Source organism: Pungitius pungitius, chromosome 16 (assembly GCF_949316345.1).
Source record: "Pungitius pungitius chromosome 16, fPunPun2.1, whole genome shotgun sequence".
Lineage (NCBI taxonomy): Eukaryota > Metazoa > Chordata > Actinopteri > Perciformes > Gasterosteidae > Pungitius > Pungitius pungitius.
This window is the reverse complement of record NC_084915.1, coordinates 5448371-5734160: the sequence shown is the minus strand read 5'-3', so window position 1 is coordinate 5734160 and position 285790 is coordinate 5448371. Positions and strand designations below refer to the sequence as shown.

The 285790-nt window shown below is 43.6% G+C and overlaps 17 protein-coding genes across 36 annotated transcripts in view; 6 read left to right on the top strand and 11 right to left on the bottom strand.

Moving 5' to 3' along the window:
• The window catches only part of LOC119215536 (flotillin-2a), a 14737-nt gene extending 5532 nt beyond the window's left edge, over nucleotides 1-9205 (bottom strand). Inside the window, exons 1-4 of one of the 3 annotated variants that reach the window (XM_037467771.2) lie at nucleotides 8976-9205; nucleotides 5937-6018; nucleotides 4037-4127; nucleotides 444-567 (exon numbers count right to left, since the gene is read on the bottom strand). In XM_037467771.2, the coding sequence (XP_037323668.1) occupies nucleotides 444-567; nucleotides 4037-4127; nucleotides 5937-6018; nucleotides 8976-9024 (346 nt within the window). In that variant the 5' untranslated portion in view covers nucleotides 9025-9205. Of the gene's footprint in view, nucleotides 1-443; nucleotides 568-1611; nucleotides 3275-3453; nucleotides 3545-4036; nucleotides 4128-5936; nucleotides 6019-8975 lie in introns of those variants that run through there. The other 2 variants (XM_037467770.2, XM_037467772.2) reach the window with 2 other exon arrangements.
• A 3097-nt stretch (nucleotides 9206-12302) lies between these two features.
• si:ch211-283g2.1 (sodium- and chloride-dependent GABA transporter ine) lies at nucleotides 12303-16891 on the top strand. The gene is made up of 13 exons (XM_037467732.2): nucleotides 12303-12453; nucleotides 12734-12868; nucleotides 12971-13175; nucleotides 13987-14119; nucleotides 14195-14329; nucleotides 14426-14529; nucleotides 14619-14743; nucleotides 14995-15107; nucleotides 15193-15333; nucleotides 15412-15511; nucleotides 15643-15743; nucleotides 15853-16020; nucleotides 16138-16891. The coding sequence occupies exons 1-13, from the start codon at nucleotides 12327-12329 to the stop codon at nucleotides 16285-16287; spliced, it is 1737 nt and encodes a 578-aa protein (XP_037323629.1). The 5' UTR covers nucleotides 12303-12326; the 3' UTR covers nucleotides 16288-16891.
• Nucleotides 16892-17034: 143 nt separating this feature from the next.
• On the bottom strand, nucleotides 17035-28413 carry dhrs11a (dehydrogenase/reductase 11a). The gene is made up of 7 exons (XM_037467735.2): nucleotides 28008-28413; nucleotides 19839-20048; nucleotides 19049-19143; nucleotides 18540-18669; nucleotides 18297-18389; nucleotides 18128-18193; nucleotides 17035-18018 (listed from the first exon to the last, which is right to left on the bottom strand). Exons 1-7 carry the CDS (start codon nucleotides 28137-28139, stop codon nucleotides 17977-17979), a joined length of 768 nt encoding a protein of 255 aa, XP_037323632.2. The 5' UTR covers nucleotides 28140-28413; the 3' UTR covers nucleotides 17035-17976.
• A 333-nt stretch (nucleotides 28414-28746) lies between these two features.
• On the bottom strand, nucleotides 28747-34759 carry ggnbp2 (gametogenetin binding protein 2). Of its 2 annotated transcripts, none has more exons than XM_037468129.2 (14): nucleotides 34619-34759; nucleotides 33680-33805; nucleotides 33309-33389; nucleotides 32960-33213; nucleotides 32694-32792; nucleotides 31874-32005; nucleotides 31546-31755; nucleotides 31228-31402; nucleotides 30944-31132; nucleotides 30696-30849; nucleotides 30123-30248; nucleotides 29876-30024; nucleotides 29579-29791; nucleotides 28747-29467 (listed from the first exon to the last, which is right to left on the bottom strand). In XM_037468129.2, exons 2-14 carry the CDS (start codon nucleotides 33782-33784, stop codon nucleotides 29264-29266), a joined length of 2091 nt encoding a protein of 696 aa, XP_037324026.2. In that variant the 5' UTR covers nucleotides 33785-33805; nucleotides 34619-34759; the 3' UTR covers nucleotides 28747-29263. The 2 variants fall into 2 exon arrangements, with proteins under 2 accessions (XP_037324026.2, XP_037324027.2); XM_037468130.2 differs by having other exon boundaries at nucleotides 31874-31987.
• Nucleotides 34760-35077: 318 nt separating this feature from the next.
• Nucleotides 35078-37780, bottom strand: pigw (phosphatidylinositol glycan anchor biosynthesis, class W). Of its 2 annotated transcripts, none has more exons than XM_037468522.2 (2): nucleotides 37687-37755; nucleotides 35078-36988 (listed from the first exon to the last, which is right to left on the bottom strand). In XM_037468522.2, exon 2 carries the CDS (start codon nucleotides 36983-36985, stop codon nucleotides 35492-35494), a length of 1494 nt encoding a protein of 497 aa, XP_037324419.1. In that variant the 5' UTR covers nucleotides 36986-36988; nucleotides 37687-37755; the 3' UTR covers nucleotides 35078-35491. The 2 variants fall into 2 exon arrangements, with proteins under 2 accessions (XP_037324419.1, XP_037324418.1); XM_037468521.2 differs by having other exon boundaries at nucleotides 35079-36988; nucleotides 37625-37780.
• Nucleotides 37781-38196: 416 nt separating this feature from the next.
• Nucleotides 38197-48963, top strand: LOC119215730 (unconventional myosin-XIX). The gene is made up of 24 exons (XM_037468146.2): nucleotides 38197-38435; nucleotides 39442-39589; nucleotides 40453-40601; nucleotides 40818-40931; nucleotides 41807-41939; nucleotides 42029-42098; nucleotides 42196-42298; nucleotides 42386-42482; nucleotides 42567-42643; nucleotides 43098-43188; nucleotides 43361-43526; nucleotides 43743-43816; nucleotides 43933-44054; nucleotides 44166-44279; nucleotides 44528-44704; nucleotides 44780-44917; nucleotides 45024-45131; nucleotides 45235-45305; nucleotides 45483-45550; nucleotides 46429-46586; nucleotides 46795-46924; nucleotides 47152-47237; nucleotides 47561-47884; nucleotides 47999-48963. Exons 1-24 carry the CDS (start codon nucleotides 38382-38384, stop codon nucleotides 48110-48112), a joined length of 2886 nt encoding a protein of 961 aa, XP_037324043.2. The 5' UTR covers nucleotides 38197-38381; the 3' UTR covers nucleotides 48113-48963.
• Nucleotides 48964-49278: 315 nt separating this feature from the next.
• Nucleotides 49279-51378, bottom strand: znhit3 (zinc finger, HIT-type containing 3). Its single transcript, XM_037468150.2, has 5 exons — nucleotides 51155-51378; nucleotides 50386-50417; nucleotides 50217-50282; nucleotides 49588-49665; nucleotides 49279-49500 (listed from the first exon to the last, which is right to left on the bottom strand). The coding sequence occupies exons 1-5, from the start codon at nucleotides 51220-51222 to the stop codon at nucleotides 49298-49300; spliced, it is 447 nt and encodes a 148-aa protein (XP_037324047.2). The 5' UTR covers nucleotides 51223-51378; the 3' UTR covers nucleotides 49279-49297.
• A 1882-nt stretch (nucleotides 51379-53260) lies between these two features.
• vkorc1l1 (vitamin K epoxide reductase complex, subunit 1-like 1) lies at nucleotides 53261-62245 on the top strand. The gene is made up of 3 exons (XM_037468148.2): nucleotides 53261-53547; nucleotides 56173-56282; nucleotides 58173-62245. Exons 1-3 carry the CDS (start codon nucleotides 53324-53326, stop codon nucleotides 58397-58399), a joined length of 561 nt encoding a protein of 186 aa, XP_037324045.1. The 5' UTR covers nucleotides 53261-53323; the 3' UTR covers nucleotides 58400-62245.
• A 714-nt stretch (nucleotides 62246-62959) lies between these two features.
• On the bottom strand, nucleotides 62960-71172 carry gusb (glucuronidase, beta). Its single transcript, XM_037468147.2, has 12 exons — nucleotides 70889-71172; nucleotides 69969-70154; nucleotides 69649-69830; nucleotides 68918-69060; nucleotides 68598-68785; nucleotides 67201-67353; nucleotides 66854-67032; nucleotides 66221-66367; nucleotides 65667-65751; nucleotides 64213-64389; nucleotides 63916-64051; nucleotides 62960-63501 (listed from the first exon to the last, which is right to left on the bottom strand). The coding sequence occupies exons 1-12, from the start codon at nucleotides 71096-71098 to the stop codon at nucleotides 63350-63352; spliced, it is 1938 nt and encodes a 645-aa protein (XP_037324044.2). The 5' UTR covers nucleotides 71099-71172; the 3' UTR covers nucleotides 62960-63349.
• A 21412-nt stretch (nucleotides 71173-92584) lies between these two features.
• Nucleotides 92585-99446, bottom strand: ca4a (carbonic anhydrase IV a). Its single transcript, XM_037466863.2, has 8 exons — nucleotides 99307-99446; nucleotides 97078-97122; nucleotides 96808-96972; nucleotides 96574-96719; nucleotides 95325-95417; nucleotides 95168-95234; nucleotides 94923-95086; nucleotides 92585-94319 (listed from the first exon to the last, which is right to left on the bottom strand). The coding sequence occupies exons 1-8, from the start codon at nucleotides 99431-99433 to the stop codon at nucleotides 94140-94142; spliced, it is 987 nt and encodes a 328-aa protein (XP_037322760.1). The 5' UTR covers nucleotides 99434-99446; the 3' UTR covers nucleotides 92585-94139.
• Nucleotides 99447-105832: 6386 nt separating this feature from the next.
• Nucleotides 105833-136974, bottom strand: mtmr4 (myotubularin related protein 4). Of its 4 annotated transcripts, none has more exons than XM_062558032.1 (20): nucleotides 136901-136974; nucleotides 134730-134830; nucleotides 122850-122939; nucleotides 117962-118078; nucleotides 116884-116913; nucleotides 116258-116340; nucleotides 115721-115887; nucleotides 115516-115612; nucleotides 114269-114382; nucleotides 113986-114185; nucleotides 113549-113677; nucleotides 112913-113024; nucleotides 112290-112485; nucleotides 111889-112074; nucleotides 111589-111759; nucleotides 111179-111333; nucleotides 108734-110189; nucleotides 108532-108642; nucleotides 108328-108416; nucleotides 105833-107704 (listed from the first exon to the last, which is right to left on the bottom strand). In XM_062558032.1, the coding sequence occupies exons 2-20, from the start codon at nucleotides 134730-134732 to the stop codon at nucleotides 107527-107529; spliced, it is 3684 nt and encodes a 1227-aa protein (XP_062414016.1). In that variant the 5' UTR covers nucleotides 134733-134830; nucleotides 136901-136974; the 3' UTR covers nucleotides 105833-107526. The 4 variants fall into 4 exon arrangements, with proteins under 4 accessions (XP_062414016.1, XP_062414015.1, XP_062414014.1 ...); XM_062558031.1 differs by lacking the exon at nucleotides 136901-136974 and adding an exon at nucleotides 135716-135845; XM_062558030.1 differs by lacking the exons at nucleotides 134730-134830; nucleotides 136901-136974 and adding an exon at nucleotides 129307-129470.
• A 2308-nt stretch (nucleotides 136975-139282) lies between these two features.
• hpda (4-hydroxyphenylpyruvate dioxygenase a) lies at nucleotides 139283-142935 on the top strand. Its single transcript, XM_062558193.1, is given in 15 exon segments — nucleotides 139283-139306; nucleotides 139442-139475; nucleotides 139478-139547; nucleotides 139602-139731; nucleotides 140218-140307; nucleotides 140403-140414; nucleotides 140417-140503; nucleotides 140602-140684; nucleotides 140879-140951; nucleotides 141509-141545; nucleotides 141548-141573; nucleotides 141777-141848; nucleotides 141959-142086; nucleotides 142820-142862; nucleotides 142864-142935. Coding segments are annotated over 15 exon segments (981 nt in total).
• Nucleotides 142936-143179: 244 nt separating this feature from the next.
• On the bottom strand, nucleotides 143180-208848 carry LOC119215063 (E3 ubiquitin-protein ligase RNF43). The gene is made up of 9 exons (XM_037466861.2): nucleotides 207280-208848; nucleotides 165363-165476; nucleotides 149184-149258; nucleotides 148952-149086; nucleotides 148664-148765; nucleotides 148412-148582; nucleotides 148210-148312; nucleotides 146588-148072; nucleotides 143180-146216 (listed from the first exon to the last, which is right to left on the bottom strand). Exons 1-9 carry the CDS (start codon nucleotides 207499-207501, stop codon nucleotides 146191-146193), a joined length of 2433 nt encoding a protein of 810 aa, XP_037322758.2. The 5' UTR covers nucleotides 207502-208848; the 3' UTR covers nucleotides 143180-146190.
• Nucleotides 208849-209881: 1033 nt separating this feature from the next.
• Nucleotides 209882-212935, bottom strand: hsf5 (heat shock transcription factor family member 5). The gene is made up of 6 exons (XM_062558164.1): nucleotides 212721-212935; nucleotides 211442-211956; nucleotides 210879-211179; nucleotides 210537-210628; nucleotides 210088-210408; nucleotides 209882-209992 (listed from the first exon to the last, which is right to left on the bottom strand). The coding sequence occupies exons 1-6, from the start codon at nucleotides 212734-212736 to the stop codon at nucleotides 209966-209968; spliced, it is 1272 nt and encodes a 423-aa protein (XP_062414148.1). The 5' UTR covers nucleotides 212737-212935; the 3' UTR covers nucleotides 209882-209965.
• A 705-nt stretch (nucleotides 212936-213640) lies between these two features.
• supt4h1 (SPT4 homolog, DSIF elongation factor subunit) lies at nucleotides 213641-216293 on the top strand. Its single transcript, XM_037466864.2, has 5 exons — nucleotides 213641-213824; nucleotides 214411-214517; nucleotides 214600-214655; nucleotides 214809-214862; nucleotides 214966-216293. The coding sequence occupies exons 1-5, from the start codon at nucleotides 213756-213758 to the stop codon at nucleotides 215031-215033; spliced, it is 354 nt and encodes a 117-aa protein (XP_037322761.1). The 5' UTR covers nucleotides 213641-213755; the 3' UTR covers nucleotides 215034-216293.
• Nucleotides 216294-223618: 7325 nt separating this feature from the next.
• LOC119215060 (peripheral-type benzodiazepine receptor-associated protein 1) lies at nucleotides 223619-271859 on the bottom strand. Of its 13 annotated transcripts, none has more exons than XM_037466847.2 (32): nucleotides 271655-271857; nucleotides 270021-271008; nucleotides 257380-257487; nucleotides 256912-257040; nucleotides 256004-256180; nucleotides 255185-255382; nucleotides 249405-249572; nucleotides 246348-246431; nucleotides 246120-246209; nucleotides 245818-245940; nucleotides 245605-245709; nucleotides 245331-245381; nucleotides 244614-244646; nucleotides 242832-243012; nucleotides 242231-242320; nucleotides 241603-241808; nucleotides 240730-240836; nucleotides 240529-240638; nucleotides 239568-240443; nucleotides 238363-238514; nucleotides 237843-238262; nucleotides 236931-237299; nucleotides 236467-236622; nucleotides 234799-234856; nucleotides 233133-233269; nucleotides 232751-232919; nucleotides 231900-231968; nucleotides 230858-230905; nucleotides 229076-229194; nucleotides 228903-228974; nucleotides 227797-227916; nucleotides 223619-227282 (listed from the first exon to the last, which is right to left on the bottom strand). In XM_037466847.2, the coding sequence occupies exons 2-32, from the start codon at nucleotides 270891-270893 to the stop codon at nucleotides 226956-226958; spliced, it is 5925 nt and encodes a 1974-aa protein (XP_037322744.2). In that variant the 5' UTR covers nucleotides 270894-271008; nucleotides 271655-271857; the 3' UTR covers nucleotides 223619-226955. The 13 variants fall into 13 exon arrangements, with proteins under 13 accessions (XP_037322744.2, XP_037322743.2, XP_037322745.2 ...); XM_037466846.2 differs by having other exon boundaries at nucleotides 270021-270920; XM_037466848.2 differs by having other exon boundaries at nucleotides 270021-270920; nucleotides 271825-271843.
• A 5662-nt stretch (nucleotides 271860-277521) lies between these two features.
• Nucleotides 277522-285445, top strand: LOC119215780 (scavenger receptor cysteine-rich domain-containing group B protein). Its single transcript, XM_037468215.2, has 10 exons — nucleotides 277522-277651; nucleotides 278772-278804; nucleotides 279602-279650; nucleotides 280063-280444; nucleotides 282115-282466; nucleotides 283277-283345; nucleotides 283654-283722; nucleotides 283821-284135; nucleotides 284600-284716; nucleotides 284797-285445. Exons 1-10 carry the CDS (start codon nucleotides 277534-277536, stop codon nucleotides 285111-285113), a joined length of 1821 nt encoding a protein of 606 aa, XP_037324112.2. The 5' UTR covers nucleotides 277522-277533; the 3' UTR covers nucleotides 285114-285445.
• The last annotated feature ends 345 nt before the right edge of the window (nucleotides 285446-285790 follow it).

The window sequence follows — 285790 nt, the reverse complement described above, 5'->3', positions numbered from 1 at the left end:
TAATGATCTGGGACAGTTACACAGTTACAAAGTTACACATTTTATGTTTGCAAAAGCAATTTATTTAAACAAACACAAGCAGCAACAGCCATTTTATTCAATGTACTTTGATCAGGTTGGCCTTTTTCTTTTCTAGTCATGGGGTCATTGTGTTGGCGTGCCGGCTGATATCTGCACACACATAATGTGAGCAAGTCAACATTTTACTAGAAAATTCGACGGGGAAGAGAACAAACCGGCCTCTTGGCTTTCGGAAACTGTTCCTCCACAACACACCTTCTGGTAAAACTGCTTCACACTGTGACACATGGTGAGGCAAACTGGACAAAACTGCCTAAACGCAATCATTGTTTTTCTCTTAGAATATGAGCAACCGCTTATAAACTACACAGACTGTCTACAACCAAACAAGAAATAACAAAAGGCCGTTGGAGACTACCCACCAAGGATGGCGCGCAGGTGACCCTCAAGCGTCTGCAGAATGACGCTCTTGATCTCAATGACCGACTTCCCCAGGAACTGTTCACACGCGTAACCCAGCAGCTCATTTTCTGTCATCACCTTCACCTGGTGCCAACGTGGACAAAGTGTCAGCACACATTCTCATATTCAAAGAGAAATACACAAACTGGAAACTTGTAGGTGTGGTACACATAAATATACAAAAAACAACAGAACGACATCGCCCGAAGAAATGTGCTAAAAGCAACTTCATTGTAACATTTTTAGACAACATATTAGCATGTAAAGGGCATGATTGCTTTTGTCCTTATCTCATATGTATCATGATAACATAGCGGCTAAAGGCATGTGCTTATGATGACAAGCAAATCCTGTATTTATAATTAAATAGCTTTAATAGCTTTCACAAGATAATCCCAACATCCAAGCAAGATTCATGGTAATGCAGTCAGAATCTAAATTTAGCAATATACTGTATGCTTCTGTTACGACATCAGAAAACCACAAACACGATAGTTCATAGGATTAATGCCAAAAGAATATAATCAGTGGGATCATTTACAATAAAGAATAAGCAAAAGGAAAATCAATGGCAATGATCTCAGCTTAACGATATAATCACAAGGACATTCATTGACAGTAAAAGACGTCGCTTATACACTCAAAAAAAACAAATGGTTTGAGACACAAGGTTTTGGGGGATATTATACTCCGCTGGAGCTGTAAGAAAACAGAGTGAACTGGGTCCTTAGGCGAGAGGTCTGCATTTTGCTTTGCAACATGCACTCATACAAGGAATGGAGGCAATACAAAGTCAGGGGAAGATGGACGTCATTCCAAACGCATTTCTGAAAACAGAGGAGGCTGCAAGTCAGCCACACACACACACACACACACACACGCACGCACAGACAGCAGGGGGAGCAGTGCTGAAACCGACACAGCAACAGAGTCCTCTCTTGCAATTGAACCCTAACCTCACACACTGCACCCCTGCCCCCCCTCCCCTCCCCTCGTGTCACCACACTTCCCCCTGCCTCCAGCTCTGTCAAGATACACAAGTGCAGGAAATGAAATGGAACGAGAGCGCCATCTGAACCTCTCCTGAAAAATACTCCCTCAACTCAAGTTGTTGTGTAAAAGCCAGACCTTTTTTAGGTGACAGATGTGCACTGTCTTTCAATGTTTGAGTTTACTGCCAACTAACCAGGAAGGCTGAGTAAACAAATATACTCCCACTGAAAGTCACGTGGTGCAACATTAACGCTAACTTAAAGCAATATCCCAGATTAACGCTCTGCTTGGCTTTCCGTTACATCCAATCCTGCTGGGTGACTTCATCTTACTCTAAACCTATGGGTCTCTTTTATTCCCCAAGGCCAGTCCTGTTGCCATGGAACACTCGCTCCACAATAGCTTTTAGCTTAGGTCGGACTAATCAAACAGTCTCTTAGAAGGGAACTGTGAGAGAGGGGCCGCTCAGCTCCCAAACAGTGGGCTCATTATCAGCATGCATGTAGTAAAACACAGAGAAGAGGAACACTGGCACAACTGTGGTTAAGAGGCAGAACTGATAATGAGGCATTCTATTTCAATAAAAGAAAGGCTGGCATGCAGACACAACAACAGGGAAACAAACATGAGCAGAATTGCATTTGCAAATTCAAATGCAGAAAACATAATGGAACAAGTTCTACAAGAGAAAATTCACAGAGAAAAATAAAAAGATTTATAATTGATTAGAGGACTAACAGCCCCCACCATAGATACTAACGGTATACGTTTTGAAGTTCTGTGACCAGAGAGAAACTCAAACACTGCAATACCGGATAGATTATTATTGTACAGGATTATGTGTTTAGGATGTTTAATTATTCTGCTCACTGTGCAGCGTGTACTTGCTCTCATTCTTTTCATGGATGGAAAGGTTTGCCTGGTCTCATGTCATTACTTAGTCTGGTGACTATTCACATAAAGTGTTTATCTTATTCTATTAAAGCTGACAGATTGACAATCGTGGAGCACATTTACTGTGGCGCTCCAGGAGCTTTTTCCTCAACTTTTCTAATGTTCCTTCATATGTTTGCTTGTCATCATCTGGTTTTTTTTTTGTTTGAATCTTGAGGAACTTTGTAATACGAAGTTGTGTAAACAACATTATTAATATCTAATATTAGGTATCTAGTGTCCAGCGTTCCTCATTCCTAACTGAGTTAGCCGGATCCTTTTCAGGAAAAAAACACTTGGATCAGGCTTTTTGGTTAAACATAGCAAGTTTGGCTAAATCACCATAGCAACACATTCAAAAACCTGAACCTGCTAAATCAGTAAGTCAAAGGTGGATTTTCTCTTTAACATTCCGACCGAAGTTGCCGACCTAAAAAAAGTTAATTTTGGCACTGAACATGATCAAAACAACCAAATAGCAGAGACTATGAAAACAAAAATAAAAATGTTTGATTGACACTTAAATGCACATCCATCATGACGCAGGCTCCTTTTCCTGTCACACCAGGACCAGGTTCAGACTGAAAATAACACGGTCAACTAAATGCCAAGGGCTAAATATTTACGGCGAGCTGCTACAGGGACCAGTGGGACGATAGCATACAAATTAGGAAGTAGGTTTGAAGGTTCATCAGGCCAAATAAATTGAGCCAATTGTGTCGTCCCATTTTATTATAATTTAATAAGGAGCCTTGGTTTTCGTTGACTCAGTGCTACTGTCAGTCTCGAGGCAGGCTAACCCTTACATTGATTCACATTATGAAGGTACATCATGCAGACAACAATTTCACCCAACGTGTGTGTGTGTGTGTGTGTGTACATCTGACTCTGGCGGGCATCTTAACTTGAGCACTCTGTATGAAACACACCCTGTGCTGTGATTATGGGGTGATGCCAGGGAGGGGGGGGGGGGGGGGGTAGGGAAGGGTGTGTGGGGGTTAGTGGTGTCTGAACTGGCATTCCCAGAAAAGTGTAGCGATTTACCTGAGCCACCCCAGTGACAGTAATAGCTACACCCTCCGCTGTCTCTACATCCTCACACTTCGGCTGCAGGGTCATAATCTCAAGCGTTATCCTGTTGAAGAATGTGGAAAAATATAAAATAAAAATTGACATGTTCGGAGGGAAAGCAAAGTGAAGGGAAGGACCAGAACACAAGGAAGCAAACAGGACAAAGTGAAACCATTCACCCAAGGACTCCAGATCACTAACAACGGAGCAAAATGAGATGCTACCCACAATTCAAACTTTGTGGGATTTTGCCATGATTAAGGCACCTTTATTCAAATAGTTCAATTTGAAATGAACATTGGGTTCCTCACATTTTTTTTTATAGCCTTCATTTATTGACCCCGTTGCCAGAGTTGAGTTCAGCTTTAGTTTCAAAGCCCAGGTTAGTGACAGCTGCCTGTCTCGCCTCCACTGCAGAAGAAAAGAAGCCATAGCGACGAGAAGAACAAATGTTAGCTTGTTAATTGAACCTTTTTCCCGGCTCTGCCTTTGGTCTCCAGCACCAGCCGCTGCTGTTTTTTGGGGAGGTTTTTTTTCATCTTTTGAAGTGCATTACCTGAGCCACCCCTGTTACATCCAGGGGAACACCCTCCGACGTTTCGATATTCTCGCAGCGACAGAGGATGGTCATAACCTCCAGAGACATTCTACGCAGGCAGGCAGGCGGGCAGGCGGGCAGGCGGGAATAGCAGAGGCAAAACAGTAAGTTGGACAACAGCTGTTAGGAATGTCAGTAACCAAGGTCAAGAGAAAGAGGGGAAGAGGGAAGGGGTGAAGGACACAACCAGACCTCCTGCTTTTCTGGTTGTAAGCTGTTTCTAGTAAGATGCTGACACATCAGGATGGTCACAGCTGTCTGTTAAAACATATTTCAATAATCTGGGACAAAGAGCAAGACCTTAAGAGCAAGATAAAAAGGTCAAGTCAGCGCTGAAAGGAATTTTTAAGGGGAGCTCCTTTTTAGGATTAAATTTGTAGGAAGATTTATGTAACCAAAACCATCTTTAACCTCAGCACTAGTCTAGCTGGATTGTTTATAGGAGATTATGCTTCAGAGCTCATGAAAAAAACAGCTGGCACCCCTATTTTACAACAAACACGGACTCAGATTCTATGTTGTAGACACGGGTGGCCAATTGGTGCTACAAGAGACTTTCTGGTCAGAAGCTCCACTGCTGCTTTATAGGGGAACTGGATCGATGAGTCACAAGCCCGGACATTAACATGATTACTGCATCACGAGCAGGAAGCTGGATGACTCCCTTCGCAGTACTCATGCACAAAAGGCTTTTAGCCACTACTCCCTCCGGGTTTCTACCCACAACGAAGTGAACTGAAATGTTGAGCAAACTGCACAGGTCCAAACGGAGAGGATTCCGGGTACAGCTGGTTTCTAAACGGGGGGTTTATGAATCCAATATGAATATGGTTCATTGTTGAGGTATAGCGTTACGTTTGCTAGCGGCAAAGAGACAAAGAGCAGCATCGATTCGAAAATGGGTCCCTGAAGGGAGACACAGTGGGGCGTGGACAAGGGGAGAAAAACACCACACAAAGCAAAGCAGGTTAGCGAAGTAGAAACAGAGAGACATGCAAACACCTGGAGCTCCAGAGAAAAATTGTGTTTTCACAATTAGTACATGTACACGATCACATTGATATCCTTTGCCCCCGAGGCAGTGTGGGAGTTTAACCAACTACACGGACAACCGTTTGAAAAATATAGTTTTGTAAACGTTGAGCTTTTTGCTGACCTCGTCAATATGTATTATCTCTTTATCTTGGCAATGTTTTCTCAGAAGCTGATTTGTTGGAGCTGTTCATACATTTAGTAAACATTGGGTTATAATATTGATTCCTTAATTTCCCATAAATAACTTTTTTAATTCAATTTAAAATAGGCAAGTCTCATGAAAAAACATACTTTTTCTGCAGAGATAAACTGAAAATATCTACCGTATAACTACTTAGAACAATCACGATGACACAATTCAAACATTTCTTTAATCTTCAAAAAGAAGTTGAATCTTTATGATAACATTAATTTGCTGTTGATAAACACATTTTGGTAGTATTTATAGCATAGAGTATATGTAATAATAATAATAATAAAACTAAATGCAGTTCCCATTTTCCTTGTTGTGTAGCTTATTTGTGTGTGTATTTTTAATGCACACAGTCACAAAGTTAAATGACAAATGATCAATAGTGATGTGAGAATTCCTAAAACGCAGGAATGAGTTTGTAAATTTGCATTTTCTTTGCAAACCCATTTACATTACAGAGCTTAATCTGCCTTGTTAGACCCTGTCTCTAACATGTCACACCTGTTGTGTGGACCTGCACATACTGTGTTTTTATAGCTACCTGACTGACTCTGAGCAACGTGCCATCTCAAATTGTATAATCACCTTTCACATTTGTGTGATTTGGAGCTGGAGCAAAGAAGGTCTTACCTCTGGATGTCAGAGATGAACCACCAAGCCCAAGCCCATCCTCCCACCACGTACGTCTTCTGATCCGAGCCACAGCAGCCACCTTTACAACGAAGCACAGAAAATGGTTGAAGATGGTGATCAGACCGACTTCATTACCCCAGAAGTTTCATTCACATTGTTTGGACTGTTAAATGGCTTTAACTGATATTTTGCACTCATATTGCATAATGACGTAAACGCTGATGATAGTTCAATGCGGGGTTCATAATGTTTTTTTCAGCTGCTAGCTAGAGGCAAAACAAATGTGTTATTGTAGGTTTAACATCACCAGTCAACAGTAAAAAAATAACTTGAACTGACTACTTTTGCCAACAACTCATAAGTGTGTGCGTGCAGTCAATGAAACACATCCACGCGAGACGTATGCATGTATACATGCCAATTAAATACATGCATTTCATTGGCAGGAATATATTTATATTAATACGTATGATAGGTAGGCCCATTTGTAATTTGATGAGCAGATTTGGTTTTAAACCTAAAGCGGCAGTGAGGTATTGAGAAATTCTATCAGAACAGGAAGTCTAAGGTAGTCTTAGGAAGACAATCATGTGCTGTTCAGATAGTCATAAACAAGCACTGCTTCCAACCACAGCGCCCACAAGGTTTCCTCCTGTTACACCAGAAGCATTCACTACTCGTTCCAGCGTTCAACGTTACTCTCCCCTTGAGAAGCGCAGGCAGGCATTCAAACCATCTATCCAACTCACGCATCACTAACGGTAGTAAACGGTTTATAGCAACCGTGGCGGCGAATGTGAGGCCTCTCCAGATGTACGTTTTTTGTCCAAGCCACTGGCCTCAGTTGGTTCATTTAATCCAGAGTGTTTCGTGTGACATTCCCAGCTGCCACACGCTAACTGACTGACAGAGGGACTGGACTATCTTTACAGACACATACTCCCCCAACAACCAAACATTACAGCAGGACATACTGACCCACATCTCACCCACAAATGTGTCAATGTTTCCATCAACAAGGTTATAGTTAAAAGACTGACTTCAGGTTTGTAATTAGGAAATGTCATGTCTCTAAAGACCAATCACAATCTGCCACAGTGGACTAATGATGCACACCGTTGTGCTGTGATTGAGAAATATCCCACGAGAAACCGTGGCAAATTTGGCAAACACTCAAGCTCACAATGTGCAAATGTGTTGTGTTGTCATGTTACTCTTGGTGAGACCTCCCTCTAACCATTCTGTGTAAGAGAAAATGTAACACGATTTCCTCAAATACACCCATACTGACCTTTTGAATAAATTGTACCTAACTCAATCATAGGTTAAATTTTGCTTTTCACTATTGAGTTCTCAGAACCAGAGGATAACCAGCAGACTATCTACCATCAATATAGATCTTTAGAATTTGCTTTAATACAACATAATCTAGTTTTGTTTTGATAAAAGGGAATGTTGGTGGGCCAGGCTTTTACTATTAAAACCCACCTGACTTCTGCCAAATGCCATTGCCAACTAAAGTAGTATCAGGCTGAGGACCTATTGGAGCAACGCACCATAATAACCCCCGCCTGCCAGCAGCATATCTGAGATTCCTGACTGCATTCAGCACAGCAGAAGGGGGAGAGGCTTTACGTGAATGAATGACAATTCAAAATAAGCTAAAACTAAATTAATGGCATTAACTTTTCCTTGATCCTAGGTTTTATTTTTAAAAAAAATGTTAAGTACCCTACGTCTGAAAGAGGAAATTGTGCTTTGCACCCAATTTTGAAAAAAAAAATACAATCAATGGATCTTACATTTCCAAATGAAATCCGACTTTGAATCAGGAAGTGCAACTCATGCCACTCACCTCTGCTTCCAATTCCTCTAAATGTGAGCACTAACACGCTCAGAGAAGTTTATTTCACTATAGAAAAAAAATCCACAAACGGTGTATTTTTTTTTCTGCATCACGGGGGAGTTAAACAGGAAAAACTCCTCCGACAGATTTAGCTACTCGAAATATTTTATGCAGTACAATGACTAACAGCATTTATAGATTCAGATTATCAAAAGTATAACGGTTTCCATTTTCTTAAAGTCCAATGTCCATCAGGGATCCATTACCAGTCAATAGATAAAGCATATTAACTTGACAGCATATACATGACAAACTCCTTGGACTGCTGTGATTAGTTGTTGTGAATGGATCCGCGGGTGAATTTTGGATAAATGATCATCAAAACGCATGGCTGAGATGAGCAAATAATGTGCCGTTTCAGGTCTGAGACCCACCAGTCTCCACAGTAACTGAATTAACGTTAATACGTCTCTGCAGCAGAGAGACAGGATGCCCTATCAGCACTATTAAAGACAAATTACTTCAACAAACAAAACCACTAGCCAAGCTTCCCCACATCTATCCTTATAATAACTGCATTATTACAGCAAAATCCCCAGGTGAAAGCAGAGCCGTGTGCTTACGTTGCGCTTAAAAACAAAAACAGATGCGAAACCAGAGCCCATTTAATCCCCTAACCAATCAAATGAAGAGAGGCCTTCTGAACGCGCATTACGGAAAATGGCTCATACCTGGAAGAAGAAGGCGAACCAGTGAAAACAGGTGGGATGTATTATGGAAACGTAACAAACAAACACAAATTAAAACAATAACGTAGAAACGCGTAAGTGAGGGTACGACATTGCGGACATAAAGGCGCCAAAAGGCAGCAGATTTTTAACAGATTGCTTAACGTTCCATTGCCTGAAACACGAGATTCGTCGTTAGGCGCGAGACATTTTTTCGGCGATTGTGTGGAATGATCAACTAACGCTAAAGTACGTCAAATGGCTAAATGTTTGCATGTTGCACTGAAACAAACACACGTGAACCCTTAAATAATACATATGAGATACTCGTCGAATTAAAGCAGGATAGGGTTTGATTTATCTGTCCATGGTTTTCTTCACAAGCGTCAAGAAGTCCATCGAGGCAGGAAGGAGCCCCGGGAACTAACAGCTAGCGGCCACACATCGTCCAAAAAGCGTTACCTGAAACCACCAGGGCCTCGTTCGGTCCAACGGTGTGGCAGTTTCCCATGTTTCCGATAGAAAAAGCTCGTATCCAAACCCACTCGACGCTTTCAAAACTAATTTCACGTGTAAACTATGTTTTTTCTTGTTTTTTTTAACCAACAACTGTCAATTATCAATGGGTTTGTTTAGACGGGCGAGTATTCTGCTACAACTGCGTCACGTCAAAATAATAAGACATAGTCCTTCCGCTTATGATTTTCAAAATAAAAGCAACGCGGTGGCGATTCTGTTTTAAGTAACCGATTTGATATTTTACGTTTTGTTTTGAAGACTAAACCACTGCTCTTTTGTTGTTGTTTAACGGCCAATTGACGTAGCTGATCAGATACCCCTCCCATCTATTCGGCCCCTCCTTCACCGTGGAGGGATACGATTCTATAATAATAAAAAAGGCGTGGTTGTTTAAATTCCCTCTTACGAAAGTAACTGAGAAACCAAAACAAAAATAATGAGTACATTTCCTCTGACTTACGGGGGTCCTCAATAGCCTACTCAGCCACTAATTACTATTAGTATTTATTTTCTATAATAAATACTTTTGCTATAAATCCCCGATTTTTGTCTTGGCTAAAGCTTTTTTTTTATCACCTAATGCAAAAAGAAGATGTTTTACTTTGAAATTATAATTTTTTTTAGGTTATATGCACCTGTTATCCTTTCTCCCGTTACATAATCTTCCATTAAATCAAGCTGTTCAGTTTCACCGTTTTTATTTTCACAAGCAGTGAAAGGAAAATCCATTTGAAAGGCAGTGGGTTGAGTTAAAGCTTGCATATTCAAATCAATAAAAAGAAAAGGCACGGCACACTCCTGCAGAGCTAGTACTTAGTTGGAGTTGCAGATTGGAGGCCATTGGGAAATACTTTCGTCCCTCGATAAACCAAACGATTCTTTCTCAGTGACATCCCTCTTGGGCTTCTATTATTACACATATTTATGTCATGGACATCAGGACTATTGCACAATGTTATTTTATAGTTCTCTAAGCTTTACAGAGCTTATGATGGCCTCTATTGGTCCATGCAGTGATATCATCTACTCCGAATCCGGGCCTTTTTAATGCTGCCATGTTTTTGTGGACAGATTGATGTGTGAGTTCTTCTGTAAAAATATACAAACGGATTTTACATTCTGCAGGACAGAAGGTAACTCTGGCTGAACCAGTGACTGCAACCTCTACTGGCCCTCTTCAACCAGCATGTGAAGATCCCACACCACAGCCTCTCGCGAGGTTGTCATATGACTCAAAAAGCGGCATTCTCAAACATTCCCGGGGAGAAATAGCATAAAACCCTTAACAGGGCGACCTGCGTGGTGTCTTCTGTGTTGAAGGTCCTCAAGAACAACTTGACATTGCACAGAGGGCAACATTGCTGAGTCATAGTATCCATACATCTCAATTCAACATCCTCTCTTCAAAAACAAAGTTGAACCTTGCACTGGAGTTCGAGCAATAAGGTCATTTGTGAAGTAGTGCACTGATTATCAATCAACCGCCACCCTCCCAGCCTCCAAGCAAAAACAGTCTATCCCACAGGTGAGCCCACAATTATAAACCACCTTCGTGCCACGATGACCAGCATCTTTGAGTTCTCTACCTTTCCCCATGTTCTCCAAATGTTAAAATAAGAGGTTTCTTTTGGTGTTATGAATGTAAATTCCCTGTCAGGGCAACTCTGTGTGGCTCAAACCTGATAGGAACTCTCCTGACTTTTATATTTTTTATGCCACATGTTTGACTGGGGCAGACTGTTGGTTGGCCGACATCCTGCAGTTCTCTCGGGACATCAGGAGGTCCAGTTCATTACCATTGCTGGTGAGCACATAAAGATCAGAGAATGAATATCAGCAGGTCATGAACTTGTCACAACAGGAGGTGGATTACCAAATTCCCAGATGTTGCGTCCCTGCAACACATTTCTCTTGTTCAACAGAGTTGGCTTCGGCAGTGGCACAAATTCTGAGGACATGTTTCTCGACCTGTAAGGTCCAGCGATACCTTTCTCTGCTCCTCTGTTCCTCTTTGAACAGCCCCCAATGTGATGGACCAAAGGGGTGTGCCTCCATCGGACCCTCTCTGTAGAATATAAAACAGAATATTTCACTTGACTTCTTTTGACAGACAACATCCTATTAGGGATACTGTGACAGGAATCATAAATAATGTTGTACTCTCATGATAGTAATAGAATATTATTCATATTATTTTTGTTTGGTTACTTTAAGTGCCTTAAGCACTTAAAGCAAGAGAGCTGCAATTCCCATAGCAGCTGCCTGCACTCTGTACGACCATTGAACCTTCTTTGCAAAGAATAAAGCATTAAAAGACGAGTTCTGTTCTTTGATACGGATGTGTTTTCATGTCAGCATTTTATGGACTCAGACAACGTCGGCAATATACATTTTCACCACCAAATGTTTTCTTTAAAATGTCAGTATGAAGAAAATCTTTGTTAAAATGTTATGGGAGGAAATTTATAAATGTCCAACTTGGACATGAGCCTAAGTGCAAACAGATTATTCAGACTGTAGAGTTTCTCGAAAGCTGCCCTGTGGTGTTGATTGTTGTGTTTTCTTTATGGTCACATACTTCCATGTATCTGCTTATCATAACGCACGGGGTTTGTTTGACCACACCCGAAAATCTGTGCTACAACACGTGTCACATATTGCACAAGTGTAATATAGTCATAAAAGGCGTAAATGATTTATCTTTCTAATTCATGTAAAGGTATTGAGGTTACATAGGTAGAGCCTCTGGAATCCATGGCATCCTATGACTATTACAAGTTATCATTTTAAAATAAACGATTTAGTCGTTACGTTTTCGCTCCGAGGTTCTGAATCCGAGCTTCTGATTTAAATATGTAAAACATATTTAAAATCCAAATGTGTTGTTAATGCAACATTTATCATTTCAAATTTTACTTAACAATGAATGTAAACCAGACCATCAACATTATTGTCTGTATAAAATATTAGTATAAATACAATTTTTAAGTTTGGTTTTCCTGGAGAAATTGTACATGCTTGATTCTTGTTCTACCTTCTTGTGTATATATGTGTGTGTATGTATATATATATATTTTTTATTCCTTGTGCAGGTGTGATTTCAAACCATAAATCTGATTTGTTTATGCAAATACCCCCCTATTTGTGAGCCTGGGAGCTGCCACAGTGTATCTGCTAAGCTAATCATTATGGATAATAAAGGGTAAGGTTATATCACCCGAGTCATTTAAATCCCAACCAAAATTTTCTTGGAGTTTGATCCCAGACGAGCGGCAGCAGCGGCGGAGAGCAGACATGGAGCAACAGCTCACCAGGCCAACGTGGAGCAGGCAGATAGAGTTCACTCTGGCTGGCATCGGCTGTGCCGTGGGCCTGGGAAATGTTTGGAGGTTCCCTTATCTCTGCTACAGGAGCGGAGGAGGTGAGACACGCAGCTTAGCTCCTCAAACGGAAGTGTTATTTAACGGTTGTGTTTTCGAGCCCTACTTCTGACACTTTGAATTGGCGTGATGCAGTTTCATTTTTACTTACTTACCTTTGTATGCTGATGTTGTTTAATAATATACCTCGACTGATCCAGTATGTTAAGCAGGATGACTTTCATGAAACTTAAATATTGGAGAATGGCACAAAACAGGGGCCGTGGAAATCCTTTGTCAGCTAAACAGTGGGAGAGTCAACACTCAATTTCTTCCTTCGAGGTGCCTTTCTGGTGCCCTACCTGCTCATGCTGGTGGTGTTGGGTGTCCCTCTGCTCTACATGGAGCTGACAGTGGGTCAGTACACGAGGAGAGGGCCCGTCCACGCTCTGGCTAATGTCTGCCCGCTCTTGAAAGGTACTCCGTGGCATAAAATAAAAAGATTTTCCCGCTCACTGAAAGAGAAACAAATGAAAAAGTGTACTGTTATTTTTGACAATATCCTTTGTTTGTCCTCAGGAGTGGGCATAGCATCGGTGGCCATCTCCTTCATCATGTGTATCTACTACAATGTGGTCATCACCTGGGCCCTCTATTATCTCTTTAGCTCCTTCCAGGCACCGTTACCCTGGCAGAACTGCAACAACACCTGGAACACCCCCAACTGCACCAACATCGCCACCAACAGCAGCTTCTCCTCCACAGCCAGCCAGGAGTTCTTCAAGTAGGCCTTCACTGTGTGGGAGAAACCAGCGCTGGTTAACTCCGAATTATGAAACCACACTAGATAATAATTAGTTTGCCGCAGGATTACAAAACCCCATTAGCTTGAGAAAACTGCTTACACAGCTCAAAGTCTGATTATGTCAAAGGAGAACATAGTACTTTAAAACGTGAGAACGAATTAGTCATGTGAGGTGAAGCTTAGTGATAAAAGGCAAATAGGTGCTATCTTAAGGGAAGTCACGTTTAAACTTAAACTTAGTATAACATGTTTATTCTCCTGCTGCAGTGGTTTACTCATTAACTTTTTTGGTGGATACATGTAGGAATGGAATGTAAGTTTGTGACCAAGCAACAGGTTTTAACTCCCATTCAGTGTGGGAAGAATGGAGTTGGGAAAAATGCCTTCTAACCTACACATGGGGGCATAATCTGTCATATTATGCATGGTAGCTGTTTTATCAATGCAAAGTACAATTTCAACTGACTGACCACTGAAAACGTCCACCTTTAAAATGCAAATCTTTATGGAAATGTTTTCCTTGTGTCATCTGGAATCAGAATTTCCCACTTCCCAGGTGGCAATAGATTAACATCTAATCATATAACTATTTGCATCTTCGTGCAGTAGGATTTAGCTGGTTTACCAAATATAAACTGGCCTATAGTGGAATATAAACAGGGAAAGAACATAGTATAGTAAGTAGTAGTATAGTTATATAGTAATATAACTTTAAGTTCAGTTAGCGTTAGTGAAGCATTATGTTATGATTTTGTGATTGTCCACTTTTCCTTTTGTTGTTTCTTTGAAGGTATAAGATGTTGGAGCAGACAACTGGAGTAGGAGAAGCGGGATTGATCCGCTGGGAGCTCTTCCTCATTCTCATTCTGGCTTGGGTCCTCATTTACTTCTGCATCTTCAAGGGGGTGAAATCGACCGGCAAGGTAAGTGAAAAAGAGAGACCACTCAGGACAGACGAGGAGAATGCCGACCCCTGAGTACTGCGCACTGCTTTGCAGGTTGTGTATTTCACGGCTCTATTCCCGTACGCTATCCTGATCGCCCTGCTGATCAACAACGCCCAGCTTCCCGGCGCTTTAGATGGAATATCCTTCTTTATCCTTCCAGTATGGGACAAGCTGCTGTCAGTGGAGGTAAGAGGAATGAATCAGAGGAGAATAGGAGGAGGAGAATAGGTATTAACTGACAGGGACGGTGCTTTTACTGTGGACATCCCCTCCGGGTTTCAGGTGTGGGTGAATGCTGCAGCTCAGATCTTCAACTCCATCGGGATTGGTTTTGGCTCCCTCATGGCCATGTCCAGCTACAACTCCTTCAACAACAACGTGCTGAAGTAATCAGACAAAGCACTCAGTTTTCCCCATCAGCAGTGACAACAATGATCACTGGGCAGTAAGAAAAAATCCTCTGCTTTACCCACAGGGACACTCTGACTATATCCATCATCAACTCCGTCACCAGTATCTTGGCAGGTTTTGTCATCTTCTCAGCTTTTGGATACATGTCCCATCTGCAGGGCATCCCTGTCAGCGATCTGGCTGTGGATGGTAAGAAATTTTAAAAAGTTGATATAAAAAAATCCTCAGCATGGCTGGGAAAATTTGTTTTAGGAATGTTTTTTTTATTTATGCGTTTTATCAAAGCAACTCAAATCTCATTGGGAGTTTGCAGTTACAAATTAGCATTTTTGCAAAGCAATGCTTCATGATCCATGAATTGCTCTGTCCGTTACAATTTTCATAATTTCCTATTTCATGAACCTTGCCACACTGTCATCTTGTGTATCTGTTGCATTCAGGGCCTGGACTTGTTTTTATTGTTTACCCACAAGCCTTTGCCAACATGCCAGTGAGTCAGCTGTGGGCTGTGTTGTTCTTCTTCATGCTGCTTTGCCTCGGACTGGACAGTGAGGTCGGTAATGGGGGATAACAGAGGCCCTTCAGTGATAAAAGTGCGATCCTGTGCGACTGCTTTTGTCTTCTTTTTGTTTTGTCAGTTTGCAATGGTTGAAGTGATGGTGACCAGTCTCATGGACCAGTACCATCAAAGTTTAATGGCATTTTTCAAGCGAAAGGAGCTGTTTATTCTTGCTATCTGCAGTGCAGCGGCTCTTCTGGGGATTCCCTGTGTCATGCAGGTACAGTTTACGGGCTGAGCTTTGTTTAAAGTGAATCACCCACAGTCCTAAAGAGTGTGTCTCTTTTCTTTTCTTTAGGTGGGCATCTATGTGTTCCAGCTCATGGACCATTACACTGCCATAGTGTCCATCATGTTTCTGGCTTTCTTTGAGGTCATAGCCATCTGTTGGAGTTATGGTAGGCAAATGTTGTGTTTCTGTTTTTCAGATGCCAGGTAATGTATCATTTTCAATACCAAATGTTGTAAAAGGTCTAACAACATGCAAACAAACAGTGAACAGTTAACTGAAGCAGCTCTCCGTGCGCAGGAGTGAATCGACTTTCAGACAACTTACAGGAGATGACTGGGAAAAGACCAAACATCTTCTTCAGACTATGTTGGCTTATAGTGGCTCCTGTTCTGATCACTGTGAGTCCACATGACTTCCACATGACTTAGATTGGAGATGTTGTTTTCTCTTGACCCTAAACTGGGATCCATCCAAATGTGTCACGTCACATGTTTCTTCTTGGAACAGGTCATCCTGGTTTTCTCCGTCATTCAGTTCAAACCAGCCCGCTATGGGGACTACGTCTTCCCTCCCTGGGCTCAGGGGGTTGGCTGGGTCATCGCCATGGGCTCCATCATTTGGATCCCTTTGGGTGCTATTCACACATTATGGGTGCTACCCGGCTCATTAATGCAGGTGCAACATTTTTTTTTTTTAACTCTCAAGTCAAAACATTAGAATAACACACTTGTGTGTGTGTATTGTTACTCCAAGCTATGTGATAACAAACATATTGGTGCATTTCTCCGACAGAAACTGAAGCTGTCCGTCAAACCATACGCCCTCAATAAAAAGTCAAAAATGTCATATTATGAGAGGGGAGGAGCAATACCTCCAGGCATCGCTGTCATCAGCTCTGACATCCATCTACCTGAAAAACCTCCCATTCAGACACACCTGTGATGGGCCTGTGCTTCGGCACGAGCTGCAAATTCATCGCAAATCATTGTTTGCCTTTGGTTTTAACGATCATTCTACAAAAACGATCTGTGTGACATTCAAAATGTATCGCTGCATATCTGCCATGCAGATATATTGAAAGAGTCTAGTGCGTGAGCCTAGTAATTCAATTTGTTGTTGTAAATTAGGGATTTTGTTGAACTTTCTAAACGTTCTGCCAATTTTTTAAATGTTAAAAGATGTTGTGAAGAGACAGCGTCTAGAATCATTTATTGTTGTGTAAATCTTTACTATCCGAACAACACTTCCTTGGTTGCAACAGAACTCCAAAAGACAAATGTGTGTTACTCAGGGCTTCCGCCACACATTCCCGGCCCTCTTGACTTTGCTGAGGGTGCCATCTCTTGGCCGTGTCTGCTAATGCAAGTATGACTGTTGATAAATCTGAACTCAGGTACTGGGCTTAGATGTTGTGCACCTATTTAAGTCAATAAAATGATAAAGCAATGCTACCACTTCTCTTACAAACACGAACCACCGTGGACCAATTCATTGTGGATGACAGTCTTTAGGTCAAATGCAATAACTGCTGATAAAAATCCCATCCCTCTGTGATTAACAGAGGACTACACGGGTCACTGCATCATGTCATGTAAGGCGTTATAAAGGCCTGTCAAAGTCCACAGCTTGTGGCCTTTGCGATGACAGGTGTCCTTTGAAATTACTAGTAAACATAGCACAGACTATAACTCACTTATGGGCAATTGGTTTTTATTTATTTATTAATTTAAGGAGACATTACCACTGTGAAATACACATTTCTAAAAGGTATACATGTACACAGAGTTAGTTTCTTATTCCCGTAAATAAGTTGTTATCGTTTCCTTCTTGTAATTCCCCATGAATGAATCCAAAGTGCAGAACAAGTGAAATTACACAGGCAAAAGAGACGGATAGCAGGAACAGACGTGCTGAACAGACAATGGCACCTGTGCTTATCCTCCTTCCTTATGTGTGCTTGAAAGCCAAGGAGTGACTGAACGTGTTTGTGAAAACACACGGTGAGTAAAGGTGGCAGCATGGACACACTCATGCTTGTTACAGTAGGTAAGACATAGTAGTGTCTACGGTTAGTGTCTATGAGACCACTTCTATTTATGATCAAAAGTTAAAACATTTATAAAAAAAAAGAAGAAAAAAAAACCTCATTCTTATAAACAGCAATTACTCTTTCCATTTAATTTCAAAAGGATATGCCATGTGACCTACAAAAACAGACATAAACATGTGCAATCGATGGCATACTCTTCCCTCTGAGGTGACGGCCGTGCGGATGACCACGCAGCACGGCAGCAACTCTCTGCTCTTATTGGTTCCTGTTGCCGGTTGGAGTCAGCTCAGTTTAGGGCCTGTGCTCAACAATTCACAAATACTGGGTTGCCGCATTCAGTAGTATTATTCGCAGTGGTTTACAAAGTCCATGCCCTTAACTTCCTCACCACAGCCTCCTTAAGGCTCGAGCCCTCTTTGACCAGGTCTCCGCAGAGCCAACACAGCTGTAGTTGATTCTATATTAAACACCCTCCACCCGCCCCCACCATCACCCACCCCCATCCTCGCCCAGCAGAGGTCGCTATGGAGTCACCACGGCTGCCGTCTGGTCTGCTCCTCCTACAGCTTCCTGTTTGACTGCTATGAGACCTGCTCTACTGGCCTCATCTGCACATCTCCAATCTGGTGACACAAACACAAGAGATCGATAGAGACACCAGTCGCCACACAACGCGGATCCCTTTGATGGTGTGAAAGTGAGAGAGACAGAGAGACATAGAGAGAGATATACCTGGACGTGAGCAGGGGCACTGAGGACAAATGTGACAGCGCTGGCTACGTCTTCGGCTTTCAAACACTGAAAGGTGGAGAAAGCAGGTATTATTGGTGCAACAACACATCAGGTATTTTCCCTTTGCAAAATCCATCTTGCGACTTTGAGTCAAAACATGTGCTCTTACTTTCATACTCTCATACACTGCAGCTGCCTTCTCTGGATCGCTGTTGTGGTGACGGAAAGCAAACTCGGTCTCAACGATTCCAGGAGATATACACTGCAGGGAAGGCAAACGCATCGGAAAAAGTGGACACACAGACAGCTTGGGAGAGCTTAAGGACATAGTGTACGTGGAGTGGATCATGTGATCCAATGTGCGAGTGACAGCACAGGTCAAAGCATGGACTCTAATGACAACGACACTTACCGTGGCTCTGACGTGGGTGTTTGCTTCTCGGAGCTCCTGCCGTATCCCCTCAGTCAACGCAGTCACCGCATATTTGGTGGCACAGTAGAAATGCTCATCGGCACTCGGGACCACTCGGTGCCCACCCATACTGGAAGAGGTGGAAGCGGAGAGAGATGCATTACAGTATTAGCTGGTAACAGTATTATTAAGAACTACTTGTAGGATTCTAGAGCAAGATTTCTTCCAAGTTATATGTATTTGTACAGGTTAAATGTCATATGCATTGTATTATTGGGCATTACAGGCCATGGGAATTTCTCAAAAAAATATAGTTCAATTAACTAAAACTTAAATTAATATATCCGGGATTAACAGGATAATAATATATCTTCCCATTTCCCCATGTGCAGGCTCACAATGGGCTTTACTTAATGCCTGCTTGATTCAAACCACCTTAAGTAAACTTGCTGAGCTACTTATAGATCAATATATGCATTTATTCTTTGGGTTCAAAGGGTATAGCTTACCTGTTAATATTGATGATGTGGCCGTCGTCCACATTCCTCTCCTTCATTGATTTGTACGCCTCTCGGGTGCAGATAGACAAGGCTAGGACATTCACCTGCAGGGTGAAGCCAAGGCCCACACTTAACTTTTGACTTGCTTTTCTATCAATTACACAAAATCACACAGAGCTAACCTCAAGTTGATATCAAAGTGGAATGTGATTTTTGCAATATTTAACAATATGTGATGAAAGTGCATCAGCTGACTGATGTTCTCAAGGTCACCAGCTGATCCTGCTGTTCCTGTCCAGCTTGTGGCCTCTAAGCGGCTCCTGTGATGTCATTGGTGGATGGCATGTTAAAGCCAACGTGGTGGCAAGATAGGGGGGAAGTGACCAAACAAGGTCAGCGTGGAGATTAAACACAGGCTAAAAATACCCTGCTGTACACATTCATGTGGGCTGCCATGACAACAGATGGACGAGCGTTATGAATGCAGGACTTGGGAGGAAGGGACTTTGGAGCAGGGGAGGGGGGTCTTCAGTAGCGCTATCAATCACAATGTAAGGTTTAAACAAGATAAATAGTGCTGGCTTTCATTAGTGGGCCTCTGCTGTGCTTCTCCTCAGAGCCAATGAAGCAGCCTCTGTGAGGGGAGGGGTATGTGTGCGAGTGCACCAATAAAAACCAACGCAACACACACGGAGGGCGACAATTCTAACCAACCGTACACCGAATAAAAACACACACTGTTTCGGTTGAATGTATATTATGATATGGCCTATTTGTGTGCCTGTGGTGATCCACCCACGTCGATCATGTTCCTCCAGCCCTCCGTCTTTCCGCTGAGCAAGGGCTCATTGTGGGCCAGTCCGGCGTTGTTGATGCACACGTCCACGCCCTTGTGCAGAGTCTTGATCGCTGAAAACATGGACAGGATCTCCTCCTCGTTGGACAGGTCACACTTGTAAGGAATCAGCGTGCCGCTGTAGCCTGCACTCTGGCATTCCGCGGAGAGCTTCTGAAAGGCAAAAATCAAACCCCGGGGTCAACAAACACTTGCCGGAGGATATTAAAAGACAGAAATGTGGGCACTACGAGTTGCCCGTGAATAGGTAATCGGGACGGATACACTGTGAAGCAAGGGCTGGAAATGATTAACCCTCGGCAGCGTAATTAAGACTGATAAACACCCTACCCGCTCAGACATGGGGGAAACAGTGAGAGCTTGCAGCTGTAAAATCACCACTTCAGTTGAGGGCAAGAGGTCCCTGACAGAGCCTCTGAAGCCAAACATCTGACGACTTATTCTTTCACCTGATAACAAGGTGCATATTAATTAAGACGTCATCAAGCAAAATCTAAATCTGGACGCTGGACGAGAAGAAGCAAGCATTTGCACAGATGGGACGCCTCTTCCTTTGGGTCACAGCTGGGCTGAGCCTGCTGCAGAATCCCCTCCAACCAGGTCAGATACCAACTGACACAGATGCCGCCCCCCCCCCCCCCCATAAAGTCAGTGATGAGATTCAGGGCAACCATCAAACAAATATTGAGAGTGAGACTGTGACTATGTTTATACACATGCCCACATACAGTACTTAAGCTAACACAATACAAAAAAAGGGCCGGATTTTTGCTTAAGCCTATCCCCACAAAGACATGTCAGCAATGTGGGCCCACGAGATGTTTCTTTAACACTTTCAATATCCCTCACTGGCATTCACGGTGAGTACTGAATCTTGCTCTACAGAGCGAAGCACATGGCACCGCAGGTACATAATCAGAGCTCACAACGTTGAGCCCAATTTTGTGTGGTGCAACTATTCCGGGAGATGAGGCGGCATGATCTGATTCCTCCTAAGTACCTGAAATATGACAACAGCATAGACAGTCAGAATATAGATGAAGAAAGCCGCAAAGAGAAAGGCAATCACTCCTCACATTGAGTAGTGTGGATCAATGTTCAGAATCAGAATCGGCTTTATTAAAAGACAAAAAGCACAAGAGAGCGCAGTACTGAGGCGGCCATCCGCAGCGCCGCCTTGCAGTAAGTTGTATCTCTGACGTCTGGACATGAGAACTGCAGCCAATCCTAAAATAAACTAAGTTAACTTGTGTGAAGCCTGCTTTTAGTATTCATCGTGAAATCTGATTGGATCCTTGAGGCTTTTTTTCTTCTGCTTTTTGCTTTTTGGACAGATACAATTGGACACAGAACCGATCGCCTTTGTCTCCTTAGCTTTTTGACTCAGGGCTTTGAATCTTCACCAATCAGCTAAAAATTGCTGACTCAACGGCGAAAAAGATCCGTTCAAAACAGCGACTGAACAGCAAGGGGCTGGTTTTCTGGGGCAGATTAAAGTAGTGTATTCATATGAACTAATGTTTATGGTTAACGTCATAACGTGGTACTCAACGAGTCATTGTGCACATGTGGGTTTGATTTGTGTTGCCTGTGGGTGAAATGTTTGCTGCTGAAGGGCCAGACATTATTACGCTGAAAGAGATTGGGCTGCTGGATTATATTTTATGGTCAGAATAACTTTTCAGTTATACGTTTACTCTAGAATTGCGCCGTGAGATTTGTGTTGTTACACATTTCCTTTGTAAACCATATTGTTTTGTCAACTAATGACCCGTAACCACATACGTAGAACGTTAGGTCCAACCATACCGACGCCCGTCGCATCAATTGAGGAATCCTTCACGTCTGCTGTTGTTTAGATTAACGGCCCCCTTCTTCACCCTAGATTGCAGCAACTGTTTGCGTTGCCGTAGCAACTCCAACTTACCCTCACTCCGTGGTGGAATTAATAGTCGTACTGCTGCCACCCTTGCTCGTGCTCGGCCCTACTGTGATGGTCTGTACTAGACCTATGGCCACGCTGCTGATGGCAATGATTTGGTTTCACACTTGCTATTAACCCAATACCCAATACCCCCTGCCGTTCCCAACTAATGCATCCTATCTCACACTTGGAGTCTGCAGATTTCCCTCGCTCGTCCTCTAAGCTGTTTAACTGGGATAATCCAAAGTAAAGGCATTACTTGAATAAAGCTGTCAAAATGCCAAAATACTGAAAACACTTGTCTCATCTGTAAAGACTAAAAACGAGCCCCCTCGGCACGTCTAGGCGAATCATTCCCTTTTGCCGGCCACCTTAGAGGTGAGGCTGTGATCGTTGCTTTGTTCAGACATTAAAGTGAACAATTGGATCCGCCTTAAGACCGATGATCCCCACTTCACACTATATACACTGAATGAAAAATGTTAACATACAAACCTATTTCGCTATCACCTGCATTATCAGTTACTCTCACATGCAGTTATAATACATATAGTTCAGCAACTCAATCCAAATCCCTGCTCGCTCTTACCCACGCGGTCTTGATAGGGCAAATGACAACATTTATATAACGCAGTATATAACGGGTGTACATACATCCATCGCAGGCCTTTCTGACACATGATTAACAGGCCAACATGCTCACACTCGCAGCCCTGCAGGGGGTGGGGGTTATATAAGATCTACAATGCATGGGACATCAATGTCTCACCACATGTTTGGCAATCATTCACCCGCTCCCAGTGGAACTGATGTCAATGGAGCGCCACAAAAAACAAAAACCTACAGGGTCAGAGGGAAGGGGTAAGAAATAAAGCTGCCAATTCTGCTCCAGCACACAAAACACCCCCTCCCCTCTTAATCCGGCCTGTCTCAACTGTTAAACACCTGTGACACACAGAACTATTTTTCCTGTCAAAATGCATTCTCATCCTCATTACCGAGACTGCTGTCCAGTGATCACAAAAAGTGTGCAGGCGGAGGGAGGAGCAGGGGGCGGGTTGCCAGACAGAAACGGAAACAGAAGGAGAGTGAGAAAACAAAAAGCTGGAGGCCCGCTGCATAAAAGCTGATCAAAAGACATTCCCATTTCTCTGAGAGCCGGAGGAGAACAGCAGCACAGGAGAAGAAACCCACCAAATTCGCAAATTTAGAGCCACATTCTTTGCAAAATACAGAGACGTTTCACTAGGAATCAAAAGTAATGAGTGAAAAGGATAATCATCTTTGTTTATGAAAACAAACAAGAAGGTCTCTGAGAAACACATCCATGAAAAAATAAGTAATTGAACAAAAACATCTTATCTTTTTGAGCAAAAGGACGGAAAGGAAGCGGCCCTATCGGGCTTTAGGAAAGCATTGCAGCAGAGAGGAAAGTTTTTAGTGGGATTATCTCTTCTGCCACAAAAAGGTACAAAGGGCGCTTTTACAGCATTTCTTAAGGACGGTCAAGACAAAGAGATAAGAAAAATAATTGCACTCTTTGTTCTACTCATTGACAGACGTTTGGGGAGTTCCAACAAAGGAATACATTTTAACCCCGAACGTTGATGACCTTTGAACCTCAAACATGGTAACTACATGGCAATTTCAAAATAACACACACCACAAAGTGCAAGTCTGACATTTGTCAGCGAAAACGAGATGACCTGCAGAAAGAGAGCGGCCTTTAGTCACATATTCACGTGCTCTTGTTTGTAGTTGAAACACGCCGCCTGGGGACGCTTCCTCCCGTTCAACCAGCATCCATCACGTGTCTCGCGTGAGGCGGAGCGATCCGCGCGCCGCAGCTGGATGTGAGACGCACCATCATGCTGCGCAAAAGCTTTGGCTGAATAACTGCAGCCCGGGGCAGGCAGACCGAGGACAGTCCCGTGGGGACGGTGTCGATCGGACGCGTCCAAAGAGCCTTCCCAGGCGGTCGCCGGCCCGAGGCCCGGGGCCCTTTCAGCTCGCGAGTTTAGAATAAGCACAAAATGTTTTCCAAAATCAAAACAAACAGCGCACCAACCAATCCAATTTGGATCCAATTCCACCCCCCCCACCCCAGAGAGCAGCCTTCCAGATAGGCTTCAACAGGACCGGACAGGGACCCCCCCACCTATCATAGCGGGAGGCCCGCGGGGTGGTGTTGGAATGTCAATGCCGGTAAACCTGACAGGTGATGAGCACAGAGAGCTGAGCTGCCGAGACCCATCGCACTGAAAATTAAATTCTTAAAAGACTTTGGCAATTTAGAAGCCGTATTTAAAAGCACTCAACGCATGAGCAGTGAGAAGCAACAGAACCGATGGACGGGTTTTCATGGCGTGCCATTAACGCAAGTCTGAGGAAACATCGTTGCAAGCGAGTTACGGACCAAGATCGCAGGTATTTTAACACCGGAGTGTTCCCTACACAAACTGCTTGTAAGCACGTCAACCCACAGGAAAGGTGAGGGAGAGATGAGGTGAGAATGTGACAAGGTCAGCAGTGTTTGCACATTAGACGAAGGAGACCTTTTTCTTATCAGCAATATCGTCCCCTTGTATCATAAATCGGTGTGTAGATACCGGCTGATGTCCTCTGACCTGACGGAGGATTTATATGTGAGGAAACGCTGTTATTTAATATGCCGGTGATAGCGCCGCTTCTCTCTTGGGGGCAGAATCCACGGAAATGTTAAGGATTATTTGTGAGTTATGAGTCTTTGTCAGCTAGAGGGGGAGAAAAAACGAGCCGTCAGTGGAAAAGCTTTCTGCTTGGATAAGACAAAAGCCTAAGAGCGTGAAGGAGAAGCCGCGGGGCAACTCGGCGAGCTCGGGATAAAAAAACAACGTGACAACAGAATAGCTGTGCAGGTGAAGGTAGCGATGCTGGGGTTCCTCTCACGAGGAAGAAAAAAGGCCTATAATGACTGGACAATTATTTATAATTTGCACATCCAAATAATATAAAAACAGAAAACTATATAAAGAAGCACACACACAGACTAAAATAGAGATTGAAACATAAAAGTGAGTAAATCTGTCTGATTGACCCACTTGAAATCCTTTCTGTGGTGTATGTATTCTGAATTTACTGGTCGTCTTTAATTGTGTCACCTCAGCTTTCTAAGCATGACTGAGCTCCTTTTAGCGCCCGCAGGATGGGCACCAAAGTGAAGCTGGTCAGCCAAGGTCTTAAATTAACCTTCTGGCTCACATTACCCAATGGTTTCGGATTTATATTCAGATTTTCTCACTCGCATCAAAGTTGCTTTGGCTATAGTGACCAAAAAAGAAAAGAAAAGTGTGGAGGCTACTGCTTTGTGCGGAGTTGCATTAACAGGCAGCCAACTGGGAACTTTGACAAAACTTTCAAAACAGGCAAAGACCAGAAACTGAACATAACTAATGTTCTCAAAAGAAAAAGAAAATCACGTAATCAGGGAAGGCACTGAAAATACAAGTTTACATTTAATTTAGGCAAGTAAACAAATATTAAATTGCATTCATCTGTATTCATCACAGCGTTATGGAATTCCCCTGGAGATATGGAAAAGACTAAAGAAAAAAAGAGTGGTCATAAATCTAATATTTGTATTTGAAATGAGGGATTATTTCCAAACTCCCATAGATGTGTATTTTGTACTGCACCACCTTGTGCTGGGTCAGCAGATAGAACAAACCCCACATGAGGGCTGTGTGGGCCCAACTGCAACAAACCAGTGGCTTCAGTGGATCTCCTCTTCGTCTGGATCAGATTTTCAAAAAAAAAAAAAAAAACACGCATAGCGTTATACTCCAGAGAGGATCCTTCCACTGTCAGATGGGGATCTCTAGAACTAAAACCTGCCATGCATAAATATGGCTCTTGAAGGCCCCACTTTGGTGCTGCGCTGTCCTATGCCCAGAGGCTACTTTGTAAAACCGTCTACATCTCCAAACGATACAATAATCGCGTGCGCTGTGACGAGAGCGCGCCTCCAGCAAAGCCATTGGGTTTCAAAAGAGTTAATGAGAAAGCGAGTTGCTGCTACTTGGAGGCGTCTGCGTCCCCCCCGTCTCCATTCCATCCCAGAGCCCATGGTGACCACACGTCTCCCTTCTGCTCGTTGCTCCCTTGCTGCCAACCCTACGGTCCCACGGACAGCCAAACAATGGCACAGCCGGGGCCCTCCACTCCACTTTGTCCGCTTTTTATTTATACCGAAATCTACGACATTTAAATATATCCAGCCTTGTGCCGTTTTATCTGTTCTGCTGTTACGAGTGGGAATGTCGCTGTTGGACAATACTGACATCAAAAGCAAAGAATGGACATAGACAATGACTTAGTGATGGACACTCGCACTCTCCGCTAGCAGCATGCCAAGGTTTACAGCGAGAACACAGTTTACATTGCAAAGAGTACAATATTGGCTTTGTCCCTCAGCTCACACAGACTACTCCTTAAGATCTTGTACAAGTGAGAAATTGGTCTCCAAAACCTGATATCAATAGTTTGGCCAAATATTTTAGTACTACAACCGTTTCTTTCACCTCTCATGAAAGGAACAATCAAGATTGTTGCTGTGCTGGGGGCATCTCTTTAATACCAATTTGTTTGAAAAAAAAAGTAATATAAAAAAAGGTTTAAAGAGTTCCTGCATCTGTCGCTCTAATTCTCAGCTTATGCCAAATAATGTTGTTGTAAACACTAAACAGTGCAATAAACGGGTATAATTGCCAAAGTAGTACTGTTACATGAAGCTTGATGTTAGAAAAAAATAACAATACATTATACAACTACCATCAAATTTAACTTAGGTGAAGCATTATTCATAAAAGTGGATGTACTTGGGTCACATGCTACGGTACAGAAGCCCAAATTTGACAGTGTTGTTAACAACCACAGGCCTGCTAATGCTCTGCATTAAAGAATAACACATTTGCTGCCTATAAGGTGTCAGAATTTAGGCTTCCCACTGCTGGAAACTGGGACAAGTGGAGGCTTAATAATTGGCTGACAAGATAAGCAAGGGGCACAGCCTTGTGGCTTACGGGTTAGGCAAGGGTTAGTTGGGTGAGGCCACGGACTGCAATATACCTGGATTCTAGTCTCCCCCCTCCCCCTTTGAATCTATAATTTATGTTAATTACAGCCATTAATTCACTCGTTTCACATGCGGCCCACATATTCAAACTCAGCTCAAACATAATCACGACTGTCACTTATATTTGTATTTTATTACAAAGTTGGTTATAAATTGCGCTCTATTGTTATACAGCATTGACCTCAAACATATCAAAATGTGACGTTGAATGGTTAATGTTTGTTCCAAACCCCCTTCAGAAAGGAAAATCCCCAGAGAAAGTCCAGGAGTATCGTAATTTATGTCTTGTGTACCAAATGTGTTATTTGGTGTCCAATAAGACAGGAGAAGTCCTGCCATTTGTCAAAGACCCATGGGCATCAACTGATCGCTCTTTGGAAACTATATGGAGGAAATTTGACTCTACCTGCACCTGAGGGAGGGGAAGGGCGACCCACTAGTTAGTCAACTAACTAGGAATCTCCCTCTCTGAAGGGTTCATTTGGAAAAGACATACTGCATCCCTGCCGACCCTGACCTCTAACCTCACTGCAGAAGGTCAATCAAAAGAGAGCGACTTTTCCAAGAAAGGATTAATAATAGAGATTATTACAGATTATGGGTTTGTGAGAGACGCAGAGTGATGCTGGTTCAGGGGACTCGCATTCGGTGGGTGGTACCGTTTGACAATCCGCGGTACAATAAAACCCCTCAAACTCAATTGGGAAATCTGAGAAGATAGTCGGGATTTATTTGACGTCACTGTTTAGAGCTCTTATGATGGCAGTTGATACGGAAAAACGATGTATTACTAATATTATGGATTCAACAACGGTCAAATATAACATCCATGTTACAGTCAAACTATTAGGATTAGTGCGGTACTTTTGGTTTCGTAACATTGGTGACACATCGACTTAAGGTTACCTAACATTACGTTGACAAAGAGACTGAAGTTGTAAAGCTAACGTTTGCTAACAGTTCGCGTCTGTGAGCTAACGTTAGTTTGTCATTGCTCCAACAAGAGCTAGCTTATCTTTTGAGGTCGGACCGACTATTTCGCAGGGTGCTAAATGACGTGAAACCAAACGCCCACCTCGATTTTGTCGACATTCCTGGCACAGCCGACCACTCGCATGCCTTGCTGGACCAGCGCCCGGGCTACGGCCGCTCCGATGCCCACCGAGGCTCCGGTCACCAGGGCCACTCTGCCCTTCCACCGCTCCATCTCCACCGGTACGCTGCTCCTCGGCTGCGGCGCTGCTCCTCGGTGCGCTCGGTTCAAGCGGTCACGGATACGAGCAGCGCGTGTCAGATGCGTTCGGGTTGAGGGATGCAGTAGCTACAGCCTCCCGTCGCAGTGTGCACAGCGTCCAGGGCAGCAGCGGACAGTGTGCCTGAGCCCGGAGACACGCAGCGCTCCTCTGGAGCCCTGGCGTGAGTAAATGTTTGATTCGTACCACCTCCCACTTTATTTTTTTGAGTCACAGTGCCGAGCTGTGTTGAGAGCTCTCCATGTGATCTCGTCTACCGCCGCCTACTGGGGGGAAAGCTACAACACCACTAGTGTTTTGCACGAAGTAATCACAAGGTTTGGTCCGGCGATGTTACAACAACAACAACAAAAAATACTATAACGTTACTACTACTATAAATTGAGCATTTTTATGATTATATTTTAGAAATTAATCCTTACTTGGACTATGCGTTCCGACACCACCGATACTTTAAGAAATGTCTTCAAAGCCAAAATAATAACTATGGATTAAACCGGAAACACATACAAGGTCTACATGAGCATGTGCGGTCAATAAAAACACTATTAGACAATGATAATGCATATTAATAAATATTTTATTTAGTAAATTTTGCACATTGCGCTTCACACCCAAATCCTTATTACAAATGGATGTTTATTCTCTGTAAAATCTTTTACATTTAGAATGTACACATTTAATGGTACAACCATTACCACTGCACTGAAGTGTCACCAAAGAGAAAAACTAAATAAAATGTATCTCTAATGTGCTAGCTTGCAAAGCTTTATCAATTATGAATTCCACCGTGCCATTATCGAACAACCCGTTATCCTACAGAAGACCAACAACAAATAGCTAGGCCTGATCAAAGAAAAAAAATGGATGTGAGAAAGTGGCCCAGAAATGAGACGGAGAAGTGTGTTGGTGCAAAGGTGAAAAAGAGAGAGACAGTGACGATCAAGAGAGAGAGTAAGAATCACATTAACTTTAAGGGAGAAATGTTGGAATTAGATATCCAATAATTTTTTTTCTATAGATGTTGCAGCAGTGGTCACGATTGTTTTTTCCCCAGGGAAAGATGCGCTTAGTGCAGTTATTTAACACGAGTGGTGGTATAGCACCTCCCACAGTCTGGCTTACTCCGCTCAGTGGCACGGCAGTAGTTGGTGAACTTCTCTTTCAGGAGTTGTCTGTACTGGTGGCGGTTGTTGTAGAAAGACCGATTTCTTTCCAAAAAGGCCCTGATTTCATCCTGTGTCAGACAGTTCCCTTCATCTGAGCGCCGCTCTGAATCTTCCTGTATTAGCAAAGCAGTCAGAGTGCAGGAGGTTACATAGAGCCAGAATCCAACCGCTTCATACATTAAATGTAGTAAAATATGAAGAATACAAGAATATAGACCACTAACCAGAAGTTGCATCAGACTCGTGTTGCCCTCTGGAGGCCTCGCATCAAGGCTCAGGTTTGTTTGAGTGGCAGTCCAAGGTAATTGCAGTGCGATGCTGGCAAATGTATTCCCACATAAGGAGGAAAGGATTGCTTTTGTTCGGCAAGTGTGCGATGATGAAGGACCGTGGTGCGCCGTGTTCCCGTCGAACATACAACCATCACATTTTTGTCCCTGCGGAGGTATGCATCATTTTGTTGATAGACAGTGTTAAATATTCTGCTTAGAGGGTATACATTCTATAGTTTGTCATCTCACCTGATTGTTGCATAAACCCTTGCCCTTCCTTTTCTTCTTTTTACTCTTGCATTGAGTGTTCTCCACAGAATTTGGCCAGCAGTCCACACAACTGCGTATCCCATCCTCCTCCTTGTCTTCAGCACAGTGCTGGGCATTTGAGTCATCTTCTGCAGACGGTAGACAAAGACGTGATTTAAGTAAAGCAAGTTGTCTTTAAAAGACTCTGAAATTATTTCTCATTTTCTGAAAGCTGCGCAAAACAGACCTGCATCATCGTGGTTGCACATTCCCTCAGAGCAGGCAATATAAGAACCCTCTCCGGATCCTGTCTCGCTGCCCTCCATACTTGAGGAGTATCCGCAGTCACTACCATTGCTGTGGGCAGGCAAATCTGTAGATACACATGGACAAAAAATGTAGGAACACCGGGTTAAGGGAGGGGGGGGGAATATATATACAAACCGTACAAACTGATATTTTAAATAGTCAGAGACAATGTAGACTTCCCTGTGATTTCAGGGAACTAAAATGATGAATAAAAGTAGGAGGACATCGGTGAGTAAAGCAGTGCTACACAGATCCCAAAAGCACTTTTTAAGCAGTAATTAAAGCACTATTTGTGGATCCAACAAACGTAATAATGTTTGCAATTGACAGTCAGCAGAAACTGGCAGAGTAACATCAACTTTACAACCTTGTCTGGTTGGCTAGTTTTCACCACTCATTGTCTCACAAGAATCTAATGACAAAGTCGTTGTTTAATTAAAGACAGAAAGAAAACAGGATAATATGATTCCAAGCTGCACCACACAGTCAAGATGCAGGTGTGAATTTCTACCCCGTTTGATGTTGTCTGGGCAGCTACAGGGAGTGCCTCCATCAGCGGCAGTGGTCTCATCACATCTGGCCTCCTCCTTCTCCTTCTCCTCCTCCTCCTCCTCCTCAGCACTGCTACAGACTTGGCAAGTTGCTTTGACAGACTCAAGAGAACCCTTTGACAAACCAAATGGGACAGACTTTAATAAATACAAACAAATGAGCAAATAAAACCAGCCATGTGCGGAGAGCGTTATGTCGCACATGTACCTCAACCAGAATATACTCCTTGTCATCTCCTTGCGGTTCAGAGCTGTCAAAGGCGCACTTGTTTTTGCGACGATTCTTTCGCTTTTGCCTCTTTTTCTCCTGCTTCAGCTCTTTGACCCTCTCCTCCTCAGACAGCTCCTCAACAAACTGCTCCAGCCGACTAAATCCCTGCATCTTCTCCACAGCCATCTAGGAGTCAAGTACATAATGCGCAGCCATGATAAGTTTATCATCTGATGAATCGGTCAAGAATGAAACCGTACCATGCAAAGGCTTAGAATTACCTCAAAACTCTTGCGTAGTGCATCAATTCCCAAGTGAAACAATATCTGCCACGTTTGCTCCTCTGCTCGCAGTTTCTGCCAGATCCTGTGCAGTCGCTCATACAGATGAATACCGAGACAGGTCAAGACTTCTTCTTGTGCAATGTCAATGGTCTTGGCATGCCGCTCCCTGCGTCTTTAAAAAGTAAAAAAAGTAATACATCAACCTAATGTATAAGTACATTAATGGGAACTTGGCATGAGAAAAAACGCCTTAAATAAAACTGACTTGCTCAATGGTAAAAGCGAGCAGTTTTCACTGCATTAACCTCTACTTACTCATAGCCTCCAGCAAACTCCGGCTCTGCCCGGCCCAGGAGGTGAGCGATGAAGTCGGTCTCACAGCACACGTGGATGTGGCGTTCATGGGGGCAACAGCATAATCCCTCATACAAGGCAGCGCAATACCCCTTTTCTTTACTGCAGTCCAACTCTCCTACAAGGATGTTGTATGCCCTCAGGACTTTATTCTTGCAGTCAGAGCAAAACCTGTGGACAAGGACGTACTAAACAGTTAATGGGCCCGTTCTTTCCATACCTCAAGGAGCATTTGGGAAAAATAGACCTTCAGCAAAACCAAAATAAAAGTACGATTGTCACACCTCACCTGTGTTTACGCAAGTATGTCTCCAGTGTCTCTAAGAGACAAGCACTATCGATGAGGACCACCTCATCCCTGCACTCCTGAGACATCAGCTCCCACACATCCATCCAGCTTCCTCTGTAAGCAAGCATACAACTATCATCATTTTGGATTTATGTCTTAAGCCTGCAACTACCATAAATTCCGGACTATAGAGCGCACCTGAATATAAGCCGCACCACCTACATTTAGAACAAAAAAAAGATGTGTACATATATAAGCTGCACCGGTCTATAAGACGCAGGTGTCCACGCGGCAGAAAAAACGACTGCGCAGAGTCGTCCGTGCCGGGGTGCTTCACATTGCCGTCTCCAACGTCTCACCATTGCTTCATTAATGGCATTAAGTGCAGCCGCTCCGTTTCCTTCTGCGACAGCCAGATTGGTTGGTTACCCGTAACTTGCACCAGTCCGTCTCGCGCGTAGCCCGCAAAAAAAAAAAGTAGCGGTTTATAGTCCGGAACTTACGGTAATGTTTGTGTGACCGTCCAAGGACATGAAATACGTGGAGTTTGTACACAGTGAAGACTGGCCTAAGAGATGTTCTGCAGGCTGGAGATGCACAAACATGTTGTTTTCTATTGCAATACTTTTAACGTGTCATCATTCTTTTTGTGCACCTGCCACTATGTTAGGCTAGATTTAAACACACTGGCCCTGTCCGCAGGGAAGAGTTACAATTAAACTTCTCAACTAAAGCCACGGCCATGTCTGCCAATACAATACACAAAGAAAAAGAAGATAAAGAAAAAGCTGATACACCTAAAAATGGTAATATTACTCACCCCAAGGGTTTAGGTTTGTGGGTGTCTAAGGAGTGTAACTGGCAGCGTGTGTTCTTTTTACTTTTTGGAATGGCATCGATCATGTTGTTCAACTTTGACCTGTTAAAAAAAAAGGTTTTCATAACATTAATGTTAATAACTGAACTGCATTTAACAGTTAATATTTGCTAGGTATGACAATGATAATTAAAAACTGTTAGCTTGAACTGCTCTGGTATTACCCATTGTATTTGCCAATGAAAGTAACACACTTTTTAGAATCTTACCCATGGACGTAGAAGAGTGTGTAGAGCTTCTTTACGTCTGCTAAACAGTCTTTGGTGACAGAGAGCATGCCCGTGGGTTTCACTGTAAGGGGCTCCAAGGCTGGGTTGCCCGATTCCACTAAATGCGAGAAGAGGCGCTCCACACTTCGTCTGCAGCCCACGCATGGCACCAGCTGAGACAATGCACCGTACACCTCTCGGCATGTCACCATCATGGCAATATTCAAGTCCTGTCGCTTCAACTTGGAGTGGTACTAAAGGCCAAGGAATCATGTATCTGTTACTTTTTTTTGACAAGTCACAAGAAAACAAACTACACGTCGATCAGCTCAAAATTAAAACCACAAACCTCGGAAAATTGTTTCCAATGAGACGTGTTTATTTCCTGGCTGCCAACATCCAGGATACTGTCAGAAAATTCCATCACCATCTGACAACAATAGTTGATATACCACAGTTAATATACGTTAAGGGAATTCTCAGAGATCAGCTTAAGCCTGTCATCTCATATACCTACACAGCCATACTTAATTGTCTAGTCGCTAAGAGTTCTCTGTTCAGCTGTCCAATAGATGAAGGATAACAGTTTTTTTCCCTTGGTTATAACTAACTAACCTTTGTTTTTGGACAATAAACCAGTTGAGGGCCAACACTTGTTTTACGATTGAGTAAGCAAATTTATTTTCCTCGTGGTAAAATATTTGGGGAAACCCTACTGACCGTGAGACTATCATCTATATACAGTGGAATCTGTCTGGCGAGAAATGGGTAGTCCTCTTCCCCTTCCCTGCAAACTGCCACGAGCCGTGCCATGACCTCTTCCATTTTGGCTGTGGTGAAGATTGCCTGCAGGTGACACACAGAAGACTCACTGATCACGTTTAACATCAGCACAGGTTACACCAAGCTAATGCTAATCGATAGCAGGTCATCGAGGGAAAAACTGCAACATTGACTTGTCACGTCAAGCTATTTTACAGACCAAAATGCATTAGCACATGGTATGAAATGCAGAACATTTACCGATTCAGCGTCATTAAACTGTTAAAGTAACACACAGGTTTGTATTGATCAAGATGTGACCAGCTGGCTTTATCTTAGCATGACAGCTTGGGGAACGAGCTTAGAGGGAGAACATGGGTACAACCTGTTAGTTTGTGAATTCTGTTTCTATAGGTTTAGGTTGAAACTATTTAATAAATGGAAATAGGATTAATCAGGCTCACGCCTATCGTTAACGTTACATGTTGGGCAATAAAAAGCCGTAAAAGACGGCTAACGTGAACATTAGCCTGCTAGCTTAGGAATTGAGGAAGCCGGTCTCTGTATACTATGCACAATGTTTTCAAGTGCTAACTATATACTGAGTCGAATACATTAACAAATAATATATGTACCGCAGTGTTGAAATAACGTTTGTCTTTCTACGCCCTGTCGATACCAGCAAACTTGGCTAACTTACTAGCTAGCATCGCTGTCATTCACCGCTAACGCTAGCAAGCTCAATACGGCTAATATAAAGTTGTACTGGTGACTAGCTATTTAGCTAATGGCACTTTCATTAGCTTATCTGAATAGCATTTAAAATATAGACCAGCATCTAACGCGTTGACATAGTAAAGGTGCATCTGCGTAAAAGCAAGCATTGTGGTCACTCACCCGCTTCTTAAAAGTTCCTCTTAAAATAATAAACAAGTGCGACAGTGAGCTGCTACGGTAACAGAATCTTCATTACTGATTTGACCTATGCCCCCCTAAGCGTAGTAGCTGATGTTGTAATGCGCGTGACCGTCAAGGGGTTCGCGCATTACAATGTCTGTATGTATACAGTGCACACACACATATATATGTATAAACACACACATACATGATAGTGTTATATTAGATTTTAAGTTAGCCTTTAAATTAAAAATATGTTTATAGATATATCCATCTATATATATATATCTTATACTATATCTAAGTGTTATTACACAGATAATATCTATAGAGATCCATCTATGTATATCAGCATGATTTTAAATGGAGTTTTCTTTTTTTACAACAATGTCAGATCCTGATAAATAAAATCCTAGAATATGTGATAGCAGTACACAGCCATTTAAGCAGAAAGCGTTGTTATACAGCAACAAAAACCTTTTTTATTGCACAAAAAGAACACACACACACAGACACTTTAGTAATGTGTTTGTATTCCACTATATATTTGTATGTATATTGTTTGAAGTTGTTCCTGATTGTTGTTGTTCATGCTGTTGGTTGGCTAAAGGCTACCACACAAAATGTTGAGGTATCACTACAATCAGAATAAAAACCTCTTTATCTTTAAAAATTAAAATAATGTACAGTCTGTGTTTGGCTTAACACTTTATTTTACTCCAACTTCTCACTTATTTGGATACACTTTTATTTAATAAAGACATACAAGATAGATTTTCATAAATAAACAGAATATTTACAATAGTATCTGCAGCTATATGGAAAGTCTGTCTGTAACCACAAGCCAATGAACGTAATTTTATGAATGCAGTTTTACCAGAATTTTAATGTAACTCCACAATGATGTAAGACACCTATTACTAAACAATTCACAAACATGTAGGACAGCAACACAACCAGAGAAAATGAACTGCTGCAACCAAGTGTATCCACTATTGAGTTTGTCAACCCTGTCATGACATTTGCAAGCAGGAAAAATAGCAACTGATTCCTGCTGACAGCTTGAACAAGACAGTGTCTTTCTATGTCACTTGTCTTTTTGTCAGAGGCGGAGTCTGTTTTTTTCTTATGCGGATTCCATGATGAGGGTACAAGGTGACAACCTGATCTTCTTTTGGAAAACAGCAAAACCATATCAGCAGCACCAAGACAGGTCATAAAAAACAGAGACTGAGCAATACTCCAGAGGCAGAATGGTAAATTAGCTAAGCGGCGAGACACTGGCTCCACGAGAGTCTGACATATGAACAAAGCAGTGTACAGCACAAAACTTCCCAAAAAGAGGTTAAAAAGTGCTTTGAGCCACTGTCTAACTTGGGATCTTGGTTGCATCACATACAGTCCAACCTGCACTCCTGCAATGTAGATGGCTACATAGCCTGCTGTAGAGAATACACCCTCCTTGTTAGCATGCAGAAAGCTAATTTCTCTGTCTTCATTGTGAATAATGAAAGTCTTCAGCCCTGATGTCTCCAGAACCAACTGATAAAATCCACTGATCAGAAGGGCAATGACCCATGCACGACTGGCTGGAAAAACAGCCAAAAGCACAGAAGCCACAACTCTGACAATGGCTAGTGTAAAAAAGAAATTCCAGTGAATGCCATATTCTGTCACATGCTCGTGGTAGCCAGAGATTTTTAGGCTCACTAGCCTTCCCATACCAAGAACAACCAGGGGCCAGACAGACAGGAGCTGCTTTACGATGTGATTCACCTTGGATCCACAGATGTTCTTCCCCCGGGCCTCTGGACATACAAGAGCATTTGCAAAGACATATGCACCGACACCAAAGTCCATAACGCCAGTGCCATAGGTTTCAGTTTTAGCATATCGCCTTGGGAAGATACTAAAGTCCACGGCCAGAATGCTGATGGCAGTTTTCACGTTTACAAACACTCGGAAGATGGTGACGAAGGGAAGCTGGTTGAATTGAACGTGACTCTGAAGGAAGGTGCTGACGGTGTTTTGTGGGGGGCGAACAGAGCGATGACTGTTGGTACGATAGATATAACACAACACACAACCTGCAATAAAAGCCAGGCCCAGGATGACCTGGTGAAGAGCGTCACTCAGGATCGTGCATGACAGGACAAGGGGAAGGATAAGCACACAGAAGTCTAGGAGAAGGTGAGAAATCAGTGGAAGTGGCAGCGGAAGAGTTCCCCTGGCCTGGTGATACAAGGTCAAAATCAGTCCTCTGCTGATGAGGCACAGTGGAGTGAGAAATGACCCCAGGCCCACCTCCTGCAGAGTGGTCCCATTGAGGTTACTGATGAAAGCTTCCTTCAGGTCCCTCTGAGACATGGCCTGTGAATATTTTTTGGTAGATGAGAGAAACATCACAGTAATTAGGGGAACGTATATATCAACATTTTCAATAGACACTAGGAAGTTAAACAGCATTTTGGACTCTATCGCAGCAGGTAGCTCTTTAAACTTATTTCATTTGTCTGATTCAATGCTTCACCATTTTCTACCAACATAAATATGATTCATAGCAGTGTACTTTCCCTCTCGATCTCATGAAAACATGTGTAATACTACTACATTTTCCCACATGGATCGAGTCTTCAGTGGCAAAACACATCGTTCACACATCATTGTTCTGGAAAAGGAACCTGTCACATACCACTTTTCGATCTAGGCATTAGAACTAAATTGGAATGTAGTTATAGCTCTGACGTTATTTGTTTTCTTTCTGAGTTAGAGGTAACAAGTAAGTTATGTCCCTAATTCCATCAATCAATGTTAAGTTATTCAACTCTTGATCGGCTGACTTTTAGCCAAAACTCAAAAGGTAAAGCTAGCAACGAAAGGTGGAAGCTGAAGCTTCATTAGTGTCTTCTACAAAAAAACATTGTAAAGCATGTTCATTTATCTGATCTATTCTGCGGCATTTGATACGCAAGCAAGGCATTTCAGTGTCTAGTTAAGAGTACTTACTACGGATGTTTCTTCTAGGCGCCGTAAATGAAGTTTCACAAGATACCGGTTTCACAGCATACCTATTTAGAGTTGCTTGACGTTCCCTTGCGTGATGCTAACCTGCGGTACGCAGCATGCAGTACGCCCCGCAACTCAAACGCTTCCGCATTCAGTCGCATGAGGCATTCAAAATACCTCGGTTTTCTGTCAATTTCTAAAGTAGACTAGACTTGAGTTTAAAGGATACAACAAATCAGGAAATTAGTCTCATCGCGAAAATACTACTGTCTTAGACAATCGTTCCCGCTGGGTCCAGGCAGGTGGTGAATACACGGTCCCACTTTTGGAACAACAAAGGGAAAACATTTGCACCAAAATGCAAAATATAAATTCCTAATTTTAAGTCCATTCTAGTGGTGTTGAAATGTATGTTCTAAAGATGTACTATTCAAATGCAAGATTCATTTAAAAATAATGTAACCGACAAATCGCTTACAATGTAGTTAGTTTTATTCTCAGCCAACGATGGAAAGAAGTTGGACAGCTGGTCCCTGAAGCGGCCGGAAGAGGGCGGGAACAAGTGTAAGGCTGGAAGCTTGGGAGCCAGTTGGAAAAGCAGAAGACGCAGGAAGTTGATCTTATGGAATTTCTGACAGTAATGGAAAATATTCCGGTTCAGGGCTGTAGTTTAAAATAACCCCAACTTGTGTTAAAGTGAACATTCTTAAAGCTCGAGGCTTGAGGATTTTGGAAATCAAAGGTAACGGTAAAATCGATGAGTTCTGCCGACAGCCGACGTATCGACAGCTCAGGACTTCTCCACCGAGAGGTGAGGACCCGAAAAGACCCGGGACACCATGTTACACCTTGATAAACCTTTGAATGATCGCGGACACAGAGATACACTTATGCTTCACTCATTTAATCCAAGATAAACCTTATCTTTAGATTATCTTTTTTGAAGTTCGTGATAAATTAGCATGATAACCTGACCTGGAGTCACGAGAAAAGTTAAGGTTCTCAATTTTGATTGGTTCGTGTTCAAGCACGTTTTCCAAAGTTTTACATTGACTTCTTTTCTGCTCAAATATTTTGATAATGCCTAGTCCAGGCCACCTGGTATTCTGCAAGGATAAAACCAGCCATTCTCTACATTTTCAGATTTTTGAACGGAGTTTGGTACAAGAACAAAACGTGGGTGCTCATCAAAACACATTGAAAATGTTGTGTAGTCCGATATTCGTTGTGTTATTTTTGCATTAGGTATTAAAACAATTGCATTCAGATGATTTCCATTGGATGTAGGCTACCTGTTATTGGATTAAACCTGTCTGCACAAATGTAGTTAGTACCTGTTGACAGTGGCAGGATGCAGGTCGAGCCCACGTGACCGTGGCAAGATAAAGCGGACTTCTATCAGGATTTTTGACTCACACGTGACACAAAGTGGCGCTGAGAAAATACATGCAGGAATAAAGAGCATGAACTAGCAATAAAACTGCTGTATGATGTTTGACCTTCAAGAGCATAGAAGTGGCAGAACGCGTAGAAAAGTTTGACGTATTTTGTAATTTTGATGTACAAAACAAGATATGTCTGCAGTACTGTTTAAGGAAATCTATCATGATGTCTTTTAAATAAAACATTCCAATAAGAGTTGATGACATCAGAGGTACAGGTTGTTTAATGTTGTACTCTAGCATAAAAACTCCTCTCCCTGGCTTTTGTGTAATCAGCTTGGACGTTATCTTCAGTTTTTTATGACCATGCGTATTCACGTTACATGACTTGCTCACATTTGCATCATTAATATCATTTTTGCCTAATTCACATAGGTGAAAGGATTTGTCCAGAAAGTCCATTCCCCTCCCTCGTGCCTAAATGATCCAGTGGAGGGAGAAATCCAGGCCTTCCTCATTGATGAAGACCAACTCCACACTTATGACGACCTCACCAAAGTCAATCCGGTGACCCCATTAACAGGTAACAAATGGAGCTCTATTGTCACTGGGGCCTCTAGAGTCTCTAAGATTACTAGATAACACAATTTATCACGGGGCTCTGTGCATCTAGTGCTTGCTGTTTCAGCAAAGTGTTATTTAAGTCATTGTGGGCTGGTTTTGATCAACATATGACCCCTTCCATTCATTTCACGAATCTTGATGTCTCTAGTGAGTGCTGAGCATTTTACATGTTGAATCAACTTTATTTATTAAAACGCCGGTAGTGTGACACTGTGTTTTCTGGCTCATGTCACGTTGCCTTGCAGCATTTATTGTGTATTGTTTAAACAAGATCAAATGTCATGGGCCGTCAAGAAAAATAAGGTTGCATGAATTACTGCAGTATACAAATGAGAGGGATCAAGTTTCACTCAGGAGGGGGAACCAAGGGCACTAGATTCAAACATTCCCATAACAACAATTCTTGTATTCCTTATGTTTTTATAGACGGGGAAAATATGAAGCATCATATCCTAAAGTGTTCATGTACACAAATATTTCAGCAGTCAATTTACTCTCCATTGCTTGTCTTAAAAATAATGCAGTGCCATTGGGAATATGCAAAAAGTACAAATTAAAATCATATGTCAGGGTAGAGAAACAGCTAATAAGCTCAACAATACTGCTTATTAACAACAGATGTCAGGGTGTGACAGCATGTAATTTCTATATATTTTTTTATAGGTACCTAATTTAGTTATAGATGAAGATTTACGCTGTTAGAGCTGCTGTCTTCTCTGGCGTTTTCTCATTCCTTCCTCAGCCGGTTTTCATCCTCTAAAAATGGGCTTTTATGTTGTTTCCTGTTAATCTCTAATCCTATTTAACATTTTGCTCTGTTAGTGCTGAAATGCCTGCAGGCCAGGTACAGCGCAAAGGTGTTCTACACCCATGCTGGCTGCACCTTGGTAGCTCTGAACCCATTTGAGCCAATCCCCGACCTCTACTCGCTGGATGTGATGAAGGAGTATCACGGCGCTCCTCAGCCTCAGGTAACAAAGCAATAACTGTGGCTTGTTATATTGTGTTTCAAAGTGCAAAAAAAGCATCAACCTTCCTGTTTTGGGTCCAACATGAATCCTCTAGTTGCCTCGTCTGCTTCCTTTAGGAAACATCTTCAAAGTCAAACTCATTCAACCTTGAGAATCTCTTTTAAGTCACTGACGACTCTGCCAGAAGTTCATAACGACCATTCTTTTTGCCAATAGGAGTTCAAACCACACATCTTTATTGTGGCCGAGGAAGCCTACAGGAATGTTCAGGGCCAGCTGGAGCCGGTGAACCAATCCTTGGTGGTCAGCGGGGAGAGCGGTGCAGGGAAGGTAAAACCAACACATGGTGTGCCACGCTTCAGGAGTATGAGTAATATAGACTAAGATAACTATGCATTTTAAAGTCTCTTGAGAGCCTCATGTTCTGAATATTATTAATGTGTTTTCTTCCTATTTATTGTACTTAGCGCAGTACAAGATTACAAAAGCAGATGTCAAACCAGTTCATTTGCTGCTCTGAATGCACACGGGAAGTAATGGTTCCTTTTGCTATTTCAGCAGCACAGTATAATAAACATAAATTAAGCTAGTTCCAGTTTATGAATTGTTTGCTCACACCCCTGTTTTATTTTTAAATACTTGATTTAAATAATCAAGACACTATAACAAATCAGCTGTTGGCCATTTGTCTATTTTTTTAACCATGTGAGTCAGGCAAGGCGAGGCAAGATTATTTGTACAGCGCTTTTCATACACAAGGCAGACTCAAAGTGCTTCACGTCATAACATGTCATACAATAAAGTGAAATAAAATGCAAGAATTAAAAGACAATTAAGAAACAGCAAATACAATTCTAAATATAAAAATAATTAAAAGTTACAGTGCAGAGTGAGAAATTAAAATCTTATTTAAATTGTTTAATTAAAGGTTAAAAGGGCAATGTAGGTCAAATTTAGCAGAAGTTAGTTGGTAATAGGTAGATAAATGTATACGGAAGATAGTTGGTATAAACAGTTAATCTCTGAAGAAAACCCTCAGAGATTAACTGCAAAAATATAATGTTTAATTGACTAAATAAATTGACCAACATCATTTATTTGTGATTAATCACGTGCATCGTATTTCCTCTGACCTCTCAAGAACGGCAGGTCAGCCAACGCTCTCAAGTTGTGCCCTGTGAACTTGTGAACTTGTTTCTTTGCAGACATGGACGTCTCGTTGCCTGATGAAATATTACGCCACTGTGGCGGCTTCCTCCTCAGTGGTGAAGAGTCAGAACACAGTGGAGAGGATAGAAAGGAGGGTGCTGGATTCCAACCCCCTCATGGAAGCTTTCGGTGAGATAACTGCTGATCGCCGGTGTCTCGGTAATGTAAATACAATCACTGTGCTTTTCCAGAGTCAACACTTTACCCTCCGTGTGTAGGCAATGCCTGCACGCTACGGAACAACAACAGCAGTCGCTTTGGAAAGTACATCCAGCTCCAGCTGGACAGGTAGGCACTCGCAACTAATCCTGCTGCACCCTCTTCTTCATCAAGTGAGATCACTACATGTTTTTGGTCGGTTTGATGTGTTGTTTTTTACATGAAGGTGTCAGCTGTTAGTGGGAGCGTCTGTGCAAACCTATTTGCTGGAGAAGACTAGGGTGACCTGCCAGCTGGCTAATGAGAGGAACTTCCACATCTTTTACCAGGTGAGTTAACGGGGCTGCACATTGTCGTGTTTGGGATCAGGATTAACATTCAGATGTGCAGCTGCTGAGAGCATGTGTTTTTTTCAGATGATGAAAGGTGCCACAGATGAGCAGAGAATGGAGTGGAAGATGCCATGTAGCCAGAGTTTTTTGTGGCTGCCAAATGCAGAAAAGACAGTTGAGGGTTGGTCTTTATTTCTTGTGTATTGAGACATGTACATTTATGTGATTCTCTCAAGTACCTACTCTCCACATGTTGTCTTTATAGAGGATTGCTTCGATGAGACTGTCGAGGCAATGGTTCATTTGGGCATTAATGCAGAAAGGCAGAGACAAATATTCAGGGTATGGTACTCCTCATCACTAACACGACTTAACCTCCTCTGTTCAGCAGTTACAAACACTATGACACTACAGTTAATAGTTATGAATTCTTCAATAAAGGCATATTTTATATTATTATAACTGTTCTGCTTTATCTTCATTTATTATGTTTATGCACCGGCACCCAGCTGTTTGTGCAGACAGGACCAATTGCAAATACATTTTGAAATTATGGGTAAAAAAAGGAGAATATTTTCTTTTACACACCCACTTTTTACATGCATCCACATAAATGCAGACTAATAAGATTATATTAAGTTCTTAAATTTGTGTAAATGTATGCTTGTTCTTGTCAGTTTAATTGATGGGTACCACAATGTCTTTGTAGTATCACCCTACTTGAAATGTAGTAAATTATTTAATGAATGTTCATTTTTTGCTTTCTATTTTTTGCTTTCTATTTTTTGCATTACAGATATTAGCAGGGATTCTGCAGCTGGGGAATATGAATTTCTCCTCTTCCAATGATGAATCACAACCGTGTGATCTAGATGAACAGTCCAAAGGTATTTGATACATTTTATCTTAGATATTTCATTTTCTCACTTCCGGTCATTGAGCTGCAAAGAATAATGCTCAAGAGATTCCATTCTAAACACACAACACCGTGCTCTCTGACAACTATGTATTTCATACAGTTTTTTACAGTTATTAACAACCTTCCACTCTGTGTTTTAGACTTTTGGCAGAGCGCTGCTGAGCTGCTGTGCGTCACGGCCGAGGAGCTTCGGACATGTTTGAGGGTGAGGACGTTGAAGGCGGGGAAACAAAGTGTGCTGAAGCCCTGTTCCCGGGCAGAGTGCAGCATGAGAAGAGACTGCCTGGCCAAGGTCATCTATGCCCAGTAAGAAGCAGGATTTGATCACGTCCAGCGGCAATGTGATAATATTATGTACAGAGGGCCGGTCATGCTGGCGCTTGTTTTTGTCCTGTGACCAGGACTTTGTCCCCAAAACATTCCTTTCCACCAAACAATCAAATGTGAAACCATCATGCTTTTTGGTTTACAATAAACAGAGAGGAAGATCAAGAGTTGTGTTAATATTTTTATTTTTTACAGACTATTTGACTGGCTGGTTACATTCATCAACAACAGCATATGTGCAGACAAGTCCATGTGGTGCAACTTCATAGGTAAAGACATTATGTTCTTTTACTTAGTTGAATATCAATGCAAATCATTTGTTTTGCATTTATTCTCTGATTCGTCTCACAAGCTCACACGGTCCTCTCCTCTCTGTGATCTCCAGGGGTTCTAGATGTGTACGGGTTTGAATGTTTCCAGATCAATAACCTGGAGCAACTGTGCATCAACTACGCTAATGAGAAACTGCAGCAGCATTTTGTGGCTCATTATCTCAAAGCTCAGCAGGTACGACGTCCATCAGTTCTCCATGCAGAGATCTCCGGAGAGCTGTAGTTTCTCTGCCTGATGTGTTGATGCGCAATGCGTAATATTTGTGTTTATGTCTGCTTCTCCCAGGAGGAATATGTATCAGAGGGGTTGGAGTGGTCCTTTGTCAAATACCAAGACAACCAGAGGTGTCTTGATCTTCTAGAGGGAAGTCCCGTCAGTGTCTTTTCTCTTCTTAATGAGGTATGCTGGTAATACATTTTAAATTGAACACATTATTTTTTGATAAAACATTTTTGTTAACCTGCACAAAAACCAAACAAAATTACAGATTAATAACCAGAAGAAAAAGAAAATTACATTCAGAAAACATACCGTTTTTAAAGAGAAACCATTTCCATTATTTCATTTAATGATAAAGTTGGTCTAAACCTTTGACTCGTTTCTGCAGTAAGAGAATGTTGACAACATTTGACATACCTTTCCTGTAGGAGAGTCGTCTCAATCGAGTCTCAGACACAAGGACCTTTATGGTTCGTCTGGAGAAGGAGCTCAGTGTCAATGCCAACATCAGCTGGGACAAGTTCAGCAAGGTGCCACACTTCACTGTGGCCCATTATGCCGGCAATGTCCACTACCAGATAGAGCGAATGGTGGAGAAAAACAAGGTGCGTGCCATAGAGAAAGCATTCAGAGAGTTCCCCACGTCTCCATGCACTCATCCAGCGGATTGTGTGCGTTAGGACCCAGTACCGCCAGAGCTCACCCACCTGCTTCAGAAGTCTGACAACCCCCTGCTCCGCCAGATCTTCTCTGATAAGGAAACCGAGAACACAACCACCAAGGGGCTCAGTAGAGTCACGGTGGTCTCCAAGTTTAAGGTGGGAGCCCACCAGAGCGTTATTTACTGGGATTGCATTAGCTAGGTGGGGCTTGTAGATCCCCTCTCTGGGCGAGTTTAGTAATGCTACTGACTTCTGATTGCAGAACTCTCTAGAGAGCCTGATGAAGATCCTCCACACCACAACTCCTCACTACACTCGCTGCATCAAACCCAACACAGACTGTAAGCCGCTGACCTTCAAAAAGGAGGAGGTAGAGATATATGTTTAATTATTTGCACAATTACAACAAAAGCGATTCCTTCAATTTTTTTTAAACTGAAATCTTTGAATGGTTATGTCCTGTGTACTCTCAGGTTATCTTACAGTTGGAGGCCTGTGGGATTGTAGAGACTATTCACATAAGTGCTGCTGGCTTTCCAATAAGGTGAAGAAAAAAAATGTCATTCAATGAGATTGAGCATAGTGTAGATAGAGGGAAAGGCCTCAGGACTCCTGTCTGTTTCTCTAAACTGGAGGCGTGCTGATTTCTATCTGCTAGATTCAAATTTAGCTAGATTAAAAAAACTTGGATTTTGGTTGACTCCTCATTTCTGTTGCACAGAATTCCTTTCAAAAGCTTCATGCAACGCTACGGACTGATTGCAAAATATTCCAAGTCAGGCAGTGTTGGTAAGTACAGTTTGTTGAATGTTCATTTTAAGGTCAATTTTTGCATGTTCACTGTTGACAATGAGTGATTTTCTTTCCTCTGTGGGTCTGCTGATCTATTCACCTTTTCCTTCACTAGCCTCCCTAGTAAGCGTGACCCTCAGCGCTCTACTCTACTGCGGACTTTTTCCTTTGGTGTATAAAAACAAGACTTTCTAACACAATGGGCAACATTTTATGAACTTTTCAGGTAAATGCATGAACCTCTGTCTATCAGAGCTCGCTTTGCGTGTTTCACGTATCTTTACTCATTCCTTACCGGTGCGTGCTTGGACTTTTGGAATTTATCTTAACACACTAGTTTGCTGCTTTTCATCCACGCTAGCAGCACTGCTGTGGATGGCCTTGTTCGTCAGCCAGTGTGTCTGCCTGTATGTTTCAGACTAGAATAAGTCAGCTGTTGGATGGATGGCTATTACAATCTTTGATGAACAATACGGAGGATGAATTCTAATAATCCTGGTGATTCCCTGACTTTTGCTGTGGTGCTGCCATGAGATCAAATACTTTGGTTGGTGGTGCCGTGCTTAGAATGTGAACGTGGTTAACATTATACCTGCTGAACATCAGCGCGTGAAGCACTTTTGTGGCTGTACACTCTCAAGGGATCTGCCCACTAATACTACTGAATCAGGTTTGAAAGATTGATTGATTGATTCCAGACGAAGTAAAGACATCGGACTCTGTAAAAGCCGTCTGCTCTCTCAATCATAACCACTTTCCAGCTCACTGACTGAATCTGTTGCGGTTAAAGTGAATCTCCAGACAGTCGAGTGCTGCTCTGCCCTTCCTTGAATTATGTCTCTTGTAATTCACTCTAATTCCAATGCCCCTCTTAGATGGGGAGGCTGACCGCAGCAACACGCTGCGGCAGGAGGTGGAGGAGCTCCTCGGTGTGGTTCTACAGCTCAAGGCGTTCGACCCCTCGCACAACCGGGACAAACCCAATATATGGGTCCACTGTGGCAGGACTAAAGTTTTTCTCACTCAGTTGATGGTCAGTCACTTAACTATATACACACACCCTCACATCATATAAAGTGTAACTTGGAACACAAATACCTCAAAGGTAATAAGCTAAAATACAACCAACACTTTTTGATCTAGTCGTGTCTTTCCTGTTGGGTGTTTCAATTACTCAACAGGCACATGAAGCATATAAGGGCTCCGGTCTTCTCTTGACCTGCCTGGCTATTTTCCCACAGCTAGATCCGCTGGAGGATCAGAGGAAGAAGATCCTGTCCCAGTGTGCCTTCTCCATTCAGTGCTGCTGGCTGAGGTACCAGCGCCGCAGGCGCCACGCCCGCCAGCGGTCTGCTACTCTGATCCAAGCAGGTAAACTCTTAATGCCTTAAGACCTCACCTGTCTGGCCAATAGGAGCCAGCGGGCAGAATCAGCACAAAGTGTTCGCAGGCCGGCGGTTTATACCTTAAACAGCTCATCGGATTAACTGATGATGACCAAATGGATGTACATACACATTTGTCTCCACAATGCAAAGCCTACACTTGCAGAATGAATGGTGTGGTCAGATGTTGAATGTGTCTCATGCGTCCCACAGCGGTGCGGTCGTGGCTGCTCAGGAGGCAGCTCCAGAGATGCAACAGAGCCGCTGCAGTCATCCAGACCGCCTGGAGGAAGAGGAGGGTGAGCTGTGTAAAGAATACATATCGCACATCGTGTTTCCCTGCTTATTTTCCATGGCTGAGATTAACGAAAGCCTTTAGTCCGCGTACGTTGGGTCAGAAAATCACAACCAGAGACATTACCTGTCTCTGCTTGAGGCTGCATTAGCGGCTACCTGCATAACAGATCTGCATCTTTGACCAGTTTTTACTGTCTATTGTGAGAGCTACGCTAAATCTCTCCGGGTACAACAAATAGATGTGCACTGTTAAAACACAATAATATATAATATAAATATGTGTACCTATGGATCATGTGAACAGTAGTTTTGTTTTTTGTTGCAGGCCCTTTTGAAATCCTTGGCCGAGGCAGAACTGGACGACGCAATGGACCTAGCGGAGGAGGACCTGCCAGCTTTGAACGCTGTTATCAGGGAGCGGGGCTCAGTGCAGCTCTGCTCCCTCCAGGAGCCTGTCTCAGTGCGAGGTTGGCCCATGGGGCTGGCTCTGGCCTCAGCGCCGTCCGTCACCATGTCTCTGACAGCCACAGGCTTCCAGAAGATGGTGTCTGTGATGGCCTCCCTCAAGCTGCCCTCCAGGAGAAGGGAGTACAAGGTGAAGCCCAATCAGTACTCGCAGGAGCTAGCCTCCATACGGGCTCAACCAAAGGTGAGGGCACATACTTGTGTGAGATGTACCATCAGGTTTTTACTATCTCAAGGATTTTTATTGATGATACTTAGGGTTGGTCCTTTGGGGTTCAACTTTTTCTTGTCTTCTCAGGGATCTGTAAAGCTGCACTATCAGCGATCTCCACTTCTCTATGCTGACACGCAACCAGACATAAAGAGAGATGTGACGGGATTCAATGCGATTCTGCTGGAAAAAACTTTGTAAGCAATCCCAAGGTGCTGCACGCCAAAGGTGGATGTGGTGGGGAAGCATCTGCACCTTCATTATTTGACAGAGCGGGGATAAAATGTAATTTTGTTAAATGTGGTTAAAAGTCATAATTGGCAGTTTTCTCTAACAATGCCTTTTGCCATTTTGATGCAACGACTGAGAACCTGAATTTGTTTTTACCCACCAGGTTAGGTAAGATTATGCACTGTGCCGTGAACCTGACTTCAACGTAAATCATCTGTAGTCACCTTCGGGTTCCATGAACAAAAAAGATCAAATTAAATCATTGAACAGGTTTTTAGTTATGATGTCACTGCAGGACAGAGCCTATTGATCAAAGTATTGGGCCTTTGACAAGTGCCTTTCTTATAATCTACACTCAAGTCAAGAATGGGCTGTCGATATAAGTATTTATTTTAAAGTGATTATTTATAGGTGATTTTAGGGATTTATAATGGTTCCTAAATTGTGTGCACAGGAATTAAGCAAGTATTGCACATTCCAACCACGGACCTGCTTACATACAGCAACAAGCGGACACATCGGTGGTGTGAAATAGGGAAAGCAAAAAAAATAAAATAAAGTGAAATGTTTTAATAGACATCTGTAAAATATTTGCTTAATCCGCTTTGTGTGGATTTTCATATATTGCAGTCTAAAGCATTAATGAAATTACTGCACAACCTACCAGTCTTATAACATCAGTCTTCTAAACCACTTTGGCTTTAAGTAACGCAAGTAATTATTTGATTGTATGCAATAATTACTGACAGCTGGTAATTCTGTTATATCTTCATCTGTTAACCTTTTTCCAGACAGACTCAAATGTGGGATTCAGTTATCACAGCTGATCATTTGAATTATGTACGCTATTTTGTAAGTGGTAACAAGGGATTGTCGTACAACTTGAAATCTTGATATTTAATGACCATTTCTTAAAAAAAATAAGTGTGTTAATAAAAGTGTAATGGATGCACCATCCTTACTTCATTTCCATGTGATCATCTGTTGCATGTGTTTAGTGGTGACTCAGGAAATTGTTTGAATATGATCCATTTATTTGAATACTGTAGCAAAGGGCAGGATCATACATTCACAAAGATTACAGAAACTAAACATTATGCTAACGAATCAGACTTTATACAAAAATATGATCTAAAGGGATTTGAAAAAAAACTTTTAGAAAACGTCTCCTTCATTGCAAGTTAAGGATTTGGCTTCATTTTCAACAATTTTCAAACATCGATCGGAAAATTCCACAAACAGAGGCTCCTGCATGGCAGCCTTCATAGCATCCGCTTTGCTATCTGCACAGTCTATGGAGCGAAGTAACTCTCTCAGGTGGGGGTTGCAAAGAACATCTCGTAGCTCTTTTGACTGACCTGTAGGCAAATTCAAAAACATGAATTAGACACTTTTTATGTGCTTATTAGTGATTACAGTGTTAGATAAAACTGTTGGATTAATACCTAACAGCTTAAGCCTCTGCAGGGGGACTTTGTCAACAATATCCTCTTCGTGCAGAAGATCCTCAACAGACCACGTTTCTGAAAAGACATGAAACAAAGTCCTTTATGCATCAGGGGGAAACATTAGACTGTGCTCACTTAGTCTTACAAACACTGCTTGACATTAGCACCCGCCAAATACAGGTAGAATTTGAGTGTGGCGGGTAAAGCAGTCACTCTTACTAGCCACTTTGGCAGGCGGAATTCTATACATCTCACTCTATATATTTTATTGTAGTGTAACAGTGATTAACATGTTATGGGTGCATCATTTACAAACCTAGATTGCTCTGCTACTTTTAATGTCAACCCCTGCCTACAACCATCTTTGTTGTCTTAATCTACTAAACGGATGTGAAGTGTATATATTTAGAAAAAATATATATATATATATTTACGACTATGTTTATACGCATGTCCACAATAGAAGTAATACAATGAAATCAATATTCTTATTCCACAGGATTATTCCCAAAAGTAGACTTTGTGTTAGTATGTGCTCATTATCAATTTAGTTGCTATAATGAAGATCACGCTATCTCCATCTCTACACTATACAAAGAAGAAAAATCACAGAAATAACACCATACCAGTATTAAAATAATCCGTAGCTTCAGGGTCAATAGGTGCAGGCTGCTCAACAGGCAGGCACGTGTCTATGGACAAACACAGAATCGCATTGGTTGATCAGTGGTTATCACAACTAGATAAAAATAAATAACGTTAAATCGCTAAAATATTGAGATCAAGCGAATTTACCTTTATGAGTCTTATAACAGCCAAGTGAACAACTGAAAAAGAGAAAAGAAAGAAAAAATCTAATAAAAACAAATGTATCGGGCTATATGATAATCTATAATAATAATACTGAATCAAGGTAATACACAGTGACATCCGTACACTGAACAGATGCCGTATGTCAACGAGTTTCAATATTAATATTACAAACGGGAGATCAGATCTATTTAAGCAGGCGTCTAGCTTCAACTCAGCATGAATAATGGCTTTGTGGATCAATTAATTTTTCAATCAAAACTATTTCTTCCAGAGTCGGAGCATGAGGCTTCGAGCTATCAGTGACGTAGGTGGCCGTCCCATGTTTCACGCGTCATTACAGTGTCATGGTTTGTAAATGAATGGCATCTTTTTGGGGGATTCTGAATTGTTACCTATAGCCGTTACCATGTTTTTAAGAGGCATGTGTCGTGCATGATTAACGTTAGGTTAAAAACTTACGATACGGTGCTGCACTGCGACCGTAATGTCTACGGAATCGTAATTTAGCTTAAAGGCTAGCTCAAAGTTTTTATCGCTAACGTTATTTGTTTATGTTATCTCTTCATTAAACGTTTGGTATATTACACTTAATAATGCAATACGAGCAGAGAAAAATATATTGGCTACTATATTCTCTAATCTCAGATAACTTTTGTTTTACTTGAGCCAAACTCGGTCGCCAATTGAATGCTAACTAACCTAGCTAACGTCGGCTAGCTACAGGAAGTTATTTAAAGTTAACGTTACTTACTATCTTATTTTGCATGCTGGACATTTGTATTTTGGTGTGTGTTCACTGCACACGCTGCATATCTGCATCCTGGCGACTAGAATAAATAACGTTAAGTGAGAAATAAATCGGTGGCTATGCTAGGAGGGGAGCTCCTCCCGCACGTGAGTAGACTAGGAAATAAATAGTATCGCTTCCGGTTTGGAAATCCTTCCTTCAAAGCAAAATTATTTGACTTCAACCACAGTTTAGTCAGTACACCAACTCAACCCAAACATTGGTATGGATTCGCGAACCTTTGGTCCAGCTGAGAAATACTTTATCACACATTTATTTAGGTTCATTATTAATGACTGCATTGTACTTACCACGATCCACAAATGCATACATTTTGAATTACCTTTACTCATCACCCAGTGGAATACTAAATAGCTAAAGCTAAACTAAAATAGCGTAGTTAAAGCAAATTGTTTCTATTCTTATTCCGTTATAAGCAATAAATACAACAATCTGGGCTGAGCTTTTATTGAATCAAAATACAATATATGATATATTCAGCACCCACATGACGACATCTAACTCTTAATATTCATCACACCACTGACCTAGCTGCATACAAATTCTACTTGCAAAGCTTTAACTTGAGAGTAGCAAGGGAATGAAGGGCTGTCCTGCGACCGACTGCTGGGCATCTTCCTGGAGTCACAGCGCTCCATTCACCGGGTCAGGGGCAGCAGGGAACCTCGGCCATAGTCAACATCAGGAATCTGTGTCCAGATCTGTGTGAGAATTCAATGGTGATCACAAATAATATCCTGTATCCATTTTATTATCGATTTAACAGATTGATATTATGCTATTCATAATTTCGTCTAAAATGTCAGAAAAGACCATTTAATTCCTCAAACCCATATGTTAGCACATTCCCGTATTAAGCCAAAGTATAAATAAATGACCTATTTGCTTACAGGTGGTTTTATTTTTTTATTTACTGTTATGTAAGATATCAAGTGAAGCAATTGTTCCATCTGCACACGGAGCATGCACTTCATTATGATATGAACAGAAATAAAAACATTCAAAATAGGGATCCGCTTGATCGAGTATTTATGACTAGTCTACCAAACAGTGGCCTAATCGGACAAAGACAACTTGGGTGTTGACTGTTCCTCGAAAAGCAGGCGTCCGTCTACTGGCCTTTGTATACATACGACGTTACGTTTTTTAGTAAAACTTTAAGACATTACCTGAAAACTCCGAAAGCGATCAAGACAGGACCTTGGGTCTCCTGCGTTTCACTTCGCTGTTGTGATATTTTTCTGTTATTTTCCTTTCGTGTCCAGCGGGGCAATGGCGGTTTGTGTTCAGCTCGATCTCTCGCTTGGATCTACCTTTCCCACAAGCATGGCACGAGTATTCACGCAGATTATAATAGTCATATTGATCGTAATATGTTTCCTCGAAACAAATGAACCTTTCCATATCTGTCGCCATTTGGAGACGGAATGCGGCGGCGTTTAGCGGACGGTTCTCGGAGCGTGTAAACAGATGAGGTCACCCTATGTTTATATACTTATAGTCACGTGATCCCGGCTGTGCCACTTTTAGACTGCTGGCTGTAAAAAAAATATGTTCTGCTTGTTATTTGGAAATATTGCATTTTAGTGCTTGTTCTAAATGTCTTTCCACTTAATTTTAGTGTGGTTGTCCTTATTTATCATGTTAGATTGAATCCTTCTGCTTCGTATTTCAAACACATGCTATGCAATGTATGACAAACTAAATATTCCTATCGAATAAATGTTGGGTATTAAAATGTGTTTCAAATGGGTACGTAAATACCTTTCGGGACTGCATTTTGTACATCCAAGGAATTTATAGTGATAATTTACACTGCACATAGTGTTCATGTTTCTGTTTGGTACGTGTGAAAGTTAATGCAGTAACTATGCAGAACAGGTTCCACTCAAAGCCTCACCCTGGTATGAGATAACAATGCACGCACAATGTTCGCATAAACATTTGCACGATCCAATCTGTGTGGATATCAGCAGATCCAAACGTGTCCGCATAGAAAGCCGGAGTTTCTGTATGTGTTTTGTTCCTCGGCGCAGCGTCCCGCCCCTGACGGTGTGGCACGTCCTGACGCTTTTCCACGTCGCAGTCCTGTCTCAGGCGAACTGGCTGCGTATGTATGCGTGTCTCCAGCTAGGCCACAGAGCGATGGCGGCGCCCGTCCTGAGAGTGTCCACCCCTCGGTGGGAAAGAATAGCTAGGTTCCTCGTTTGCCTGTTGGGCATAGTGTTATCTCTATATGCCTTTCACGTCGAGAGGGAAAAGGCTCGGGATCCGAGTTTTAAGGCCATGTGCGACGTCAGCAGCTCCATCAGCTGTTCCAAAGTGTTCAGCTCAAGGTAATTTGAATTCAGCAAAGAGCGCTCAATGGAGCTGCCCGCTATTGTGCCCATCAGGGAAGGGCTGCGCGGTTCAAACTGTCACATTGCGCTCAGCTAGCGTCCACCGGCCGCCCGCTGAGGCTAAAGCTAACCGCAGACCCTCGCTGCCGGCGTGCCGAGAGCCGGCTGCTCGTTAAATAGCCCGAATGGAATAAGTTAACTTTGCGCTTGTCATTTAATAAGCTATCTAGCTCAATGAAGCTAACCCGGCTAACCGTTAGCTACCCAACCCGTTTGATAGGGTTGTAACGTTACGTTACTTCTTGGCCAGAGACGGCTGGCTGTCAACAGCGAGCCGTCCGCGTTGCTATTCATTCATTCAATCAATTCATCAGTCGATACGGTGCCGATGTTGACCGGTCGTACCGTTTGCCAAAGGGAGACACACGTATAACACCAACTTTAGCACAGAACTTGTCCAGAGTGTGTCTCTACCGACGTCATTGTGGCATGTGTGTGTTTGCTGAATGAGTCCATTCATTCCGCCCACCAAACTAGGCTGGTCGTTGGTTGGCTGGCTTGATGTAAGTTCGATTATTTGGGGTAACTTTTTAACCTTGCGGCTGGCGCTATCGTTAGCTGTCCCACAGCTGTCGTTAGCCGCGATGCTAATGTCAATCTGGACAGCGCATTAAAGGCAAACGTTGCACCTCAGCAAGGGGGGCAGTGCACAGAGGTCAGGGGACTGGATCGTCACAGGGCTGCTTTATAGTGTGTAGTCGGTGTTTCTAACAGTACCACACAGCTGCATGGTCACTGAAACACAATTGGGCTGCTAGAGTTTTGGATTGGCTAACTTCATGTGTCCGTCAGGGGGATACCTGAGCTCGTTTAATCACTAAGCTTTGATTGGGCAAGAACTCCATCATTTAAACCCCCCACCCCCCTCACACCCCCAAAAATCTCTTAAGATAACAGTTCTATGAAACGTAAGATCTCGTACTAGCTCCACCGTGGGAAACTTTTGATGACTTCTAGTCAATCCCATCGAATGAGTCATTGCAGGCCTCGTGGACGAATGCTAATAGAACGTGTGAAATGTAACGTGTGTAGCACCTGTAGGGTGAGCGAGTGAATCAATCCACAGTCTGACGGTAAGAGACAGCCGTGCCTTGGTCTGGCAATCGATTCGGACAAATTTGTTCACAATTATTGCATAAATGACTGACTATGGGAGAGACTTGTCTTCCAATGAAGAAGTGTAGGAGTTTCTTCTACTAGTCTAAACAAGCTGGGTTTCCCTCAGCCATCAAGGCCTAACGTGTGAACTCCATCTTTGGTAATGTATTTGAAATGTAGTATGTCATCATTGAATGAGATTTCTAAACATATTTCACACTAAAAGATGCATGCTATCAAAAAAGAAACCTTCAAATGATCAAATATTTGCACAGAGACTTTAAAACATTACCCCCAACTTTTAATAGCCTTCTTCCCTTATGGCTGTATAGCTGTATTTCTATTAAAGTTAAAGTTATTTAACCAGCCTCTTATCTCAATGCTTTCACTGTATAGCCTCAGATGAGACATACATTTATTTTATGTCATAGTGAATTAATCACCCAAAACATTATACTGAATAACTTTGACTTAATCTGACGCAATATTTTAAGAGACAAGTGTATATTTAGGCATTTTCCAACAACCTTGCTTGAACTGTGGAACCTTCTCATTGATTCATGTGCTGGTAGAATTCACGTAATCTGGATCACTACTTGGCACATGTATGAGTTGTTATATTATCCAATAACTTAAATGCACTCCCAAAGCAGAAAAAACTTTCAGACAATGTGAGAACGTACATAGATATATTTACTGAACATGTTGAGTAATTGGAATATTCCCACTAAGTCAAACTCGTACTGTTATGAATTGCTTAAACACAATAAGAAGTTCTCTTTTTGATGTCCTGGAGGTTGTGGCTTTCTTAAAGAAATCTATTGATACATGAAAAAAATAACAGCGGATCAAAAGCTCCCATTTGACTATCGCCGAATCGGAAAACCGAATGTGTTCCCTCGGTGTAAAGTTGGTGGTAATGAACAGAATCCTACTGCAAGCAGTTCTTCTGGCGTTCTTAAGCCGGGACGGTGGTCGTCATGTGGTGAAGAAACTTTAGCTTTGTTTTCCTCCTAAAAAGTCTAGCTTTGTTTAGTCAATGAATTTATCTTTTTGATCAACACAAACCCAATTGTCAGCGTTTGCTATATTGTTTGACTATTGGTCAGACAAAATCCATTAGAAAATGTAATCTCAGACTCTTGTGTGTTTTGACATTAGAAAACAATGCATCCAGAAAATAATCGGCAGACTTAACGGTCAGCTAAATCCATAGCTCTAGGTCACAGAAGACAAAAAGGGTTTCCTGGAGATGATCATTTCCCTATCCAAGGTCACAATCCTGCTAAAAAGCAAACATCCCCCAGGACGGAAGACCTGGGTGTGGCTGCTGTACCCCGTCTCCCTTTGTTTTGTTTGACTCATTTTCATAGGTTTTCAGCTGTGATCCGGGCTATTGGTTGTGTTACATTGTGTACTCCTGAAATCCACCGCCTTCTTTGCTGATGTCTTGGTGTGGTACAGGTGGGGTCGAGGATTCGGACTCCTGGGCTCCATTTTTGGAAACGACAATGCACTGAATCAACCCAACAGTGTCTATGGGATTGCCTTTTATGCCTTTCAGCTCCTACTAGGTAAGACGTCCTTTTATTCAGAGTCAACAAGTGACACGTCTCCCTAGCTCTCACATTAGCTGTTATTGCTGATTCAACAATTTGCCTTCTTATGTCATTGCTGCATTTGCCAAAGTTGAGGTATGACCCCGACTCACTTACATCATATTTAGTGGCCATATGTAAATATAATAATCTCTGTACAGGTGGCTCGTATTTGTTGAAGCTCACCTGATCTCCAATCAATACTTTCTGTTCTTTGGACTTCATTCTAACTCATTTCTATTGAGGCTGCAGCGCTGACATGCTAGTGTAGTAGGATAAGGAACATGATCAATAGACCTTGATAGTTACTCTACAAACAGTACCCCCCACTCTTTGGTGTTTGTCCCAGTTGAATGTGGCAATTAAACCATAAATATTCCCCCCTGTGGTTGACTTGTTTTAGCTCAGTCATGCTGCTTCGCCGGCTGAGTGGCCTGTTGGCTCGTCTGGCCACCTGGCGCCGGCACAGTACAAGAGGCCCTTTTAGCCACAGCAGTTACCACTCATTTGACTGACACAATAGTTGTCCAGTTAAGCTAAGTCGCCGCAGCGGGTCAACATTTCCCTATTCGAGGCAAGACCACGTTTTAGTGGTTTCATAAGTGTTATGGCCTTGGGTTGTTAAATATTAGTTTGCAGGGATGACTTGACTTTGACGAATTTGCCTATGAAAAGTTTAACATATGATCAATGCTATTTGAATACTGTCAAAACATGATTGTACTGTACCCTTGAATGTTGAAACCAAGCACAAAGCGTAGGCTGTTGAGCTCATTGTGGAATTTCTTTAGAATATAAATGGATAAACAAACGGAATAACCACCAAATAATATTGGTTTGTCCGTTATTTCATATATTGAGGTATTCAAAACAAAATACATCATCAAAATCATGTATAAATTTAAGGAATTGTGACATTGGCTGCATAGGCCATCAATATCCTTAAAATCTTTTGACTATTGATTAACTTATTCCACCTCATGGTTTCTATGGTCCAAACCCAGAACAGAACATATTGTATTACCATTTTTTCAACAGTATCTGGTTGTGATTGGTGGATGTAGCGCCCAGATCTATTACTTAAGTACAAGCAATGCAACAACAATGTAGAAAAACTGTTACACAAGTTCTGAAAGTAAATGGCAAATTTCAGAATATCACTCAGTATATTGGCTTATATGGATCACTGATTCATTCATGTATGTGTCTCTTTAATGTTGCAGCTGATAAAGGTGAGACTGATTTTAACTGCTTTATACAATGCTGGCTAGTTTAATCTAATAATACTGATACCATTTATTCATTAATCCATTTAGTTTTAATGATCTGAATAGTCAAAGCAACTAATAAAGTGTAAATGTGATGAATAAACAAAGTTTTTTTTGCTTCTGTTCCAAATTCTATTTAGCCTTAATACTTGACTAAATGTACTTACATTTTACCACTGGACCGTACGGCATTGTATTTGTCAGTACACTTTTTCTGTGGTTTCCCAATGAGCTTCTGCAGCCCTCAGCTGTGCGGTTTAGTCATGCTTTTAGAGTGTGACTCCCGCAGACATACCATAATCTGTATGAAGAGAAATCAGGATCCTACAATTGCAAACTTTGGGTCTGGAACAGCCAAATTGCTGTGTCCCCTAATTCAAATATCAAAAACACAAACACAGAGGAAACCTAGAAAGCCTTAAAACTATTACTGCACCTCGTGTGAAACCGATTAACGGGCAGGGGTTAAACGGTGTGTAATTACGAGGAGCTAAAACCACGCACTAGTCGGGTCATTTGTGTGTTCTAGGGTTGCCTCCTTTTCCTTGTTTCCTCTGCGATCATTTGCCTAAGCTTTAGTTTGTGTTTCTCGCCATAGGAATGACTGTCAGTGCAATGGCCGCCCTTATTCTCATGACGACATCCATCTTGTCGGTGGTGGGCTCGCTCTACCTGGGCTACATCCTCTACTTTGTCCTAAAGGACTTCTGCATCATCTGCATCACCACGTACGCGCTGAACTTCATTCTCTTTGTTCTCAACTACAAGCGACTGGTTTACTTGAACGAGGCCTGGAAGCAGCAGCTTCAGGTCAAGGAGGACTGAGCTGTCTGGAGCGGCAAGAAAAAGTACGACAACAGAAGACAAAAAAAAGAAATGTGACCTCTGAACATTTGACTTGCCACCAGGAGACCTTGCTTCCAAACCATGTTTATTCTGCTGTGTGTTTAAAAAGAAAAAAAAAAAAAGGAAACTTAACTTAAATGTTGGGCCGGACATCTCAATGTTGCAAGCACGGGAGGAGTTGTAAGCGTTTTTTTTTTTTTTTTTTTTCAATCCTTTTTTCCTTATTTAACATTGAACTCACTAAAGGAAGGGGCTGACTGTGCGCGTGTGTGTGTGTGCGTGTGCGACGGGAAACGCATCAACCAACCCAAGCAAGCAGAGGCAGAAATCCACACCACCGAACAATGGAGGACGGCTCTCTTTTGAACAAGGCTCTCTTTTGAAGAAGCCAGGACATTAAAGGGGTTCACTTGAAACGATTAGAGACGTCCTATCGCTGCACGGCGGATCTGCACTAAAACTCAATGTGTCCCAAAATTAAACGACAACACATTAGGTCATCCTACAGTTTTCTGATTTGGTTCAAGTACGAGGGGGGCGGGTGGGTTCAAAAGGTTTAAGATTTATACTGAATAGTTTGTTTTCATGTTTACACTTTGTAGTATGTTTCTTTTATGAAGAGGACCACTAAAAATCAACACAGGACAATGTGAGAAAATTGTGTATAGATCAGTCTGATTGTTTGTCTTTGCTACTCTGTACATAGCTGCTGAGCAATATCCCAGGCTAGATTGTGATTTGGTGTTGACACAAACGGCAAAAATGAAGAGAAATACCCCACCAACAAAAATCCCAACAAAATCGTCCGTAAATCAAGAACAAAACAAATCCATCACTAGCGGTCACTAGTAAGGGGGAGGAGTCTGAAGATGGGATCCGTGTCGAGGTCATTTCTTTGTTGCAAGTGGCCCTCGTTTCCTCTGCGTCTTTCAAACAGAACTATGGATTTTTCTCCCCATCTTTGCATAAAGGCACCCTCACTCTTTTTCTTCTTGTTTTTTGTTGTGTGAAAAGCATTCCTGACCTCCACACAAGTGGGACCCATAAAGACTTATGTGCCTAAAGGAGTGTTAGGGTGAATTACATTAGTTTCTTAATTTTGTTTTTATTTGGGGTTAACACCAGGTATTGTCACAGGTCCGAGACTTTATTTTTATGATCACAGTTTTTGTAAGTTACCAGTGAAGTGTTTCTCCCTCCCCATTAGAGTCTCATGAGGTAGCGTCTGCTGCTACACTGTGATCGTCTGCATTAAGTGTAACGAGTGGCAGAGGCATCTTTTAAATGTGTTCAAGGCTCATCTGGCTTCTGCTCACTGTCCAGCCTGTGTACATTTGATGTCAATTGAACAGTACGGGGCATCCGGAGACATGAGCGGGCGGCAGAGGCGTCAAGGGGCGTGTGACTTCCTGCTGGACAAAAAGGGCAGTGCGCTTTCGGAGGTTTTCGGACCCAGGAGGACAGACATCCGGGTCGCTGTTGTTTTTTTTTCGAAGACAAACTGCTGCTGACAGCGATGCTTTTCATGGTCTCTAACATAGCGAGGTTTGCACGGTTTGCAAGTCCCAGTATTGGTGGGTAAAGCAACCACTGCTGGTAGTGGATTTGCTAGACATCCAAGTATTGGCCTGTTCAGTCCAGCGCCGTGTGACGGAGTCAGACCATTGTCTCTGTCCCCTCTAGAGTCCACTCATTTAAAGTTCATTACCCGTCGGATGCATGCTACACTTCATGGGACATCAGACAATCTTATACTCAAAGATCCCGAAAAACAGTCGTAGTAATAACTGTAACAATGTGATTTATCTGTGGTGTTAAACCGGCTTATTAATAGTTCCCGTTACTGCAAGTCTTCACGGCCCTTCGCTCCGACAGAGGGTTGTTTAAGGTTTCGATGATAGCAACTACCAGGAAAGTAACCTCAGTGACATGCTTCCTGCGGTGACATACCAAGTCGTCGATCGGCCATGAAAATGGAAATTCCTGCAACATTTAGGGAAATTGACCATTAATTCATGTTGTGACCTATATACTTTGAATCATAGGCTGTTACGTTGGTTTTTCCCACACACCAGGAAGACTGCCAATCCCATCCATTGCACCGTGTGATGGGGTACACTTTAAGAGATGCTTCCAGCACTTCTTCCTTCGCAGTGAATCTACTGTTCAATATGTCAATGTTTGTCCACTGGGTTTCAGTAGCACTGGTTTTACATGATTTGGCACTGAGTCTAGACCTCAGTCGTGCTCTGATGGCTATACCAACTTAAAGGAGTACTCCCAACATTTCAGCATACATTAATAACCTTATTTAAAATTGATTCAGCACAACCATCTTTCTTCCATGGAGTCTTCTGTCTCGTCAAAACGTGGGCTCTACAATACCCACAATCCAACTGGACGCACCGTTTGGCTTTGGGCTAGAGGTTTGAGTATGCTGTAGATTCCCGCAAACCCCTGTGATCAGACCTTTACGTGTACATTTTGTGGAGTACCCCTTTAAGCACATTTCACTTTCTTTGTGGGGGGGGGGGGGGGGGGGGCAATGACACCGCTGTGTAAAATGGTCGGCAGTTACGTTACATGATCATATGACACGGTTGGTGGTAAGCTGGCGGAACGAGTGCAGTCCTTTTTAAGCGTACTGTACACGCTTCCATAGAATGATTCAAATGTTTGCGTCATTCCTCAGCAAGTCGTCTTTAGGATCTTCCGCGTACTGTATTGCCTTGTCGGGCTGGCGTCAGATTCTGTTTCATCTCGACTCGGAAAGAGATCAACAACTGCACTTTGTCTTTGTTTGGGGGGGAAAAGCCTGCGCACTCACATGTGAGACAAGTCTCTTATGAGTTCACTAGCACAAGTCACAGTGAGTACTGGCTACTGCTATGGGTCCTGTGAGTGTTGGCCACCGTAGAACTGACAAGTGCTCAGGAGGCATCTTTTCCTTCATGATTCCAGTTGTGCAGTCGTGTTAAAATAAATGCGATGGGAATTTGGAGGGCAAGCCAGAAGTTTGACATTTTTGGTTGTGTCGTGTGCTGATTAAATGTCCAAACGATCAATACTGCATTCTCATGAATATTCATTTAGGCCCTGAGGTATAACTGCCATGTTAGTTGCATCATTGATGCCAACAAAAGTGCCTTCTGTTTGATCACTAGGCCTTGAGCCAAAGACGAGCAACAGTAAAAGCCTTGTGAAATGAAGAATGGTAACTGTAACAGGCACTAAATGCCTTACTTAAATTGGTAATCACCCCCCCCCCCCCCAAAAGAGTTGATATTCAGTATTGATGCATTAATCAATTTAGAAATTGCCAGACAAAAATGCCCTGTCGAATCTAAGGTCAACCCCATTTCCCTTCCTGAACGCCTCTATATAAATTATCATCTTTATTTTGTCTAGCTAAGACATGTTTGTTAGCTAAGAGTACACTTAGTTTTAACTACATGATTGTAATGTTCTTTTTGTCATCCTAATTATGCCCTTTAGCTGTATAGACTGTTAACATTCTGGGTTATTTTAATATAAAAAGATGAGGGGTTGGGGGATGGGGTCGAGAAATCCATGTGTCAGCATAAAATGTTTATTAAATTTCTTTGGAGGAAAACTTACTGGGTTTGCTTCTGTATAGCCAAATATGTTTTAAAATGCTGTCTTTTCTTACATGGAAACGTGTTACATGAATGGTAGGAGGGTGCAAAAAATCTGTTCAAATCCATCTTACCTTAAGGGAAAACCTGTGGTTGACATGAGAACATTTTTAATTGTGTCACTGTCATGTGGAAACGATCTACCATTAAAACATTCCCTCTGAAACTAGCACATTTGAAATCATTTGAAAAAAATCTACTGTTACAGATTAAGTAACACTGAGATTTGCTGATTAATGTAATCATGGTTACTGAAGGATTTCTTTGTCTCAGAATAATAAGAATAATAAGTTCTGAACATTAAAAGGTTTCCTCATTCCTCTTCTTTAAACTGGCCATTGAAAAGAAAACCTCCCTAGGCTGCGTTCAAAGGAAGAGTGGACAAAATCCAAAGCCCATTTGGGTGTGAAGCTATTCCAAAGTTCAAGAATCAAGTTAGTGTTTGCTGTCACGGCCCCTCTATTAAACTGCTGAATAAAGTAGATCAACACAGGAGCGCCGTCGATTTTGTCCACCAAGTTCTCCATTGGAGGGGAACAGGTACTAAATCTGTTTCAGGGGACATTGTTGTGAATGGTCTACTTTTTTCAATGTGTCCCAACACATTGCATTGCATGCTGGTAGACGGTAATCTAAAAGTGGTGTCTTAATATTGGTCCATCTGTAACATGGAGGTCAATCCTGTGACGAGGGTCCATGCAGTGACGGATAGTTCCGAAGCCGTAATGCACTCATGCTGTCGTCAACAATCACGGCGTCTCTTAACCCTTTAGCTAAATGTCGAGCTTTTGAAGGCGTTCAGTCACAGTGACTTGGAGATCAAACACCAACCTACTCAAGTAAAAATGTAAATGCTCAGTGGAAAATAAATACAGTTTGCGTATTGACTTCATGATTTGTCTTTAATGGCTCGATTCATATAAAAATTTCTCTTGATCTTGATCACATAAAAAATAAAACTTTTACGATTGCATTCAGCATCGCAAATCACATTGACCTTGAGCTTTTTATGACAGCAACTGAAAGCCCTGCCAGATAGGAATATGTGTTAAAATCTAAACTAAATTAGTGGGTATTATAAGGAAACCATATCAACATAATTCACATTATAATACGGTGTTGGGACTTTTGTTCATAACTAAGGAGGCATAGCCGAATGTCATGATGGTTTAATCTTTTAACCAACGAAACTGCTTCAAGAAACTGGCAGAATTTTACCAGCAGAGCAGTTTACATGGGATTGAGCCCATCCTTGACCGGCAACTAGAGGGTGTCAGAGTGAGCAAGGGTACTTGGTCCAAGGAGGTAGTTTCCCCGTTTCATTCGCCAGTCTCCAGTACCTCTCCTTCAGGATGAACGCCGCTGCTTTGGGCTGCCTTTGCCTGCTGAAAACACCCTTCTTGTTCCCCACCACGCGAAAGACCCCTGCAGACACGAGAAGGACCAACAAGCCTCGTCACGCACAGGGCCAAGAAACAGAGGAACCTTTTCAAGCGGCTGCTTAATAGATTCGTACACACAAACAAATAGCATCTGGATTTTTGGTGAACGCCGAATCACAAAGAGGATCAGATATAAATCCTGTGATCCAGCTCGGGACTAATTATTTGCAAATGCGCTGCGAAGCAAGTTGATGAATCAGATTTTCCCAGAAGGCCCGGAAACGGGAACCACAGTGATGACACAGTGTACAAAATGGTGCCTTCAAATAATACACTGTGTGATTTGTTTCATGTTTTGTAAATTAGCTGAATTAACTTAGGACACTAAAAGGGGCAGAGTGTGATTTGGGACAAAACTGTTTTTTTAACAGGGCACTGTGTTCTCCAACTGCAGTACCTTGTGTAGTCATGAAGTCTGCAAAGTTCCAGATGAGTTCACCAATGACGTACTGCTTCCTTTTCTGGTCGAACACGTTGTGGTAGCTCTGCAGGACTAACTTCTGGTACTCCTCGGTAAACATCACGGGTGGATCCTGCAGAGAGAAAAAGACAGCTTCAGTACCCCGGCACAAATAAGCTAAGACGGGTGTGGGCGGCCTTGAGGTTTGGCAAAGCCTGAACGTCATTGCAGCCATGGCATACAACAACGTCTGGGCCGGTACAGCCCGATAGTTGGGTGTGTGCGAGTCCTCACACTGTGAAGCCCCGGCACCGCATCCGCTCCATACTCGCTCTGGATGATGGGTTTCTGGTACTTTCCATACCAGTTCTCAAACTGAGTGTTGAGCTGGATGGGGATGACCTCCAGGTGGCCCGGATCATGGTACCAGGAGAAGTAACTGTTCACGCAGATGACGTCCACGTAGGGAGCCTAGAGACGACACAAAAGAACTAAACATGACTCGTAGAGACACAGTTGGATCAGTTGCTTGTGAGCATTCGCTGTGAACACGTGCTGTGATGATACCCATTTTCATAATGAAGCAGCATTTTTTCTAGTAGTAATAATAAACTAATGAGGCGTTTACAAAACAGTATTCTCATAACAATAAAGTGAATGCTTTTCACTGTGAAGTGGCAGCTTTCTCTCTTTGTGTTATTCGCCCTGAGCTAAATAAATACTCTGCAGGTAGTTCTCTGCTGGCAGGTCTCCCTGCTGCCGCCATTCGACCTCTGCAGCTCATCCAGAATGCAGCAGCTCGGCTGGTCTTTAACCTTCCTATACTCTCCCACACTACTCCACTCCTCCAGTCTACATCCAGGACCGGGTCAAACCCTGCATCCCAACCCGCACACTCCGCACCTGCCAAGCTGCTTGTTCCTCCCTCTCTGAGAGCAAAACACTCACAAGATCGCAACTCTTTGCTGTCCTGGCTCCTAAATGGTGGAACGAGCTCTCTGATGACATCAGGGCCGCAGAGAGCCTTTACATCTTCCACCATAAACTAAAGACACGCCTCTTTAGACTCTACCTTGACTAAAAACCTAACCAACAAATTGTAGCACTTTAATTGTACTTATTTTTGTTAATGGCTCTTATCTATAACAAGTTGTAAATCGGCCTTATAAAATTGCACTGTTTCTTGTTCTTCTGAGTTTGTATCCTTATGGTTAAAATGCATTTATTGTAAGTGGCTTTGGTTAAAAGAGTCAGCAAAATGTAATCTAATGTAGTCAGACACCTAAGCTACAGGGTACACTCTAAAAGATAAAAATATTCATCACATAAAAGGAATGTGAGGCATATCAACAACATAGTTTGAGATCAATAACACAAAGCACGGCGTGATGGCTCAACAGTTTGACGCCTTTATCTTTTCAACGGCCATTCATTTGAAAAGCAACTGAATTATGTTTTTAGGCCACTATGACATTGAATGATGCTGAGCATTTATATTGCCGATGCTAGAGAAGGATTATCAAATAATTTGTATACAAGATTTAGCTTCTAAATTTAACTCCTAACTGGCTTTCACATTTGTTTACATTACCTGCCCAAATCATTCAATTCATTTTATTTTGTATAGCCCAAAATCGCAAATAACACATTTGCCTCAGATTTATCTGATATTAACACCACTTCACAGCACCAACACAAATAATTACTAGTAATATGCTTTACAGGGTTTCACTGTTAATAAAACTCACCCCTTTATCCCTGGCAAAGTTACTGTCTGTGATAAAAGTGACGGGCCGGGTTGGATCCAATTCTTTGGTATGTTTTATCAAGGTCCTGTAAGAAAAACAAAAGCGCCCATAAGTTATTTTTTAGGATTACATCGTTATATAATGACCACCATCGGCTTTAGTTTCTTTTACAACTTCAGTGTGCCAGAGCACAGTCTGTGTGTGAACTCTACATTTCACCCCTACTGCTCAGGTACCTGGGGGGCTCGAGCAGTACTTCCTGAAGCCTCAAGCTATAACGGAGCTCCGGCTGTGTGTGTTCAGGGCAGTTTCATGTCTACTCTTGCTGCATTCCACGGATCAGAATAAAGGATAGGCCTGAAGTGAGTAGGCCTAATGACTGAATCACAAACCAGCATCTCACATACAAAAAGGTTAAATTGTCATACTTTATTAATGTTTGACTTCATCCTAACAAATCATTGCAAAATGAAAGACCTTGCATCCAAAAAGGGGAAGTTAAGTCAGCTTGTGCACGATGAGAGGATCAAAAAAACAAAACCGCCAGCACTTACTTGAAATAGAAATCAGCAGGTTGCATTTCTGCAGCCGGCTCATTGGCCACTGACCACATGACCACGGAGGCATGGTTCTTGTCCCGGCGTACCAGCTCGTCCATGACGACCAGGTGATGGTTCAAGGAGGCGTTACTAAAACTGCGACTACAGCAGCAAGGCACAAATAACACAGCATACACCTTGATGGCATTGTTTGAAAAGCCAGACATAACACAATTTACAGGTTGCAAATGATCAGACCAGCACACAAAAAAATCCACCTTAACATCTGTATGCAAAAACAGCAGGGAGAGGTCAAATTGTATTTGTGACCTTACATAATTACCTTTTAACCTCTTAACTCAACCCGCATTTTTTTTCTTTTATTCTGAAGCATTTTTACCAAATGCATCCATTTTGTAGACCTGTGTGCACTGTTCATTTCCATTGGAGTGTGTCAACATCACTTAAAACTGTTGCACAATCCTAACCAAGACAGTGTGCGATTTTACGGTATATTTTTGTGGATGTTCACATCAGTTAGAAGGTTTAACAGACAGCACATGGACTGTGTTCTTATATACTGGGATACTACTGTGAACCCTCAAACACACCTAAAAAGGTCACAGCGATGGAAGCAGGGACACTTACATGTCTTTGATGCCCACGCCCGGGCACTCATCTATCACCACGATCCCGTGGCGGTCACACATCTGCAAGATCTCCTCTGCATAAGGATAGTGGCTGGTGCGAAACGAGTTGGCCCCCAACCACTTCAATAAGTTAAAGTCCTTCACCATGAGGGGCCAGTCCAAGCCTTTACCTCGGATCTACAACACAGTAAACAGAGGAAGTCTCAATTGGATTATTGGACCGAAGCTTCCTTTTCTACACAAGTTCAGTATTTCAGAAGGGTATAAATGATCTGAGGCTGTTGGATTGATTGACAGTGGACGTGTCTTTTGCTGAAGCTCTTACTTCACACTAGCGGTACTCACATCAGAGTCCTCGTGTTTATTTACTCCGTGGAAGTAGAAGGGCTTTTTGTTGATGAGGAACTGGGTGCTGGTAACGTCGACCGTGCGGATGCCGACTGGTAGAGTATACACATCGTCGTAAGCAGATCCCCCATCGACAGCCAGTAAGAGAACCTAGATGTGGGGGACAGCAAAGGGTGGAGACATCTCTTTCAGCAGACGTTGCAAAGAGAAGAGGTTTTACTGAATACCCAACAACTGCATTGAGTGCATTCCAAATGGTGCAAAAAAAATATCAGGTGACAAAGTTAAAGGACTAAAGGAATTAAAACTATAAATGCAGATAAATTTAATGAGGTTTTTTTAGGGTCAAATTGGGATATGTCTTTTTTTCCTTTTATCTTTACATTTCCAAGCATGCGTGTCTTTGTTTTAAACAATGGTCACCCTTATAATGCCCGACTTCTATCAATAACCTATTATTCTTTCTCAAGCCAATTGCCTGATATCTAGTGGAAATGCGACCCACACCTTAAAGAAACATGTTGTATTACCCAGGGTTCGAAATGACTTAGGACTCTTGGGGGGTCCCCTAAAATGTAACTATAAAAAATACTGAAGACTACCTTGCTACACTATATACTGCAGGCAAAATTATATTGACATATTTTGAAGGTGGGATAATGGTCTTGGGATGTTTTTCATGGTTTAAAATCCTCAACTAAATCCGCACAGGAAAGCCTGTGACTCTCCATAGCTGTTGGCTTTAGGATGTTTTGACCCACGGGGTTCGAATCCCGATCGCTCCGATCTTTTTTAAAATATATTTTCTTGAATACATGTTTTAATACGTGGTTGTGATGTGGTGGTCACTTATAAAATTGTGAACGCTGCAATGGATTTGTGATGCGTTTTGTAGATTTTCAGCAATATGTTTGTGAATGTGCTGCTGTTAGCTGGCAGGTTGTTTGGCTTCATTTACATACAGCAAGAAACTCTTCTAATCCTTATGTTACACTGGGTATCTAAGTTAGTTAATGGAACACCAACTCCAAATATTTTACTCTAATAAGCAATTATTATGGAGATATAAACATATTCAAAGCACTTACAGCATTTTCATGAGGGATTTCACTTTTTGTGAGGCTTCGTTTAACAATAACCTACGTGTCTGCGCCTTAGACCACAACAACTATCTGTGATGCTATTGGCTGCCCTGATTGCTGCCCAATCGCGCTAGGAAATAAAATAATTATTGTTATGTATATAAAACGTCACTAAAGACCTTTTCACAATCATTTTTAATGTTAAAAATATTTGTCGGGGGCCCCCAAAATCTAAAAATAAATTCTTATAGGGGGTCCCTAATGACTTATAGGACCCCCCCAGACCCACCTCATTTCGAACCCTGGTCTTACCTCCAAAGAGTAAAGGTAACCTGGGTTCTCATGCATCAAGTATGGCCACCATAAATTGACATCCGCTATCTTGAGCACTCCGGACGGCTTGGCAGAGGAGGCAACGGAGTGGCCATCTTTGTCCATCAAGGTGATCTCGAAGGTGGCCGAGGGGGCATTTTGGACTGATACTTCGTATTTGACAAGGCCTGAGATGAATGGGAAAGAACATTGAACTGTGTCACATAACTGCTCTTTGGTAGTTTACAAACATGACATGTAGCTACTCTGAAAGGATTTAAAATGAAGTATTTTTATAATAATCACAAGCATTAATTTACCAGTGTTATCCAAGAAGTCAGTTACCACGGTGATGTCTTCCACATAAGCCTTAGGTGTAGTATACAGCAGTACAGGGCGATGTATGCCAGCATAATTGAAGAAATCAAAGTTGAAGTTTTGCACAAAATAGCCCTCAGGATACCTGTTGAGCAAATACATTCTCCTCATTATCCAAAGGGACGAGCAACATAACACACATTCTATCCCGCCCAAATAGAACATGAACTAGAAATGGTTGCATTCTCAGAAAAAAATAAAAACCTGGTCTTTACAGAAGCTTGGTAAGATTAGTACCAAGAGTAATGATATAGAAATGTTAAATTATAATACGGGCTGAAAAGCACACAATATTTACAGAAATTTCTAAAAACTTTAAAAAGATAGGAATACATACTTAAAAGATATAAGATTTAAGTATAAGTGCTGTGATCTGTGGAAAGTATAAATGACTTGTCTACTTTGAAGAACTTTGAACATTCAACCTATTCATTTTCATTAGAAAAGATTTGGACACATTCGAAGATCTTGATGCAATTTCTAAGATTATTTTACACAAGAGATGTGACTCTGCAGATCGATTGGTGAGACAACTCTTGACACATACTGGAAAATAGTCATGTTACAATAAACGGCTCCATGCATTTCACATCCGTGGCGTCATCAAGCGAAACAGTAGAGGAAGTTTGATTTCGTCAGCGTTTCACTTCATGATCAAAAAGACGGCGTTTACTTGGTTCGATCGGTCATGTGCTGGATACTTCCTGGAGGAAGAGTGTCCAGAGACAGAGTATTGTTGACAGCGATGGTGATCCTGCACAGCTGAGTAGGCTCCTTGCGTAGTAAAGCACCTATCTCAGCCTCAAAAGGAAGATGACCCCCTTTATGCTCCGTCACTTTTACCCCATTCACCCACTGCAAAGCAAAGTGGACACAGTATTACAAGAAGTTGGTGATGTGAAATGGATCATATTTTAAAAAGCTAGATATGAGGACGATTATTTTTCTTTTACTCTGACCAAAGTGGATAGGGAAGGTACGCGCTATACTCACCACTACTGAATAATAGTGAGCACTTCCCACTCTGATAACGACTCTTGTTCCCTTGTCGGCGATCCAGCGGGAAGGCACCACCACCTCCCTCTCATACCAAACCCAGCCAATGAAATCTCTCAGCGTGGGGTCCTGGGTGATGTCATTGTAGCTGGCAGGAACTGGCATGTCAATCACTGGCCCAGTCTACGGAACACGAAACATCAATGAAAAGCGCAACCGTTATAACTCGATCTTGTAGTTACAGCGACTAATAAATGTGAAATAATAACTGGGATTAACAGTTGGGTCCCAAACTCTGGATGAGGACCCCACACGATAAATCACAAGAATCACAAGTAAACAAAGTCAAAATATATTTTTGGTTAAAATTAGACACGTATCTTTGGACTTTTTTTTATCTGTGGTATTATAATGAAGGGATCCAGGAACTTGAGTGTGCCTGTAAAAAACGATGTTGTCTTTATTACAAAGTAGAAAAGGCCCATTCAACTTCATTTAATAAAAAAAATCAAGAAATATGTTCACGTCTTGACTTCGAGACATTTTAAGTGTCTCAGATCACCGTCAGCATTCATGGAGACTGCGGTCAGCAGACGCTTGAATTTTAGTGTACGTATATGCTGACATTTATGGTATTAAACATGTAACCGGAATAAAGGCTATTTAAACAACAAATTCCGGAACTTGGAAATATGGGGTTTTAACTTGACAGTAAAATACTTTCAACATCCTAGTAGTCAGAGAGGTCCTTAACACACAAATTAGTCTTTGTATTTTTTAACTTGCAAAAATAGGGCTTTTACTTTGGAAAAATCTCTAAAATTGTACAGCAGAAATACTTATTTAGCATCCTAAAACATATGCATTGGTCTTTTCCTGGAATAACTTGCGTGCTTCTCAGCCCCCGTCGTGCTCACCTCTGCGAGGCGACTTTTGTACCATGCCCGGTCGAAGCCCTGGTTCCTGTCCGGGGACCTGTCCGCCCTGAAGTTCCACACCCCGTTCAGCTCCTTCACCTCTCGGGAGGGGGACTCCCGGGGGAAGAGCATGCCGGTGTCCATCAGACATGCCGCTTCAAACGCAGCGAACAGGCACAAACAACGGAACAGTGTTTCGGGATTGAGCATCCTGAGCGCAGTGTTGCCAACAACATTTCCGGGGAAGTTGCTGGAGGCTTGTTGCTAAATGACGTTGTGATGTCATTCCGTGATGATGTCATTACGTAATAACTTAAACCTTGCGTGCCTACGTAGAATACAAAATAATAATACGTCAAATCGACTGTCCATCTCGGCAATGGCAACAATTATTGTTTGAGAAGCATTTTGGTAGGTACAAGGTAAATAAGGTATACATGTATACATCAAAGGATCCTCAAATAATGATGTGAGCACTCGGCATCTCTTTCCAGATGTCTCCAGGCTGCTGCCTGTGCACGAGCTGGGCGCCTGCTGTTGAAGTCACTCATAATGACATTTGCAGCCAGGCACATATTGTTTTGGGGTCATTTAGAAGGAAAATGCGTGAATTTGAGCATTTGAGTCACTTTACAAAAGTTCCTAAAAGGGCCAAATATATATTTTTAAATAGTTACATCTGTTGTTTAAAAAATCTAGCAACAAAGTTGCTAAATTGGCAACACTGTCTGGCGACTCTTCTTGTTACCCACTCGGAGAGCAGGTACGCGGAGACGATTCGATCACGTGGTTGGTTCCGAAGTCATGTGACCGTCATTCTCGCGTCGCCTTTAGGTACAGTCGGAATGACTGAATGAATGAATGTTTTGTCACATTTAATCAGGACTGGACTGGTAATCGGGCATACCGGGCAAATGCCCGGTTGGCCGACGCACTTGGGGGCCGGTCGATAGGCCGTTAAAAACATTTTATTTAAAAAAAAATGTTTTGCTTTCGACCGGCCCATAAAGCAGGGACAGCGGCCCATTGGTTCATTTTCCATACTGACACTGGGCTGGCCCAATTATCTCTTAGCGGGCTCCACCCCTCCCTCTCCGTGTGTCAGTCAGATGCATTCAGTGACTCAGAGCTAGAAAGAAATGTGTGGATTAAGATGGAGAAACAAAAACGTAAGGGGGGTGCGGAGAAATTGCGGGCCAAAAAAATATCTAGAGGATGATGCCTCAACATGTTCATAAATAACCGACATGTTTAGTGCTGTAGCTTCAGTTTCCAAAACTACTACAGTACCTGATGACATGTTGCAGAAACAGCAGGTGAACATAGCACATGGAGGAGGAGAGGTGACTAGCCACAGCGAGAGCGGTGCTTGCGGCTCGCAGTAGGGTTGCCAACTCTCCCAACCCCATATCAGGGACACTTTCGCGGGCTGACGGGGGGGTGCTAGCAGTCGGCGGCCGGGTTTGCACAACCTCACATCCTCCGCTCTGGCCACCCGGCCCCCGCGCGCACACTGGTCTGATGGGCCACAACTTCACAACAACCGGGAGTTTTTCGCATGTCATTGACTTAGCAGGCTGTGAATGGAAATCGGGACTGGAGCTGTCCCGGACGGGACAAATCAAAATTGCCCATAATTCTGGATGTCCCGGGTAATAAGGGACGGTTGGCAAACCTAGCTCGCAGGCTGCAGAGGAGAAGGTGCAGCAGGTGTCAGTGTGACAGTGAAGTCCAGGAGGGGCAGAGTGAGCAGGAGAGTGTCATTGAAACGGTAAGCAAGCAGGTAGCTCCATGAACAGGGAGGGAGTGTTAATCAGGGCGGTGCATGAGGATAGTGTGTGTGGACCTGGCTGGGCCACAACCAAGATGATGACGATTTAACAGTTACCTCAATTAATGAATATTATAACAACAAACATTATCATTGTCGGTTGTTGCTATTATAAAGTCTGAGTGTCAGGTTGTCATTTGTCAAATTGTCACTTAAAAGTGACTGCAATGGCCACTCAGCTAAAGTAAAATAACTCAGCATAAGCTATTTTGCACTGTTTTTGTAGCGAGCAGAGTTGAGAGTTCACTTATTCAATTGCAACTTGGGATATTCTAATGTAACCATTTAAAACTCATAACGTCCGACAACGGCCCTTCTTCTCTAGAAAAAAACTGAAATGACGCCATTTGATTATTTTAATTATTACTCACCAACGAGTTACACGTTAGAAGAGGTAGCTAACGCATGTTTTTTGGGGGGTTAAAAACCCGCTTTGCATTTTGAAAGCTGTATATTCGACTAACTAGATATTTTATAATGTTTCATTTGAATTTCCAATATCATCAATATGCAATATTACGGCAAGTGAATACTCTAAATTGTGTATATGTATATATATTATCAGGACTTTTTGTGTGAGTAATTTGTTTGTGTAGGTTTTTTATGGGAAGTATCTCAACAATTAGAGGTAAATGTTGTTTGGTGTCATATTAAAGAGGGGTTTGTGCTCTTTAAAGGGATAGTTCACACAAAAATTGTTTCATCATTAACTCACTCCGAAGTTGTTTCAAACCTGTATGAATTTCTTTATTCTGATAAACAAAAATATATATTTTGAAGAATGTCGGTAATCAGACAGTTGATGGACCCCATTGACTTCCATAGTATTTTTTTTCTACTATGGAAGTCAATGGGGTCCATCGACTGTCTGATTACCGACATTACCGTCCATGGCACTTACAGTAGTTCTCAACCTTGTATGGGTTTTTGGGAACGGAACAGTAGATATGCAGATCTACAGGGACCGCAAGGATAGTGTACTGGTTGGTGGTTGTGTCCGACCGATTGTGGGGGGCCGGTCTGAGCAAAAATGCCAGGGCCCTTTTTTTGTCCCGGTCCAGCCCTGCATTTAATTGTACTATAAACAGGGGAATCTGAAAAGTGAGCGCGGTGTGTCTTAAGTAAATTAAAAGCCTGGACCTGGCAACATTTCAATGTCGTTAAAAATCAGGCAGTTATTTGAATAATCAACAGAATTCTATGCACACCGCACTGGTTTGAAAGCGTCACACCCGGATGCAACATTGATACCTTTACACTGGATGGCGCCAGACACTTGCATAGTCGCACATTTAAGAGAAAAGAACCGCGACACGGAAGTAAAGTGTCCATTATCAACCACATTGTCTTTTCATACGTGGACATAATCCACAGTAGTTTTTATAATATTACTGGTTATTGGTCAAAAACAAATTTATGCACCAATGTTCACCTTTTCACTAATTAAAATGACAATGACCCTGCTAACTTTCATTCTTTGGGGATCTCTCCTTGATTTTCTCCTTTTGGGGAGTTTTTCCTGTGCCGATGTGAGTGTTTCGGGACAGAGGATGTTGCATGTGTACAGACTGTAAAGCCCTCTGAGGAAAATTTGTAATTTGCGATTTTAAGGCTATACAAAATAAAATGAATTTAATTGAATTGTGGGTCTCAACTGAGGAGGATTCTACGATTCTAGGAAGTCTACTGCAAAACTATTAAACTATCCACCATAGTGATAGTTATATTATATAGTAATACTGACCTTTTAATGTAGTAATATTTGGCTGTAAAACCACCAATCTGTCTGCGAGGACCATAGTTCCACTTGTGGATCTTTGTTGCTTGTTAATCCTTCTCTGTCTCCCTCCTCATTATCTTTCCTTTATCTCCTGTTAAATGGCAAATGTTGGCATAAAATGGCAAAGAGTAAACATGAAAAACACATTGGGGTTTTCTAAGAATAAAGGGCTTTTTGGGCGCATAAAAATACAAGTGTTTTAATCAGATTTCCTTGTGACTCAATTAAGTCATTAAATGTAAAAATGTAGATAAATGTAAGTAAAAGTAGATTTACCACTTAAAAGATCACACTAAAGGTATTCACGGTGGAGGTAATGTTTTGGGTAGGTTGTTATTCACAAGAAGGTTAATGTTAAGTTGTATTGTGTTTAATAGAACCATTTTGTGTGTTTTTGTGAACAACAAGAGGCGGAGTTATTATTGACCGAGTTAATTTCTTTTAGTGGGATAGAGCAACCAAGTAGACTGGTTAAAGTGGGGCAGATGGCCGGAGACTGGTTGTATAATGCTTTGGACAAGCAAACAGCACGACTTGGCGGTTCACTAGTCACATAAAATGCCTTTGAGATAGGTAAGTGACATAAAAGGCTCAGAAAATGAATCCATTGTGATTTTGACCATATGGGTTTGGGGGTGTGATGTTGTTCCACTGGTGTATATATTGACAATTAATGTAACTATTTTTTAGACTCAAGGTGTTCTTTAATTGATCAATTATATAATTATTTCTTTATGTCTTTTACTCTAACCCTCTGGTTCCCTTCAAAATTCTTTATTCTGGTTCCTTCTCGGGAAGAATGCTTTCTAAATAAATCAATATAATTTACTTTTGACTAAGTGAAATACCAGAGTTGGAAAACTTTATTCCCAAGAGATAATTAAACCCACCAACCTTTGATGTTGGATTTTTATTTAGTTACAGTTATGCTGTGTGGCTCAAAGAAGTACAATTTACTGTGGATCTAAAGCACAAACAAGACAGGTTTAGACATAAAGTGGTTCACACAGTGACACACTCATCCAAACAACCCGTAGCGCTGCCATCTGCCTGAAATGATTGTAAGGTTAATGGGGAGTTCAGTGTTAATATCCTGTTTGAAGTCATTTTCCCACAAGTTAATTGGCAAAGATTCAAAATGAAAATACATTTAATATTTGGATCCTTTGGCTCCCATGTCAGTGATGTACATGTCTATCCCTGGGGCATGAATTCAATGTTTTTATAAAGCATATTATTACTACCATATGGTTTGTTGCAAATCCACCGCTGTAAAAGCTTGAAGGTACGCTATTATCACACCTGCTGACTCTCAGTAATTATTCACAACCTGTTCACGTCACACCATGGCTTCCACAAGGTCCCACAGAACCAAGGTCTCTTATTCCTTATCCTCTCCTACTCACATTTTGACATTTGTCCACGTGGGGCAAGTCCGCGACAAAAGATTTTTGACACATCGTAATTTCTCTGCCCCACCAAACCGTAATGACTTTTATAGACCTTTAAGAAAAGGAAGGAAAAAGTATGTTATTCCCTTTTTTATCTTTTTCCATGTACCCTCTCCGCAGCCTCTCTGATACACAGCTGTGCTGTGCTTCAAAACGCTTTGCTGCCCAAACATCTCCTCTGTTCTTTCAGTCTGTTGAATTTGAGTTATGTTCTCTTGGATTCTCTATTTCACATGGCAGTTTATGACTGTGGGAATATAATTAAGAGCTTAATATTTATTTTAAAAAATTACATCCGGGTGTTTCCTTCTTAATGTGGTCATTTAGTGGCACAATGTATACAATTCGCTGCACACTCCAAAATTGCACAAAGGTGTCATCTTATTAAGTTATTTTCATAGTTGTTTTATTATGAATAAATATAATCAGTTACTCAGACAAAAATAAAAAGCATTCTTTAGTGAAACCAATTCTTAAAAGTGTGTCCCTCCATGCAATATTGATCAGAGAGAACTAGAAAGGGAGAACAAACTCCCCAAAGCAAGGGCATCTGCTGCACTTGTGTCACCACCATATCAGATGTGAGTAGTGGAAACTTTGACCTAATCAGATACCGTAGGTCAGTAAAATATTAGTTAAAACCACATGAACCCCCCCCCCCCCCCTGACAGAACAAGTTTAATTGCTGCGTTAAGGATGATGTGCAGATTGAAAGTGCAAAGTACATCGGTCTGCACGTGTCAGCATTTAGCCTTTTATCAATCAGTATCTTTTGTAGATGTGTTAATTATGTGATGTCCTCTGATAACTTACACAATTATTTAATACATAAGTTTGTTTTCTTCCTTACTGCTATTCACTTTTATGAATGAAATGAAGCACAATGTACAGCCATCTCAGGCCATATTTATTTGGTGACGCTGATAAATATAGAAGTCATCTGTGTGAAGTTGATGGTTTCAGATGGTTTTAGCCACTTGTGCTGTGGGTCTGTTTATATAAACCATGTCTAATAATAGTGTTCCACAGTTATTAACAGGCGGCTGCTGATTAACTGGTTCCAGTGTGGTGCGGATGTACTTATGGGTTTCCTATTGTGCTCCCTGCATCCTGTCTCTTTTTCATTGTCGAGAGTGTCCACTGCTTGGATAACCATTAACGGCTTGATGGCACATCCGAGAAGGACCCTGAATTGCTGTTACTGTGCTCCTGAAAGAGGCACGAGCCCCAGCAGGGGTTGATACAGAGGCACGAGGCCCCAGCAGGGGCTCATTACCCTCCCCAACTCCTTCCTCTCCCTTCTCCCCAAGAACGAGACGTTAAAAGGGTTTTTAAAAAACAGGAACCCCATGAAGCAGGTGGCAGGGACTCTGTCTCTCCCCCCACCTTGAAGCATTGTGCTGATCAGCTGTCTCTGGTGTTCACCGACATCTACCACACCTCCCTGGAGATATGCCACGTCCCAGCCTGCTTCAAGGCCTCCACCATCATCCCTGTTCCCAAGAAGCCCAGGATCACAGGACTTTGACCTCTGTAGTCATGAAGTCTTTTCAACGGCTAGTCCTGTCCCACCTGAAGACCCTCACTGACCCCCTCCTGGACCCCCTGCAGTTTGCCTACAGAGCCAACGGGTCTGAAGACGATGCTGTCAACATGGCCCTCCACTTCGTCCGACATCATTTGGACTCCACGCCAGGTTTGCGGACTTCAGCTCTGCATTACATCATCCCGTCTCTGCTGCAGCACAAGCTCTCTTAGCTGCATGCGCCAGACTCCACCTGCAAGTGGATCATAAACTTCCTGTGTGACAGGAAGCAGCATGTGAGGCTGGGGAAACATGTCTCAGTCTCTCGGTCTATCAGCACCGGTTCCCCACAAGGCTGCGTTCTTTCCCCTTTGCTCTTCACTCTGTACACCAACAGCTGCACCTCCACTTACCAGTCCGTCAAGCTCCTGAAGTTCGGCAATGACACCACCCTCATTGGACTCATTCCCTGCTGTGGATACAGGTGGGAATCTGACTATCTGGTGACCCGGTGCAGGTCCTGGTGCTTCCTGAGGCAGCTGAAGATATTCAACTTGCCAAAGACAATGATGGTGCATTTCTACACGGCCATCGAGTCCATCCTCTGCTCCTCCATCACCGCCTGGTACCATCCGCTCTGCAGAGAGGGTGATCGTAGCCGACCCCTCTCACTCTCGACAAAAACGGTGTCCTTTCCATCTAGCAGGAGGCTGAATTACATCAGGACCAAGACGTCACGCAACAAGAGCCATTTCTTCTTGTTGGCAGTCATCATCTGAGTCAGGGTTCCCTGCTCAAAACACTTTTGGACCCTTTCAATAGAATGTTTGCCTGTGCACTTTATCTTTTTGTCTTTTATTTTATTTTTATATCCTTTTATATATTCTATTTTTAATTTAATTGTACATTCATTTTCTTGTTCCATGTATCCACCACCCACCATGACAAATTTCTCATATGTCAGATACCTGGCTAATACATTTTTCTGATTCTGAACTCTTCCATAATCATCCAACATGCTGTCTGTGTACTTTCTCGCAAGAGTTCAGGGAAATAAAGTGTAAAAAGAGAAGGGGCGTTTCTTTTTGCGCTGTTCCTGATGCCATTCTCACCAAACTAGACAGAGCAAAAAGGAGGTGCTTTTTGTTGTTGTGCCCATTGAATAAACCTTGCTGTGTGCTTTCCTCTTGAGTCGACTTAGCTGTGCAGGCAGTAAAGTCCTCAGTTCAGCACACGTGTCGTGTCACAACAGCTGAAATGTTTTCAACTTACTTTTTCTAAGTCTATCTAATGCAAACAAAACACCTTATAATACCTAATAACGATTACAGCATGTAGTAAATACTGAGCATATATTCATGCCATTACTCTGTATAAAGAGACATTTGATGTCTTATACTACTACTAATAATAGATTACAAAACGGGTTGAACATTATAAATTGGTGTGTAAATGTGTTGCTTCAACGGGTTACGATGAGATAGGAAGTGAGCAAAAGCACAAAGGGTGATTTAGACTTTAATAACACCACACATCAAACCAGAGATGTGGAGGAAGGGAGGAAGCCCAAATAAGGGGTCGCTGCACTGAGGGCCCCAGGAGGCTCGATCAGATGGCGGTAGTGGCAGATTGGTTGTGTGGCCGCGTGCATGACGGAGTAGGAAGCCGTCTCTGAAGTCCTGCCTGCGTGCCCAGTTTCCACACTGCCAAAGCTCCGGCTGTGCTCGGGAGCCTGCTTAGCCGCCACCATCCTCTCCCCACTACGTTTTTATCAACGGCCACTCTCCTGCAGCAAGGCCGCGTTAGATTTTACTTCTGGTGTGGATTGATTGCACTGCTCGGACCAGCAGGCTGAGAGGATCGCCATCTGTCAGAGTCTGCGGCAGATCTGCTGTTAATATTAGTAGCCAGGATTTACACGCTTTAATTGCTCTCTTGTGAATGAAAGCCACCCTGTCAGCTTCTGAGTCCAGAATGTTGTACGAGGAGCAACGGTCGATCAATCTTAATTCCAAATCCTTTTTTTTGTCTCCTGATCAGGGTGAATATAAACGGCCCCGAGATAACAGACTCATCTAGAGACAGTGACGGCCGGCACTAGTTTCAACATACCATGCAAATTTCCGGCAATATCCTGCAAGTTCATCTTGTTTCCACAGCTACATGTGCAGGTGAGGGACAAAAACCAGCTAAAGATTAACTGTCTCATTGCAACCTGTTAATGGCCCTCATGTGGCCGGGGCTGTGGAGGGAAACGTCATGGGAGAGGTCAGCAACCTTTTCTGTGGATCTAGAGCGCTTTTAGTGACACAAGGCAGGCGTGCTGCCATTTGCTGCTATCTTTCTGCCGTATTTCAATCAATTATTAAGCTAATGACCAAATGAGGCGCTGTTTGTGTTACAAAATTAAGCGCTTTTCTGATTTCTGAGAACCTCATCACAATCTGTAAATCTGTTGTGTACATGATTCAGTTTCTTCACTCAACTTGTCACTGGAAACATGGTTTGTTTTGAGGCATTAATGGTGTTTTGGCAACAACACTAACCAAGTCTTTGATTTTCCATTTTCACACCTGGGGGGTAGAACATGCACACTGATCGGAGGCGGGTGATTTCCCCTGTCTTTGTACCAGCAATCTCAGAGTCACAATGGTGGAGGAGGAGAGAGAGCAAGGGTAAAGACAGGGATCAGGCATTTCCTGTCTCTTTTCTTTTCTGTCTTTTCTGACTGTTCTCATGTGGAAATGCAGGCGTTGAATAATTCATAGCCTGTGGGAGGTGAATAATGAATACGTGCAAGTGATTAAAGGATGCATACTGATGAGCGAGGAAGAGGAGGGCTTCCCCCGCAGAGCGATCTCTCACCTGCTTCATCAAATGCAGAGGAGCTAAAATAGCATGTGTTTGCGCCGAAGCTCGCTGCATACTGTTTAAAGCTGTTTAAAAGGGAGTGAAAAGGAGAATCTAATGTTTAAAGATGGTGAATAATACATCACTGCAGCATCACGCAGGGCTGTTTGTATGCTGCTGAGATAGGTGGGGCGATACATTTGGGGTTTATCTCCCTCTACCTATCAGACACACTTTCAGTATGTATTTGTGAGTAAATTATTTGTGAAAAATTGCAATGTCTCTCACCACGTTTGGTTGTTTTTTCAGAAAATGGGTGATTAGTTGTAGTTTTGAAAGTAACTCCTCACATTTGCACTTTTACTTATTAAAGCCACGTAGGCGCGACGTGCCGGGGGTTATAGCTTTCATTGAAGCTGTAGGAAACCACCAGGGAGCTGAGGCTGGTTGGTGATGTGCCCTGTTAAGCCTTTATTTTCTTGTATGTGCAGCAACATGCGTCAAGACAAAGGATGTGCACTTCCTTATAAGGCAGGAAATGGAGGGAATTCATGTGTGCTTGTTTGAGGCAGCACGGACGGTTTACTCTTTCTTAATGATGCCAAGCAGCTCAGTATCCATTCGGGATATCTGCAGGAAAAATTCCTACTATACACACACACTAAATGAAGAAATATGTAAAGGGAAAAACATTTTCAGAGTTGCAATAAATGTTACGTATCATGTGACGGTATCAGAATTTACCGATGGCTACATCCTAACCACAAGGGACCCTGGATAGCTAAAGATTCACCGGCAGTGAAGAGGAGGTCAAATGGTTCAACGGAATGCAAAAAAATGTAATGTATTTTTAGGAAGAGCCAATCAGCACGCCCAAGGCTTTCACTGGAATAATTCCCAAATGAATAGATTAAAAAGAGCGATGTTTTTAGAAAATGATGTCAATTTCTAAATGTAGCTCTTTTTTTCATTGCCACTTTGATTCATTCTGTTATTGAATACTTTAAAGTTATAGGGGAAAAAACGTTTCTAATAAATTAAATAAATATTTGTCTAATATCTACAAAAATGAGCTACTAAACGTCCCGTTAATCATCTGACTCTGCCGCAAACCCATTTGCTCATATACAAACATTAATATCTCCCATTGTGAAGCATCTCAAAAGAACATTTTGGGGAAACCTACCACATTAAAAGTGTTTTATCAGTGAGCCATCCATGAAGCATCTTTGATTACTCATTGGATCGCTTCGCACAGCTCTTGCAGATTAATGACTGTCACGCCAAGTCCTTCTACATGTGAGTTTTGCCTGCTGATTTGGATACCGTTGCTTGTGTGACTGCTTTTGAGTCCTGCCCATGGGGTGGCCAGCTTAAACAATTATGTTAATACCCATGTAGAATGACATAGTATCGGATGAGGATGGTTTCAGAGTGATTGAACGAGTGATGCCAAGGAAACCCCAGACAGGCGTAATCCGAGCCAGACGCCAACGTAGGCCAACGAGACGAGCTGAAAGGACTTTGGTCACAACGATCAAAGTTTTTCAGTTGAGTGAGTGCAAAAACATTACACGTTACAGATTAAGCAGATCAAAGATGACATTGAATCTGCGACCCAGCGTTCACATTACATTGCAGCAGTTGACTTAACACTTTGCTATAGCGCACTAGTCAACAGACACATTTCCCCACCAATGCCCAAATGACCCAACTTTGCTGTCACTGTATGTGCTGTATAGTGGGCGGAGAAGGACGCTCATTACCATATGAAATGCAGGTTTGTAAACTGGAGCATCACAGCATGCACTTTCTGCAGGTTGGCTGTGACAATGATAGCGCCACGTTTGCAAATGTGTGCACATGAGGGCCTCAGTATTTTCCTGAGTGGATCAGTGTCAAGGGGTCTTCAGCTGAACAAATACATCAATGTTGCCTCTCTCCTTGCCTTCGCTCATCAAACCTCCCCAGTTGCATTCCTTGACATTGCCTGAGGAAGAAATTGTAACTGACAAATTAGTGATTTTCCCAGAAAACTTGAATGAATAGTGGTATGATGCGATTGAAGAAATGATAACTGAAAGGCCTAAGAATAAGCACCAATAAAGACAAACCTCATATAGGTAGATATTTTCACTTATTTTGTGTATTTCTTTGCCCATGACATAATTTATTATTAGAAGAGTGGAAAGTTGTGACCAGTGTTTGGCTCCCTCACACAACCGAACACTCAGCTTCCTCTTCCTGCTTGTGGGGACTGAATAGTAGGCAGGCACTTCTGTAGAGAGTTCACAAGAGATAGAGGATGTCTGGGGGACCATTTCTCATGAAACCACAAACACACACACACACACACCCGTTCTTTTGCTTGAATGCGCATGCCATAGACTTGAGGCCTTAGTGTTGAGGATCTGAAATGACTGCAGGTGTTGACTGTGAACTCTTCTCTTAGGTATGTGCACACATATGTGCCGATGCTACGGATGACCTCCTGATAGTAATGTTTACATTAAAGCTCCTTCAAGGTGAGTTGCTACTCCATGTTTATTTTCCTGAACAATTGCATTCTCTGTTTGTCCATCATCTTCTCCCCTTACCCGGGGCCGGGTTGCAGGGGCAATAAATCGAGAGCGTTGTTGCACCTGTCACGGACTGCTTCCTATCACACTGACTCTGGCACTAGACCCCGAAAAAACTCCCAAACTGGAGAACACAACTTGCGGTTTTGCAGAACCCTGTGGCTGCCAAACCACGGCCTTGCATTTGAAGATACTTTGGGGCGCAGGTCAGAAGAATCGCTTCACGCACAAAGAGCAATGACACAATTCTGAGGTACCAAAACCAGCCACTCTCTGGGCCCCAGTTGCTCCTCAAGCACTCATTTTGGTATCACAAGGACCGGATGGATCATAACAACAACCCTGGTACCCTCTTATTACAGCAGTACCCCCCACAGTACCCCCCAGGGAACGTCGTACAAAATACATATGAATTATAAATGATTTGCTTGAGCATTTTTCTATTGTACGGTATAGATATATATCCACATTTCTGGGAATCAATCTGGAAGGGGTCTCATCCAACTCCAGGAAGTCACGGTGACCAGCCACCGGTCACAAAGAATTTGTTACAGTGCCACTCCCTGTTTGTCTTGACTGAGCGGCCCTGCTGTTTCCCGATGTTCTGAGAATGGTTGTGGGCCATGACGTGACACAGTCTTGCTTCCCATTGTCCCAGGGTGGACAAGGTGTCTCTACCTTTTCCTCTTGCCGTGTTAGTCACACACACTGTTTCCTGTGCTTTCCAAGCAGGCCGCCCTGATGGAATATCGAACACGTAGCCGTGGATTCTCTACTGTGTTAGTCATTTAAAAAACTGAGGGAAAGTAACAAGGAATAATAATAATAAGAATTCTTTGAAACACAATAGGGCTTCGCCCGACTTTCAGTCGGCTCAGGCCCTAATTATCGTTAAACTTAATACTAGCGACCCAACCACTAAAGGGATCTATGCATTCCCTCTCCAGTTTTCCAATTTAATTAACACAGCCTAACTGTAGCAACAATAAAATGGTGCTTTTTAAAGATAATTCTTCTTTGCTTAGTCAGTACCTCAACACTAATCTTTTCTATTAAGACAAATTGCATTTGCCATGGTCATAAAACACTGCAAAATGTACAGCTCATCAAGTTAAGATCACCAAAACTACTTGACTATCACATTTTAATGATGTGTTGCTGTCTAACTGTCATTTTTAACACAGTTCAATGGATTTTCAATGAAAAGTCTTCACTTGACAAAGGTTGAAGGTGGACATACATCACAGTCAAAGATGCAAAACCAACATATCAAGCTATATCCTTGACACAGATTAAGTACAAACATTTGCAGCTTGACCTTCTCTGCTGAACCTCAATCCCCAATGGCTTTATCTGACAAGAAAACGTGCTTCTCTTTACTGATCTTCACCTGAAGGTCATGGAAGGAAATGTAAGCAACACTTATCAACAGGTCACCTGCTCTTTGTGTAGGTCATGTCGACTTACATAAAGATGTATGCAGTGCAGTGGCAGCATTGGGGAAAAGACAGTAATGATGAGAAAGGGTCGGCCTCGTCCACCCAATATACAAACCAGGGTCAAACATCTGAAGCTGCCTGAAACATCAGTACGGTTTGAAGCTACGGGCTAGTCATGTCCTATCTCTAATCTGCTATGGCCCTGCTTTTGCTATGATGACAAAAAAAACGCAATGACCAAATAGGAAGAATAAGAAATAGGCAGATAATGCATTGTTTGCCTTATCTCCAGTCCTCTAACTCATCTTCTCACCCCTCCCCCCCACAACTGAAAACAAACATGATTGTTCTCCCTCTTGTTCCTCCCTCTGAGCTGGACGTGTCGTGATGTCATTGTACCTCACCCTGCGCCCCTATGGAGACTTATCACCTATGTCATCCTGTGTTATCTCGGCTAGTGTCCCGGTGCCCCCACACACCATTTGTCTGAGACCTGTGGCTTGAGGTTGAGAGTTCAGGGCTGCAGCCCATAGGTCTGAAACTAAATTAACCGAATGAGAAAAAGGCAATGTTTGAATATGGAAATCTCCCATTGGTCTCAAGCCCCGTGAATATGTTATTTAGTATGGTAAATTATAAAGATATTTCTTGCCTTGTGAAGCTTGCTCTTATGTCCTAGCACCAACATCACAAGGTGTATGGTTTGTAAACTACTGCTTGGTTAAAGGTTAATATGATTATTAATGCAGTGGAAACCTTTCGGTTTTACGAGTTGTAAAAATCTTTTCTCCTCTGGCATTTTTCCACTTTGTCCATCATTCATTTACAGCGGCTGCTTTAATGGCACATTAGAAAGGCCATAGCTCCTTTCTGAGGATTTACTGCTCCGTATAAATGCAGGATTGATGACTTATTAGAAAGTTATTAAGTCATTCAGGAAAGGTCTTTTCTCACTTAATATGCCCTACCCGCAGTAGTAAATGTTACTGTTTTATTAATACATGGTTCTTCCACTACAGGAATCCATCACTGTAAAAGGTCTTTAAAGACTAGCATGTCATTTATTTGTGCATTGTTGAGTACAGCCCTACATCAAGATTAAAAGTTATGCTGAACTAACGCCGTACTGGAGGCAAATCAGGAATGGCTTAAGTCATTTAGGATGCATTCTCTCGGGAGCCTGAATTTTCAATTTCAATCCAATTCAATGACTGTTGACACATCAGTCTGGACGAAAGTGATGGACCAACATACCGACACACAGATATATCCTTATTTTCGCTCCATTAATTATTAGACAAGTATCCATTTACCATTTGGGTCGGCATGAGCTACATTTCCTGAAAGCCTTAAAGGTATTCCTTATTATAGCTTTAGTTTATCTTTCATAAGCTAATGTTGGAGAGTCCTCCCCAGTCATCATTCCTCAGAGGTCCTGCCAACAACAATTTCTCAGTCAAGTGCCCAAATCTCAATTATTGTCATGTAGTGAATTCTGTTTTGATCGGTCTCATACGGATAGGAAGTGGAAGTTGCGTTTCAGGTAGGCAGCCCTCCTGCTGTGGGACAGCGCTTAAACACACATTCTACTTGGCACACAAGCAATTAAGCTAATCGAATTAAAAATCCGATGTGTAGTGAAAATGAATTTTAATGAGCTGCTCAACTTGCCCCAGCCCTGCCCGGTTGTTTATCATCACTCTACACACGCAAGTGATTTCTTCAGAGATGGTGTTGTAGAAAGCTGTTCGGCTCCACTTACTGACACAGAGCAAACTAAATGTTGATGTGAGTCAGACACAAATAATGTCCTCCACAGTGGCGCCCCTGTTTTTATAAATAATCAACATCAGGTTTTTTCAACTAGTGACAATTCCCATCCCATTCAGGACAATAATTCACTGCAGGATGTGTAATGATAAATATTAATAATTTAGGGCCCTGATGTTTTGAGAGCCGCTGATTCTGGACCAGATAAAACCCAAACATGCTTCAACAAATGCCAACGGGACTGTGGGAAAATATTAGACAACCGATTTGTCAAAAACTTTTGATATGGAGACCATTAAGTGGTTTTCTCTGTCTGCAATTTACAAAATGATCACTTTTAATGGCTGTAGTTGATTTATGTAATATGTGCATTAAGTGTATGTATAAAATCAGAAGCATTTGCAGATTCGTTTTTTAATAAAATGACGTGAAGTAAAGCGGGTGTAGGAGCATTTAACAGATGCAATATTTAATAATTAATTATACCAATTTTATAACTTTGATTATTTGATTAATTCTTGCTACAAAGGTTAATTCTTCAGTATTTGTTGTAGTTTGACTTTCTAATAAATGATTGACAGCTTCAGAACAGCTATATAATTAAACGCTTTCATTTATTTTCAAATAAATCATTTATACGTAGTCCTTTATCTGGCTAAAAGGTGAATGGCAGTTATTTATTAATTTTACATCCAAGTTTGCCTCTGTCTGCCCCATGTGCGTGCACCACCCGTGAAGGATAGAAACTGCAGAGGGACCCTGGTACGTCACAATGGAACACAAGCTCATGCAAATTCAAGCAGAGCATCTCTTTAACTTGAGACCCCCCTGCAAACTCACTGCCTTAATGCCGGGATTTTTCAAGTTTCCCCCCTCCCCTAGAGCAGATCGGTCCCTCTATGTGATATATACATGTGATATATATACTGGAGACTTCTTATTGAGTTTGTGTGATCTGAAAAAGAATTCCCAGATCAGCAGCAATAGGATGCTCACAATAATTCTCATCTTCGCAACATCACAGAATGAGGACACTCGCTTGCAGCTGCAGGCAAACAAACAGTTGCGGCTGGGGGTGTGTAAAGGGACGGAGAGCGAGGAGCTTCACCCAGTCGGGGGCCCACAGACTCCTTTGAAAATGTCTCTGTTTCTCATTCCAAAACAGCACAAAGTCAGCAGAAGCCAGAGAAAGAGAAACCCCTTGTACCTTTCGAAGCAGCAGGAACAATATGCTTAACGAACCTAAAGCAGACACCCGAGAGGCATGCAGTCTCCCAAACTGCATAATGGAGAAAAATCTGCCAAGATCCAGCTGGACAGACAGTGAACAGAGTGTGAGGGATTGATGTGTGCTGATAAAAAAAATGAAATATGCTAATCTCCTCCCATGCAATTCACCACAACATCTGTCGATATGTTTACCTGTGTGTTCGTGCACACAGTAGTCCACCCTCATGGGTTTCACGTGGGGATATGTATGCCGTGGATGTGCATGTGTGTCTATGTGTAATGATTGACTTGGCCACAGAAACACCCGTCAATGGTCCCCTCTAAACCCTGGCGATGCGCTGCCTTTGAAACCTGAGTGCTCGCCTAATTCAGCATAAAACTGAAGAAGCTGAACATGATCTGCGCCTCGGCCCTGCAGCACAGAGCTCAACCTCATTCAGCTGTGAAACCAACGCCTGATAAGGAAGTTGTCTTTTGTTTTAATGGCTGGCCGAGGCCCTAATGACGACCTGCTGAAAGCCACCAACCAACAGGATGAAAAAGATAGGGACATTTTGACATTTTCTCTTTCCTTCCTCTGTTGTGAAGGCGTTAGAGGTGAGGGTTCGCTCAGCTTTTCGAGGGTATGGCTTTTGGCAGCCACAGGGCCACTAATCCCACAATGTCTCCCCCGGGAAAGGAGGTGAGGTGGAAGATATTTCACCGGTATCTGGAATGGTTGGAGCGCTTTGCCACAGAGAGTGAACCATTGACCCTCAGCAGGCTTTTTATTACAGAGGCGGCGCTGCTTCAAAATATCTGAGTCACTGTGGAAGGGGCAGAGACAGAAAGCAAAGGATTCAAAGCACTCAAACCCTAAACATCCGAATATTCCCTTAAATTACATTTGTCTATTTGTATTTTTCAACAATAGCCATTCAGTTTATTTACATACAGTAAATTACTTCCCTATATACACGTTGTCATTGTTAGTGGCGGGGCACGCCACTCTGGTGCTGGACTCAACCTCCAAATCACGAGGGACTCACAGAAAACGATGCAGCACACGGCTGCTGCTCTTTCACATAAAGTGGAAATGTAAAGGGCCTGAGAGGCAGTATAGAGACTCAAGTGCAAAAAGAGCAGCAGAAACCAGGTCCTGATAGCAGGCAGGTTCTTATTTAGTGGACAGCAGAACGTCCCACACGGGCGATCAGTCAGGGCAGGCAAACAAATCCGACTGGGAGAAGGCTGTATTAACAAATCACAAAAAAACAGGCTAAGGTCCAGAATACAGAAAGTATTCTTGAAACAGAGAACTCATAAGGAATCGTTGATGTAGCCTGTTTGTTTATTGAGCAAATCAAGGAGATCAAGGATGTACATCTGTATAGATGATTCCTAGATCTGTCCAGTCCGAAAGGGCAGACAAAGTGACTAAAGTTACCTGGTAAAGAAAGCAGTCTTTCAGAAGTTATTGAAGAGCAAAGACTTCCAATAATTACTAATATATTTGCTGCATGCATGAATGGCCTCAATAAGCCATGTTAAAGTCTGTCCCATGTGAAATTGTAGATTATTATCAAATGTAATTCCACCCATGTAATGACTAATGAGTCCCTAATACGTTTTTTTAAAGAGTGTTGAACTTTAGTCTTGAAGTACTTACACTAAAGTTAAAGTACTTACAATATGTATGAATACTGAAAGTCACTGTTGAAAACAAAGAGCTAAGCATATATATTATATATAAGCATATTGAGCCCATTGAGCATTTTAGCTGTTTTTTTTTCTTCAGAGAATGGCTCTATTTACCTCGGAGTAGCCGTAGAGGTGTGTGAGGGAGGAGGGAAGGAGGCTAGGTGCCAGGTGTGGATGGTGCCTGGATGGGTGGGGGAGGGAGGGAGGGAGGCGCCGGGGGTTTTGTTCTGATGCACCGTTCAGCCTCTGTCTGCGTCTGGGGGAACAGGGCATGCTGCAAGCCAGAACAAAAATATTGGCAGCAGCAGTAAAAGGGTAAATTAATTGTATCTACAGCCCCATGATGGTAAAAGCTATTTCCATTTGGTACATAATAGAAAATGCATCATCACATCCTTGGGTGGATTTGGGAATTTGATTGAAAACTATTACTCAGTGTGGCCTTTGAACAGGATGCAATTCCTCTAAAACTGCCAGGATTTCTGTTTTCCTGACATCACCAATAACTGTGGTTATTCAGAAGAATCTTTAATGTGATATTCAGTACGTAATCAGACGTCTTATTCTGCTTTACCATAACATCTCGTTGAGAATGTTGGGTCAACATAACGCTCTTTAATTGTTTTTACAAGACCCCTCACCCACTGCACTGGCCAATACCACCAGAACAATGCGGCCAAATAACATTGTTGTCAGAAATAGAACGACTGAACCATGACGGCCACCGGCTCTTTGTGAGCGCTGGTACTTACGGTAGCTTTGTTTCTGTGAGAAGGGGACTGTCTTTCACCCCAGTCTGAGCATTCTTCCTGTTGATCTACGCCACCCCGGTCCAAGTCTGCACTCAGGTCAGCGTCGAGTGTCACTTTCACAACGACAGTGCAAAGATAACAGTTTCCTCGCGGTTGACATTTTGTTTCTTTCCATGCAATGTCCAAGAGGAATGATATTCAAGTTTATCTTGTTTCTTTTACAATGTTTTACCATTGGGGCAAAATTTGCCTGAGGTAAATTTGTATCATATCTTTGCTGTGGCTCTCAGACATGTCAGGAATTACAGTGTTTCATTTCTATTGTGTGATAGCGTCATATCAATATGCACACATGTACTGCTGTACTTACAGAGAACGGTCACGCTGTCACGTCCCTAGCATCACTCTGAGATATGAAATACGTCAGTAGTGAATGGAATAAGGGGCTTTTTCATGGACAGCAATTCAGAGTTTCTACCCACTAAAACCCACGTACATTCCAGGTTTCTAAATCATCAACTTTAAGAATACGTTTACATTTTACGCTTGGTATTTATTTCAATATATAAGTTAAACTTAATTGTGGGGCTGCAAGTCTTGCCCTTTCTCTCTCACATGCGCATTTACTAGATTACTTTTACTAGATTAGAGGTCAATAGGTTGGTCAACACATCGTCTCGCACTGGTTTCCCCTCAGCTTCTGTTCTCATACTTTGCAGCTCTTCCAGACAGCTAAAGTCTCGTTGGAAAGCATTTACACTTTGGATCGTTTACAGTTTCTTTGTTGCCTTCACAATAGTTGTGCATAGCAAAATAAGCGTTGATGAGAAGAGGGAAATACTCTGTCTTTGTTTATTGGTTTCTCAAGTGGGGAACGGCGGTATCTACTTCAGAGTTTCGCTTTTCCTGTCCATGCTACGTCTCGTGTTTTTCAGCTTACCAAGCTCTTCAGTAGACGTAAACGTTGAGGAGTTTTCAAATGGATACAGGGGAAGTAGCCTTTGTCTCTTCCTTAGCCGATTCTGATGAAGAGGGCAAAATGTTCCAGTTGTTCAGGTTGAGCCATAGCTAAAAATAGACACTTGGGAAGATGCACATTCATTTTGACTTAATACTTAGTTTGGAAGAGATTTGAGCTGATTGTGTTTCCAGTCACTGACCCCCTCACCATCCCTCACCTCCCACACCCGATTGCTAAAGAGGGAATTTTTTATATTGGAGGTACTTTTTTAGAGTGATGGGGTTTTCTTTCCTATTAGTACATCCACCTCTTTTACCTCATTATGAACTACTGTCTACAGTGGGCCAGACTAATTAGGATCACTTTACAGCCTAGTCTGACTCCGCTTTCATCAGCCCGACCCCAGCTCATGGGTAAAGACACCATCGCTCGCTTTGGAAATGTTGTGTGGGTTTTGACCATGGCGACCTCTTTCATGCCCTTCAACGGAACGGAAGAGTTTAGACCAAGTGATTTACTCATTGGCCTTCTCTGGGAGATCAAACGCTTTCAGTTTCTTCACATTAATTCTCGGCATCCATCACAGCACTGGATGGAAACTGATGTCAGCCGCTGTTTCAAAAGGACAGGATATTATTCCCGCTGATGGGAAATGTAGCTAATGGCTGTAAACAGTGTCGCAGCTGTTATAAGAAGGCTGCTAAAAAGATATTAGCAGCCTTCTAAAAGCACAAAGCAACTCCTGGCAGGCGAGTAGTCACTATCCATCGCCGGCTTACGTTCTATGACGACCGCTACAGCCGGCGGACACCTCTGGGAGCTACATCACTGCAGCACAATAAGTATATTAGCAGGTGTATCAATTGGATTTGAGTGGGGTTAATTCGGGCAACAAGATATTTCATCTGGTAGAAGACACGCACACTTGGCAGCATCAATCGACGCACTGCATGTGATGCAGGAAATAGGCCCCCACCTAGGGAGGCGGTAAAGGTGACAATGTTTGTTTTTCTCTCCACCACATGGACAAAGATCGACCCAGTGACCTTTAACTGCAGCTGGATATCTGATGGGCGGCTGTGTGTGTTTCAGAGCGAGTCACATGAGGATGCCTCTGGTTTCTCCAGGGGAGAATGGTGCCCTTTGTCCTAGAGAGCCCAGGGACACGGGGCATTTGCGGGGACATATATGAGTTGGTGAGGCTGTCGTGGATGCCTGACTAGCAGACCAAGGAACCCCTGCCAGATATTAAGGATCCACCCTTTGATCCCTGAACCCTCCCGATGCTGAACTGAAGCAGCAATAGAAGCCCGAGCAGTGGAATGAACGTGGGGCTTTCATTCAAGCTTTTGACTGTAGTCTCTGTCCGTCTGAATGCATGTCTACGTGAAGGCCGGCTGTCCGTCTAAGCCTGTCCGTCACAATAAACCTCTTGATTCCTTAATGGGGATGGGGTAAGGTCAAAAGAAAGGGGATCGGGGTCATAAAGTTACCCTGAAAGGGGAGGACGTTTCAAAAAGCACCTGCAGTCCCAGAGCCAGTGAGAAAAGTAAAGGTGTGTGTAGTCTTAACGAGATATGAACGTGTTTGTGTTACTACTCTCGTAGCTTTCATAGTCATGCTGTGTCTGACACAACGACCTCCTACTACATGTGCGTACACATGTATGTGTGTGTGTGAACGTTGGCCAAAAACCGCCTCCATAACATCAAGGACAAGTCAATTAAAACAGGATTAGGGGTTTGCAACCATGAGCGTCCTCAGACTCTCATGACAATCGGACAGAAAACTGAGAAGCTCGTCTGTGTCTCTGATCCGCTCAAATCATTTCAACTGTGCTTGTCTTCATTAAAAATGTATGTACGCAGTTTATTCATTTGTTCAGTCGGAAGACATTCACCATGACACTTTCAAGTATTACAGCATAAGACAACTTGATTGCTTGTGGACAACTTGATGCTTCATATATGGTTCTGCATTCAGTAATACATATTATAAACTTCTGCAATACATAAATAACAATAACTGCACGTCTCCTATCAATATATAAACATTCAGTACATAAATGACTATACAATGACAGAGCATAGAAATGTAACTCTGCTTTATGAAACCATGGAAAATATACAAATTCCTTGTGCGATCATCACAGCAAATCCTTCTGGCAAATTGCACAGATCTCTTGCTAGAATAGATAAGTGAGAAATAAATGAGTGAGAACTCAGTAGGGTGTAATTCACAGTCTATAACATTCAGTGCATCTGAAACCATGTAATACAAACCATCAACACATGTTCTCAAGACAAGCTCACTGAACTTCACGGGTCCAAAAGGAGAAATGGAGTGGCCCAGTTGTGTCTGTATGAATTTGGCTAGCATGTTTTATGTGTGTGCAGCTTCACTCCAGCGGCCATGTACACTTGCACTCTTTAGGAACATCTGGAACATCAGGATATACAGACTTGTGCGGGTATCTAAGATGCATAAATTATAACAACGTTGTTATTCTCGCTCTGAGGATGCTCCCTCATGCCTCTGAAACCCTGTCTCTCGATAGCTTTACCATCTCTTCTGCTTCATCTGTGTGCGAGGTGTCAGCAGCCTCTAGCTTTGGGTGGAAATGGTCCTAAACACTGGACTCCCGTGGGTAAAGGCAAGACCTCACACCTGTGGCCTGCCCCGCCTCCTCAAACCAACGGCTGTGCTGACGGAGTGGCATTCACCTGATGGCCGTGCTGTGTGCTTCTAGACCTTGTAAGAAGAGTCCAATTGCTGACTCCTTTGACGACAGGCTTCGAAATGGAGCGTGTTTATTTCACTCTGTTCTGCTATTAATAGCTCGGTGGCGCTCACATGCCCTGCTGAGTACAGCGCTTCACGTCACCCAGGTCATGGGGATCTTGTTTCTCAGAGCGCAAAAAAAAAAATGGCAACTCACGCTGACATGCAGTAGAGACTAAATTGACTTGACATTGGCCAAGGAGGATGAGGTCTAAAGTGTACGAGAGCGTGCTGGCTTTCATGGGATGACACTGTGAGGGAATACGAGGGCGTGACCACGGAATCTAATGTTGTGAATTCAGTTGCCGCTTTGAGGCCTTGATGACCTTGATTGCCTTCATCATGGCACATTCATAACGCTGAAATGAGACCTACGGCCTCACTATGCATGCACGGATGCTGACCAAACCCTCACAGCACAGTTCGCAAGGCGCTCCTTGAACGCCCTGGTCATATGTGCTGTGAGGGAGGAACACCGGGAGAGGCGCGCCTGCACTACGACGGGGTCGATCATCTTAGCGACCATGCGGTTGAAGATGTTACAGACCGGGGTTCAGCTGAGGAGGGACGCAAAACGTTTGGGTGTTCATGGATGTCGCAGTGCAGCACGGGACGCCTCGCTCTAGTTGACTTGGGGCAGTCCGAAGGCCGTGGCGATGGCGGCCACGAGGAGGGCGGAACTCAACAGGATCACTGCGCCTCCCGACCGAGACACCTGCCGGCCGTTCAGGGGCTGCACCGGCCGGAAGGTCCCCACCATCTGCTTCCCATTTGGGAACTTGAGCTCAGAGAAGGCCCGCAGCTGGAGGAACACGAGATAAACACAAATGTTACGGACCCGAATGTTAAAAGCGATCATGGAGGTGTGTAATCTGACGATGAGTTTTATTTGCTCGTACCATACATTATTGAAGAACTTTTACTTTGAACATTTTCATTTTCAGCTACTGTTTAGTTTTTCTCCTCAATCTGACAGTTTAATTACACGTTACTTTACTGATTAAGCATTTACAAAGTCTTATTGAAATACCATACATTGTTACGGCGGCCGCTTACAAAAGGACAGTGTCCAGATGGGGCCCCTTGTCAAAGTTCAAAATATTTATGAGTTCCACCAAATTCCAACAAAACCCCCCTTTAAATACCTGATGGAAGCACATAGAGGTAAAAAAGCTTGCTATGTCTAAATTAAATTTAAGATTAGAGAACAGTAAAAAAACAGAGACAAACAGACTTGTCTTCTTCAAAGACCTCATTCATTTTCTTTGAACTTTTCAAAACTTAGTAAGGGATCTAAATACATTCTGCAGCGTTCAAAGAAACTTCAAATGGCTCTAGATTTAACAGAAAAAGGAACAGAAAAATCCTCTCACATTCCATCACTTCTCCGTTCAATAATGCTTACCTGTTCCATGCTCAGAGGGATGGGATTCTCAAACAAAGTCCAAATCACAGCCTCGGTGCACCCTGGGGTGGTCAGAGAGCCCTTGTAGCGGTAATATGTGGTCAGATTCTTCTCAGGTGGGATCAGTTGGGCCAGGGAGATGGAATTTAAAGACGTATTTCCATCTGAAAAGAGAGACGCCACAGATGGAACATCAGCAGCCTTGCTGTGCAGCAGTGTCTTACGTTTACGTCTTGATTACGTACTTGCGGCTTTGATGTTCTGCAGAGCCTTGATGATGGGCTCGTACTTCCGGTTGGCGCTGGTGGACCTCTGAGGATGTAAATTCACACTGTTTCATACTGATCTGAGGTCTGTTCTGTGGTAGCAGTTTGATTTTGATGCTGTCAACAATATGATTACCTCGTAGAAGAACCCAAGGACAGCCACTCCCTCCGGGTCTGACAGCGCTGTTGTCAGATCAGTGTAATGCTGCTTCATGTGAACAATGTGCAGCTGTTGAGACAAAATTAGGGAGGTTTTGTAAATGGGACCCAAAACAAAAGTCACGATCAAATCTCTGGCTCTAACAATAGACCTGGATACCTCAGGTATCAGCTCAACTTCATCAGTTCTTTCTCAGACATATTTTTAATTGAATTCAACTTCTCCTGCTGACCAACCTGTGTTTGTGGAAAGTGCCACGTCATCAAACTGGGTGTTATATTTCTATTGCTCCAACAAACACTGGCAATGAGCAGACGACTAATACGTAGCAGCTTCAACACTTGGGCTATGAGGTGAGAAGGAAAATTGGATCCCTGGTCACTTTGTACGAGGGATGCCAAGAGTCAACAGTCATGGATTGCCACAGGTGCCAAAGGATCTGCTGCTGGGTGCCTTGTGCGTGGACACATGAAAGTTAGCAAATAGTGGCTTTCAGACTTTGCACGGGGCAGCTGCCCCACACAATCAATGATTGGGTACTCAAACAGCTGACTGGATCAACTCCATTGGACCCGGTTTAATCGATACATGTATCGATACAATATCGCCACACAGAATATCGCGATACTATTCTGTATCGATTATTTCCCCCAGCCCTAATTGTACACAGAGTCATGATGGATAGATGCTCCTTTTGGTTCTGGTGGCGGTTCTGGTTGGTTTTCACACTATACAACACTGCATATATACCTTCCACGCACTCCGTGCTGAGATTAAATTAAGTCAACATGACAAACCCATGGCAGAAAATAGTTTGTAACCAATGCTATATTTACTACCATTTTAGTAACGTTTGCTAAAACCTCAGTGTTCAGGGGACTATTGGGGAAAAACCAATGTATTTGTGGCCTTTATTTTTAAAGATTGATGTCTTGAGTGGGAATAAATGGGCTTCAGGCTAAGAGCCAGACACAGTATAGAGGTTACTCATATTGTATACAGTATATATATATATATATATATATATATATATATATATATATATATATATTTGATTTACTCACAGGCAGGTTCTTCCTATACATTTATAGGAAGAACCTGCCTTTTTATCCTTTTCAGAATTTTCTGTTGCGCTTCCAGCTTTTAAGAATTTGCAAACCTTTTAGAGCTTCAGTTCAGAACTTGACTGAAGACAGGATGTGTGTGTGTGTGTGTATCACAGTACCTCCATGGGATACTGCTCCCCATCGATGGTGTGTTCGGAGCCAGGCCCTCCATTGTTGCCCCAGTGCAGGTGGAACTGCACGGCCTTGTAGCCGCCTGGTAGGCCCCCATCCGAGATGATGCTCAGGTTGGGAACTCCAACCTGAACTGCAGTACACATCAGGCACAAAGATGTCACACAACTAGCTCCACAGCACTGACGGGCATTTGAAGGAAATTAAGAAGGTATGTTCACCCGAGTGGCCGTTGTTCTTGATTGTGCTTTTGAAGATCTGCTGGTAGTTGCTGAACTGGAAGGGAGTAAGTCGCTCGTCTTTTAGAGTCTTTCTGGTGACCACGTTGATGGGCGACTGGTATCTTCCTTCACAGTCGCTGTGGGCGTGGTTCCAATTGGCTGGCTCTGAAATAAGCAAAAGGCCGCAGTTAAACAAGTTGGCACCTAACTAGTGCTATATAAATCAAAAGATCAAATAACATTTCACTTTTAGTAGTTAATGAGGCTTACCATTGCACTGATGATCACAGGCAAACTGGGACTGATAACACCAATCTGAAATAAAAAGAATATACATGCATTTATTGTTAGAAAATTGAGCAACAATGATCCGACCTACTTTGCTGACCTTTCAAGCTGGATCATTTGTGTCTTTTTTTTTTTTTTTACAAATTATTACAAATTATTATTAATCATCATTCCTCCCTAATTGCAGACAGTGAATTGTTCTCTAACGTATTGGATTTGTTATTCCTGGCCATACAAAAAGCCCCAATACACCAGAATTGTCTTCCTATTCACTAAAAATTGCCGTTTGATCTTTATCTTTCCTGCAATCAGAATAAACACAGAGCCAATCTTTTACATCAGCGAGGTCCCACATGTTTGTCTGAGGGTTTATTAATATTTAACAATTGGTTTGGATGTTTCCATCCCGTACAGACAAATATCTGAATTTTCCAAATCAAATATTTATGAGAAACATGTATGCCATTGAAAAGATGCGGGGATGGTGTCCTGCTTGTTACTGGACCGGTGACTCCTCCCGGTGTTTGTGAAGGAACTTGGTGTTTCTTTGCTATGTTGGTAAGCCGTTTCCTCCTGACAATGGCAACTAGAAATGAATCTAGTTTGTATTTATTGTTTTGCCAGGTGTATCCACTGGTGCCATCATTTGCTATACTGGTTGCAGTAGATTTACTGACTACATTGTTGATTTAATATTAAACTATATTTTATGCATTCCCCAATATTTTATGACATGACAGCATGGGGGGTAGTCTTTTAGAGCGGTACCAAAGTACATTTGGGTCTACGTCAGTATTTACTTATTCCATTGCATTAATTCAACAAACTGACAGGAACTCAAAAACTAGTAAAATTAAGTTCCACCTTTACCAACTACAGCTAGATGAACAGAAATAGTACTCATGGTATAATATTAACAATCCTCTGCATATAGGCTACTTCTACTTTTGATACAGCTCACAACCGGCGGCAAATACAACTTACTTACTAATTAATGAGTTGTTAATAAAAGATAAGTTAGGCCGTTGTTTGTGTTTCCCTCTTACTTCGTATCAGAGTGTTTTTACAGTGTGGTACTGTTAGTTTTACTTATGTAAGCGATCGAAACACCACTTTCTGTTCTTAAAAATATCTCCATTGCTCATCGTGACCTGTTTTTATCTCAACCAATCAAATGTCTGTCCGCACAATTCTTGACCAATGGGTGCTTGGCTTTGATGTCTCGTGCTCGCAGAGAACAATCTACAACTTTAGTCATAAGAGAGAATTGAGTAAATAGTCGAGAAGAAAACAAAAGACGAAGGAAAACAAAAAGGCCGCAGTGGAAATGTCACGTGAATGCGCGCCGCAGGGAGATGTGTTGTCTGAGACACGGACTCGCGCCGTGGAAGCTGCGTTTCACGCGATTCATTTGGAGTCATTTGGAGTGACGTGATTTTTTGGTTGCGTTTTCTATGAATTAGAAAATATATCCTCTTTCATTCACCCTGTTGGGTTTGCCGTTCCATCACAACGTGGAAGTAATTTTCCGATGCTCCACTCCGCGTGCATGTGCGCTGCAAGTGTACCCCGATAGAGTCTCGGTGCGCAGCTTGACGCATCTCTCTGCGGCAGAGAGAGAGAGAGAGAGAGAGAGAGAGAGAGAGAGAGCGGCCAAGAGAGAGAGAGAGAGAGAGAGAGAGAGAGAGAGGTGCGGCACTGAGGGCGCTCAGCTCGTTTCGATCGTCCAGCTTTTGTCTTCTTGACTCAGTTGAATCTGAATCTGAATGAATGAGTTGTATCTGCTGAACAGGGGATGCAGGTTTGGGGCAGGTGTGGATGTGGAGAGCGTCACGCTTTGCGGGGAGACTTTGCTCTTCCTCTGAATGTATTTTTAGATTTAGATCAAATTCTAGGGATTCTATAATAAATACATTTTCTCTTTAAATATTAACTGACATGGTTGTAAAAACTGGAAAAAATAAATAAATAACAACAACTAATTTCTCTCTTTGAGAAGCTTCATTCACCTTATTGGTTAATATAAATAGGTATAATCAATTGTATTCATTCTTAGATGACACAAATCACAGATTTGGATCAGAAATATAAGAAATATATATTACATGACAGGGTTAAAACCTGGAGAAACATGAACCTAACTAATATCTTAATATTTAAGCAAACCTCTGGTTGTAGGACATGATGTCCATGAAAAGAAAGCACACCTACCTCCTGCTTTTGTGCAAGTTGTCCAAAATGACGCCAGGAGAACGAGCAGGATCAGCTGCTGCATTTTGGAGCTGACTCGACGGAGGGAAGGCAACACAATGACTTGTTTTCTGTCGTGTGATCGCATTCTTGCAGGGGGTCTAATACTTATCTATCAAAGAATCCGTGGCCCCTCCCCCTTTTGGGCATCCTCTCTAATAAAGCTCCCCACTGATAAGAGCTCCAATGAGGGGAGGGGGCATGAATTGGCTCCTGGTGTAAGGAAGGCAAATCTAATGAAATTATTAAAAGGTGTCGATACAACTACATCCTGGTGATTGGGTGCAGGTAAGCTAATTTAGGGGACTGATGGAGTTAATGATCAATGCGGGTGCAACTCATTGCTCCACAGGTAAGTGAAGGTGGCCCTTCCGAGGATTTACTGTAAGGAAATAAATTGTATTATTATTAGAGGACTGAAACTCTCCTCTTATTACTTCCCCTTGTCCTTAGTTAGAACCCTTGTATTTCACACTGTAAGCAAAATGTATGTATCAGCCTGAATCTTACTTTGATGTTAAAAATAGCAAGGTTTGGTAAGAAACATTATTATTAAGGTATAAGCAACTAAATGTAGGCAGGTAAGTGTTTCTTTGGGTAAATATAAATGTATTAATATATAGTTGGTGGTAATGGGGCTGATAATGAATCTGATATAATTCATCATAAAGTAAAGTAAAGTAACTGTTAAATGTATGGCAGTAAAAAGAAAGCTATTTCTCTCTCACTCTAACCCTAAGTGTGAAAAGTTATTCAATAGGCTACACGTTCAACACATACACAGACTAATACCGTCACCTAAAATCTGCAATGAGGTCTATTTCCCAATTCAAAACATACAGAAAACCTGTGGAGTCAGACATGTCATCGTCTCCTAGCAATGTTTCCTACAGAAAAACTGTCACTCTTACTGAGTAGAAATCTACTCAGTTATTGGTGATTATCCTCTTAAAAACATTAATCAGCTTGAAGGAAAAATACAACTTGGAAATGTACAATTCCTTTTAGATACTTACAGTTACGGCAGCACTTTTTAAAATAAATGAATAAACAGGTAACGAAAGAACCTATTGAGAAAATCGAATTAACGTTAAGGGTTTACAAAGGAGGCTCTAAACCAGTGTTTGGAAAAGTTTACCAGTGATTACAAAGAGTGTAGAAATAAATATTAAGGAGAGATGGGAGAAAGAATTAGAAGAAAAAATACCCAATCAGCAATGGGGAAACTATACGGGAAGAAAGTGCAAAGTGCTAAATCCTTCCTTAAGTGGTGGGGCTGTCCCAAGAAACAAATATTCTGGGAACGTATTTGGAGAGATATGCTTCTCCTCCTCATACCAGAAGTAATAAAATAAAATGATGCATACTAACAGTAGCAGCAAAACCATCCAATCACCCATAAACGGTTACAAGCTGACCCACCTTCTGTCCAAAACTGGACTGAAATTGTCAAAGATTGACATTCCCACGTTTTTGCAGTGAGGGAAGTGAGGGTTGATTCTTATAAGGGATGAATGATCCTTACAGCCTTTACCAGAGAAATACAACCCACAATTGTGAACTATGCAAAGATCTCTTGGTATGATTTACTGAATGTGGCGGTCTTCTTGAAGTCCAACAACAAAGTACAGCACTCTAGTACCAGTAATAGAAAAGCTCCACCTGGTGGACAAATAGAAGGAGAGCTTGGATGATACTGGAAGTTACTTACAATACAATTTACACCGTATGAAGCATCGTAATCTGTCTGCTTATCGAGGTGGAATTTACTTTAGCTGTCTGCTATACTTTTAGCGGAGGTATACGTTATATGTTTGTGCGGTCAGAAGTACCGTCTTCTTTCTTTGAGGAATCTGTCCCCAGATGTAACATTGGTCCAGATGGAGAGAGTTAGTTGGACTTTGTCTCACTGTCCCGGGACGGTGAAAAAAGGTGTCTTTTGGATTCCATAGTCAAGGACATAGTCCATAGTCAAGGACCAGAACAACCTGTCCTAACTTAAGGTTCAGCACACAAGTCATTGTGGAAATGCTGACAAAATAAAAAATATATTTTTTAGAATTTGTAATGAAGACCCATTATTAAGTCAGAAACAGTGCCACACATTTCATAGGGAAACAAAAATGTTTATATAACTAGATGTGTTGGTAAAGTATGTCCAAAAAGTCAGAGTCATAGTAAAGTATGTTGAAACACTATGTAAGAGGTCATAGTATCCTATGTTTGTCCTCCAGAAATTATAGTATAGTGTGTCAGAAATATATAACAATTTCACTGGTCAGTTCTTTGATAAAGTTGTAGTATATTAAAGGGAAAAAACCTGTGCTACTATATAAAAAAAGAGTCTATTTCATAAAAACAACATCCTGTTAACAATAATCAGCAGATGCAACAGACAACGATGACAATGATTCATATTACTGTCATCATAAACCAACATCTTTCTGCTCTCCCTCCCCACAGAAGCCTCCGTGGATGGTGGTTCTATCTGATGGTGGTTGTCCCTGCAGTGGTCCTGCCGTACACTTGTTCTGCTACTTGCAATTACTTGTATCATTTCCGTTAGAGAAATTGAATGTATTGTACATCTTTTACATTGTTGATTCTGTACACATGACATCCATTGCAGTCTGTCCATCCCGGGATAGGGATCCCTCCTCTGACGTTCTCCCTAGGGTTTCTTCCCTTTTTTCCCCATTGAAGGGTTTTTTCATATTTTGGGGAGTTTTTCCTGTGCCGATGTGAGGGTTTCGGGACAGAGGATGTTGCATGTGTACAGACTGTAAAGCCCTCTGAGGCAAATTAGTAATTTGCGATTTCAGACTCTACCTTGACTAAAACACTAACTGTAGCACTTAAATTGTAGTTATAATGGCACTTAGCTATAACATGTTTTGCATATGCTTATTTGAAGAAAATTGTACTTTCTTGTTACTTGTTCTTCTGAGTTTGTATCTCTACGGTTGAAATACACTTATTGTAAGTCGCTTTGGCTAAAAGCGTCAGCTAAATGACATGTAATGTAATAATGATTCAGCCCCACGTAAATATTACATAGTTGTTTCAGAACCACGGACAGCGCCACGTAGAGGTTTCCCAAAATACTACAGAACGAGGAAAAAGTCATACTATATAGGAATGAAAGGCATATACAATTTCTGATATATTATGTATAATATATCAAGTAGGGCCGGGACTCGATTAAAAATATTAATCTAATTAGAGGCTTTATAATTAATTAATCGAAATTAATCGCATTTTAATTGCATATTATATTTGACCTGAGAACAGTGAGAAGTAATTTTTTTCACATTTTTATTTTTGTTCAACCAATTCCAGCAGACAAGTGTGTTGTGATTCCAGCGTGAGAATCTATGAAAATTGAGGTTGGAAAACTGTAAACCTTGAAACAGTTTTGAGGTTTAGTAAACAATCCCAAGGTCTAATATGAGAAACGGACACAATGAGGCATGTGCTTGAATAGCACAAGGGAACAACTGAAGGGCTGCAGGCTACAACCTGCTGTCTGAGGTTGTGGGTTCATGCCCCTTCATGCAGACATCCCTTCTGCTTTGAAAGAGTTTTGAGGTTTGAGTAGCAGTCTCAAGGTTAAATACAAGAAACAAAAATGTTATTTGTGCATGGTGAGGTAGTGCAGCTAGTGTCCTTACCCTGTAGGTTGTGGGTTCAAGCCCAGTCTTGGGTTTGAGCCTTTGGCTTTACTTCAGGTTTGAGTAGCAATCTCAAGGTTAAATACAACAAACAAAGGGTTGGTTAGTGTGTGGTGAATTAGCACAGCGGAAGAGCTGCTGCCACAAGCCTGCACTGCATTTGAAGGTTGTGGGTTCAAGCCCACTCTTGGGTTTGAGCCTTTGGCTTTACTTCAGGTTTGAGTAGCAATCTCAAGGTTAAATACAACAAACAAAGGGTTGGTTAGTGTGTGGTGAATTAGCACAGCGGAAGAGCTGCTGCCACAAGCCTGCACTGCATTTGAAGGTTGTGGGTACAAGCCCAGTCTTGGGTTTGAGCCTTTGGCTTTACTTCAGGATTGAGTAGCAATCTCAAGGTTAAATACAACAAACAAAGGGCTGATTAGTGTGTGGTGAAGTAGCACGTCGGAAGAGCTGCTGACATAAGCCCCTGCACTGCACTTGAAGGTTGTGGGTTCAAGCCCAGATGTGGAAATAGCATTTAAGAGTTTTAAAGTTTAACTCACATGCTCAAGGTTAAATAGGAGAATCAAAGTTGGCAAAATGTGACCAGGACTGGTAGCGTAGGGGTGCAAGAAGGAGCTGAAAGCCTCTGTAAGCGCCGCCAGTGGGTTCAAATCCCGCTCCTGCCAAGTCTTGAGCGCACTACCGCGGAGGTAGTTGTGGGGGCATTGTCCCCACTGGTTGTTTCAGAGAAGTGAACCCTAGGGGTTATGCAGAAACACAAGGCGCGTTCACTTGGGTTATGATGGCATTGTCAAGAATGATGAAGAATCTTTTGAATGATGAATTGACTAAATTTGATGTTAATTGCTTTGCTTTTAGCACTTATTAGCCATGCTACGTAGCCTATAGGGTTCCACCTTTTTGACGGGAGAGAAGGCCGGATGAGTCAGTAAAGATCAGCAGATGTGTCTCATTCAGTGGTCACACTGACATGAAACTTATTACAGCCTCTGGGGTTTTTTTCAAGACAATCACATGTTTGTCTACTTCAGGGCATCCTGTGGACCACCTTAAACTGACAGTCTGGCACAGGGTGTAGATTTGTTTACCCTTTTTAGTGCATCCACCCTCCAATTCTCTGTTACATTCAAATTCAACTCACTTGTGCCTTTGCAGGAAGGATGAATAGCATGGTTGATCATCCAAGATGCACCAATCCATCTCTGGGGCAATATCTCATTATGATTTTTTATAAATGTAATTTACCCAAAACTAAAAAAGGATTTAGGAAGAGCCACCATGTCCCTTGAGGGTTGAACCCAGATAAGGTTTAAAGTGCAGACATTTGGGGCATTTGGCATTAGTGACAGGGACGTGTAGGTTGCTACATAAGATCATTCCAGTCATGTCATAGGAAAAAAATATTGTGAAAAAAGTCAAAATATGTAGGGTCAAAAAAGAAAAGATTTTTTTTAAATAATAGGTAAAAAATTATTATAAAAAAATATATGTAAGGTCAATATATATATAATATATATATTATTAGGGCCAGGCCTCGATTAAAAATATTAATCTAATTAATTAGAGGCTTTGTAAATAATTAATCAAAATTAATTGCATTTTAATTGCATAAATATTTGACCTGAGAACAGTGAGAAGTAATTTTTTTCACATGGATTTTTATTTTTGTTCAACCAATTCCAGCAGACAAGTGTAGAAATAGCATATTTAGAAATATAGTACTTTCAGAAATTCAGGTAGCCTATAGGTAAGTAGACCTCCTGTAAACTATGTTTTTTTAAGTAGACCAATACTTTCAAGTACATTCAGAACATTGGTTATTTTTTCAGACGTGGACTTAGTTACCCTGGTCCTTAAACCAGTCATCTGGTGCAGTGTGGGTTGGGTGTGGGTCCTTGTACTCGTAGTCGGGCTAACGTCCACGCTAGCTGCTAATTGTTTTGCGTTGAGGTGATACTTGAGGCTCGATGTGAATTCCTTGTTGCACAGCTTGCACACAACCATGCTCTTATCGACGCTTCCATCCATGTGTTTATTATAAGATTTCCCATTCACGGGGCCAACCGACACGGTCTCGTCAGCTTCTTCGTTCATGTTCACTGTGGTTTGTTGTCTGAAGTCATGAACGCTAGTTGGTGCTCCAGTATAATCGGTCCTCCCGAAACTCATCCAGTGAGAAACGTTCCGCGGTGCAAAAAATAAGTGTAAAAATGCGTAAAAAATGTTTAATGTGTTATTTTTTGTGTAATTAATTAATCTCAATTCTCATTGTAATTAATTAATCGTAAATTAACGCGCTAAAGTCCCGGCCCTAATATCAAGTAAAAAAAAAAGTCATAGATTAGTAAAAGAAATCATGTTATAGTGTCACAAAAAAGGGCATAGAAAGTAATTGTATAGTATTTTGAAGGAAGAAGAAAGTTATATAAACTGATCATTTTGAGTGTCGAACACTAAAACCATTCTAAAAACTGTCCAAATGGAATTTGAGGGACTTTAGTTAAACACAAATTGAGCATTTGACTTTTAATTTGAGGTTTGCATTCAGATTCCTTTCACCATTTCCCAATACACTCTCACACATTAGTCACTTTATTTTTTCCCCATTTTATTATTTCAAAGACACGGTTCCTCTTCTATTATTTACCAGGGTATTTACAGTGTGTCGCAGACCAGTTTTGTTTTTCAGCTGAATTTGCTGGCAATCACATTTTGGTCACATGACTGGAAATTAGGGGCACACCGGATGCCTAAAACCTTTGAAAGCCTTTCTCAGAGCACTGAATAAAAAATAAGAAGGAAGAAACAGATCCACGATATAATCTTTATTTTAACCCATGGGATTTGACTTTTACAGTGCATTTCTTAACAATTATTCAGTAAGTGATAAGTTTTAGCCACCACTAAGGATCAGATCAATCTGTATGTTACATTTCTGAGTTCCTCTTAAAGATTTGGACTTCATGAACACCGTGTGAAAAGATTCCAAATATTAGAAATCCAATAACCTCACAGGTTAACTAACTTAGTGACATCCCATCATTCATTGCAACGGGTATCCTCACTATCAAACTGAACCACCTGTTAATCTTTAGTCAATTCAATTAAGCTGCTAACTATCTGTACCTTAGGAACAGACATAGGTGGCCAATTAGAAACCGGCTGCCATCCAGGGAAGGGGGGGAAAAAAAAGAAGTCTTTAAAATTGGACAGAACTTAATATGGCACTATTGTCTCAGGGAAAAAAAAACAGGAGACAAACACATCCTTTTAAAAGCGGACTGTGACCAAACTCCCCTCAAAAGGAACAGGAAACTCAAAGCACTTTGTTCAGTCTTTCCCCGGGCAGCAACCACTGCCAACTCACGATCTGAGAAGGAGTCATCAGTCAGATGGACACGAAGCTTCATGTGGACGCTCATTCATTCGCACATCTCAAAACAACAGTCACATCATAGAATACACAATGTATATTCCCACATCACAAGTAGATATTACACAAATCTGCTCTGCCCAACGTTCGTTCACACACACACACACACACACACACACACACACACACACACACACACACACACACATACACACGCACGCACATGCACGCACACACACACGCACACGCACGCACACGCACGCACACACACACGCACACACACGCACACGCCACGCTGTGGCTATACCGGAGAAAAGCATTTATAAGAGACAGAACCACGTTGACTGTGCATATACATCATTTTGAAAACACGTTGCAGCAATGAACACATACGGCCACCAAATGCACATAAACTCGATCCAGTTATTCCTTACATATTACATTCAGGCCCTAAGAAAACGATGCAGTGACAAAGTAAACAGCAGATTTCTCCCTTTTGCCCAAGTTTGGTCTCAGAGTCCATCACACACACACACACACACACACAACAGCTAGTAGTGCACAAGATAAGAATACAAAATTAGACTTTTAAATACTGTAGCAGCAATTTTTTTCTTTTAGTTGAAAGCCTCCAGTAGTACGGGGTCAAGGCTTTGGAGTCCCCGACACGTGGAAGGGTGGGTTGGTAGATTGTCCTCTGAAGTAGGAGACGGTGTCTATAAGGAGGGTGCAGATGTTTGGTGATAAAGGTGCGTGACTCTAATCGAGGACGGGGCGGGGGGGAGTCGTGTCTCGGACTGGGCGCTGCTAGAGGACGGAGGTGTGTGGAGGCCACTCGACGCCTCAGTGCTTCAACCTGGAAAGGTCTTTCTCTACAGGGCCCCTCCCCTTCTCCCCCATGCTGACACCTCTGTCTCACACCTTTCCTCCTCTCCACCCCCCAGACAGTCTCACAGAGCATCTCCGCTCCCAGACAGAGCCTCCCAAAGTAATTCTCGCCGCTCACCCCCCACTGCGCAGCCAAAACCACAGTCGGTTGGGGTTAAAACGGGAGGGAGGAGGGGACTCAGCTAATCGGTCCAAAAGGAGCACGACAGGGCCGAGGCGGGGCCACGCTACACGACACTTCTCTCAGCTGGAGGCTGTGGCGATGGCCTTCTTGAGCTGCTGGCTCCGGATGTCACGGGTTCGAGCCTCCAGCAGCAGGTCATGGCAGCCGTTGCAGACCAACACGGCGTCATACAGCTGCTGGTCCGGGATGGGCAGCTTCAGATGACAACAGTCTTTACAGAACACATTGCCACAGTTCCTGAAGATGAAGACCCCCAAGTCAGTATACGTTGGCACATAAAAACAGTAATTCTGTGTTGTACATTTTTAGATAAGCTTTCAGGCCCGGGAATAGAACTGAATGGAGTCTGACCGTACCGGCTGTGCACATATAGCTACACGTTGTAATAGCTACTGATACAGTAGGCTGATTCATGAGAATAAACAAAAGATTAAAGGTTAAAATAGGCTTTTTTCAATAAAACACTCTTTTCACAACCATATTCAGCACAAAATTACCTTTGACAAAATTAACCGTGTGAATTCGCGAGTTGTTGCTAAAGGTCTGTTCTGTTAAGTCACTAAAATCAGTTAATCGTCGAGTCTAGGTTGATACGAATGCCTCAAATCATCCAATCAATCCTAAAACTGCTTTAAAAAGTGACGTACAGATGAACAACCCCAAAACATTAAGTATTCAAACGTCAAAGTGCAATTCAATTAAAAAAATGTTTGAGTTATTGAGTCATTTTGATCTAATACGTATTGCTACACTTAATGTCACAGTATGCACACACACACACACACACCTACCTTTTTTTTAAGTTAATGTGATATTTTGAGAATGTTTGTGCATGTAGGTAAACCAGAGTGAACCCCCACCTGCAGTGATGACGTCTCTTGGCTATCCAGAACTCACAGTCACAGTTGAAACAGTGGGAGGCCATGTGGTCAGGCACCCACCTTGTGACCTGCGCACACGCACACACACACACACACACACACACCTATCAGAACGGAGCCATACAGGTGAAGGAGTGAAGGGAGGTGTGAAAGGCTGAGATAGAAATGATAAAGGAGGCGGACCTCTGTGTCTTTGCGATCAACTCGATCCCAGCTGCCCTCAGACAGGCGGTCCTCACTGTGGGTCGACAAAGAATCCTCCTCGTTACTGTTGTCCGACTCTCTCAAACAGGTCTGAAAACAGAGAGAAGACGAGGTCAGTGCGCGAATGAGGGAAGAAACATCTCCAAACGCTGCTATCAGAAAAGACTAGACTGAAACTCACGATGTCATCCTCGTAGTCAATGTCGGGCTCCGAGGGAGGGGTGCTGTCCTGTTTACTCTCCAGCCTCATCTGCAGCTGGCGCACCTGCTGCCTCAGCACCTCCACCTCCTGCTTGTAGCCCGCCTCGATCTGCCGTAGTCTCTGCTGCACGGCGTCCATGGGCACGGGAAGCCCGTCATCATCGAGGTAGGCCGGGGCCTGGGGCGGGGGCGGGGAGCTGGAAGCAAAGAGCGAGGAGTAGGACGCAGGCAGGAGCTGATGCCCCGCCACGTAGGAGCTGTTGAGGGCGGCGGCGGCCGGAGCGCACAGGCCGCTGTAGCCCGCGCTCCTGGCGGCAGACTGCAGAGCCTGCAGCGGGCTGCTGGGGTAACAGAGGGCCTCCCTGCGGCAGACCTGGGAGCCGTTAGCCACGGTGACGCCCTGTGAGCGCAGGAGCTTGCTGGCTAGCCGCCGGCTGTGGTAGGTGTTGTGCTGCCAGGCGCGGCTGACGCCAAAGTGACTGGCAGTGCTGCAGGCGGACTGCACCAGTCCCTGGACGCTCTCCCAGTGGGAGCCCAGCAAGGACAGGTCGGTGAAGTGGCTGTGGGACATCAGGTGACGGGGGGCCGCCTGGCTGCTGTCAAAGGGAGCTACTGCAACGGTTAACTCAGGCTCTTTTCCTTTGACCCCATCTGGCCCGGTGTCCTCTTTCTCCTTGTGGGGTTGCATCTGTGGCTGGGACTCAGGCGGCTCTTCATTGTACAGATGACTCTCTGTGAGGTCCTGGCTTACTGTGGGAGGCGGGGTGGAGGGGGGGTCTCCCTCACCTGTGAGAGTCTCTGTGGAGTCCTCCATGGGCAGGAGGGCCATTTGCGGGTTCAGATCCAGCAGGTGTGCGGATGCTGGGGAACCGTCTGCTTGCCCCTCAGGGTGACCACTCAGCAGTAAGGTGGGGGCTGCGGGCTCGGTGCCCTTGCAGGGGAGCGGTAAGCAGGGCTCTGATCTATGGGTGGGTGAGGCGGTGCTTTCGCCAGTCCTACGTGTGCTCTCGGCCTCCAGCGGGTGGGGTGGAGGGTTGGTTATCTGAGGCCAAGCCTGTTGAAGGACAGGAGTTGGGGAGGGAGTGTGAACAAGTGCAACATCCTTACTGAGAAGGACCGGGGAGAGGGGCATAGAGGGCAGGGGCTGTGTGGTGAGACAGGGCTCCTCCATTGTGTCCTCACAGCTCTCGGCACCCAGGACACCTTGTGGGTTCTTGGCAGGACACTCTAGCACAGATTCCCCCTTATTTCTGTCCAGGCCGGTGTCAGGATTGACCTCATCAGACAGGTCGGCAGAGGTTTCTTCAACTGTTGGGGGGGCCGAGCGGCCCTCCTGGCAGTGCTTATTGAGATTTGGATCGCTGGAGGTGCGTGTCAGAGCCACCCCGTTCTCAAAAGCTGACAGCAAGTTGTCCATGGAGCGGGTCTTGGGAAGTCTGCATGAAAGAAATGAAAGGTTGGATTTTTCCTCAAGAGGTACAGCTATGGAGATTTTGCCATTCTCTGTAACATAAGGGGTATTTGAATGGATTTCTGTAGGGACTGCTAAGGCCAGTACAGATACGGTGTAACCCTTGGTGTCAGACACAAGGCCCGTGGGCCAAATTCACCGGATAAACTTTGCTAATGTGAGAATTACAGAAAGACATTGCATTTCTATAAAAGTAGCTGCTATTCCTAATCAGTCCACTGGGGGTCACCCTCTGTGAGCATGCGTTAGAGCAGGGGGGGGGGGGGATCAGGTCGATGGCCAAAGCAGTGCCGTTAAATGAGGGGTTCTTAACCTTTTTGACCTCGGGGCCTGGGCCCGTTTTAATATTAACACGGTCTTGGCTTAACTAATTGATATCATGGAATTGTGTTTAATGACCAAATAATAAAATAAAAATGTTTAACAAGCATTCATTATCTGTATGCAAACCTGCAGATAACGTTATAATAATTTGAAAGGCTCGTACCAGGCGTAACACAAAAATAACTTACTTTTACTACAGAAAAAAGGAGAAAATATCAATTGACCTGTTGTGTCGGCTTGGTAACAGCGTCTCTCGGTTAGAAACCAACGAACTCACAGGCGCTCAGTCTCAGCTTCATAAAGTGTATTCACGCTCTGGCAGTAGGACGGCGGTGATGACGAGGGGAGTATCTCAACTCTGATTGGCCTTCGCAAGACAGCGTCAGGCAAATTTTTCGCGCAAAGTGGGGCCACAAATTGAACGTTTTTCCAATCGGGTTAAGAATCACTGCGTTAGATCATCTGCCATTGGGGGGGAAAAAAAATCTGACAGCAGAGCTCGCTTAAAAATGACGGTTTGCCCCCCGTCGGCCGGCCCACTGCCTATGATTTTACTGGTCTGCTATGTGGCCCCTAAATGAGTTTGACACTCCTGGTGTAACTAATCAGATTTGCATCAAACCAACCCACCTGTCCAGGGAGCGGTAGGCGAGTTCCTCTCCGGTGACACTCTGGGGGAAGTAGAGCTCCATGGAATCGTCCACAGCGGTACAGGGGGACGAGGTGGGCAGGTACACAGCTGTCCACAGCTGTAATGCTCGTGTGTGGCACACTGGCTGCAGAACCTGGCACACAAACAGGTGGTGGGGACAACCCCCAATGGTCAACATACACTAATGATGGTGCCTGGTGGGGGCAGTCCTGTTCTACCACTGCTGTGCCGGGGGAGTTAGAACCATTTTTATGCTTTTTCAAAGCATAAAAATGAAATATATATATATATATATATATAACAGTTTCTGTATTTATTGATTGTCTCACATGAGTCACACTGTTATTATACAACTAATTAATCATGTAAGGACACTGTTGGCAGGTACCATATCATGACTGGGGATGTAGAGGAAGTTTTGGAAGTTCTTGTTTCCGTTGCGAAGCAGGGACCACACAGAGCAGGTGCGTTTGTAGATGTTCCTCATCTCCCTCTCGCGAGCATTGTTACACAGGAAGGTCCCGTAAAGACACGAGTATGTGTGCTGCACCAACTTGACCTGGACACACGTGGTGAAAACGTGAAGCATGAAGTCAGACCTTTCACAATGCTAATGATTTACATTCCTTATCGCTTGATAGTGATCTGCACAAAATGAAGAAGTACATATTAGAAAAGAAGCACCCACCAGGAAGGCCTCGTTGAACTCGAAGAGGCAGGGGAACTGTTTCAGCAGCTGGTGAATACAGTCCAGCCACTGCAGGAAGACGGGGCACTGCTCACTGACATCGTCAGCGTTCTCCTGGTGGCCACAGCGGTCCCCAAACTTATGACCATAATCTAACCACTCTGTCTCCACGAGCACCTGGAAGCCCTGTGGACGACACGGTAGTCAGTATTGAGGTGATTATATTACAATGCAACAACAACTGTACAGAGAAGACCGCTGCAATCAATTTGCAATAATAATGCAGTCAAACTCGCAATGGACACTAAAAAGAGACTGCTCCTTGTTTATTCCACAAAGTACCTACAATCTAAAATCCAACTGCATGGAATGTTTTGGGGGCAAAACGTGCAGATTCTAACCTCTAATGTCCTGTAGTAGGGGTCAAGCAGGATCTTTGAGAGGGCTACAATCTGGGGTGTACGGTCCCACCCGTCGGAACAATGCACCAGTACAGGACGGCCGTCCCGCTCCACTGCAGAACACACCAGAGTGGCCGCCTTCAGCATGACGGACAGGTGCTGCAGCCAACGGGTGCTCTCAAGTGCCGAAAGCCAGCTGGAAACACCATAAAGAACTGATTAGATAAGTATGAATCAATATATATATATATATCTTTGCCAACCCAGGGTTAAGTTAGGCTGCTGGGGAAAGAGGATACCTTTGACCTATATTTATGAAGGCATCCCTACACCATGACACACTCCCATCAGAATAACATCCAGTCTTAAAATAACCTGTACTGGGACATGCATCCTGACATAAAACCCACAGATGTTAAAACCAGGAACAAATGGAAATGCATATACAAACATATCCACTTTCAGTGTGTACAGATCGGCAGCTGGCTACCACAGTAGGAAGGAGACTGGATAGTGGCTGTGTTCCCATTTCTGCCTTACTGTGAGGTGAAGCCATTAAAGTGAGGGCGGCACAAATGAACGCAGAGCTGTTCAGAGAGAAAAGGTCAAATAGATCAACTTACTTCCCTGGATCCGGGATCTGACTGCAGACGGTCCTCAGAGCCTGGAAGCTGTTCCTGATAGCGTGAATGTTGGCCATTCCCATGAACATCACCTCGCAGTTGGGATAGTACTCTAAATATAAACAAACAACTCTGATGAAGACATAAACAAGGCGTCACTTGTGAGATACAGTAGTGAAACTGTGTTATTATCTTGCTCAAAAGTTCTACTCATGTTTTTTTAGCAGTGTGTCACTGGTGGCGGTAATCACTTGCTCTCTGAATGTCCTATGGAAAATATTCTCAGTAGGCATAGCAAAGCCACTGTTTACACAGAGCATCACTTTCCCGAAGAGATCAAAAGCAGCAAGGACCCACAGATCCCGGATGATATTTTAAGCGCTAGCAAAACAACGTACGTTTAATGCAAGGAGCCCCTTTTGACATAAATCTGAAGGGACTGTTTGGAGCGGGGACCCAAACTGAAAATAGTTCTGATTTAAATTACTACTAGGACGAACTTAATTAAGTTGTGCCTCCCTTTCACTTCACTTCACTTGAAGTAAATCTTTGAATTCAGGACTTAAAATGTGAAATATAATTTGCCTATTTTAAGTCTATTTGACATTATTGGAATGTTTGGTCGCACTAACTGACCTTCACATTCGCAGCCTCCGCCCTTGGCTCGGTTGGCCACTGCAGCGGTATACGAGCGAGCATCCAGAATCAGCAGCTTCTGTGGCACAGTTCTTTCATCGCAGCCGGAGCCACCTGTCAGAGAGGAGTCTGGAGACACAGGAGATCATTTTTACTTCATGTGCATTGAACTGCCGAGGAGGGGCGGAGATAAAAAGTAGACCGAGGAAGTCTGAGAAGTACCAGGGGCATCATTAGCAGAAATGAACCAATGGTAACCCACTAAAAATAAATATTTCCACCTGATGACGCACAGTGTTTCTGTAGGTTACAATCTAAAATGGAACATGGAAATATTGAAAGAATGTTCACATAATCAGATTTTAATGCAGTCTTGAAAGCTTGAGTGCTCTAATGGCGCATGCATGAATCTGCCAGCATGAATCAAACCGCTTTACCGAAATCACTATCGGAGGAGTCGTGAGCTTCCCCGCGCTGTCGGCAGGCTAGTGCTCCACAGGTACCCCTGCCTCCGGTGTCCATCTGACATGCCTTGGCGATGGAGGTCACCAAGTACTCATCATCAGTATTTCTCCAGCCCCACCAGCTGATTTCAGGCTGGCTGCAGCGGGAGATTACTGCCCCGTTCTTCTGGTGCCTGGGGGGGGGTCAAGGTTATAACATAAGTAAACAAGTAAAAAGTACATGAGATATGACATGGCTCTCGGTCAGTAAAGCCACCTATAGACTACCACAGGGATCCTCTTCCAGGATCTGAAAGAAGCCACGCTCTCCAGCTCCTTGTCTGTGATCCAGATTGGAACCAGGAGCTTCTGTGGGTAGCTGGAGCACAGCCTGTGGACAACAAGGACAAGATTACATGTCACAGCCCGGCTCGGTGAAAAGAATCATCAAAATTCTTTCAGTGAACAAAGCCCCCCAAACAAAGACAAAATAGTGACATTGAGGCGCAGACAAAAACATTCTGTTTTTCAGGGTCACTGCTCCATCAGGAACTCTGAGATCGGGCTGAGAACAAATCACAGAGTGTCACTGCCTGACTCCATCTGTTGTTGGTCTCCTCAAAGTACTTTCTTCATTGTCTATTCACCTGCTGACTGTCTATGGAGGGAGGAGACAGTGTGTGTTTTATGTGTGTGTGCGTGTGAGAGAAACATGGTGTGCTGAGTCATTGGCCTCAGCAGGCTGCGGTTTGTTTAATTAGCTGGTTGTCCTGTGTACCTTTCTTCCTCAGCAGGATGTGTTCTCGTGGGCCCTCAGAGCACACTGACATTTATATTGCGTTTATTTATCCAGACAGCAAAGGAGACAGAAGAGTTTGACACACACGTGTGTGTGTGTGTCTTGTTAAAGACTAGACTTGGTAAGAGAACCACAGGTCAGACAGAGGCAAGCCAGTATACACAATGAGTTGTTGAAGGCATTCAAAAGGAATAGTCCTACGCACATCTTTTGAGTATTGAATAATCCGCAAATGTAAAAATGTCTAATGCTAGTTTCAACTATTAACTTATACTAGTTATATGTGGATTTCATAAACACGTTCCAAATATATATACGTTGGAAAGAACACTGCAGATTCTAGGAAATAGAGTTTTTTCTCTATTTTATGAATTTAAGAACATTCTATTCGTAATAAACAGAGACAATGATGACTTTGGTGAATGTAAATCACAGCAGATCAAAAAGTGAGGATGAATATACGTATACTGATAAGATAACAATAACAAGGGTACTCTTGTAATTGAAGGGCTGTTACATATTGCTACACAGTGCTGAAATATGCCAGCCTAAACAGCCACAAGTTGTTCTTCATATATTAAGCTGGAGCACATTGTAATTACTGTGTCTAAATGCTGCCTGATCCAAGTCCGTCTCTATTGAAACTCACTAGTCCCTCTGTACACGGCCATCATGACTCTTTATAGTAACAGTATTGTAAAGCTATCTGTTATTCTATGACATACTTGAAATTGCAGTTTAAGTCTGACACTCTCCAGACGTTCTGTGTGTCGAAGCCCATCCTCTTGACCTCCATTTCCATTCTCTGACGCACGTGATCACCTGTGCATGCAGACAGGGTAGGAAGGGAAGTTTAAGATTAACTACATTTCAACAAAATAAGAGATCCCACTTTGGAAATGGACGTTCCGTATGGATTGCTGCGCTGACCTGGGCGGCAGAGATGAATGTGCTGGTCCTCGTCATCAACGTTGCCTCCCAGACACCACGCGTGGTAGGCCAGCGCGAACAGGTTCTCCAGGCGGGACGGGTGAGCTACGGCCCGGTTCAGGCGCTTGACCCACTCCTGGCATTGCTTGAACGTTGCAAAGTGGCATCTGTAGAAAACGGAACACAAAAGGTTAGGATGAAGAGGAGTTGAACAAAATATCTTACAACGTCATGCAGTAGGGACTGAAGAGAGAGAAGAAAAACATGAAAAGTCACCAGAGGTATTCTAGTCTTGAAACATAATTAACAATGCTGCCTAACTGAGGAACGTTCATTTTGAACGTGAACACGCTGGAGCTGCAGTTGAGTGTTATAGTAGAATGTGTTGGGCATATGACAGAATCTATTGTATTATGTATTATAAAGCATCCCAGACGACGCACTGGATTTACTCATGTTATCATCAATATACCGGCATCAATATACCTGCAGGGTCAAAAGGGCATATTCAGCGAGTGAGTGAGCGGCTCTTCTTACCGGACAACTTTGGAGTCTTTGCAGATGATGTGCAGCTGGAACATATCCCTGCTCTCCACGCTCTCTATGAGCTTGAGAGGCACCTGTAGGGGGAGACACAGAGCCTATGTGATGGGCGTTATGAGCCGCTGGCAGAGCAGAGGGAGCCCATCTGCTAAAAGGTTGGCACCCTCTAGTCTGGACGTTGTATGTTCTACAGGTCTAGTATACACAGCAAGGCTTTGTGAGCTCTCTGTGGAGGAGAAGACCGACTGGGAGGTGTTCTGACTTTGCCTCTGGACCTGTGCCAATACCAATCAACAGCTCTAGACTTGTGATGCACAGGATGTCTTATTCTGCTTTCTAAATTGTTATGTTATCCTGTGAGGTGTTATAAAAGGCGCTGCTTAGACCACCCACGCAATGTCACTGTGATGTCTTTTAGTAAAACAATAGTAGAGCATAAACTGTTCTCAAGGGCAGCTATCACGCTGCACCACAATAACGGTTTCTACTTTCACAGACAATAACTGACTTAGTCAAGTACAAATTACAATTTATCCACAGAACACTGTAATCGCTCCAAATGAATGACTTGATGAGTCTAGACGATGGCAGAGGGGGGTGTTTCATCACATGGTACTCACAGATATCTCACTTTCCACACCTGGGTAGGTCTAAAACACAGTGACACCACGGAGTACACACAGGGAGAGCAGGCGAGGGGGCGGAAAGACACAAGACAGGAGGAAATGGAAAAAAACCCTGATTAAATCAAAAACATTCAGAAGACAAACGGAAATGAAGTGGTTGAAAAATGGAAGATAAATGCGTGTGCTTCTTACAGCACATCTTTATAACAAACAGGGATCATCAGAAAGACAAACATGGACGGGACCAAAGGGCATGAAAATAGCTCAGAAGTCAAAAGGATGGTGAGGGATGAGGTGGGTGAGGTGGGTGGGGGCTTGTTGGCATTCAAACAGGGTTCATCTATGTTACTGGTGTCAAGGCAAGACTTTGGAGAGCAGTTAACTACTGTTGGCTAGGGAGGTTTGACCTCAGTGTGTGTATGTGTGTGTGTGTGTGTGTGAGAGTCTCTCCTCTGAACATCCTGGTCATCTGCCCTCACCACTTCTGTCTCCTCCAACTCTTCCTCCTCCTCCTCCCCCCCCTCTTAAGAAAACAAACAAATCTCAGTGATTCGTTCCAGAGGCTGAATTCTTCTGGAAAAGATGACTGGGTTTTGGGAAGGAGGAGAAATTTTGCTGCCAGTGAAGGCAAACAAATGGTCCGTTTGTATTTGAGAAAAGCCTGACGTCAGCAGTTGCGAGCTGGGCAACAGGGCCAGTGGTGGGGGCGAACCTTCGGAGCCTAGATGTTGCAAAAAACCTCTCTTGACTGTGGATCAGAGGCCCTGCCCCTCTGTGGTAAATCTCTGGTGCAAACAACTTCAACCTAACTATGCTGGGGATCTGACTGCAGACAAAATAGCTGATTTTTTTGCCTGTTTTGCACAATTATGTGTTCATAAATTTGATGTAGGGGAAAGAGGTCCAACTACACACTATCGCCTTTTCCTCCATCTCTCCTGCTATTGGCTTCTGCCCTCTGGAATGGCATACAAGCTGTAGAGATCACAGGGACACTGGTGCCATTCGGACAGAAGGGAGACTCTACGTTTGTGGTCTGACTGTGTGCTTAAGGTCTGAGGGCTGCGCTCACGTTGATGACAGAGTCCTTGAACTTGATGTGGAGCCGGTAGTTTGAAATCGCAATGACGGCTCCATCAGCATAGCCAAGGTATTCCACCCCTTCCCCCTGAAGAACAGCAAATGGCACCTGTAGAGACACAAAACAGGCAGATTATTCAGTTGAACATGTTGAATATCCACATTGCAATTTTTAAAAAGGGTGTGCTCTCCATAGCGATAGTAATAATAATTAAAAGATCTCAATATAGAGGTTTTGTTAACACGACTTCTGTGAGCCCGTGAAAATGCTAAAATGAGGTTTAGCAGGTATGGGGGAAGAATTATATAATTACACCATTAAACCAGTGTTAAGGTACCCCAACGGTTTAATAGTTTAAAATTAGCCCTGAACTGCCTGATCAGATTGTTTGTCCCGCTTGCTTCTTACATTCCTAACTGCTGTAAACATTTAATCACATCCAAGGACAGCCCATGCTCTGTCTGCATTGAGACCCAAACATTAAGATAATTGGTTCTCAACCAAGAGCCAAACAGAAAACATCCCTCCTGCACGTATGGGGCTGGACTCCAGCACTAAACGCCACAGGGGAGAAAGCCACAGGTACAGCCGCCAGCTGTTAAAAGATTTCTCAATTCATGTAAGAAAGAGGTATCCACAAAAGTGAAGTTTATGGGAGCTACTTCGCTCAGGGATTTAAACATTGCGATTTTAGCCAAGTATCAGACATTTTATGACTATCATAACATTATGCAGCCTATAGGAAACAACCCTTCCAATCTCTTGCATAAAACATTCGTTCTGGAAGATGTGAAACATCAAACTTTTACCACTCAGACAGCCTTCTCTCCCATCTGATGAATCAAGGATTGTGTTATGCCTATTCATTCCTCATTCATGTACCCTCGGCGTCACTTCTGGCTGCTTTTACTTATTACAGGTCATTGGGGAGCATGAATTGCGACCAAGGTCTCGTACTTGAGCCATTGTTGGTGGAGGAAAAGTGTTGCTTGAGACAATATTACCTCATCCTGCATTAGCAAGCACTTCTGAATCACGATATGGGGTCAGATCAGTCTCAATTGCGAATGCACACAGATACAAACGGACTCAAATACAAACAGAAGCCTCTGCAAATGCACACAGAACAACTTAAATACATTTGATTTACAAATGCAAATGCAGAGATAATTCCGTTGATTAAAAACTTCTTATTCAGTTGAATATTGTAGCTCCATAAGCTTAGTTAACTAACTTGGCTAATTAGTGTTGTCTACCTGCTAATTTGGTTCTTCTGCAAAGTAACATCTTGGAACTAAGTCACAATTAATGAAAATAACTGACTGTGTGAGGGTCTGTCACCTCAAGCAGAGGTAGCGACACTCATCTTATTCTCTCTACATGTTTATTGCATCTCTATTTGCAGCTACGAAAAACAAAAAGGAAGAGATGGCAGTTCTAATGCAAAACCTGCACCCAATGTGCATAAGATTTCAGGATTTCATGAAATGCATTGGAGGTGTCTCATGCATAACATTTCTCTTCCGTAGCATCAGAGGAGGTGCTCCCGAGACCTCATGAGGTTCTGGGCTGGGTGGGAGCTGCTGGAGAGACACCTCATAGCTTACCCAATTCACCTGCTGCTTCAAATTGAAGCTCCCCAGCTGCTTCTAGACCAGAAGATAATGAGGATGCCCATCAGTTCTGGTTCTGTTCGCATCCGCCTTATTGTAGATTCTGAACTGCTTTGATTCAGACATGCCAACCCTCCCGATTTTTCCGGGAGACTCTCGAATTTCAAAGCCCCTCCCGAAAATCTCCCGGACCGACCTTTCTCCCGAATTTCTCCCGATTTCCACCCGGACAACAATATTGCTACACCATCCGTCACTGGGCGCGCCGTTCAGACCGAATAATAAAGGTTACACCTTTTTTAACACAAGCTGTCTGAACCAACCGTAATCCAAAACGTTTTCACCCCTTGACACCTGAAGTCCAGCGCGGCAATTAGAACAGAAAAAGATGAGACTAACATGAGTAAAGGGGGAGGGGGAAAGGGAGGGAGCATCTTGCATCTGCCACTCGTCCCTTAGCAAAGAGGTGTCATGGCTACAGGTGCCAGCCGGGCGATGACACGCCCCCCTTTCCTGCAAATGGAATTTCACAGGTGCTGCTCATAGCTACGCTCCTTCAAGGGCTGTGCTACAGGCTGCGAAGCATTGCACCTTGAAATACAACCATAAGTAGAGTAGTGTTGTTGTTATTGTACAAATTAGAGTCTAACCTCCTGAGGAGAACCCTTAAGGAATTGAATTTGTGAAATAAATGAATTACATTTTTCTTTGCGTTTGTGATATAAATGACGATACCCCATCCCCATCCCCCCCCCACCCCCGGTCCTTTTGAATATCTCCCTAATTCTGAGGTCTCAAGGTTGGCAAGTATGCTTTGATTATGATAATTTCATTCAAGTATTTAATACCAATATAGTTAACCCATACAAATGACCAGTTCCTTGAACCAACGTCACACATGTTACAAACATTTTTGGGAAGTTCAGGAGTATTGGGAGCACATACTATATGCATACTACATATATATGTTTAGCAAGCTATTTCCAAGTGATTTACCAGCGAGGCTGTTTAGTGAAGTTAGTAACAATGATAGTTTGGTAGTCACTGACTATACAAAGTTAACATTAGTTTATGATCCTAGCTTTTCTGTCTGCATTACCTTGCAAAGCAGTTGGTTGACACTTTAAAATGCCACAAAATAAATCGATGATGCAACATATTTACATAACCTAGTAAATTGTTTACTGACGTGGAGGGGGGGGAGCTCCGCTCATGTGATTGGCTCGATATGGAAAGAAAAAAAAGCATTTGCGAATTCAGCTCAGGGGAGTCTAAAAAACCCCATGTACAAACATACATATCTACAAACAAATATAAATCGGGATTTGTTTATATGTGAATTTGCAATTATTGAGACTGATCTGAGCACCTATCACAAAGACCTGCCGGTGCATGCCAAAAGAGGACATGCAGCAGGGCAGATGGTGAATTATGATGAAAATCGGGTTTACTAAAAAAAAATGACACGGTTAAAAGCGAAGCCTGCCTTAGAGCACAATTTGCACACAAGCGGGAATCATCACTTATTTAAAAAGGAATACTGTCAAGGGGTGAAAAGTTTTGGATTACGGTTGGTTCAGACAGCTTGTGTTAAAAAACAAGCAAACCCCTGACATTAAATCTGTGCTGCTGCTCATTATTTACTAAAAATGTCTGTCTGAGCTAGAACAGGAAGAATGATGGGGGGAAAAAAAAAAAAAAAGTACAGCTTAACCTGGGAAATGGAGCACGTAGTACTCTGTACTCAGACACCAATAGAGCCAAATATAGGCCACAGGCCCCCTGGCACTTTGTGCTGGAACTTCAAAAAAGTGGAATGTCTGAAATTAGACAGTGACTGGCGCATAAGCACAGCTGAAAATCAAAAAGATACATTTTGCTTATATATGAAAAAGGATAGAAAAGGGGAAAGCCTAATCTTAAAAGTCTTTGCGTTCTTAGTCTATCACGGGATGTAGGCAATTTGCATTAAACATTGCCTCAACAGCAGCCGAAACGCCTTAAATGAGAATGTGCCCCCACTGAGTGTGTGTGCTGCTCTGCCGAGGAAGAGACCCACATGTCCTTCGGAGAGTGCCATAGTTAACATGTTGTACAGACTGGGCCCTGCATTAAACAAGATGTGGTCCAAAAGTAGCTGCATGAGTCACCGCCAGCAAAGGATACCGTGGCACGTTTCCTCAACTAAGCTTTCAGCAGCAGAAATATTTCAGAGTGAGAGAGAGAGAGAGAGAGGACAGAAGGAGCCATGAATAACACTCCCTGACTTGTGAGTCGTGACTTCCAGTTCAAGCAGCTTGCCTGTGAAGACATGCACGTGTGCACACACAACTGCAAGCATGTACCACGGCTTGCACGCACACGGGATGAAAGGCAGCAGAGTAATGAACAAGGTGGGGTAGGAATGCCTCTATGAGGCATCAGCTGTCAGAAAATCTGTCATAGGATGGTGTGTACATAAAAACAACAACGGTGACAAACAGCTAGTGTGCATGCAGGCGGAGGCAAGGCTACTTGAGCAGTATTTAGTAGCGAGGCAGCTAAGATGCACCTCATAAACTTTGTAAGACACTACGTCAGTGTGTTCTCACATTGCTTAGCAGGAAGTAATGAAATCTACCAGGCCCTTTGATACACAAAGTCCCTTTAACAAGTAATAGTAACTATAATAACAACAACAAAAACAGCACCTTTTAACAGGTTGATGCAGTTCATTGCAACCTGAGTGGAAACCCTGAGATACAGGAACCAGGCATGGGGACCCCTAGGCGGGGCAAATCCCTCCACGTGCCCCTTTTCTGTTCCACTAACATATGATGCCGGGCTGACAGTGGGGGGTGTAGTGGGGAGTAGTGGTTGTTGCAGGCGGGCGCACGCGTTCTCTGTCCGTTCACGCTTGCAGTATGAATACTCATGTGTAGAGACCAAAGCCGCAGCCCTATTCACATGCAAATATTTTCGCTCTCCACTGAGCCTTTGAATAAAATTGTCGTTCTCGTTTTGAACTCTGAAAAAGTAAGGGCTCCTCATCTATTCTTGGGTGTGTGCTGCGCTGTGACTCTTCCATAAATAGCGTGGTAATCAAACCACACAAGCTTCATCAGGCTGTTTCACAGGAACCCTGCTGGTGGCTTGCCAGCAGCCGGAATTGAAGATGAGGTCATAACCAGGAAGTGCCACATTCTGCCTTTTCATCGCTTCCTGGTGACCTGCACTACAGACATGGCTTTCAGTGCGTATCTGTTGGAAAACATTGTTCTGCTCACCTGAAGGCTTTCGTCCTCCTTCACCAGCTCCTTCTGGGGGAACAGGTCCTTTGCCTTGATATACTCCAGGCTGGGAGGCCCTTCTTCACCCTGCACGACAATAGAACAGCACAGGAGTGGTTAGACAAATACCTCGGCCATACCGCGGGGGGGGGAAACTCGACATACAGGAGCATGACAATAGTTTAACAGAATTTCAAACCACATGAACACAAAAACCTCAGTAAAATCATAACCAAAGGGCATTAACCTTTAATATAGAATGTGTGCCAGGTTGAATTTCACAATCCCCACCAACTATCAGACATCACACAGCAGATTAAATATTGACAATGACATTCAAAACTCCCTTTGAAAAAGGAGGCATGTGACCTTGTGTTAAGTCGATGAAGCAAGCTATTTTAAAATGTTCACTCAATTTTAAAAGTGTTTTCCTTGATTGATTAATGATTATGCTGAAGGGAGAATGCGCCTTGGGCATACCCTTTAAATATACTTCTTGCCATGACAGATGCAAATGATAGGCAGTACTGAGACGTGACGACCAAAAACGCTCTAGACTTTCTGCCTGGGTGTTGAAGTCTTGTGCAAACATAGATAGTAGGACTAAGTCAAGTATTTCACCGGACTAGTTTTTCATGATTCAGACATCAACTTCTTATGGAGTTTAAACAACTCCCTGCTAAGATCGGTTAAACAGGTCTGCGGAAGAGACGTGTAGACGAGTTCTGAATTTATTTACAGGTTTATGAAGAAGGGAACCTCACAATACAGGTTTATCAAGGGCACACGTGTCAGAATGGATGGCTAAATATCGACTGCAGCACCTCAAGAAGCAACAAAGGTGAGAGGAGCAAAGACTGCAGTTTAACAAATCAAAGTTCGGCCCTGTAATTGTATTCACATAAAGTGCATCTACATGTACCAGTATGCCGATTGTAAGCTTTATCCTGGTTTAGATCATATTTGTGATGGGGTGTTAACAGGTAACATGTATAGAGTACATAGTACATAATACGCTATCTGGTAACAGATGGAGTCATTGTCCTACATCAACAACGCCTACCCTACAAGAAACTAACTCCAATCCAATTCCAATTAAAAAGGGAAAAGGAATGATAGGAAAAGAACAGCCAAAGCAAAATTGATCAGCTTCTGTGACATGACAGCTTTGTTGACAGAGGGAAGAAGAGATCGTCTGCCTACTGACAGTCTGAATCACAATCATCCGAGCCCGGAATATCGTAGTCCTTGGGTGAAGAATCCTTTGCTGCTACGGAGTTTGTATTGAATGCTTACGTTGGGTGTGGGAAGTGTCTCTGTGGGAGAGGTTACTGTCCCAAAGTCACTACACAATGCCAGTCCAACTTGTACACTTTACTAAACCGAAAGAGCTGACGGCAGCCATGAAGGTTGGTGTCAAGGCTGTTTCAGACGTCTATGCTCCTTAAATGATGGTCCAACGTTAAGTGATGTAATGCGGTCGGCTCCATTTCCTTCAAATGATGCCTTCATGTGCATAGTAATGCAGTCTTTCCATTGACACACATGTGAAGATGAAGAGGGATCTTCTTTCTAGCATAGTGCTTCATTCATGTAATGTGACTAGAATATGAAATAAGAGGAGCAGGTGTTCAAGACATATTCTCAGAGATGGTTAGCCCCACTACCAGACTCACAGTCCAAGTTAGCTCCTTTTGTTGTGTGGCTTCTTTGAATCAGCTTCTAAACATTGGGAGCAGATACAAATAGTCTCAATCACCTTTCAAATCAGCAAACTTAATTTTAGTGCCTTATTGTCAGAATAGTAAACTCATCCAAAGTCCTCGGATCCTCTTTGCAATGCAGCTGTACTCATCTAGTGACCTTTGACCCAAGCCGGCCTTCAGCATCAGACAGATAAGCTTGATGTGTGTCATAAATCGGATTTATTTTCACCTGACACGGGTTAGACCATGACAGTGGCCATTAGTCAGAGGCTTCCTGCAGGTCGGGCCATTGAACGATCTCCCTCCCACTGTTGCTGGGTAGTCTGAGCATTTATTTATTTCCTTTTTTTCAAGGAAATAAACTTTACCGCAGCGTGCCAAACGGCAGTCATACATTACAGGTGAAACTATCGCTATTAGTCTTCCGCTTAGGAAAATTGGCTGAGAGGAACGTTCAATCACTACATACACGCACAAACACGTCCTATGTTGATAATCCTGCCACTGATGACACATGAACGAGGAAAACACCGTTTGCGATGCCGACATTTGTGTTATTCACACATCAAATAAAGAGCAGAAATAGTTGTGATTTGGTGGTGGATAACGGAAAGTATTGTAACCGTCTTTACGGAGACAAGTATAGGAAATAAGGCATGCGCATAAAGCGGGACGTGAATGAAGCAAAATAACTACAACTAGCGGGCGAGTAAACGTGGTGAAAATTTGCTTGGCTTTTGGTGTGAATGCAGCATGACTCCACCGAAGCATTGAAACCGTCAAAATTAAAGTGTCATATGGAAACCAAAGATCCAAAAGCTCTGGGAAAGCAGGTGAAAGAAAAATGGGCTACAGATGCAGAAGAACCCGTCATCTCACTGACTGGGAATTCAAAATCGGACTTAAAGCCAGACGTGTGGCACAATGACAGAAACCTTTCACCATGTTGTAATGTGAAGCCGATTTGAAGAGGAACTGCTGCTTCTGTGATGCCAAAATATTGACTGATGAAGCATTAATCAAATTTTTTCGAAGACTGTAAGGCTATGTTTTCATTTGCACTTTATTTCAAATGTTATATACATTTTATTACTCCCTATTATTAATTAATTAAATTTCTGTTTTCTATTAGTTTTTAGTAAAAGTAAGTTACTTTGTCTTACGCCTGGCTCAGGCCTTTCAAATTATTATATTAACTATCTGTTCCATAAATTGTTAGGTATTGTTTGTGCTTGTTTACATACAGATAATAAATAAATGTCCATGTGATGATCACTGTATCAGGTTTTTGCTGGGTAAACATTTTATTATTTTATTTAGTCATTGAATACAAATCCAACCTAGAACGATATCACGTAGTTAATCCAAGACAGTGTTAATATTTGAATATTTGAGCCCCAGGCCACTTTGTACTTAAAAAGTTGGGCCCCGAGGTTAAAAAGGTTAAGAACCCCTGCATTACATCACATGTTTGGTGAATGACTTGCAACTGAATGCTTTCCTGCTGATAACTTCCTTTTGTGTTTGTATTCAAATGTAATAACTAAGAGGTAAGCCCAGTCTTGATCAGAGTGTTTTCCATCCATGCAAAGCTGAACTTTGGACCGTTTTCTGATTTGTGGTCTATTGCATTGTGTGGCCACAGCCAGACAATCAGCTTAAAGAAGATTAAAAAGGAAAAGAGAATATTCTCTCACCGGCTCCCATAGATGGAGCACAGCTTGTCCTCTGCTCGCCACGTTTGTTTTTTTTGCTTCGTCACTGCTGTGAGCCTGCGCACCCTCCCCCACCTTTGTCCACCCAGCACTCAAAAAGCTGGAGCAGACAGGCATGCACGCATACACACATACGCCTCCATGCATTCCTCCAACAATATTTATGTCATGTCAGAGTGCAACGTCTTGAATACATGTGTTGCCTTGACAGTGACATCATCTACAGCAGCTGACTGGATGGCTCCGATATAGCAGCGGAACGTATGCATGTGGAGGCAAGATCGTGCACGCCCAATTTAGAGATGCAATCCTCTGGGGAGAGCAGAACTGAAAACAGAAGAAGTCTTCCAGAGAATTCTACATGAGAGGGAATTGAAAACTGACAACACAAAAAAAGGTAGAAAGATACTAACGGTGTGAATAAGAGTCTGGTTGCCATGGATTCAACAACCTCTTTTCACAACCTCAAAATTGCAGCCTCACCAGTTTTACTTGGTGTGGCCGGACCTTTGTCCTAGAGTTGTGTAGATCGGAGAACCACGACATGATGCAAAGGTGACCTCTTAAATGTGACGGGATCATGTGCACGAAGAAGCACACACACACTGTCTGAAATGTGAAAAATGACCTTAAATGACGCATTAGAAGGAAGTAAAGGCCCAATGACAATGGAGAGGATGCCGTGAAGCGGCATAACAGAAAGAAGCAAACAAGAAACAATCAGAGTGGAATAGGTTTGTTCTTGGCTTCACAAGGAAGAGAAGTCAAATTCATAGGTCACAATCAGAGATGACAGTTGTCCCAAATTCATTTTTTTTACCCTGTTCCCTCAGACTATTTTAATATTTCATAGACCTCCATGTTCTAAATGATCACTCCCATTTTAGTCCTTGGCCGTACTCTAAGCCAAGGATACAAGGCAGGGCCGACGTCTTTGAGAAGTAAGCACAATTGATCGGAAATAAGTGAGCATCACTTTTGTAGCACATGAACACACAGTCAAATCTTTCTGTAAAGGGCATGTTTAAGATTCTGCTTCCTGATAAAGAAAAAGAGATAACATAAAACTTGGCAAATGTGTTCGTACATATAGGGGGATCCCATTTTAACCATCTGACAGTTCTACCCTTCAGTGCTGCTGTTAGTATGTTTAGAAGGTATTTTTTGGCCCCTCAGGCATGGCTCTCAGTAGTGCTTCTGTGGGGTCTTGTTGGATGACCTGTTGGAATATCTTTTTAAGTGATCCAAATACTTCTCTCCAATGTGCATTTAACTTGAGGCATAGCCAGAATATATGTGTGTGATTGGCAGCATAGGACTGAATGTGTTGGGCCCGTCTTGGCGTTCTGGATAATCTGGTAATTACTTTCCTTTTACAAGTGTTTGTTTGAAACTCTGCATATTTCCTCCCGGGTATTCTATGGTATGATCTGGTTCATTTCAGCATCCCATTTACGCTTTGATTGTAGGTAACGTTTCATAGCTTACTTATAGTAGTTTGTTTCGAATCTATATAAAAAAAAATGTTCTATGGGCATACGGTCCATATACTTTTTGTATGTTGTTAGAAAAGTTTAACTGCACTAATGTCTTTGTCCAAATTAAATAGCTGGTGGTTTACACTGAATTCATACAACCTTTATCGGATAGATTTTCCACCACACCCAAGGTGCAGGTAAGTAGAGACATGGATTTTAGGTGACTAGTAAAGAAAGTTGTCTTCTCATTAAAAAAAATGATCATACCAAAAAGAAAAGCCTCATCTTACATTGCTGCATATTGACTACTTTCAGAGTAATCAACGGTGTTGCGTTCTTGCAGTTAGGCAGAATTTTAAGAGGCAGAATTTTAAGAGGCGACCTTTGTATATCCTGAAGCGAATCTCCCGAAAAAGCTTTTGGCTGGTGCTTACCCCCTAACTCATTTAGCCGGTGGATTGATAGAATCTGAGTCATGGAAAAATCTTAACCAATTCAATTAGGCTTTATATAGCTCCATTTGGCACGGACAACACGTCGTAGAGAGATAAACATGATATGAGGGGAGGGTTACCCAAGATGCTTTATTTCCGTAGTTTGAAACACTGGGATGACGCAATTCATAAAGTCATGCAGCTAACACAGCAAAACAGGATCAATCGGTTTATCCACCACTGAAATATCAAAATACACAATACGTGGTTTATAGTGGACAGATGACTCTTACTCTGGAGTCACACTGATGAGATTTATGGTTTTCAGTGAAACATCTCAACTACTGGATGGATTGTTGTACTTGTTACACACATTCATATTCCACTCAGGATGAATAGTAAGGACTTTGGTATCCCATTCAATTTCCATCTAGCGCACCCATCATTGTGAAATTAACTATTGTGACAAGGTAAATACTATATCTCCTAAACAGCTGCAATAGCATTGTGAGCATGTTGGCGTGTTTGTGCAAGCAGAAAGGAGCCGAGAGCCGCTGACTCTTTGTTTACTTATAGCTTACATTGCTGCTATTCACGTTTTTACTAGTCTATTAAAGTTTTAGTTTGCTTTGGATGGTTATTGGTTACTAGACAAACTAACTAACTAAGCCCCAGACACAAACCGCTCGGTAAGATGACAAACTGAGAGAAACAACCGTTCCACTTCTCGTAGTCCTCTATGCCCTTAACATGCCTTTTACCACATGCTGCAAATGCAACTCCTCCACTGCAGTGAACATACTTTAAGGCTGCAGCTGGGACTGCACAATGTGCTTGCTCTCAGAAGCGCACACACACACACACACACACACACGCACGCACGCACGCACGCTGACAGGCCCTCCCTGCCAATCAACCCACTGGCAGCTCAAGGTCCTCCATGCAGCAGAGGTGAGTGATGAGAGCAATTGATGAGATCTTCATCATCACACGCATGAGAGCGGTGTGGGGGTAAATCAATTATTTCTGTGGGCTTCTCACTAATAACTACAGCACTCACGTGTCAACCCACATCTGCACCGCCCACCACACACACAAAACAGAGAAAGAGATGCACTTACAAAGCAGTTGAGCATGGAGCAGGACACCCTCCCTGCGAAGCTCATGTCGAGGAGAGGCACAGCTGTGCCTGAGTGACACGCAGCCTACAGAGCAGCAGCGTGACTGGAGCATGAGGAGCCGGCATACCCATCCTCCTCCCTGCCGGAGCCCGTCCACCCCTGGTAGGCTCCAAACTCCTCTGACTGCCGCTCCTCCCCCCCCCCTCTCTGCACCTCTGGCCCTGTTCTCCTTCTCAGGAGTTGCTGCGAGCCAACCCGCCGGTCCCGGGTCTATTTTCAGGAACCCCACCCCACCCCCCCTCAGAGTGGGGAGAGAGAGAGAGAGCACGCTGTTGTCTGACGGCAGCCCCTGTTGCACTGCTGAGGGTGGGATGGTGGTCCATAAAAAGGTACAAAAATGAGCAGCAGTCCATGCGATGAGCTGAGCGTTGAGGTAAAGAGATTAAATCACTGCGAATGGGCCATCTCGCATGAAGCAAATGGATGAGGGAGGGCGGGGGGGAGGGCTGCTAGAAGAGAGAGCAGGCGGGGAGGCAAGACAGAGGGAATTGCCTGATGCTAGGCTCCACCCTCTGCATGCGCATCTACAGCTCTCTTTCTCTCTCACATTCACAGGCTCGCATCGCTCCCCTTGTCCCCATCCCTTCCCCTCCTGTACTCCTCCCCCACTCACTCCCCATTCACCCTTCACCGACATATCCTCGTAAATATGCTCGTCCCTCAGCAACAAGGCGGTACAGCCGAGACAGTACCGCCGGCAACTAGAAGATGCGCCCACCGCCATGCATGCGCCATTATGACCATCTGCAGTATCCCGGGTCTCTTTCCCAGGCGAACACACTGTATGCGAGGAGGCGTGTGCACAGAAGACGTCCTGAAGCAAACTCACACGCACCAACGGGGTGCAGAGAGAAATCGCTGCAAGGTGGCTGAAAAGTATCCCGTCACAATAGCGTTGCATTTGCAGCATTTGATCTAGAGCAGGAGGATTATATGTGGCAGAGGACGTAGGGCGTTGAGGAGAAAGTAATGGGAGATCTCCAATGACACAGTACTCCACAGACATGACTCCGACCCCACCTGTCCCATGGCTGTCTTTGTCCCACACAGGTGCAGTGCATCTCTGCAGTGAATGCTGCAGCACCTTCCAGTGCTTTGAACCAGAGAAGGTCACTGCATGTACAGGGTGTATATACGGTGAACATTATACTACTGGAGGGGGGGAGACACAGCCCCCTTAACCCAACCTCCTCCCTGGCGGAGTCGTGACAGCCACTCGCCTTCAGCTGTGGCTGTCACATTATGTAACCCGTATAACATAGTACTGCTGCATAGGCTGGATGCACGACACATCACTATTAAATTGGACTCACTACTGGGGGGGAGGTGTGGTTTCTGAAATGGTACACCATCCTAAACAACGATCGCTCTTGAATTGGCACCTGCGACAGATGCATCAGAGATCTGATCTTCAGATCTAGTTAAGAGAGACACATTTTAACGGCTTTTAGAGGAGCTTGCTACATTTCCTATGGTGCATGTCATTCCAGTCTGTAAAGAGTGCCTGATATTGAAGCTCTGTAGGATCATGTGGTGCACACATTTACCTTTGCTTTACTTTACTTATCATTGCAGGTAATAATACAGAAATACAAGTCCACTGAAGGGGCGGTTAAACGTGTAGATGAGCGTTTATTTAATCTCCAGGCTAACAAAGATTGAATTCATAAAATATTTACGGTTATCATTAGCATGAGGCAGCAAATTGTTAAAGAAAATACAAATCTGCTATAACCACACCATATAACTTCAAATGCAATAGGTCCTGATTGATGTGTAGAATAACAAAAGAAGACACTAGAGATTTGCAAGATTTTCATAGAATTACAGCACTCAGCCAGATATAAAAAATAACAATGCATTTATACTGAATTTATAGACAAATAAAGGTTGCATGACAACAAGCACATGAAATTAACAGGAAAAAATATATGTATGGATAAATGGCCCAAATCCCAACGCAGTTGTTGTTAACAGCGGGACATTTCACTGTTCAATGCATTCTGCCTGCACAGCAACCCGCCTGATCTACAGAAGGTCTTCAGCTAATGTAAATGAAAACAAAAACTAGATGTAACCACTAGTTTTTGATTAATAAGATATTTGGCAATGCATCTATTTATACTTCCATTTGTTTGAGCAAGAAAGGTTCTTGTTGAGGGGTCTACTGCTGAAATAACAAGTTTATAACCTTGCAGTCACACTGAAATTGGCATTTGAACATTAAAAATATTGTGTCAATTTCATGATCCAAACAAACTACTTTTTAAGGCTCGTCTAAATTACCGTTAACTTATAATAAGGTGGCATAATATGGCAACATATTAGAAGGTAGAGATTTGTGCTGCAGGAGACAAAGTGCACTATGACTTCCATCTCATCAGGTAAATGGACCGCTGCTCTAAAATGCACTTTTGCAGATCAAGCACTTACTGAGATTTACCACCATGTCACATGGTATGTGACCGGTTACAGAAATTAAGGAGAAAAAAAGTATAACGCATATTAAACACCGGATTTGCCTGAAACGTTATTCCGAATGTTTGGGTCACACTTTTACACTGTAGTAGCTATGACAAAAATAAAAAAAAACATTTTAAAAATCGCTCAACAGTCTGAAGTGTTTCATTATTTGGCCAAGTGTGTTTTGACAATTTGTTTTGAGAGCAACCTCATCAGGTTTGGGAGAGCGGAGGGCTTCAGTACTAACATCAGCAGGTGTATCGTTCAAAACTGAAATACGATTTATGGAAACAGACACCCTCCTCCCTCCTCCCCCCCCCACTAAACTGCTGCTAAAAGTGAGCACCAGATTGGCCTCTTGTGTGCGACTTTTTATTTTAGGAAAGGGGGTCAGCAGGTCATCAATACAGAGTGTCGGTTCACATGTTGACATGAAGCTAAATAAGAGGATACAAAAAATATATTCAAAGGCATTGGGGGACTTCACGCAGCAATTTAAAGTTATTTGCACATACATGTTTAAGTTTATGAAAATGCATATAGTTATTTTGGGTTGCCTATTAAAATGTTAAATCTTATAAAGACAACCAGTAACTATTCTACCACGGGCAGTCAAGAAATAAGTGTTCCACAACTAAATAATGTTTTGGGTAAATGAGCCAGTACAATGCCATCTGACTGAGCACATCTAACTGGAACCAACCACATATTTTACTCTGAAACAGGATTCCGTTTATTAAAAGCATTAACATGTACGCCGTCCAATACGAGGACTACAATGGTAACTTCACTTGTAGCGCTTTTATAAACATATGTCAATGTAACGTGTGTGACTGCGCGGCTCCGGACAAACGGCACTCGACACCAGGATGGTGGGTTCCAATGCTTTTTATTGTTTTAATTTTGCTCGGTAAAACACGCCGGCTTCCCGCTCGCTCGATCTCCTTTCTCTCGCTCGCCCCCGCCTCACTGCTCAAATAGGGGAGAGCACACACAATTATCCCCAGCTGATTGTCATTGTTTCCACCTGGCACCGTTCCCCGAGCCACTCCCCCCATCTCCCCCCTGCAGCCGAACTGAAACCACGCCCGCCACCACAGTCAATCAACCACGACCCTCTGACTGAAGGATGGGCTGCTCTACCACTGAGTCCATGGAACTAAATGCTATAGCATGCCACAGATGCAGTAGAATCTGCATGTTGCCAACACAGAAACTCTCCGGCTAGTTCCCCACAAAAGGTAGCACCACAATGCATTGTGGGCATTGAGGGCAGGGTAAAACTGCCCCAATGTCCTGGTTTCCGTGCTCGCATTAACCAGCTAACAAGAATTCAATACTTAACTTCAACAGTGTTTCATGGCCTCCGTTGATTTAACTGCCCACTTGTTGAAGTCATTACAGCATTTTTAACCCCACAAGGGAAAATGATAAGAAATAACAGAGTAGAATAAGTCCACAATACATTCAAAGCAAATAGAATATTAAATGAAACGTATGAAATCGAACTGGCAGAGGTCTGCATTCATGAGAGTTAATGGGCACAATATGTGCTCATCAGCCCCCGCCGTCAATTAAGCCCAGAGCTCGACTGTGTATCCCATAAATGGCCAGGAGCTGGGCAGCAGGCCACCCCGGCTTTATGTGGACCCAGTAAACCAGAACCCTTGGACACACATCCTCCAGTTACACTTCCTATTTCTCTCCCACAATAGCTGCACCTATTAGTTTCAGGAGGAATTTGTCATTCAATTGGTCAAAGCTTGGCTGAATTTGGAATACTGTGCCATCAGAAAAGTAAAAGGGGACTGGCCATGATGTGGCAGGGGGCTTCTCGCCAATGTAAAAATTGTAACATCAAAGTGCAAAATACAGGATTTTCCACATTTAATGCCAAACAATATGCATGTAACATCTAATTAAGAATGCCTATGTCCATTTCTTTAAAGGAGCTTTTAAATAGTCAAATAAATAATATAAAAATATAGTACATAATAATTACCCTCAAATATAATGCACAGCTTACTTTTGAATTGCTCTTTTAAAATGTGGTGGTGAAAATATGGGACTCAGCATTTCTAAAGAAAACCCAAACAGAAGTGCATGCAGCCACTTGAAGCAGCAGTTATTTCTCCATCTCTCTGCGCCAATTACTTTCATGGTACCGCCACATAATACAAAAATCATTTAGTTTTAGATCTTCTACAGAGCAGAGTAGACCATAATAAACAGATCCAGCACATAGCAGGGTCAGAGTGATGCACGGTCATCTTGGGTGGACACACACACGGACACACGGACACACACACACACACACACTATCATGGGGGGGGGGGGGTGTTGGCCAACAAACATGGAGACGAGTTGTAACGCGCGCTGTGCAAACTACTACTGGGCTGTGGGCAGGTCAACTTTCACTCACTCACATCGGTGATAGTTTGAATCTAAGAGTGAGCTGGAGGAGTCGAATGGAACCTGGCGTTAGGAAAGGTGCACTTTATTTAAAGCAATGTTGATAGCTGATCATTTGTACTGTTCATTATGATCCAATGATGGATTTTCATACATTTGATAAACAGCAAAGCACTTTGTTGCTGTGGTTGAAGATTCAGAATTTCTTTCAATATTAGTACCCTATCATACATATATGGGACATTCTGAATCAGAAAAGGGATACATTGTTTAATGATCATGAAACCGTAGAATGTTAAACAAGTGACAAAATGGGTCCCACAACCCTGAGCTGTGTTTAGGCTTGAGAGAACATTGTGCGTCTCCTCTCTGAAAGAAATCTCAGCTTGTCATTTACCTTGTCAGGGAGGGGGTTCAGATGGGCCACTAGTTTAATATCAATCAGCAGCAGAGGACACTATAAACAACACACAATTGGACTGGCTCACCATGCTGCCAGCCAGGGTTGTAGACTGTTGGTCTGGGCGCCCTTCTTCAGATCCCTCCCTCTCCTCCGGTCTACTGGGCTCTGTTGTGCCAGCGATGGCTCCTGCCAACATAAAAACACACATCAGTCGTGACAGCGCACACACATGTGGTTGCATATTGGGCTGGAATACAGAAAACTACCTTTCTTGGATGAAAATTACCGTAAGTAGAGAAATTCCTGGCACTAAGATCACAACATATCTCATAGTTAGAAGCGGAGCATGGATGGGGGGGGGGGGGGGGGGGGGGCGCGTTAAAGAATAACTAAAATGCAAGTTCTCGGAGGAGTGTTGTGCATACGGTGTCAGAGCTGGCTGGTCTAGAACAAGGAGTGCTCTCCCCAAATCAGGTCAATATAAACACTCCACACATGCAGTGCGGTAGACAGACTCTTCTGTGAAGACTGACGCTGATGTGGAAACCTTGAAGGGGGGGGGGGGGGGGGGGGATCAGCTGACCTGCACCGACCTGACGGGAAAGACTATATACAGGAAACGCAAACCCAACATTCCTCATCAGATTATGAGCAGCCCGACTGATAACTGGACAGTGGGCGTGGACAAACTCCACAGCTCTCCTACACACCAAAGGGTGCTGCACAGAGGCAATACGAGACACACTGATATCCTATTGCATCCTCCACCCACGCATACAAGTTCAGTCAGGAAGCTCAGTGTGTGTTTAGTGTGAAGATAGTAACCCGCCGACAGCTACACAAAACATGGACACAGGGGTTCACTTTTACTTGTTTAGGACACGACTCAAATAGGAATTGCTCACTTTAAACCACAACCTGGAACTGGATCAAAACGAGTGCCATTTAATGCTCTCGTCTTACTTCCCTACATTTTTCTTTGCTTGCCAGACACACCCCTTTTTGCACACAGCGCAAAAAAATAAAAACTATGCTAAACTCAAAGGAATATTGTTCACAAAGTTCTCTTACCTGTTCAAAGGTGATGAATTAGGTCTCTGTAAATGTTTGTCTACCCTTTATAAAAAGGTTTAAGTGAAGGTCCTTGCAAAGGAGCTGTAGTATCCGTCTCCCAAACACATACTAGTTGTAAACCAGTGCATGGCATACCTCCCTCCCTCCCTCCCTAGCTCTGGCTCTATTGCTGACTCTTTCTCCCTCCCACTCATCAAGGGCCAGGCTTCGCAAAGAAACTATGCAGCAGGGGACAAACTCTACATTTCACTCACCTCCACTCATGACTCATTTTATCAAAAGGGATCAGCCACCAAAATAGAAACCACCACATGTAGGTAACCAGTCATAAAATTGCTTTTAAAAATGTAATGGTAATATCACCTTCAAAGCAATGCGATTTAGCTAACGACTCAAGAACAAGTTGGGACAATTTCAAAAGTTGTGTGTAAATGAGCAGCAGTGTTTCTTCCCTAGGATTACAAAAGAGGCACTGACAATTCCCTGCAAAACAGTGTCCCCTGTTTGGATTGATCTCAAAAGATATGCACTTTCAAAGACAAATATGTCTGAATACAACACAAGTCTGGCAAAATGTAAATGACCAGAGGTTTTATTTGATTATTGGAAATATTACTTAACAAAACTATCGCAAACTACATTATTTTGAAGCATCTCCATGAAGTTAGCATTTTCAATATAGTATAAAATACATTTCCCAGTTCAGAAGGGGGTTCCCAGCCAGCCAGCCAGCCAGGCAGGCTAGCCCCCCTCTTAACGGACCACAGTACGATCTGGAAATGTACCGGTGGGATAGCCCCCGCCCCGCCCCCGAGCAGTGGATAACAGGTGCGGTGTTTGACTGGTGACAACACAACAGGTGTGATTAACAGGACCAAAGTTCAAAGACACGTAAGGTGAAAGTGAAAGTGAACGCGAGACTTGACACAAACGGGCACCGTTTTACGAAGCAACTCGTGGGCAAACCGAAAACGTGCGTGTGTGTATGTGCAGTGTTTGCAAACCCTAGCATCATGCTAGCCACCGGATACCGGTAGTAAAACTCGACAATTTACCAACAGAAAACGACAAAGCGGCTCACGATTTACACAACCAACACAAAGAGAACAACATAATTTCATGTCACACACAATACATTATGTGGAAGTTACTTCATTTTAAAATATAAATCGAGTTACTCACTCTGAAAGATCAGCTGACACAAGGATGACTCAGTAGACTACACAACTTCCGTATTCTTCTGCGATGACAGAGCCGTTAGCCAATGGGCAAAGACGACACTGAACATTATAGACCAATAGCGCGACAGAATTTACACTAACCAATTACGATTGACAGCATTCAAGCAAGTGACTTGCACACACCCACAAAGCAGCCAATCATGTGCCTCAAAGCTCCCAGTGCGGACCAATAGAAAATCACAGCGCGGCACAAACGGGATACACACAAACACAAGGTACGTGCGCACAACCACGCATGGTTATAGCAGCCATAGCCCAGCAGGGCTTTGACATAATCAAAAATAATACAGTAATTTTTTTCAACATTTAAATGAATGATCTCGATGTGTGGAATCAACGGTTGGAAAAAGCAAGCAATCTGGAAGATTAACGATTTTCTAATATTTAATGAATAAAACTTGAATCAAATTATTCATTTTATTAAATGAAATAGACTGTTACTAATTGTTTTGTTTTTTCACTTGGACCTTTTCACTGATCCTCCTCCCGTGGCCCTGCTTAAACCTGCTACTGCTATCATCATAATTATTACTATTTTAAATATTAATCATATTACTATTACTGTCATCACAAACCAACATTACCCTTTCCTTGTACTTTCCCTCCCCACAGAAGCTTCTGTGGATGGTGGTTGTCCCTGCAGTGGTCCTGCCGTGCACTTGCACTTACTACTCACAATTATTTGAATCATTGCTGTTAGAGGAATTGAATGTTTTGTACATCTCTTACATTGTTTATTCTGTACACATGACATCCGTTGTAGTCTGTCCATCCCGGGAGAGGGATCCCTCGTTTAAGGTTTCTCCCTTTTTCTTCCCCTTTTGTCCCCACGGAAGGGTTTTTCATTTTTGAGGAGTTTTGCCAATGTGGGGATTTCGGGACAGAGGACGTCGCATGTGTACAGACTGTAAAGCCTTCTGGAGCAAATTTGTGATTTTGGGCTGTACAAAATAAAATGAATTGAATTGAATTGAATTGAATTGGATTGCATTTAATGCTCATCTTATTTGTGGAACTCTGACAAAGTCAGAGGGCCATACATCTGTCACGCCCAGGGCGTTTTACAGCACTGTAGTTGGGGCCAGACACTATTTTTGTTCTTCAGCATGGTCTATAACAGCCTGGACCTGACCCCACTTGCTCTCCATTACCAGTCAACAACCACACAGCGGCTCACTCTATCCTAAGACTGTTAAAAACACAACAATAATGAATGCGTTGCTGTCATAATCAGGCCCTTTGGTATGCCAGATAAGTGGTGATCCAGGGTACATCGAAACAAGAAGGAATTAGGTGTTGTCATATCTTGGGAAATATATAATTACAGACAGTTTATATCATTATTCCAATGCGAGTCCTTGTTAAAGTTAAATTAATGGGTTTCAATAGATCATGTAATCACTAATAATAGTAAAGTGAGTGATTATTAAAGATTAGTTCATTTACAAAGAGACATTTCTAAATGTCGCTATTGGTTTTGTAGTATATGATCTGTTTCAGGCCATGTTGCACCATCTGGTGGTGAAAAACAAGAGAGGACCGTGAAAGCACAGCTTTTTTATTTACTGCTGCTCTTTAAGTTCAGCTATACAAATTTTGCCTCCATTTTTTAAAAGTAATATTTAGTTAGTGTAATATTTCTACCTCATTGTAACCTCTATTCTGAGTCGTTTCTATTGCGACTGAGGTTCTAAGTACCCTGGAGATAGCCAAACCTCTACTGTTGAACTGTTTCACTAAAGTGCAGCAGAAGGCGAACAGGTGGGTGTAGATTCCAAGGGACCAATCACAGGTGGTCATCCGGTCATCTACTCTTCTGCACCCCACGAGCCAGGCACTGATTACGATCTCTCTTTTCTCTGAATTGTGGCCCATATACGATCACATCATGGCAAGAGACTCAATTATGATAAGCAGGTGCTCTCAGTTGGGGGTAGTTAAATAATTGAAGAGATAATTATATCCCTTAGAGATCTATTGACTGTATGTTAGTCTGAAGCTGCCTGTAACGTTGGACCGGAGTCTGTGTTGTGGTTGTCTGCTTTAACAGTACTACTAGATCTGCAGGAGAGGAATGTTGTAGGAATAATGCATCATTCTAAAAAAAGTTAATGAGCTTTTAATACATGTCGAACATTCCACATCTTTATCATGCTTGTTTATACTTTTTACTGGAGAATTATAAGTAAGTGTGTTACAGTGTGTTACCATAGAAACAACTGCAAATGAGTGAGTCTGAATGAGTCGGCAGAAAATTCATCAGCAAACCTTTACATTTGATTTTTTTCTAATGAAAAATGCAAGAACTAATTCTAGCTTTAAAATGTGTAACGTGGCGCCCTTCATTGTAATATATGTTAATACGCTTCATATCTTTGGGTTTTGGAGAAGAAAGAGTATACTTCACTTTCACTTGTATATATATATATGGGCATTTTCAACAATCTTTTGAGATACTTTGAACAAAATAAATACTTTGCAGGCAGCTTCGTTCTACTGTGATAAGATGGGCTTTGAGTCTTGGCCTATAAGGGATTGGAGTCTGGCAGCCGAGAGGTGGTGTCTCATGACATCAGACAGGACAAAGTGTCAGATAATCCATGGTCGATCCTCTCCAACCACCTCACGATCCTTTCTTGCAGGGAACATGACATGTATCTCTGCATGACAGCTTGGTTTCATTTTCCCTCAGCGATGGGGGAGCACTTGATCAAGCCCGGAGACGGAGTCAAAGACATCGCCTTTCAAGTGGACTGTGACTTCTTAATCAAGGCGGCGATGACAAGAAGGACGAATACCAATTGATATTTCTTTGCAACAGGTTGAAACGGATCAGTTGGCATCGGTAACGGCTTGACCCTACTTCTCTTGTTGGAAAATTCCAAACTCTGTATGTCTATACTATATGTACTATCAAACTATATGCGCTGTACTTACTGCATGTTGAAATAGGGGAAAACATGTCAGTGTTGAAAGTACAACTTTGGTGTTTGGTGCCTCATTGGACTCCTCTACTCTGAAGAGAGTGACAGTTTGAAAAAAACTCTCTGCTCAACATTAGCTGGCGACAACGAGAAAGAAAACAACCGCTGGCTTCACACAGGAATAAACTTTAGCCTCATTTGAGGTGTAAGCGTATCACAGCACGTATAGTGAGGTGTTCTGTCTGCAGCCACCGGAGGGCTCTGGCTCTTCACACTGTAAAAGCTGTTGTTGGGGTGTATTCCCCAAATGATCCCAAAACAACTCCACTGACAGACAGCTGAAGAGCGAGGAGCTGTGATTGTTAAGGAGCCCTGGGAGGAGCGGGACAGCCGGGGCTGGGTCAAGTATGCTGTGGTTCAAACGGTACGTAGAGATGGACGCACATTCAAAAGCCTCACGAGGATACACACATAGGGTTGGTGAGGGAGAACACTGTTGTGTCCATGTTTTGTCCTCAGTATGGAGATACTATACGCACACACTCATTGAGTACCTCAGGCCCTACAAAGGCCTTTTCCTGCCAGGCTACAAAGAGCCTCTGTTTAGGGAGTCTCTAGCAGTACTTTGGGCTAAAAAATATAAAGAAAGTGTTTTCTTTCATGAAAAAAATACCGCTGAAATGTTTTTTTTTTTTCTTTTGTTTGTGTAGTCCACCAGCAGGGTTTAAACTTCATTGATCACATGGTGGGAAACCAGCCAGATGACCACATGGTGCCAATTTCAGACTGGTAGGAGTGTGTGTGAGCACGTACGTGGCATGCAAAGCAGACACACAGGACAAAAGGACAAGTAAACACAAACAGTCACTCCACCTCCCACATAGTGGGTAATGCTAGTGCGCTATTCCAAAAAATATGCTTCAGTGCATCATTACTCCATAATAAAAAAGTCCAAAGTAATTCAATAAAAGAGAAACAAGGGGTTTTCATTGTAGCTTAGTGTCACATATTGACGACACGCAGATCCACACACAGTACAGTTCACTGAGGTCCAGAGTGGTGACCAACTACACAGCTAATCTCACAGAGTTAATTTGACTCTTCAAGATTCAATTTGAACTCTAAGCTGGTGTTTATATTGTCCCAATCTTGTCAGTGTTAAATCAACGCTCAACCAAGTGTGAACAATTTAACTCGGAATAAGTGTCAAAAATGAATCTGCTCATTGTTAAATACAACGTCATTTGGCTAAAGTAACTTACATTGCATTAGATTTTAGCCCAGGGAGCAATTCAGGGTTAGTTGTATTGCTCAGGGGCACTTTGACATGGAACATGGGTAAGCCAGGGTTCAAACCACCAACCTCGTGGTTCCTGGTGCACCCTCACCAATCCGTGCATCCCAGTACATGGAGTTAAGCCCTACACCAGGAAGCATGACACTGTACAGGTACATTTCAAACCTATCATAGAGTTAGTTTAACTCTACAGTGTTGCAAATGAATCTGATCTTGACACTGGATGATGACTCCAGCTCTTTGGTACAATTGACTCTGTAAGAGTTTGCAGTGTGATTTCAACACTTTTGCCCAACACTGGAAACTTAACTTTAAAAATGTTGCTGTGTATGAAGAGACCATCAAAATGCCCATCAACAAACCTGCAAGGGTGAAAAACCCCCACAAATCCAAGTGAGTGTTGTGGTGACTCACGGGGAATTATCAAAGTGGTTGATTACAGGGTTTGAGATCACAATGGTTTATCACAATGATTTATCACAATGGTTTATCCGTTTGGTTGATTAATTCCTATTACGCCAGTCCCGGCAACTTTAGGAACAGTTGTACAATTTGGTACTAAATTAACAATCTTATGTTCCTCTCTGTTTTCACAGGAATACGTGGACTACAACGGGGGACCAGGTGTTCAGCACATCGCTCTCGACACATCAGACATTATTCAGGCAGTAAGTCTACTGCGCTAAGCTGCAGATTTCACATTAATCCACACATCTTGTCTTCACAGACCCCCCCCAACACCTGCAAGCAGAGGCAAGTTTTTTTTTTAAAAACTCAGGTAGTGAACCTGTGCGCCCGAGGGATGGAGTTCCTTTCAGCGCCTGACATGTACTACAACACACTGCGGAAGAACCTTAAAACCGCCAAGATCAAGGTGAAGGAGGACCTCGACCGTTTGCAGGTGAGGTGCATGGGACGATTCACAACCCTTCGCCTTTGGTCTAAACAACACACTTTGTTATCTTTTAAGGAATTGAAAATCCTAGTTGATTTTTTTTGCGACAATGGCCCGAACGGCCCTTTTCCTCGAGGTCATGCAGCGCAACAACCGCTCTGTGAGTGCCACAGAGCACTTGAACAAACTCCTCTAAACTCACCGATGGTGAACACCTGTTTGCAGCTCCCACCCAGTGTGAACAGTAGCCCACTTGTAGAAGTTCAGTAAATCTGTCACATGTACAGATTAAAAGGCTCTTGGGATTGTTGGATTGGGTTGCACCCTGTGGCACTCCATTTATAGCAGCTACCCATTCTGCTTGTTAGGACAGGCCCCTCTTGTCACTCTGCAACGTTTCACTCGGTCTACAGATGTGGAGGCGATCCGAACTGCAGCAAAGGATCCCCCCGAGCGACAACAAACACTTGATCTTTTGATTATCTTTGACAATATGTACATGATTAATTAGCGAGCCCCTGGTGAGCTCAGCTTCCCTCCAAGCAAAGTGGGTATTTGAATCCTTTAGGGATTATTTATCTGTTGTGATCTCACATCAAAGTTGTATTGACGCCCCAAGCGGTGTTTGAGAGGAGACCCCCCCTTGGGGCCATGAGAAATGACACACAAGACGGTAGATCTTCTGGTAATTAGCCATCTGTGTGTGTGTGTGTGTGTGTGTGTGTGTTCTCATTCTCTCTCCAGAGTCTTCGGGGCAGGAAACTTCAAATCTCTCTTTGAGGCGATGGGAGAGGGACCAAGAGGCCAGGGGCAGATTCATTGTGCCAACACCCAAAGGGCAGTCCAAAGCCTTCAACTGATCCCCCCCCCCCCCCCCCCGACTGCTGCTGCCAAGCCACACTGTTTATATACGGCTGTACACGTCAGGAGCCATCAGCAACCTGCTGTATCAAACACAAGCTGGATGCCTTCATGTGGCAAGCTGCAAGTGCTGAAATGCAGGTATGCTGATGGTCGTCTACAGACCGCACGCCGTAGTATTACTGAATAAAGATAATATCCAACCGACTACTTTATCACAGTCTTTTTTACTGAAATGTATGACTTTAGTTATACCTCAAGATTATAAACTCAAGATTAAAATCCTTGTGTACTCTGTACGATGCCAGTTGAAATGCACTACTTTATTCATTCACTTAAATACAACAGGCAATTCCTCTTTATTCACCTCTTTCATTGCCATATTTGTGTTTGTATGGGTTTACCATAGAAGAAATGTCTTGATAAAATAATCGAAAGACATTGCAGAGGTGAATATTGTGTGTGAAAATTTGTTTTTATGAGCAATCAAAGAATTTAAGTAACAACAAAACACAAAAAAATCAGACATTGCAGAGGTCATTTTGGACAATGTGGTATTGAGACCAAGCCGGACCTCAAGCACGAGATCTATTTACCATGTGTATGATGTTGTTTTTTTCTGTACATAAGTATCTGATTCCAAACTGTGTGTGAACTATTCCTCATAAATGACAGAAACACATTTGACTTCCTGAGTTATTTGGATTCTCCAGCAGAACAAATGTCTTTTGCACAGACGCTGTATTTCAAAATAATTTATTTGCATATAATTGGAATGAAGACAGGTTGATACATCTGTGATGGCACTGATCAGTTCCCATATAGAAACATTCGGTCTTTACAGAGACCACTCTTTCAGACCTGGACAAAATGGATAAATATATTAGTAAATAAATATATTAGTGACATGTCACTATATTGAAATGTTTTATTATATATAAAATACAACACTATTTCATTTCTGTTTTTTTTTTTTGTTCTTGTTTTGTACTCAAAGTATCCAAAATATACTGACATATCCCTTAACGTTCTGGAGGGTTTTTTAAGCTCATAAAAAGGCAGTTTCAGCTCATTATTCTTGCAAAACGAAAACGAACACATAAAACAACACAAAGAGAAAGATCTTGAACAGGGTGAAATCGCATCAGATATTTTGTGGTACCACTCAACGCTATTTTTCATGTGCAGGAGGTTCTGGGCTTTTCCATGTTTCATTTTGTTTTCTTGTTTGTAAAATCAGCTCGAGCCAAAGTGCTGCTTGTAATTCAGTCATTTCCATCTCGGCCTCCGACACCGTTTTGTCACAGTGACATGTGACAATAACAGACAAGGAAACACAAAAAGCACATTTCACTCTGATATTTAAGGGGAAAAAGGCACAATATATAAATTAATGAGTTCACCGCGATCAAGACTTTGCCTCTTTGGTCAGACAGGTAAGAGCTTAGTGTGTTGGGACATTCCTTATTTAGGATTGTGAGCATTTCTGAATGAATAAGGCACATATGAGGCTTTAGTAAGTGCTACTCGTTGCATTGCTATACCTATGAGCTATTTGTCTGCTGTTAAACTCTGAATCTGAAGTGGGACCGAGGCTTTAATGGAAAGTCCACGCAGGATTCCTATACCTCTGATCTCAGGTCACTCAACCTGTCCGGTTAAGAAAGCCTTTTTTGACTTTTATCTACAGTCAAAGTTTTCTGAGTAATTCCCCTCGAGTATAAACACATATTCTGTCCACCTGTCTGCCTGAGTGGCTCCACGTGAAGGAGAGGGAATAATAAGTAACAGAGATTTCAAACCATGATTCTGTCTTTTATCACTAAGAAATTATTCATCTGATGAAATAAAAAAAGATTTTAAAATACTGTCTGATTTTGGCTGGATCTTCCTTAGAGGCCACACTAGCAGGGATTAGCAATGCACATTTACCACGACAAACAATGTTTTGCCAATTCTTGCATCGTTACTGTAACTTTGACATGAATTATCCCCATTTTTCCAGTGTTTGATTATTCCTGACATTTGTCAGGCTTTACCCATTAAAGTTTGAAATCATGGGAAAAGCAGACCAGCCTGGCTCGAATCCAGTTGTATAATTAAAAAGTCACTATCTCCTTTCTACGGCTGCAATGTAGAAAATACTTCTAGGGCTTTTGTTTCCGGTGAGCATATCTGCTTTTCTGAGGATAATTCAACATTTGGATGAATTAGGCACTAATGGAGCGGACGATCTAGTGCTCATATGTCTGATGAGGCCTGTTCACTCTGCCTGCATCGGGGGCTTGGACTGCACTGAGGTCAAACATGTGACCATGCCGTTGGCAAGAGAAATGAGGAGATCGAGACAATAGCCTGCAATGATGCAACGAAATTCAGTCAAACCGGTTCCTTTTGAAAGGTTCAAAAAAAAAAAAAAAAAAAATCACGGACTGCAAAAACAGAAAATGATCCAAACACATAACATAACACAATGTTGAAAACAGCTGCCATGGTTGAAATAATGAAAACAGGGCCCACGCAGGGCTCAGCCACCTCAGTAAATGCTTCCCATTTGAGGGGCTGAGCACCTTTCTCTCCATCTGGACACCTCGGATTGCCAAGAACTTTACTTTCGGGCTGAGTTCATGGGAGCTACGTGGTTGTGACCAAAAAACAAAAACAAACAAAACAACATCACTACAGCAGTACCTTTAAAGACCCCCCTGTGTGAGGCGTGTTAAGAAATCTGAGCTGAGGTAGGCAGGAGAAGGAAGACAAAGATCACGCAAGTGAAATGAAGTACCTCTAAAATAAATCAAGTCATGTTGCAATAGGACGAGCAACGCAGAGATGGAGTCTCACTTCACGAGGGCTCAACACCCTGAGCGAGGACCATTCGTTGCTTGTCACTAAAGAGCATAGGAACTTGTGAAATAATTTGGTAATTAATGCCTTTCTAGTGCTGATAAGGACAAATAGAAAAACGGTGTTGAGTTGTTTCCCCGGCAACTCACAAACATTCATAAAATTCAATATATTTTCCGATAATAAAGGGTCGGGTGCATTTTCTTTGCATTATTAAATCACGTGGATTTCAATCAAACTCAGATGAAAGAGAATTTCACCATGTGAGCTTTTAAGAAGCTGGGTAATCGTCTGAACGAAGGCATTGCTGGTGGAATTAAGTGGAAGACACGAGAGCAATAGCCAATGAGAGGCTTGTCCATTCTGGCTCCTGTGTAGCAGCATGAAAACGGGGATGCAACGAGTTCTCACACACCAGACTCCTCTTCTGATCCTGTGGACATAAAAACAGCTCAGGTCATGTTAAAAGTACAATCTAAAAAACAAAAGAAAACAAAGAATACAAAAAAAAGTTAAGCAGGTAAAAAAGGATGATTACAGTTATTTTCCCCATGTTTCCTATTGGTAAATACAAGTACTGCACTTGAGACCGGACAGGTGAAAAAACACAGTATGGAAACAAAAGTGAGTCAATTACTGTCCCATTGTGAACAATTGCGCTGTGGTGCTGTCGCCATGATCCACCAACTTACCAATTATCTCACACAACAAACAAAAGTGATATCCAAACCTATGAAATGAATAACCAAAATGATCCCCTCTGTCTAAGTGGCTGTCAATGTCATAAACAAGTGAGACACCCACCCTGATTGTGGTGTAATGTTTGGCAGTACAAACAAATGTCTGTGTCGGCAGCAGGGCCGTGGTGGAACCCGCATGGTGGCCTGTCCATAGAGGTCCCGGGCCCCAGCTGCTGAGGCTCTGAGTGGGCCTGTTGCACCCGTTTTTGCCACACAACATGGGCCCCTGCATAGCAAGGCCAGTCCTCCATGCCTCCAGAGTCTAGGATGAGGGGCACGGGTAGCAAAGCCGGGTGCAGATCAGGAGGCGAGCAACAGAAGCCTGGGCCCTGACCGTAGTGGATGTGGATGCTACGGTCGTCCTGCAGATCGAGGCTCTGGTGGAAGCGCACCGAGGGGCCATCGAGCACACAGCCACCCACTCGCCCGAGAGGAGCTGCAGGGTGTCCGTGTCCCTGGTGGCAGCAGTGGGGCTGTAGCTGTACAGGGATGGAGGACACCCGTACGGAAGGTCCCGTGGGGCTGCTGGGGTCATGGTCCTGGACCTCTGTCCCAGCGCTGGGCCGATCTGTGGGGTCGGGCTTTGGGCACTGGCAGGCGATGTGCTTAGGAGGGCAGACAGACGCGTCTCTTTCAACGACGAGGGGAGCAGGTGCAGAAGCAACAGTGGCGGTGGTCCCCTGCTCCTCGTCCGAGCCTCTGCTCGGGCCCTGGCTGTGCTCCCCCTCCTCATAGTGGTGGTGTCTGTGGCGGTGGTAGTGGATGTGGCTGAACACAGTCTGCGGCTGCTCTTCGGGGCAGCCAGCTTTGTTCACCACAGAATCCAGAGACCTGGGCCGGGCCTGGGCGCCTGCCTCCAGGCCAGAGCCTGGCCCGTAATACACAAATGGGTCGTAGTCACTGCTCAGAGAGCTGCGGAAGGTGGACCAGCTGCCATAAACCCCCTGCAGGGACACGTCGGTACAGTTCAGAACAGAGTCGCTGGAGGAGCCGTGGCAGGGCCCCGAGCTGGAGTCGCTCGCCGGCCCATCGGCCAAGTACCCGCTGCGTTCCGTGTGGTAGCTGCCCCCCGAGCAGCTGCCATCGTCCTGCCTATTGTGGGCCGGCGCCCCGCGGGGCTGCGGCGGGACGGAGGTGGGGTGGTGCAGCCGTGAGCTGGAAGCACTGCGCTGGGCTGGACAGGAGGAGCGATAATTTTGGCAGGATCGCCGGGGGGTGCAGTGGTGCGTAGAGGTCCTGCAGTTCCCTCCAATCCTGTGGGGCCTCCCGGGACCCTCTCCGGGAAGGTGGTACCCGCAGCCAGCAGAAAGTGGTCTACTGGCGAGGAAATGTAGAGTTTGGGGTTCCATGGTGGACGGGCCCGTGTAATGGCCGAGCGAAGGATAAGGTCCGGAGGGTCCGCGAGGATAGTGGGGCCTCATAGAGAACGGGATGGCATGTTGGGGGGAAAGGTGGTTGCGTGGGCCACTGTAAGGCTGAGCGTGCAGGAAACTCTGGCTTTGCTCTGTACTCTGATGGAGTCTGGTCCTCTGGGGATGCCGCTCCGTCCCTGTGGAGCACAGCAGCAGTCAGACTACACAATACACTGCTGGAGATATGACAAGCTGGGAACAAGACAAGGACTGCATTTTGAAAAAATATAGGTATCGAGACTCTTCTTTGACCGGAAAATTTGCTTTTCGTTACCCATGATGTTGTGCATGCAGAGGGGACAGGTGCGATGCTGCAGCAGCCAGGGGTCAACGCAGTCTTTGTGGAACTCATGACCACAGGAGATGATTCTCAATTGCTGGGATGATAGCAGGACAGAAGTAGATTTAATGCTACACAGCTGACAAAGGGCGGTTGAATCTACATGTTGTTGGCCTCCCTCTCTCTCTCTTCTTACCTGCCCGTCCTGGAAGTCCTCCAGGCAAATGGCGCAGACGGGGCTGGAGTTGGAGCTGCTGGCCGACCCCCAAGGCGCTCGGTGGCGCTGGGACCCCGAGCAGCCCTGAGAGCTGTATGTCGTGGTGTCTAGTCGACTGATGGCCTGCAGGGTCTGCTGGTGGACAGAGTCCTGCACGAAGAAGAAGCCAGGGTTGGAAGAAACCCTTTCAAAAAAACGCTCTCCCACTGAGGAATGGCTACTTTCACTCACCCAAGTCCTGTTGGACTTGCACTTGTAGCGGAAAGCAAAGATCAGGACGATGGTCAGAATGGCGAGGACAATGGTGAGCAGGATACCCACGTCATAATGTGGCTGAAAGGGGAAAAGAGGAGGGACAGAGGGTTTTATTTCACAGAGTATACCAATGTGTCTGAAACTTCATTCTCTTTCTCTATCTTTCTCCCACCCTCAAAACATCCATTCCACATCAATGCTTTCTCTGCCATTAACAAGGCTTCCTTTCAAGAGAGGTGTGTGTGTGTGGATTTCTGCGCTTACCCATCTGGACTGCTCCGCCATCACCTCAATGCGAACTGTGGCCTCCTCGTTCTTGTTGACCAGACCCATCAACTCTTTGGCGTTCTCCCCCTCCACCAGCACAACTGGATGCGGAAGGGAGTCTATTTCCCGCAGCTGTGAGCAGGTACAATGGGAGTGCGACATTTTCTGTGAGCTTTAGCTGTCTCTAAACCAGGTTTGCGTAGCTGCAGCTCTGTGATTTCACACTCACCTCAGCAGCAGCATTTGCGTCATCACTAACGTCGAAGATTATTGCCTGAGCTCCTTTGTCCAACGCCATGCGAGCCTGAAGGAGAAAACACAGGTGAGCCAACAGTTAAACATACAGAGAGCGAGGACAATTTCAGGGGATTCATACACTCGTGTGATGAGGATAATGGACAGAAAGTACGTATTCAGGAGGAAAGATCTCATCATCCGTGCAGCACAAAATCTCCCCATGGAGCAGGGGCGTCAAACTCATTTCAGGTCCGGGCCAGATACTGCCGACTTCGACCGAACGCGGCGCTGGCGGTCCGGCGACGGTTCGCTGACGTCGGGACGTATGCACGCCAGTGACGGACCGTTTATTCTACGATCTCCTTAAACTGTCTCTGCTCTGCTCACTGAAGAAAAACAATACGTGGACAATAAATATCAGAGCCAAGAGCAGCGAGTGTAGTCAACTACTGCTGCTAACACATCCCGTCAGACCAGGAGTATTTATTTATATCCCTTAATCAACTTTTCTCCTCTTGTTACCCTGGTAACCGCTGTCATTGCAGACGGTTGCGTCGATTCTTACTGTGAAAATCAACGTACTTCCGGTTTAGCGGCTACGATAATTCATTCACGGGCCGGATATGGCCCGCGGGCCTTGAATTTGACACATGTGCCATAGAGGCCCGTTATGCAGGAGACCATGTGGTGTCTTCCCCCATCACTAGGTGGCAGTAACGCACTGAGCTTCAGGCCAAACCTTTTCCACCTGACTCTAGAACACTGACTAAAAAAGTGTGTAAGCAGGAATCTGAAGAAATGTATGCTTCAAATTAAAACAAGAGGGCTAAAAAGATATAGTTTACAAGCATAGCTTGTTTTTATATTGTGTTTTCTTATCGTTTATTCCATACCACTATCTAGTCCCCAACTGTGTCGGTTAGCTGGTTGTTCCTGAGCAGGTAGCGCACTGCTGAGGTTTTGAGAGCTATGGGACTTAAAATCAGCGGCTGGCTGATGTCTAAATTGATGGCACGAGGGCGGTGAGAATGACCAGTGGCTTCATTGCGAGAATAACGGCTTTGGAACAATGACGTGATGAGGAGACAGTTTTTTAAGTTTAAAACACTGAAGGTTTGTGTCAATGCGTGACTAAGATTAAACTTATTTTGTTTTCACATAATATCATAATTGTATCTCAAATATCAAAGAACATTTCAGATAATTACTTAAAAAGCACCTCAATGCCCATCTGCAGCCTTAAATACTGTGTGTGTTCTTGCGGACAGTCGAGAGTTAACAATATTGCTGCACAGAAATACTGGTGGCCGTAGTATTTACGGTCAGAGAGAGGTCAAATAAAAAATGATCATATCCCCTTTGATCTGGTTTTTCAGCTGTGGTTCCACCGCCTTTCCTCTGTTTCATCAAAGCAGTAATTGTAGTACGTGCATGGGCCTAAATGGGGTGCGGTCACGTAGCAGAAAAAAAGAAAAAAGAAGAAAAAGAAAAAAAAGCTAGATCTATGACATGTGGGAATTTGCTTCACCTGGGGTTCAAAAGTTCCCTTATGCGGCACAAGAAGCGCATACGTCCTGTAATCGTGGGGATATTGTGGTCCGACACACACACACGCACACACAAGAAGTTTCAAATAGTCCTATAGTGTAAAAACATACCATAACACACTTCTCCAATGACTGCTGCTGTGGTCGTATTAGATCGTAGCGCAGTAGTTCACCACAGATTGCTCGCAAAGCCATGCCCCACCAAAGACCTGGAAGAGGCCCCGAGAGATCTCATTACATGATTATTAGAGTATATGTTTAACCTTTAATGGCGCGGGGAAAAGCTGCGACGTTACCAGGGCCAGTTAATGGGACTGGCAGCACGAGGGTTTCGACATGTCCGGGATGGTTCCGGTGGGAACTGAAGCAGACGTTCACTGTGGCTGGGTGAACGCCCGACCTCGTGGAGGCGCAACTCGACACGTGTGACTCAGCGCTATTTGGCGTTTGAGTAAACATTAACAATCGCCACATTGGAAACGACTGTGATTTCCACGGGTATACGGGAGAGGACGTCAGAGCTGAAAAACACAGAGGGCGACTTCACGCCGTGTCATCATTGAAGTGAGGATCAGCAGGCGATGGCTCTTGACAGGCCGGCTGTCACAAACATAAACTCTTATGAGGGCAAAGAGCGAGACAGTAGTGCTTTGAGGTCACACAGTTACACAGTTGTTGAGTTTAGTATGTTGTACCGGTACAGCATACTAATACTGAGTAGACCTATGTTGCAGTGACCATTTGAATGAATATGTATATATAATGTATACTCACGCTGCTAGCATGGGGAATAAAAACAATTGCTGCCCAGCATGAGGTCATAGGATTCATTTGGTTCATTTTTTCTGGCCCAATATCACAAATCTGCCCAAGTGGCTTCCGAGTGGGGACACACTAACAACCTACCACTACTAAGGCTGCACACCTTTAAGGGCATTTTGTCCCTCTGCTTACTATCATTACCCCCTCATCCTATCCTCTAAAGTCGAAGGGACTGATCGGCCCATTTGACTTGATTGGCCCATTAATAGTCTGGATGCTCCCTCGAGTAGTTGCAAATCCTCGCTTTAAGGGTCGGGCCATTGGTTTTTCTGTCACCTGACAGGATAGCTTTTACCTGTCAACATCTCAACGTTTGTCACTTTGTTTGTTTAATGCGGCTCCGACCAAATCAACCCAGGGGCGAATACCCTTCATCTGCAGCCATGTTCCAAAATAACGCTGGGAAAATGGAGCATGAGAATATTACACAAACACAGATACATTCAGCCACAGAGAAACATCTGCTGTTTTTTATTGAACATCTATGATTAGTGTGATTTTATTTAAATTCTTTCATTAAAGGGGAAGTAAAGACAAACTTTGAAGTCTCTGCAGAAATACATCTGGCTCAGCAAGTCATTTATATTAATAATGAGCCATTATTTAACTCTTTTGTTACACACTAGATCTGCCACTGGAGTGAGATAATTTGGCTTGTTCCAGGAAGCTCATATATATTAGTGTGTGCAAAACGTACAGAGCAAGGCAGGACAGTAGTACTAGTGACTATAAAGTTGAATATCTATAAAAAGATTGAAGATTTTTCCTCAGTTGAAAAGTAAATGTATTTGATTCTTCTGGAGGGCCATCATATGATTCTTGATCTCATTTACTATGACTAAATGACTTGGACAAACATTTTTATCAGTGCAGTCAGTAAGTAAGACATTTTGATCTTGACCCAAGCTCCTCGGGGAGCCTGGAATGTGTGGTGGATACGGCCATAAACCCCCTCGCTCTCCAAAAACTCTTCCTGCCTCTTCAAAACATGCCAGCAGACTCCATTCAACACAAACTTGTTTTTTTTCTCAGCGTGACTTTCCAGATCATTTATTGCACGGGTAAATTATATCGGGGAATAATATGTGTGGGAATAATGAGTGAGAGTGAAAGAGGCAGAAACAAAAGAGGAGGAGGGCGGGGGGGGGGGGGGGGGGGAGCAAGCCAAGCAGGCTGTGATGCTGCTGCATGAAAGTGTCTAATGACAGAGTGCAGCACTCCGGCCTGCAGGTCTGAGGCCGGCTCACTGCTCTGTCATTTCTCCTGAATGGCCCGGCACACTGGAACCATTACCCGCGCACTGGGATGTTGCCGTGCAGCTAAATGAGGAGCAGATGGGGCACCAACATGGGGATGATGGTGGGGACGGGAGATGGAGTGCTGGTGAGACAGGTGAAGTCTCTGTGGCTGTTGTGGAGAGTCCATTTGACCAAATGTATGTAAGTATTACTCAACCCTTTACGTCTCCAGGATTCCAGCAACTTTGCCTGTCTGTTTGTCTGTTCGTGGTGCAGACATCACAATCATCTCTGTAGGAGCATGTCCAGTCTGGAGTCCATGAGTGTCTGTTCAAATGTAAATGGCTATTAATCCAATGCTTACTGAGATGTTTGGCCCGAAGTGGTGTACAATCCGATTGCGACGCTGCTAGCATGACACATGACAAGCCTACTGTATATATTTATTATTATGACAATTCATCTGGAACTCGCTGAGCAATATCAGAAAAGAGACGGGAAAAGTTCTCCTGGTGACTCTATTCCTACCTGTGTAAATGCACAGCTTTGCTTTAAATACTGTTTACCTTGTTTTAAAGTGGCATATTTAAATCTAATTGTGTGTGAATAAATCCCTTATGTGTGTGTTTGTGTGTGTGTGTGCGCGCGCTTGTGTTTGATTGCCGGGTGCCACCGGCTCAGTGGCAGAAGCGCTGGTTTGGAGGAGGGAAGGGTGTGGCCCTGATGGGTATCCATTACTCACAGGGGTTCTTTGATGTGGGGCCCGCCGGAGGGGGGTAATGTATGAAGGAGGAGGAGGAGGAAGAAGAGGACGGGGGCTGGGGTGGGAGGGGGGGGCATGTCAGGGCAGGTGAGCAGATTCTACGCTCTCAGGAAAAGTGTTGAGCCGGAGGGGGTTGGGTCTGAATCACACACAGGCACCTCCTACACCTTACAACTTCCATTCATTCTGGAAAACACACACACACACCTCCTCCTCCTCCTCCCCCTCCTCCTCCCCCTCCTCCTTATTACTTCCACACACACTAAACACTAAATCCAGAACACTGGGCTTGGCCACTCTTCTCGTGCAGAGGAGACACTGGAAGAAATGATAAACCCGATCTGCCCGTGTGGAAGTTAGTGAGGTCATCTAGAGAACAAATAGTATTAAAGCTCAGCCCCCCTCCCTCTTGTTAGCAGACCCCGGCTACGACGAGATAAACATCTGAAAGGCAAAGCACAGGGGGGACAGAGAGAGAGAGAGAGAGAGAGAGAGAGAGAGGTCATTTGATACGCTGTCAACTGCTAAAGATGTCCCTGAAACATCAAAGAGACGGGCAGCGACACAGAAGGGACTGATGTGGGTGCCAGTGACGATGGGGCCTGGAGGCTTGACTCCATCGTACACACGCGACCACCTGACCTCCCGTTCAAGTTCTTAAACGCGGTCCGCCCAATGCTCGTAGGAGAGAAAAAGTACTTAGACTCTGCCACTCCTTAAAAAGGAATGGTTCAACCCCTGAGGAAATCAGTGTGTTTGCTTTATTGATAAGTGTAAAACTAATAAAATCCAATGCCAATAAATGGTTAGCTTAGCGTAAGACTGAAAACAGAGACAGTGTGGATCTGTCAGACGAGAGAAGGAATCGGACAGGCATCGTCTCACCTGGGTCAAAACAACGTTGTATTTCTGATGTCATATTTTCATCAACACTTTCCCCCGACACAACGAGCCCCTCAAACATCTCAAGCTGTGTAAGCACGTAAAATACTCCTGAAATGAATTACAGCTGTAACTGTCGAGATACTTTAACACAGGAGTTCCTGGCTGTAATAAGTATAATTAAGTAAACCACCTGAGTTACGAGGCAGGAAAAGAGTTGTAAAGAGGGAGGCTTAGATCTTGCCAAACCCCACCACTGACACTTTCTCCTAACGTCCAAACATCTAGAGGGCCCTTGTTTTGTCACGATTCGCAGCTGGTTTAGGAGACTAACACTGGCGACCAGATTCAACATGAAACAAAAGGTGGTTCTTTACCCATGAACAAAAAGGAACGCAACCGGGAGCGAGCAAAATCCACAAAAGGGGCAAAGTCGCAGTGATTAACGAGATACAGGAATCTTCACCAGAGGAAGAACAACGACAATCTGACCACTGGAGCGGGGAACACAGAGGAGTGTATATATGAGTGGGGTGATGGGGCAAAGGGAGGCGACTGGGTGGACGGGGCAGGTGAGTAGGCAGAGTGCAATCAGGGGAAAGACACACACACACACACACACACACACAAACACACACACAAACATTTTATATATACATATCATTTTTATTTTTGAATGATGCCTCAGCTGGGAAAGTCACCGCATCCCACAGAGGAGCCACTGTCTCTTTATTGTTTGTACTGCACTCAATCAAGAGATTCAGCTCAGAATGATCCTCATTTGAGCGGAAAAAGACTATTTTGTAGGCTTTGGTATTGGTATGTTGATATATTGTTATGTCAGTGATGAGAGTATAACTAGAGGAGGGAGAGAAAGTGTCCTGCATAATCTGTGGCCAGGGCATGGAAGAGATTTTTTTTTCTCTTTAGCGACAGGCGGCAACACAGAGACTCAGGGGAAGCAAATTAGAGGGCCTTTCCCGGCCTTTTAAGAGGCAGATAATGTTCTTGTTTTCATAAAGCATCCTGTTATTTAATCAGGCCTGTAAGTGAGAGCCTTACAACCCTCCTACAGCGTGGAGCAGCCTCCCTCCTCTCCTTCCCTCCCATCATTCCTGCCCTGAGCCCTCCATCTCATTCAACAGCTCTTGTAAGCCTCTAGGAATTCATTCCTGGAACAGGCCGTGCAGTAAGCCGTGTCTTTCTGCATTGCAAACACATACACACACGTACACACAACCAGCGCAGTGACAATTGAAAAACACGCGCTGGATGTCTGTTCGTGAGGTAAACCTAGACACAATCAAAGTATGAAAAAATACCCCCTTTGTTAGATTTCACAAATACTATGAATGACATTTGAACTTTTCAAAAACTGCACATTGCTGTGATCACTGATTTTGTCATTGGAAAGCAGTGGTACAGGACCTGTAAACCTTTTAGGGTACAATACATGTTTGTGTAACTGTAGTGGAGTCTAAGTGTAAGATAGAAATAAAACATGTGGCTTGAAATTGTACTTAAAGGTACACTGTTGTTCAAACTTTTTTTGTATGTCTACATACGAAGGGCGTCCGCTGTTTTAACAGCTTTGTTGAAAATATAATCCACATTGGCTCTATTAACAACTATTCACACTTCATTTGTTTCAGTAGGCTGCAATCTGCAATCTCACCACTAGATGCTGCCAAATCCTACACCCTGCACCTAAGTACACACACTCATTCACGACTGTACTTAAATGTAGTTATTTCACAACTGTTTAATTGACGTCTTGTTATTTCTGTAGGTTCAGTGGATGTTTGATACTTGGACACGTTGGAGTCCAAAGGAGACACTTTACAGTTTTTTAAATTCCTACTACAGTAAAAGCAAATCTGAGACTCTGAGAAACTGTGCTGGTTTGATTCGATTAAAAGAGTGACCTAATGATTCAGTCATTGAAGTGATGACAAATCCACCTGCACTGAATCTAATGGTAACCCATATGTTGTCATTGTTTTTATAACCATAAATCAAACCTTTAAATAGTTAGATATTTTCAGTCTAGACCAAAGTGGAAAAAAGTTTTACACACCACCAAAAGTGTAGAGTACAGCTCCCTTGCACAGAAAGTTTTGAAAGTTATCTCTAAAACACGTTTCAATACAAAAATGAAAACCTTTTCAGTACCGAGCTAGCTGCTAGGCCATTACGCTGTGCAAATCAAATAGTAAGCAACAAGAAGTCGCTGCCAATGTCGGAAACACCTGTTTTCCGGCTTGCTCTGAATTCAGATGGGCGCTTGGTGCTCGCCTGGGGAAATAGTTATTGGTAAAACAAACCTGTCTACTTTCCACTTCACTTTCACCAGCAGCGCTCACTTGCCCAAGCCTGAGGCGAGCCAAAAGAAAAATAAGGAAAAAAAGAGAAAGTAAAGGAGGCAGAGATGAAGGCACAAAGAAGAGAAAGACGGTGGAAGGACATAGAGAGATGTCTTTTTTCTCCTTTTTTTCTTCTTTTTTTATGGCAATGTTTCACTTAATCTCATAAAGGCAGTGTGAAAACCTCCATCTGTTTGCCGAGCAGTTCAAAAGAGACTCCACATGCCTCTGCTTGCTGCGATATAAAAACAACATTCTAATGCAGATCTTAAAGAGGGCCAGCGGCTCAGCCTGCACAATGAGAACTGGGACGTGCCAGACGCGCCGACTGAGGACGGGTGGGTGGAAAGAGAATTAGGTAGGCAAACAGGGGGGGAATGTGAGCGCCACAGAGGGACTGGCAACAACAAAAAGGGAAGGGAGGAGAGAGAGAGAGAGAGAGAGACACGTGAGAGAGTCCAATCAAGGCAACAAATTTTCCTGTCAACAGTTCTGCTGCTGACCTGCCAGACGTGACCTTCAAGGACCAGACAGACAGCACTGCTGTGGGTCACCCCCCCCCCCCCCCCCCCCCTCCCACATCGCCCCTCCCTTCTGAATCAACCCATTCACCTCTCTTGACTCTCTCCTGCTTTCTCTTGCCTTCTCTTCTCCCTCGTCATGTTTCACCACGGGGCTTACCGGTCGCCTTTGTCATTAATGGAGGAATGTCCTGGCTTAGAACGTCATCTTGTGTTAATTGTGTGGCTCTTGAGCTCGGGGGGGATTCAAGGGCAGCACCTTTACACTCGCAGCCCAGGGGTGAAGACAAGACTCAATTGACAAACCAGACAAAAATATACAGATATGAGATAATGGTTCCTTTGATCCACAGTCGAAGGACTGCAGTGAGATGCGTCTGTAGTTAGCGTTTTCCCTCAAATGGGTGCTTCTACACACCTGCAGGGCTCCTTAACCCCAGAAGCCGGGGCAAGACCAGGCCCGATAGAGCTATTTTGACAAGCCCCCCCGCCAACCCCTTAAAGGCTTCCAGGGTTCAAACTGCATGAAAATCAAAGGACTAATACAGCAGTAATAGTAAGTTGCTGCCCTCATTCACCGAGGACATGCAGTGGTGTAGTACAGTTGTAACTGGAGGGCCATCATATGATTCCAATTTCCATCCTTTGGTGGAACAAACATCCTCGGCTCCGCAGGCCGACTGAGAACCAGGAATGAACCAGCAGTGCCAAGAAAATGCACAAACTTCTCTGACGAAAGCTCCCCGAAATCTTGTGCATCCTCAGCTCACCTCTGCGTGGCTGCACACGCACACCGCTGGCCCCCTTGCAGCCAGCTAAAAGCAGTTTGGCCGTGACCGGTATCATCTGGCCTCTGTCTTTACAAGCATGACATGGCGTTCTATTTTTAGGGGCCGCGTTTCTTTTGGGGCGGCCTGCGCCGTCGACAGCCCGATGAAATCCTGAACCCCGCGCGCTCTCTTTGAAGTGACAAGAGAGCGATGCGCCGCAAACACTTTGCATTCTCCAACGACGGCGTGAAAGGCCTGAAAGAGCGCGGCGTGCGCGCCTCAGGGAGCGGATAAGAAGGCCCCAGCACATACGAGCTCACATGGGAATATGTACAGCGTTCATGCACCTGTAAATGTGTATTCGAAAGAAAATATTCCTTCCCTTTGTCTCACAGAAGAGTCAGGGGAGCCAAACAACAGCTTTTCAAACAAAACAACTATTGCATCTATTGCTGACACCTTTTTTCGTTTATTATCATTGTTGGTCGAATACATCCGCAACAGCTGTGAGTTGCCTGTCTGCAGACAAACACAGTGACAGACAATCGAACCCAAGTGTATAGACTGTAAAATAACAACTACTAACTACTAAAGTTTAATTTACTTGAAAGAGACTGGAAATGAAGGGGAATTCTTAGCTTGTCCCAGGAAAATGTTGGCGGGAACTTTTATGCAGGTCATATTTTGCCAATCCACATAAATACACATGCAGGTAATATTCCAACAGCTTCTATTTCGGAGAGGTACTTCCCAACAAGCGGCGCTGCAGACATCTCACAGTTTGTTTCTAAAAGTTTTGCGGTGATGCTGTCGACAAGCTCAAATGTGACTAGCTGCAACTGTGCAGAGCCAGAACACAGCCCAAGTGCCAAGGGGGGGGGGGTGCCATCGTTAAGCTTAGCAACGATGGCACCGAGGCAAAACCCCCAAAAAATACACCAAGGACAAAACATAAGCTGCAGACACAGCCGGGGGGGGCATTGTTGCTCTGAAAATACCTCGACAGATGCTGCAGGAGACACTCAAGCACCTTTAGGCCAGAGAATATTCCACCTATTTAAGGTGACAGGTTGAGTGGAAAGAGTGCAGCAGAGACACGCACCCTCCGCAAATCACTCACACCTCGTTGGAGCGATGACAGCGCTGCGCTGAGCCGAAACACCACAATGCCGCGGTTCACGGTTGCATCTGTCAAGCTCAAAGACCTGCAGTTCAATTGCTCCTGGTCACCTGCAGGTTAAAGCTGTGTTTGATTGATTATTAATGAACTAAAAGGCATGTCGGCTTGTCGTAAGCCCCCGGGGCCTGTGACTGTTGTTTACTGATTGCAGGAACGCTTTGGTGCAATACACTATTAGGAGGCATGTGATGGTGTCGATAGTCTCTGATTGGCCTTTAAGATGACCAGCTTTCCCACCTTACAGGGAGACAAGAGTTTGATCCCTTCCCGGAGATTTTGCGAAACATGCTGTCTCTTCTCTGTTCCACCTGCTATTTTCTTTTCTTTTCCCTAAAATTCTCTCTTTCACCAAAGTCACCAAAACCACAGTTTGGAAGACGAAGAAAGAAAAGTGACTGCAGAATGCAAAGCACACATACTTGTTTTTGAAGACAAAAAGAGGAATGCACTTTGTCATTGTGGCGGGAGTCCTGAGGTTGTTCTCTCATTTGTCGAGCCCGCCCAGAGAGGTCTCCCCAGCGATAAAAGCTCGTTCTTATGCTTGCTAATCTTGTGTTAAATGTATACTGCTGTACATTTATCACCACCCCTCCCCTTCCTCTAACAGACCATGTCTGTGAATTAGCATAGCGACCGGCTGGTGACCTCATGTTTCCCGCCGACTACAATGCACTCAGGACCTCATGTACGCTTTTGCGCCCACTTCAGGCGTATTTGTTTCACAACGTGCGCGTAAAAGCGGGGCAAAGTTTCTACAAACAAGCCGCACGGAGGTGACAGCGCAGACTGCTACATACATTTTCCCACAACTGATGTCCCAAATAACACATCAACTTCGTTGTTTCTGTTTTCATTGTTTTGACTTTGGCTGATCCATGATGGGGCACATTCCACTGCCCGTTTATATGCTCTCAATGTGCAGTACAGTGGGCGGAGCAAGGCCCTGGCTACCTGATGAACGGCAGGTGTTGTAAATACGGCGTGAACTAAAGTATCACAGCGTGCACTTTCCTGGAGTTAGCCGTGGCGACATTACCGCTACGTTTGCAAATGTACGTACACAAGGTTCCTCAGGTGGAAAAAGGACGACCCTCCGTTCCTAACCAGCTGGGAAATTGTGTGCAGGCCCTCCGGTACAAAGCGAGGTCAAAACACGCTGCAACCCAAAATTGGAGCTTGAATTATTATCATTTATTATCTCACTTTCACTAAATAGTTTTTGTCTCACTCCCATGGGAATGTTCCCTCCTGTCTGCGTGACGACAACAGGAGAGACTTATCGCCCTGTTTTCCTGTCCTTGGACTTATAACGCAGCAGATACTTCACGGGCATCCATTTCCATTTGAGCTCTCACAGGTTGGGATGATGATTTTTTTGGAAGCCAGTGCTTTGGATTCGATTGACCACTATCATGTTTTTCATGTGATGGCTGAAAGACACTTTTCTCTAGTGAAAGTTTCAGCCATGCTAAGGGTTCTGTGACCTCATTACATAGTTCTAATGAGTTTATAAAATGAAGCTTTTTCGTCATATTTGATCATGTCCATATCACGATTTGAAGAATAAAGTGAATTCATCACATATTACAGAATGTGTTTTTTGTTTTAATAAAACCATCATTTCTGCAAGCTGCAGAGCCCAAAGAGATAACATTTTGTTTTTGAAAGGTTTAACGAGCAATCTACAAACTAGGGACTGTGATTCTGCTTTTTGGAGGGAGCCTCAGAATCCCTGTGAGAGTGGCTCCATCATTAATATCTGAATGATCATGAAAGGAACAAGAAGCAGAGGGAGAAGCTGGCTCTGATAGTCGCAACACACTGATATAAAGTATAAGAAAGAATAAATGTGACAGCCTAATCAAATTACAAATGACATTATGGGTAACAAATGACTCATAAGGGGAGAAAAGAGCCTCTGGATGCAAAGCTGACTATTTCCTGCTGAGTTATCTTCCCGTTGATATGAGCTATGACAGCAGCTAACTTTAGCAGCAGAGGAAATGGAGGAAAAAGATCAGGTCAAAACAGAGGGACGTGGTCGTCTTTTCAAAAAGAAAAAAAGAAATGACACTGATGGTGCCAAGTGGAGGAAATATCCTTAAAGCAGTTAAAAGCGGTAGGACATATTTGGAATAGTCACTTTAACGCTTGATAGAAAAAGGGAAAAGTAAGCCCAAAACGAATTCTGAAGCACTTCAAGATGAAAGGACAACAGTAGTGTAAAGGTTTCTGACAAAGAGCTGATGGAATGTGACAGGAAGACAGGGCTCGTGTTCGTCAGAGGACTGAGAACGGATTGAGAAATGATGCTGTTTTCAGACTTCTTTTGCATTGATTTATAGTTCCTCTCATATTGGAAAGAGCAAGAGTCGTCTGTGCTGAAAAGGATAAAAAGTGCATGCAGCGGTTTACAGAAGAGCAGGTTTCCCTGCCCGTTGATTAACAAAGGGTCCAGCTTTGACTAATAGAAAGAAACAGAAAGGTAAGGTTTATCCCTTTGAAGACAACTGCGCGACTGTCTGGCAAAGACGGGCGAATAATGAAATACCTTGGGAGGGAAATCAAAGTGAACACTGATGCATTTCAGACTAGCCAAAATGTCTATTGTGTACCTGCTGCTTTTTGCATTTACTCTAAAAAGCTGGAGAATTCCCCTTTTTCCAGATGTTTCCCTGTGTTCCTCCTGCTTGACTCATCTGTGATGAACTGGAGACGTTGGACCTGGCTACTGGAGGAGCCAAAGGCAGCTGCCATTGCATTTCCAGTCCCTGTCTTTGCTAAAAAACAGCAGGCAGGAATAGCCTGGGGTCAGTGTCACCCCCTACAGACAATCAGACACAAGGAGGCAAAAACATCGGCGTGATGGCCGTGATTTATTTCTCTCTTAACGGGCTTCCCTTGTTTTCTACCACTTCCTGTTAGTGGGAGAGCTCTTCCTGGCCTCGGAGTCCAGGCCACACACAGAATTGACCATTCACACCAGAACTTGTGAATCTGTATCATTCTACAGCTGCAAGAGTTGTTAAGTGCTTGTGATATATTCTGCCGGTGGCTACAGGTTCCCAGGAAAACAACATTCCACTGGCGAACAGGGATATATTATATATTTATATAAGGCACACATGTAGTACATTTGTTGACTAATAATATCATCAGTCACAAAACTAAAATGTAAAATGAATCTTACAATTCATTTGCAAAAGAGTTTCAGCATTTTTTATTTTGCCATAGTGACAAATAATTAAATAAATTGTTACTAGAATATACTAGTACATTTGAACTACCAACTGGTTGTTGTAGCCTAAACATTTGCTATTTTATTCTGTGTGTGACAATAACGTAGCCATGCTAATGTTAGGGACTGCACAAGAAAAATGATCTTCAAAGATCTTCAAAGGATGAACAACCTGATGTATTCGCAGGGATCTGTACACGGATCAGTTTTGGGGTTTAGTATATACACAAACCCAGATCCCGGTTAATAAGGTACATCTATAGCTAAAACTACGTTTTATGTGTTCACAAATAACAAACATGAACCATCGGCGTTGTTCGCCTCTCGGTCTCTGATACTGAAACTTTATTTGGATCTGCCTCCACAAAGTCTACCAGATAGAGATCAATTTGGACATTTAAAGTAATACAGCCACACGTATGGCATTCAAAGCACATGTAGATGTACATGTAGTGAGATGGCGCGTTTAAACAGGATTAATGCCCAATGGGGCGTAACCCTTTTCATCTAAGCGGCACAGAATGAATAAGCGAGGCTTTCTACACGAGTTAACAAGTTCAGACACAGGCCGAAAACCCGGCCGCTGTAAAGGCTCGCTGTTTGCTCGAAACCGTGCATTCTTACCGACGGCATTTCACAGATTGCACGTTCATCCGGAGCTACGTTAGCCTTGTGGGGCCTTACGAGTTTCACTACAGGCAACCCGCTACGATGCCTGTGCTCGCCGGGTCATGTGTCGCTCTGTGAGGTTCTCCGTGAGAACCTTTTCATGGCCTTGGTGTAAACAGGCTGGCTAGCAGCAAGCAGACAGATCACTTCCAGCAGGACATGCTGGCCAAGGAAGCCTGTGGCCTCTTCATATGTTGTGTTGTGTAATGATGCAAAACCACAGGAGCGGTGGAGGGTTAAGATTCAGGGAATAGCACAGAGAGAACTGATCCGTAGGAAGCAAGTCTTATTCTGGATTATTCAGAGTTGACCATGTAAAGCTGTGTAAAAGAGCAAAAAATACATCCAAAATAATGAAACTAAATTAAATATATGCCAAGGTGTAGCCTGAGCTGAGACCAATAAGGTAATAATTCCTTTAAAATAAATGCGATCTATTGTTCCCCATATGTTGTTAAATCTGGTTTCCTACGGGGTAATAACAGTTTCTTGATGGAATCACATGTGTGTGAGGAAAACTATTGGATGAAAAACATCCAACTAATCTAATCTGTTGAAAACATTATCCAACTTCCACACACAAAAAGTGCTCATAACATACAAATATGCAAATGTGGGTGAGAGGTTGCCAGTAGTGCAGAACGCACCAGGAGAGGGCGATGATTAAATGCACAACGTCTTATTGAGGGGGTCTGGTTAATGCATTTGACATAATTTGAAGAGGTTGTGCAGCACAGACATTCAAGTAAAAAAGCATCATTGAGCTCCGCTCGCTGAAAGGCTAGAGACGGCACAGATTGCTGCGAATCAGCAAAGGGATCTCCCATGTTCATGATGTCGCCGAGGATAGAAAGCTCTGAAAACCAAAATAAAGCAAAGGACAACAATGAAACCTTATCCCTGAAGGTTTGGAGGCTCACTTTGTTTGGTTTACAGTCTATTCTGAGTGTGCGCGGTGCAACACGAACCCTCTGTGGCCGCCGAGGTATCTATAGATCAGCGGGGCGGGCTGCAGTCAGACTAAACTGTAAACAAGTCCCATCCAGAGACCACGGTGGACCCAGCACCGCACATCCCAAGCAGTCTGATTCATCCTCCTCAGAAGGACCAAACTCTTCAACAGCTGCACGATGAATCCCCCCCCCCAATAAATCCACCCTGACCTAAACGCTTTGAATCTCACTACGGAAGCGAGGATGCAGGTGGCTGGAGCGGAGTTTACTGCAACACATACTTTCCAGGCAACTGAAACAACAAGAGCCCCCCCCCCCTCCTCCCCCCTGCCACCACTCCGTCACTTCTCCTGATTTCAGAGGCGAGAAGCCACTCGGAAGCTTCAGCCTTTTGTTGCAGGGAACTCTTGCGTCGGGAGGAGGCTGAGTTTTGTTTATGGGAAAACATTGCGTTGCCATTAGGGCTTTAATCAGAACTGTTTTCTGGAGTCACCCCCCCCCCCCCCCCCCCTCCCTCCACCACTACCGCCCCCCTTCGAAGGAAGAAAGGACCGGGAAGTGTGGGAATGTCTTTATGTTGTCGCCAAGGCGGGCAGCTCCTAAACATTGCTTTAAATTAGGGGAAAAGAAAACACAGGCTAAAAAAAGGCAGTTGCCGAACTATAACTACTGCAGCCTGCTAGTTTGTCACCACTTAAAAAACGAGGGGGGAAAAAATAGCAGTTTTGAATCACACTACTTAAAGTTAGGATGTGCCAGACAGTGTGTATGGCGGGACCCTTATACACATGGGGGGATTTAGGTCAGTCGCACATACATCTAAACCATTGTGGGCGGAACCTGTGGAGCTCTGGCTAGCGTTCATATTAGAGGGAAGCCGAGTGTCTGGTTCTGGCTGGCTGGTCAGCCTGCTGGCTGGGATTGGACCAGTGACAGCTGGGGCTTGGAAAACCCTTACATCTAAAGCCAGGGCTCGCTGCCACTTGCTACATAGCAGCACTGAGCTTAGCCCACCCCCTCCCCTCCAAGCCCCCAATCTGGAAGATCACTGTCCCGGACAAAACATTAATCTCCTGCCAAAGAATTGCCTCTAAAACCATCTTCTCTTTAAAGGCTGAATCCCAGAGCGGAAGGGGTACCGGAGAAAAAACATGACGGAGGACGGAGTATCTGTCTGAGGGGGGATTTCAACAGAGAGTGTGTGTCCGTGTGTGTGTGTGTGTACCTTCTCGAGCAGCGGCAGACATCGGGAAACCCTGTGCTCCAGTTTGACAATGGTGATGACGTCACTCTCTTGACGCTCATCCTCGCTTGTGTTGCAAAGGGACAGAGGGTGATACTGCAAAATCAAAAGAGAGAGAGAGGTTATAATATTAATCTTATACAATAATGATATTTAAATAACTAAAATTGACAGAAAAGCAGATGGCAATATTAAACATTTTTCCTGCACTGGAGTTTTATGTGTGCATCCCTCGTGTAGGAAGCTTGAAGGGCACAGGTACACAAAGAGCTCATGATCTTGATTTGAGAATGAAATGCCACACAACACTTGTCGTCCAAGTACATTATTCCAAAAATCACAAAAAAAAAGATAACACTATCCGCTACAAGTCACATTATATATACTGTATATATATATATATATATATATTCAATATATTTATCAAAATAAAGATCTGGACAGTTAGAGGTGTTTGTGTCTGCAATAAAGTTGTTCTTCCTCTCAGAACCACGAACCACAAAATCAGTGACACGGACGACGATGTTCACTAGCATTCAAAGCCTTGAGGTCTGGAGGAACGACAGATTGTCTTTAGGAGGAACATTTGATCCCCTCTGAATGGGAGAAGATTCATAGCTGCTGAAAGGCTACATTTAAGGGCTCAAAGGATAGCTGTATAGTCACAGACATGCTGTTACGGGTACCAGGAATCGCACGACAGTCCAAAAGGCAGCAGGCCGCTCCTGAAGAAACACCCTGGCGCATCGCAAACGTCCTCCAACGGCCCTTCTTTGAGCCCAGGCAGCAGCCCGGTACCCAGCGCCCACCCACACCCCAGCAGAGCAGATCGGCCCGGGACCGGCCCGGCCCCGGCCTGCTTCTGCACCGGTGGGCCTCCTCATGTGGCTGTGGGCTGAGGTCACGGGGCTGCCCGTGATCTCAGCCAGCGGAAATCCTTAAATTAAAAAGACCCAAGGGTGACATCAACAGCTGGCAACCCCCCCTGGTCCAGGGGAATTGACGTAATGTGCAATGGGCTGGTGCATGTCTGTCACAAGGAGGGAGAGAGGGAGCAACTAGCGGGCTCCATGGCACAGTTTAGCAGTGGTCAGAGGTTGGGGAGTAGCTCACCTTATACCAGTTAGAATTCAATTAAAGAAATGTCTACAAACGTTTTGGTTTCGGAAGAAATTGGGTAAAATATAAAATTGGTATGATTGAAAAATTGCCAAACGGAGTCACCTTAAAGCAAGGACCCTTGTGAGGGAGCACCAGGTCAAACATCCACTTTCAAATGAATACATGAGGGGACCTGCGCTCATCTGATCGGGACAACTTATCATATAACAGTTTGCATTGTATCTTTGTGACGTACCAATGTATGTCTTGTGTGTTTAATTTGCGTAACCAAAGTATGTTAAAGCCAGTCAACATTAACTTTTTTTTTCCCTTGAGACACATACTTGAAACTTGTGTGTATGTTCACCCATCCATCCCAACTTTGTCTTAAAAAGTCCCGGCTCATGAATCCCTGGCTTACGGTACTCACACATACTAAACTAAACCATCCCAAGAGCAGTTGAAGATGAATAACCCTTAGTGAAGATGTTGCCTTGCGTAAAGTTGTTCTGCTCTCTTTCATTAAAGGTTTCTGCTTAATGTGGAGTAAAATAAACATTTTACCGTTAAAAAACAACAACAAAATACTCATCTTAAAATCTTTAGGCTTGGTTGGTCATGTTTGGATCGTGTTATATTAGATCTCTATCATCTAAAGATGTTTTAGTAATTGAACCAATATCAGATCCCCATGTTGATCTATTTTGTCCTGCTGAAACGTGGCTGTCGAATAGAGAAGATGTCTCCTTAAATAAAGCGACTTTCCAAGTCTTTTTAATACTCCTCGAGGCACAGGCAGAAGAGGTGGAGCGGCAGCTATATATGACTCTTACCTTTTGATAAACCTTAAACATAAACTAGATTATAACTTATTTAAAAGCCTGGTCTCAGTCTTTAGCACCCAACCTGGAGAACAGGTCTGAGTGGATGGTGGTTCTATCTGATGGTGGTTGTTCCTGCAGTGGTCCTGCCGTGCACCCGGCTTACTACACTCAATATTTGAGTCATTTTTTTATGTATTGTACATCTTCCTCATTGGTCACAGCGTGAACATGTTTTTGCATCATCCGGGACTACACATTAACTTCTATTTTAAATAGGCCCATGCCACTCTCCATGTGCCAGTGTTCCACTCAGGGACACGCTGCAACAGGACTATAAATCTTAACCAGGACAGACTACAACGTCTTCATATGCTTTCTGTACGGCCCTGAGAGGTGAAAAAGGGGCCTGGGAAACCGAATCACTGAGTCTCCATTTCACAGGGCCCAGAAATCACAGGGCAGGCAAACAGCTCCCTACAGACTGTTAACAATGCTCACTCCTCTGTTTCGCCGCCTCCTCCTCCTCCTCCTCCTCCTCCTCATCTGTCTAGATCTGTTGCAAAACTGACGGGGACATGCCACTCCGTTCCTTTGTAGCAACGATTGAAGGCATTCCTTTCCAGCTCAATCGAAAGACTACCCCAAAAATATTGTGAGGCGAGCATCTAACAGCTTCTAAAACAAATACATGGACAGAAAAGGGAAAAGAAATAGTAGCTGCGGTGAGAAGTCAATAACACCCCCTTCCCTCTTGTGGATCTTGCCAATAATAGGCCAGAGAGTGTTTCTAGTTCATCGACTGCCAGCAGGGACCCAGGCCCAGGCAGTAATGTGAGGGGGGGGGCTAATGTCTCCCAATCAATTACCAGCCGCTTAGGTCGCAGAGTGATCAAAACGAAGCAGATTGGTTCAGTGGGGGGTGAAAGAAACGCATCAGTGTGATTATTCTATCACACAGTGTGAATCAGGACAGCTAAACGGCTTCTTCAATGGAGCTCTCCCCAGAGGCCTGGAAAGCCCGCCGGAATAGTGCACCTCAGGGCAGAATTCAATTAGCCTTGTCAAATGTGAGCATAGAGGTAAACACATGCGCGCGCACACCTGAAAGCACATACCTTCTATTCCCGAATTCCTCAGCCAATGAATCAGCCAACCAACGTCTGGACTACCAACCTGATAAAGTCTCTTTGTCTCTGTCACTCTATTGAAACACCATTTAAAAACACACCTGTTCTGTGCATTCACTCACACACACACACACACACACACACACACACACACACACACACACACACACACACACACACACACACACACACACACACACACACACGTTGTGTAAAAGCAGTCACTGCTAGAAACGAAGCTGGCAGTGGGTTTAGAATTTGAGGCTTGTCTGCGCAGCTGTAAATCAAAGCCTTGTCCCCTTCCACTTGGCAGGAGATTCTACAACGACGGGTGCAAATGTTGGTTTGAAGCACAGACAAAATCACCAAAAGACAGTAGCACTGGCATCCAAGTTGAAAGAGATCGGAATCTGGTTACCGAGCAACAGTTACTGTGCGTCCGGCTGAGGTTTGGCAGTGTGTATATATTTTTCACTGCAGTCAACTCAGCAGACACTTGAATTTTAGTGAACCTATGTTCTGATATTTACGGTATTATTATGTGCAGGAACTAAAGATATGTAACATATTTAGATCATTCATGTCAGATTGACGCTCCTTGACGTCAGCAGGGGCAACACAGGTGTGACAGAATTTGTTATTTCTATATCTAGTTAATGCTTTGCTGTGTAAAATAAAGACAAAATGAAAAAGAAACAATCTTCTGTCATCCGTGGGCCGAAACTGTTGTGCTCATTTAAAGAAATCTTATGCTTTAATAATAGGAGGGAAAACACTGAATAAATATAAATAGAAGGTTGATGGCTAGGGGGGGCCATCATTAGCTGCTGCCAGGACGGAGTCATCAGAGTAGTGATCATTTCTATTGAGAATCTATGGCAAGATTTGGAAATTGCTGTTCCAATCTGACTATGCTCCAGCTTTTTTACCAAGAAGAATGGAGGAACAAAGCTGGTGGAGACATTCCCCCAAAGACTTGGAGCCGGACTTGCAGCAAGGGGGGGTTGACTCAGGGGGATGAATACTTATGCATCCAACAGATGTCAACGTTTTTGTTCCTATTATTGTTTATAATTCGGAACGGTATTTCGCACCTTCACAGTACTATGCATGTCGTGTTGATCAAATGGAAACAAGTCTATTTGAATTCTAGTCTGTAAAATGTGCAAGGGTGGATGAATACTTATGCAAGGTGCTCTGTGTGTGTACAAGTGTGTGTGTGTGTGTGAACTGATCCTAGCGATAAAAAGTCCCCACATGGTCCTGCAGGGCAGTGAGTGACTCAGGATGCAGGGGTGTGTGTGTGTAGAAGTCTAAGCTGCTATTTAGGGGGAGGGTGGGTGGCCCAATAATCAGGTAGCGCTGGCTTACACACAAAACCACGCACACAGACACACATTCCTAATACCGCACTCCTCCATCAAACATTATCTACGCTCAGCCGACATGGCAGGCTGACAGGAGAGTGGCGGCGTGTCGGGCGTTGCCCTCCAGGTTTGAGGGTCTCTCTCCGTGACCACATGTAGAAAAGCGGGCTCCCAGGCCCCCTCTCCTCTCCTCTCCTCTCTTTGCAAATGCTAAACGAACAGGAGCTATTACTGCTTTGGTCCTGTCAAAACAAAAAGGCGTGTCATCTTTCCCTCTCGCTTTATTGACGGTGTCAGCCCCATATCCAGTAACGGTTACCGCGGAGAATGACTTGGGGGGAAACGCGATCCGATAATGAGGCCAAAATAATTACCAGCAGCCCCAAATTTGCCCGGGTGCTTTCTTTAAGTAGGATTGCCTTCCCCCCCCCCCCCCCCCCGCCCCCTCGCACCAACTCCAGACCGTCAGACTGTCTCCCTGTTCTATAAAGGGAATTAGACGAGGGTGAAGAAAGAACCTGGGGAGGGAAGAGGAGTTTTCTGAAGAAAGGAAGCCAAGGAGTGACCTTGACTTGAAAGAAAGAATGGACACACCCAGCGAGCCACACTGAGTAGTGTTTAAAACCCAGAGTACGCACATAAAAATCATGAATAGTAGTAAAATGAACTGAACATCTACGAATTTTGCAACAAACTTCATAAGCTCCCATCTTGAAAAAGAATTCATACACGATGCCGTAAGCGCGCATGTTGTGACAGCGAGACCCTCGTGGTCTGCTCAAGGGCCACCAAACACATTGTAGTGTCTTTTTTCCGTTTTTATCATCTTTATGACTGCTGCAGTAAATCACGGCAGAATGACCCCCCCCCCCCTTCTCTCTCTCTCTCTCTCTCTACGAGCAATGCGGCACTCCGATCCCCATGGCAACCACAAGCGAGGGATGGAGCCCAGTGTCCTGTTCACCCTTCCTCCGCAGGTTCTGAGGTCTTAAACAAACACACATACGCACAACCGAAACACACACACCACCAACAACCAGGGCCGCTCCATCAGCCTCGGGCCGGCGCGGCGCTATACATTTCAAATCTCCCCAGTTGAACATAAACACAGCACTTCCCTGTCATAACAAGTCCGTGGCTCGGTAACCCGGCAGTTTGTTGGCATTGCAGTGATCCGTCTTCCCCCTTTGGACACAGGGGCCACATGCACACGTCCTCCAGGCTTCCTCTGGCCCCGCCTTGGCTCCCAGCACCGCTCTCAGATTCTCTCAGGTTCCACAACATCAGTCAAACCCACACTTTTCAAACGTGTCAATCACTTGCGGTTGGGAACTTTTAGGTGAGCTATGTGGAGATTAGAACAGAGAATGAGGGAGGTGCATCACAGAAGGAAGCTCCAAATAATAGGAGAAAGGAGACACACAAAGACACACAAAAGTGAAATACGAGGCAAAGAAGCAGGGGGCGAACCGTCTTTTATAAGCCAATATTTTCACTAATCACTTTTTTATTGACTCCTCAGGCCAAGGGGATGATGTGTGTTTTGCAGGTACTTAGCATTGGACAAAGTGAAGTCCCCATGGTTTTTATCACGTTTAAACAAGTTATGGATCATGGATCATGGACATCATCGTCAAATTTCACGACACAAATGGCAACCTTGTGATGGCGCTAGAGGAAAGGTCTCAAGAAGATGACTTAGTAACGGGTTACTCTATTCTGACCACCTTTTTCAGTAACGAGTAATCTAACGCGTTAATATGTCCAAACCAGTAATCAGATTACTTGTCCAAGTCACAGTGCGTTACTGTTTTGTCATTAATTGTAAAATATACATTTGATTTCTTTCTATCTTTTCTTTCTCCCCCCCCCCCGACCTGACTAGATAAAGTGAGTGTTGGCATAACCAGTTGTCATTTTTATGTTGGGGCGTTGTTTTTAAATGAGTAATCCGTAGTCAGCAATCCGATTACTTTTTCAAAGTAACTGTGGCAACACTGCCAAAGAGTCATCCTCTTTTGACAGTGATTGCCAGCTCTTCATTTGATGGCGATCCATCCAAAGGTTACTAAAGGACTAATATCGCTCTCCACAGAAAGGAGCAGAGGTTTGCATTGTGATTATCAAGCGACAGGTGCCTTTTTTACACACTTTCATGTAAAATTAAAACCAGTGAGCTGCTGGGGGTGCTTTTAACATCCCTCTTTCATTTGGAAATGCAATCCCGTGCCCCCCCCCCCCCCCCCCCCAACGGAACCCACCCATTAACATGTCTCCTGTGGCAAATTGCTGTTCTTGAAGTAGGGTCAAACTTTATTATGGCATGTGAGAGGGAACCATTCTTCCCCCTCCCTCTTCCTCCTGCTGCTCCCGCCTTCCAACTGTTCTTCCAGTCAACCTCAGTCTTTAACGCGTCCCGCAGCTTGAGGGGTGAAAATGGATGCCACTGTACAGGGACATTCGCAAAGAGCTTTGTCTTTGTTCACGGAGCGCTGGGTGAGGACATGCCTGTAAGCTCCTGTGTGGACTGCCATCTAAAATTGATCATTTAAAGCTACTGTCGTTATTTCTATGAAATTATCAAAAGAATGCTTGATTAAAAAAATTATGAACTATTTTCCAATGAAAGCAGAAGGCAGCACTAGGACTAGAAATGTGTGAATCTGGTGAAAAAGTCCCCAAGTCATCAACACGGACAGCTCGTCTCTCAGGCCTCCATTCAAAATCACTCCTCAAAATGAATATGGGACAGCAACATATGCAGGATTTGTCTTTTTTATGTCTGATTATTTCATTTAACAAAAACATTTTTTTAGAAATATTGTACTGTTTTGAAGAATATTACCTACCCTGAAAAAAGCGCATTTATGGAAATCAGTTCAAATTATGTAACTGACTTCCCCTATTTAACATCATATTTTTCTCATATTTGCATACCACGCCCGATCACAAGTTAAAAAGTGTAATTGCTCATTTCAAATCAAAAGGACGGCTTAGAATTGATTTACAGGGAACATAATTTGATTGTTGCGAAGAAGAACTCTTGGCTCAGGCAGAGTGGTATGCAGTCACCTTGTTAAGGGGCTGGGTGGCAGGTTTGCTGGTGAACATAATGCAAAGGCAAATGAACTATAAACAGTTGCAGGGAAATGTAAAGCTCAGTTATGGGGGGGTGAAACACTGTTAATCCTTTTGCCTGAAACACTGTCTGAGGCATCCTCATCCTCCCCATCTGCTCAAAACAAACGACAGACAAAAAATGACTTAACCCACTGGCTTCCTCTTTCCTCAGTTGGTTCCTATAACATCTGTCCTCCAGTATGTGCACTCACTCTACACAGCCAAGCATTCACATTAAGTTGGGTTGTAATGTTTCTTCTAGTGTAGGGTTGCAAAATTACGGGAATATTCAAAGTTACGGGAATATACAGGAACTGCTAACCAATACCTGTTTTGGGGTAAATTTGGGGCTAATTTAACTGTATTTACTCTGGTTTTAATGTTTTTCCGTGAATCTTGTCAGGTCTAAGTCAACATCGCAGAGAGAGAGAAACAAAATGTGGTTTACAATTGCTAGCGACATCCTGTGCAAAGAAACACAGCATGTGGTGCATTCCATACATATATATATAACGTATGAGTATGTTTTTATTGCTCGGCCTTTTCATTTGCAGTACTCAAGTCTCAACTACATGTAGGTCCCTTGTTATATGCTTTTGCAAAATATCCGAGCTTAACTTCCCATGGAAAGTTTAAGGGAAATCAACTGGAAATTTTCCCCCACTTTGCACCCTCGTCTAATGTAGATACAGACTCTCTGATGTCTCCTTTTCAGATAAAGGACTCCTTAAAACCACTTATTCTGAAGAATATTTTTACGGTGCAGTTGTCACCACCTTCCATTCCGTCATGACAGAGCGCTAATTCAAACCAGGGGAAGGGTCCGTGTAAGGAGAAGAAAAGAAGAAAGACATACTTCTCACCAGATGTCACCGTCTGCCTCCATCCCTTCACCCCTCCCTACGAGGAATCCCTGTGATCAAAAAGCAACTAGATAGAGTTATTCTCCATGTTATTTCTACCCATCGCTAAAGCGTATGCGACCTGATGGGCCGGGGTGTATCAAACCCCTGCGACCAGGCCGCTCCGCCTTGTGAGTCGATGTAGCAGCACACCTTGTGACTGGCAGCTATATTTCACTCTGACTCGGCGTTGAAGCAGCCTGATCTGCTTGAAGTCGGACCAGCGCAGATCTTTTCTGTCCGGCCCTCGGTCAGAGGAAGCGGACCGACGCTTGCTGGAGATCCACCAGGATCCGTGGCCGTGCGCGCGCCCGCCCGCTGCGCCCTGTCTTTTGGTTTTAACGGCCAAACGGAGCGTGGAGATGTGTGTACAAGAGGTATGCATGCACTATGCGGGTATAGGGGTGCCGGAGAAGGAGCCGAGGCGTGGGCATGCGGCCAGGAGCTCCTCGTGGAATGCCACGGAAAAGTGAGACCGAGGAATGCAGACTCCACTGAGCAGGGTAAACAGGCCGGCCTGCAGCGCGCCTCTTTGAAGTCGCCTCATCTCCGCGTCGCGGCCGCGCACTCGTGACTAACCGCTGCTTGACCGGCCAATAACGCGCCATCTGAACCGCAGCGGCCGACGGCTCGTGCTTTGTTACTTTGACACACGTGACGTGTGCAGTAATGTTCTTATTGAGCGCTGGATCAGTGACCGGAAGACACACGCATGCACACACAGACTGTTACTATTACTACCCAAACAGAGACACGGCTCAACACGTAAGCACACGCACGCACATAAACATACACGCGCGCACACACACACACACACGCAGGAAACTCACACCTGCTCCTCCTCCGGCGGACACTACAGAGCCCGCGGCCCCGCTGACGATTTGTGAGTTTTATGAGCCGAGTCCATCTATCTCGTGACCCCCCCCTCCCCCTCTCCTTCCCACGCCTGTAGGCCTGCTTCAATACGGCCTTTCAACATCTTTGTTGGGCGCGCGGCAGTGCTATCAGGCGAAGAATGTTTCCGGCGTAGACAGCAGACACGCAGGAGCCGGAGCCTCCACCTCAGCTTCTGAGGAATCCACTCCAGTGGGCAGGTAAACACGGCTGCCCTTTGGATCGCCACTCTCTCTTACAACCAGTGTGTGTGTGTGTGTGTGTGTGTGTGTGAGTGTGAGTGTGTTACACTAGGGAGCAACGATCTGTAACACTGATCATAATTTATGTTTTAAAGAATGAATGCATAAAGAGCAGGTGAGTGTTGATTACTATTTTCTAAAATATAAATAAAATATGAGTTACATTTCAATCACACTAGTTAATGTGTGCAAATGAACATACGTATGCACTTTGAGCTGAGTATTGTATGTGTACAGCATCATAAACAGACATTTTTCTGATGTAATGATTTAAAGTTTTTTGTTCTAACTTCTGCTGTCTGTACCATGCCGTCCTGTTACTGAATTTAGGCTTGTGGGATATTGTGTTTCTTAAAAGGCCACAAAAAGATAGAAGATATCCATTTTTTGATATAAATGTATTCCAAACTGCCTGGATAAATGGAGTGAAATGAACATACTTCTGAGCAAGTTGGGAACTTGGTCTTCACCTTCACTATTAATGTGATTCTAGCTAAACAGGCTCTTCTAACATGACTAATGAACCATGTCGAGCTGACACACACCCGGCCAACGTGTTCTTTTGATTGTACTGTGTGCTCCTCGGGTGTCAAACTGCAGACAGTAATTAAGTGGGATTAGATCAATAATTGATTGTACTTGACTGAAGCAAGTTATGTAAAGCATCAAACTGAACGTCCTGTCCCAAGCCGTTTGGGATAGCGTGTATAGTTTGGGAATATTCAGAGTTGGAAACTTTCCATGGGAATTAGCAGGAATAAACTGGATATTTAAGGGTATTTACTAATTAACTGAATTTACCTTGTCATAAGCAAAGCTAATACATTGCATTTTTCACTTACTATACTTGTGAGAACTTAATTTTTCTATTGAACAATTGAATAAAAAATTGTATTTCCTATGATCTCCAAAAGAATTCCACTAAATGTAAAATGAATAAGCTGTTTTAATGTTTTCCCCTGAATACTTTCAGGTCTATGTCTATGTCTATTTTCCTCTCACGTTGAGAGAAAAAACTATTTTGTTTACAACAGAGAGTTACGTTCTTTGCAAAGAAACACAGCATGTGCTGCATTCAAAATGGTCAAAATTTCCCAGCTTAACTTCCCATGGAAAGCTTCTGGAAGTTTACCGGAAATGTTCCGCCCTTCTGCAATCCCCCCCCGGCAAATATATGGACACCCCTCCTCTCCATCTAAATCGGAGGATCCTGCAACAGTAAATACGATCGGAGCAGGAAGTCTTAAATACTGGACACAAGTTGTATGATAACATCTGCCCGCCTACTCTCGGCACTGCTAACAACACGTCCATATGCACACTCGTAAAAGTCTGTAGCTTATATACACATAAATCACTTGTCACACGTAGTAACATCTTGTATACAGTACACAAACTACAGACACTAACAAAGTAGAGCTGAGCCGGGGCGGCTGTCTGCTATCGGATGGCTTTCATTTTTCACAGAGCTGTGCCATGTCGGCAGGAGGGTTTGGACACCAGCTCACAGTCCCATGAATGAACTCTGCAGCGTTCACCTACTGCAGTTTCATTGGGTGCGGGGGGGCTGCGTAAAACATTAAAATATGTTTGGTGCATATTTACAGCAGGGAATCCAGACTCAGTCCACCTCGGAAAAAAACAAAACACTGACGTGTCCTCCCGCAGCTTCCTACTTTAAAGGTCTCTTTCTCTCTCTCTGTGGGATGAAAGGTAGGGAAGACTGAACTGAGGGTGGCCTGTCATCACCACTTTGCTGTCATTTCATAGGGAAGCTTTCAAATTGGAACTTGTGCTGCCTGGCAGGGCAGGTCCGTGTGTATTCTGGTAGCCTCTTCAGCAGGGACACTGTGTGATTTAGGGGGCCGGGCCGCCACCACAGGCAGGCCTCCACTACTTTGCCCCCATAGAGAGCGCTCGGTCTGGAGGGCACAGTACAATAAAAGAATAAACAGCATCAACCTCAGCTATGCCTGGCTCACCCCTCTTCCAGCATTTGTTTTTCTTATTACTATCATTGGCTGGGATTCGTTGAAACAGAGTCCTCTATAGGAATGAGAAGGTACGTGCCAGACAGAAAGTGTGCTGTCCTTACTTTGCTTCCGACAAATGACTAAAGCAGCCTCTGGTCAGTTCTAGGGAGCTACTTAGGTAATTTATTGTTGGAATATTTATTTCACTCTCAGGTTTTCATGGGGTCTCTTCAATGCTGCGTCCTTTCTTCTGGGCCCAATCAAAGAAATTCCCTCCTGTTCTTGCCTTGTGTTCAGGGGTAGATTTATTATAGTGCTATAATACGGTGGGCAGCCCAACAGCTCTGGACACAGTCCCAGGCTATCACTGACGTACACAGAGAGAGAGTTGGCAATCCCCAAAGTGCATATCTCTCGACTACAGTTTCACAGTCCCGAGCGGCTGACCGCCACCAGGAGGGCTGAGTCACATGGAGACTTCATTCATCACACAGCGATCCCGCAGATGGCAGGCACAATGCTTCAACCACCAAGATTAGCCCCACACTGGATCCAAAGTAGCATTCAAAGAAATATGGATTGTAGTAGAGGTGAAACAGACAATTAATAACCAAAAACGCAGGACAGAACACTTCTTGTTTCCCCTCATAATGACGGGTATCATCACAGCTGTGGCCTTCGGGGTGGCTCAGGATTTACATGCATTCCACAACTATGATGTCAAACCGATTCACGATTAAATTAAAAATGATGTGTGTTGTTCCCTTAAGTCTCACGGGGTATCATCTTGCTTTTCATCATTCAATACTGAATAACGTGTACGTCAAGGCCCCTGCTTCAACTCCTTTGAAAAACATGTGTTTGGAGGGGAACCTCTCTTCCAATGAGCCATACGTCCTTGTTCATGAGTCAAAATGTGTGATCCATGAAAGAGAAATGACCTGAATCATTGGACGCGGTATCTTTTGTTCCCAGTCAAAACTCATGAATGGCATTCCCTTATGTATTACAAAGGAATTCAAATTTCCACTGGTGCATTCTGCGGTTAGCGCCTTCAGGCAGGTCCCGGGGTCCACGACACAAACAGGACCATGCTGATGGAGACAAGGCCCCTTCACCTCGCCAGATGCACTCACACTCATCATCAAGACAAAGGCCCGGCTGGCCCAGCAACTTGATCTATTCCCTTTACCGAGTCAATCAGCAGCCGCGCATTAGACCTTTACACTTCGTCTGCCGGGTCTCCTTCCTCAGGCCCCCGAGGGTGTGAATGTGACATGAAAGGAGACCCGAGAATCCCGTCTCAACCGGAGTCAACCGGAGGGTCCACAATGCTGGCAGTCCTGCAGTTGCCTATTAACTGTCATGTGAGTCAAGTTTGCTGAACCGCCCAAGTCACAAAATATAAAAAGAAATGCTGCTGATCGGGGGTTTTCCCACTGATCAAATCAGAAGAGTTTGTCGCTAATTGAAGACTACAGGAGAGGAATGTTCTGCTAACCGTTGGGCAGATGACAACAGCTATGCTGCAATAACTTTTCACCACCTTGTCCCGGAGCTGGAGGTAGGTCTTTGGGTTGGCGTGTAGTGTTTACTACCATGTGAGAGGAAGAACGGCGCATAAAGTGGAACCCGAACTTCCTGATCCATTTTTTCCCCCCATATATATTTTGTTGTCGGTGCCTTTGAAGACAAGCGCATGCATCTCCTTGGCCGAGTGCACACAAACCTGCAGTCGGGAGTGAACTTATGTTAATAACCACGTAAAATTGAGCTGCTGAAAGGTAGACCAGTGTTGCCCCCGAGTCATGCACATGACATAGAAACAACCAGGTTCAAAGTATTACTTCATTAACAAGGTTGCAATATAAATGAGTTATGCTAACGGTAGCTTGACGGTAACATGATCTGCGTTTCTCAGTCAAGGTCGTTAGTTCTCGTCAACGGCCGAATGATTTAAATATTGCCGTCGCAATTGAATTATATGACGGAATTATCTGCTTTCCTTTTGTAAAAGATGGTCCAGAGGTTCCTATGCTAAAGGAGCTAAGTAGGAAAGCATTGAAGGTCCTTTCCTTAGCATTAGAGAATTCAAACAGCTTTCATCATGACGGACTCTTCCGGGTCATTAATCAGTTAGGAAGTAAATTTGACAATTCAAATCCAGCCATAGTATTAACACTTTTTACCCAAAATGAAATTAACGGGAGCACTGATTTCACTTCCATGTTGTGCTACATTCCATCTAATCTACACGTTTTTCTTGTGATTGTATTGCTATGCGGCGCAGACCAACTCTAACGCACTCTGTGCACGCTTTGTTCTTGATTAACATCACTTTTCATCAATCCAAAAGACCTCCAGACAACGGAGGACCCTTGTCGAGGGACTAGCTCGCCTTCTGCTCCTAACATTTGATTTGCCTACACACCGTGTAGTCTGTTCTGCTGTCTGCCTCTCTACTCTCCTGCTAATACCGGAGTCCACAGCAAAGAGAACTTTCTCTGAGGATGCCGCTGCAGGGAGCTCGCATGACTCCTCCCACCTCGTTGTCCCCCTGGTGGTTGGCTCGCTGTTAGGTGAGGACGCGCTTGGTAGCGTGCATGCATTTCAAACGTCAATATAGCTAACGAGCAGACAAAAATTGTGATCGCGATTAAAACTTGATTCATTGTGCAGCCCTATATAGGTTTGAATGTTGCATAACTATATTGGACGAGTTTTAAAAGATGCAATAGAAGTAATCGGTTTGCCCCGCCACTATGGTAGTGTGTTGCTAAAAAGAATCACATAGTTACATGAAAAAACACAAACATGATAAAAAAAATCACTCTTACTCTTTCACAAAGAATTTCCTACTACGGCCTCTGGATCAAAACGGGAACACACAAATCCAGCGCTGGTTTCCTGCACTACCCTATAATTAGTTTAATCGATTTCATCATATCAAGGTGTGAATCATGGGACCCGCCTGGGTAATTGCAGAGGAATTCATTCTGTCTAAACTCATAAGGCATTAGGAGAGCGGTGGATGTGTCGCCCTGCGTGTTTCAGAAGAGTCTCGTCACTTAGGATGAACTGTTAAATGAATACCGGCCGACGTGTGCGAGTGGAGCAGATGTTTAGTCATCCTGACACTTTGCCAGCCGCGTCTGACTGCGATACCAAAGAGCCCGAGGCAAGTCATCCTGATAGCACAGGCTGTCGTTCTCTCCAGGTTTAAGCAGTATTACTATGGCTTAAGTGGTTATCTCTACTCTCTCTGTGATTCTTGGCACCGACGGGTTACTCAACGCTCTTTTTCACTAAGGTGCCAGCTGCACACGTCACTCGGGTTAACAAGACAGCAAAATATCATTAGTAACACTCCAAATTCCCTTTTGCAATCAGAAACAGGGACGGCCACATTCCCAAGAATTTTTTTGTCGAACAGAGTTTTAATGTTTCTTTTAAATGTAATGAACATTTCAAAAAAGTTTACTGAAAATTTGGATGAGCAGGATTTTACAGAAATCCTCACAATAAAGAGCAGAAGCTCTTGTTGTGTTACTCAGTGTTTCGGATTTTTAGGATTTACTTTATGTGAGGGCTGTTTTACTGGGAGTTACTTCCTCAAACGGATCAGATGGCCTGATGCACAGTGCAAAGGGGAGGTCACCTGCCAGCCTTTTGTTACCCCTAGTTTTACGGTAATTCATTATTAATTCATCATTAATCAACTGTGATGTTTTGTCTCATAGTTTCGGTATTCTAAAAGGTAGAGGGTAATTCGCTAAATCCCCTGCTTTAACGAACTACAGAAGCTCATAAATAAGATGAATATTAAAAACCAGTGACTTTGCTACACTAAAAACTATTTATTTCTGTACGCTCAGTGTGAAGCTGGAGGCAGCAGCAGCCAGTTAGCAGCTCGACTTAGACCTGAGTGCTCGGCTCGCTCAAAATTCAACAAAAAGTTCAACAGCAGATATTAGGACTCTGCGTAAAGTAGACTTTACACAATAGTATACACATAAGTGTATCTTTGTGCTTAGTTAACCAGCCACTAGCCCCAGCTTTATATTTATTGACGGTTATCATTTATTGGGGTCTGGTCCCACCAGTGATACCAGTAGCATCATAACCCCAGTTGGTATGGGAAGCAACAATCAAAAGAAGAACTGCAAACCAACAGCGGGAAAAGGAAAATAAATAAAACATGGCATGGTTGTGGTAAAGATGAGTCATGTAACACACACTACTTAAAGGTGCCTTAAATGTGGCTTTGTATAACGGCAATGACGCAGTTAGGGCCGCCTGCTGTCATTGGTCAACATTGCGATACAAGCAAAGATCTGTGTTTACAGAGAGCTGCAACATCTGCCAAAAACCTCACTCTTGGTCAGCGGTTTACTTGCGACATTCCTCAGACATAAATGAGCGCGCACAGCATCGACGGGAACAACAGCACGGGGAGCTCTGCGTTCATTGGGAGAGGTGAAGTGACGTTGGCAGGGTTTCTACAGAGAGTGTGAGTGTTGGTGGACCTCACGGGCCAGACAGTTTCTAGCGGAGGGGACGGGATTGTCGCCCTCAGGAGAAATGGAGGGGCCGTGAGATCAGGGCGAAGGGTGTGAAGGGAAGGCGGTGAGGGAGAGAAGGGGAGGAGGGACGTAGGTGTGTCTCAGCACGCAGCCCTTCCGGGAAGACGGGCAGTGACATCCAAAGCACTTCCTACCTACAAAGCTGTTTGAGGTAGAGAAGATCTCACAGATTCAGGGGAGACCCATTATCAGCAGAGGCCGACATTCAAGGCTCCAGCTAATTGTTCAGTCGGTTGCTGATGCATAGTTTTACCTTTAATGAATTTCCTTTAAAGCAATGGATGTGACTAGAAGAGAATGTTCACAAGCAAACCACTAAAAACAACTACAATCTGGTGTAACAGCATCTGTGGCTGCTAGGATTCAGAGAGAGCTAAATGTAATCTCAATATTTTTGTTCGGCCTTTGAAAAAAACAAAAAACAGCAAGGGGTGAAATATTTAACATAGCTATGGTTGAATTCAGTGGAATAAACTAAAAATCTTGAGGGGATTGTAAAAACCTACTGGCATGTGAAACCTCTATCGTCTGAGGAGGAAGTGGAGCCGGCCCAGGGTGTTTTCCACATTACATGCAGCACTAATATCAAAGGAGATAACAATTCCAGCTGCGTTGCTGTTGCTGCTACACACAAGAACATCTGGAGGAGCCATTCCCCAACAGTGGCTGCAGCCACCCCATCCACCACCAAACACAATCAGATCCACACACTGGTACTTCTGCGTGCATAGACCTAGAAAACAAGATATGGAGCCTATAAATCAGAGCATGCATTGAGGTTTAACCCGGGCCTGGGTGGAAGGCACCATTCATTTAGTTTCTTGCCTTTGTAGCAGCCAGGGCGTGGAATAAGAAGAAGGCAAAAAAATAGAAGAAAGACATTTCTATTCTCAATAAAAGCCGTCGCTCCCTTCTGAAGCTTAATATGAGGGTGAAGTGGTTGCACGCGATGGATCTGGCCCTAGGCGTAGTAGGCCTGCGACAGCTAAGATGCTGCCGCTCAGATGTGCGCCGTCTATTAGGCCCTTCGGGCCAATCTGGCAGGCCGCAAAGGCAGGTAGGTTGGGTATGAATCAGAAGCACACCTTTCAAGCTGAAAGACCCCCAAGGAGAGCGAGATTCTCCTCACGCATCTGCAGTAATTTGCTCATTTGTAAAGAGCTGGATGAGGTGGTAGCTCTAATGTCTGCATGCTCGATATGAAGCTAAAAGTTAGGCTTAGCACGGGAACTGGAAACTGCATTAAACAGCCAGCCTGTCGTTGTCCACAATCTCCTCTAAAGCTTATTATCTAACGCGCTACGGCTCTATGCTTAGTCCGAACAAAGAGCAACAAGGAGCCACTTTGGGGAAAGTATGTGAGGGACGTCTTACCACTTTCTTTAAATATTATTCTGGTCAAGTTATTCCTGAGGAGAAACTGAGGAGCATTTTATATTCTATTTTTTATTTATTCTTTTGGTCCAACACGCAGTTTAGATGCGTATCTACCAAACCCTGCAAAAATAACGTGAGATTCCCTGTTGGACCAACAAACTTCTTCTCAATAGTGTGGGAATTAGTCAATGGGATGCATTTGTAAAGATGAAGACCAGCTGGTCTACAGAAAGAGGGCACCAGAGATCCCTCACACGGCGTTGGAGTCAGTGCAGCCAAAGCAGTGTTGAATGCAGGTGGATTTTGGCAACCTTGCCGCATTACTAACTGAATTCCTTTGAAAAGAGACAATCGATATGCTTCATGAAGTGAAAGACACTGGGGAGCAAAGTGTCATTTATATCACTGGAGTATCTTGCCAAGATTTTGTTTAGCCGACTCGTGAGCCACAAAAACATGTTCACACAGGCTTTGCTGCTCCCAAACACCTATAAAAAAACTTTGATTTATAAAATTAACATCCCACCGCCACCATTAGTACAGCTTTTTGGCACAGAAAGTTGAAGTCTTTATCTTTTTCACCAAGTGAAATGCTCAATTTGAGTCTGTAAACACACGTCCCTGCTCTGCTGCATTAATTCGGATCCTTGATTTTGATCTCCAATTGGACAATCTTATAGGAGTGCAACACTAACTTGGTTGAGTAGTCTTCCATTTACTTTGTCCACGGAGAAGAAGCTCAAACTCTTGACTGAACTTTCTACCTGGTAAAACTTGGCTTGGCTGAATTTATTCACTACAACTTCAACTGTGACTCAATTTATACAAGTAACAACAATGAAAAGACATGATGCAATGAAAATGAATTATGCAAGTCCCGCAAGGACATTTTTTTGTCAAAAAGCAAACAAAGATTTAAAAATCCATATTTATTTAAAGACATCGATATTCCAAAAAGTGAAAAATGTTCCCACTTGTTTCTTTTGCATCCGTCTCTCAGAGAGGAGAGAGACGTTGGCCTTAAAGTAGTACCTTCCTATGGAGGAATTTATTATGAGCAACTGTGGAAAAATAAAAGTACGGCGGTACCATTCAAGGGGGAAAAAAAGGCGAGCATAAAAGGCAGCCGATAAAGAAGGTAGATTGGCGATAACAAACAAAGACTGTACATGCAGAAACGTGCCAAGAGCAGGAGACGAAGGCCTGCGATAAGACGCGCCGCGCTGAAGGTGGCGAACCACAAGCGTCTGAAACTGAGAGACAGACTCTGGCACAGCGAGGGAGAGAATGAAGTGTGCACGAGGGTGTGCGTCTCCCAGTTGCACCTGTGAGTAATCTCAGGTGTCCGTCAGTGCGCTGTAGACCGGCATCTCTCTAGGCTTCGCTTCCTTTAAATGGACCAGATGAATTTTTCAATCTGCCCCTTTTCATCCCAATTCCTTTATGTCCACCCAGGTCACTTAGAGCAGCCCGCTCTGGTGCTGATCAGCACAAACCCGACATACCGTACACAAGCTGCACAAAAGACAGGCAGCTGGGTCAGATCCCCTGCAGCAGCCAAAACCACTGAGCATGACGGCAATCTTGAGACTAACTAGGCTTTGTGATGCCGATCTGTACACACCAACCCTGATGAATGCAACAGTAAAGAAAGAAATGTTCTCATTCAAAGCATAGCATCACAATATTATGCTGCTGAGCACTAAACAGTCAGACAATGTTAAGGAGAATGAATACCAATGTGTACCAATTCAATAAATGGTTGTGTGAAAAGGAGAACGATCACAGCTCAATTTTTGTTGCAGATCCAGGTGAACCCCCTCAAGTTAGACCGGCTCCTATAGCACACAGCTGGTGGACTGACTTATTGGCATCAGGGAACAGATGAATTCAACTTTTCTCTGTTTTATTTCATTGTACATTAAAAATGTGACTTTATTATATTGGACTCCAGACAAAGGCTTTGTGGAATTTTCACTGTTATGGAACTCAACAAATGACATGGGACATAACCCACTATCTGATCTGGTCGAGGTCTAATATCCATGTGTAATGTTGCATCACCTTCATCCGGCTCCCCGTTGAAGTCAGACATGACTTATAAAGTTGCAAAGATACAAAGGAAAGCTTGACAATGACAAATTAGAAACAAAAGATGATAAGCGATCTTAGTGTCAGCAGCATCTGTAGGGTCGTGATAAGGACTGAAAGGACAGTGAAGCCCACAGGTTAATAACCTCTTATACTGCAGTTTCATGTAGCCGCATACATGAAAATCGCCCCACATAGGCTACGGAAACAGCTGAACATTAGATACCAAATATGGATGAGCAACTGAGCACTCAATTGTAAACAAAGACACAAAAATCCAACAGAAACTAACTTTCACTTCAAGTGCTGTTTGCACTCTTGTTTTGCTGCAGACATGGCAAGCTGTCTGCTGTCCATCAGTCCACATCAAGCACATCCAATGTGCAGGCCTCCTCCTCCTCCTCCTCCTCCTCCTCCTCCTGTTAGAAACAGAGGCCGAAGACGGGCACCATGCCAAATACACCAGATAGTTTCATCCACAGCTGCAAGCAGACGGACGCCCCAACTAACAATGAAGTCCACTCATTAAAGCCGACCAGGATTGACAAAAGAGAATTGCAGGGAATGAGTAGGAGAAAGGGGAAACATAATAATAAAAAAAGGCATCCTGCAATGGAATAGATTCAAGAAGTGATAATAGCTGATACCAGATGCAAGAGAGATATGGTTTTGTTTCCTTCGGCTATGCAGAGCAAGACTCCCACTTCCACTCCGTCGGAAAACACCAACCACTACTATCTGCAACAACAGTGTCATATCAGTCTACAATACGCAGTTTTTTTGTTCCCAAGCATGATGTAATTAAAGCAATATATATATATATACACACGTGATTAATCCGCTAAAATATTTTAGTGATTATTGTTTAACTGCCTTTTATATTAATTATGTAAATAAACATACTGATGTTATGCTTTTTACATTTAACATTAAGTTAAGGGTTACGTTAGGGTTGTCACCAGTCCCTTAAAATATGGAATCGTCCTGTATTTGAGAATAAAATAGCGCATCTCGGTTTGTCCGGGATTGACCGAGCATCCCATGCAAATAATAAAAGCGGATGCTGTACTAAAGGTGGCGACCCTAATCCAAGGAGCACTAAACAAAGTACAGCTGACGCAGAAGAAAGTGTTTGTAGTGGTGGCAGGTATTTAGCCTCCCTGCCAGCATGGCTAAACAGAAAAACTACGGAAAATACCCGTCACAAATGTTGTTGTTGAAGTGGCCAATGACATGGCTAACATCTGCTGTAATTATCTTCCATTTTCTATAGGCTGTTATTGGCAGTGACATTTCTCCACACTGTGTTTGATTAGCCGCAGCTTCAAAACAGTCAAAGATCTCTCACAGACCCAAAAGAGCTGACCACACGAGCCTTCATTTCTTCCAAGGGGTCCTGTGTTTCCTTGCAGAGACTCTAACATTAAAGACTGCTGCTTTCTATTTCGGTCGTACGGTTAACTTTTACGGAATTGGGCTAAGAAAACCAGGACCTTCGAGTGCTGTGTGTGTGTGTGTGTGTGTGTGTGAGAAAGAGAGCACAGTTAGCATGTAGCATAAAGGGACATTGCTTGGTGCGACGCCCGTGTAACCTGAGGCCGCCCGGTGATGTCCTTTCATGCGTTCACATGAGCTCGGACTGTCTGTGTCTGCGTGTGTTTGTGAGAGAGTGTGTGTGAGTTGGTGGGGTGACCAGCCTCCATCGAGGCATCCAACGGAGGCCTGGGCAAGAGGGCGGGGAACAGCTGGCCTTTCATTGAGAGGCGTTTTTGTGCTGGCAGTAAAGATTACACTCAAAAGGGGCGTGGGGGTGGGGGGGGGGTTGACTTTGTTCAAATAGGAGGCAATTGTGTTGGAAAAAAGATATTAATGTGAAGGAATTAAGTGGCTTGTGGGGGGGGAATTGTTTTGTCAAGCAATGTTGTTTCTCTGGACAATTAGAGTTACTGAGCGGACTAAAAATATTACCACAATGTACAATGCATGGTATTTCTAGAGAAAAGCTACGGCTAATTCTTTTTGTAAGCAACGCTAACTGGGCCAAGGCTACAACTTGCAGCACTAAGACTGTAATCAGTGATGTTCTGCCAACGTAGCACCACTCAGAGCCCCACCCACAATAAAAGACAGACTTGGTGGACAACCGTTGTGCTGGCAGAGCAAAAATAGATTCAGTTAGCAGGGTGCCTTCACATGAGCAAAATGTTTACTATCCCACAACATATTGAGAGAAGAATGTCTTCTTGCATTTCAGAAAAGTCTTTTTTAATGGAGGGAAAGCAATGGCAAATGGTGAAAGAGACCGGTGGTGATTTGGTTTTAACAACCCTAAAACTCTGATATGATGCTGGAAAACGGATTATTCAGAATAGTTTTTATTCTAATCATTTTTTACAGCAGACCTTTATGTAGCATGTAATTCGGACTTATGACAGCTATATTCATTCTTTTTTTTTAAACCATGTCATGAGCCTATGGAAATCGATATATATATATATAAGTTTAAAGTAGTTGATTATCACTTTTTGGGGCCTATATAAAAAAAATACTTTAAATTTAGTTGTCTATTAGATACTCTGAAGCTAGAACTTTTAACATCTAAACTTCCGGCTTCATGTAAATGACGGTTAGACGATAAAAAAAATGCACCATCACTGCTGGCCACATCTAAAATAATATTGAACATTCTCACTCGCAGATACTGGATCGAACTACCACCGAGCTACCACTAATTCTCTTGATTATGTATAATTAAGTTCAATTGGGTAGCATCAGCTATGCTTTCATTGATTTTTTATATTAATGTTATGTGATCAAATGATTAAATAAAACATTCATTCGAATAAATATATTTCAATTTCAACCTCGTGCCAAAGTTTCTTCATAGTGTTCGACAGAGTAAAGATCTGACGGTCGAACCCCTCGGCCTTGCAGAATGATTCCATCTTGTTATTTTTAGCGGCGAGTTGCCGTAGCGCCCCGAGACCCGGCGACCTGCTCTGTTCTGCAGCCTCCATGGAACTAGGCCACCCAGTGAAGACATCAAAATGCTGATTGTTGGGCTCCGGAATATTTACCTCATCCTTTATCCCCACCCCCATCCGGCCATTTGGTTCCCACACTCCCCTCCACTGCTCTCCAACCTAACCCCAACAAAAGGGCAAATGAGCAGTGACCTCACCGCGTGGAGGCTCGCTGCTCGTACGCAGCCTCACATGCACGCATTGTGGATAAACACCTACATTCTGGCACACACACACGCACACACAATCCACACACCTTCTTCTTGTGTCTACGACAAAAAGTGAGTTGTCTTTCAAATGTGGCCATGACACTGAACTGAATGAGAAGCATTTAATAGGTATCTTTTGGAATTTGGTTGCCTCGTCTGCCGAGATCCAACCATATTGACACTTGAGCATTTTTGGATTCTGACCAATCACGGTTTGCCATCGGGCATGACACCGATAAGCAATTGGGGACGGTTCCACCTGACACCACTGACTAGCTAGTGTTCACCATTCAGCAACACTTGGCCCGGGAGGCGTGCTGTTTAGAAAGAAGGTGTGCACACAGCGTACATTCAGATTCAGGTACTGGAAGGGAGTCCAGTTTGAGTGTATTAAAAACAAAAAAAACCTGTACTCTTTTCTCCTTGTCATTTTAGAGGGGGGGGGGTTTCAGATCACCGCTGCTCCTCTAACTGCTTTATTGTGGTTCCCCGTCCCCGTCCACACCTCCCGGCTTCTCAAGCTTAATGGCAGAATTAAAGGCCTCTCTGATCAAAAGGACCCAGCTCCAACTGAAATACCCTGCAGCTATCATAACGGCTTGTTTATTATGCATTGCCATGACAACATCAGATAAGAGATCTAAAAATATAGGGGCTAAAGAATCGGCGCAGACGATGACAGGGTGAAGCGTGCAGGTTACAGTGACTGAGTCTGTATGGCAGAGGAAACGGGGGGAGATAACAACACAGGCCGGGTCAGCCCTTCGGCTGGGTTAAAGCTTGCTTGCATGTGGATATTCCCCAGTGATGCCAGTAACGCGTTACTTAGTACCTTACGCGTTACTCTAAACTGACCAACTCAAACACACAAACAACAATGGAGGAGGAGAGGGAGAGATGCACATTTTTGAGTTGGAAATACAATCACTATTTTGAGTATTTGTCAGCTAAAGATGGAAATATCAAGGTTTGTTGTACACTCTGTGCTGGTGGACAACGTGTTATCAAGCCAGTGTTTTCCCTACTACAGTGATGTGCGGTCACTGGAGGCAGGGGAGGTAGTGCCTCCCCTCTGTCATCATGGAATGTAAACAAAAATGATTTAAAATAACAATGATTAATATATATATATATATATATATATACACATATATATACATGTCCACTGATCTGTGATAGAAGTGTAATTATTAGATTACAATCAATCCAATGATCATTATGGGCAATACCGCAGAATTTGTGTATTTTCCTGTTCAAATACGGGCAGGCGGCAGCGACGAGCTGCACCTCCTCTCGGATTGCGCAATCCCTCATAAACCCCGTTGAGCTGCTCATGTTTTTTCAATTCATTTCTCTATATGTTCTTCTGTTGTTTTTCTTCACGTATTACCGACAGATAGCATAGTTAGCATGTGCTAGTTAAAACAGTAAAGTAGCAAACATCAAGTGCACGTCATCAGTCCATTAAGACTGAAAACATACAGTCTGAATCGAACTGACCAAACCCGACCAATAATGTCGTTTTTGTCCAGAAGGAGAGGCGAATGGACTTAACGTAATTAAGTTAAGGTAAGAGCATGCATATACTGCTGTACACGACAAAAATTAAAGACCAGGCCTATTTTTAATAATATTTTAAAAATCAAAAAAAAAAATTAAGCAATAATGTACAAGAGGCTGTACTTTATCAATAATACTGTTTAAGTGTGTTGTTGGCAAACCTTATTGCTTTTATAATGCCGTTGTCCGTGACATAAGTAAATAGCTGCCTTTCAGCACAACACAAGTTGTAGACACCAAACGTTGTGTATCGCATTTCAGCAGCCTACAGAAAATCCCCGTGCTTGGCTGTTGCTATGCAACAGACAAACCACATTGGGACCTTCACGTTTGTTAGCCAAGCACCAGAATGTGTTTCATGATTGGCAAGGAGATTGACATTAATTTGTGTGTCTCATTCATTCACATCGCTCATGACGTTCACCTGAATTGTCCTCTTTGGCTAAAAGGTGCCCTAAATCGGTTGTGAAAGCTCGCATTTGAGGGCAACTTTTTAGGCGATCGGCACCGAGCTAAAAACTAAAATGACAACCAACGGTCGCCCAAAATCGAACCGTTATTTTGATCACCCCACTGATATGCAACACTCAGGTCAATGTAAACCGGTAACATTACATTATGGCACAATTCAGTACACCCTGTGTACTCACTCTCCACTAATCAGAATGCTTGATTTCATCGACCCGTATTATAAAAGAATATACATTAGGGTATGTGAAAAATAACTAGCGACCCGACTAGATAAAGTGTTTTATGTTGAGTCGCCGGGGCGTTGTCGGCAGCTGCTGAATGTAAGTAATAAAGTAGTAAAGTAACTTTTAAAAACAAGTAATCTGTAAAGTAACTAGGATACTTTTTAAAGGAGTAATCAGTAGTCAGTAATCAGATTACTTTTTCCAAGTAACTGTGGCAACACTGATTATCCCTCAGTGAACTCAAGGATACATACCGTAAAGTACAATTTGAAAGCTACCTAAATGCCATTTCTTTAAAGAGGGAGGTGCAGCACAACTATTTCTACCGCTGGAAAAACTAACTGATAGCGTTTTTAAAATAGCTGACTGATATAAAAGAACCTTCATCTATTTACACTAGATAAGCCATGTGAATAACAGTAAAACAACGAACAATGCAACATTTCTAAGCCATATCTTAAGTACGGTTGGCAAAGAGCAGTGAGACTCACATTAATATAAATTATTGATTTTGGTATACTGTGTGGCAGTAAAATCTACAGCTCCAACAGACCCCCCCGGCATTCAAGTGTGTTTGTGTTAAACGCCACAATCAGACCCATGAGAACAGAACAAGTGCCGCTGTTCTTTCACCCCGCCGGTGCACCAAGTGTTGGGGAGTTGACCGTGAGCGATGGGTGGGGCGGAGAGGGAGAGCTGGCAGTGGGCCGTCCGGGGGGAACACGCCCCTAGGTCGCGCGGCCAATGATCCCCGAGTGAAAATGTCACTCTGAAAAAGAAAATGATTGACAGGCCACAGTGAGCGTTAGTGAACGCTAAGGAGGAAACAAGCAGAGCACACCCGCGTGGCTCGAAGAAACATGACTCACAGCTAGTGTTGCCTCCCGTGTCTCCAATACCTCCCATTCAGACCACAGCCCTGCAATGCTATACCTGCTAACGAGACATTCTGCCTCGGCTATTTACTTTCTACTGTATTTATGATCTCCTCTGTACTCTGGAGGCAAAGTCTTTTCATATTCACTTTGATTTCTTCCCATTAAAACGGCGTTGCTTTACCGCGTCAATGATTGTCAGGACCTACGTCTGAACTTTGAACCCCCGGCCTGGGCAAGAGGCGCTCTCTAATGTGCGCTGTGGGAAGGCGAGGCCTGGAGAGAGGGGGCTCTGGGTTAACTCTTTTATGACTCGCACCATAAAGCTTCCTGAAAAGGTTGGTTGGGCTGAATAAGCGAGGGTATGTTAACCTGTCACCTTCCCACGCAGCAGAGCAGCGCAGGGTCATGAGGCAACGGTTCCTCGAGGATGTATGTATGTGTGTGTGTGTGTGTTGGTGGTTATTTTTGTTTGTGTGCCAGACGTGTCTTTCTCCTCTCCTAAAAAGAAGGTGTTTGTGCAAGCCATCCCAGGGGAGCCCCCCCCCCCCCCCCCCACACACACCCCACTCGCCTGCGGTGCTGTGAGATCGCTCCCACCTGTGAAGATCAAATATGAGACATTTATTATACGGGGGGGACTTATCTAGCGCTCTCTATCTGATGGGCTATGTAATGGAGAGGTCTTGGACGGATCCACTTTCACTGCCCTAAAAGGCTGGAGAGGTGACCCAAAAGGAAAACATTATGTGAGGAAACAAAGGCCCTGTGGGCGTGGAGGAGAAACCCTCTGAAGGGTACTGCCCTTTCTCTCCTCCGTATCCTCCATGTAGACTGGAGCCACTCAGTCGCTGCAGAGCATATTATGTCTGTGTGTTTTATTTGTAAGTGTGTGGGAGATCTGTTTGAGATCTCGATTTCACAGTTGTGTCTAATTAGACCGTTTACAACAATTTGGTTTCGGGAGGTGATGATTGACTGTATGTGTTGTGATATATATATATATATATATATATATGATATATTGATGTGCTAGCAAGTTAAACTGTAGTGCTGTAATTTTACCGTACCATGGACATCGACACAAATCAAAGTTGAATGAAGCGTTCCTGTTATCAAAAAAGGCTGGGACTTCCTGGTGGGGAGAGGAAGTGTCTCTGGAGAGGTAGATGGAGGGTTGAGAGATAATCTCTTCACATTAACAGGCTTCACTAAACCAACAGAGAAGTGTATATCCCTGGGATATCTGAAATCACACTTTCAGATACGGTCCTCGCCTCACACGCACTTCAAAGGACTTGTTTATACATCAACAATAAAGAATTAGCTCTCAAGTTTAATACAAACACAACTATGAACAATTCAAAGTCTGTTTTGACCCAAAAAGGATGCCATGTCACAGTCAGACTCAACCTAATATGGACGAGCACCTGGTTCAGGTATGATGAGGCTGCCACCTGAACAAATGACATTGAACAGAACAATGCCCTATGATAAACATACAGATGGATATTCATACAGATATTCACTGTGTTCAACTGGCACAACATAATTCTTTCATTGCTATTATACAGTGTATTTGTTTCAAAATACTTGTAAAATAATAAAAGTGCTAAATTCAAAATTTAGAGCATTAATATAGAAAAAAAAAGCTATTAGCAGATCACAAGGTTGTCAAGGAAACAGAGCGGCCACCTTCCGGCCCCTGGACAACCCTGTTAGCTATTTCAGCTCTGCTGCCGTGGCCTACAGACAGGGATGTGCAGTATTTGTATTACTTTTGAGTATTTTATCATTTCATTTGATACTTAATAATATGTAACAAAATTCTTGCGGAGTAATTTTGTATTTAAAACACTCAAAATACCTTTTCTACAAACAATTCACGAGATGATCTGAGTGTGACAGATGTCAACCTGCTTGATGTATAATTTATATCTGGGTGTGGTTACAAACCATATTGTATGGTAATGGTTACAATATCAAGCTAGCAATCGATGCTTACATGCTAAAGGCACTAGCCTGCAGTCAAGGCCAGTGCTAGGCTACAAGTTAACTTATCAGTCCAGTAGCTAGCTGTAGGAAGAGGGAGATTGGGAGCTTGTATGTTCATGATAACCTTATCAAGAGAAGTCTGATCACTTTTCTATTGATTTACTATTTACCCTTTATTTCTTGTTCATTTTTCATGCTCTTTATGTGTATACAACTGGTTTTAATTCTATACATAGGCCTAATGTGTGATGCTATTCATATGTGATGAATATTTTCTTGTTGATAAAAGAAGGAAGTGTATTGGCTGTTAAGTCCCATTAGTATCAATATATATTTGTTGTCTTTTAATAGCTTTGCTTATTTATACTGACATTCTGTCTGTTCTTCCTTTTAGTGGGATTTACCAGAGCTTTGTGTACATAATATATGGACCAAACCTCAATGCTCTGCTATATCAAATTGTGAAAAATGGAAAATCCAGAAAAAAAGAATTTCTCAAACACACTATCTGGCTATTTGTATATCTTTTAGGGGTATTTTGTATCAAAATACATTTTGATGTATTTTACCCATTCATGCCTAAAGCGTTCGCCTCAAAGCCCTCAACGCCACTCCAGAAGTGTAAAAGCAATTCCTAAATCAGATTTAGCCTCTGAATTTTGCTATTTCAAATCTTTTAAGCCTTATCTTAAAAAATTTTCATTTGGCTTTCCGCTCCTTAGAGGCCTTATTGATGATACAATTATTAAACAAAACAGCTCCATATTACATAGTTTCCTTGTGATTGTGAAATAGATATTTCACTGCCACCAGAAGGCAAATGTATGGCTCTACCAACGCCCAACTACATGTGGATTACGTCGGTTTACTCATTCAACCTCTACAGTGAGTCAATAATTGATCAAAATCTGATTAGTCTTTATTTCTCCTGTCGAAGGCTTTCTCACGGCGTGGCTCAACCACTAGTCTCACATCTAATGATTATGAGATAATAAAGTCATCACCAGATATTAATATCTGATATCTCAAGATAGTCCTATAATTGAATAGTCATCTTAGAAAAGTGTGTCGATAAAATAAGCTCATTTGAATTTGCCATCTGTACTTAAATACAAAAAGTTGTGATAACAATTCAAAACAGGTTCCAGTTTCATCTTTTGGTTTTGAACCTTTGGATTGTTGATCTAATAAAAATGCATGCCTTTGAAATATATGAAAGATAACATTTTATTTTAAATGCTAACTTTCCCACTGATACTATGGCTGAATCGTTTAGTTGAGCGATTACCAAATTGAATGAAAAGGAATGAATTTTGTTAATCAATTAATCAGTGGCGGCTAGTCCATACAGGGCAATGGTGCGTGGCCCCACTGTGTTGTTTATTATATTAAAAGTACATTGCACAAATAGTCAATATACGTGCCGGTTAAGAACATAACAACACCTGCAGTGTCCCGACCCAAACTCGGTACGAAGAGAAGAACTCGCCGGAGAAACTAGAGGTAAAACAGACAACGCAGCACATACAACGCTTCTGTAGAGACTTTAACACGTGGAATGTTTAGCCAGCTAGTTAGCTACATGCTAACGTGTGCACGACGTCGCCGTGTTAAAGATCATTAAACATCATTACCCAGCTGCGACGCACTGTGGATGAGGACACACAACCAGGATGTGGATGAAAACAGGCATTTCATCCAAAATAATTCATTGGGGGCTTATGAGTTGGACACTGATCCACACCACTGTGCCACCCTCATAATATATTTAACCAAATATTTGGTTAAACATATATTAATTGATATCCTGAATTGTTTGAATAAGATGTTCATATTGTGTTAAACTGTTGGAATAAATGTTAATTATTTTACTGCGTGTTTGATAGCCTTTTTTTGCATTGGATCATACTGGGATGTTTACTGAAACTGATTGGCTGACCCTACCAAAAACAAATCCACCAGCAGCCACTGCAATTAATCATTAAAATTACTTTTCCAGCTGAAGTTACAACCATGAGGTAGCTCTAAAATGTGGAGATTCCATTTTGATCTAATACAAAACTGTCAAAGGCAAATAGGCAAATAGAAAAAGCAAAGTAATTGCATTTCAACCCTGGAATGAGTAGCTAAGATTCCCACTTCACTGCTCCCTGCATGCAAGTAGCATAATGTCATGCATTGACATGCTTCTTTTGTTAATAAAAGACCTAACCAAATCATGTAAATCCTAAAAAACCAAAATCATCAAGATCATCAATTATATATAATTGATTTTTGTACTTTACCAACACCAAAGCAACTGAATCCAAACATAAAAGGGTGGGTGAGGTACCTGCTGAGGACAGTTTAACCAACATGTGCATGTTCAAGCAAGGGGATTAGGAGAAAGAGAGCAAATGGAAGGAGGAGGGAGAGGGATGGGGGGACCAAAACAGGAGGGAGTGCTCAGATAGTGTGGCGGTGCTGGGATAGGTCCTGAAGCACAAACTGTGGCTCTGGCCTTCTTGGAAGGACTCCAGGACTTGTAGTGCAGGTCTCCTTTGATAAACGGCCACAGTATGTGTAAGAGTGTTGGGCTGCAGCCAAGGTACACAGCCTTTTGGTAATAGTTAACAGAGTAGGCAAACAGTGGAAGTCAGCGGCGTGGAGGTAGGTCAGAGTACTGCAGGAGGCCGCACTGTCCCCCCCCTCCCTCCCTCCCTCTCAGATAGATCTGGCACTGCACCGGGACACTTGGCTCAGCTCCTGGCAGTTGGGTTTGATCTCGAGCGTCATCAACATGCTGTTGACTCATGTAGGACAAAGTGCTGTAATGAGCACTCAACAGGATTTTCTTCATAAAATCCTATGGGATGTTAGCCCAGTATTAAACAAATGGCGTATGAATGACAGGAGGATTTCTAAGTCATTTGCCGGGCACATTAACTGCGCCATTGTTGCAAGTCCTTTTTTGACTCCATCAAGGTCGTACTGTCTGCAATGCAATGCAATTGTTCCCGTTATAAGTTGTTGTTATTTTGTAGATGCTGCTACAAAACCACTTCCTCCACGCCAGGGGAACATTCCAAGCGGATGCAAACACACGTGTGTGTGAAATGCAGTTTGAGATGTTGAGAAATTGAAAGCCATGGACGGCACTTGAATGAACCAATTCCCCTATTATCATTAATCTTTTGACACTATTTCTGATAACATGCACACTTCCTCTTATGTTGTTCAGCTTCATTTTGATATTCATCATCACGGCATACAGACACAAAGACTTAATGCTCTGGAAAATAGCATTTAGACCCACTGGCAGGAGTGGAAAATGATGTGCAATCTGTGTCGATGACTTTTTGTGACTCACCCTGTCACATCTCATCTGACAGAGATTGTTACGTTGTCTCTGTGACTACAATGTTATTGTGTATTGGTGATTCTTCATGGTCACATTTACCCTGCCAGAGGTAGAAGCGCCACACAATCGTGTGTGTGCGCGGGGTGTAGTGTAGTGTGTGTGTGTGTGTGTGAGTGCGCGTGCTGCTTTCAAGTGTTTCCCGCAGTCCCACACTGTGCAAGGACTGCAGCACGGCAGACATGTCATTACCCGGTCCTCTGCCAACCTGATTCTCTAATCTCAGAGAGAGCGGGCCAAACACCAAACCACACACAGCTCTGCTTTAGTCTTCAGAGCTGACTTTCAGGGCTGCTGTGGTGTAATGCTGTGCTAACCCTAACCTAGGGCGCAGAACAAGGAGCAACACCATGCTCCACTCCGCTCCTGCACAGCAATCTAGAGGTTTAAATAGCAGCCTGTGAGGGCCTGGGCCCTGGCAGCTCTGGTCGCCAACGGACCGTCACAAAGTAAAAATTTTTTTTAAAAAAAAACCTGCATGCAGCTCTGCAAACATGCCTTGTTAGCAGTCAAGTACAACCCGCTGTCTCGGAGCGGCTCCCTCAGAGGAGGTTATCGGGTGAATGGCCCTGATGAGACATCATGGCCCCTGTTCTCTCAAATACAGACTGCCTTTTGATCCCCCCACCTGATTCCCGTAAAGCGCTTTTACTCCAAGGGCGGCTGGCATGAAAACAGCGAGGGTTCTATTTTTTTGGGTTTCGTAGAAGGAGAATCCAGGAAGCCTTTTGTTGGAATAAGTGTAAATACAGAGATTATGTAACCCAGATGTAGTTGATATGACCTCCCCCCCTCCCCCTTCCCCCCTCTATCACTTCCCACTCTGTGATCAAGGCCATTTAAAGAGAGACTGATCTGAACTTAGTGGAAGTGGAAAACCGACAGAGCACTCGAGCATGGAAAAGCCGAGATAGTGAGTCATATTTTAAGCGAGTCCCACAGTGAAGTCGTTTGTGTTTCCGATGCCAGCTACGCCACATCGTGGGTTAAACACGAGGGGAGGCGGCGAGCGTCCTGAGCCACTCTCAGAGCCCCCTAAACAGCCATCTGTCTGTGAGCATTCCTGCTGGGTGCCAAGGTATTTCCTTTGGACAAGAGAGGGAGGCACAGAAAGGGACCGCTTCTAATTAGGAGCAACTAGTCGGGAGGTCGTGGCCAATTGGAACGGCTCTCCTGGAAACGCACTCCTCTTCGCCGCCGGACGCTCCACCAGGCGCGGCCAAGTTCAGTTGTCTTTTTTAGTGCGTGCAACAACGTCACTGCATGGCTTGGGGGCGCCATTGTTATCGCATGCTTTTAAGGGAGTACGTAGCTATAAAGTAGTGTCACATTGAGAAAAGCATGTGGCGCCGCAGTCCTCGGCAGCTCTATAGGTGGATGAGTATTGGCTACCGTGTAAGTTGATCCCAGCCTGTATGGGATCAATTTAGAGTTGTTTAAGGGTCTAAAGGCAATCAATATTTTTGCCCCCCTTCCCTCCCAAAGTGGAAGAAGACAGGAAACGTGTAGGGATTTGGTTATTGTCTCTTGTTGATGGATGGAAATGTGTACTGACATGTTTTTAAGGCACAGTGGAGAAAAAGTGCCCCATAGTCAATTAAGAGGGAACAATTCCATATTGGTGAATACAATTATCAGAAAATAAAGAATTAGCATTAGCATAAATTCTGACCACATGCCTGAGATCAGTGGCAGAAGAACGACTCAGATATCAGTTCCTCAGAGATAAATGGACCCAGGAAGATAATTAATGCATATAACTGCTTAAATGACTGAACAACCCAAAAAGTTGATTTGTGGGATTTTGACCTCTGTTCTGCAGTGCAACTAATCCTCCAGTGTCAGTGGCTGGTGGGCTCCAATCTGACAAATAATTGAACAAATCAAAAACTGAATGTGCCTGAACTTTCTTCAATTGAACAAAGATAAAACAGAAGTTATTGGTTTTAGGTAACAAAGATGAACGATTGAAAGTCAGTGCTGAGCTTCAATTACTGATGTTAAAATCCCCAAAACCAAGCAAGAAATCTAGGTGTAATTATGGATTAGGACCTTGATACATCAAGGAACAATGAAGGAGACATATGTCCTGACAAGATTTTGAAAAACCTGTCCATGCATTTATCTTCCGACCACTGTAACGGTGTGTTTATGTCTGTAAAGCTAGCTTAGACTAGCAGCTAGGTTAGCCTTTACTGTAACGCCATCCGTTGGCCACTCATCCCTCCTTTGTTTGACACGTGGAGGAATTGCTCTGCAGTTCTTCGCTGTGTGTCTGTTTGTGTTCTTTATCTTCTACTGCCGTCAAGTCTGTCCCATCTAACTAACATCAGATGGCAGGGGTTCAGTTTTCAGCACACCGGAAGTAAACAAAGTTGCATTAAAATGCTGATCGCAATAATCTAGGCCACATTAATTGCATAGATTAACGCGTTAATTGGACAGCTCTAGTAAATCAGGAAGTGACAGCTGATCCAGAACACTGCAGCTTAAGTCCTCACTAGGAGCAGGAAAATGGATCACATCATCCGGTTCTCAGGTCTTTACACGGGCTTCCCGTCAAACAAAAAATGGACTTGTAGAATTCTGCTGTTGGTTTATAAAGCACAGAATGAATCAGGGCCAAAGTACATATCTGATCTGCTGATACTTTATGAACCGCCACGAACCCTCAGGTCGTCTGGGACCGGTCTACTTTCTGTCCCAGAGTCAAAACTAAACATGGAGAAGCAGCGTTCAGTTTTCTGCTCCACATATCTGGATCTCTGCTGAGTCCCTCAGTTCCTTTAAATCCAGATTACAGTCTGCAAACTGTTTGCTGCTGCTTTTAATTGCATTTTGGAATTCTACACTGATAATTTTATTCTATTTTTTTTTTTTTTTAATCTTTGATGTTTAAATCAATGTTAATTGCCTTGTTGTTGAAATGTGCTATACAAATAAAATTGCCTTGTGTGTGTGTGTGTGTGTGTGCAGACAGACAGACCAGTTAAACACACTTGTCTGGCTAGCCTTTGTATCTGGTTCAGAAACATAGAGTTTTCATTTAGTCCAGTGGTTCTCAAACCTTTTCTGTCAGGGCCCACTTTGGAGGAAGAAAAATGTTCAGGCCCCACCGCCCCAACAGAATTTTTATTGAAATAACATCCATGTGACTCCATGTGTGCTTTTATCGATAATAGAAAAGACATTTGAGTCACTTTCATGTAAACCAGATTGCTCCCTCAGACAAAAACACAAGTCACAGTGCTTCATAAAGCACACTGCTCCTTAATTACTAAGAATGGGTAAAATGCACAGAATAATTTCCCCATGTAAGATAAACAAAGGATTATAAATAGAAAACTCATTTTAATTATTATTTTTTTTAAATCTACATGCCCCCTAGCCCGTCGCGCCCCACAGTTTGAAACCACTGATTTAGTCCAACTGAGGAAACAGCGTGTGACTGGAAGTATGATAATTGGCTGCGTTCACAAAGAACAATCATTCACCACCCATTCACACAGCAGGTGTAAGGAAGAGGCAGACAACTGTCAAGGAAAAAATATAAACAAAGCTCTGTTCGAAGTTGAAAAATGAAATTATGAAGCATATATTTGGTTCAGCTGGATTTATCAAGAGAAGGTTCATGGCCATTTAAAATCAGGAAGACAAGAAAGGCAACAGTGAGAACTGAACACACGTTATCTGGTTGACTGTTTATTTTCTCAGTCTTACTGTAAGTCCCCTAATCAAGTGTGCGAATTAGCAAGGGGCACGACACACATTTGCATTTGCAGATGAAGTAATTACTTACTAGTTAATCCTTACACTTTCATGAGATCAAACCTCTTTTATCCTAATAATTCATCTCATGTCATTCAGTGTTCCCCCTACCATTATATCCATGAGGGTGGCGGGTTCGCCTGAAATCACACCACGCCCCCCTGAAATGACTCTCTGCCCCCCCTCCTCCACAAGAAAGTCTTTCACACACGTGTCCGCGTATGTGCGCACGTGCCGCTTGTAGCAGCGGACCGCACAAAACGACCTACCCCCCCCTCCCCCTCGGTTGGCTGATTTGTTCCCCCGACCACTAATACTACACACCCCCACCCCCCTAAAGTTGTAACCAGTCATGGTCTGTTTGCAATTTACGCACAAGGGACTCACGGGAAATTATGATAATTCAATATAAGCCACGCTATTTACTATCCACTCTCCGGAACAGAGCTTTGTTAAGCTACTGACGATACTAACTGATGCCTACTTTCTTATTGTGAAGCATTCAAAGGAAGCGTAACATGTTCGTCGGCAAGGTTGGACACTGCCCGCTCTTCCCATCGAATACCGACCCCTCTTTGTGTTTCTAATTAAAGTGTCTTCCAAAAGGATTCTGGGATCTGTAGTGTCACAAGTGCACCACTGGCTGTTCACCACCGGTAACCACGGGGGTTCACACATCAATTCAAATCTCAATCTCAAAGTCAGGTGCAAGTATCACAAAGTGGTCATTGTTTCAGAGTAACCCGCAGCTACCTGGCTACACAGTATTACAGTACTGCAAGGCCACAGTGGAAGGCCAATGTTTCCACTCCTACTGCGGTTTCACGTTCACCTTCAGCTTTCAATTAATCTAAATCTGCATGTGGCATGCAAGTAGCAGAATAATGAAACTAACACTGAATCTCCTCTGAGTAGAGAGCAAAAAGAATAAAGCTCATAATCGGGACATGCCGTTTGTTGTTTGGAAGTGACCATGTGACTTCTGCTGCATAAAGCTTTTTTTGTCAACAGCGCTATCTCCCTGGATCTGGGGTAACAATATGGCTTTTGTAGTCATGCAGCACTGAAAGATCTAAGTCACTTTGATCCCGCCTAATAGAGTTTGGTAAATGATCTCAGTAAGGGAGCTCCGCCTCTTGTGCACACGCACACACACTTTGTGGACACACTCGCAAAGGCTCACTCATGCTTGCACACACACACACACACACACACACGCGCGCGCGCATACAGACACACAAACACACATAAAGAACCAGACCGTCACACAGGTGAAAGCTTCTCTCGCGGATCGTTGGGCCAAGCGTTCAAGCGGAAAAGTAGAAAATGTGCTTCCACTCATAATACTTGCTCTGTGCGCGCTGCAGAGTCTGCTTTTCAATACCATTCATGTTTCTGTCTTGAACACACTTCTAATAACTGTTGGCTTCTATCACTGAACCCAAAACAATTGTGTCTGAAATTGTGTTGTTGAAGTGGCAAAACACAAAGAATGCCTGAGAAAAGTGACTGGAGGATCCAAGGGGAGCCGGAGGGAGGGGGGGGGGCTGTCAGAGAGCATTTATCTGTGGTATGGTGATGACTCTTTTCCTCCAAGCCCTCAGCAAACTAGGCGCTTCCTGCCTTTCGAGTGCATGTAGCCATTTTTTTGCCCTTGAAACTGAAGCGCACGCAATTAATTACCACCGTCCTGAAGAGCTGTCGAGAAACAAGAGAGGACTGGTCGAAGGAGAGGAGGTGAGGAGGAGGAATTCTAAGCCGCGCCGTGGGAGGAAGAGGAGCCAGACGGACTGAGAAATGAAAAACTCCAGAGAAGCTTCCAAGCCCTTTGATGTCAGCGGGAGCCGAGGGGCCGCCCTCGCCCTCCGCGGAAGGGCTTTGTGATAAGAATCAATATGTATGAAGTCATTTGGCTGAAATTAACAGGACTTTACTTGTCTGATGATAAAATGACAAAGCTCAAATTAGATCTCGAATGAGTAGCAGCAGTTGGGGATTCCATTCGACACCACGCTACGCTCACAATAACCAGAGTAACAAGAGGATGTGTAGCAGGTGTAAGATGGACTATTTCATCTGATCGTATTTCCTTCCGTGTAATTACAAATTATGTTAGAAATCCATTGATAAAATCAAATGAATTGAGTGTTTTTATAGATTATTTGTTCGTCTTCCTCCACCTCGAGGAGAATACTGTGCGTATCTATCGTACTCCCGTGTGGGACATTTGGGATCTGTTGCAACATGGTTCTCTGCAAATCTCTACAAATATGGCCTTGATCCTCGGGGGTGGACGGGTAGTTTGGCCTCCACACGCCCAGTGACTTGGAGAACAGGTGCTTTACTTGACCTGCCATGACGGAACATATGCACAGAGGTTGCAACAGATATCAATCTTAGTGGGAACGCACAAATACAGAGGTATTCTCAAGCGTTTAACCCGACATAATTGAATTCCGCTGACCCTGAACACACCCTGTCCCCGCCTGGCCCTGTGTTAGGTACGAAGCCATCAAAGGAAAACCGACGCCTGCGCTTGTGTGTGTGTGTGTGTGTGTGTGCACGAGTGCTCTTTTATATAAGTCAGTGGTGACTCACTGCCCTAGATTGTAATGGATGCCTGGCTATACACGATGGCACAACTTAAAAGAGCTGCGTTAATTTGCTACTCCTCCACTGGCCCGTTGGTTTCTCAGAGGGACACACAATAAAAGTGCTCCAAAAGAAGAGCGAGACAAAGCCTGTGTCATTACCATTTTGGTTAAGTGTTGTTGTTGAGTGTGTGTACCATTTTAAGTTTTTCCACCACTTTGTCTGAGATCAATAAAATGAGAGGATATGAAAGCAGACACACACACACACACACACACAGAGGTGTAAGAGGACAGGTTATCCCTTTAATGGAAGGCTTTGTAATGTTTGTTCCCCTTTTACTCTCCAACTCGCCCCGTCTGTCGGCCCGCTTAAGTCAAAGTCAAGTAGTAATTCCTTTACCATGCTGCATTGTGTCTGTACTGAGCATGTGTGTGTGTGTGTTTGCATGCTCTACATTGATGTGCAACCAAAACAACAAAAACAAACGTGCTTTGCACCCGAGTGGAAAGGCGACGGTAGCACAGCGCATGCAGCCGTGACTCTCTCCTCTATTTGCAAGAGGAGAGGAACGGAATAGAGAAAAGAATGTGTCGCACACCATCAATGAATTCCACAACTGGCCTAATGACTTAAAAAGAAGGGGGCTGGTGGGATTAAGAGATTTGCCATATTCCCCCCTTCTCCTACCTGCCTCTCCCCCTTTTTTCTGCCCATCGCCCCGAGAAACATCTTACAGCAGCCACCTCTTCCTGTGTGGACGAGGGCTCGACTGGGACAGAACTCGTCGCTGCTTCATGCGCTGTGGGGCTGGACCGATGGCCACGTGGAAAGGCGAAGAAGAGCAGCACGAGGCCACATCAAGGCCTTCGTATCAACAGGGCTCAACGTGTTTCTTGTTTGATCCGCTGGCTTTAATGTTTGTAACCGAGTAGCATCCCTTTACAAAAAAAAAAAAAAAAGACAAACAGCGGCTGGTCACAGCAGGCGCTGCGGCAAAGCGGGGGGAAATTGTGAGCTTATGGCGATTTTATTGGTACCTTTCTAGAAGTTCCAGTGTTGCCGAGGGGCAGATGGGACTGATAGGGACGAGGTTGGGATCTCATATGGGGAATGTGACCCAAGGCCTATTCTACTAGTGCTAAAAAAGAAACAATTATTGGACTTCATGGCCACATGGGTCTTTTTTTTGTCGTTCTATTGAAGGAAAGTATTAGAGTGAGGGCAAAGCAATACGCTAACGGTATGTAGCACTGTCCTCTGACTCGTGTTATTTTGTTTACAATATATAGCTACGTCCCTGTTGTAAACCAAAACTCTTCCAAAAGTGAAGCCCATTTACTGATCTGGTCCTGGTGACTTTCCAACGACTCCGAGTGCACACATCACAGGGAGTTTAGAGGGCTCACATGAAACCATGACAAAGCGCCAGGGACCCCGTCAACTTCAGGTAAACAAATAAATATGTATTTTCAGATGTATCTTTGTTTCGCCACGTGTACAAAAGCAAAGCAATGCGCAGCCAGCACCTCTAGTTTAAGAGGCTGAGGAGTCCCGGACAGCCTGTTATCTCATCCATGGAGAGAGGACGCATGGACAGGAAATCTAGAAGGAGTTGGGGTGTGGGGGGGTGGGGGGAGGGGGGTGCAAGGGCCCATATGGGAAGTGCAGTGTAAACAGCTTCGGTTTCTTAATCGTCCCGGCTCACGTTCGGAACTGGACACGCTTTGATGTTTCTCCCTCGGCGCCGCCTCCGCCCTCCCATCCCTCGCTCCCAAACGGGCCGTGGCGAAAGGCGCAGATACCGAGGCGGCTCGAAGCGGGGAGACACTCAGTACCTTTTGGGACACTTTGAGATGGAGACGGAGGAATGTGAAGTGGGGCAGAGTTAACTGGTGTTCAGTCAATTGCCTGCCCTGCCTTGGCTAGAGCTGATGTATTTAAGGGAGCTCTCAAAAGGTCAATTCAACATTTCAAGGTACAAAAGACGGAAAGAAAATACAGCGCAAGGATGAAAAGAGAGTCAAGATGGCTTTAAGCAAAGAAAAAAAAGAGGCGGAGCCCTTAAGATGTTCTTTGTGGCTCAATGCCCATTGGAGGATAAACTTCAACTCTCAACAGAGGACAGTTGAAAGTCCTCTCAAGTTCAAAGTTATCCCAGAAGCCTTTGCACTTTTCCTCTGGTCATAATGCAACCTTTTTGGAGATGGGGGGGGGGGCAGAATTCCTCAGCAGTTTTTTTGTCCAAAAGCGCTGGCAAGACCCCAGCCAGTGTTCCAATGAACGTGTTCATTCAGAGGCCAGGGCGCTCTTCCAGGGAGAACGCAGTTTAACAGATCAGAGCAAAATCTCCTGACTTTCAGGCGAAAATTGGGAATTCCTTTCATCCCAGGCCCTCGCAGTGCAGCCCTCAGATGTGTTAGCAAACATGGTCACAACCGGATCTGATTTATGAAGGACATTGTTTTTAGCTTATTGAAAATGTTGGATCCCTGTTTAACTTCAAATGCAGTTTTCCTAGAAATCAACTACAATGAAATAAAAAATAAATATTTTACATGTGGCGCTACTGAATGTATAAAATCAATATTGATGCATGAATAACAATGTAGGTAAAATGAAAAAATATATATTATTGATTCAGGGGTGAACCGTTTCTTAAACACAGTGAGGGAATTATAGAAGTAAAAAGGACATAGACATTGTGAGGCAGAAAATCAATCAGTGGAGCGCACACCCACCCACTGGGAGACGAGAACGAGGCCGTAAAGCAGCCTGCGGAGGCAGTGAGGACCTGTTGGAACAGGCCTAAGCTGCAACAAAGAGCATCCTGCAGCACAACACCTCCTCTGTGCACTGTGGGAACGGCCTGAAGACTCTGTCCCTTCTTAACCTCGGAAGGAACCATAATAACTCCATGGAAGCAATTACAAACAGCACTGGCCCACCTTTCTTCACACTGTAGGCAGATATCACTTCAACAGTCTCTCGAACACAGTCTCTGTCTGGGTTCTACACTGTGTCTTCCTGAAGCTCTCTTCCGAGACCCACGGGGGTTAATATCTAATGTATTACCTCTCCAGCACATGGAAGGGTAAGGAATTCTGAGGAAGATAAAATAAATGGGAAGCTGGGAATCCCAGAGAGCTGAAAGAGCATTTGATCTCACCTGCGCTGTGATAAGCATCCATAACATGGTGTCAACATCCCACACGGACACGTCAGCTTAAACTGGAGGGGCTGTTCGCAGTGCTTAAAACCGGGGCTTTCTCTGTAGAGAAGCGGTGTAAATCTGGCTCTCCATTCACGGAACCCACCCACGCCCAGGGAGTGAGAAGAGACAAGATCCTGCAGTACCTCCTATCTCAGGAGAAGCTAAATCAACGCTGCAGAGGCTTAAAAGGCCCCAGGAGGCTCAAACTAAATGTGTGCACTGAATGGCGCGCATACTCTCCTTTAGCATTTTCTAAATTGTAAAAAAACAAAAAAAAAACAATGGTTGCTTCAATTGTGAGTTTACATTAGTTTACACATGATTAGCTGAGTTGTTTAATGGTCTTTGACCACGCTTTAATATTAAACATGTTGGAAGAGTTCGAAAATTGGATGCTGGACGAATAGCTGTCGTCTTTAAAAATGAACGGAACCACAAACTAAACTCAACAAAGTCGGCACGTCATCACTATTGTTCCAGTGGTCACGACAGCATTGTGATTGATGTAAGGCCACGCGTGCATGTCTAATTATTTTTCTCCTATTGGCAAAGTTTTACAATATTTCTTCCCGTACAAATTCAGGTTCTAAATGATTGGTCCACATTGTCAATGTGAGACTGCATTGGGACAAAACGGTAACCAGAGCAATAGACGTATTGTGGGTGTATATCATTGACCTAAAGGATGCAATGTGTCAAGGCTGTCCGTCAAAGTCCGCATCCCCCGACTCCTCCACATTGCTTAGGTGTCTTTGAGCAAGGCATTGCATTTCTGACATTTCTGACAGCTTTGAGGGCGCTGTTTACTCCCGGGGGAGCCAGTAGAAAATGTGACACAGCTGTGCCACTATGACAACAGGTCCCCCCCCCCCCCCCCCCCACAGTGTTTAGTGAGAGCACCCGGGTGTATGCTCGTAGGTGAGGCGGGTGTGCGGTGAGGCGGCGCGGATACGCCCGTTTCCATCCTTACCTGCATCAGTTTCCCATTCGCGTAGCCGGCGCTTCCTCCCACGAACTCCCCCTCCAGAGTGATGGGCTTCCCCGCCGGCTCGTGGTTCAGCACGGTCACCTTGATGGCCGCTCGGAGCGGGGGTCGCTCGGACTCCAGGCCCGGCTGGCCCAGCACCACCTGCAGGGCCGCCATCAGCAGCCACGGCCAGAGCCCGGCCAGGCGCCGCTGCGGGACGCTCATGGCCTCGGCTGGAGCGGCGGTGCCCGGCCGCACATGGTGGACTTCAAAGCAGGCGAGCGCCGCGGAGAGACGGGCGAAGAGAATATTTATATTCACTTATGTGCACACGTCCCACTTCTTCTTCTTCTTCTTCTCGTCCCCGCGCCGAAAAAGTGCTAAACGGATACAATCCAAACTTTTAAAGCCGGAGGACTGTCATCATAACTCGTGCTCGAATGTGCCAAAACGTCCTTTCAGCACCAGAGTTAATATTCAAACTCCGCACGTTGCACGAGCGCCTTCGACTCCGGTTTGTGGCCACATGGAACGAAAGCGCGTTGTTTTAGAAGGGGGAAAAAAACCCAGAAACTGCCCCTTTCGAGCTGCAATGAGCTTGAAAAGAACGTTTATCCAGTGTCACAGAAGAGGAGCAGCGGCGGGCTCCCAGCAGCCTGGTCTTCACCAGACAACGCGACACATGTCCCCGTTCGTAACGTGTTCCGCTGCTGCACGCGCTCCCTCTCTCCCTCTCTCCCTCTCTCTCTCCCCCAGAAGAAGGGCAGGTCCTTATTTATCCGTATCCGAGTTTATAGGAATATGACAATGTGCACGGCGTTGACTTTATCTTCCGAATCGCACACGTTCACGACCAAACACGAGTTGGCAAAAACAACCCCCCCCCCACCCCCCGGGCGCTGTGTTTTCTGTATGAATCCACACACGGAAAAGCAGAGACGGCTTAAACTTCAAAGGCTGAGCTACAGGTTGCTGCTGGAAAGTTAAGAGGCATGCTGACGCACAGCAGTGCCACAACGTTGAGTAATATAAATGTAATTACGAATTGTTTTACAACCTCGCTTGAAAAAAAACAGAGTGCTTGAAGAAGTTGTTAAATCCATCCGTTCTGTCTAATTATTAACCAAGCGGAATGACCCGTTGTCTTACTTCACTTGTGACGCTCTACTGGGTCCGAAAACCGAACCTAACGGACACATCGACTTATTTTTTACCGTCTTCATTTCATTTCAAGTCACCGTGAAAAAGAAGCCGCTCTCACTCGCAGACACACTCACACAGACGTTCCCCTGAGTTCACTGCCTCCGCTGCACCGTAAGAAATGAGAGACGATCCTCCTGAGAACACCCGAGGGGAAAATTAATTGTTTATCAAAATCCATCAACGAATCCCGGTTAGAAACTCTACAAAAAGTACGAAATGAAAGCACTCCAAACTCCGGGTGAACCCCATTTAAAGTTGAGAAAGCGAAGAGACTCCGTGTGCAGTTATGACACCGTCCTAAAAGTCTTTCTCCCGGACTGTGTTTCGCTCCCCTGGGATCTCATCGACACCCTCTCTACCTGCTCACTGTCCCGCTGCCTTCACGTGCTGTCGGAGAGTGGGGTTTTTATTGAAGCGATGCAAGTGTATGAACATATTTGTTTGGGGGAGGCTGCATCTTAGACATGTAGGAACTTAAAAACTAAAACGATGCCGTGTGAATATTGTTACAGGTACATATAGTTAGAATCTGGGATTCATGTTAAAATAGCAGTACGGTTAGGTCAAGAGTTTACTTTTATTTTCACCCAATGGGATGCCAATTTGTAGTCTGATGATGCAGTGTAATACTACTGTCGTTGTTCCAGTCTCTTTTTTTTACAACCCCAAACACATGGCTGTTAAGAGTATATAAAAATGGTTAACTAACTAAATTAAAATAGCTTCGGAGTAGCACCTGAAGGCCACATTGCAGACGGGGGGCGGGGCAGCCCAGAAGAGACTAGAAACGATCAGGTGGCTCCCTCTAGCGGTCACAATGTACAGAACACGCAGTGCAACAAGACATTAGGAAAACAACACACCATCCAGCTGAATTATCAGAAACATTTATAACTTTGATTATAACACATTTACACACTTGCCTTTAAAACATGTCAGTTACACTTTAAAAAATACAGGTTGCAACAAATAAAAATCAATTACCAGGTTACTATCACAAACAAAGCAAACATAAACTAGAAGATCTAATGCTTATATTTTAAAGCAATTCATTCAATATTTTCTTTCCCATTAAATCAACCTGCTACTAACAAACAAACAGAAATGTGAGTTATGTAAATTTATTTGAATATCCAAATTCACAAACAATAAATAAACACACAAATTAAACAATCAAAACATCCATAAAATATTGCACAATAAAAAGTTCTTAGAGAATTGAAGATCTCATCATGCAGTGGAGCAGGACTGCCAGTCATATGCCAATTAAATCAAGAAGTTGACATCAAAACAAAAAGTATAACCAATTAGCAGTAAGCTTGTATTTACATTTTACATATACTTCCTTACAATTAATTTACTCTAATCATGCTCCCTAAATGTTCAATTAAATCTTACTTAAAAATGAGGTGCAGTTCCTGTGCGGGTACGGCTGTCAGCCTGACTGGTGTCCGTCAGAGTGTCGTTAACTTCATCACCTCTAACCTCAGTCCTTTGCATCATCAACGGTAACCTTGCCACAGCACAGTGGAAACACCAGCAAATCATGTACAGGTATTTACAAATTACCAACTGGACCAATCACCAATTTACAATGTCTTTGCTTACCTCTAATGTGGTGTCTTTTAGCTCTTGCTCTGGTTGTGTGTTCCCAGATAGCTCCTGCTGTGCAAAAAGATCAGCGGAGCCTGTCACAGACTTAATGATGATGTCGTTGTTGTTGGCGGAGAGCGGCACTGACAGGGCGCCTGGCTTGTCCGGTGTCACAACTCTAATTACGCTGCTATTGGGCCTAGTTTGCATCATCTCATCTGCAATCTGGAAAATGCTGTCCATGTTAATGTTAAATTTTTTCACCTCCTGGTGTTCCTTGTTCTTTGAGTCCAGATTGTTGTCCCCACCACCTAACGTATTCACAAGGCAGCTCGCCTGAAATAGCAGAACAAAACATACTTTTTAAGACACTGTGTTGACAAAACTCCATCTGCCTCGACCAATCACAGATCTGGTGAAAGTCATTACATAAGATCAGGGTAAATTCGGTACATTTCCCCTACCTGGTAGTGACGTTGGGTGGGGAAGGGACTATTCTGAAGACCACTGCTTGCCATTTGTGATGCCACAAGGTTCTGATGGTAGCACGAGTAAACTTCCAGAAGGACAAAAAAGATTCAATAGGATTATAAAACGCACATTTTTTAATTTGATTGTTTTAATCTTCATTTTTGCATTTGTATTGTATTATACTTATTCAACACACACTTAATATAATTAATATTTTAATATATTACAATTACATTGTAGCGTTAAAAAAATAGTTAGGGACAATTTTAAGTGAGGAGTGAGCTTTATGACTGTTCTACCCATACTCTGTAGAGGTTAGCTACGGTCATGCTCACGTGGGGAATAGTAGCCAGGCTGAAACGGCAGGTTGTATGGGAAATTTGGATTCCCGCAGTTAGTGCAGGTCAATAAACCCTGCGAATGGAGCACAGCGTTGGAGCTGGAGGCCGCTCCAGTGTAGTTTGGGCTCAGAGAAACAGGAATCCCTTTGTTTGCAGCGAAAACGCTAGGCGAAAGAGCAGCACCGTGACCTCTTGTCAGGAACCGTGGTGGGACTGGGGTTCCATTGTGAGCCGGCGCGGCCTGAGCTTTATTTGGAGGGTATGGATAAGTTGACTCCTTGTGGGTGTGCCTTTGCTTTGGACAATCACCCAAAAATTCTGGTAGAAGCAAAGAATGACAACAACCTGTCAGACAGCCATATTGAAACAAAAAAGCACTGCATTGTGGAATAAAAATGCTAATTTACATTTATATGTATTTTAATGTTGGTTTTATGGACCTTGCAGTCGTGAAAGAAAAAAGAAAACGTTTATTTTTCCAGCACTGTGTAATTCTACTTTTTACTATGCGACCATTCCATTAGGTCTTCACTATTCAAAGCTATTTCCCCACTAACAGTCATGCTGTGACACATGCCTCTTTTCACGTCTTTATCCAGGCCATCACCACTGCATTGCAGGTGTCTGCTCGAACCCCGGTTTTTCACCTCCAGACCGGCTTGTATCTTGGCCTTGTTGTGGACAGTCAGCCTCTGCAGACTCGTGACTAGTTCAGGGTGGTTCCGCTTGAAGTTCGGGTTGTAGAAGTAGTGAAACTGCGGCTGGTCCGCGTGGCAGTTTCTCATGTTGGCATCGGCTTTCTTGAAGCCGTACAAGTTGAGCTGACGAACAAAGCTGGAGAAGTTGGTTGTTTTGAAGACGTCTTTGTTGTCCGAGGCACTGCTGCTGCTGCTGCTAGGTGACAGGATCTTCTCCTCGAAGAGATGCTGGTCGATGACGACGACAAAGCCTTCTCTGTCCCAGCAGATGGCTTGATTTACTGGGTTATTCACCAAACGCCACAGTTTGGCAGGGAAGTTATTAGGGTTGATGCTCTCGGGTAGGGAACTGTCCCAAGCATCCATGCTTTGGTCTATAGAGTGGGTAAAGTTAGAACCCAGTGAAAATAGAATATAACCTTTTATGGATTCGCTTTAATGAAAAATTATGAACATCATAATTTAATTTGAGCTGACTTTGCATTTCATTTCTCAAAATCTGTAGAGTAAAACATTGTTTGAATAGACATGTACAATGGGAGAGGTCATGTTGAACAAGAATGGAGTGAAATATAATATACCCTTGTAATGATCTGGTTTTAAAAAAGTTAAATATTGGGAAATTAAGAATATCATTTTATTTGAGCTGACTAGTTATGTCAAATTGGACAAACGTTAGCTTAAATATGGGTCCGTCTCCGTGCTTTTTGTAGAGTACCGTAACACCGGGAATAGAGGTGCATTAGCTAACCCTACATTTAAAGCTGAAAGTCACATGACATGTTTATAAAGTTAATAAACATTGATTGAACTTTTATGACATTAACGTTGCTAATTAGCATACTAACACACATAAACTAATGTCAACCTAACTAAACAAATCGACTTCTAGGTTTGGAATGTCAATGCAGAAATGAGAAATAAAATGCTGAAAATAATTCAACAGTTACATTACAAGCTACGTTAGCATCAGCTAAAGCTTCCTCGCCAATTAACGTCCCTGCTCTGCATTTTAAATTAAAATCTAGCAAGGTACTGAAAAGTAAAGCCGCATAGAATTATTTTGAAATAGCCATGTTTTTTACGGGCATATCGTACGCCGAGATAACACTCGTTGATAGAAGAACTGTGACTTTACCTGGATCTGCAAACATCTCTCACTCCTGACTTCAGAACCGTTGAATGTTCCCCAACCGTCGAAGCTGTTGGAGTTTCAACGTTTTTCATCGCACGCGAATTCTAAAACCAACTGCAAGTTTAACGGTGTTTTACGGCTCGAGGGGGACGCTTGAAGTCACTGCGTCCAACGCAGATTTGTTTGTTCAGAGGAACAAAAGTTCCAAGCCCTTTATTCACAATATGTGGACAGAAGTAGTCCCAACAATCAAGAGTAAATGTTCCCCTTAATGTTCCGCTACATAAAATTATTTTCAATGATAATGAGCAAGAAAACAATGAATGAAAACAGGAAATGTAAGTATAGTTAATTTAAAATGCCTTAAAGAAACAGACGGAGGGAGACATTCAATGAAAGTTGGACAGAGATAGAGATTTTTTTTTTTTACAGAAATCAGAATGTGGATCCCACTGCTCAACCCTGGAAATAATCACAGCAGCATTATCAACAGTCAAGGCAATATTAAAAATGTTCACAATAATAGCCAGTAGTTTGAATAATTGAATCTGTTTGGATTGAAGCTAGTTTTCGTTTTAACTATCCAGATGGTCTTCCTTTAGCGATACAAAAAACTTGTATCCTTCCACTTCTCGGTCGATCCATCCATGATTCGTTAGAATGTATTTCAACATTCAAATATTTCATTAGTCACCACATTTTCCCTCTTCTGGATCCCGGTGGTTGTATGCATGTGTGCATGACTATAAATATAATTTAATCTTAAGCATATGCATAAAACATTTAAAGACATAGTTGAATTACTATACAGAGTGCGTTAAAGCATAACAACTCAAACATAGTCCCTGTAAGTGAAAATATTCTTTTAAATACTGGCAATATAAGTAGTTTTACACAGGCGCACAAAATCTACCCTTCTGCTGGGAAAATAAGGCCCTCAGTCTGTGACGTAATTCTCCGGCGACTGGAGTTATCCAAAACAATAATCCGTTTGATATTTCAATTTTACACTAGTATTTTCTCCGAGGGCGGAACATAATGGCGTTGGAAACTGTCCCCAAAGACCTTCGCCATTTGCGAGCCTGCCTCCTTTGCTCTTTAGTGAAGGTAAGACATTAATCGCGACAAAGCAACGCTCAAACTAGCTTCTTTGCTAACGTGTCGCCGCTTCCTGCGCTCCATTTGTCTTCTGTTGCCTCACAACAAAATACAATTAAAAATGCTTTCGCAGTGACCGTAATTCACCCAATAACACCAATAGACATACGCACGCGTTTCCATTAAGACGTCTGGTCTGGTTTGTCCCTCTACCAACGTTACCAAATTCAGACGTAGGGTTAACCCCAGTTACTTTATTCTAGAGTTCCCTTCTCTGCGTCTTGTTTGTTTGATCAATACTGTTCAATGTTTTTGCTGCATACATTGTGCAGTCAAACGTATACCTAAAAAAAGCGAAAAGATTTCGTAATAAATTAGCCCTCTACATCTCATATTAGTGTAACAATAAACACAGTATATTAAACACCAGTTGTTTGACCGAGCTCGATCTAAGGTGGTCATGGTACACCTAACGCTGTGTGTTGGTATGATGTGTAGTTTGTATCCCCCCATTACATGTTTGTATCCATTCTTTGCTGCTGTTATTGTCCTTGATTTAAGAAGATTTCCCTTCTCTTCGACTTGATTACCTTAGACCATCGACCAGTTTGAATACGACGGCTGTGACAACTGTGAGTCGTACCTCCAGATGAAGGGGAACCGGGAGATGGTTTATGAATGCACAAGCTCCTCGTTTGATGGGTAAACATTGATTTAGAATGCATTTAAACAAAGCCTTTCTTTGTTTTCTAGATGTTTACCGTTACTGTCTGTGTGTCCACAGAGTGATATCCATGATGAGTCCCGACGACAGCTGGGTAGCTAAATGGCAGAGGATAGGTGAGGACATGTGCATACAAAAAGATGTATTCATCAGGTTTTTTTTTTTTAAGAAGATGGAGTAGAAGAACTCTTAAGTAAGCTTAGGTACAGCATACCATAAAGCTGCAGATAACCGTTTATATATTTGTTTATATTCTCTCCATCCTACAGGTAACTTTAAGCCAGGTGTATATGCTGTATCAGTAACCGGCAGACTACCACCAGGTATACCATCTAATATGCAGCAAATTCAATGTTTCAATGGCTTTTTCTTGATTGGAATTCCTTCATTGATAAGGATTGCATGTTTGATTATCCTTTTCTAAAGGTGTGGTGAGAGAGTTGAAAAGCAGAGGAGTGATCTACAAATCCAGAGACACAGCAGTGAAGTCATAAACCCGACTGGTTCCAGTTGTCTGTTCAGCAACACCAGAGCCATGTGTGACTGCAACATCAACTCCACAAAGAATGATCGATAATGGGATTGCACTTGCACATGTCTGATGTTGTAACAAACTGCCCTTCAACGGATCACTTTGTGTTTGTTTGACTAGAAATATTAGCATCGGTGCATATAGGGGAGAAGAAGTGGCTGTTTTTTTTTATTTCTTTGGATAAATTAGAAAATAAAGGTCTTTTTTTAAAAGTGATTAATGAGCTATAGCAGTTGATGCTGATATTTGCTGATTCGGGGTCACCGTCAACGGTTGAGTCCTATTTCTGACCCGGTTCAAAAAGATGATTCCGCACACTGGGAGAAATTGGCAATCGGCAGAAATTCTTGGTAAAAAACAACTTGACACTAGTGAAACCTCATCAAAGTCCACAGTGTACATTTCATTTCAGCACATTCGTCAACTTGTTTTTGGGTAATCCAACAACTTTGTGTGTAGAGATTTCATTCCTAACACTGTTGACCTAGCGACTGATTTCATACACCAAAGAAGTGGATGTTAACATTCGTATCACAGTACCACACTCATGTACCTCTTTATTTGGGTCACACGATGGCGCTTTTCACCAACTGCTGAGTTACAAGCAGTACCAAACATGGCCAGTAGTGAGAAACATTTGCATTTTTTGTACTTATTGTCTCTCATAGTTTCCCTGGTTACATTTAAAAAGCTTTCGAGTCTCCAGCACTGCGGCTGTAATAACATCTCAGGCTTTTGGGTTGTCTACTATGATATTTGGGCTTATATAACTGTATCAGAGTCACACACACACACACACACAGGACTCCTTAATTCTCTGGAAGTGAGCACAGTGAGCTCTTGCTATTGTCTTTCTAAAAAAAACATACCCCCTTGGGATTAATAAAGTATAACCAACACAAATGTATCTACTGTTTGGTATTCAAAAAGAAAAACAATTTCACAATCATGTCAAAAAACATTCCCACTCTACATAGTGTGTGTAAAAACATTTTACCAACAAAATGTAACGGCGTTGATAGTATTTCCTGAGAGGGCCTTTTATCATCTAACACCGTGCGGTGACCCCAGACTACAGGCTTCTCTCCTGCCTCGGACTCCTGGGAACCCTGCAAATGGAACCCATTTGATGTCATTACCAAACGATGCTGGTTAGTGACTGCCTGTAACAAACAAACCCTTTACACTGCACACTAGGTCTAATTAATTAATCTGCATCTAGAAGGGTTTTGCACCCTGGCCTGCGAGCTCAGCCCCCTTTCGCCGTAGACACCTTTGCTTAAGTTGCCTTTCGTAGTATTTGAAGTGTGATTAAAGTTTCATTAAACTTTAGAATGTTTTTATAGTTATTCGCTGCGATGGCATCGAACTAAAACAAATTACTGTGCATTTACAAAAATAACCATAACTATAATTCATTTGTAACACAGGCTGAATGATCACAAGCAATCATGTCCCAGTTCATTTATAACGTACCAATAAATGCAATTTTGGAAATTTGTCGCTTTAAAACACTAATATGTGAAAAATAGTGAAATTAAAAGAGGCACCAGCAGGAATCCACCCACTACTCAATCTACCAGATGTCTGTGCGGTCACCATGAGGAATGAAGTACTGTGTATTATATTAACTGAACTGTGAAATTTGAACAGTTTGAATAAAGAAAAGTTAGTGACAATCGCCACACACTATTTTGATTCTTTAAGTGGTCTAAAGTGAATCTCTTTGTATGGTCTTGCTGTTGAAATGTGCTATACAAATAAACTCACCTTGCCCATCTCTCAAAAATCTAATTTGAATACCTCAAAAGGGATCACTGCACTTCTGTGGATGACATTTTCTGCCAAATAATGTCATGTACAATCCGTGAGAACAGCGTGACTCAGACTATCAATGACACACACAAGTAAAAACATGACATTATTTATTCATTCATTTGTGAATGTTAAAAACCAATTGGCTAATACAACTGAAAACACATTAAATACCTCTATGTGGAAGAAACTTTTAGTAATGGTGTTCAGAATAGACTGGAAAGCTTATATGAAAAAGTGCAATTGAAGTGCAAAAATGTCAACTAACGGTGGCGCAAAATCGAACCCTTTACTTTGAGTTGTGGAGTGATATCGGACACTAGGGGTCAATGTGAACAGCAACTGTATATTACCGCTTAATAATACAGCCCCCCCCCCCCGCTCCCGTGATTCACTCTCAACCAATCAGAACGCTGGATTTCATCTCCCCGTGTTATAATAAAAGGTATAGAAGGGCATCAAAGATCACCGTACCGAAGTTCTGCAAATGCGTGTGATAATGCCACATGGTATCGATTATGCTGTTTTACTTCACCACAGTATTACACTCACCACAGATCTATTGGCCACGAAATCAACTCGGATTCTGACGCTTTCTCCCATGTGCTGCAGAATCCGTCCACAAACAGGAGTACACAATCAGGCCCAGCGTGTTGGCTCCGGCAACGTAGCGAGCCACCAATTCCATTTCAGTAGAACCTCTGAAAAAAGATGGTGGAGTCAATAAGTTACAAGGCTCGGAGAGAAACTCCATGTACCATTACCTATGACGGCACTCCAATAAAGGATCTTAATAGTGACCAGTGAAAGTTATATAAAAATTATATACCCATTACAATAGATAACGTTACATCCAATTTGAGCAGCAATAAAGATAACAGCCGATCCCCAATTGCATTACAGATTAATAAAAAAACAAATAAAAAATCAGACAGAATAAACACATTAAAAAACATGTGGATAATATCAAACTTGTCAAACCCCCGGTATCACACAAGTCACGGAGCTAAACTTAAATCCCACATCATGCCTTATTACCACTGTGCAGGCTGCTGGTGTAATGGTGTGGGGGATGTTTTCTTGGCACACTTTAGGCCCCTTTAGTGACAATCGTTTAAATGCCACGGTCTACCTGAGCCGTGATTCCATCCCTTTATGGCCACCATGTACCATCCTCTGATGGCTACTTCCAGCAGGATAATGCACCATGTCACAAAGCTCCAATCATTTCAAATTGGTTCCTTGAACATGACGATGAGTTCACTGTACTAAACTGGCCCCACAGTCACCAGATCTCAACCCAATAGAGCATCTTTGGGATGGGGTTGAACGGGAGCTTGGTGCCCTGGAGGTGCGTCCCACAAATCTCCATCAACTGCAAGATGCTGTCCTATCAATATGGGCCAACATTTCTGAAGAATGCTTTCAGCACCTTGTTGAATCAATGCCACGTAGAATTAAGGCAGTTCTGAAGGCGAAAGGGGGTCAAACACAGTATTACTATGGTGTTCCTAACAATCCTTTAGGTGAGTGTATCTCACGTTGAAAGAATTATTTAACAGCAATGTGTTTTTGATACTTAAATGGTTTTGCATTAAATCGACCTGGGATGTTAGCTCAAATCTATATGAATGCCCTGCTATGAAATATTTTCCACCACTGGTGTAAAGCGTCACACTGCGCATTATATAATACATTCATATTATCTGAGAATGACATTCATACTACCTGTTAAATGCACGTGGCACAATTTCTATACTAAGAGGGGAATTCACATTCAGTTAAATTCCAGTGATGCTGTTAGATGATGCAGGAAAACCATTTTTTGTACACAGGAAAAAGTCTTTACTTACCTGCAAAAACTACTAATGGAGGGATGCATGCGAAAATAACATTTGTCACTACTTATTTTTTCTCACTTTTTTTTTAATATACCTATTTATTTTGCCATATAATGCCAGGAGGCGATTTAATCCATGCAATTCCAAAGGGTTATCTGATAAAGACTTCTATATGTAACGTACCTCTACTAATAGCCAACAGAGGTTAAATACAATAGTTGAGCCTCATCATGCAGCACTACTACTCACAATCTCGTCTTGCACTGCAGGATGCGTGAGAGTGGAACACGTCGATTTGTCTCTCTGTAGGCCGAGACGCTGTGCCCACGTTTCCCCTGGTAGATTATCTCAATAGCGTGTGAGAGCTCTGCTAGATTGAGTTAGGAAAATCAGCACACATCGCCCTCTTAATGTAGGTTGTTTTAACACATTAACAGATCATTCATGATTGGTTGTGATCAGATGAAGACAAGTTTTAGCAGACTGCCACATGGACAAGGGAACAGTCAGCAGTTGACTTTTGGAGATTCATGTGTGATGGATACGTTTCCATTGCATTTACACAGCAAAGAATTAACAATATTTTGTTGTTCGCCGACAACAAATTAAACTTATCTGCGTTTGCTCATGTAGAGCAAGTGTCGTAGAGATAACGTTTCTCATCAGTATTGCGGATGTTGAATGTCCTGTGTGAAAGCGAGCTCAGGTGGAGCGAGACACTGAAAGTGTAAACAGGAAGTGTGAGTGGCTGCGTGATGGTCTATTCAGGTTTCTCCATCTTGTACAAGATGCATGCCGGAATACCCCTGTGAGTCAGAGATAGACAAACCGGGTGTGAAATTATTCATGCATGTGCAGCCGGCAATAGTCTAGCAGTTCACAAAGGTGAAATGATTCCCGGATCAATTTAAGAAATCCCACAAGCGTCATGTCATTGGACGGGGTGGACAGGACTAACATCTCACCTGGGTTCAAATGTAAAATACAGTTGTGAACTCAGATTTGACTTAATCAATTAGAAAAGGACCTGAAATATCCCAACAAAGAGCGCTTTTAATCACTACCCCACCCCTCACATTGACCTCGGATCCAGTTCTCTCTTCAAACTGCATGTGGGTGGAGTCATTTCCCCGAGAGAGCTACAAACTAGAACCAAAGCGAGAGCGGACCGCGCTCGACGACCACACAGACGTTGTCAGGAAGCGTTTGGGCTCCGCCCGAGCTCTACGCTTTCACACTCGCATGGGGCCCCCGTCCGCCTCGGGCCAACAGCCCATAGCGTTTGCCCTTATTTGGATATTTCAAGTATTTGAGCTGCAGGGAAGGTCGAGGTCTCTGGCTGCTTGGTGAACCCTGTTGGTAAAAACGTACCAAGTGGCGGCTTCTTAGCCTCGGCCTAGTGCTGCGCTCTGTGTGACGGGGACGAAGTGGAGATGGGGAAGTAAAGGGGATGCGTTCTGCATGGGGGATGGTCATTTTCAACTGACGGCCACACGCACACACTGGTGTGTGTGCGGGTGTGTGTGTGTGAGTGTGTTTCGTCAGGCTGACGAAAAACCTCCCGTCGCTCGCATGCTAGAAATTGTGAGAGATAATGAGTTTAGAAAGAGGAAAGTCATATTTCATCACACATGTCAAATGTTTTATTTTTTTCCGACCGTGTGGTTATTTTTTTCTTTTTTTTTTTTACTAAAAAGGCAAAAGAAAAAAAAAGGAGACAATATCCATATTTGATATCTCTGGGCCTTGAACACTTTAAATTTATGTAAAGACTTTATTTTATTGGAGTCCATCTATTCATCAATACACTGAGCATGTGTTAATTATCACCACATGAGTTTTTTTTATTATTATCACTCACATATTTATTTCTGTAGATCATAACAATGATAATTACCTATATTTCAAATCATTTACAGGCCTCATTGTAGTTTTATTTCATGCATTTTTTCTTCTTTGTATATATATATATATATATAAAACACTAATTCCTCAAGAGTTTACCAAAATGAGCCTGGACTCATTAAATGACACCGTGTTAGAAGTTTACAGGGCAAATAGAACTGGTGCAACTCAACATGTACCAAATGGACATGCTAGAGTAAGGTGCAAGTACCTCAGAATTTGAACCGAGTACAGATCGGGAGTAAATCTATGTTCCACCGGAGCTCTGCAGCAGGAGCCACATGAGAGCAGCTCAGGACCTCTGTGGAGCTTGCATCCCTGGGGGGTGGGGGGGGGGGGGGGGGGGGGGGGGGGCTCAGCAGGGCCCTGTGCGCCCAGGAGGAGGCTGGAGAGCGAAGCCTTGGGAGGGGAAATGGCTGCCAGCCCTGATAAGGTCTATCAGGGCCCGGCTTTACAGCACTGGGCGGGGGGGGGGGGGGGGGGGGGGGGGGGGGTGAGGACTACTTCCCTCTCGGGGAGAGCCACTTGTGTTGGTCGGCCTCGCGAGGTATCCAGCTGATGTACTTTATGTTGAAGTAGTACTTTTTACTTCTTTTTTTGTTGTTGCATTTCTTATTGAACTTAGGGATCTGAGTACTTGAAGTGTGTGAATCCAGGTCACAGCTCTACATGATGGGTTCCTAGCATCGTTCTCTTCAATACACAGATAAAGGGCTTTTCTAGACCCGTTTTAAACGACTAAAAGGAAAAATAAAAATAGGAAGTTTCTGGTGTGAAGACCACAAATAATGGAAGGGAAAAAAGGGTTTTGTTTTCCTGTCCCCATCCTACAACACGTGAGTACGTATGAGCAGCTTATGTTTAAAAGTAACACTCATTTGGAGCTTGTAGAACATTGTGTGCGTTATGGTTGTTAACCTACAAAATGACTCACTGCACACAAGCAACCGGCCTTTGGTGTCAACTACAGGAGCAGAAAAAATGACTAAGTCTTCTGATCAAGTGACTGAAAAGGGTTACGGATACGTTTTTAAAGGTTGTAAAAAGGTGCATTAGTTCCATGCAACAGAGCCGCTCCACTAGACCCCCTCCCCAGGTTAGCGTTATGAGAAACCCCACGGTTACAGTTAGACATTTACAAGGAACTGAAACCAGCTGCCTTTCACTTTGGAAATCCACCAGATTACCAACAAGGAAATGTAACGAGTGACGCAAATATTTTTTAAAGTCCATCTTAAACCTTGGTAAAGAACGCTCCTCTTAACGCCTCCCATTCTAGTGCCCCCCCCCGTAATCATGTATTTTAAAGAGGACTAGATTCAGTCCCCCATCCCTTACACTGGCATTTAAAGGACAGAAAGAACAACCAGCAACCCTTAAATGCACGTGTGAGAATGTGTAAGTGTGACTCCATCTCATGGTGGTGTGATAAAGACTGTGTGTGTTTGTTGTTGTTTACACCTTATTTAAATTAAAATAGTAACAATATAATATATATGGTAGCGTCCATCATTTCCCACCATCAGGGCTGGTGGGCCTTGCTTCCCTAAAAAAAAAAAAAAAACTAACTCATTAAATCTGACAGAAACGTACTTGACGGACGGCCACTTCCAGTGAGGAGAAGATCATCAGGGACGGATAAACGTTAAAGACGCCGTGAAAGGGTCACAGCCACCTGATGGGAAAGCTGCAGATATGTTCACACTGCGGTGTGTCGCTATCCAGCATCACTTCTAGGTTACGGCTTTATTATCCAACTTTGCAAAAAGCTGCACGAAGCAACTGAATTTCTACACGAGTAATCAATGACGTCATCGCTTACCGGCGTAGATAAGTTGAAAAAGATAGAAATAGATTTGATTTGAAGTTCATTAAGAGAAAGGAGATAAATAAAAGAGCAATTTTCTGTATGTTTCTTTAATGTACCTTAAATGTTGTCAGTTTCCATCTAAGTTTGTATCAGTGTGATCAAAAAAGTGGCTTCTAAGTTGCCGTGAGGGTTTTAAAAAAGCGCCTGCACAAGGCAAGGAGGCCGGAAGAGGAGAAGGAGAGCGGCTGTGACTGTTAGACCTCTTCCTGTGGTTACATCACGTGGTTGTGGAAGGGTTCAAAAGGAGACAGCTTCTTCTTCTTCTTTCAGTCCTTGGACCGACAGAAGACACCCCGGGAGACGCTCCCCGGGCCGACCTCACTCGAAAAAAACAAGAGAAAAGACGTGGCGGTTGGGGTAATGTATGCTGGTCCACTCCGTGTATGTAAAGCTTGTGTCGACAAGGCGAAGAGAGAAACTTGGTATGGGTCAGATATTGAAAGATCTTTTACTCCTCTTTTTACTTTTATCATTAACTCTGCTTTTCTTTTGAACCTTTCATCAAGTCACTTATTCAGAAGTCCATTTGGTATTTAGATCTTTTTTGAAAGAATACTGAATACTTGCTACTATATTATGTATTTGTCTTCATTCGTGTTTAATGTATCTACTGGATCTTCTCAATGTCAAATTTGACTCTCAGCTGTTCTCCAATGACTGCAGTCGTTCTAGAAAATGTTTGAACGCACATTCGAAAAGCTTAGAAAAGCTTACTCATGGCTGCCAAAATGGCTTCCCCCGAGATAGCGCTCCGGCAGGCGGCCTAGTTCGGACTTCTGCTGCACACGGGTGAGGCCTTTTGAATGACTTGGTTCCCTCCGTCAAAGGCCTCGCTTAGATTTTAAAGATAAAAATGCACGCAAATGTTTCAAAGCAAATCAGGAAGCGTGCGTTTTGTGCTTCGGCATTAAAAAAGGGATTTAAAAGTGTGCGTCTGCGCGGAGTGGCGTTCGGTGTGTGTGCAGCTGCAGACGCAGGTGCAGAAGAAGAAGAAAGGACAACAAGCGGCGGATGTACAGTGCAGTCATCCATAAAGTAGAAAGCACTACTAAACTCATCGCCACAGTGTAGTGTTTCCTACTTTATGGATGAGTGTACTGTTGGCTTCAGGGGAAGAGAGAAGGCCGCCGCGTGGAGCCCCGCGCAGGAAGTCACAAAAGAGGAAGCCGCTTTGTCTCACGAAGCCTCGCGTCGCCCACAGTGTCGCCACGTCGGTTCACGTGGGCGGCGTGCAGCGCCGAGCAAAGCGCGCAACCCTTTCCTCCATTTTACAATTCACCGGGTTCCACTGTCCAGAGAAAACACAGGAGGAGTTAATCATGTAAATGTAATCTGTGTGAAATGCAATAAAAAACAAACAAAAAAAAGAAGGTAAAAGTACTTTGTGCCAACTGTTTTCCAGGAACGCCACACTTTGTTTTCTGTGAAAATATACATACTTTATTCCTATAAAAAGATCCATATTGAAACAAAACAGTCAGTTTCAAGTCCTCTGCGTACTACATCTTCAGTTACCTTTTCTCCATAAACGTGCAAAAACAACAAAAAATTATGAAAAACAATATTAACAAAAATATTTACATGCGAGTTTCCAAAAGGGTAATAAAAACCTGAATATATAAAAACGGTAAATCTTCCACTTTAAAACAATGAATGCAGGTCAGGAAAAAAAAGAAAAGAAAAAGGTTTCCCGCGCTGTATGAAAACACTTCATTATTTACACACATTGCTTCTCTTCCACTGCATTGACAATCTACAAATATAATATTGTAGTCTGCCCTGGAAAAACACAAATATGACAGTAACATATTAAGGCCGAACATGGGTACGACATTGGTATGCATGCAGTCAATGAACATCCTGTAAACAACATATTAAGACTAAACAAGGTATTCTTGTAAGGCTAAATATGAATAGCTAAAATACTACCAATGTGGGTGTCTAGGTCCTATTCAGTCAACAGCCGCCTACTCACTGCACAGCAGGTAGAGGAATACCTGTTCATTGAAGGCCGTCAAATACAAGAGCGGTACAAATATTTGCTGTACATTTCGGCAACTTTTGAGCATTTAAACCTCTTTACAAAAGAAAAAGAGAAAAGAACAAAGGAGAGGAGAATGAATAAATTATACATACAGCACAGTCTCAGTCTTGCCTCTATCCCGGCTATCTCACATCTAAAGTGTCTTTGTTGATTCACACCCCCTTTTGCTCTTGGCATCGTCATGCTCCCTTTTTGCAACACCGACAAAACATTTCTGGACATTAAATAGATTTAAAAAAAAAAAAGAATTTGCACTCCAACTTGTGTCATTAGGTGTGGCCACGTCAGATCAGATCTGACCTTTAAAAAAAACCAAGCTTCGCACTTTGACCCAGATTGGCCCCCACAAGGCCCCCCCCCCCCCCCCCCACACACACACACACACTGCTGCCGGATGCTAGGCCTCTCGTCACTGTGGTAACAGGCGAAGCACCTACGATTTTGGCATATTTCAGTTTTTGACAGTCAGAGTCAACAGGTGGCTACTAGTGAAAACCTGAGAAGTTACCCAGCCGCCCCGTGGTGCACAGAACAGACTCAACCAGGATGTGCTAAACGCTCACTGCCGAGGCCTGGTCCGCCGACACTGAACACCCCCAATACCTCTTAATGAGAGTAAAGCCGTCACAATATACAAAACGCTTCGGGTTTTGTTCTAGTATTGCAGAGCACGAAGCGCAGTATTGCTAAAGTTGTATATCATTTAAACTAAACAATTGGACATATTCAGATGCTGATGTGTGGACACGATGAACTTTGTGTCTGACTCAACACACACACACTCCCAAAAGTTCATGAAACATAACTAGTGTTTAGGACACTTCATCTGGAGATCAAATACTTAAAGATCAGCTTACAAAAGACTCCGGCAGTTTGTCCACTTGAAAATCATCAACAAATCGCCTCCATAACTTGCCTGGGGACCCCCTTGTTTTCATTAAAGTAATCCAGACATACATTTTGTGTACATTTGTGGAAACGCTGCAAAACAAGTGCTGTTCGATCATTCGGTACATTTTTAAAGGTGGCAATTTGGTAAAAATATAGGATACATAATAGGGATTAATTTGCGGCTCACAGCTAATTCTGGGACCATGTGATTATTATACATGCTCACATCCCCACAAGCCCTTAAAATCCTGGAAATGTAGTTCAAAACATTAGGGCACGATTATCCCTCTAAAATGGAACAATAATAAGACAAATGCCATGAAAATGAACTATTTAAATACTCCTTTGACAGTGCTATGGCTCAGAATGTTTTATCAACGTGGTTTGAATATTTTTGCAACCTCAAATCTGTCGTCTGTCTGTCCATCATCACACATCTATAATCTGTAATCAAACTAACTGGGGACAGGGTGCTTTACACACAAAGTGGGTTACAGACTGTTGCAACGGTCTTCATTTTGACAATCGGGGTGGGGCTTTGAAGCCACTGCATCAGTCATTGGAGAGAAATTAGTTTGGCAATTCATTTGATAACAGATTAGGATTTGGAGCACTATTTTCTCTCTCTAGAGTTCCTGTGACGATGTCTGAGAAAGGCATCTTGTTCAGTCTCATTTATGGACACACACGCACACACACACACAACAAAACAACAAAGAAGGGCGACCCTCCACATTCTTTACCTTACGTAAACAATCTCTACTGTCAACCTCAAAACCCCTTAACTAATTTGATCTAAACTAGACAACAAAGTGGATCCTCAGCGTCTGTGGCAGCTCTGAAGGACTTAACCTCCTGCCCCGATGTCACATCATGCAATGTGGGGATGGTTGGGGCAAGAGTCGGATAAGAAATAAATAGCATATTATGTACTGCATTGTATAAATACTTAAAAACGAGAAACACATGAGGGGACAAGCAGGTGTTAGAAATGCGTCCTATCTGCATTCTTCATACTCACAGGACACAGACGACTGCTTTTGTTCATTTGCTTCAAATAAAAATGGCTCGAGAACATGAACATTAGAGCTACTATATTACCAGCCGTGTCCGAGTTGGGCTGAAGTCTGGTGTGCTGTTCAACAATGTTCTGTACCTAGTTGTTCTACATATAACAGACGCGTCAAAAGACAGTGACTTGCATTCATCGTCAAAGCCTGCAGAGTTTAAATTTAGCAAATGCTTAGTTAGGTAGTATCTGGAGAATATATTTGTGTTTGCACACTTCAACATGCACTTCGACATGCTTGTGTGACGCTGTAAGCAGTTTCATCATGTACTCGAGTATTCACCAGCTTCTAGCAGTGCGCTAAGGCAAATGTACAATTACTGACGGTGGAAGCATCAGTTATTAGATCCGATGGGCCCCAACAGCACCGGCTACCGACCGAGACCAACAGTGAAGATAGAAAAAGTCCTTTAAATGTGACGCGGCTATTCAGAGTCACTTCTGCTGACTCAGTCTCTCTTGCTGGATCCCAGCTTTCTGAACAGCTTCTTGCCTTTGGAGAAAAAGCCTTTCTTCTTCTTGCCCGGCGCAGAGCAGTCGGTCTGCGCCGGGCTGTCTGCTGGTGGGGTGGCCGGGGGGGAGCAGCTGGCCTCCAATGCTGCAGGACCCGGAGCAGGGTCCAGCTCCGACGGGGGGCTTGTGGTGGAGGACGGTTTGGGGGACGGGTCTGTGTGCTCGGTTGGTTCGGGGACATGAGTTGCTGTTTGGGGGTGAGCAACCTCGTCTAGGGTGGACGGCCCAGGACCTTGTGGCTCTGTGGAGGTCGTCCGGGTACCCTTCAGGAAAAAAAGTCAAATTTAACAATATTTGAAGCTAAGCTATGCTTAAAAATTGTAGCCTTAAAGGGAGATACAAGGATAGGAAACACAAAGAGGAGAGAAGGAGGCAGTGGATTTGATATCTCATCTTCTTGAAAAACTAAAACCATCGGTAAATGCAGGACTAGTTAAGGTGGAGGGAAGAGGACGTTAACAGGGATACTGGCTGTGATCACCGCGACCGCTACAGTGCGATCTGAAAAACACTTACGATCAAGTCTCAAAGTGTACACTTCGTTTCTGCTTCTGCAAAGGGCCATGCAGGAAATGGTGGGGCGAAAGAAATGTAAAAAAGGCAAAATTAAAGAAACACAAAAGAAAATCACAACAACCAGACACTGCAGATACATGAAAAAAAAAAAACGGAAAGAAAATCTCAGCAATTAGTTAAAATAAGACGCAACGTATGCCGGAATCGCCCATGTTTCCAAATACAGAAGTGCGAGCTAGACGGAAAGATGTGCCAAGTCACCTGGGATTCTCTCCTGGGTTCTGGTGCAGGATGAGCAGACACAGCGGTGGCTGGAGCATCCTCTGGTACGGCCTGCAGGAAGTTGGAGGGCACCAAGCCGCTAAGTCCATTCAAGTCTCCCTGAATAAGGAATACACGAGGACGTGAGGATGCGGTCTATTCTTATTGGTCAATTAAAAAGACAGTAAGTCAACAAATATTAGAATCATTTATCAATCAAAGGAATTTTTCAAGCAACAATGTTGATGTGTCCAGGTGCTTAAATGTAAGAAATTTGTTGCTGTCATGGGTCTTACATTACATTTCATAGTTCAAGATTTTTATTTGGAGAGAAAAAAAGACAAAATTTAATTAATTTAGGAAATAAAGATTAAAAAAAACTTTACCATAGACCAAATATTTCAATAAATCATTCTTAATACAAAACAATTGCTAAATTACTACTAAAGGGATCATACATATATAACCATAGTATTATTTGTGAGCAAATTTAATTGTTTCTGTTAAAATATTAATTTCGCAAAAATAACCGCCTGTCTCCATGGTTATTTATTGAATAAATAAAAATAGACCAATACATTTTTGTTCATAAAAATTGATTTTGATCACTTCTGATAAAGAAATACTCCTCTGGTTGTGTACTGAGACCAGAGCTGCGTCCATAGCCACGATCTGTTAGTCAGCTGCTCTATTGGATTGAGATGTGGAGACTGGAGGCCATCGGAGTACAGTGAACTCATTCGGATGATCAAGAAACCAGTTTGAGATGATATGAGCTTTGTGACTGGGTGCATTGTCCTGCTGGAAGTAGCCATCAGAAGATGGTACACTGGGGTCCGAAAGGGTCAGTGACAGTACTCTGGTAGGCTGTGGCATATAAATAATGCTAAAGGGTACTGAGAGGCCCAAAGTGTGCCAAGAAAATATCCTACACACCATTACACCACCACCAGCAGACTGAACTGTTGATACAAGGCAAGATGGATCCTTGCTTTCATGATGTTTATGACAAATATATATTTAGGGAGAGGAAGGGAACACAAACTCATCTCATCAAGAAGAGCAATAAACAGACCACTGTTCTCCTGAGTTGTGTTAACACTTACGTAGAAGAAGCCATCCTCGTCCATGTCACCAAACACGAGGATGATGTCTCCAGCACTGAAGGTCAGCTCAGCCTGAATCCAGTCATTAAAAAAACAGGGCAGACAGATTAGCAAAAACTACCAGCGCAGATTGAGTGCCATGCCCGGAAAAAACAATATGGCACATGTCTGACCTCTATGTCAGTGTTGGGGGAGCTCTCTCGTGGATCATAATCAAAGATGGCGAGCATCCTGCGAGCTCCAGGGGCCGGTTTCCCCACAGCGGCCGCAGCAGGAGCCGTCTGCTTGGGATCTGTCGGTCACACAGGGGGCGGGAAAACATTACAGTCCGACACCGTGAGGGTTAGAGGAGGAACCCCTCTCTGTGACTACAATGAGCGGATCCGCATGCAGCGCACCGGGTCTGCACAGGCGAATCACTCAGCGTCATGCTAAGCTGAGGAAAGGTCACTCCACTGCAGTCAAACGCAAGGAAACAAGAAAATTAGAAATTAGGAGTGAGAGTTAGCATTTTTAGTGTCATTTGAAAAGATCCTCGGGCTGTGAAGATAAAGAGAACTGAAATGATTAAATGATTCCACTTTGAACTGTGAAATGAAAAAGGAGAGTTAGGTGAAGGGACTGCTTGATTTATTCAGTGCGTCTGGAAAGTATTCACAGGGCATTTACTTTTCCACATTTTATTAGTTAGTCTTATTCCAAAATGGATTAAATGACCCTTTTTCCTCAAAATTTGACACACAACAACCCATATTAAGTGTAAAAAAAGCTTGATCTCTTCAGAGATGTACAATTGAGTTCAAGTTGGGCTCTGACCGGCCCACTCGGGGTGTCCCAAAGCCCTTCCTTCGTTGTCCTGTTGAAAGATGAACCGTTGCCAGTCTGAGGTCCAGAGGTTTTCATCGAGGATGTCTCATTGCTGCATTCCTCTTTCCCTCAATCCTGACTAGTCTCCCAGTTCCTCCCCACAGGATGATGCTGCCACCTCCATGCTTCACTGTTGGGATGGTGTTGGCCAGGTGATGACCAGTGCCTGTTTTAGACATAATTGTCCTTCTGCAAGGTTCTCCTCTCTTCATAGAGAGCAACGCTGTCAGTGACCAGCAGGTTCTTGCTCACCTCCTTGACCAAGGCCCTTCTCCCCCAATCGCTCACTTTGGCTGGGCAGCCAACTTTAGGAAGAGTCCTGCTGGATCCAAACTTCTTCCATTTCCGGAGGATGGAGGCCAGTGTGCTCATTGGGACCTTCAATGGTGCAGAAATGTTTCTGAACCCTTTGCCAGATCTGTGCCTCCATACATTTCTCAATTCCTCGTACTTCATGTCCAATCAAATGAATAAAGCAGCGTGGACTCTAATCAAGTTCTAGAAAAATTCCCCCAAATTCCTTTTCACTTTGTCATTATTGGGTGTTGTGTTTGCAAATAATTAAAAAAATGTTGTTATTTAATCCATTTTGAAATAAGGCTATACCATAACAAAATGTGAATCCCTGTGAATACTTTCCGGGTGCACTTTTTAAGAGGGTTAGTCAACAAATGAAAAGGGAAAAGTTTGTATTTTTTATACCTGCACCGTATTTTCTCACGTTTTGTTTTTTTAGAGACTAAAGATTCAGGTACCACAAAGCTACGCTGACAACTAGCACTCCTCTCTCCAACAGTGCCAATCCATTTTATGCTGCTTTTAAATAGCAAATATGTTTTGTTTATTATTCTTTTAAAACACTTACAATTTTGGTAGCGTTTTTAGCAGTCTTGTTATGGATATACCCATGAACAATCAAACAGCCCCTACTCAGGATGAATGAAGGTGAGCACTGGTGTTATCAGCAGTCCAACAAATAAAAAAAGGTCACAGATGGGTAAATGCATAAAAAAAAAGTAAACACATGCTGTCCTCCAGTAGAAGGGTCGTCATGCAGAGGCAGAGCACTCAACGTGTTGACTACAAACCTTGGCCGGGGGAGTCTACGCTCTCCTCGCAGAGCGCGGCAGACTCCACTGGAAGAGATACGGGAAGAGAGCATAGACACAATCACAGAATGCCAGCAGTCCTCAAAGGGACAAAGAATAATCCAGTCTGAAGTCCGTATCAAGTCTCAGTCGTCACACAAAGTCACACAGATCAGAGGGGGATGAATGTCTCAACAAGAGAACTTTGGCTGATCATGTAATGCAGTCGTGACACTGGAGCAGAATACTGGCCAAAAGGGACCTTTTTTTAGTAATAAGCATCATACAGCCACTAAGGCTGTACTGAATGTCATTTTCAATTAAACTACAAAGCTACAAAATAGGCTTTGGAATGACACCTTGATTGTAAGTAGTCATAGTTCAAAAGTCATCACCCTAAAAACATTATTAGCATTATTAACAGGTTATTGAGGACACTTTAACACTGGTTCGTGCCTCGCTCCACTCGCTACGAGCGACAGAGCAAACAGTTCTTCAACCACGGAGAAAATGTTAATGAAAGCCTAAACGCCAACAAATGTGTAAAAGATTTTAGCTGGAATTTTTTCTAGGTAAAAGTTTGTCAATTTTAGAACTGTTTATTCAATACATTTGCAATTGACCCAGTGGAGTTATTAAGTTATTAAGACTATTTGGTACGGCCATTACAGATTCTGCTGCTTTGTCTGCAATGTATTACATGCATTTAAATGAAAGCTGACAGGACTGAATCAGTGATGTATATGCCTTTAAAAATGCAGGCCCCCATAAAAGGTTAACAAGGGAACTCTGAATAGCCTATAACACTGAAATTGGAACACTTGGCCCCAATCATAGAACATGAAACCACTGAAAATGATGTGCTAATACGGTCTGATTTTATTACCACAGTATCTGATCTAAAGAAATCGCCCCTGGTCGCTGAGTGAGAAGCAGCAACCGGAAGAGCAAAAAGCTACAGTGAAAGAGGCAGAAAGAGAAGCAAACCGGAGGAGAGAATAAAGGAGGGAGCTGGGGAGCCGCAGTCTGCAGCGAGACACACCTTTCTTGGTTCGTCTCGGTTTGGCCGGTGGAACAGGGCGACGCGGAAGCTGTGCGTGTGTGCGACTGCCTTTATGGAGTTTTAGAAAGGAAAACCAAAATGAAATAAAAATTTGAAACCAGAAAAGAAACAGAGGGGCAATCTTTGAGTGAAGCAGACCAAACAAGTACACAATGAACAGCCAGCGAAGAGCAATTAAAAAAAAAGAGTGAGCAGCAGACACAGCACTGAGAACAAGTGGAAGTGAAAAGGTTAAACCATCTGCAGCTTCACCGCTCAGAGTAGAAAGCAGGAAACCGAAGCCAAGTGTTAGGTTGAGAAATTACGTTTTTTCCTCTTTTTAGACGGCTGCAGGAGAGCAAAGTCAGTGACTGAGAACAGACTGCTAGGCTTTCCTTAATAGCAACAGAGTGAACAAAAGGCACATAAAAATGCCATGGAAGTTTTAGATTCATGTGATATCAGTCCAACTGAGCTTAGTTTGTGCTTTCTGATGGATCAATAGCTCATCAGGCCAGAGGGAGCGGTTACGTCTTCTCTCATCTGGAAAAATAGATTTTACAGGACGTAATACAGCTGGCCAATTTGAAGACTAGGTAAATGAAAAACGTATATTTGAGGTTCAGATTCTGCAACACTTGTGATGCTATCTTCACTTACCACTTCCAACACAAAACAGCGTTGATATATAATGTAACACAATTACAATTTACCCCTATGGATGTACTTGTTTCCAACTGGAACGCACACATAACGGCACAGGACATGAATACAATTTACACAGAACACGTGTTTTCTGTCATTTGGTCGTATATGTGCCAACAGGCAGGTCTCTGGGCAGGTTCACCTACCTATCTTCTCCATGGAGGCCGCTGTGGACAAGAAGCCCTGCCGCAGCAGCTGCTGCCGGGTCTCCTCGTCCTCCACCTGGATCTCAGACACCATGTTACATGGCACGTAGCCCAGACGACTGTTGCTCTCCCCTCGGTAGAACCCGTCTGCGTCTTTATCTCCATAAACCTGGGGATAGGAGTGTAAAAACAGATTTACTGAAAGGGCGCACGTGCCTGTAGTATTGCTAAACAAAAAGAAACACTCAGCACATTAAAGTGAGTGGGGAGCACATTCATACATCCTCCGGTTACTGTGAGCTTACTAGGGATGCTTTGAAAGAAAACACAAGAATGATTGTCTGGGCTACTGCAGTAGCGTGTGAGCTGTTTGGGGACGTACTTTGATGATCTGTCCCTCAGTGAAGGGCAGTTCCTCCTCAGCAGCATCAGGATTGGGTGACATAGTGGCAGGATCATAAGGAAAGAGGGCCACAAAGATCCGCACATTGCCGTCTCTTTTGATCTTTGGTGGATCACCTGCACGCACACACGCACACACAAAATACAATATCTGGTACTCATATACAGCATTTAATGACACAAACAATTCAAAAAATTCAGATCAGATTGATTTACTCATATATTTGCATTTAGAATGTTTGTTGACAGCCCTCCAGTTTTATTTTAATATTAATTTCAAGCGAGAGAATTCTTTGGTTTTATACAATGTATTTTGGTTACTGTTAAAAATACCTACTATCACGCTACGCATTCTTGGCACACAAGCCAAACCCAGCTCTGCAAATAGCATAGCCAACTGCCCCCCCCCTCCCCCACCATCGTAACGCCGCTATGATTGCGGCTTGTTGAACACATGCCTCCTAAGGCGGCCCCCTAGTAATCAAGATAACCCACTGATTGTAAGCCGAGTGAGCCGTTTGACGAATGTGTGCTCGTTCGTGATCTGCAGCTAGACAAGCTCCTAAATGGTGGAATGAGCTCTCTAATGACATCAGGACCGCAGAGAGCCTTCATCCACCGCAAACTAAAGACACACCTCGTCAGACTATACCTTGACTAAAAACACTTAACAAAGTGTAGGACTTAAATTGTACTTATAATGGCTCTTATCTATAGCACGTTGTAAATCGGCTTATTTGATGAAACTGCACTTTGTTTCTTGTTCTTCTGGATTAGTATCCTTATGGTTAAAATGCACTTATTGTAAGTCGCTTTGGCATCAGCTAAATGACATGTGATGTGAGGTAATGTAACCCACCAGGTTTGCACACCGTCGACTCTCTGAATCTGGAGAAACCAACTGACAAATACACTCATGGTAAAGTGCAACATCACAGGGCCTTCAAATGTGGCCGGCAACACGGCGCACTGCGCAAGATGTGACACAACGGTGTGCCTAAAAGCATTATCGCCAGTGACACATTTGAAGAGCTGTAGTGTGACTTTAAGCTGCACTGAAGAGACGTGTTCTCTATCTCATTAGGGGGAATCAGCCCATCTGTGACAAGAGTCACGGGCAGTCAACTTGCGCACTTTCACATCCTCACTGCTTTTTGAGTTGCTCAGAGAGAAAATCTCCCCCCTTCTTCCTCTATCTGTGAGCGCATGCTTTTGTGTGTGCGTGTAGCTGACTGTATGCACACATGCACTTGAAATGTTGTTTTATTTAATACGTAGTCACCGTGGCAACTGAGAAGAAAGAAGGTAAGGGGAGGCGCAGGAAGAGAGACACTCACACGTCCTCCGTGCAGGCAGTTTCTCTGCTGGCTAACAGAGGTCATTTTTAAATTCTGTCACTTCCCCCTGTCATGACAAGCCACTTTGAGTTAAGCCAGTATTCAGCTTAACAGGCTACAGCACATCCTCCACCTTGACCACTCCCTGGCTCTCACTTCCTACACAAGGTGCTACTGTGACTACCATCGTGTGAGAGAGGGGGAGCCTCGGTCAGCGTCGGACCTGTGCAGCATTTCAGTAAAGCGAGTAAATGAAGTAAATGGAGAGACGGAGGACACAAGAAGACAAAAGAGGAAACAGTCCCTGACCTTTGAGTTGCCTGGCCTGCGATGGGCCGGCCTCTGCTGGAGGGATTTGGCTGGGCTCCTGCTCCACATACAGCAAGAGAAACAGGACAATAAGAGAAACTCTAATACAGAAACACAATCATGCAATGATTAAGGCTTGATCTAATAATCTATTTCAAATGTTACTTCATTTAGTTGCCTCATTTGCATTGTGGTGGTGTTAGAAGACACAGACCAAAGCACATTCATTATGAGCTAATGGAGGACATGGCAGACTACATTAAGAAAAAAGCTGAGTGGCTTTCAAAGTGGAGGAAAAAAAATGAATGCAACAGGAAGCAGTGCAGTTTGAGAGAGGTAGAAAAAAAGTCAGCTACAATTCGGCTGACCCCAAATCTTACAAACATTCAAAGTCTGAAGCAACCGGCTGATGATGGACTTGATGAACTGTATTTTGCCTTCTTTCATAAGAGCAAACTGTGCCATAAATTGTGACAGCGAGCGTCTCTCTGCCTATGATGGTAAAACGGTAAAAAGTGATATCCACAAAAGCCCTCAGAGGGCCAAGTCTACGCCGCTACTGGACAGGGGGGAGGAGGGGTGCCGGGACAACATTTACCAGCGGGTCAGCCTGCATCCCCCGGCGGTGAGCAGCTCTGCTGTACTCCGCTTGAGCCCCTTCAGCCCACCACTCGGGTGTCATCGGTTCCGACCCAGATTCCCCCAGGCCACAGATGTCATCGGTGCCGTACTCCACGTCGATCTCTTCTCCAGGGCCGATAGGCGGCCTTAGGCCCGGTCCCGTTTTGCTCACCAGGTGGGGTCTTGGCGTGTTGGGACCATGGCCGGGGTTAGCAGCTGCCACGACTGCTATTTGACTCCTTAGCATGGCCTCCCTCCTAAGGCGGTCGCCTAGCCCTTTTAAGCCTCTTTCTTTGCTGGTGGGGGTCAGCTGTGGAGGACAGTGGGCCCGCCGGCTAGCAGGTCCCTCATATAAAGTCTGGTCTTGATCTTCGGGGAAACCGATGGAGTCAACGGTGTCTGTGTAGTGCACCCTGTAGGGCGTCCTAGACTTGACCTGCCTGAGTAGAGGCTCTCTGGTTAGGGATCTGGGATCCCTGTTGTAGTGGTGGTGGTGGTGGTGGTGAGGGGGGTAGTGTGGGTGTGGGTTGGGGTGATGCTGGGGGGGGCGGTGGACGTGCTCCGAGTCTCGGGGGCCAGACCTGGGCCAGGTCTGACCACGTTGGGTTAAAGGCTCTTCTTGACTGCGAGCTTCGTCATCAGTCGCCTCGGGAATGCTGAAAAGCTGCTTTTGGTGTTGGACCTGAGCCGGCAATTTAAGGATCCTCTCTTGCACCTCCTCGTCACTGTCTGACACCTCCAATTTGCGGGACTAAATGGCGAAAGGCCGAAGCAACGTGAAGAGGTGATTGGTGAAGGTGGGATGGAACATCATATTGTTAAGTGGAAATAGTGCAGACAAAAAAGAGGGCAAGACGGTCATGCAAAGGAAATAGAAAAGAAAGAGGAAGAGAGAAGAGAAAAAAAGAACTTAATCGAGCACTATTAAAAATATGACAGGATGCCACAGAGTGACAACTTAACAATGCAACACAGGCTCAACGAAGCATGAAGCAGAAATTGTAGTGTCTCTGCAAATGGCCAAGAATTATGCACTCTTTCCTTTACCCTGTTGGCTCTGAATATGTAGCCCCGGTCCTGTGCTTCTCTAAGGTGGTCAGAGTAAAGTTCCTCCTCCTCCTCTTCCAGGATGTCAGACAGGTCTGAACGACTGTTCTCTGCGTGGTAGTCACTGGGAGGCTCCACGAGCCCTCTGCTGTAACTCTGCAATAAAATACGTCAACATACTGATGCGAACTCTGCAGTTTATTAGACATTTCAAACCCTTATTAGTCAATCCTATCTTATATTTAAGATGAATGCAATTCAGTGTCTAAAATACGTTTTGCTGCTATCCCCCCATTCACTTTGCTCCCATAATGCAGCGATTCACCAAACACTGACTATGAATAAGTACCTCACCCAAACCCAATTAGACAACACCTCTCTTGGGCTCTGAATGCAGCTTCACCTTCTATGCCATATTCCTTCCTTTAGTGACAAGTAAACTATTTTGAAGAGTCAGTGCTGACCTGCTGCGTCGTACAGTAGTCTGGCTCTGGGTCGTGTCTCAAGAAATCCTCCATGGAAACCAAGCGGGAATTCTCTTGCTCCTCCTCTGCTTCGGACTCCAGGGGTGAGCTGCTCGGAGGGCGGTGAAGGTTAATGTTCGGAGGATTAAGGAAGTCTGTGAGTGGGGCTTTGGGTGGGGGAGGGATGTGCTCGGCGTTCCTGAGCGGGGCCTCGGCCTCCTCGATGAACTCCACCATGGATGGGAAGGGCCGTATGATTCCGGGGCTGTTGGTGTCTCTGTGCTGCTCCAACGCTGCTGCTCCTGCTGCTACTACTACTACCGGTGCAGCTACTTGAGGTGGTGAGATGATGGGTGAGGGCACTGTTACCTGAAGACGAGAGAGATAGTCAATACAACCCTAATTAGCCTTTGATTTGAATTATTCTTGATATTACTGGTAATTAGTTTGTTAGTGGAGGGCAACACCCCTCCTCTACTGTTTTATAATACAAATTGTCAGCATGCTGAGTTAGTAGTTCATTTTTTAGTAGTTTGTACTGTACCCAAAGATGAAGGGATAGTTAACACTCAATAGAAACCTGAACATGACTCTCATGCATCTGAGAACTTTCGGAGGAATACTTCTATGAATTCCAAGCTGACGTTTGTGCCGGAACCCGCCGTTCGGAATTAAAAAGGTACCTAAAGTGCTTGGTAGCTGCTGCAGCTCCAACTGTCAGACAGTGTTCATAATCTGGTCAAGATACCGTAACTATAATATAACTATAACTTTTTTTTAGATCAACGGGCATGCACCTGTGCCTTCAGCTCATGCAGTGCCTTCACATCGTGCTTTTGAGCCCCATTCAAGGCGCCTCAACGTATGAAACCCTCTGGAAAAAATAAATGAGGATGTAAGAGTGAGGATTACCTCCAGAGGAATGCTGGAGGCTGCCGGTAGTGTGGCCTCACGCACAGCCAACGCCGCAGCAGAAGAGGGATTGGCCCAGGCATTCACATATGCAGCCGATAGGAGAAGGTCATCTGGGTCCGGAGCTTGAGGAGGGTTGGCAGCGGCTCTCACTGCGAGGCCGGGGATGTTTGTGTCTGATGGCAGAGCGCTGGGCGGTGGCGAGGGAAGGTGACTGAGGTGGTGGGGCTGCGGGGCAGTGGTGGATGGACCGGCCATGATGGAGGCCAGCTTGGAGGGCACATGGACTGGCAGAGAGTCGCAGGACTCCCCGTGGGCGGACATGGTGCGGAGAGTGAGCTCGTGAGCGGCCAGCAGGGACTGCATCTGAGAGGGGCCCAGCAGGGCACTGCCGGCCGTAGGGGAAGACACCTCCAGCACCTTGATAGGGAGAATGATAGGTACACTTTGAGCAAAAAGACACCTTCAAAAACTCCACTGACGAATTATATACTGAAATAAAACCATAAAGGACTCTTGCCTTCTTCTTGTCAGCATATATAGTGTATCCAGTGACACGGACTCCGTTGGAGGTCCCGGCAGCGTCGATGGTGACTGGCAGCCAGCTGATGAGGGCAATGCCCGGGGAGGGGCCGTGCTCCAGCTGGACATCCAGAGGGGCATCCGGGGGGCCTGCAGGGATTAGCAGCATCACCCCACAGCCAGGGGCAAAAGATAGAGACATTTCATTTTATCAAGTGATTCACACAATAAAATACAGTGCTTGGGATAAGAAATTAACATCACTATTGAAATATAACTACACATAAAAAAAGAGAGGCGCCATCTAAAACTCTAGAGGGACGTTAAGAAATTTAGAAACCATATACCTGCGTTCCCAGAATGTGGGCATGAAACTTAAGGAAATTTGAAAGATAATTTAGAGAAACACTGATCACAAATAAGCAGGTTCATTCATGAAAATCCAAAACAAGATTGAGGAGTAGATTAGAAGGCTCAGAGTAGCAGTATGGTATAATGTGTTAATATATTTAATGTATAAACTGATGTTTGTGTGTGGGAGGTAGTGAATCACCACCGCTGATATATAGATATTATCTGAATTGGCTTAACGTGTTCTGATTGTTGTGTTGACTTGAAGAGCTGGACAGAACCAGCAGCCGACCCAACAAACAGTTTGGAGATTGTTTACCATGAACCATTGCCAATTGTACCGTCTCTCCCATAACCAATGCATGGTCCATATTACGCATGCTACGCTCTATAAAATATCCATCACTAACATTCACAATATTGAACACGTACACGTGTATCGCCATGCGCTGTACAGCCCACGGTCATTTCTGCTTATTATGTACTATTTAGTGTTTAAGGGAATCTAACAAAACACCTAAATATCAATAATCCCTAATACAACTTTCACGGCGGAGGATATTTGTTAGTGTACTTGGATTCTTTCATTTCTTAAAAGGAAATCCAGACACAAAGCATGGCTCGGGACATATGTATGTATTTGTATGTCACAAATATTTTATAAATAATTCACTTGCAAATTGTACATTTAAAAAGATTCTCAAATTGTGCAATTTACATTTCAATACAACTATACATCCAATGAAGAGAATCAGTCTTTATTGAATCGTGATCTTTTGATTATGTGAAAGTGGAATTGGATAGACGACAAAAGATAGATGTTTGATATAAAACAAGCTGCTGAATCCTGACCTGCCATCAGTGTGGTGAAGGTGATGGAGGCGCTCCTGTGTTCGCGGCGCTCCGCGGGTAACTCCCACGGCGTGCGATGCGGCCGTGCCTCCACTTTGACCGAGTACTGCAGGCTGGGTAAAAGGTTATTGAGGCACAGCGAGCTGCAGCCAGCCTTCACCAGCTCACACTCCTCCTCGTTCAAGGACACAATGTGCACATAGTTACTGTTGCTGGGCAGCCAGGTCAGGTTGGCAGAGGTGGCTGTAATCCTCTCCGCCCGCAGCTGCGTGGGCGCCACACAAACGTCCCGACCGACCAGCATGCTGCAGCGCAGCTGGTCCGAGGGGCCCTTCTCAGTCAGGCTTTGCACTGACACGCGGTAGGCCTTGAGGTTTATGTCCAACCGCTCCAGCACCGCTTTGGTCTGGGCACCGAAGGGCACATTGAGCCGCAGCTCCTGGTCCACGTACACATTGTAGCTCCACACATTGCCCCACCCGGCCGGCACCAACGGGGGGTCCCAGCCGATGATGATGCTTTTGGCGAGCTGCTTGATGAGGGTGAGCCTACGTGGGTAAGGCACAATGTCCACTCCCACCTCTTCCAAATCCAAGTCCAGGCCGTTGGTGATGGGGGCTGAGACAGCCAAGGCCGATGCTGGATCCGAGGGGGCTGAGGCAAGGCCGGAGGCGGCGGCGGCCTCCGGCCTTTCTGAGGCGCTGGCGCCCACGTGGAGTCGATGCTGGTGGCTGCCACTGTGCAGGCTGCTGTCTAGCAGGGAGTTGTGGGACACGTCCCCAGTCTCTGGATGGTGACTGCTCATGACATCGTCGTCCGACACACGTTCCACAAAGTTAGAGGGGACCAGCCCTCTCCGCCCATCCATCAGCTCACCTGTAAGGAAGCCACGTTAAACAATGAGCACCCCGTGACGACGAAGATACAAACTGCTGGGTACTTCAGATACTCATAGAATTACCTTCATAGAAGCCGTCGTTGTCCATGTCTCCGTACACATAGATGTATTCTCCAGCTGTGAGTGGAAGCTCCACCTCGGGGTTGTCATTGGGGCCATCGTATGGATTATAGCTGACAAAAAATAATTCACTAGGAAGTTATTTCACTATCCCATATTGAAGTGTTGACATTGTGAATAAGCTCGTGCCTTGTTTGAATTCACCTGTATCGTGCAATAAGAACTTGAAGCTTGGCTGCTCCTCTGCTGGCTGTGTAAGGTACAGGAGCTACGTCAATGTCCAGCTCCTCCACTTCACTGGCAGTGTCCACCTGAAAACACCATGAACAGAGAGTGGATTGCCTTGACCCTTAACATGATAGTAACGTGCATGCAAAAAGTAAGGAACATTTTTTTTTAAATTAAAAGCGGAAGTAAAATAAGATTGCTGTGAACTTTCTTTCAGCGCAACTTATTAACATTTGTCTATAAAATAAAACAATCTGCGCATTCGTACATCGCTGGACCAGAATAATTTGGGCTTCAGGGTTGCCCTACTATGTGGATACAAAGCAGAGGAGCTGCAGGAAGGACTCGTGCACAATGGCATAACCCTGGCAGATTACCGGGATAGTTTGTAGTGGGGTTGTATGTGTTAAGTATGCATGATTTGTGTGTGTGTAACTAGTGTAGCAGTTAGCACATATGATAACCATGATAAAACAAATAATTTGAACAGAATGTGGAAAATGTAAATGACCGTTTTGGTCAAAGGTGTCTATTGGCTAAAAGAGCACAAATGATAGCATCAGTTCTGCGCTGAGAAGGGACCGTCTGATGGGAGGGTAAAACAGTGAAAACTTTGCAAATATAAAATACATCTAAACATTCAGCTTTTTCATTTCAGCTGGACAGTCTTTTAAGTTTTTGTTAAACCCAAAGGAGCATTATTACATAGCCACCCCTCCCCCCCGATTAAATGCTGGCAAAAGGAAAGCAAGCATTTTGGGGGCTAGTAGATATTAAGAGTGGCTGGCCACTCCCACATGTATTAACCATTTGACGACAGTATCATAGATGCATTGCCAAGGTCAGTACCTCATGTGTGGGGCTTGATTTGTGAGGACTGAGGTGCGTGTCGGACTTGGTGCTGAGGTGGGCGGTCTCGGACTTGCTGGAGGAAGAGCCTGACTTGCTGACGCTGATGGTGGGCAGCTCTCGGTGCTTGGTGACGGGCGAGCGCTCCACCCTGGACAGCCCCGCGGCGTGGGGGGTGGCCCCCAGCCGCAGCGCAGCGGCCAAATCTAGCAGGACAGAGAGAGAAAGAGAGAGAGGACGAGGATAAGACATAATCTGTGACTTTACTAGACAATCCTGGCCTCTCACTAGTTTAACAGGTGGATTCCATGAGCCGCTAGGTGGGGCGAGGTCATCGGATTGATGCGGAAGCTTCAAGGTGAAGCGGACTGATTAAAAAAGCCGATCTCCATCTGTCTGAGGTCAAAGGTGTGTCACACCAGCACGGTTAAGGGGCTTAACTGGTACATTTTCTCACCTCGGCCCATGAGCACTGACCCTCATGTGATGATGAGCATTTAGAGACAGTGCAGGACGGCGACAGTGTGGGTGAGATGACAAGTTAGAAACATGCCGTGCTTTTAGTGACAGTGCCCAACACGTATCATGGGGTGACAGAGACGGAGAAAATACCGGGGCGGATTATTACCCTCGGGGCAGGAGAGAGTGTCACCTCCCTCGAGACTCCAGAAGGCTATTTCACCCAGAGACACCATGTCCCATGAGCCACCAGTGCAGTCTAAAAAGACATGAACAGTGCAAGGGGAAAGAGGTTGGATAAACAGTAGAAGCGACTTGGACTAGTTTGCACCGTTGAAGTAGATGGGCTGGGATTACATTATAATGGACATTCTCAAAAGCATGCACCTGAGCCTTTAATTCACAGCCTGTGTTGAACAGGTGGAAACGTAAGAGGTTGTGCTCCGTTTGTAGTTCTGATACACAAAAGAGAAGGAAGGCATTCGGTCAAAAAGCGGACTGAGGCTGTTGATCCATATGTTCCGAGCCATGCTTTGTGCCAGGATTTCCTTAAGTGAAAGAATCCTACACTACTAAAGATCTGCCATGAAAGTTGAAATAGGGATTATTGATATTCAGGTGTCACTTTTTACATAATAAGCAGAAATGACCTTGTGCTGTACAGCTAATGGCGATTCATTCATTTGTTGAAGCCCTCAACAACTTAGACTTTTTCTCTTTGCACAGCAGTACTGTCGGTCTTGAGAAGCCTTCAGGGTGGTGTGGCTCACCTCGCTCTGCAGTCAGGCCCAACCCGTTGGTCAGAACAGAGAGGCTGGGATTGTTAAGGAGGCTGGCGCCGGCCAGGTCCACCTTGGAGGCCTGCAGTCGAAACTTCTCCAACTCTTGGGAGAGGGCACCAAACTGTTCGGTCTGGCTGCGACATTTGTCCTCCAGGTCTCGTACCTTCGACTGCACATATGGTGAACAGTGAAAGTTACAGTTAGTAAGCAGTACACAAACAAGTGAGCACAGCTGTTCGCCAGAGGTCTCAAGTGGGCTTTGAACAGTTTGTAGAAGTGAACTGCTTTATGAATAGTCAGTGGCATGCAGAAAAGTTTGATGCCTAAACAGACACGTATTAATTCCTTGAAAAAATAAACCTTCAAGCTTCTTGTGCAACTATGCATCGAATAATATACAAGATAAAACCACATTTGACAAATCCAATTTTACATCTGAGCTTACAGTCATGATTATTTTCGTGTATGAATAAATAGAACAGTTTTTGAAAGCATACAACATATAGTTCATACATTGCTGCCTATGTGTGGGATAGCATTATATAACAAAGGACTGCTAATACAGTTAGGTTTCTACAAGAATATTTAATACAAGCTTTACACAAACACAAAACAAGAACTACCAGAAATAAGGGGGTGGATGAAAAGACGGGTAGTTTTACGGTTAGATGGGAAACGGGAGTAGCAAGTTAAGAGAAGTGACTTTTCTGCTTCACTTTTATGAAGCCATCAGAGAGCATGATTTTATTCGCTACAGAGGCTCGCCTTGCCTCTGCCGAGTTTCTACATGTGGCTGATTTCACTTCAGGCTGTGGGAGTTTCCTGCCGGGGCTGATCTGACAAAAAGCCTCAACACGAAACTGTGTGAACAACATTTCCTGTTATCTCTCACCTACGCAAGAGCCTCGCCTGCAGCCGGTCGTTATCCGGCTGCACCGAGCTGAAGTGCAAATGGGGACCGAAACCCTGCGAGAAATCACTTTGAACTGAATACTCAGTTACAGAAAGCTCAGCAGTGCGTTGGGTGAGCTCGCATGGGCGAGTCTACATGAAAATCAAACGATCAAATAAGAAGCCTGCAAGTGTGCTCAGTGCTGCTGGGACGCTTAGCGCGCCACAGATGTTATCTGGTCTCATGAGAATAACCTGCACACTGTTTGCAAACCAAGCATCACTACACGTATTTGTAGCCTCTGTGGCCACATGAGGGATCTATGAAATAATGATAATAATTACAACAGAGCCCTCACTTCTGCTTTTAATTGATGTTTATGAACTTAAGTCATAAGGTCAACTCAAGGGATTTAAATGAAAAGGAACTGGGTTTTGGTAGTTCTATAAGTAGGGGGCTTGGGTGGGGGAGAGGGTGTGGAGGGAGGGGAATAATTAGGCCAAGATGGCTAAAGGTCAACAGTACCTGCATGCAGTCCAGTGTACTCTGGTTAGCAAAATGTTAACACACAAGGACAGAAAAAACAAACGCATGCTTTTGAAACAATGAATTTGAGGCAAATCTTAATAAAGCAGAGACACAGCAGTCTGAGTTTAGGTCTGCGAGAAAATCCTGTTGTGAAACCAGTGTCACTGGAATGTGTCTGCAGCTGCCAGTTTTAATGGGCGCAAATTTGGGGGTTAATCGTACAAAGGTATTGCGTTGACTCTGCTCTTCGAGGGCGAAAAGACACGCCAAGTGAGAGAAACAAAGCAAGAGGAAGGAAGCAAGCACCCTTAAAGAAAAATAGAAAAAATTCAGGCGCAGGTATACTCTACCAGTTCCCTCTGCAACACAAGCTGAGTCAACTCCTAAAATAAAATACACACGTCATTTCATCAAATGCACTGTGTGAAAAATTGTAGCAGAGACAGCAGACACACATAGTCTAACTTTAGAAGACCTTATAAGGCTCTTTTTTTGTGTCATCATTCAAAATCATTTAGCCAATCAGACGGACCGAAAGTTCCAACTGTCACAGACTGCGTTGAGTCAGTTTGAATTCATGTTTAAAAGTCACATGGCAGCGGAGAAGCCATCTGTTCAAACGGTTTTCAGCACCCACGAGTGCCACAAATACAGAACAGTGTAAAGTACCACTACAAATATTTTCTGCCAGGTGTTTAGATTAGAACCAAGACCCGCTCCACTGGTAATGTGATGCCTTTTTTGTCCTCCAAACATGGAGTTCCCCCAAATAATCTTTTCGCTTGGTTAGAGAGATAAGAAACCTTCTTCAATGACAAATTTGATTTTATATTTTCAGATTGAACCACACTAGTGGATTAGAGGAACACACTTTCTAATGTCAGGGCTGAGTGAATTTCTCCCCTGTGTGACTGTAGTAAACTCTTGACACCTTGAGGATATTTGTCTTGGTAGATCATCGCAAAGCTTTTAGAAGCAACTCAGGGCTCGACTGTGCAGGAATAGAAACACTGCCTGGTATAGAAAAGGATTTCTCTACTAGTCACAGGGGTGCAACAATAACTTACCTCCAGAACCTGAACCACCCCTTCATGCTCCCTCTTGGCGTATAACTGAGCCTGAGGATCAAATCATGAAATATTATTACAGATATTAATTTAGTGTAACCTTGGCTGTCCATAATTGCTCAACCCAGCCAGCTGTGTTAATAAACTGCTTCATTGGTGCGCAAAGGTTGCCTCCTGCTGGACAAAGCCACCCATGAGACACAAGGGTCTTTTTGATTTAGCAGGGAAAATATTAGCTAAATACAGGACATGTAGAAGAGGCCGTGGTTCTTACCCGGTGTAGCCGTTTGATTTCATCCTGTTTGAACTTAAGGATAGCCAGTGCCTGCTCATGTTCCAATTCCAGCTGCTGCCTTCGCTCGGCGACCTCTCGCATATGCTGTTTGGAGAGAAGAAAATGTACATAAAAAATATATATACTCTCACAGTAAGATAGTACGGGGTGGAAATTGAAAACAATACGGGAAGTGTCTGAGCCCAGCCGTACCTTTATGACCTGCTCTAGGTTCTCCAGTTTGGCACGGAGTCTCTGGTTCTCCTCGAGAACTGAATTGTGTTGAGCGGTCACTTCAGAGAGATCTTCCCTCAGCTCCTCATTCTCAGCCCGAGTCTGAAGAACAACGGGAGGAGAGAGGAGCACATGATGTCCCTGTGACCATGTGGTATTGTATCTCTGAGATTTTACTACACAGCCTTAAAGTGTCTTTGATCGTCAAAACTATGGAATTCAGATTCACAGAGAGGACAAAAAACGAAACATATTTTTCTGCCGTAGAGCTCGACACTGACCTGGTCGAGCAGCTGTGCCTTCCTCCTGAGGAGATCTGCCTCCTCCTTTAGTTGCTCATTTTTTCCTTGCTCATCCTCAAGCTGGTTCTCCTGTGATCAAAAGGAAAAGTTTACATCGATGTGAGGGAAATCCATCCCTTCCTGTCACCTTTTGTCCCGTATACGTACAATGCCTGAAACCAGACTGGAGCCACAGAGCATGGGGGAAAGAGCAAGTACAGTGCTTACCAAATCCAGACATCTCTTCTGTCGCTTCTTTACTTCATGCTCAAGGTTTTCACATTCTTTTCTCTTCTTGCTCAGCTCACTTTCCTGGAACAGGGATTACAAAGCAAAAAAGAGATCCATCGAATTCTTACTTTTTTGGATTCTAAAACATTTAGTAGGATATACTGTCCGAAGACAGCATATCACAAAGTGACAAATAAATTCTTAACATTTTGCAATGCAGAAAACGTCGGCTTTAGTTGGCCTCTGACTAGATAACGATGAGGTATTACAAAGCTTAGCATCTTTTAATTATTCTAAATGCAGCTTACATGCAGGACCAGCATAGGAGAAATCAGCTTATTTCAGCAATGTTACAGGACCTCAATTACCCCAGGGACTGTTTGGGGGGGAAGCTACAGAACAGACGGCTAATTGCAGACCACCGGCAGCTAAATAAGGAATAAATTAAACTGATGATGACACAGTGAGACAATAACGATAATTGAACTGGATCTGTTTGATTGGGTATTGCCTGCAGCATTATAAGCCTGAATAATGTGCACCAAACAAAGATGATTGTAACATAAAAGTATTGTCAGCAGCTAACAAATAAACAGACAGTGAACTGCCGATTTGTCCATTTGTTTCTTCTCTCATTTTCTGCACCCTCCAAATGTTGTTTTCTTTATTGTTGTCTGAAAAATGTACCAAATCGCTTTTTTTATTGGGACCTACAAAGCCGGTGCCATCAGCATGCAGGGCATCTTTTTCATAGTGCTAAGCCACGCAAGAAGATCTTTGAGGCCGAGCTAAATGCTAACATTGTGTGCTAGCATGTTCCCAATGCTTATTCATTTATGTTTGGTTTGACAGGTATGAATGGTCACCGTGTTGACGTCTTTGTTTGCATTCTAATATTTGCCAAATGGCATCCACAACAACCCACAGTAAAGCTGAGGCTGAACCTGATGATGGCACAACGTGGAAAATTAAGGGATTATTTAAGTTATTTATTTATCCTGTGGGTATATGGACAATAAACATTTGAGAGTGTAACAAAGTTGTTGGACTTACCACTATTGCTAATGGCTCATGGCTAAAACCCCCATTTACGTGATATCTGGGCTAACACCAGAGGTGGGATCAAGTCACTGTTAGGCAAGTCACAAGCAAGTCTCAAGTCATTGCCCTCGAGTCCCGAGTCAAGTCGAGTCAAAGACGAAGCAAGTCCCAAGTCGAGTCCCAAGTCACAGCCAACAAGTCTCAAGTCGAGTCACAAGTCGTACCATTTTAGTTTCGAGTCATTTCGAGTCATTTTATTATAGTGGGGACGGGGAACCCTGGGTGATGGTGCGCTGCCTCACAGACCTAGACTACGAAGGGAAGGGTAATGGTGGATCGACTGTGACTGTGTTATAGTACTGTAACGCTCACCCCAATGCTGCAGCGTAAATAAGGAGGCGATGACTGGCTTGCAACTCCGCTGCATTTATTTATATAAAACAACTCAACTTCGGTCACTGTTGGCCGTCACCACGCCGAACGAACACTTCCGCATACACGGCCCCCCAAAACTCGGGTTGTCTCGCGTAACTACAGCTGGTAACGGAGCATAACGTGAACACATGCAACATCTGCATAACTGATTAACTAATAACTTTAACTCAGCTCATTACACTACTTTAAAACGGACGTTGGCATAATGTTGGCGAGGATTTCCATCGGAGTCTGAATCCGGGTTCAAAAATCCCGATTTTTGTAACCATGAACGAGCTGTCTCGTTGATACGGTCAAATGGACTGCAGTGATTGGATGTCGTGGAGGCAGCGCGCGCTCTCTGCATACAGGTGGCGCACATTTTTTTGACAAATGCAGATAAACAGAGCGGCGCGGCCGTGTGAAAATGTTATCCCCCAGTTTTCATGGGAAGTAGCAAGTCTTCTCGAGTCAAAAGGCTCGAGTCCAAGTCAAGTCACGAGTCATCGGTATTCAAGTCCAAGTCGAGTTGCAAGTCTTTGTACGTTTTGTCGAGTCGAGTCTCAAGTCATCAAATTCATGACTCGAGTCTGACTCGAGTCCAAGTCACATGACTCGAGTCCACACCTCTGGCTAACACTGTCCTTCTGGGAGAGCTCAGCGCTTACTCATGATGTAACTCATCTAAGATATTTGCCAGTTTATGATGTGAGCTGAAGATCCAACAAATATTTTAAAAGGTAAAATGAACCGTCAAGCTTCTTGTGCACTATGCATTTGAGAAAACTATGTAAATGTGAACTTGGCAGAAAATTACATATAAATTACAACTTTCACTCTGACAGAAAACTGCACAACAGTCTTTTCAAAGCGCACAGAGACCTCAGTGAGAGCACCAAGGTGGTGCAGCTCTGCACGTGCATGGCTCACGGCTATAGTGTGAGGAGTCATGCAGCCTGTTACTGGCACTAATGCCATTGTGCAATCTGTGGCCTCTTCACATCGTCAGTTCGTGTCTGAAATCTCCATTTCCCATCCTGAACCAAGATATTCAAGAACACAGAGCTGAGAGGGAATATGTTCCATTTAAGCCGCGAGACCCTCGTGGAGAGTGCGCGAGGGCAATGTGCCACTCTTCTGTTTCCAGCGGACAGGCTCAAAATAATCCTGCTGCATTACATAACAAATCTCACCATAGATTGCCCCTCTGTGGCAGTGAGCTCCGTCGCAGTACTGAGTTCAGGCTTCAGCCTCATGAAAAAGCAATGTGGACAGCGGGATTTCTGCATTTCGGCACAATGTACATCTATAGCTGCTTAATGGAGTGAAAGGATAGGATCCATTTGAAACGTCCACTGCTGATATCTAGTAGCCTCCTGCATTACTAACCCATTTTCAGCAGCACACAAAAAACATAATTGTTGTATTTGACCATGTTAAAATGGTTTTACCAGATTTTCTCATGGGATTTTGAGATTTAAACAGGAAAATGTAGCACATTACCGCAGGAAACCCCTGTAGGATGTTTTCATGCATGTTGCGCTACAAGTACATGACGGTGTCTTTTTAAAATATCAGTATAGTACTTCATGTTCTCACCAGAAACTGTAGGTGCTGCTCCTCTGTGTGTTCCTCCTGACGGGAGGGGGGCAGGCTTAGACCCGGTTGGGGCGTTACTCGCAGCCCCGACTCCTCCGCCTCTTCGGGAGTCTTCGCACACCTGGATGGAGCTTCATTTAATGCCACCTGAGGGGTCTCTCCTACAACCTGAAAGCAGACAATCATTCATTCAGTCAAGAGTCTGTTCATACCTCAAAGAGACAGTTCAAAACCATCAATACACATTTTTCCTGTAGCGTTAATTATTTAAATGAGATTGTTTGGTTTTGGAGCAGGAGGACATTTGCCTTTACTCATCAGCCATTAAATTGGGGGAGCAGATATCTCTAGTGTAGATATCACCAAAATAAGGTCACTCTCACTAAAACAGTCTGTTAAACATGTGAGAGGGATAAATATGCAGATTTGATTTGGCGGTGAACTGTCCCTTAAAAAAAACAAAACTGATACTGAGAAGGTAGCGAACATGCGATTGTTAAACCGTAAGGTCACCCCCACCTCCCACTCCCACTGTGAATGAGGGATTAGCAGCAAGCGGCCTTCCCAGTGGTCAGACTACAATTAAAAGAATAATCCAGGAGGGGAATACCCCAGCCGCTAGCCTCCAACAGGACTACCTCATATAGCAGAATACCGGTTCTTTCTAACTAAGCCTTTAGGAACTTTTCACTGGAGGCTGCCTTTCTCAGCTGTTCATTGTTATGATTGGTATGATTTGTCTAACTTGGATCCAGGTGGGGGGCAGGCTGACATTGGTTGAGGGTTAAGAGTCAGGAATCAGTGTCTAATTTTAGAGCAAACCTACTTATGCTCAAAGTAGAACTGTGCTAGTGCAGCCAAAGCCACAACCCAATAACAGGTTTACAGGCACTCTGCTGCGAGCTGCAAAGTGATTGTGACAGAAATGATGAGTACTGTTAAACCAGTCACTTACACATGCAGTTACAAATCAACGAGCGTGATACAGTATGCATACTACTTATTTGTTCTGATCCGTGTCAAAAGATACCCGTCGACAAAATCAGGCAAATCCACCAAAACATATTATCAAGCATATAATACAAATATAGCAAAAAGTTTGGTTCATGAATTTGATAATATTTCCCCAATAGAGCCAGTTGAGAAACACACTTGTATACTGAGGGTCACTCCATAACTGCAGACGTATTTCTATTAGAATGAAGCATTCTTGTTATAGGGATAGAGAAATTTAAAACATGAGTGTTGCTGATTCCCCCAAAAGATTAACAATATAAAAGCATCCTTGCCCTTCCAGATGTATTTTGTTTGTTTTGCATGGGTCATGATAGACATGTCGATCAACCAAAACCACTTTAGTGCAAGTAGAAAAACTAGCAACAGTTATTACTTGATTGGCTCATTGTTATTTTAAACCAAGAAACGTTTCACAAGATATTCATTGGAATGACATAAAACTACACACCCAAAGATGCCCATTCCTAAAATACTTCCATTCTGCCCTATGCATCACCACTACTTGCAGCAGCCTTCACTCCACACTTAAATAACTGTTAAACATCAGTTTGTTAATCATGCAGGTGCTGTGAACCGGTCTCCTCATTCACATGCAAAGTTTACACCAAGAAAGGTTTACGGTCTCGAACATCATGGCAAATACGGCCAAATAGGGCCTGAGGACGGGGCCGATGACCTACTGGGGTGATTTAACGCCACATCAGTGTCATGTCTGTTAAGTTAAGTGAGGCTATCCCTGGTTTATCTTCTCGGATAGGTGACCAGATGGTGTCAATCGTGGTGATAAAAGGCCAGCAGGAGGCACTAATTCCATTGAACCCCTTATAAAAAACAACTGCACAGGAACAGGGGAGTTCTGCAGATTTCTTTTTCCTTGTCCTTGAAGGTCCCATAACATCCATCACGAGTGAAAATAAACCATTTGGCCCCAGCATACTAAGAGAGTGGGCTGACTTCATTGTGTTTGCTGCTATAATCTGGCCCCATGCGACTGAACAGACCCCTTCCTTTAGAAAAATAATCCCACTACTCTATTTTCTGATTTAGCTCAGCTACTTCTAGCATAGGTCACTTTAAGGCAAATTTGTAAACTTGAGCCTAAAAGGAACGCATTATGAACTGTGTTACACATTGCTATGAGCCTGCAGGTGAAATCCTTTTAAAAAGAGCAAAGGGAATGCGAGAGCTCACAATGAGGAGTTCAATGTAAATATAATCAGGGTTCAGGCGAGGTGTGATATAATGTTGACATGGTTTTGACGGATGAGCACAGAGGGGGAATGTTATATAATGCCCACAATATTGTGAGGAATAAAAGGGCTGTCATAGAGAGCATTACACAGAGGCTTAGGCTTTTACCAGTAATTTCAACGGTTTATGTGCCAACACAGTGACCTAACAAAACTCAGTGTGACCCAAGAAGGGTTACATGTCTTAGAGATTTCACTTGGTCATTATTCTATCCTCTATTCTCATGTGAACAATTAAGGGAAAAAGAAAAAAAAAAGTATTTTTGAAGAGTTCCAACTGATTCAAACTGCACAGCTGAGCAGAAAGTCCTCGTTGCCCTTGACAGCAAGGTCCCATAAACGTACAGCAACAAAACTAACATATTTGGGGGGTTCAAACTTGTGGCATTGTGTTATAGCTTAACGCAAAGCAAATAGATCTATAACACTTTGGGTTATTGCAGTTTAAAAAAAAAAAAAAAACGTGAGCAGAAACATCCAGTGTAAAAGAAGTACAAACAATGGTTGGCATTTCATAGCTTGACTTTCCGTCATGGGCAGTAGTACAGCACCTTTCTGACTCGAGTCTGGCATGGGACTTCTCAAAGGAGCATGCAGGTGATTCAAAAATAAATCTATGATGAGAATGATAAATAGTTGCATTAATATAAAGCTGAACAGCCTCCTTTAAGGCCACATGGTTTAAGAATTGTAAACAGTCATTTCTAAGATAGAGTTTTAGATTTGTTGATTAATTGCATCAGTGTTGCATCAATTACTAACCATCCAGTCAGATAACGTGTTGAGTCAAATTGAAAAGACTCCATGGTTAGCATCAGCTTTAAATCTAAATGATCAGTTCTAGCTTTTATTATTAGGTTATTAATATTAATGCTGCATTTCTGCAGCAAAGGGCATTCAAACAAACCCTGCAAACGAAGACAGCGTTGCAGAGGCCGGCACAGTCAAATTCCACCAGTGAGTGAAAAGATGAGTTTTATTCCAGTGTGGATTTTTCTGTCTTTAATAGACTGTGGCTGTTGGCGGCATCGAGCTTGGTCTTCTGGCTTGAATTGAGTCATGACAGATGATGAAATGCGACCTAAAGTATCTACGACGGGGACTGAAGCTTTTTACACTCTGAAACTACAGCAATCAGAAACCCCTTTCCCGTCTCTCTGCTCCATTGCTCTGTGCAAACGCACATGGTTGATAATATTACACAACAAAGAACTTCTTTTAAAAATGGAAACATCTGCATGGAAGCACTTTTGGCTTCTCAGTCACAATAACAATAAAAACACGCCTTCCGCAGGGGAGGCGATAAAATTGCATCTACAAGAGAGCACAAACCACAACACAATAATTGTAACGAGAAGCTCCCATCACTGAATTACGATATGATCGTCATCAATGGACGCCCAGTGACAGATGCAGGTCGGTCCCGCTGTGTTTTGTACACGAGTTCTTATCACAAGAAGCTGGCCTCCGCTTGCACGCTGCTGGACGCCGTGAGGTGCCACTGTGTACACCTCATAGATGTGGTCCATATATACACACACTACAGGATCAAGTACACCTTGCGCCCGTGCGCACTAACGCAGGGTCAGATCCCACATTCAGCAGGCCCTGAATGCCATAAGCACATTGGTGTAATCCCTGCAGACTACTGAAACGGGTAACTGGATCACTTCTTTTAAAAGCACCTTAATGGATTGGCCTGCACGTTGATTTTCTTTTTTAATACGTAGCATATCAATGTCCACCAATCATACTCTCTGCCCGTCCTGTCACTAAGTCGGCCCCGGCTAAATTCTACATCTGGAAGCGCCACATATGACCGTCATAAAAGCGGGTTTCTGACCGGCTGCCCTTGACTAGGCCACATGCATGTTGTGTCCTTCTGATTGGGAAGAAAGTGGCAGTCCGCCTGCACGTGTGGGATTTAATGAAATCAATATTAAAAAAATATATAATAATAAAAACTACAGCCATGGGACAGTGAAAGAAAAATCCCCTCAGCTGGGAGTCATACTGCGCACCATCATGCCCCGTGCAACATACTGATAATCTTTCAGAATATGCCGGTGATTTTAACATGTAACACAAATGCAACACTCGCTGCCTTGAGCAAATACTCTCACACTCCCCCATACGTCATGACACGGATTCGTTTTCAGTTTTAAGTCTCAACTTTGAGTGCTGCACGACTCCCGGCACACATCCAGGCAGACACATATGAGGTTAGGCAAGGAGGACTACAGTGGTGCAACAGGGACCAACATGCAGGCAACAAAACTCGTAATGCGACCTACCCCTTCGGTCTGTGGCAACGTCAAGGCTTCCACTGGCCTGCTAGTTATCCAGAGCAGGGTGGGAGATAGAAAAGTCTCTAGTGCGGCCGGAGTCTTACCTACCACCCAAAACCCTCTCACCGCTGCCACGGCAACAGAGAGCGGATTACTGGACTGTACCATTCCGTTGTTAGAGGGGATTAGAGTTCACACAACATGGCCCCTTTCTGGGTGTGCGTGTGCCACTGCCAACGGGTGTGTGCGTCCCACGAATGGGAGATTACCACAATCGGCATTCTCATTTGAGCTCCACAGGCAGATGATTTGCTCTACTTCGCTGGCAGTGGTGCATTTTACAAGAAAAAATAGCCATACACAAGTAGTGCGCCTTGACTGATATTATTGCTCACTCAAAGGACACCATTTAAAAAAAAAAAAAAAACTATCACAGATTTCAGACAAGATTTCACACATCCTTTCTACATGAGGCAACCTATTCAAATGTGGTAAATGGTCCTTGCTTGGCCTTTCTAGTCTTTGCACTCAAAGTGCAGAACAAGTTTATTTACTGATGTGACTTAATTTGTGTCACTCAATCATGTTTGGCCAGTGGCTGTTCTTACGCACATTGTGTCACGGGTGAAGAATTGTTTCTAAGAACCAAACAGAGAGGAGAATTAAATGAGGATCAGAGCGTGTGACTTCTGTATCTTTGCTCGGGCCCAAGTTCAAGGCGCGGAATCATCTCATTATGGCTCGCGGCAGATTAGTATCGGGACCAATGACAAGCCATTATATAACTCTGCAAAACAGCATCCACGCCAAAATAACACTGGATACACTGGATTCCAGGGGTATAAAAAACGTATTTACTGTAATCCAAACTGTGGTGTGGTACCAACACAGTCATTCCTAGCTGGTCAGAACAGTGTTCGTTGGTCATCACATACCTAACCTCAATTTAGATGAACAGCATCAGCATACCAGTAGCATTTTTTAGACAGAGCTACAGTTTTTCCTCCTTTACAATATCTGCATCATATTTTTATTCTCATTTACAGAAAAGATGCCATACTTCAAAACAACTATTAAGTAATTTACTGCAGTAATAGCAGTTGCCATGTCAACGTCATGTACAGTCGACTTGATGTCATCAGTTTGAAAGTGCATATACACGGGTCTCATTTGAGGGCCAACAGGGGTCAGCAAAGAGTTGTCCTCTGTTAGGAGGGGACTTTACCTTGTCCTCCTCTTCTTCCTCCTCCTCCTCCTCCTCCTCGATGTCCCCACACTTCTCTGAGCCAGCGTGGTAAGGACTGTGGTCGCGGTGCTGTTTGGATGACGTGACAGACAGCTGCCTCTGGAGCCGCAGCACCTCCCTCTGAGACTCCCTGAGAAGTCTCTCAAATTCCACTTTGCCAGATGGAACTGGGGAGCCCTTCACAGTGACACACACAGTCACACACCATCAGGTTCACACATTACGGCTATTCTAATTTAGCTGTTCTTAAGCAGCATCATGAGTTCACATCCCATCTAATCAATACATATCCTACCAACTGAATTGTAATCTAAAAGGAACTATTTCACAAAATGTTGTGCTATCAGTAATACAAATAAGAGTCAAAGGCAAAACTCATGCACTAAAACGGTCTTGAAATCTTAATGTTCCCATTGAAGTTGAGAAAACCACTCGGGCCTGATCACATGGTGGGCAATTTGTTGAGGCTGATCACGAGATTCAGCGCAGACATGCTCACTAGACAGCTCATTCTTCATTATAAAAATCCTTAAGTCACTGGAGCAGTAATTAAAAACAGGCACTTAGAAAGGCAACTTATCGCTGCACTGTCATTACTCATCAGCAGTGACGCAGCCTTTCTAATACGGGCTTAAGAGGGAGTTAGGATGAGTAGTGCCCACGTCGTCCAGCAGAGAGCAAGCTTGTGGCAGGCACGGCGAGGAGGGTTCAGATGCAAACATTCAATGGAGATCTGAGATAAGCAGTCTGGTTAGGGTTACGGTTCAAATAGTTCCTGAGGAGTTCTGCAGGAAGTACCTTGGCGGTGCCCTGCCGAGCCTCCAGCTCTCGGCACTCTTGCTGCAGGGCGGCGATCTCTTTGTCCTTAGACAGCAGCAGGTCGGCGTGCTGGGCGAGGTCACGAGCTCGCTGGCGGGCAAACGCCCTCTTGCACTGCTCCACGGACCCGGGCCTCAGCAGCGACGGGGAGTTTACCTGCACATGGGTAGGAAGGACATTTGTATCATGACACACTTCTTCGTCTTCGAGCGTCAAGAGAGACTCTGTGCATCGTGCGGCTGTGTCAGTGCCGGTCGTGTTTCAAGAGACCGCTTATTGAATGACGACTTCACCACTAATTGGGAGTTGTGGGGATATCTCCATTATACGTGCACTGGAGTGTTCTATGCAATTACATACTATATATATAGAAAAAACACTAGATCTAAAGAGAGGTTGATATTTATGTCTGAAAATATCAAGTAAAATTAGTTGTCTTTCATATTATAACAAAACATGCTTGAAACTCTTATAACGGAACTGAAAAAACAGGAAACACTAATATTTATATATTGTATCACAGACAGGATTTGGAGACAAAAAAAAAATCTTAAATAGGTTAATCATTAATTATACAGTCTCCAAAAGAAGAGTAACGGAATAACGGAAATGTAAATTTATCACGATGAGGTCATAGCGAGTGTTTGATCACAACTCGTTGGAGCGGTTCTGTAGATTAATTACATCTCAAGAGACTTCTGACAATAAACAGATTTATTGCAGCCAATCTAGAGATGCATTCAATTGTTCAATAGGGTCCCGATATTTCATAACAAGGTGGCCATTCATCATCTATTCCGGACATTGCAGTGATTCGGGGCGGTGATTCTCAATGACGAGTCGCTCCCCGTATAACAGTTTGGGCTCCTTTGATTTGTGCGGCATACCACTCTGAGGTTGGCCTCCTGCAGTTTCCGAGCTCTCTCCTCCAGCCTCTTGGCGAGAACAGACAGCTCCGTGTTCTTCCTCCTCAGCCTCCTGACCTTCTCCTCGGTCCCTGGGGCACTGCTCTTCCGCTAAACACATGGGAGACAAAAGATCACCAGCGAGCAAAATTCTAACACAAATTGCAGTGGTGCCAAACCCGAAAGTGACAGAAACGATTATCCAGCAGGGCTTGTTGATGGTTTAAATGGTGTCGTCTGTTACCAGTCGGAGGCTCAGAATCTACGTGAGGAAAGGCCAACACCATGACCACATGGTCATTCATTTATAAAAGTAAGAAGGAGCAGGGAGCGGCACCTAACTGAAACAATGCCCGTTTCAAATGGGTTGCTGGCTGCTTCTGTGCACCTGGCCTATTTTCTAGGAAGCCTTCCGTCGAGACTACAAACCAGATATATTTTTAGTCTCACCAGCAGGCCATTCTCCTCCCTCAGTGTGGCACAAGTTTTTTCCAACTCGTCGAGGCCTCGCTGGAGCTCAGAGTTCTGACGCACCAGGAAACCACAGTCTGTGCCATTCTGGAAAACACAAGCACAACAGTTTTATTAGTGGTTTTAATTAAACATCAAGAATTAAGTTTCATTTCTCAGGTGCCTTCCTCAGCCAGGGTTTCCATGCTTCTATGTAACGATGGCTGACAGATGATAGTCCAATGAAAGGGCTTTTCATTAGGCCAGTCACCAAACAGCTATTACAACACATTAACTCAGCAGAAGAGGAAAGAGAGCTTCATGCTGTGTCATCAGGCCTGAGGGCTGCACTTCAGCATCATGATGGACCGTGATAGAAGCTGTAAAGGTTAGAAATAAAAAGGAAGATTTTCCAAACTCTGAGGTTCAACAGTGTAAATGAAATCCTTTTTGTGAGCCCTTAGTGAAGGGCCCGGCTCAACAAAGCAGCAGAAATGTGGCAGACCGTCAGTGTGGTGATCAAGACCGAGCAACTTACTTTCCACCACGGGGATGCTCTAAAACCAGCCTCGAGGCTCAGGACGGAGGGGTGAGAGTCAACCTGGCACACGTGAGCACAAATGGCTGAATTGAGAGCAGATGGACGGTCGGGGTGAACGGATAAGCTGGAGGTGAACGGGAGGGCGTGTCCTCAGGGCGAACGGCCACAGCTACTGAAGTACCCACGGACAGATGGAGGTAGGTGGTTTTCCGGGTGTCCAGACAGTGGTAGAACACGCACACACACACATCCCAGCATTGATGCAGCACGCCTCCCTAATACACCGGGGATCTCATTACTAAAGTGAAAGCGCCTGCCGCTGCAATCACATAGAAAAACGTCACATCACACATCTTGATGACATGGACATAGAACCCCACGCGAGCGTCATCATCGTGAGATTATGTACTCTTGGTAACTGTAGATGACCGGCGATCAAGCGGCTCCCCGGAGGGTATTTCTCCCGACGCTGCTCTACCTGTTTCTTAAGTCCACACTAATGACCAGCTGCTGACTGAACCAGCAGCTGAGGCTCCAGAGTGGCGGCAGCGTGTCAAGATCTAGCTACAGTAACAAAGTAGTGCCAGATAAGACCGTATGTTTTCTGGGTGAGACCACACCGAGTAGCAGCCACAACGTTTGGGACTGAAATCATTAACCCCTATGACCAGAGGTGGAAAATAACAAGCAAAAGAAAAAATTAAAACCGTAGAAGTGGTAGCGATATTAGCAAAAGAATTGTGCATGAATGCAAAAATACCTCAGTCACGGCTGGGACCAGGTCTTTTTCAGAAAATAAATGTGCGATTCAGTAAATTTACAGTCCGATCTAAATTTGTAGAAAAACAAGTCTTGTCAAAGCAAAATGATGTGATCAATATTTGACAAAAAAAAAAGATCCTTTGAGAGAGTTATTTTGCCATCAGTTCCTCTCAGGACGACAATGCTAAAGCCCGATCAATTACCTCAGAAGAAGGCCAGCCAGAGCGAACTCAGCCTCCATTCTGATTCTAATGATCTTGGGGTCTGTCCGCGTCTTGTGATTGTTCCCTAGGAGTTGCACCAAAACACGCCAGAGGCTTTTCTTTAGCCATGAGGTAATGCCGACTTCCTGCAGAGAAAAACAAAAAACAACGGAGACCGCTTCCTTGCTTCTGAGGCTGCAACAGAAAAAAGGGGCTGCAGGTGGTGAGGTCCACCCAAGGTCAGTGTATTAGCATTCAGCCAGCGCTCCTCTCTCGCGGCATGGCTGTTCTCACGGGGGCCTGGCTGGGTTGGCGAGGCAGTAGCAGGAGGGCGGGGGTCTACACAAACGTCTGTCGGAGCGCCTGGGCCTAATGAAGCCATGTCCCGGCGCTCCCTTTCAATCTGTCTGCAATGATCGTTGATGCAAGCAGACAACTATAAAACATTCACACTGCTAACCGTACCGCAGCAAGCAGGGCCTGGAACACATGTACCTAACCTTTAGCATTTGTAATCCACTCTCGTATCAGTAGCCGTCAATGTGGGAAGGTTCATTGTGCAGTTTGATTGAGAAGATGGGAAAGGATATCCATAACCAATTGAGGTTAAATTCATAATTAACTCAATGACCCGATTATGAAAATTAAAACGAGCGGGTCGAAGCCAAAGTGAGCCATGTAACTGATAAAAACAGGGAGTGGTTGTGGCAAAAATCACACATTTTCTCATTCAATGAGAAAGTTTGTCCAAACCGTTCACTCGTTCTGTGGGTTTCAACAGGATTTAGAATAACCCGTCCATGCATTCGTCTTCGGTAGACTGGACTATTGTGACGATGTGTTTACAGGTCTGCAAAAATAAAAAATTAGACTGCAGTCCTCACTAAGACAAAGAAATATCACTCCAGGTGAGGCCTGTGCTCATGTCAGGGCTTCGGAACAGAGGATGTCTCATGTGCACAGACTGCAAAGCCCTCTGGGGGCAAATAAAAAAAAGTCGATCAAAACTACCATTATTAAAAGCTGACACTGAGCTTCATGTGGAAGCAAGCGGTGTTGCCTCTTGATTATCTGGGTCAGTGCCTCGAAGGCTCAAACAAAACGGCTCAGGGCTTTCTGGAATTCATCCCGTCGCTCGTAGAGAAGCAACAACGACACCGTGGAAAGACTATAGGGAAACCAGTCAATCAAGACGAATCTTCATATTGAATCGGCCTCTCTTGCTTTAACGAGTCTCATTTAGGGCTAATGAAACTGCTCGTACAGAGAATATGGATGTGAGAGTTAAAAGAAAAAAGAAGTGCACACGAGGTGAGAAATAAAAAAAAAGTGAAATAAAATAAAGGCTTCAAAACAAAAAGTAATGCATATTTCAGAGTGAGGCAAAGGTGATGCTGCGTGTTGACACTATGAGCTAGAGCACCCGAAGAGGGTCAAAACACAAAGAAGTATCTCGCAAAGCATCTTGACACTCGCAAATGGATGCTTCAGTGAGAAATGAAAAGGTTTTAGTGCTTTTGTCTTATGGACTTACAGCATTTCCCCGTTTTGTCCGTTTTTACCTTTCGCAACATCTTTTGATGTTTGGGGTCTGTGAAAAAGTTTTCTCCATTTGCTTATGCTACCTTCAGATGCTGAGCGTTGTACGTGGTTCTCTTAAAACATATTAGGCAGAACAAACAGCTGGACAAATACAGACAATGTTGACATCTGAAGGGAAGACAAGTAACTAAAGGCAGAAGAAGTATAAAAGATTTGAAGAGATCTTTGAGTGTTTGAGTTATTGTTACATATTCATAAGGACCCCTGACCACATTATCCTTTTGTCTGGGATCTAGGGGAAAGCTTTGGTAAGGCGTATGGAAATGTCTAAACTGGTTTTACCAAAACACCAACATCAGCATTTTCAGCAGACAGCTCAAAATCCCCCTGCTGCAAGAGTCTACGGAGGCGTGACGACAAAGACACAGACCTGCACAGGTGACGCACGCACACACACACACACACACACACACACACACACACACACACACACACACACACGCACACACACACACACTTCTCGCCATTGTTGACTCTTAATTATTTAAGCAGCATCATGTCCGGTTTATATTACAGCCACTACACATGAATTGCCAGGGTCTGCTTTTGAAACGGAACATCAGCATACCACAAATAATACAATTGTAGATTGGTGGGATACAAAGCTTATTTTCAGGGAAAGACTGGATGGGAGAGGGGGGGGCGATGGGGGAGACACAACACAATAACTGAATAAACAAGTCAGTAGGTCTGCTGTCTGCATACTGAAAGCAAAGCAGCAGCATAACCTATAATGTTGATTCTGGGAAGCAACATCTTAATACTTTATAGTCATTTCTTTTCCAGCGTTTTGGAACCCTAATGCTTTGTTAATTTTTAATAAACGCTGGCTGCCGAGTTTCCTCCTGCAGTGATGCAGTAAGGATTGGCATGAAGGAGGCAGGCTGCTGAATTTGGAAATGTGCCTTAATTAAGCCGGGCCTTGTCCACTCCTGATTATTATGGAAGGGGGAAAAAAAACCCACCCCCAACCTCCACCACCATCAACCCTACGACGACACATGAACAGTTTTAATTGCAGCAGAGGCGAGTAACTGAAAAACCTATAACCAGCAGAGACAGTGAGTGCCACCCGGCCACTAAAGTGGATACTAATGGACTCTCCAATATCAGCAGGGTGCCACAATTTAGAGCCAAATCAATGACTGTCTTTAAAGTGGGGGCGAACAGACCGGCCGGGGGGGGGGGGGGGGGGGGGGTTGTATTGACCAGTGCTGTGAGTGTCTGCTGTGTTAGTATAAATTTTACAGTATGGACCCATTTGTCTCAATTAACCGTTAACCAACTTGTGTTTTAATTGCTACAATCAAGGTAGCCATATTCACTGGTTTTATACGACCTCAAACTAGGTTTACATTTTTTGGAGCTCTGTAGTGTTGCCATCTGCAACCGTCGCAACAATGGAATCGAGGAATATCTCTTTAAGGAAAAAGAAAGAGCGTTTGTGGCCTGAGGTATTTTCATTATCACCGGCTCTCGCTCCCAATACTCATATTTAAGTCATGAAGAGGCCCTCTTAAGCGTCCTCTCAATTCCCCTCCTTTATTTATCATAACCCCCCCCCCACCCCCCCAAAGGGGTACCTGACGGTGACAGATTAGGGGATCTCTCTTAGTGCATCCAAGAACAAAGAAGCACCACAGGAGAACCCCTTTTCCTCCCCAAAGGCATCCACCACGCCTCGTACAAACGACCCCTGGAGGAGGTGGTGCAGATGGAGATGCTTGTTCGGGCCGTTTAGAATATAAGATCTGAATACATTTCAGCATATGACCTTTATGTGGTGTGGACTAGTTTGACACCCAGTGATGTGTTTTTCCAACCGTTAGTCACATGTCATGGTGGATTGTCTGTCAGTGATGGGCTAATTCATGCCAGTATTGATTTCGCGCTTAATGAGAGTTGAGACCCCATGGTAACTTAAGCATTAATTAGTCAGTGTTCACATCTCGTCTCCATTACGATTGGCGCATGGTCAGTGTAAACATTTACAGTCACGGCCCCCTGACAATCTGCAAATAAAAGTCACGATGCAACAGGCGTAAATGGGTGTCAGAGACGCAGAGATTATCTGCGGCTCTAAAAAGTCAAAAGATGAACAGAAGGAGGGCAGGGGGTGAGGCGTTGGATTTTCCCGTATAGTCCAATGTCAGCAGAAAATAGATAACGTGGGTGTGTGTGAGGAGGGGGCGTGATTTGTTTCATCCCCAACCCTTCACAGGTTCAAAAGAATATAACCCTTAATCTTACCAAAGTAAATTGCGTATGCACACAGCTCCCCCAGCAATTGCAACTGCATAATTTGTGGTCTAGCACAACAGATACATTTAAAAGTGGTTGATTAGTAAATATTCCAATCAAAACCACATCAATAATAATAATAAATACAATGAGGCAATTTTATGTATCCTCCTATACACAAATATTGATTGTGCATTTTATATGCATAGTAAAGGCAAGTGTTTCGGCAGGATCTGTTTAGTTGATAAAAAGTTAGGGGACTGATTTCTAAATGAGGAGATTTTATATAAAACGTCAAAGTAGGAATACGACAAATACAGGCCCACTATTGGGCCAATGTCACTCCCCAGATTAGGCTGACCAACAATAGCCAATACTGCATAAAATACATTAGGGAAGAAAAAATAAATAAATAAATAAAAAGAGGCAAGGACAGTCAGCAAAGAAAATGAAAGCAATCCCTCCTCCTACTCAGCCACTGTCATCCTTGCACTTCTGCCCAAACGGCTGGATGGAACGTGATGACTGAACACAATCATGCTGGTATCAGGTCATTGAAGTATTTGTTCTATTGTATCTGTTGATGGCACAATATACTAATTATAGTATCCTTGACACAAAAAAAAAAAGTTAAAACAACACTGTTCTTTAATACATAAAGCAATGGCAGACTTTGAATTCCCCTGAAAAAGTTGGCCCTTAAATATCTAAAACACAATCAGCTGATCAAACTGACCTTTTTCCCCATGAGCTTGTGTATACACATAAATTCAATATATTCAGAAGAACATGGGCTTGAGTCCCTTTCCAGACAACACAGCCCACAAATGGAACACACCGTCAATTACCCTCAAACAATAAAGTCTGAATAATTCAAATGTCTAGACACCATAACAGCGCTCCCCATTCAGCCTTTACCAGTCATTCAATAAATGCACATCTGGCAGAAGCAATCCAGTAATGAAATGCCTGGGCGACCTTTATTGACATTTAGCCGTTCAGCAAAATGAGTCTCCCTTCCATCCTCCAGGCAAAATGGGTTTCCCCATTGTAGGAGAGGGGGGGGGGGGGGAGACACAGGTAATCAAGGGATTAATCTTTCAGCAGTGTGGGAGCGGAACCAAATGGTGCAGAAACGTCAGAGAGCATTCGGCCAAACGTAAAGCGGTTTGGATGGCGGCTTGTGAATGAAAACATGATTTTGGGAGATACAAACAGCTGATGATAGGGTTTGTAAAGATTTGTGTCACAACTCTATCGGTTACCTGTGTGCCATTGGTTTTACAATGCGTTACAAAGTGTCGTAGTTTAGGTTAATCAGAGCATTAGCAGAAGGTGAGGCGACAACAGGGAAACAATGAATGGGCCCCTTAATGGTCTCAAATCGTCAAAAGAGAAACAACACTATATTAATAACAACAACAATGCAGGTTTGCTTTTTTCATGAGAAAAAGATGTTCTCAGGTGTTGGAAGCTGTATTATTAAGGGCAGCTGCAGTAAAGTCTCATGCTGTTTTGTGTGTGGCAGTATGCCCGACAGACTACTGGTCAACAGCATGTATTTTGTCAGTCCCAAGGCGAGAGTGGAAGGGGGGGGGGGGGGGGGGTGTTGTGATTCCCCAACAGTCCTGGCTTCATGGCTGTAAACGAATGTGACAGCAAACACAATGTCAGACCCCCTTGTTCCACACGGAGTCTACTCCTCAGTGCACCCACAGACAGACAGTAATGTTTGGGCTGGAGTAGTGCGAGACCAATACTCTAGAGATTCCCTTCTTACCGCTCCATCAATTATTCACAAGCCTTACACCGTGTCTGGCCAATAAAACCCTCAAAATGTACCCACACCCACCCACAGACCCACACAAGGAGGACCTTGAGGCAAAAAGAGTGAGGAAACAGGAATATCTTACAGATAATTGTGTCTACTTCAAATCGACCCACCGAGAAGTCACATTTCTGTATTCACTCCATCAATACTGTGTCTATTTAAGATTAGCTTTAAGTATATTGATTTACCAATAAATTGATAGATCCACATTACTCAATATTAAAAGATTTCATGACGGCAAAAGAGGCCATACCTGCTCTGCACGTATAACAAAGACTATATATATCGTTCACAATAAGGGAACATTTTTTTGCAATTTAATAATAAATACTGCTAATAAGTACATAAGTAAAAATACATGATGCCGTCTTCCAGCTACAGTTTCACCCACTTGCATTCTGCTGGGAAATACCAAGTTTGCATCCTCTAACAATATTAATTAATGTTTTACTCTCCACGACCTGCAGAGATTTTTTATAATCTTGCCAAAAATGTCCTGCCGTACACACATACCCAACACAAAGTCAGACATTATGAATGGAATACAAAGGACAACAATGGAAACCGCACTGCAAATAATGGCGTGAATACAAACAATAATGGAAGACTGACAGGCCCTGAGACACTGTTCTGAAATAATCAAATAATCTATTCTAGTTCATCTTATGATTCTCCCTGTCAGCTTCTGTGGCTTAGGATCTCCTCCCATGTTGTGTGTTGACAGTTCATTAGGGGTTTTCACTACACTGCCATTGTTTGGTGATTGGGTAATGAAGTGATGGGGGTGGGGAAGACGGCGGGCAACGTGGCACACAGGAGACGACTTTGGTTAAAGGACGAAACCTGGCCCTAAACCACGGATACATTCAACCCAACAAAGCAGGGGAAAAGAACCTGGGGTTTCATTAAAGAATTGGTGATGGAAAGTAGTTATAGTTTAAAGAAAACAAGATTAAAAAAAATAAGATTATTAATTATTCCTTTCCAAAGAAGAATCTAACATGCGTTTAATTGTAAAATAAAATAAATTGCAATAAAATAACGATAAGAATTGCTTATCGTTATTGATAACCCTAACCCTCAAATCAAGTTTTTCATCCTGTTGGGCACCGCTAAAGAAAGTCTGATAATGGCAGCTCAACCCGGCTGATTTGGCTTCATCTTTAGTCAAACGCAGCGGGCACAATCTAGTTTAGCAAACACGATTGATGGTACGTCCATTCACGTCATCCAGATTCATTGAAAGGTCAAAGAAGTCAGTGTTATTAAGGTGGTGTCCTTATATACACACACTGAACAAAAGGTCAATAAAGTAAATATGATCACGTTCATATGTCGATATTGTAAAAATAATAGAGGTCATGGCTACACATTATAAGCCAAGTCGATACAGGTGTAACTAATGGACATACCAACGTGGAAGCACATGTGCAGTGCATGGTCACTGAAAAGTCTCTGATTTTACACAAAGGAGTGTTTTACCCAAACAGGTACTTAACTTTTACTTTACTTGTGTACTCCATCTGCTGTATTTAGTGCCGCTGAACAACTCTCAATAAAATCCTCCAGATATATATAAAAAAAAAAAAAAAAAAAAAAACAGTACTACTTTACCTCTATTATGTACATAACAATAATATCAGTTTAGTGAATACGACGGAGTGCAAGTTGCATTGTAAAGATTATGTTACGAGCAGCCATTGGAAATCTGATGGGTTTCCTATTGATTTTCAATTGGCTGTCAGTGGATATCTCTGCTGACACAAAATACGGGAGATGTGAAATTATCCCAACAGGTCAGCAAAATACTTACCAGCCCTCTGTGTCTACTACAGCTGATACAGCACAGCCCTGGATGAGGTGTCGAGAAAATGTGCTGCAAACACACAAGTTCAGGGTAACATCCCTGTGATCCGGCACAAATGATAATCCAACTTGTTATAGTATGTAACACATATTCTGCGTGAACCTGTAAGTTCACCACTCTGTTTATGTTTCAGCCATAATATAAAAGTCAGAACCAAAAGGCTTGCGCAGTATTGCGTGTTCTAGTATTAGTCCACAGGCTCCAAGCCTGTCTTCAGGCCCCCAAATCTTTTGATGTCAACCATCACAAAAAGGCACCTGAAGACTCAAATGTTTCAAACTCACCCTGCGAAGACCTTCCGCTTCGAAACCGTTGAGGTTTGCGTAAAGCAAGTGGTGGCTTTTCCCCAACAATGACGTTGAGGTGACGTTCGCCGGGATCGGGACGGCCTCGTCCGAGAGCTCGCGTTGCTCACCGTCCTTCTCTCGCGACCCCCTCGACTCCAGCTCACGTTGCCCGGGAGCCTCGGCCGCCTCACGGCTCTCCGTGTCTGCGTGTGCCGACGCGGGCTCGGGCTGCTCAGGCCGGGTGCAAAGGTCATACATCGCTCACTGTCAAAGTCAAACGGCGCAGGCAGAATCAAGGGGACTGAACGAGGCGCCGGGCTGACACCGAGCCATGGCAGGGGTTTCTTCTGCTGGGGGAGAACTACCCAGAATCAGCTGTGGCTGGTGGACTTCAGAGCAATAAAAGATGTCACCGTCCTCTCCGGCGGCTTACTGAAACAGTTACAGTCATACTTGGTTGGTATTGGTGGCCCCTATAAAGTGGGGAATGTACGCAGACAGAAACGGCACCGGCAAAGTTCCTTGCCTCGGATCAGTTTGAGCAGGAGTCTGTGTGCCATATCCAAGTCAAACCCGCCCCAGTTAAATCTGCAGTTGTAAAGAACCCCCCCCCCCTCTCGCCGCTGGGACGTTGCTCCGAAGCGAGGACAACCGGCTGCAAAGGGATCTAAAATATTTTCGAGCCTTGGCTTAAATGCGTGTCGTCCTCCTGCTAGCATTCTTCAGCATCCTGTGGTTAGTATTCATCACAGAGTAGCATTCAGACCCCCCCCCCACTGTTTCTCCATGCCGAACCGCTCTGCTGTTGTCTGATGGATGGCGGGGGAGGGGGGGGGGTGCGACATAAGTATAGTACATGAGCAGAAAAACGGAAAAGACACACCAGTCCACTAAACCTTCGTAACGGCGAGATAGCACATGGAGGCCTGACAGATAGCAAAACAAGGAGAGACATGCAATGGAGGAAGGGTGTCGGGGGGGGGGGGGGGGGGGGGGGAAATAAAATAAATAAGAGAAGGTTCTAACTAACAGGTCTCCACTCCGGTCCCCGTTCTGTCAGTGAGGCGGCGGTGTGGGCGGCACGTTGACTCTCTGGCTGCGAGTCGGTCCTCCTCATTGACGCCGCTGTGTCCAAGAGGCATCTCCTCCAGATGCAACGCGGCTCGACAGGCGGTTTAATCCCGTCTCGGTTACAGCGTCATATAGGTGAAGAAAGAAAAATGTGTGTGTGTGTGTGTGTGTGTGTAAGGCAGCGAGTGTCGCTAAGAGAGCAGGGGGGTGGGGAGGACTGGTTCCGCCATCCTATCACAAAAAAGCAGGCTTTGAGACGGGGCCCAATCATGACCACGACCGGAGCTCGTTTCCATGGAGATGACGCTGGAATGATGTTGGCTGCCTCTTGAGCAATCAATAGGCAGGACACACTGCGACGTAGGGAGGCTGCTGGAGGCAGGCAGGGGAACAAGTGGGTCCTGTCCAGACTAATTCGGAGGTTTTAGTGTAACAAATAACATCTACGAGGTGATGAAGGCTGCTTTTGTGCTTAAGTGTAAAGCAGTATGTCGAATGCAAAAGAATAAGTGCTACAACTCAGTCGGTTTACAAATGATCTTGTCATTTAGCCGCACTCCCTTAAATAGGTCATTTTAGATCCTCCTCCCAATTGTCGATTAAATGAGCAAAGCAGCTTAATAAATCTCATAAGCAAGCAGTGGCCTGACATGGCTTGTAGGGGGTTGATTAACGTATTTGGGAACAGTGAATAAAAGAAATAGAAGGAAATGCTTTAAATAAATGATTAGATGCTGCTGATATCAAACTAGTAGTAGCTTAGAGTAGAGGAAATGCATGAGCCCACGTTTGGAATCCGTATTTCACAAACGTAACGACTCACTGGGACACACTGGGAGGTCACACGGAGCCTGGCGTTGCGGTGGCCCTGCATCGTCCACTATGACAGAATACATGCAGCTGGTTGCACAAACACGGCCGTTTAATGCCACGGACAAAATAACCGTTCTTTAATAACCCATGTGCCTCTTTTCTGGTGCAGATACTGATCTAGTGCACCGGATCGGTGCGAGCTGACAAGTTGCTAAATTCCACCAATCAATCAACTCGGGTGGAAAATAGTCGCGTCCACCAGAGTGGACTTGACAACTGTGGAACAGCTGCTGTTGTGTTTGTATTTGAGAGTCAAAGAATCAAAGAGAATCAAAGTGTACTTTAGGACTTGGGGACTGCTTGCTGAGGCTTTAGAGTCTGGCTGGTTGATGAAAGGCGACGGTCTGCCTTTTGTTGCTCTAAAAAGGTCACTGTTAAGAAAGCCACAGTCGGGTGCGGCAAAGTTAAAAATAGACGTAGTGCCTTCATCTTTTTTCGCAAGTGGCAGTTTTCTGGTCCACGATGGGTGTTTTACCTTCGCTCACGCTGAAAATCAAAGGGACAGCCTGTCTTGCATACGGTTTGTGCACATAAGGAATAAAAAAAGGTTAATTTTCGCAGATGGAAAAATGTAACAATGAAGTTCCTCGGCCAGACAGATCACTTCGGGGAGAGTAGCTTCCTACTTTGCCCCAACGCGGCATTTCACACCTTCAGTCTATTCCCTTATTAATTACAGTGTGCTCACGGGACCATGTCTGGAACCAAGCCTGCTAACATGAACTCCACTGAACATTACTTCTGTTCTGCTTCAGCTCCTCCAACAACAACAAAAGCAAAACACAAAAAGGTCAACTAAGGTGCCGAAGGGAAAACAACCAGTCAGACGACCGTGCTGTTGTGAACCTACGTCACGCTGAATAGAGCAGACGTACGGTAACTATAAAACAAAGGAAAGCTTCCAGTCAGCATAACTCAATGCATGTCACACAGCGTTATGCTCGACGCAGAAATTAGCTACAGTCCTGTGCATCATGTCTCAGTGGTATCGACATCCAGACATCACACTGACATAATTTGACAACGTCGGCGGTCATGAGATCCAAGAGCCGACTGCTGGTTAAATACATCTCGACCAACTGGATCACATCAAATATACAATGACAATTAGACCACCTGCTAAGCTTGGTTTAAATAGGAGAGAATTGAGGAAAATTTGAAAAAAAAAAATGCTTCGACAACAAACTATGTTGACTAATTAGTCATTTTGACTGACAATGAAAATAATAATTTTTAGAATTTTGTAATTAGAGTATGAAGTAAGACCCTTACAGAAAAAAATACATAATAGAAAACGCCAAATCCTTTACACTCGCTTTATTTGGGAACTATGTGTGGAATTTGGAAGACTAAAATAGCTCACCTCCATGTTTCCGTCCATGCATTTGGAGGACTCAGCGCAGTGGGGGGGGCCGTCGTCCCAGCCGGCATGGGGAGCGTCGTCAGGGTGACAAATATCCAGGAGGCCACTCCGACAGGTGTTCACGACTGCAGCGGTGGTGCGGGGGTCTGCGGCACACAGGGCCCCCCCTAAAGGCTGCTCTCTCCCAGCTGGTTCGATTTCCCTATTGGCCGAGCGGGAAGGCGCCTGGGCCCCGTGTGGCAAGGCCCCGGAGTAGGTCACCCTGTTACTGCAGTCTTCCTGAGCAGGTTTTCCTGAGAGACCGTTAGAAATGTAGCTGGGGTGTCCTGCCCTCTGCCTCCCCTGCAGCACTCTCCCATGGGCCTCAAGCAGGTGGCAGAGGAAGACGGCCTTTTCCAGCTCAAATTCCTGCCTGTGACACAGCTTGCGGACCGCCTGCTCGCCCTTTAGCTTCTCGTACAGCGTCAGCAGCAAATGATCAAGCTTTCTGTAGGTTTCTCCACTGCACAGACCTAAAAACTCTTTCTCCGTGGACTTAATTCCGACGCATGGTGCGCCGTATTTGGCGTCCACCTTCCCGCGCGTTGGACCTTGGGTTTCGTTGGAGGGCCTGTCCTTTCGGCCCCTTTGCCTCGCCGCCGGCCCCCTCACAGCCTGCTGCTGATCCTGCTCCGCTTCGTGCAGGGGGCGCCGGCGCTCCACAGAGAGGGGTCCACGGGCCTGCCGGGTCTGCTTCTTCTCAGCTTCCCAGTCAGCCCGCAGCCTCCCTAGCTCCAGTCGGCAGTCCGTCTGGACCCGGCGCGGCTTCTTGGACGACAGTGTTGGAGGGTTATCCCTGTCCGCCCTCATCATGACCAGCTCACGGCACAACATGCGAGGAACGGCAAGGCGTGTGGATTTCTACAGAGGGGCCATGCAATCGGAAATGAGAGGGTCGTGCGAGTGGGCGACAGTTGGTTATCAGACATGCAGCTATCACCCGAGGTCACTGAAGAGGTGCGAGAGAACAGGAGAAAGAGTTATAGCTGCATTCAAATGTTTGAGAGAGCAGGCGATAATTTATGTTAAAGGAAAAGAGATGAGGGCAGGACTCGGAGGAGTTTTAGGAAAGCAAGCACATTCAAAATGAATTAGTTTAATGCAGTAATGAGCAAGGCAGATGTGTTAAACGGTGCGAGCTTTGTCTATGGGAAGTATTAACTAGTTTGTATGGATACATGCATGACGTAATGGTTAATTGCATATGCATTCCAACGGCAAATTAGGGCTAATTATGCCTGACCCATGTTTAAATGTGTTCTATCCAAACGTGGCCAAACTAACAACTTTTAAACAGAAAACGTAATAAAACAGCACGAGCATGCAACAGGTGTACCGGGGAGCAGCACCGCTAGCTGTCACTACGGAGGACGGGGTCTTCGCTCAAAGGCTAATTTACAAGCCCAATTTATCAAGCTTTTATATGTCCAAGCAGCAACAGGTCATGATAATTCATTTATCGCCATTTAGTAAGCTGCATAACCGTCTTAAGTGTATTGCATTACTTGACCACTAGTGTTAGCTGCTGCGGCGGCGTCCCGTTAGCCTGTTAGCTCACCGTTACGTTTTCTGACCACAACTCGTAACAAACTCACCGAGCAGCGGACCCAAGTATCATGTTTAACTTTCCATCGACGGACTCCCCCTCTTTCAGCCAAAATACTTATGTTGCCCACGTCTAAACCAGGCGTGACTCAGCCAACCCGGGGAGTGTTTACGTTGTTGTTAAAGGTCCGGGGAGCCACGCTAGAAGGGGTTTGTTTACCTGTGAATCGCACAGTGTCACACAGCGCGAGTCCAGCGTCACTGCGCTCACCCGTCCAGGCACAATGCTGCCTTCACGTGCGCCTTATTGTGCCCGGTCACACCATTTGGACACCGGCTGGTACTCGTTATGCTCGTTAAAAATTCCCTAAATGCCAAATTAAGATTAAATGTCCGTTTTGAAAGGAAGGGCAATGCATTTGCAACAACAAATGATCAAGGTTTTCAGTTATTTGTATCTCAGAAGTTATTATATATATATATATATATATATATATATATATATATATATATATATATATATATATATATATATATATATCCGTAGCATATCCTTCCAGTTAAGTGTTTTCATACCCCTACTTAATATACAAAGTTACGCTTTTATTAGTTGTATTTACAAATTTGTTGAGTTATTTGTCTATTTTTCTTACAATAATTGCAGTGTTGCCAACACTCCCTGAAGGCCACATAATCATTGAGACCTTATTGAGAGACTTATATCCAACTAATTTGTGTGAGATCGATGCCCACTAGCGGCCACAGGCTGCTAGTGCAAAGTAGTAAAGGTTTGTAAATGGGCTTAGATTCTGGTGCCCTATAAAGATGGATCACGGTATTAGATGGATTTTGATTGATTAAAAAAAATGAAAAGTTGCCCCAATACTCCTACAAAACCAATAAATATGTAAGTTGGCCGACATAGGACCACACACAACCTGCATTATTTTCCTTATTTTTTCATAAAAAGAATGTATGCTACAGTTCGAAAGTTATTAGTTGAGTGCACTAATTATGTCCTGCATGAGAAAGAATCTGATTTTATGACATTATTTTATGAAAGAATTTCCAGATCCTTATAAAGTTAACCTATCACTGTTTTACATTTGTCATCTCTTACCTACAACCCACAGTGTTTAAAATAGCACTGATGTTTGTGGTGTGTGCCCATAAGTTTCAAAGCACTGTCAAAATGTCCCCTTTTTCACAGTTTGGACACCTTGCAGAAGTAAGGAGGAAAGGAGCAAACACAGAACACAACGGGTTTGACTGAAAATTGTTTTTGCTAAATCAAAGCACTTTGATTGGCGGACACACAGGATGTAAATAAAAAGGAAAAAATAAATGTCTAAATAAATCTGAAGTATTAAGAAAAGAAACACAACTACGGCATGGATAAAAAAAAAGAGAGGAAGCAATCATCTGGTTAAAAGCCAGAACAAAGCTGGAAAAGACACATGCAACAGCTGTGCAAGTGGTTAATAAGAAGCCAGCGAAGGAAGGGAAGAAGGATTTAAGGAATGGGGGAAGAAGCGATCTCGAGGGAGGCAATTTGTGGACCCGGGGACAGCAGAATGGTCCATGAGGTTCCACCACAAGCAGCGACTGAAAAAGGAAGAAAAATATTGTTTACTAAATTGCATACTTTTTCTTTTTACTTTGAGTACACACGACAGGTTCCCTTTCAGAGCAACTAATTTAACATGCACTATTCATGGGACACAATGACTTTATACGTCATGAAACTGCACCGTGAACTTTGACAATAATATAATATATAATCAACAGGAATGCACCATTTCATGTGGTCCCTGGGTCTTTGATAATGTACTTCCTGAGGTTTCACAATTTGACAACAGCAGTGATCTGGAAATGTATAAATCCTCAAAGGTATGTACATACCTTTTCAATATCATGTTGCCAAAATCCATCAAAGAGGCAAAGCATACCCCGTATGACCGCTGCATGGAATCTGTATACGCAGAGAATTAGGCGTTCAATCTGTTTTGCTGTCAATCTTCTCGCCAAAACTTTTGAAGTAAGCTGATAAACTAATGCACTTGCACTGGTTGAGAGCCTCTAACCATGTGTATTCACTACGAGAATGAAAGAGACAGAGAGAGAGAGAGATCCAGTGTTCCCCTCTGACTGTGCTGTCAGGGTGTCCTTCGGCCTCTCCCTCTCTCCTTCCATCTCGGTCTTCTGCCTTGTTGCTGACTGTTGGGAAAAGCAGAAACAGAAATCGAGAGAGCGAGAGGGGGGAGAGCAAATCAGCCAAAAATTCATCCTTTTTGGACAGTAATGATGCTGCTGCTAGATAACTGACCTGTTTCTGTCTCCTGGGCTCTCCTTAAATTGTTGAATTGCTCGCTAAAAAGTTTGCTGTATAACCACGGTTGTACATAGTTGATAATATTTCATTGTTGTGTCACTACTTGTTACTGCTGCACCCTAGTGGACATACAAATGTAGTCAATGTTGAAAGTAAATGAAATAAAGGAATAGGCTGCCAGTTTTTTAAAAAGTTGACCTTCGGCAAAGACATCCAAAAGCAAAAAACTGCAGACACACAAAAACTAAAACACAATGTCAAGACAAGAGACCTATTGAATCTGTAACTTTGGCTGTGTATGGCTTGTTTTTTCCAATCCTATCATGGAGATAAAGAAAATTAGCTTAGTGCAAGGAAAGACCCGTATTTTGGCAAAACAACAGATTTTGGCCACACTCCAGGAAGGAGTTAAGAATTGGGCCCTGAAAAGCCTGTTAATGGCGCTGGACAGGCTGCACGTTCCTCTGTGGCTGAGAAGGATTAGTGTTTGGAAGCAATTTCCATTAGTCTGCTGCACAATGCAGAGGTGCCTCCGGCTTTTTATCCATTGAAAGGACGACGGACCGTTTCGTGTGCCACACAAACACATTTTGACACATGAAGCCACTTTCTTGTTCAAAGGAGAAACTTTTTTCTTCTTGGGGACCAAAACCAAAGATGACCATACTGTTTGGACAAAGATTCAAACTAAAAGCTAGATTGTTAATAACTCTGCCCAGTTTATCATTTGTCAGCGTCCACTTCTCCGAACTGGGATTTTCTGTACTTTGAAGTTTCGTTAACAACGTTCCGATTTTTACTGCCTCATAGTCGCATTGTTTTTGCTTTAGAGTACTTGGGTACAGTGTGGGAGAGAACACACACACACACACACACACACACGACCTGAGCCAAAGCCTGGTCTCCCTCTGAGAGTGTGTGCAGAGATGAGCAGGACCGCACCTTCTGTGAGCGCTACCTGACACTGGAGATGCAAGGGTAGCAGTGAAGGGTCATCTTTCACTGCATTGTCTTTTTCTGCTCCTCCTGCTTCTTTTAAATATAGATTGTTACTGAGCGTTAAGAATATTAGCATATCATTCTCTGGTATTCATTGTTTTTTACGTAATATCTGTCACTGGAGCCAAGTACTTATAGTCAAGCAGGAGGGATGAAAGACATTGAACAAGGAGCACCGGATGTTCTGGAGTCCCCTGCTTCCATCTCGACACAAACTTTCTGTGTGACCTGTGGAATAAAGCTGCCAGCAATCTGAGCTCAAAGGACATCTTTTAGTACTTTTTTTAGGGGGGGGGGTGGAGGAATCCTATTTTTTTTTTAAATTTTGTATTATCAAGATAATTACTTTCACAACAGGTATGTATTTTTTCTTCTTTTTTGAAATACTGAGTTGTTTCGACTGTATCTGACATGCTGAACCTGTGACATAAAAATAGATCAAATAAAGCTATCTTCTCTCATTCAAGTGTTTTTTTCTATAACTCAAAGTCCATTGTAACGTGAAGGGTAAAGAGATAGATGCAATTATTGTTTTGGTATCGGGAAGATGGACAGAAATGAATATTCTATAATGTCAGACATGTTGATATTGTAGGAATTATTAACTTTTAAATATTTGTATTATTCAATAAGACCCATTCTTTATAAAAAAAATGAAAAAAATCCTCTTTTGCGACATTCTGGTCTATTTCACAACAAAAAAACAAAAGACTTGACAGTGGTGGGGTTGAGGGGGGTAAGACACACTCGCTGATAAATGCGTTGGTTTTCTGTTTAACTGTCGTAAAAGTTAATGAGACGGACCGCGATATTCTGCCATTCATCTCAGACATTGAGGGGGTACTTTTGTGGGCCCAGAGATCTTTCAGCTATTCCTCAGCACGGTGAAGGGAGAAGGGAGGGGAAGCAGAGCCAACACAAAAGGCAACATTATTCCCCAACGGATCTGCGCTACATCCTACAATGAATGGAGTATTGAAAAATATAACATTGGGGACTAGATTGTTTTTCATCCTTCACAAATGAGCCATTTGTCCAGGAGTTTCGAGTGGTTTGCTGGTACGGTCTGCAAATGAGACAGCCAAGGCTCTCGGGTGCTGTGCTGGTGTTAAACTCCCCACCTCCAAATTGGAGGCACAGGGTCCCCCTCCCCCCCCCCCCCCCCCCCCCCCAGCGCTGCACCATTTCAGACCCTAGGACGGTCCAGGGGAAAAGATGGAGACTGCACGGTCCAGTCTTGTCTCTTTTCTTGTGCCTCCCACGGCCTCCTGCAAAAGCTTGCGTGTTACATTTAAATGAACACTCTATTGCAGAGAAGCTAAAGATTTTAACACCCCTCCTCCCCCCGCCCCCTAGCCCACCACTCTACCCCTTCTGCTGCTCTCCAAGGAGACGAGAGGCGCCCCTGCAGTGTCATCAGGTGCCTAAGCGTTCCGCAGGGTTCTAGTGACAGATTGCAGGAAGAAGCGTTTATGCCTGACGATGGGGACCACAGAAAGCAGAAATGTCTTTTTGTGCCCCCTCGGCCCGGAATGTCCACTATCTCGAGGGGCCAATATCAAATTCTCCCCTCATCATCCCCTAATACGCATTCCTGTGTAGGGTCAGGGGGAATTCTGCATGAGCAAAGAGACAAACAACCCAAGGCCAAGCCACACACTGTGTACCTCCCAATGACAACACTTCTCCAATAACACTATTCACTGATTCCTGGGAAATTTCCTTATTACAAATCCTCCATTTCGTTAAATGTGATATTTAAAAAAATCTTTTGGCAGTGTTTACTGTAACATTATAACTTTTCCCCCTCGCAGTACAGCTGATAGCATTTTAGTGAAGTATTTGAATTGTCCTGCAGCATGAATGTAGATGAATCGACTAGTTTCCTGAATCTAGAATGTAGGCTATCCAGTGTCTGGCTCAGCGCTATCTAACCCCAAATATTGAGTGATCGTTGTAGAATCCCAATATTCTTCGTCCGAGGGGAAATCCCCTTGATTGGTGCTTGTGTTACAGACACGTTTGACACGTCTGTAACACGAGCCCTCCCCAGCTGTTGACGATGGTCGGAAGATTGGAAATGAATTGCCCCCCAACTTGATTCTCTCGCCGTTGCCGCCTCCGTTACACGCTGCCAGTGCAGGTGCACGGCGGCCATTTTGTACTGACTGTATTAAGACAGCGATGTAACTCTCCTGCATGTCCCCTTGCGTCTTATAGGTAACAGCGGCACTAATTCATGTCTGGGAAACCTGGTTTGCTCTGAGACGAGTTGGTGAGCTCCATAAAGCCCACAGGAAGTGATGTGCACAACGTATGAGAGGATTTATTTTGTCGAGCTACAACCCTGACCTCTGCCAGACTACCATCAATACATAGTTCAGCACCATGACAACAGCTGCAGGGTCCACCAGAGAAAAACGATCCAATACTATAATTAGGCTGCACTGAACCAGGACAAAATACAGTGATCGTATCTACCAAACAGTTGTCTATTACATTTAGAGATGTGCTCACATGCAAACGCCGGACTTTTGAGGAAGCTCCATGAGAGAGACTGACTAGTGTGTGAATGTGTGTGTGGTCAGTCAGGCAGCCATGCGAGGTCAGCGTGTGGTGGAGAGCAAGCGCAGGTGCTGGAACCCAGCCGTCTGGCTCCTGCTGTCCCTGCTGGGGTCCGTCGTCTTGGTGGCCGTCTCTGTGCTGCTGCGACTCGGTGAGTGGGTGTGTGTTTGGGGTCGGGGTCCATGCCACTTGGTATTCTGAAAGACCTGCCTGACTTTAGGGGTCCTCCTCCTGGCGTACAGGACGCTGCATGCGTCCCGGAGAAGAAACTAGAAGCCATTTTGGAGAAATTTGGTCATGGATTGGACAATAGTTTAGTAAAGACATTTTCAAAACACAGACTGTAAAGAACATAAAAGTACAACTGACCAAACATGGATTCCTCACTTTACAGATTCACAAATATGGAAGAGGTGTGGAATGATTAGGGGTTAGGATTTGTGTGTCTACACATATACACTATATATTTGTAGGTTTATGTGCACCAATGTGTATATAGTGTACTTTAAATGTAAAAAAATGAAAGGTGTGCTGGGTATTTGTAGCTGCCTTTAAGTTAAGATGTTATGGTATTATTTGTATTACTGTCTAAGATACCCTTCTTTTGTATCCATGTATGATGATAACAAATTACATTTAAATCAATAGAAATGTAAGAGTTCTTATAACAAATTACAATTTGCTGTAAGGAAATCCAGTTTCCTCACTTGGATTCTTTTTACTTTTAAGACAGATTATTTACTTGACATGTTTTCAAAGGAGCATTCTTTAATTACAAGTATGATGCAATGTAATTGTTAAAGTGAACAATATAAGGAAATATATATTGAAAAGTAATATCCCTTAAGGTTTGGTGCGTTTGTTCGAAGTTGTCAACAACAAGTGTCAGATTAATGAAGTATATTATTTCCTCAGGGTAATTTTTCATAAACTGGCTCAGGGACAGAGTTTGGTTGCATTCAGATTGAAAATGATTCCGACACATTCTGGCCGTTCACATGGCTCAGTAACCGGGTATGGCTGCAAGTGAGCTCCCTGTAGAGAGGTGCTTTTGTGTCCACAGTTTCTGTCTGGCCTGTGTTTACCAGTGCTAGCTGGCCAAAAGCCCTGGGGTTATTTTTTAAGTATCAATTCCGCTCACTGGACATTATGGATCCACAAATACAGAAAAACAATGAATTCAAATGGGTTGCTTGCTGCTCCTGTCTCTTGATAGAGACATAACAAGTCCAAATGACATACTAACTTTTTTTTGTTTGTTCAAACTTCAGGAGACTTGAAAATAAGCAGAAGGGCTGTAAACAGTAAGTCATATTTCAGGTATTAACATTTTTAGCAATAATGGAATGGAATGTAAGCCATTATGTAACCTGCATGCGGGGCCAAGAACAGATGTGCTCCCATCCCCTGAATTTAGAATAGAGCATACATTGTACCCTTTCATTGTGTCTTGATACCACAAACCACCTGGGATGGTCTGTATGACGTACATTGGGTGTGAAGGGTGAACAAATCCATTCTGCTGTCATTGTGAGTTAATCAAAAGTTGAGATTGTAATCTTCAGGTTATGCAACATTCTGGTCACCCAATAATCTTGCTGAGCATTTGTTTGCTCACAGTTTTATCCTCTTGCGTCACGTCATGTTTGCAAAAAACAAGACTGTGACGACAAAGCTTCCAAACGACGTGCGCGAAGGGGACGGGGGAAGTCCCGGGGACTACCTTCTTCTCGAACTTTCTGTCTGTGGGGGGCGTGAGATGGAAAGTCCGAGGATCACCAATTTTGGTGGGATTACATCCTCTGAAGACCATGTCAGCATAAAATGATCCCACAGCTTTCACTCCCTTTCCATGCCGCTAGTATTGCTAAAAAAACACATTAAAGGAATAGGCTAATATATTTGAGATGTGGATGGTGCCCTATGGGGTCTGAACAGGCCTCCTGTCGGGGTTTCAGTCTGTGTCTAGTGTTACAGGAAAATAGATATAGTAGATATAGAGTAGAGTAACTATGGAAGGCCAAGAACCTCCTTTCAACAAATAATTTGACCGCACTCTCCCTTTGTCTCGCTCCATTTTCCCTCCTCCCTCCTGTTTCAGCCAATGGCGTGCAAACCCCCGTGAGGATGCCGTACCAAGGTAAGCATGTGTGAGACGTTTACCTGCACACCTGTCCAGACACTCATGTTGAGGAAAAACATGTCAGCATCCAGGCGACGATATGAGGACATGTTAGTGGCTGGCTCGGTGAAAGGATCAGTGCCTTGTGCTGTCGAAGCAAGGTCACTTTCCCTTCTCTCCATTTCCCTAATCCCCATTTATTTGCTATGCAACCTCCCACTCTCCTGCATCCACCTCACTCCCTGCCAAGGACTCATGTGGCATATTTTGTGCCTTAATCGGGTGGGGTTACACTGTTTTCTATTAAGCGTTATTACATTACTTTTTAGGGGCCTCATATTTGTCAATGAGGCGGCACAATGACAATCAAACAACCTGAACCTCCTAATCTAGACTCAAAGACATGGAACAGAGTTGTGTTTTAACATTAACAATACAAGGGCCGCTTATCTCTCCAAAGTACAACTAGTGAATGGACGTAGCCGGTGTGAGGGTAGAGTGGAGGTGTTCTACAATAACTCATGGGGCACTGTCTGTGACGACGACTGGGATATGGTGGACGCCAACGTGGTGTGCCAGCAGCTGAGCTGCGGAGTGGCCGTGGCGGTGGGCAGCAGCTCTCAGTTCGGACAAGGCTCAGGGCTCATCCTGCTGGACAATGTGGACTGCAGAGGGAGTGAAGCGGACCTCAGCCAGTGCCGCAGCCTGGGCTGGGGCGTCCACAACTGTTACCACTACGAGGACGTGGGCGTTACGTGCAGAGGTAAATTCTTTACGCCACTTCTAAAGCCTAGTGTGGCATCCATGCAGGTGGCACCGTGCGTGGTGACCGCTGCCGTCCGTGTTTGAACGGGTGAATGGCATGCGGCGTAGAGCGCCTCGGCTCAAAGAAGACAATGTGACTAAAATCCCTGCACTTTGTTTTATTCTGATGCTAGAACCGGCGGTGGTGGGGGCGAAAGGTTTTGAGGATCGCACGACACCTCTGCAGGGGAACTTGGGGTTACGTAAGTGCTGCCTGCTTTTATCTGAGGGAGACTGGCCAACTTGGAACGGCTAAGGGACAAAATTGTCTTCTTTTTGAAGCAAAAAGACAAAATCCAGGATCAAACACTGTCATTTTGAGATGACATATACCCACCCAGGTATATTTTCAAAGCGATTACGTGTTATTAGGTGTACAACTACAATAATGAATAGGGAATAAACAGTTAAACTTTACAAATTTCACCACTGAAACATTTTGGGTTTTAAACCATTCAGTATTTTTCCATGACTATTAAGATCACATTGTTAGGTTGAAATGAAATGGGGTACTAGCTGCTGAAACTTGGAGCTGGACTTCATACATCAAAAAGCCAGAAAAATGCTTGTCTTTCCGGACAGGTTAGACAAATTAAATAAAAAATTGGATGAAATGTCATTGTTTTTTTTCACAGCTTGTTTCCACTGCTCCAAAGTTGCCAAACGAATTGCAGATTTAAGCATTTGACCTTGAAAGACACAATGCACATCTGTATTTGAAGTTAATCTTTAGCGAACATGGCTGATGAAATTACTCACCCACTTCTGAAAAGGGAATCGTGCCAGACTTCATTTCAAAAGGTTTAAGGGCAGATGTTGCACTGTCTGTGGAAATAGGTAGACCATTACTCCAATGTGTGTCTAATGTGCTCATTCCAATGCAACCTTAAAATATGTAAGGGAAAACTTCAAATATGTCATGTATTCAAATTTATTGAACTTACACACTAGCTTTTCTGTGTGATCTTTTATATTCGGTTTTTCACTAGGATTGAATTCAGGAACACACACACACACACACACACAATAGTGTAGCAGGTGGTATGCCAGATGTTACTCCAAAATGCAAGGGCAGGTTTCATTAAATAATGAATTGTGGCTTATTATGTTGTTGTGTGGGTCCCAAATGCAATTTGTTATAAACAAAAACTGAAAGTATATATTATATCAGTTTTGTGAAACTGTCACCGCATTGTACATGAGATCAAAAGCTTTTGGCTCAGTGGAAAATGTATTTTGGGAAACTGTACAATACCCCTCAAAGGCCTCTTGAAATCCAGGCTGTCCTTATTGATTGCAGGGTTTTCCTTTGTTGTCGTTCTTTTCTACCCTTATGTCCCACGGCGATGCCAAGAAACAAGAACAACATTCTGTTCACAAGTGATGAATGTAGCAAACACTCTGGGGACCTTCATGAAACCCACTGGGCAATTTAGTGAAGCCATCCAGTCATTTTTAGTCTATTGTCTCAGTTAGAAGGTGTGTTTCTGTCCGGGCCCGGGGCAAAATGACAACATCTGTGGTTAGCACTACATCAGATCTTCACCTTAAGGTCCTTGCTTCAAGAAGCAGTGGCCCACACCCTTCTACTTACCCTGTATCAATGTTTGTTTGTCATCACCACACACACACACACACACAGACGCAGTTATCCTATATCATATAAAGAATTTGACATTTTTGAACAGGACCCTTATAATTCCCTCCCTCTCCATCTTGGTTTAGGAGACGGCACTATCCGTCTGGTGAATGGACAGAATGCCTGTCAGGGCCGGGTCGAGGTCTACTACCAGGGAGCCTGGGGGACTGTGTGTGATGACGACTGGGCCCTCAACAATGCCCGGGTGGTCTGCCAACAGATAGGCTGCGGCAGTGCCCTCTATGCACACACCAACTCCTTCTTTGGCTATGGAACCGGTCGAATTATCCTGGACAATGTTAACTGCCAAGGCACAGAGCAGGACCTGTCTAGGTGCAAAAGCCTGGACTGGGGCAAACACAACTGTGGCCACCATGAGGATGCTGGAGTTACCTGCACCGGTACACTGCTCTCAGTCATGGAATATGCATTAGCACAAGTCGCCCGGATGAAAACTAGGAATCCTTTTCATTGTTGAAACAAATCAACATAAAATAATGAGAGTTTACAGCCATGTTAGCAGCTCCGTTGAGCTAAATGTCGCAGCTCGCTACATCACTTGATCATCGTCATTATCCTATAGTTTGGGGTGTTAGGGTGCTAAAAACAAACTACAAACTGCTGAGGCCGGTTATGATGCTGTTATTTGTTTTATCATTTGGTCCAAAAACAAAAGTACAATTTTCATCAATTGAATGACAATTGTAGTAATTTCTCTAAAAAGCACACACGTGAACCCTAGAGGGAAAGCCAGGGGATCACCACAGTCAGTAAGATTCATCCTCTGGGGACAATTCATCTGTAAAATAAAAGTCAAGTCAATCCATGAAATAGCTGCTAGCATGGCTAAAAGCTGATTAATAACTATTTTTTTAAATCACTATTTGCTGTGGGTGTATTAGTAATTGTAGTAAAAAGAGTGGTTGTGCCACCAATGGCTTGGCAATAGAAATAATAGTGGTGGAGATGATTAACTTGACCACGTGTAAAGAAGAAGTCCAGTTACTAACTTTGAGGTATAATTATGATCAGCTAAAATTATAAAAGCTAATTTATCAATTCCCTGCAAATAAGTGAATAAGGAGGATGAGATGATTTTATACTGGTAGAATTACAGTGGTGTCTGTATAAGTAACGCAGTAGTACTAGAGATGACTCTAGAAATAGTGTAAATATAAAAATGGTATAATCTCCTTTTCTACCCCCTTCAGGATCCACCACTCTACCTCCTTTGGCAACAGAAAACAAGAGAGGGCTTTTGGTAACATATGACACTCAAGGTATACATACACAGTCCAAATGATGTTTGTTAACAAGCACACACACACACACACACACACCACTACTCCTTTGCTGCAGCATTTTGAATTTACTTTAGCTAGATTCTTTTTTCCCCTGAAAAAACCTCCAAATGACCAGCAGGGAGAGCTATTTCTCCCCCATTGACCTCCAATGTCTTGCGCCACAGTGCCATGAATCATGGTGGTGAAAGTGTGTATCAGACCAACCTCACCACATTCATGTGGAACAGGTCTGCCACTCTGGAGACAATAAATGATCTAATTCATACATCTCATCTTCCCTACAGCAACAGAAAACATTCCAGTCACCACAAGACCAACTCCGACGACGGTTACCACAACTGCCCTGACAAAAGGTAACAATTCAAAACTGTAAACACACAATCACAGTACATGTTGTACTTGTCAGGGAAAAAGATGGGTAAAAAGGCACCGTCTCCATATCGCTGTGCAGGCACACCAGCCGTCCGCGTGATGAACGGTAACAGTAGCTGCCAGGGCCGCGTGGAGGTCCTCTACAACAATATTTGGGGCACGGTGTGCGACGATGACTGGGACATGCTCAACGCCGTGGTGGTGTGCCGTGAGCTGGGCTGCGGCCCAGCCATCACGTTCAAGGCCCAGGCCTACTTCGGCTACGGTTCCGGTCCGATCTTGCTGGACAACGTGGATTGCATCGGCTCTGAGCGGCAGCTGTCCAACTGTCGCCACCTGGGCTGGGGTCAGCACAACTGCGGCCACCACGAGGACGTCGGGGTTATCTGTGCACGTAAGAGCCGCCTTTAGCCCTCCATCCCCGTTTGGGGGCCACGTCGGTCCCCATGAGACAGGCTTTCGCGGCGGAGCACATACGGGCCGTCAGCATTGCAACGTGACATCTTACGTCATCAGTTGCCCTGAAAGTTCGCACTTCCCTTTTATTCCCTCGCCCTGCTGAGCTGTCCGGTTGCAATGCATGACTCGGGTACTCCGAGGAAGAGGCGGCCCAGAAAGCATAAAAAATACAGGGGATGAGTCAACGCACATCAGCGTCACTGCCTGCCTGCGGGCCAAACTCCACTTCAACAGGGCTAACTCCAAAGCACACACAGGCTCCTCTTTAGTGAGACCTTTGGTTTAAAGTCCATTAGAAAATCATTTTCATTTATAATGCAGTTAAAATGTTCTCTTTTTATTATTAACATGTTAACTAAACAGTTGTTTAACAATGTTGCGGTAAAGTGTATCTCTGAGTTGTGGGATTGGCCCATTTTCCTCTGCTTCCCTCAGCTTTCGAATTCTTGAGTGCAAATAGCCGTGACTTCCAAGTGACAGAACGCATGCCTTCCACCACAAGGCCTCCCTCTGAAGGTACATCAAACACATCTTCAACCGGCACAAAAACGAATTTTCCTCCGGAACAGGATCTGAATTGATTCACATCTTTGCAGGAATGGTGAGGCTGGTGGGGGGCCAGCACCGATGCGAGGGTCGGGTCGAGATGTACTCAAATTCCGGATGGGGCACGGTGTGCGACGATGCCTGGGACCTCCCCGACGCTCGGGTGGTGTGCCGCCAGCTGGGCTGTGGCCAGGCCGCGGCGGCTCGGCCGGAGGCGTTCTTCGGGCCCGGCTCGGGGACAATCCTGCTGGACAATCTCAAGTGCAGCGGCGCTGAGGCCTCCCTGCAGGAGTGCTCCCATATATCCTGGAATGTGCACAACTGTGACCACTCCGAAGATGCCGGCGTCACCTGCTCGCTGTCGTGATTTCAGCAAAGCCAGGCTCTCGTCTCCACCACGGGCAGGAGGCGGGCATACCAACCTGGCACTTGTATATTATTATGTAAATAACAGCTTCCACATTGCTAAAGGAATACTCCCCCACCACCAACGTGCAAAATAACTAATGTGACGATATATAATGACATACTATAAACTATCTATGCCTATTAAGCACTTTATAAATAAATATGATATTTGAAAAACAAAGCTTTCAACTGTCCGACTCACTCTTAATCGACCCGAAACGTTTTAAATATCTACTGTAAATGGGATTCGTTGATGATTAGCTGAACACAAGTGGAAGTCTCTGTTATTAATTATGCGGATGAAAGAAGACAAGTTTGTAAACTTCAGTCCCAAAAATGAGCAAATATGTAAAATAAAGAAAGAAATTCACTACAAATAAACAAGCAAATGATATACTACAACTGGAATGAGAGATAACATGATCATCCCCAAATAAACGTGTTTTCTGTTCAGCAAGTCTCCATCCTAGTACTTAATGTGTCAGTTCTATTGTGTAAACCACCATATACATAAAATGCATCAGTAACCATTTACATATGACTAAATAAATGTTTATATTTTGAGTATTTTATATAATGTTGGTGTAAAATCCATATACATCTTTGTCCTAAACATGTGCTTTAATATTGTGTTTT

Bases quoted from the DNA above. Each gene is read 5' to 3' on its own strand.
- si:ch211-283g2.1 (XM_037467732.2), top strand. From the start codon at position 12,327: ATGGAGCAACAGCTCACCAGGCCAACGTGGAGCAGGCAGATAGAGTTC. The intron at 14,530-14,618 runs GTAATCAGACAA...CTTTACCCACAG, and splicing joins TTCAACAACAACGTGCTGAA to GGACACTCTGACTATATCCA. The intron at 16,021-16,137 runs GTGCAACATTTT...TTTCTCCGACAG, and splicing joins TACCCGGCTCATTAATGCAG to AAACTGAAGCTGTCCGTCAA.
- dhrs11a (XM_037467735.2), bottom strand. From the start codon at position 28,139: ATGGAGCGGTGGAAGGGCAGAGTGGCCCTGGTGACCGGAGCCTCGGTG. The intron at 18,670-19,048 runs GTAAGCTATACC...CACCTCTTCCAG, and splicing joins CACATCATCAATATTAACAG to TATGGGTGGGCACCGAGTGG. The intron at 18,390-18,539 runs GTAAGTGTCGTT...CCTTCCCTGCAG, and splicing joins ACACCCACGTCAGAGCCACG to TGTATATCTCCTGGAATCGT.
- ggnbp2 (XM_037468129.2), bottom strand. From the start codon at position 33,784: ATGGAAGAGGTCATGGCACGGCTCGTGGCAGTTTGCAGGGAAGGGGAA. The intron at 32,793-32,959 runs GTAAGATTCTAA...TTTTTTTAACAG, and splicing joins ACACTCTTCTACGTCCATGG to GTCAAAGTTGAACAACATGA. The intron at 31,133-31,227 runs GTAATTCTAAGC...CTTGACTCCTAG, and splicing joins CACTACGCAAGAGTTTTGAG to ATGGCTGTGGAGAAGATGCA.
- pigw (XM_037468521.2), bottom strand. From the start codon at position 36,985: ATGTCTCAGAGGGACCTGAAGGAAGCTTTCATCAGTAACCTCAATGGG.
- LOC119215730 (XM_037468146.2), top strand. From the start codon at position 38,382: ATGAGTTCTGCCGACAGCCGACGTATCGACAGCTCAGGACTTCTCCAC. The intron at 42,483-42,566 runs GTTGGTCTTTAT...TTGTCTTTATAG, and splicing joins TGCAGAAAAGACAGTTGAGG to AGGATTGCTTCGATGAGACT. The intron at 45,306-45,482 runs GTGAAGAAAAAA...TCTGTTGCACAG, and splicing joins GCTGCTGGCTTTCCAATAAG to AATTCCTTTCAAAAGCTTCA.
- znhit3 (XM_037468150.2), bottom strand. From the start codon at position 51,222: ATGCAGATATGCAGCGTGTGCAGTGAACACACACCAAAATACAAATGT. The intron at 50,283-50,385 runs GTAAATTCGCTT...GTTTGTCCATAG, and splicing joins CTGTTATAAGACTCATAAAG to ACACGTGCCTGCCTGTTGAG. The intron at 49,501-49,587 runs GTATTAATCCAA...ATTTGCCTACAG, and splicing joins GCAGAGGCTTAAGCTGTTAG to GTCAGTCAAAAGAGCTACGA.
- vkorc1l1 (XM_037468148.2), top strand. From the start codon at position 53,324: ATGTATGCGTGTCTCCAGCTAGGCCACAGAGCGATGGCGGCGCCCGTC. The intron at 53,548-56,172 runs GTAATTTGAATT...GGTGTGGTACAG, and splicing joins TCCAAAGTGTTCAGCTCAAG to GTGGGGTCGAGGATTCGGAC. The intron at 56,283-58,172 runs GTAAGACGTCCT...TTCTCGCCATAG, and splicing joins TGCCTTTCAGCTCCTACTAG to GAATGACTGTCAGTGCAATG.
- gusb (XM_037468147.2), bottom strand. From the start codon at position 71,098: ATGCTCAATCCCGAAACACTGTTCCGTTGTTTGTGCCTGTTCGCTGCG. The intron at 70,155-70,888 runs GTGAGCACGACG...CGTGTTCCGTAG, and splicing joins ACAAAAGTCGCCTCGCAGAG to ACTGGGCCAGTGATTGACAT. The intron at 63,502-63,915 runs GTACTGCAGTTG...TCGTGTCTGCAG, and splicing joins AGACTTCATGACTACACAAG to GGGTCTTTCGCGTGGTGGGG.
- ca4a (XM_037466863.2), bottom strand. From the start codon at position 99,433: ATGCGATCACACGACAGAAAACAAGTCATTGTGTTGCCTTCCCTCCGT. The intron at 95,418-96,573 runs GTACTGTGATAC...TTGTCTCAACAG, and splicing joins GGGAGCAGTATCCCATGGAG to CTGCACATTGTTCACATGAA. The intron at 94,320-94,922 runs GTAAGCATTATT...GTGTTCCTCCAG, and splicing joins TCCCTCTGAGCATGGAACAG to CTGCGGGCCTTCTCTGAGCT.
- mtmr4 (XM_062558030.1), bottom strand. From the start codon at position 129,351: ATGAGCTTCGCAGGGAGGGTGTCCTGCTCCATGCTCAACTGCTTT. The intron at 113,025-113,548 runs GTCAGTTAGTGC...GTTTATATTTAG, and splicing joins CGGAGGCTGCGAATGTGAAG to AGTACTATCCCAACTGCGAG. The intron at 107,705-108,327 runs GTGGGGGTTCAC...CTTCATCTTCAG, and splicing joins AAGAGACGTCATCACTGCAG to GAACTGTGGCAATGTGTTCT.
- LOC119215063 (XM_037466861.2), bottom strand. From the start codon at position 207,501: ATGAGCGTCCCGCAGCGGCGCCTGGCCGGGCTCTGGCCGTGGCTGCTG. The intron at 148,583-148,663 runs GTGAGTGAAAGT...TTCTTCGTGCAG, and splicing joins GCAAGTCCAACAGGACTTGG to GACTCTGTCCACCAGCAGAC. The intron at 148,073-148,209 runs GTAACGAAAAGC...TGTGCTCCACAG, and splicing joins CTGCATGCACAACATCATGG to GGACGGAGCGGCATCCCCAG.
- hsf5 (XM_062558164.1), bottom strand. The intron at 210,629-210,878 runs GTGAGCATGACC...TCCTTCTGGAAG, and splicing joins GCCTGGCTACTATTCCCCAC to TTTACTCGTGCTACCATCAG. The intron at 209,993-210,087 runs GTAAGCAAAGAC...TGCTGTGGCAAG, and splicing joins TAAAAGACACCACATTAGAG to GTTACCGTTGATGATGCAAA.
- supt4h1 (XM_037466864.2), top strand. From the start codon at position 213,756: ATGGCGTTGGAAACTGTCCCCAAAGACCTTCGCCATTTGCGAGCCTGC. The intron at 214,518-214,599 runs GTAAACATTGAT...GTGTGTCCACAG, and splicing joins ACAAGCTCCTCGTTTGATGG to AGTGATATCCATGATGAGTC. The intron at 214,863-214,965 runs GTATACCATCTA...CCTTTTCTAAAG, and splicing joins AACCGGCAGACTACCACCAG to GTGTGGTGAGAGAGTTGAAA.
- LOC119215060 (XM_037466847.2), bottom strand. From the start codon at position 270,893: ATGTTGTGCCGTGAGCTGGTCATGATGAGGGCGGACAGGGATAACCCT. The intron at 257,041-257,379 runs GTGAGACTAAAA...CCATGTGTTTAG, and splicing joins GGGAGGAGAATGGCCTGCTG to CGGAAGAGCAGTGCCCCAGG. The intron at 227,283-227,796 runs GTGACTTGGCAC...TTTTTCCTGAAG, and splicing joins AACCCAGGAGAGAATCCCAG to GGTACCCGGACGACCTCCAC.
- LOC119215780 (XM_037468215.2), top strand. From the start codon at position 277,534: ATGCGAGGTCAGCGTGTGGTGGAGAGCAAGCGCAGGTGCTGGAACCCA. The intron at 277,652-278,771 runs GTGAGTGGGTGT...TTCAAACTTCAG, and splicing joins CTCTGTGCTGCTGCGACTCG to GAGACTTGAAAATAAGCAGA. The intron at 283,723-283,820 runs GTAACAATTCAA...ATCGCTGTGCAG, and splicing joins CACAACTGCCCTGACAAAAG to GCACACCAGCCGTCCGCGTG.